Here is a 259,004-nt window from a genome sequence, read left to right as displayed (position 1 = left end):
GAGAGAGAGAGAGAGAGAGACACACACTTATGCTTACACATTGTGTGAGCAATAACAAAAACCGTGCTTCATACGTAGATACATAATAAATAGAAGCTTTATGATGAAAGCAAGCATCACGGACATGCTGATAGATATAAATTTAGGTTTTTTTATTTTACGGACGTGTTTACTGTTTTTATGTAAATTTTCACTCAGATTTTCATTTCACAGTTTACAGCGATAGAAATTACAATTTTCAAATGTTAAATATTGATTGAGTTTTTTTTATTTTTGCATGTATACGTTTATGGTTTTCCATGCAAATTTTCATTTACGGATGCTTTCCAACGATTCTGGGATTTTTCCCGGTGCACTGGCTTCAATGTGCATTGGCACACCCCAATTTCAGCTTTATTCATCACCCAGAAGCTACCGAACATTAATATCAGTCAGTCAGTGGTTAGAAAGAGCTTTATATATAGTGTATATTGTATGTATATATATATATATATTTTTTTTTTCTTTTTTTTTTTTTTGTATAGAAGATCGAGGCTCGTGAAAGAGCGAACATTAATCACACAGAAAGACAAACCGACACATAAAACATATAACATCGGGAGCGGTAGACAAGATGGGGAAAGAGGGGGAAGGACACAAACACAACATTTGAGAGCAGGGACCGAGAGACATGGAGACATCGAGAGATCTGTGGGAGGGAGAGGGCTTTGGGGGGGAGGCATGGGAAGGGGTGGGTGGGAGAGGTATAAAACATATGGACACTGCCAGGACTTCCAGGAAAGAAGTTGGAATTTCAAACAAGGTGGATCTGGGGTGAATTATTGGGGGTAGAAAAGATCAAGGTTTTGGATGGGGGAAGATAAGAGATGGTGGTGAACAGCTGTTTTAAAGACCTGGAGGGAGGAGTGGGATTGAAGGGAGTGTGGGAGTTTGTTCCAGAGGCGGGAGAAAAGAGGAATTAAAGAGTGAAGGTGAGCAGAGAGCCAAGATTTCGGCAGTTTAACCATCAGAGGGTTGCTGGCAGATCTTGTGCGACCTGTAGGAATATTTGGGGGACAGAGCACAGAGAGAGCTGGGGGAGCAAGGCCAGAGAGGAGTCGGTAGAAGACAGAAAGACCACCTACCTGCCTGCGGTGAGTGTGTGAAAGGCCCTCAGAGATAGCTTCATCGCGGGAGATTCCAATGATTCTGAAAGCTTTGGTTTCAACAGCGTGAAGCCGAGCTAGGTGTGAGGCAGGAGCACCGGCCCATAGGGGAGAACAGTATTACATTGAGCTGCGGATGAAAGCCTTGTATGTGGTGAGGAGCTCAGGTGTGCCTAGGAAGTACTTCGCACAGTGGAGGATGCCCAGTCGGCGACTGGCTTTGGAGGCCAGCTTGGAAATGTGGTTTTCCCAAGAAAGATCATGGCAGATAGTGAGACCCAAAACCTTGAGCGACAGAACTTCTTGGAGAGGCTTGTTGAGAAAGTAGATGGGAGGGTTGTCCAGTCGATCTTTTCGGAGAGACATAGTAAGAGTGTGAGATTTGTCAGGATTGAAAGACATGTTCCACTTGTTTGACCAGTCTGTGATTTTGTCCAGGTCTTCAGAGAGTGAGGAGTCTGCACACTGCCGATCTGAGGGAAGAGGAATTGGAGCGGCAGAGAGTGGAGTCATTAGCAAAGAGATAGAGAGGATTTTCCAGAGAGTCGGAGAGATCATTGACAAAGACCAGAAAAAGCACAGGGCCCAGAACACTGCCTTGGGGAACTCCAGCCTGAACAGGAAGGGGAGATGAGAGAAATCCATTCAGGGCCACACGTTGACTATGACCAGAGAGGAAGTCCACAAGCCATGCATGGAGATTTCCATGGATACCATAGGAGGAGAGTTTGGTGAGCAGAGCTGGGTGCCAGACCGTATCGAAGGCACGTGATATGTCAATGGAGACAGCTCTGATTTCCTGTTTGGCATTGAGGACCTCCATCCATTGTTGAGACAGCAGAAGCAGCAAGTCCAGAGTAGAGTGACCTGGTCTGAAACCAAATTGATGATCAGAGATCAAGCCATTGGAGAAGAGGAAAGATTTCATATCCGAAGCAATGATGGATTCCATGACTTTGCTGATAGTTGGGAGCAGGCTGATTGGTCTTTAGTTGCAAGGATCTGTTTTTGCACATTTTTTGTGTAAAGCGGTAATGTTTGCTGATTTCCAGGATGCTGGCAGATGCCCTTGAGCAAAAGAGAGGGTGAAAAGAACAGAGAGAGGGTGAGATAGAGCGGAAGAGCAGGATTTTAGGACCCGTGGGCTGATGCCGTCTGGTCCAGTTGCAGAATCAGAGTCGAGGTTAGACAAAAACTCCTCCACCTTGTCAGGAGAGAAGGACACAGAGTCCAGGAGCAGTTGGGTTCGACTGGGAAAGGTGGGAACAGAGAGAGATGGGTTTGGACTAAAGATTTTGAGGCAAACACAGAGTTGAGGCATTCGGCTTTGTCACGTGTGATGTCAACTGTGTGGCCATTTGAGGTAAGGGAGGGGATGGAGGGGGAACAAACACCAGAAACGGATTTGACCAGACGCCACCAGGATTTGGAGGAAGGAGACAGGTTTGAGAGTTCAATCTTGAGTGTGGAGAGATCGTGCTTCCTGGCACTCCTGAGGGTAGACACACACTTGTTCCGAGCTTGGTGGAAGGAAATGAGATTGCCTTCAGTTGGATTAGCCTTCCAAGAGGCAAAGGCAAGTTGTTTCAGGGCAACTGCCTCACCACAAGATTCAGTGTACCATGGACGGGAGGAAGGGTAAGACAACTGAAGACGAGATGGGATAAATCTGTGCATGAGAGAGAGCAGTTTGCTTTGGAAGAATAAATTCTTCGCCTATTTATGATAAATATTTGCCTATTTATGATAAGTGGTGTGCTTCACCGCATCTCCATCGTTTCCATATACTAGCAGGTCATCCTGGCAAATTAGACCCGGCTGTGTTGCTCCTTCAATGCTGACTTCTTTACCACCCTGTGTCGCAGAGCCACCTAAGTGTGACCCATGAAAAGTCACACGCTGCAAAAGACAAACAAACATCATGAGAATTGCCTTCACACCAAAGATTATCATAATTCTATCAGATCTCATGAGAAATAATAGAAGATTTTTGTAATGGGAAGGATGGCTTTGAACTCGTGTAATGGGGAAATAATATGATTATTTGGTGATCTGTTGGTGAGGAATAATTCAATTATTCGCATTGGCCTGAAGAATCTCATTTTATTTTGGCTTTTCATCATACTGATGTACGTTTGATACATCGGATTCAAAGTACTGTTTGTTATACCAAATACATACTAAAAAGCATCTGAAAATACAACGCCTGTCTGCATCCACTTTGTATTCAGACGTCTTCTTCCCCTTCCGTATGCTAAACATGACGAAAACAGCAAAAAAGAAAAAGAAAAATCGCACCTGTGTCCGAAGGAAGTGGCTCAGTTTGGCATTTTTAATATGAAATAGGCAAAGCCGAGAAAGGAACAAAACCCATTAGAATTACCCTTTAGAACCCCTGATAATTACCTTCTAGAACCTAACATCTGTCATATCCTAACGTGTGATATCCCAACATATGTGATATCCTAACATCTGTAATATCCTAACATCTGTCATATCCTAACGTGTGATATCCTAACGTGTGAGATATCCCAAAATGTAATATCCTAACATATGTGATATCCTAACATCTGTCATATCCTAACGTGTGATATCCTCACATGTGTCATATCCTAACGTGTGATATCCTCACATGTGTCATATCCTAACGTGTGAGATATCCCAAAATGTAATATCCTAACATATATGATATCCTAACATCTGTCATATCCTAACGTGTGATATCCTAAAGTGTGAGATATCCCAAAATATAATATCCTAACATATGTGATATCCTAACATCTGTCATATCCTAACGTGTGATATCCTCACATGTGTCATATCCTAACGTGTGAGATATCCCAAAATGTAATATCCTAACATATGTGATATCCTAACATCTGTCATATCCAAACATCTGTCATATTCTAACGTGTGATATCCTCACATGTGTCATATCCTAACATGTGTGATATCGTCTTGTGTGATATCCTAACATGTGTCATATCCTAACATCTGTCATATCCTAACGTGTGATATCCTAACATGTGTCATATCCTAACATCTGTCATATTCTAACGTGTGATATCCTCACATGTGTCATATCCTAACATGTGTGATATCCTAACGTGTGATATCCTAACATGTGTCATATCCTAACATATGTGATATCCTAACGTGTGATATCCTAACATCTGTCATATCCTAACATCTGTCATATCCTAACATCTGTCATATCCTAACATCTGTCATATTCTAACGTGTGATATCCTAACATGTGTCATATCCTAACGTGTGATATCCTCACATGTGTCATATCCTAACATGTGTGATATCCTAACGTGTGATATCCTAACATGTGTCATATCCTAACATATGTGATATCCTAACGTGTGATATCCTAACATCTGTCATATCCTAACATCTGTCATATCCTAACATCTGTCATATCCTAACATCTGTCATATTCTAACGTGTGATATCCTCACATGTGTCATATCCTAACATGTGTGATATCCTAACGTGTGATATCCTAACATGTGTCATATCCTAACATCTGTCATATCCTAACGTGTGATATCCTAACATGTGTCATATCCTAACATGTGTGATATCCTAAAATCTGTGATATCCTAAATATGTGATGTCCTAACATATGTAATATCCTAACATATGTGCTATCCTAACATTTGTGATATCCTAACATTTGTGATATCCTAACATTTGTGATATCCTAACATATGTCATATCCTAACATGTGTGATATCATAACAACTGTGATATCCTAAATATGTGATATCCTAACATATGTGATATCCTAACATATGTGATATCCTAACATATGTGATATCCTAACATATGTGATATCCTTACCCAAACAGCTCTTACTCCAGATAAGGAAGAAACTCACTGAAGTCCATTTTGGGCTTCTTGAGGGTGCTTTCTTACAAATGTGAAATGAAGGATAAACTTCAAATCTCGGATTTATTTCGAATAAATAATAATAAGAAGCTCGTACGATTTACAAAGCTCCATGGCACATCATGATGAGTCGAGAAACATTTCTAGGCCAGAACCAATCCTAAAAAGATCATCACTCCAATGCAGAATACTCGATTGAAGATGCAGGCATTTGTAATTTTCCAGAGTGCTGGCGATGCCTCACATCTTCTTTGCAAAACACACCGTGGAATCTTTACCGCCCACTAGTGGTGGCAGATGGGTATAACAGCTCAACGACCTTCCGATGAACGGTGCACAAATTGATGGCTCATTCTTCATTCGAAACACCAAGGAGACATTTCATATTTGGGGCAAGATTCGAATTTGGGGCTTCGACAGCTGCAAGCTATTTTGCCAGCCCATTGTGTTTTGACAATTGACTCCAATTTCACATTTACAAGAAACAATATATAAAGGATACATTTAAACAAACATCAAAAAATAATTTATAAAAAAAAATAGAAGCATCTGTAAAAGAACAAAAGTTCTTATTATTTTTTTTAAGTCACAAGACCTCATTTTACAAGATAAAAAATTGAAAATCCTTACCTGACCCTCCATAAGAGTCCAAGCCCCTGGATTGCTGTCGTTCCCCCTGATCCGGTTGTGAATAGTGAGAGCTGGCTGGTCCCAGTTTATCTACGATAAGATGAAAGGCAACAGGAAGGTCTAAGCACTCGTAAATTTTCTTCTTTCCCTATTTTATTTCCTTTATTTCCTTTTTATCTTCTTTTCCTGCCACTTCAGAACAGTCCAGCCTTTTGTCTTGAATCGTTCCTGGGTGCTTTTTGAAGTGTGTTTGGGGTCATTGTCCTGCTGAAAGACCCATAACCTTTGATGGAGACACAGCTTTCTGACACTGGGTTGAACATTGCGCTCCAAATTGCCTTGGTAATCCCCTGATGTCATGATGCCATGCACACATTCAAGGCACCCAGTGTCAGAGGCAGCACAGCAACCCCAAAACATCACTGAACCTCCTCCATGTTTGACTGTAGGGAAGGTGTTCTTTTCTTTGAAGGCTTCATTTTGTTTTCTGTAAACATAGAGATGATGTGCTTTTAAAAAAAGTTCTCATTTGGTCTTATCTGTCCACAGGACATTCTCCCAGAAGGATTTTGGCTTGTTCAGGTGTGTTTTGGAAAACTCCAGTCTGGCTTTCTCTGCAGTGGGGTCCTCCTAGGTCTCCTACCATAGAATCCCCTTTCATTGAGTTGGCGACGGATGGTGCGAGTTGATACTGTCGTACCATGTGTCTGAAGGTCAGCTTGAATCTGTTTGGCAGTTGATCGAGGTGCTTTCTGCACCATTCAAACAATCCTTCGCTGCAATCCTCGATCAAGTTTTCTCTTGCGGCCATGTCCAGGGAGGTTGGCTACAGTGCCATGGGCCTTAAAGTTCCTGATTACATTGCGTATGGTGGACACAGGAACATCAAAGTCTCTGGAGATGGACTTGTAGCTTTGAGATTGTCCGTGCTTGGCTACAATTCTGTATCTGACCTCCTCAGACAATTCTCTGGTTTTCTTTATTTTCTCCATGCTCATTGCGGTACACACAGTGACACATAACAGCAGAATGATTCCTTTTCTCCATTCAAACTGGTTGAATGAGTGATTTTTATATTGCAGGCACCTACAACTCACAACATGTGAGTTCAATTCCAAAGTAAAGGAGAATCACCTGCTTGAAATCTAATTATTTCTAACAACTTCTAAAATGTGCCAATAATAATAATTTCCGGGCCATTTTAGGAATTGTGTGTGGAATAAGCTAAGATTTCGTCATTTTTTCAGCTTTTTTTGTTTTGTTCCACTGCAAACGAAAGAAATACAAATGTGGATACCAAAATATATTTTTATTTCAACAATTATCTGGAATAAATTGTGCATTATATGAAAAAGGTGCAAGGGTGCCAATATTTTTGGCCACGACAGTATTTCTCCACTACTGTGTGAGAACTTCTGGAACACTGCTACGACTAAAGAGTGCGAGGAAAGATGGCCGTGCAACCTGACCATTTTGGAAGAATGCTGTATAGAGTCTTTCACAGGACTGTCTCTGTATCTCTACATGACTACAAGTATATTGATTTGCCTTTAATGTATCTTCCTGCTATCCAAGTCCATCAGCTGAGCATTCATTAACGGTGGACGGAGGTTATGTTTTCACACATTTCTGTTTGTCTGTCTGTGAGCACGATATCTCCAAAAAAGATTTTTCGGTCATCTCATTCTCGAGGAGATGAGCTTGTAAAATGGGTCGTGATGTCTGGATGTCTGTCCGTCCGTCTGTCACTTATTTTTTTCCTATTTTTGCTACTCCTCCCTTATCACCTTGCTAATTGTTAAGAAACTTGACATTTGAATATAAGGCAGTAGCCCACACAATCGCTCTGGCTTCCATTTTTCAATTTTGGATTATAGGGCTCTCTCCGGGGGTTAACCCCCAAACTACGGATCCCTAATCGTCCCTTATTAATCAACCGATTGCTTTGAAACCTGATACAGCCCTTCTACTCCATGGCCTGCACAATCGCACAGGCTCCGATTTCAGATCTTGAGGTATTCCAGGGGGGTTACCCCCCTAAAACTTTGGATCCCAACTCGTCCCTTATTTACCAACCGATTGCTCTGAAACTCGACACAACCCTTCTGCCCGATGGTCTGCAGGATAGCCTCATCTTACACGTTTCAATTTTGTATCAGGGGATCAGCGAGCTCCCATGGGAGAGTGGTCAGTGGTCTGAACTACAACTTCGACATGACCATTCAGCCCACTCGTTGCTATTTATTAGTTGTGGATGAAACTTGGTGGGCAGATTGGGTGAGTGACTAGGAAGAATTGATTCGATTTTGTTGAAGATCCGAATACGAATCCGGATACTATAATTTTAAGTGATTCTTCACCATTGAGAGATAAGGCTAAAAAGGAGATATACACGATATCTCAAAACGTCGACGGATTCGGATGAAACTTATTAAACTATGGAGTATATGTGTCATCCCTATATAGGGAGTGTAACAACTTCCTAATCTCATTAGGATTCAGGTGTGAACCCAGCTCTGTCTAATTGAGCCAATGAGTGTGTGTATAAATTAAGGTGGGACCCCTTCCTGGGTACTTTTTTCCCGAATTCTCAAAAATATTGGATCAGGCTTATGGCATGGCCGGGCTTTTGTCAGGTCATAAACTTTATCTCTTGTTTATTGAAAATTCGAAAATCTTTTTTATTTTAACTAGGATGGATCAGCTCGCTACGCTCGACTCACTCACTACGCATCACTACAGAGGCACGGGCTTGTTTTAACTGAGTATAATAACCTGACTGAACTTGAGTTGTTGTGTTGTCATGATTTACACCAATCATAGTACAAACATTTATTTTGTACACATTTATTTGTAATATTAGTGATATTATTGATTGGGAATTTATTTGTAATCTAAAAAGGTCCAAGTGGTCTCAAGCTCTTAATGTTCAAGGGTCCAAGCTGGTCTAATTGGTGTAAAGTGTCTTATGGGTTTTTGTGGTCTTGAATCGTTTTTGGGGTCTTTAAGGGTGTTTGGGGGTATTGTGGGTCCTCGAGGTCTTTTGGGGCATTTATTTCATGGTCTTCAGGGTCTTCAGGATGTTTTGGGTCTTCATGGTCTTTTGGGTCATTGGGGTGTTTTGGATCTTTGGGGTCTTTTGGATCTTCGGGGTCTTGGTGGGCTTAAGGGTCTTGGTGGTCTTAAAGGTTCTTCAAAGGTCTAATGCGTCTAAAGGTTCGAAAGGTATATTACAACAGTATGTAATTAATAGACAGGATGCAACCGACATTGAAATAGTACATAATTAATAGATGTATAGTCACACGGCCTCAGGGACCGTGTTTTTCGGTTTTATATATATTTGAAGAAGAAAAGAACGTTTTGGTCACAGATATACATACATACATACATACATACATACATACATACATACATACGTATGTACGTACATACATACATACATACATACATACATACATACACGACATCCATTTTTCCGTTCTCCAACCTATAGACCGATCCGACGGAGGGTTCAATGGACAGGCGCCCTCTATAGACGCCGCCATAGTTGGGAGGCGCCCGCTTCATTCGGCTTGCTCTCCAGCATTCAGATTACATGCAGTTACCGGTCTCAGTTCACTTTGCCGAAAGAATATCGATACAAAATATTGTTACGGATCTCAGAGACGGCACTCCCCTTAGCAAGGGGGGGGGGTTAATCCCCTTGGCCTGTTAAGCTGGCCATCTCTAGTCCTGGTACTTATTACTCTCCTCCGCGGGGTGAAATTGGTCAGGATTATTGGTCAAGGTGTTCTCCCGAATACCTTTACCAATCCCTCCACAAAGCAGGGAGACAAGTACCGCTCGAACCACGGACAAGATTGTATTTGCCGAGCGGTTTAGCAATCCGCGATTCGAGCTGTTAGCAATCGACTAACCCGATTCTGAGCGTTGGCCAAATCGTGCCACAGGTACCAATGGGGAAAAGACTAAAGCGACCGGATGAGGGGAAGCCAAAGAACCAACAAGGGTAAAGGAAGAACACAGGTTTATTTCTATACTAAAAGAGGAAACGAAAGAAGGGCATTTACAAGTAGGAAAAAGCAGATACACAGGGCAAACCTTAAAACAGTCTTAATTATCAATGCCCAGGACAAACACACAGACTTACACGAAAGGGGAATAGCAGGCAGGAATGACTGGAAGGAATGAGAAGGCCCAGGCAGACGGTAGGCGTCGAGGTCCGGCTCCAGGAGTCGACTCGCGTCATGGAGGGGAAAACCCTGGCAGGCAGCGAGCGCGTATCGTTGACCGCGAGCGGATGTTGCAGGTGGGACTGGGATGCTCCGTATGTAATAAATGGCTCGTGCCAACGCTCTCTCTCTTGAACAAGATGGGGGAGATGCCAGTTCGTAGCGCACTCCAGCTCCTTCTCTTCTCATCTGTACCTTCTCACTCGTCCCTTACAAGCAGTCCCTCACAGCCGCTTTTATTGCCCGTGCAGGAATCAAGCCGCCGGCTCTGATGACACGCCTACCGGTTGGCTCACCGCGGCGCTGGTTGGCCGGCAAAGGGCTCGCTGACTCCACCTCTGATGATGCGTCGACGTACCACACCCTGTTCTTGTGGCTCCGCCCCCTTCTTCCTCCGCTTGACCGCATGGCTTATGGCGGCGTGGTGCCAACAAAAACAGCCCGATGCAACGGCGGCGAACGTGCTGGCAAGCGAAGTATCACAATTTGGAGAGAGCAAAATGGACGGAATGGGGCCTATCTTATTTGATTAATGCAACGCAGATTCAACTATTGGGAACAGATCCTTAACTGAAACAAATAATAATGAAATAACTACGGAGAGGTCCTATGGTTCGCTACGTGTTGTACATGGACTAACTAGGGCGCGATCTTTAACAAGCCAATTGATGGGGATTACAGGGGAACATTTATAAGGGAAACATTTACTAAAATTTACTAGTGAAGGTTCTAAAAACTGTAACACAGCACCCGATTCTGAGCGGTTTCTAATCATGCCACGTTTACCCAATTCAGAAAAGACGAATGCGATTGGATAAAGAGGGAACCCAGAAAATAGGAAGAACAAAGATTGGTTTATTAACAATTTACAAGAAGGAGAAGAGGAAACGAAACAAATGTACAGGATAGGAAGAGGAAGAAGCAGTTACACAGGGCAGACTTCGACAGTCTTATTCTTAATACCCAGGACAAACATACACACTCACACGGGGATTGTACAGACTTGGCATTTAATATGGAATATAGATTTTTTCTTGACTTGGGTTTACTTTCTTAACTCAGTATATCAATCTGGTGAGTTTCTTTTACACTTTGGTGATTTATTTGTTAAAAGAACCATGTCACTGATTGTCTGTCACAGCAAGAAGTCAACAACAGGATTATATCACAGGTGGCGTGGCAAAATGTACGGACAGGTGCATTTGATGATTGGCTTCACAGTCGGGTATACAAGGGTTGTTGCGTTCTGTATTAGTGGAAAACAACTGCTGCACGTCTCCAAAAGTTATTGCCGCTTCCTCTGGAGATGGTCCGTCAACTCGACAATGCTATTTGTCATGGAGTGGTGGATTTTCAAAATTACGGCATGAAACAGCGTGCTATTGCTCGGCAGTATGGCATCACTCAAGGTCAGGTGTCAAAGATCCTGAAACGAAATGGTCAGAGGGGTGTCCCTACTCCAATATCGAGGCCAGGACGTCCCCACAGAACCACAAGGAGGGATGATCGCCAGCTGCACCGGTTAGTCCGCAATGGCCGTACCAATTCAGCTAATCGGCTTAGGGCTGAGTGGCAGCAACTGACAAATGTGCCTGTTTCCAGAAGGCTAGTCAACCAACGACTGGTTCAAGCAGGCTATCGTGCCAGGCGTCCCCTGAGAAAGCCACGCCTGACCAGACAACACAGCCAGTGCCGATTGCAATGGGCCAGAGAGCACCGTCAATGGCAGCCAGAATACTGGAATCACGTGATCTTCAGTGACGAGTCTAGATTTCTGGTCTATCATCAAGATGGCCGCATCTGAGTATGCAGACAAGTGAATGAAGCCTACAACAAAGATTGTATAGTGCCAAAAGTCCAAGCTGGAGGTGGTGGGGTGACCGTTTGGGCTGCTTTTCATGCAGGGGGCAAAACTGACCTTGTTGTTCTGAATGGAAACCTGAACCAGTTCAAGTACAGGGCCATTCTGGAAGAAACATTGCTTCCATTTGCTCGTGCAGCCTTTCGAGGAAACTTTGTCTTCCAAGATGACAATGCATGGCCTCATCGTGCTCGCATGATCCAACACTTTCTTGCTAACCGTGGTGTAGAGCATATGGAGTGGCCTGCCATGTCCCTGGATATTAATCCTATAGAGAACTTGTGGGCAGAATTAACGCGTCAAATCGACCACTCGGACCAGCAGCCAACCTCTGTGCGTGAATTGCAGCAGACTATTGTCACTGCATGGCAAGCGATTCCTGTCCAAACCTTGGCAAATCTCGTGAACAGCATGCCTCAACATGTACGTGCTCTCCTGAATGCTCGTGTGGGTTACACGAAGTACTGAACTGTAATTTTACTGTCCGTAATCCCAGTCGTAATTTAACTTTTGTTTTTGTTAAAAAAAATTTTGGCTAATGTGCAAAATAAAGAGATACTTCTGGAAAACGTACAGAAGTTTAACACAGGACTGTCCATGAATTGAGTTCGATATCAGTTTACATCACTTTCAAGGATCAATTTATTTGTTTCGAAATGTCAAATGTGGTTTTTGTTTCTTCTAAAGGTCACATTAACAAAATCTAGAATAATTTCAACATAATTCCAATGAACTTTTGGTTCTAAGACATCTTGAAAAGTAAGTTCACCCCCACCAAAAAAATATTCCATATTAAATGCCAAGTCTGTCGATGGTGGATGGTCACCAGCGAGTCCGGGCTCCAGCCCGGCTCCGGTCCAGGCTGCGGTCCAGGCTCCGATCCAGCGGACGAAACCCGGCAGGCAGCTCCGCGTGTAGTTGGAACGCGACCGGACAATTATATAGCGGGGGGAAGCTGGTGTCCTAAGGCATATGTAATAAATGCACACTCATGCCAAACGACCCCTTTCTCCAAGGTCCTTTCGCACAGCGCGTTTCCAACCAGTCCTTTACAACGCCAATCGTACGATGCCGTCTTGGACAGTTCTCTCATCAAGAGTGCCGTATATCTCTTCACAAAGTTGCGCTCTCCCGATAAGTCCTCCTTTAATAAGGTCCTCCTTTAATCAGCGCTACTGCATCAGTCCTCCGGTAAGTTCTCTCATCAAGTGCGCCGTATATCTCAAAAGTCCCATGAAAGGGCTTTGCGTTCGCTTTTATAACTCAACCAAGTGATCACTCAGCAAGCCCCAAAGCCACGCCTGTCGGCGATGTCACTTCAGCCCTGGTTGGCTGGTTATCGCTTCCCGGCCACGCCCTGATGGTGGGTTGACGTGGCCACACCTTCTTCCTGGCGCTCCGCCCCCTTTCTCGGGCCTCACCTCGTGGCTTATGGCAGCGTTGAGCAAGCGCTAAGGCAGCTGCTGCTGGCCGAGGCGCGTAACACTTGGGAGGGGCCATGAGGTACAGACTTTATGGGCGCGCTTAATGGCATGGCTTGGAGAGGGAGGCTGTTAAAATGGACGAAAGGGCCTACTCCTTATTTGATTGACACAACGCAGATTCAACTATTGGAAACACGGCCTTATCTAAACACATACTAATGAAATAACTGAAGTCCTATGGTGGCCGACGTGTTGCTTGTGGCCTACCTATGGGGTGCAATCTTTAACCCTTTAATGATGTCATATTTATTTACAAGAGTGTGGGTTCTCAAAACCGCAACACTGCACCCCCCCCACCCCCCACCCCTTTTTCCAGGCTCGGCCCGAACCGAAACAATCAGAACTATCTTTTAAATTAGTGTGACACTTAGGTGTGGTTACCCTCTACATTAACCTACTACCCTGAGTGCGACAGTTTTAACACTAGATATTTCCCCCCTGCTGCGTTGCGTCCTACCGAACTGACTCACGCCCACAATTAACCGAATTGCGGAATTATTCTCAAACTAAACATTAAAGCCGGTGGGGAGCATTATTTACAAGACTACTATTATTTGATTATTTACAAAACTAGAACTCAGGACCTGTCTTTTGTGGGAAAAAGCAGAGAGAATTTGAGCAGAGGAAATGCCATCTGCAATGCACTGCACCGATACACCATACCCATATGTACCAATAATAAAATGCACCATAAAGCACCAGCACCAAAGAAATGCACAAAAAGCACCAAAAATGCACAAAACAAACATTAAAAAAAAAAAAAGATGTCTTCTGGTGCTTCTCTGCTGGGCCGATGTATCATGGCTTCTGGCTTCATCTTCTTGCTTGATATTCTTATTTAATAAAAAGGGCACAAACCGCGTCCGCTTTTTTATTCATGGCCAGCAGGGCCTACATAGGTGGTCCGACTGCTGGGCATTGATACTACTTAAAACAGTGGTCCGCAAGCCAGATACTGCTGGCAGCAAAGGTCTGTCCCAGCAGAGGTGCCAGGCCACAGAACGTGTGGTCCATAGGTGCCAGGCCACAGAACGTGTGGTCCATATGTGCAAGGCCACAGAACGTGTGGTCCATAGGGTGTACCAGTGCAGGCAGGCATGCAGGCAGCAAGAGTGCAGGCAGCACAATTCAGGGCACCTGCACACTCCCCTCGGACAAAAGACCATGGTCCATGAGTGGGGAAGGAAGACAAGCAGAGGTTAGCGAGGGGCAAGGGCACAAGGGTACACATCAATACAAGGCAATGCGACATGAAGGGCGCGGGAGAGCGAGCTGAGAAAGCTCGTCCCTAGCGTTCATCACCCCCCATGTCACCTACTCTACCCTTGCCCCTACCCCGTATTTACACAATCTACAAATTTACCAATTCGTCTCTACTGTCACGTCCCCTATATCTCCCCTAATCCAAATTCATCATCAATCCCTCATAAGGAGGAAGGGATGGAATCACAAACAATGTCTCCCTGACGTCAAGATGCGTCTTTCATTCCAAATGTTTGCCAAAATCTGGTGTGGAGTCCTGTCACCTCGGTGAGTGGATGCGGATGGTGCGAAGATATTTTCTCCTATCTATCCTTCTAATTGACATTAACTCTCTTTACTCTACCCGGGGTCTTGCCCTGCCAATCCATTGGCCATCTTACACTATGCGGTTCTAAAAACCAATTCCCATTGACCATAATGTGGCGCTCTACCAATTTGGGGTCTCACTCCCCCGATTTTTCCATCTGTGCCCTCGCACAATTTCGGGGCTGGGTCGTTTGGCTCTCCTAGTAGGTCCTACTTACCTGCGCACCTCCGCCACTGAACGTCGCCACCCGAGCTTGCCTAGCTCCTCATACTAACCTACCTGGGGAAGGCCCTCCCTGGCGCTTACCCCCTCGATGCCCTCTCTGGCATTGGGCTACCCGGGTCCTCTCCTGGGATCCTCGGGCCCCGCTGAACGCGACTGAACTGAACACTAACTGGCTCCCAGAGCCTACCTGCGGCCTCACCAGGCCGACAGACTATAGTGTAGCAGCATAGCAAACCTGTTGTGCATTTTGTGATACAAGCACCAAATTTGGCACAAATGTACATTAATATGTTGCGAACATTTTCAGATATTGGGCCACTTGAAATTCCGTAATTTTTTTTTTCAAATTTTTTCAAATTTCGTAATTTCAAATTTTTCGGGTGACACCGTCACAATTTCGGTCTTCGAGGCCGGCCGATATAGTGGGGCGGCTTAGCCCAAATATTCAAAAGAATTGTGCATTTTGTGATACAAGCACCAAATTTGGCACAAATGTACATTAATATGTTGCGAACATTGTGTGGTCAGCAATGAAGACGAGAGTCTGAATTACATGTATGCAAAAGACCTTGTGAACCAGTGAAGCAAATACACGGGTAAGCATGAATTAAATCTAGGGCATGATATAATTTCCATGATGTTTACCTCTACACTCAATGGTGGAAGGAGGTAATGTTTTGATCCCAGCTTGTCTGTATGTCTGTTTGTCTGTTAGTCCACAAAATTCCAGACAAAGCTTGTAGTAGTGGTAGTTGTAGTGGTAGTGGTGATAACAGAAATTGTTATATAGAACTGAACTTATATTATTATTATATGCAGAAAATAACTTCATTTCTATATGCCCTGCAGTGGACAGGTTAATTGGTTTATGCACTGAAGGGGTCACCCTGGTGTGCACTGCTGTGTTCTGCCTCACTGAGTTGTTCAGGTATGATGTACTCAGCACAAGCTTCCGGTCGGCCCGGAGGTGGGGGTGCGGGGCCTGTCACGGAACGTCAAAACAAACGGCCTGCCGGGGCCGCCCAAAAGTCGGGCGTGAGGGGCGCGTCCACTAATGGAACGCCTCTCGCTTCCCAGATCGAGGGCCACGTGGTCAGGAGAACCTCGTCCCTTCCGGTCACACTTTGCCTATCGGCCGGCCTCGAAGACCGAAATTGTGACGGTGTCACCCGAAAAATTTGAAATTACGAAATTTGAAAAAATTTGAAAAAAACAATTACGGAATTTCAAGTGGCCCAATATCTGAAAATGTTCGCAACATATTAATGTACATTTGTGCCAAATTTGGTGCTTGTATCACAAAATGCACAATTCTTTTGAATATTTGGGCTAAGCCGCCCCACTACTACCAGTGGCGGAGTGCTCAATAACCACACTTACCAACAGGCTCACACGCCCAGCCATTCCATACACTTATGCACCCATCCAAGCAGTACTCTGCTACTATCCGCACCACAGATGTCAATATCCACCCAAATTTACCTTCTCCCTCTACCTACTTTTAAACTACCCTCCCCGGGTATTTGTGAAGGGGTCCATCCTCCGCCCCATTCACTCCTTCGCACCATGCACTCCACACCACTCCTTCCACACTCCACCTACACCACACCATTTATTCCACACTCCCATTCTCCACTTGCCCACCATGGAAGCCAATGCACTTAACACAATGACACACATCCTCAATACTCCACTCATACACTTTCACACAAACACACATCTTTCACGAGCATTGCCTCATTTGATAACCAGCACTATCAAGAACTTTCATTCGCAATGCCTCATTTCATCATGCTCACCAGCAAGACTCTCATTCAATTCCTCATTTAAACTATACCACAAACACACTGCATCATCTGACTAACTACTACCCCTCTAATCCTTGTGCTTCCCCTGTCATCCCTTAAACTACGCACATCCCCCGTCGTTATCATCCAACTACTCTACTCTACATCCCCACTACCTGTACAATGTCACTACTTAACTCTCAAGTCTCCTAAAGTCATCTATCTATAATTCCAGTAATCTCTGTATGTGTGTTTGTTTGTTTGTTTGTTTGTCTGTGACCGCTGTTTCTCGACAACCACGGGTCCGATATACTTTAAACTTGCCAGGTATATTGCTGGGGACCCGAGGATGTGCCTTTTCGAGGTTTCATATTAATTGGACAATTACTTACCGAGCTATGTCCAAAAAACGATTCAACCAATCAGAGAGCAGCGAGCTATCGCGTGTGCCGAACGTGGCGAACACACTCTGCCTCGGACGGCACATTTGAGAGCGTATTCATTTATTTCACGTTGGCAAACTATGTTGCCGCTATGTTGGCGTTAAACTATGTTTTAAAACTAATTAAAACCATTTCATGTAAATAGAGGGGGGGGGGGGGGGGATTGTCACTGTACTCGCAAGCCGTTCGCCGTTCGCTTTGGCGTTGCGAATGGACCAAAACATTTCATGGACCAAACCATTTCATGTAAAGCGTTCGCCGTTCGCTTTGGCGTTGCGAATGAACCAAAACATTTCATGAACCAAACCATTTCATGTAAATAGAGGGGGGGGATATAATTTTAGATATATATATAGTACGGGCATGCCCTAGTCTCTCTAAATTCTATCAATTATCCTAACCCTCCCTGGCTAGCTTGCACCACCAAACCCCATAAATCCTATAGCTCATGTGCCCCAAATGGATGTGAGGGATGGTAGAGCCACCATCCCTCTACATCGGGCATCTCCCACTATCACCCCCCAGTCCTCTTGCACTATGAGCCCCTGTCATTGTGAGGTACTGGGTCCTGCCTCGGCATCTAAATCCAAGGCGATCCATGAGGGCGCCTGTGCGCCGGTGTAGGGTCTTAGCCGATCGGTGTGGACGATCCGAGGGAGGGCTCGTGGCCCCATTTTGATCTTAACGACCACGTCACAGACTTGCGACAGGACGACCCCCGGGTCTTGCCAAGGAGAGGTGAGTTTGGGGCACCTACCCTTCCGCCTCCGGGGATTAAAGAACCAAATGTTCATCCCCGGAGCGTATTGGCTCCCCTGGCTCTGGTGGTCGTACCTGCGCTTCATCTTGGCCCCCGCCAGCTGGAGCTGGTGGCGGGCGAAGGCATGGACCCTCTCCATGCCTTCCTCCCGGTGACGTGCATAGCCCTCCCTCGGCGAGATATCCGTGGTGTCTGGCACGGGACCGCATAGCAAGTCGGCGGGAGCCCGCAACTCCCGCCCGTACATAAGCAACGCCGGACTACATGCGGTGGCCCCGTGCTGGCTGGTACGGTCGGCCATTAACAAATATGGGAGATGTTCATCCCAGTCATCCTGACGGGTGGTGGTGAACAATGCCAATTGTTGGATCAATGTTCGGTTGAACCGTTCCACCATCCCGTCAGATTGTGGTCTTAAGGGCGTTGTCCTTGTCTTTCTAATTGACAGGAGTCTGCACACATCTTTTAACAATTGACTTTCAAAATTTCGACCCTGATCGGTGTGCAGCTCCTCTGGAATCCCATGCCGACATACAAATCCTTCCACGAAGGCCTGTGCCACCACCCTGGCTTCTTGGTTGGGGAGGGCTTAGGCCTCCGGCCACTTGGTAAAATAGTCCATTACAACGAGGCTGTACTTATTACCTTGGTGGGTGCGGGGTAGTGGTCCTGGAATATCCATAGCCACCCGCTCAAGGGGGGCCCCCACCTGGTGTAATTGAAGGGGGGCCCTCATCCTCCGTGCTGGTCCCTTTTTGGCAGTACAGGCATTGCATCTCCGACACCAGTCCTGTATGTCGCGCCCCATATTCACCCAATAGAACCTCTGGCGGACCCGAGATGTTGTCTTTGTCCTGCCCAAATGGCGGCCGGAGCGGGGACCATGCACCTGCTGTAATATGATGTTCTTAAATTTATCAGGGACGATCACCAGCCAGGAAGTTTTTTTTTGTTTGTTTTTTTGTATCCTGAATCGAGGCTCGTGAAAGAGCTGACATTTACTTCACAAACAAATCAACCAGACAAACAAAATATATAAAAAGAGGGAACGGAAGACAAGATAAGGGGAAGCACACAAACACTTGAGAGCACACAACATTTAAGAGCAGGGAGATGTGTGGGAGGGAGAGGGCTTGGGGGAGGAGGCGTGGGAAGGGGGGGGGGTGGGATAAGTATAAAACACAAGGACACCAAGGACTTCCAGGACAGAAGTTGGTATTTCAAAAAAGTGGAATTGGGGTGAAATTAGCGGGGAGAGAAAAGATCAAGGTTTTGGATGGGGGAAGATAAGAGATGGTGGTGAACAGCTGTTTTAAAGACCTGGAGGGTGGAGTGGGATTGAAGAGAGTGAGGGAGTTTGTTCCAGAGGCGTGAGAAAAGAGGAATGAAGGAGTGAAGGTGAGCAGAAAGTCTTGATTTTGGCAGTTTAACCATAAGAGGGTTGCAGGCAGATCTTGTGCGACCTGTAGGATTATTTGCGGGACAGAGCCCAGAGAGAGCTGGGGGGGGGGGGGGGGCAAGGCCAGAGAGGAGTCGGTAGAAGACGGAAAGACCACCAACCTGCCTGTGGTGAGTGAGTGAGAGGCCCTTGGAGTTAGCTTCATCGCGGGAGATTCCAATGATTCTGAATGCTTTGGTTTCAACAGCGTGAAGACGAGCTAGGTGTGAGGCAGGAGCACCAGCCCAGAGGGGAGAGCAGTATTCCATTGAGCTGCGGATGAAAGCCTTGTATGTGGTGAGGAGCTCAGGTGTGCCAAGGAAGGACTTCGCACGACGGAGGATGCCCATTCGGCGACTGGCTTTGGAGGCCAGATTTGAAATGTGGTTTTCCCAGGAAAGATCATGGCAAATAGTGAGACCCAAAAGCTTGAGTGACAGAACTTCTTGGAGAGGATTATTCAGAAAGTGGATGGGGGGGGTTGTCCAGTCGGTCTTTTCGGAGAGACATCCTAAGAGTGTGAGATTTGTCAGGATTGAAAGACATGTTCCACTTGTTTGCCCAGTCTGTGATTTTGTCCAGGTCTGCAGAGAGTGAGGAGGCTGCAGACTGCCGATCTGAGGGATGAAGAATGGAGCGACAGAGAGTAGAGTCATCAGCAAAGAGATAGAGAGGATTTTCAAGAGAGTCAGATAGATTATTGATGAAGACCAGAAAAAGCACAGGGCCCAGAACACTGCCTTGTCTCAGAGGGAACCTCCACCCACTTGCGATACAAGATATTATCTTTCAATTCCAGGGTTTGCCACTGAGCCCAATATGCCCTTGTTGGCACCCCGAGGGGGGTGACATCTTCCCCATTAAGTCTTTGCCCCCATCGAACCCATTCGTACACCGGTCCCAGGACGGGATCCTCCTGCTGGGCAGCCGTGCTCCAAGCCAATGTGCCAAATTCTTCATCTGCGGTTAGTGGCAAAATTGGCCCTCTCACCCGGGTTGCACGGACTACGAGGGTAGGGGTGGAATCGCCCAATTGCTCCCTCTCCTCATGTTTCCCACAAAATTTACAGTTTTCCCCCAAACAAGGACGCCGAGAGAGTGCGTCAGCATTCCCATGGGCCTTCCCGGCCCTATGGGTCACACTGAAATCGTACTGCTGCAACTTTTCCAACCACCTTGCAATTTGGCCCTCTGGTTCCTTGAACCAAAGGAGCCATTGCAAGGAGGAATGGTCAGTTCGAACCAGAAATTTCCGCCCGTACAAGTACGGGTGGAAATGGCTCATGGCAGCCAGCACGGCCAATAACTCTTTGCGAGTGACGCAATAATTTCGCTCCGGCCTACTCATGGCCCGACTATAATACGCGATCACTCTCTCCACGCCCTCCTGTGTCTGAAACAAAACTGCGCCCAATCCTTCCTGGCTTGCATCCGTGTCCAGGGTAAATGTCCCGTCACTAGTGGGGTATGCTAGAACGGGTGCGGATGTCAGCCACCCCTTCAATGCTAGGAAGGCCACTTGGCATTCCCTTGTCCAATTAAATCTTGTCCCCTTCTCCGTAAGCCGGTGAAGGGGCCGGGCCAACTCTGCAAATTTTGCCACAAAGGGCCGGTAGTAGGAGCAGAGTCCCAAAAATCCTGCACCTCTTTGATGGTACGTGGTGCGGGCCACTCCTCTACCACAGTAATTTTGCCTGGGTCTGTTTTTACACCCTCGCGACCAATAACGTGACCCAAATAGGCCACCTCTCTGGCAAACAAAGTACATTTGCTCGGACTCAGCTTCAACCCTGCCTGTCTGAGGCACCCGAACACCTGATCCAAATTAGCTTTGGCCTGGGGGAATGTTTTAGCATGTACTATGACGTCATCCAGGTATACCAGGCATGACTGCTAAGGCATGCCGCCCAGTACATGCTCCATCAATCGTTCAAAGGTGGCAGGGGCGTTACACAAACCAAACGGCATCACAGTGAACTGATATAGCCCCTTACCTGTGGAAAATGCCGTTTTCTCCTTCCCTGCCCTATCCATCTCCACCTGCCAATACCCACTCTTGAGGTCCAAAGTTGAGAACCAATTTGAGCCCGCAACGGCATCGAGGGTGTCATCAATTCTTGGCAGGGGATACGAGTCTTTGAGTGTCACGTTGTTCAGCTGGCAATAGTCCACGCAGAAACGCGTGGTCCCATCTTTCTTTTTGACGAGCACAACAGGTGACATCCAAGGACTTCCCGAGGGCTCGATGATACCTGCATCGAGCATTTTTTCTACCTGCTTGTCAGCTTCCTCCCTCTTGCTCCAAGGGAGCCGTCTGGGGAGCTGACGAATAGGCCGGGCCTCACCGGTGTGGATCTGATGTTTCACCAGGCCCGTACGTCCAATATCCTCGGAGGACAAGGAGAAGATATCCAAATGTGATTCAATTAATGAATGTAAGGCCTCCTTCTGGGTATCTCCCAACTCTACACTACTACGATATACCATCTCACAAATGGGCTCGGGCCAATTCCTATTACTTTTTGAAGGCTCCCTCTGGGGCCGGCTTGGCTGGACGTTCTCGTCCCTCACTGGCGCGACTTCCTTAACTGGGGTGCAGCCGGCTATCTTCGTGCCCCTTACTATAGTGCGTAGTTCTGCACGAATATTAATTACCCGGACGGCCACCACCGGCCCGTCCGTTTTTACGAGTGTGCGGCCCACGATTAAACCCGGGACGGACTGCGCTGCCACCGGTTCGACCAGGCCGCAGGACTCCTGCCATGTTGGGCGAGCTAACCATTGGGCCAGCACTATGGCCTCGGCCCTTGGAGAAATGGTCACGGCCTCAGAAGCCTCCATCTCCATCCTCTCGGCCGTGCTCCCCCCTTCCAATGGTAGCTCTTCTACTCCCACTTGCAGGGTCCCCCGGCACAAATCGATTTTACAACCGCTGGCAGTCAACAAATCCAACCCTATTAAGCATGGGATGCACACCTCCGCCACCCAAACTTCTATCTCCCTCTTTACCGACCCAAACTTGAGGGTTACAAAACCACGCCCTATGATCGGAGCCGTTACCCAGCTAGCCAGCTGCAAACTATAATTTTCCAGACGCTGGATTTTATCCCAGCCATCTGCACTCAAATTGAGGATCACAGGGCTGATGATCGTGGCGCTAGCTCCTGTGTCCATTACGGCGTCTACCCCCACGCCGGCAATTTTGCACCGAATTGTCAAACTACCAGTACCAATTTGGCCACAATGAATGACCTGTCGCGTCAATGAGGGCGCTCACCATCCCCTACTACCGAACATGGCCCTGTATGTTCGGCACCTTCTAGTTTCCCGGGCCCTGGCGGGGGGGGGGGGGGGTGTCTGGGGTCGGATAACCTGACTCGTACGAGGCGGAGTTGATGGTTCCGGCTGCCTGAGTCCGTCCTGGCGCAGAGCTCGACACTCTCACGCACGGTGACCCAGCCGACTACAATTATAGCACCTCAAATGGTAAGGTGCTTGCCTCCGAAATTCCAAATTGCCCCACCTTAAGGTCCTAATTGGGGCATTTGTCCGTGGCCTACCGGGGGCCACCTCCGGAGCCGCCTGCCATGGTCCAGGTCCCGCCAGGCGCTGGTCCACCAGCCTTCGGACCATGCTTTCCAGGTCAGGGCCCCTGTTGGCGGCGGGCCCCCTCAGGGGGCCGCCACCCGTCACGGGCCCTACCTGGCGTGCCGCCACTGTGTGGCGCTCTCTTCCCCGGGCCAGGGGTCTCGCTGCTTCCCAACGGGCCGCAGCGTCGGCCGCCTGGCTCAAAGTCCGTGGGCGCCACATGGCGAGCTGTTGCCGAAGCTCGGGGTCCGGGAAGGCTGGATGAAATGGTCCAGCGCCAGGCTTTCCTGGGAGGCCGCTGCCATGTCTGCGTGTGCAATCCCTACTGCGCGGCGAATGTCATAGGCAAGCTCCCCGATGGTCTCCTGGGGCTTTCTCTTTCGCACCGCAAGCTGAGCTTTAACAAGCTCGCTCTGCTGATCAATGCCGAATCTATTAATTAAGGCCGTGCGGAGGGCTGGCATGGTGAGAGCACCCGGTGGTAAGGCCGTCAGCACATCCGCCGCCACGCCGCGCAGTGCTCCCACAAGGTGTACTCCACCTTCGTCCAAATTCCAACCATCCCCCTACACACATGGTCGAATTGCACCAGGTACGCCCTCAGATCACTCTTGCCGTCATACGACGCGAGTGGAACCTTATGGCCGCCCGAAGGCCAGACCCCGTGCGTCGCTCTTTGTGGAGTTAGCGAGGGGCCGAACCGTTCGGGCCCCCACAGTACACTATTCCTGGGGGGCGCGCGTGCACCCCCCGTCCCTCTAGAGAATACCCCTGTCGGTGTCGATGCTTAGGTCGCCTCGTCGCAACCCGCTACCCACTCCATTCTCGCACACCCTGGTTCACCAACACCTCTCACACTCCCCATGGTTGGACATCCCTGCACACACTCTCTTTCCCCTCACTCCGGACCAGTCGCACACCTTACCATTGGCCTCTCACGAACGCCCGGGTCTATACCAACCCCCAAGCTCGCTGAACCTCCCCTCACACCATATACATTTCCGATCATATCGCCACTCACCTCGGCACTTCTTCCTCTTCACTCCTCCTCCGCCACCTGCAAACTCTTTATTTGGTTAGCAAGTACGTCATCACGATGTAAGCACAGACCTTGTACCAATTCCATCACCTTCTCCTTTATTTCATTTTTGTCTCCCTTCGTCTCTTTTTAATTTCACCATTTGAGTACCAGCTTGCTGGGATAAATGATCCCGGTGTGTACCCCGGTTTAGAATAGGTACACCGTATCCATGCGCAGCGTAAGAGGCGACTAAGGGTTGGCGTCAGGAAGGGCATCCGGCCATAAAAAAAAACATTGCCTCAAACAGGGAACCATGATTGTCATGGGGCCGGCAAGGCTAACCCCCGCTCTAGCGGGGAAAATGGCCTTAAAACGATCATTCATTCATTCATATTTCACCCCCGTCTTCTACCTCCTCTAATTTTTGTTTCACCTCTTCTATTTCCTGGTGCGCCCCCACAAGTTCTTCTTCTAAGGTTGTCTCTATATGGTTTCTGTTCTCTCGTTCTTTCGCCCCCAACGTCTCTACCACCTCGTCCAACCTCTTTGTCAGCCCCTCGTGTACCATCTGACATTCCTTTTTCTTTGCTATAAGCTCCTTTTTTATTTCTTTCTGTGCCGATTTCAGCCCCCCTATCACGGCTGTGTTCTTACCTACTTGCTCCCCTAACTCCTTTTGTCCCACTGTCAGCTGCTCTACTCCTCGCGTCAAATCCTCTATACCCCCTGTAACCTAGCCGTACTCTTTCTCACCTCTTTCTCTACGCGCTCCTCACACTGCATCACCTCGTCGCGTACCCCTCCGACCCCTTCGCACACCCAGCGCCTTATATCTTCCCCCCATCTCTCCCATTTCCTTCTTAGATGCCCTGCCCTCATTTGCTCCAATTCGTTCTTTTGGGCGTCCAATTTGCTTTCCAGCCCGTTTTTGACCTCCTCTCTTTGATCCCCCATTTGTTTGATTTCCCGGGTGGATTGATCCCCCATTTCCCTCAATTTGCCCCCCATCTTGTCTTCTAACCCTGTTAACCCATTCTTCACTCCCTCCATTTGGTTCTCCTGAGCGGCCATTCTGTTTTCCAACCCCGTTAACCCGTCCCTCATTTCCTTAATTTGGCTACCCACGTCCTCCAATTGGCCCCCTAATTTGTTCTCTAATCCCCCCAATTTACTTTCTAACCCCCCAATTTGACTTCCCAATTGCTCTCCCATTTTGTTTTCCAACCCTTTTATTTCCCGGGTGGATTTATCACTTTGGGCGTCCAATTTGCCATTTATTTTATTTATTTCATTCTGTTGGGTGCCCATTATTTCCTTCATTTCCCGAGTTTCGCCCTTTATTTCTTTTGTGAATTTTTCATTCATTTGTTTTATTTCCGCCATGAATTGCGCCATGAAGGCTTGCATGTCGACCACCCCCACTTGCGCAGCGGGCGCAGCCCTTGCCACCATGTGCGAGGCGCCGGCATTTTGTGCGCCTGCAACCCCCACTGCCGCACCCTCCTTCCTTTCCTCCTCCATCTCTCCTAATTGTTCCACTTCTTCCCGGGGGTCCTGGGTTGCCTCTAACCCCTCTTCATCTATCCCCACCGGCATCCGATCGCCTTGGCTATCCATGGCACGATTTAATTTAGATGTTGTAATAAAATTTTGGCCGCTCGAAATTTTGACCAATTTTTTTCACAGATAAGAAAATTTGGTTCGGGTCCAAATCCCACTCCCCGACACCAATTGTTACGGATCTCGGACGTCGGCTCTCCCATTATCAAGGGGGGTTGAATCCCCTTGTCCTTTTATCTGGCTGACCCGAGTCCTGGAAGTTATAACGTTCCTTCCGGTCGGTGGTAAATAGGGTTGTTGGTCGAGTCTTAATCTAATTACCTAAGTACTACCACCGGCCGTAAAGCAAGGCGATAACTCCCGCCCGAACCACGGCGTTAGTGGACACGCCGAGCGAAGCGAGCCGCGATTTGGGCCGTTAGCAAGGACTAAACCCGATTCTGAGCGGTTTCTAATCATGCCACATTTACCCAATTGAGAAAATGACTAATGCGATCGGATAAAGAGGAAACCCAGAAAATAGGAAGAACAAAGATTGGTTTATTAACAATTTACAAGAAGGAGAAGAGGAAACGAAAGAAATGTACAGGATAGGAAGAGCAAGAAGCAGTTACATAGGGCAGCCTTAGACAGTCTTATTCTTAATACCCAGGACAAACATACACACTCACACGGGGATTGTAGATGGTGGATGGTCACCAGCGAGCCTGGGCTCCTGCCCGGCTCCGGTCCAGGCTCCGGTCCATGCTCCGATCCAGCGGACGAAACCCGGCAGGCAGCTCCGCGTGTAGTTGGAACGCGACCGGACAATTATATAGCGGGGGGAAGCTGGTGTCCTATGGCGTATGTAATAAATGCACACTCGTGCCAAACGCCCCCTCTCTTCAAGGTCCTTTCGCACAGCGCGTTTCCAACCAGTCCTTTACAACGCCAATCGTACGACGCCGTCTTGGACAGTTCTCTCATCAAGCATCAAGCGTGCCGCATATCTCTTCACAAAGGTGCGCTCTCCCGATAAGTCCTCCTTTAATAAGGTCCTACTTTAATCAGCGCCACTGCCTCAGTCCTCCGGCAAGTTCTCTCATCAAGCGCGCCGTATATCTCAAAAGTCCTGTGAAAGGGCTTTGCGTTCGCTTTTATAACTCAACCAAGCGATCACTCCGCGCACGAGCCCCAAAGCCACGCCTGTCGGCGATGTCACTTCAGCCCTGGTTGGCTGGTTATCGCTTACCGGCCACGCCCTGATGGTGGGTTGACGTGGCCACACCTTCTTCCTGGCGCTCCGCCCACTTTCTCGGGCCTCACCTCATGGCTTATGGTGGCGTTGAGCGAGCGCTAAGGCAGCTGCTGCTGGCCGAGGCACGTAACACTTGGGAGGGGCCATGAGGTACAGACTGTAGGGGTGAAGGAGCTGGGGCTCCCACGTCGATCGGAAGAATGGACGCGACAAAAAGCTGGAATTCATCCGAGTTGCTTTAATCAAACCAAACACTCAGGCACTCTGAAAAGCCCGTTTATCGGGCAGCAATATATATACATATTATCCAGGAGCGTTTGCCCAGGAAAGGCGAGAGGGGGCGTGGCCCAGCGTCCCGACCGAGGCCTGGCAAGTTGAGCGCGGGCCTGCCCGGGCGTCCTGGACGAGCCCGGCATGGTGATCGCTCCGCGTCCTTGATAGGTGCAAGGCGATTGTGAAAACCCAGCGGTAGCCGCTACAGGGGCACGCTTAATGGCGTGGCTTGGAGAGGGAGGCTGTTAAAATGGACGAAAGGGCCTACTCCTTATTTGATTGACACAACGCAGATTCAACTTTTGGAAACACAGCCTTATCTAAACACATACTAATGAAATAACTGAAGTCCTATGGTGGCCTACGTGTTGCTTGTGGCCTACCTATGGGGTGCAACCTTAACCCTTTAATGATGTCATATTTATTTACAAGAGTGTGGGTTCTCAAAACCGCAACAATATGTTGAAGACTAATAACCTCCGCCACTGAAGGTGGATGGAGGTTATGTTTTCACCCCTGTCTGTCTGTCTGTTTGTGAATAAAATATCCCAAAATGTTGTGGACGGATTCGGATGAAATTGGGCAGAGATGTAGCGTATGTGACACGGATGAAGTGATTAGATTTTGGTGAAGATCCGGATTCGGATCCGGCTACTAGAATTTTTTCCGTGATTCTTCACCATTGGAAGATGGAGCTAAAAACGATACATAGCAGGACATCTCAAAAAGTTGTGGACGGATTTGGACGAAACTTGATGGACCGGTTTGGTGTCTGACAAGGACTAATCGATTCGATTTTGGTGCAGATCTGAATATGGATTCGGATACGAGAATTATTTAATTTTTAAGAGATTCTTCACCATTGAGAGATCGGGCGAAAAGTGATTATATAACATGATATTTAAAAATGTTTTGGACGAGTTATGACTAAACTAGGTGTATGAGTGGGTTTGGTGACAAGAACAAACCGATTCGATTTTGGTTCAGGTTCAAACCTAGATCCGGCCCGTCATTGGGATACAAAACATATAAAACTGTTCAACCTGGTTACCTGGTGGAGGTATGCTGGTATGTCCTCTACCGAGTATCCTTCCAGTTAAAGTTGTGTTTTGTTGTTGCGCTATTGTTGTTTTGCTGTACTAGCAAGAAGCAATACCACAAAAACTTTTTTCCCGCCTTAAGCGAAATTTGTTTTAAGGTGTATATCCGTGTTAAGCTAGCTAATCGTGGCCATTTTCCAAGGCCGATTCTAATAACAAGTAACCCTGATAATAGCAGATTGTTTATGTGTATTACAAAATATTAATACTAATAATATACCCTCTCAAAAAGGAGTTTTTCCTCCTTTGACAAATGCATGTTAACGTGAATATAGCTTCCCGTTGCGTTTCGATCCCAGATCTACTGTAATCTATATATACCACCGAGATTGTTAAAATATGACCTTCTTTCCCCCCCCCCCCCCCCCCCCGTGGGGAATGGATGTGACTAGTTAATTTTTTAAAATAAAATTTATAGTACCGTATACACGGCGGTGCCCATATTTTAATTACCTAATTTAAGTCCGATAAGATGGTGGAGAGGTTGGGTGCGTTTACGAGGTGTAAGGTCAGTGTGCTGTGGATTGCTTGGATGTAGCACAGGCATGGTGGACCTATTGGCCTGTAGAAAATTATTCTTCGTATGCGTCCTTGATGCTTGTTGTGAAATTGATTGTGGGTAGTTAGACGCTGTACGTAATGACGCAATGCTGACCCTGACGTCACGCGTCAGCATACCGTCGGAACCACGTGGTTTCGTTAGTCCGCCGCTCTCTTCCGCCAGAATGGCAGGTGTTGATGATGTCGACGCGACTTCCAGGTAAAGTTTTTTAAAATTCCGAATAAAGTTGGCACAGCCTTGATGTGGCCGTTTCACATCACCTGTGTAGTATTTATTTGTGAAACGAGCGATGAACATCGGCTTTTCATTGCAACAATATAATTTTGATTTCGCAACTCCTCTGCCAGACTAACTGGGCCTCTGTGATCTGCATCTCCAGTGAGGTGATCGAGTTATGCTATGGTTTCGTTTTGACGTTTTAACGCTTTAAACGGTTAAACTCTGTTGTACATCAAGTTTGTGTGTGTCGGGTTCCAGGTTTTTGAAAGAGTGGGAGGAAGAGGAGAAAGGAGACCTCAAGATTGTAGAGTATGAGGAGCAACACCAAGAGGAATTCGAGGTTGTTTTAGAAGATGACATTGACGGTAATGAACTTCACCATCATAAGGTGAGTTTGTTTACCTGTTCTCTATTGCTAATTCTTTATGCTGCCTGGATGGCCTAGACTAGAGGTAGGGACACTCACCTGTCAGCTGCCTAGCCTGGGTTCGAATCCCGACCCAGCTATCAACTGGCACCCCGGTGTTTCAAAGTCTGTGTGTGTGTTGTGATGGTGTGTGACGTGACGGTGTGTGACGTGACGGTGCGTGACGTGACGGTGCGTGACGTGACGGTGCGTGGCGTGACGGTGCGTGACGTGACGTGACGTTGCGTGACGTGACGGTGCGTGACGTGACGGTGCGTGACGTGACGGTGTGTGGTGTGACGTGACGGTGTGACGTGACGTGACGTGACGGTGTGTGACGCGACGTGACGGTGCGTGACGTGACGGTGCGTGGCGTGACGGTGCGTGACGTGACGTTGCGTGACGTGACGGTGCGTGACGTGACGGTGCGTGACGTGACGGTGTGTGGTGTGACGTGACGGTGTGACGTGACGTGACAGGACGGTGTGACGTGACGTGACAGGACGGTGTGACGTGACGTGACAGGACGGTGTGACGTGACAGGACGGTGTGTGACGTGACGTGACGTGACAGGACGGTGTGTGACGTGACGTGACAGGACGGTGTGTGACGTGACGTGACAGGACGGTGTGTGACGTGACAGGACGGTGTGTGACGTGACGTGACAGGACGGTGTGTGACGTGACGTGACAGGACGGTGTGTGACGTGACGTGACGTGATGTGACGGTGTGTGACGTGACGTGACAGGACGGTGTGTGACGTGACGTGACAGGACGGTACGTGACGTGACAGGACGGTGTGTGACGTGACGTGACGTGACAGGACGGTGTGTGACGTGACGTGACGTGACGGTGTGACGTGACGTGACGTGACAGGACGGTACGTGACGTGACAGGACGGTGTGTGACGTGACGTGACGTGACAGGACGGTGTGTGACGTGACGGTGTGACGTGACGTGTCGTGACAGGACGGTGTGTGACGTGACGTGACAGGACGGTGTGTGACGTGACGTGACAGGACGGTGTGTGACGTGACGTGACAGGACGGTGTGTGACGTGACGTGACAGGACGGTGTGTGACGTGACGTGACAGGACGGTGTGTGACGTGACGTGACAGGACGGTGTGTGACGTGACGTGACAGGACGGTGTGTGACGTGACGTGACGTGACAGGACGGTGTGTGACGTGACGTGACGTGACAGGACGGTGTGTGACGTGACGTGACAGGACGGTGTGTGACGTGACGTGACAGGACGGTGTGTGACGTGACGTGACAGGACGGTGTGTGACGTGACGTGACAGGACGGTGTGTGACGTGACGTGACAGGACGGTGTGTGACGTGACGTGACAGGACGGTGTGTGACGTGACGTGACAGGACGGTGTGTGACGTGACGTGACAGGACGGTGTGTGACGTGACGTGACAGGACGGTGTGTGACGTGACGTGACAGGACGGTGTGTGACGTGACGTGACAGGACGGTGTGTGACAGGACGGTGTGTGTGTGTGTGTGTGTGTGTGTGTGTGTGTGTGTGTGTGTGTGTGTGTGTGTGTGTGTGTGTGTGTGTGTGTGTGTGTGTGTGTGTGTGTGTGTGTGTGTGTGTGTGTGTGTTACATTAAAGATCCCACGGCATCCTCCCTCAAGAGTAGGTGAGGTATCACCGGCATCATGGGCAAATTACAGTTTGTGGTTTGCTCTTGGTGGAGGTTCCTTGACAGGTTACCCAGGTTACCCTGCTTGCTATCAGAGTGGTTTCTGTCTGTGCAGCAGCTTCTGCATTTGAAACAAATTAACTTGGTGCATGCTTTATGTGAATGTCTTCTTCGGATGTGAAGAGCAACAACTCCTGCTATTAATGGCCTCAATTATTCCTATCTTTCGGCCGGACCTTAACTGACAAGTCCCAAGGTAGGAAAGGTTTCCCTGGAAAGGTAGTGGCAGCAGCAACCGGCAACGCCGGGTACTTCTGCTAGTATTCAATAAACTCCATTGCATTTTAGTCTGTTGCAGTACAAAGTGTTCCAACATCAAATTCTATAAACAGAATATTTGCATGCATCGAAAACTGTTCTGGCACATCAACTAAAGAGAGCTGTCCACCTCGTATACATTGGTGTTCATTTTGATCGCATTAAAAGTCGCCGCATAAACCGGTTGACAGATTCGGTTCAAACCCAATCTAAATTGGAACCTTATTTATGATCCTAGATGGCCACACCATACACTCTAAAGACCATGTACATGTATAATAGCGGAAAAAGGTTTCTGTGCATAATTTACACCCATGAGAAATGAATAGGTCCGCCACAGTTGGACTGTCACCGCCGGCTGGTTTTGAAGACTATGCAATCGTTGTTCCATTTCATCCCATACATGTTCTATGGGAGAAAGATCAGGTGAAACAGGTGGCCACGGAAGTGTGGAAATGTTCTGTTGTGCGATGAAGCGGTGACCACTCGTGCGACGTGAGGGCGTGCGTTATCCTGTGGAAGTGTGATGTGACGTCCATGAACCACTGCAGTAAAGGACGCGGGGACTTAAACACTGTACTGAATACCTGTCAAATTGCCATTAATGCTGTAATGTGTGGTGATGCCTCTGCACATCATCACGCTTCCACCTCACGTCATCACGCTTCCACCTCATATCATCACGCTTCCACCTCATATCATCATGCTTCCACCTCATATCATCACGCTTCCACCTCATGTCATCACGCTTCCACCTCATGTCATCACGCTTCCACCTCATATCATCACGCTTCCACCTCATATCATCACGCTTCCACCTCATATCACGCTTCCACCTCATATCATCACGCTTCCACCTCATATCATCACGCTTCCACCTCATATCATCACGCTTCCACCTCATATCACGCTTCCACCTCATATCATCACGCTTCCAACTCTGAACGACAAACGTTGTAAAACACGTCAGCGTAACATTCACCTTCCTGTTGATGAATGTGACGATGGCCATCACTACTGTCAAGATGGAACTTCAACTCATCTGTAGCCCAATCCTGTCTCCTGAACCTCAGACATTGTCTACACCAAGCTAGGTGAGCATGTCGATGACTTTGCAACAAAATCTGCCATAGTGCTGATCATCGTGGTTGGTTGTTGTCCTCACGTATCCAATTCCTGACAGTTGTGGCACTGATTGGTTACAAGCCAGGGATGCTGCGAGCTGTAAAGTTTGCTGTCTGGAATCGATTCCTAAGGTGTACCAACTGGATATGGTTATCCTGCTGTTGTGACGTCACACATGACATCACACGTGGGCGGTCTCTGATGTTGCCAGTTTGTGATAACATCTCCAGATTGTACGGTGTTCCGATGAATACCAAAATGCCTAACCACAACGTGTTGTAGCATTACTGTCTCAAGCATGGTCATAGCACGTAAACGTTCATTGTCAGATAGATGTGGCATCGCGTTTAATAAAAATGACATTTAATGTTGAAAAGTAAAAAAAAAATGACGTCAATAAAACGTCAATTTAGACGTCAATAAAAATGTTTTTCACAGTTGAGGTAGTTCACTGAATAGTGTTGCGCTGCAATTTTCCCAGTACCACGTGTAGCATCTGTCACGTAACTCGGTACACGTGCATGACCATTATGTTGCTCGGGTTCATGTGTCGGTGTCATTTTGTGTATTTTTTTTAATGGTGCACAGGAACTTTTTCCGTTCGTACATATTAGTGACGGTATACTAACCTCAACAATTTACATGAACATATTGGAAGGATTCACCTTCCTGCAGATTGAAGACCTGCAACCCAATATCATTTTTCAACAGGACGGCGCACCCCCTCATTGGGCCTTTGTCGTTTGAGCCGTCCTGAATGAAAAATTTCCAGGTCGCTGGATTGGCCGAGACGGAACAACCGCCTGGCCCCCGCGATCACCAGGCATAACCCCCCTCGATAATTTTTTGAAAATCTTTCTTTTTCTGTGGCGGTTTGTCAAATATGTTGCCTACAACACCAAAGTGACACACCTGCAGGATGTTCGTTGCATGCACACTGGTGGATGCAAACGTGCTGAGCCGAACTTGGCAAGAACTCGTGCACCCCCTTTATGTCATGTGTGCGAAAAACAGAGCTCCCATTGAAGTGTATTGATGGTGTGCACAAAGCTTTGAGTTTCTGTATCATATAAACCAAAGGGTATCGTATAATTTGTGGTTCTAAATATTTTAACAACCAAAGTTCTCCAGGTCGTTTTAGAACCTGAAGCTGTACTTGAATGCTCATGCATTTGATGGTAAATTGAATGTTTGCTTCTGTGGGTTTAGCAACACAGGAGGAGGAGGAGGGAGGAAAGCATCCCAATGTATTACGATCCGTATCTCCCCACTGGATGGCATCGTAAAGTGAAGAGGAGAATGACAGGGAGATCTGCTGGAAAGTATGACGTGTACATCTTTAGGTGAGTCGGTGTGAACATAGTTACACTCCCACTCCCCCACTCAGTGTGACGTCCTTCCTGCTGGATCCTTGGACATTCCCAAGTATTAATACATGTTACCTTAAAAAAAAAAATCCAGTTTCTGTGGATGTTTTGGTGATTTAACATGGTGATTCTCCATGGTGTACACCTCAGTCTGAGATTTGTGTGTGTATCTACCATCCTTCCTGACCTGCGGTCATCAACGAATATGCATTGTTGAATTTGGTTATTGTTGAATTATGAGCGCACCATCACCATGCACCTGCTCCGTGCATTCATCAGTTTATTTGGAGCTGCCAATTCTGTATGAAAATTTGAGGACACCTTAGACTTTTAGAGCTTTCAATACTTTGCAGGAGCTGTAATTGTATCAAATATTTTTTTATGCCTCCGCCGGTGAAGTCGCCGGAGTCATAATGTTTTCAGGTTGTCCGTCCGTGATAGGTTTTCATTACCGCGATAACTTGAAGGTATCTTAGTCAAACTTGGTGCAGGTATGTATAATGAGGTAAATATGAACTGATTGGATTTTGTGGTCACAAGGTTAAAGGTGAGAGGACATGTTAGGTAAAAATCCTGTTACCTTGCTAACTTGTGAACCATTGATGGGATTTTGACCAAAGTTGGTACAGGTGTGTACACTACCGGTCAAAAGTTTTAAAACACCTCAATTTTTCCAGTTTTTATTGAAATTTACGCAGTTTACTGTCCAGTCCAGTGGTACAAAGGTAAGCAGTAAACTGCTCGAGGTTAAAAAAAAAGTTTAGGTTAGCAAAAACGGGAAAATAATGTAAATTGCACAGTTGTATTGTAAAAAAAAAAAAAGGCCTTCAGGGAACAAGTAATGGGTTAACAACTTACAGCTGTTCTCCAGCAATGCAAGTAAATTAAGCCTTGAAAGTTAATGCAAACAATTCCTACAGGTGTCCCAACCTCTGCTGAATACTTGATTACAAACCCCCTGTCTGTATAAAAGCAGTATTGGAACAGACCGTTCTTGGAACAGACATTGGAACAAACAGAACAAATAATACCTCTGAAGCATTATTTCGACAATATTGCACTGCAGGAAGTAGTATATTGGAAACTGGAGGAAACTCTGACAGGAAGATGTCTGGCAGACCCAAAGCCACAACAGAATCAGAAGACAAGTTTCTGAGAGTCAACAGCTTGCGTGATAGGCGGCTCACAGGACAACAGCTCCAAGCACAGCTTAACACTGGTCGAAGTAAGCAAGTCTCAGTTTCAACTGTGAAGAGAAGATTTCGAGCTGCAGGTTTGACAGGTCAAGTGGCAGTAAGGAAGCCATTGCTAAAATGGCAAAATAAGAAAAAGAGGCTTGCCTGGGCCATGAAGCACCGCCAGTGGACTACTGAAGACTGGAAGAAGGTCTTATGGACCGATGAATCAAAATTTGAAATCTTTGGTTCATCATGCAGGGATTTTGTACGCCGTCGGTGAGGCGAAAAGATGGTTCCTCAGTGGGTGACACCAACTGTCAAACATGGAGGATGAAGCGTGATGGTCTGGGGCCCTTTTGCTGGATCCAGAGTCGGCAACTTGCACAGAGTGACTGGCACCCTGAACCAAAAGGGCTACCACAGCATTTTGCAGCGCCATGCAATACCCTCTGGTATACGCCTAGTTGGTGAGGGGTTCATCCTACAGCAAGATAATGACCCTAAACACACCTCCAGACTATGTCAAAACTACCTTCGAGGAAAAGAACAAGACGGTAGGCTTCAAATCATGAAATGGCCAGCACAGTCTCCAGACTTAAACCCCATCGAGCTAGTTTGGGATGAACTGGACAGAGGGGTGAAAGCAAAGCAACCTACAAGTGCAACACATTTGTGGGAACTTCTGCAACAGTGTTGGGAAGAACGTCCCGAACAATATTTGATTTCCATTGTAGAAAGAATGCCACGAGTGTGTTCGGCGGTTGTATCTGCAAAAGGTGGCTACTTTGCTAAGTCAAAAGTTTAAATTAAATTTTGTTAAACAAAATGATTCTATGATTTCTTTTTTATCTCCAATTGTTTATTTGTTCTATGCTTAATTTCAGAGTACATTGAGACATTAAACTGTAAATTTCAATAAAAACTGGAAAAAAAATTGAGGCGTTCTAAAACTTTTGACCGGTAGTGTATTATGATGGAAAGATGACCTGATTAGATTTTGAAGTCAAGAGGTCAAATGTCAAAGTCTGTAATAGGTCTATAATTTGAGAACGGCTGAAGGGATCTAATTCAAACTTCGTATCGGTATGTATAATGATGTAAACATTAACTGATTTGATTTTGGGGTCAAGAGGTCAGAGGTCTTGTCAGATAAAAATGTGATTAACTTAGAACAGCTGAAGGGGTTTAAATTAATCTTGGTACAAGTATGTATGATGATGTAATAATATTGGCGGAGGTATGTCGGTTGACGTCACGACGTCGAAGAATGCCATTCTAATTTCTATTGCTTTGATAAATATTACTATACATTTTTGTGTGTTCCCCCCCATGTCCTTATAAAGGGTTCCTGCTGTCGTAGAATAAATAAATGTTACTGTTTGAACCGCTACATTAGTCTGCGATTTCCATGTGTTCAATCCAATTGTCAAATACAATTGTCAAAGATCTGCCAGCAACCCTCTTCTGGTGACACTGCCAAAATCAAGACTCTCTGCTCACCTTCACTCTTTCATTCCTCTTTTCTTCCGCCTCTGGAACAAATTCCTTCACTCTCTCCAATCCCACTCCTCCCTCCAGGTCTTTAAAACAGCTGTTCCCCAACATCTCTTATCTTCCCCTATCCAAAACCTTGATCTTGTCTACCCCTGTTAATTCATCCCAGCTCCACTTTCCTGGAAGTGGAGACATCTTTCCTGGAAGTCCTAGCAGTGTTCATGTGTTTTATACCACTCCCACCCTCACCCCCCCCCCCCACCCCCTTCCCATGCCTCCTCCCCCGAAGTCCTCTCTCTCCCACAGATCTCCCGATGTCCCTGTTCTCTACTGTTGTACTTGTGTGCTTCCCTCTCTCCCAATCTTGCCTCCCGCTCCCTTTATTATATGTTTTATGTGTCCTTTTTTGTGGGGGGGATTAATGTTTGCTCTTACATGAGCTTCCATCTTGTATACAAAAAAACAAACAAAAAAATTCCTGGAAAGAGGGGATTTAAAAATGGGAAACCTTGTGATTAAACTGGCTTTTTTTTTTTTTTTGGTTCCAAGTAAATTGGTTACTACCTTTCCAACTGTCCCATTTTTTATTATTCTACGACAGTAGGAACCACTAAAGCTCGGTTGTGCTGCTGCTTATTCGCGTGACACCCACATACACACATGGATGGACGGACGCATCTACTTTTAGTAATAGAGGGAATGTTTTCCATGGAGCTGTTCTTTTGTTTATCTTTTCTGCTCCCAGTTGCTTTTGTTACACACCAGATGCACACCAGGCATGACACTTAAATAATTACTTCTAATAATTGGCATAGCTGAGATGACATTGCATCAAATCCATACACTTGCCATTGTAATTTTATATGCCTTTAATATTTATGCGTCTTGTTTCCTTCACCAGTCCAACTGGCAAACAGTTTCGTTCAAGAAATGAACTTGCCGCGTTCTTCGAGATCTCCGGTGAGGAGTATCTGAAAGTTGACGAGTTCAATTTCTCCGTCAGTGGCAAGGCAAAAGCCTCCACAACCCCACGCTTGTCTCCTCAACTGAATATTGTGAGGAAGTCGGGCAGAACACCACACAAAAGGGTACGATACTCACCACCAATGAACGAATCCCCATCTGTGAAAAAACGACCATGTTCATCACAACAAGGCAATGCCATGGAAATGCTGGCAGGGAAAGGAAGGATTGCTTTGAATGAACAGGTACTGGATCAAGTTGGATATCAACATGAGGGGCAGATGTCACAACAACCTCGTTATGAAGAGGATGATGTACTGGGAAGGCTCGTTATTTCAAGTGTTTACAGTGAGAGAGAAGAAGAGCAGAAATGCAATGTAGAACAGGAAAACACTGATGTAACCGAATGGTACCACCAGTGCAGCAGTCATGAAGAAAATGGTAGAAAGGAAGAGCAGGTTTTAAAGATGAAATTTTCGATGAAGCGCCAACACGGTGCAGATGGTAAATGTGACTTTGACAAAGAACCAGACCCCAAGCAATTGCGGGAGGCAGATATAGTGATTGACCTTGAAGCCGATGATGTGGTGGATTGTCACAGTGGGGAAGTTAATCCAGCTGGTGAGAGCTCTTCATACATACTGCAAGAGCCACGTGCACACATTTTTTAGGGAGTTATTTTGAGTGCACTGTAAGCTAATTCGGCAATAAGTCCTACTCGGTGTTTTTCAAAACCATCTTTGTGCATTGTTGCTTGTACTTGTATCAAGGCACTTATTGAGCAAGCTTTAAAAGAACATTTGAATTGTTGTGAATCTAAACTTTCAAAACAAAATCCATTTTTTAAAGTATATTTTTGCTATTTCTCAATTTTTACTTTGAAACACTGGCCGTGTCGATTTTTGGAACTTGGAACAGATGAAAACACCGGGCATGTTGATTGTGTGTCTGTGAGAAGGTCTCGTCAATAAGTGAAAGTGCTGTCGTTGTTTGTTCACTCATCACCCTACAACACTCTTCAACCCCTCCCCTCCCCTCACACCCCCAGAAAAAAAAAGAAACAATGAAATGAAACATCCAAAAAACAGAATTTTAAACTTAAAAAAAAATATTCTTTTGCTACTTTGATAGAGCTGGAGAATTATTCTGTAAAATGAAAGTTCAACTTTTTGTTTCCTCACCTATTGGTAATTGTTTTCGATTCTGTTGCTTGTAGCTTTTACCTTGTAATTTGTTGATTGTTTGTGCATGTAGTTTTTATTGTTTTCAAAAGCGACTAAAGCATCGATTGTTTTTGCTCTTTTATTATATACCTGTAAAGAATTGTTCAAGGGCAATGTGAGTATTTCTGCTGCAACTGTCAGTTTAAAAAACTTTTTTTTGTGAAATGCCCTGGAATCATTGCTCAAAGTTGCAATGTACGCATTATCGTGAGGGAGTTCTTATTTTGTGCTCATGCTGAACTTTTTGGAGCTTCATTAAAATATACTTAAAATGACTTTTTTGTTGATATGAATTATTTTGAGCTTCTTGTGCATTTTCTAGTAGAGCTGTATTCTGTTGTTTTTGGTCTGAAACCTTTTTTTTTTCTTTTTTTTTTAAATAAAAATTCTAAATATTAATCCATTTTGTTTCTTACCAGGGCTAATTATGAGGAAAACTCAAAAAAGAAAGCGCAGTCCATATTTTTCAGCCAGGAAAGGCACAAAAGGTACATACTTTTCTAAATATCCACATCTTTGCTTTTTCTTTGTTTTTTTTTATTTTTAAAGAAATGAATTTGGTTGAAATTCCCATCAGTTAAGGTTTCCCACAACTTAAAAAGTCTGACGACTTGGAGGGACAATTCCCACAAACTTTGGGTTGTGTCACATATCCCTTGTACAATTTAATCGTGAAATAAAAAAACTGCCTTTTTAATCTGACACTCCCCAATGTTTGGTTAATAAAAATAATCTCCTCCCCTTCCTCCATTTCAAAAAGTGATAGGATGAGGGGCCATAGCCTCAAAGTAAAGACTAGGGTTGTTAGGATGGTAGTAAGGAAGGGGTCTTTCACTCAGTAGTTGATGCATGGAATAGTCTACCTGGAAAGTTAGTGGTAGTAGATAGTTGCCTCAAAGCTTTTGGGATAGATGGGGTACATGGACATTGGCAGGACTAATAGGTAGCAATTGAGTATGTATCAGTGGTTATATTTACGTGTATTGTTTGTGTGTCTGGGGCTCATCAAAAAGTGAGTGCTGTTGGTGTTTGTTCATTACTCAACTTGCAAGCCCCTCCGTCCCATGCCTCGACCCCAATAAAAAAGAAAACAAGACTAGAGAGTTCATAAAACGCCTTACCCCACGCAGTATTCAAGTATATAGTTCAATTTAAATAAAATGATTTTAATGGTGTATAAAATTTGAGGGCAGCTTATGCAGTTATATACTCGACCTTATTTAACAACATAAACCGAAGGGTTTTGAAAGTGGCAAAAAGGCGATTTGTGTTTTATAGTGTTCAAAAATATAAATCGATCGAAATAACCGATTTTAAAGCTTGTTGAAAAGAAAATGTGGAGGTTTACTGCTGTAAATGCAGCATGTTTCTTTTACAACATCCTTTAAAAAAAACATTGTTTCCTGTTTGGATGGGTTTGTTTTTTGTGCTAATGGGTCATGGATATAATCCTCTAAAACATATTTCTAAAAAAATTATTCATGATTGTGTCCCTTTAACACGAATGTCCTACATGGAAGTAGATTCAACAAAAAATAGAATATACAATTCGCTTACGAGAGAGACTGCGTAAAACACAATTCAGGTTGTATTAATCCCACCTTTCCTGTCCCTCTCTGCCTGATGTTTGCTTAACGGTTGGAATGGCTGGCTTGGGATCCAAGGGTGCTGAGTTTGAATCCGGGTCAGCCATTGAATTAACACCAGGTGGGGTTGACTCAGCCTGTCATCCTTCCGAGGTCGGTGAAATGAGTACCAGGGTACTGGGAATTCCACATCTGGTGCGGAGTAGTGCCCTCCAGGATTATAGCTTACAGATAGAGTTCATGCATGTGCTTTCTATCGCCAATGGCCATCATTAGCGGCTATGTTATGATAATAATTCCTGTCCCATTTAATATGGAAGGTGATCTGAGGAACAATTCTGAGGAAGCAGGTTTGTAAGCACTTGCAACCATAATTGCCACATTGAAGCTTTCCTCTACATTTTTGTTGTAGAGGTCCCAACACTACAGTTTAAAGCTCAACGAAAATGGACCCCTCCAAAATCTCCTTTCAACTTGGTTCAAGAGATACTCTTCCATGATCCCTGGAAGCTGTTGTTGGCTGCAATATTTCTCAACAAGACCTCAGGTGAGCAGATTGGTTGCTTATGTGTATGAATTAAATCGTATTGCTACAATAATCACATGAGGTGGATATTCAGTTTAGGTTGCTTTTCCAGGACGAGGTGAGGGCTACAAGTTGGACTAAATTTTCAAATTTTAGCATTTCTCCTGTAGGAACTGGACTGAAACATGGAACTGTCTCGCAGAAGTTGTAGACATCGTTAATAATTGATGTGTGTATTATTTTTGCGGGGTTTGCAATCCTGGAAGATGCCGCGATAGCTAAAACTGAGGGCCTATGGGGAAAAAGGGGGGTGGGGGGGGGGTCATGTTCCTGGGTTTCAAGAAAATGGAGAGGAATGTGGGTGGCAGCCAAAAATAAACCGCAATTAAAACGATATAGTTCGTAAAACGCATTTCCCCACGCTGTCTTGAGAAACATGGACGTGGTCTACGTATGCCATGTTTGGTCGTGATGACATCAAATGCCGTAATATTTTGTGCAACTACTGCTAAGTGGAAGGGTTTTGAAAAGGCTAAACAGATTGATATTTCCTTAGGGAATGTTTAGCACAAGTGTTAAGTAATTAAATGTGATATTGTATATGCAACACTTTTATGTATCGTTAAACACCATCCACCAATCCTCGTATGTCTAAAACCACAATCCCTTCTGACCTTTGAATTGATGTTTTCCATCCGTAATCTGTTCTATATATACTTTAAAGTGTCTAATAGGCCTATACTTGGCAGTCCTGGCGAGGGGGGGGGGGGGGGGAGCGGGGGGGGGAAGAGAGAAGAGGGGAGGTCTGAAGAACGTCAGGGCTAGAGGGGAGGTCTGAAGAACGTCAGGGCTAGATGTGAGGGCCAGAGTCATTAAAATCCCATGCAGTAGGGGGAGTTGGGGTGATTGGAGGGATATTTCTGGATCAAATGCTACGGGAAGCTGCGCGGTGCTTGTCATGCTGTACTTTGACATGTCTCTCCTCGTGTGCTCTCAAATGCTGGGACGGTGCTGAGAGGGGTCGTGACTGCTTTGCCACCCTGTATCCTTACCAGCTGTGCTATGCCGGCACAGTTCGGGTATTTCCTGTCTTGTCTGTCTCTTATCGGTGTCTATCTACTTTTGCGAGTTTAATTGGCCCCTAAGGCATATAATATTTAAAGATTCCCGCGTTCATTTGGTACCATGGGCACATTTTCGGTAATGGCTTAAGGGGGTTGTTGCATAAAATATTTGTTCTTCTTGCTTCTTGTATCTTCTCTGCCTCTTCCCTTTTTATAAGGGGTGAGGTCATATTGTATATTCCTGGTCTCGGGATTTCTGGTTGTCATGGTTCTCCAGGGGTGATAAAGACCATCGACGTCAATTGGTTATGGTGACTCAACATTGTACCACCCGGATCGCGTTGAATGTCTGGCTCATTAGACCTCATGCTCGGTGGAATTGATTTAGACTTTCAATTTGCTTGGTATCGTGGCTTTTAGACTCATTCAGCGAGGAAGACCGTGAAGCGATCGACCGTTGCTGTCATGTTGATACGAGGCATCAAACTCATAACAGGCAATCGGAAAGACTGATGACCATACATAACACTGGTGTTGCGGAGTTGGATTCAGACCTGAGGTACGAGAAATCGCACCTCCAAAGCGAAATGGTGGAGTGTGTGATTGGCGCTGAAATTTAAAATCGCCACATGGAGAACCAAAACGACCAGAACGAGGAGCGCGCACACTTGCTGGATGCCATCGTAGCCTCAATGGCCACAGTCATCGGGGAAGGATCCTTTGAGGGCATGGTGGAGTCGTCCCCACTACCCAGTAGCCCCACAGGTGCCCCATGAGGCAGTCAGGCAGACCAGAATAACGGAGGGTGGGAGACTACAAGGGGCAGCACACAAAGGCAACAGAGATTGAATTAAAATGGGACCCAGAGAGCGAAAAATAAAAGTTAAAACGGAGATGGCAGAAAATGAAATTCTAGGAGACTTGAAGAGATGGAAGCGGGATTGAGTGCAGCACTAGAAGGGGAAATTAAATGTGTAGCATAGGAGGTTGCAGGACGTGCAGGGGGGAAGGAGGGGAGGGTGAGGGGTGAAAAGACGTATGAGGAGTGAGTGACCCCACAAGTGACGAGCCATGCATGTGCGGGAAAAGCAGGTGAGTGGCCAGATTGTGAGGTGGAGCGACCGTCAAAGCAGAAATACGCAGGTATGCGAGCACCGCACATACCGATGGTGTGAACGGGGCGATGGTGGTCTAGTTAAAGGAATTCTGGGTGGGAACGTGCGTGTGTGGCTGGACGACCCACGGTACGTCAGTTGTACGTGGCAGTTGACGCTGCGATGTCTCCATGGGGAAGCACAGGGCTCAGAGGGTAAGAGACTAGAGAGGGAAGATTGATGTGAATGACAGATCGCGATGGAAGAGGGGATTAGAAAACCTTGGAAATGGAAGACGTTTTAAATTGTAACATGAAAATTGAGAATTATAAAAGCTCAAATTGCAGATGGTTGGGATTTGGATTTGAATTTGCTGACGTTGTCTATTGGCTTGAGGAAGCTACCTGGGAAGTGGGTGAAACATCACCTGAGACCGGATCTGCTCTTTTTTTCTTTTTAAAAAAATACTGAATCGAGGCTCGTGAAAGAGCTAACATTTATTCCACAAACAAATCAACCAGACAAACAAAACATACAAAAAGAGGGAGCGGAAGACAAGATGGGGAGAGGAGGGGAAGCACACAAACGCAACACCTGAGAGCAGGGAGAAGCGTGGGAGAGGGCCTGGGGGGAGGAGGCGTGGGAATGGGGGGGGGGGGGGGGAGGTATAAAACGCAAGGAGACCAAGGACTTCCAGGACAGAAGTTGGTATTTCAAAAAAGTATAGGATTTGGGGTGAAATTAGCGGGGGTAGAAAAGATCAAGGTTTTGGATGGGGGAAGATAAGAGATGGTGGTGAACAGCTGTTTTAAAGACTTGGAGGGTGGAGTGGGATTGGAGAGAGTGAGGGAGTTTGTTCCAGAGGCGGGAGAAAAGAGGAATGAAGGAGTGAAGGTGAGCAGAAAGTCTTGATTTTGGCAGTTTAACCATAAGAGGGTTGCAGGCAGATCTTGTGCGACCTGTCAGAATATTTGGGGGACAGAGCCCAGAGAGAGCTGGGGGGGCAAGGCCAGAGAGGAGTCGGTAGAAGACGGAAAGACCACCAACCTGCCTGTGGTGAGTGAGTGAAAGGCCCTTGGAGTTAGCTTCATCGTGGGAGATTCCAATGATTCTGAAAATTGCTTTGCTCTTGCTTGTTTATTATCTGTACTAGGTTAACAGAGTGGGTTTACTTACTTTATACTTGGATGCACATTTTTACTTTTGAAATGTTTAATCTCAGCAGCCACAACGTTATTATATATATATATATATATATATATATATATATATATATATATATATATATATATATATATATATATATATGTATATACATACACACACACACACATACATTATAATGTGTGTTGTTGAAAGTTATCAGAAGGTGGAGTGGAGCTCTCCCAGGTCTCAGAAATAGCCATGTGTGTGCGTCTGCACACGTGAATTTATGTATACACATTATACAGTAACCCAGGTTTATGCAAAGGATAGGTTCCTGAGTGATTTGTGCAATAGCAACTTCCCGCAGAGTGGGGCTCATGAAGCTTTGTGTCAATGAGGTTATGTGGACCTGGCACACGAGTTTTCTGGGGAAGACACACTACCTCCGGGGGCATTACATGGATATATACACTAGCGGGGGAGAGGGGGTGGCTTTGACGGGCCCCTCCGTTTTGGGGGGGGGGGGAGGGGGGAGGGGAGGAGGAAAAATTTTACTTGTGCAAAGAGTGGTTTATAACCTCTGTGTTGCACAGGTAAAAAAGGAAATTGTAATTCACCAGGTGGCGCTACATGGTACACATTTACATGGAGAATTTACGCCCCTCTCCCGGTCCCCCACATCCCTGAATGAGCTATAAAAGTGTTTATAGCTGGAATACCTGGCGTTGCTCAAGTCAAAAATAAACATTAACATATTTGAAATGAGGACAAATATAATGGAAAAGCAATTGCATCCAAATCAGAATCCATCACAATTGTCAAATCATCATTTTACCTTTTCGTTGAATATATATTGGTAAATGTGCCATTGATCACGTTTGAGTTGAGTATGATGACGTTCAGGAAGAAGAAGCCTTGCCACCAACTTTGACTGCTTCTGGAATTGTTTTATTATTTGCGTTCAAAGGTCTGGTGATTGTTTTGTATTTATTTATGCAAATGTGTACTTGTATATAACTGTCTTTAATCAAAAAGGTTTAGGTACGATAGAGGGTTTTTTTTTTTAAATTAAAAAAAAACTTTTTTTTTCAATATTTTTTGTGCCCAAAAACACTCCCAGACACTCACCGATGAACCTGTGAAAGTTTGACGAAGATCCGTTCAGCCATCTCTGAGAAAAATGGCGACACAGACAGACCAATGGCTCTCTTATATACAGTGCATTCAGAAAGTATTCAGACCCCTTCACTTTTTCACATTTTGTTATGTTGCAGCCTTATGCTGAAATCGTTGAAATTCATATTTTCCCTCATCAATCTACACTCAATACCCCATAATGACAAAGAGAAAACAGGATTTTAGAAAGTTTTGCAAATTTATTAAAAAGAAAAAACTGAAATATCACATTGACATAAGTATTCATACCCTTTGCTCTGACACTTGAAATTTAGCTCAGGTGCCTCCCATTTCTCTTGATCATCTTTGAGATGTTTCTACACCTTGATTGGAGTCCATCTGTGGTAAATTCAATTGATTGGACATGATTTGGAAAGGCACACACCTGTCTATATAAGGTCTCACAGCTGACAATGCATAGCAGAGCATAAAGCAAGCCAAGAGGTCGAAGGAACTGCCTGCAGAGCTCAGAGACAGGATTGTGTGGAGGCACAGATCTGGGGAAGCCTACAAAAAAAATTCTGCTGCATTGAAGGTTCCCAAGAGCACAGCGGCCTCCATAATCTTAAATGGAAGAAGTTTGGAACAACCAGGACTCTTCCTAGAGCTGGCCGCCCGGCCAAACAGGAATCGGGGGAGAAGGGCCTTGGTAAGAGAGGTGACCAAGAGCCCGATGGTCACTCTGGCTGAGCTCCAGAGATCCTGTGTGGAGATGGGAGAAACTTCCAGAAGGACAACCATCACTGCAACACTCAACCGATCTGGGCTTTATGGCAGAGTGGACAGACGGAAGCCTCTCCTCAGTGAAAGACACATGAAAGCCCGCTTGGAGTTTGCAAAAAAGCACCTGAAGGACTCAGACTGTGAGAAACAAGTTTCTGTGGTCTGATGAAACCAAGATTGAGCTGTTTGGCTTTTAAATTACGTGGTGGTGAGGTGTTTTTAATTTACGTGGTGGTGAGGTGTTTTTAAATTACGTGGTGGTGAGGTGTTTTTAAATTACGTGGTGGTGGTGTTTTTAAATTACGTGGTGGTGAGGTGTTTTAAAATTACGTGGTGGTGAGGTGTTTATCATTTATGTGGTGGTGAGGTGTTTTAAAATTATGTGGTGGTGAGGTGTTTTTAATTTATGTGGTGGTGAGGTGTTTTAAAATTACGTGGTGGTGAGGTGTTTTAAAATTACGTGGTGGTGAGGTGTTTTTAATTGACGTGGTGGTGAGGCATTTTTAAATTACGTGGTGGTGATGTGTTAATTTCGTGGTGGTGAGGTGTTGTTAATTTAGTGGTGGTGAGGTGTAATCGTCCCAAACTTCCAGTGTGCACCTCCCCCTCCCATATGTATATGCTGAAGGGTTTTTTTTTCTTCTTTTTTTCCAAACTAAATTATCTATAAAAATGTAATATCTCAAGCACTATAAATCAATTTGTGCAAAATAATTGTTTGTATTATGATTGGCGTTAATCATGACAACACAGCAACTTGGGTACAGTCATTAACCTCAGCAAAAATAAGCCAGTTCCTGCAACGACGTATGGTGAGACGAGCGCAGCGAGCACATTTTATATACAGACTTGGCATTTAATATGGAATATTTTTTTGTGGGGGTGAACTTGCTTTTCAAGATGTCTTAGAACCAAAAGTTCATTGGAATTATGTTGAAATTATTCTAGATTTTGTTAATGTGACCTTTAAAAGAAACAAAAACCACATTTGACATTTCGAAGCAAAAAAATTGATCCTTGAAAGTGATGTAAACTGATATCGAACTCAATTCACAGACAGTACTGTGTTAAACTTCTGTACGTTTTCCAGAAGTATCTCTTTATTTTGCACATTAGCCAAAAAATTTTTTAACAAAAACAAAAGCTAAATTATGACTGGGATTACGGACAGTAAAATTACAGTTCAGTACTTCGTGTAACCCCCACGAGCATTCAGGAGAGCACGTACACATTGAGGCATGCTGTTCACAAGATTTGCCAAGGTTTGGACAGGAATCGCTTGCCATGCAGTGACAATAGCCTGCTGCAATTCACGCACAGAGGTAGGCGACTGGTCCAAGTTGTCGATTTGACGCGTTAATTCTGCCCACAAGTTCTCTATCGGATTCATATCCGGGGACATGGCAGGCCACTCCATATGCTCTACACCACGGTCAGCAAGAAAGTGTTGGATCATGCGAGCACGATGAGGCCGTGCATTGTCATCTTGGAAGACAAAGTTTCCTCGAAAGGCTGCACGAGCAAATGGAAGCAATGTTTCTTCCAGAATGACCCTGTACTTGAACTGGTTCAGGTTTCCATTCAGAACAACCAGGTCAGGTTTGCCCCCTGCATGAAAAGCAGCCCAAACGGTCACCCCACCACCTCCAGCTTGGACTCTTGGCACTATACAATCTTCGTTGTGGGCTTCATGCACTTGTCTGCGCACTCGGACGCGGCCATCTTGACGATAGACCAGAAATCTAGACTCGTCACTGAAGGTCACGTGATTCCAGTGTCCTGGCTGCCATTGACAGTGCTCTCTGGCCCACTGCAATTGGCGCTGGCTGTGTTGTCTGGTCAGGCGTGGCTTTCTGAGGGGACGCCTGGCATGATAGCCTGCTTGAACCAGTCGTTGGTTGACTAGCCTTCTGGATACAGGCACATTTGTCAGTTGCTGCCACTCAGCCCGAAGCCGATTAGCTGACTTGGTATGGCCATTGCAGACTAACCGGTGCAGCTGGCGATCATCTCTCCTTGTGGTTCTGCGTGGACGTCCTGGCCTCGGTATTGGAGTAGGGACACCCCTCTGAGCATTTCGTTTCAGGATCTTTGACACCTGACCTTGAGTGATGCCATACTGCCGAGCAATAGCATGCTGTTTCATGCCAGAATTTCGTAAAGCCACCACTCCATGACAAACAGCATTGTCAAGTTGACGGATCATCTCCAGAGGAAGCGGCAATAACTTTTGTAGACGTGCAGCAGTTGTTTTCCACTAATACAGAACGCAACAACCCTTATATACCCGATTGTGGAGCCAATCGTCAAATGTACCTGTCCTTACATTTTGTCACGCCACCTGTGATATAATCCTGTTATTGACTTCTTGCTGCGAAAGACAATCAGTGACATGGTTCTTTCAACAAAGACATCACCGAAGGGTAAAATAAACTCACCAGATTGATATACTGAGTTCAGAAAGTAAACCCAGGTCGAGAAAAAAAAAATTCCATATTAAATGCCAAGTCTGTATATTGTTGCGGATCTCCCGAAGCCCGTCGACGTTACAAAAGGGGGGATTAAACCCCTTTTTCCCCTCGGGTCTTCGTGTCCACGAGGCCGAGTCGCCACTTCCGCAGCGAGCGCGGGAAAGGGTATCGGGTCGACTCCTCACGTACCTTTGGTACCGTCGCTGCCACGAAAACGGGGACCGGACCTCACACAAGCCACGCTAATCCAGTATGCCCGAGCGGTGTGCGTATCACGTGACTCGTGCCGTTACTTTTATTTAACCCGATTCAAGCGGTTCTGTTCGTGCAATGCTGGGCCAATAAATAGAAAGGACGGAACGATCAAATAGGAGAAGAAAGAACACGGGTTTATTATATTAATGTACAGTGATCAGGCTAAAGGGAAAGGACACAGAGCAGGCACTTGACAGTTTAACTTATCCCCAGTCAAAGGGCCCACTCACTCACGTGGGGAAAAAGAAGGAAGGAAGTTCGCGTGCCAAACGCGCTTTGCCGTCGGTCGCTCCGGGACAGCTCGCCCGGCGTGGCCCTCTGGTGATCACGACACGTATGCAGGGAGCCCAGGTAGGAGGATTGTCGGCGTAGGTGGCCCTGGGATGGTTCGTCTCCACAAGCGCGATTAATACAGCCGCAGAGCGCAGGGCACAGGGCACGGGGAAAGTTCGTGGACAACAACGATAACAGGCAATTCAATTCAAGCACTCCGACTTGTTCAGGGGCTGGGCGACTCACGTTCTCTGCTTGTTCGGGGCAAACTCTGACACGTCTCTCACAGAGAACTCTCTCCTCTCTCTTTGATTCACTCACAACGCTCTTCTGACGAACTCTGACCTGGCGCGGGGCTCGAGGGAGGGTTGTATATAGCCCCTCCCCAGCCTTACCCGAATGTTCCATGCCCCTCCCCTCACCGCCGTTGTGAGCCACTCCCCTCGAGCTCTGATTGGCGGCTCGCTGCTCACCGGCCACTCCCCCTGCAGCTCCTCCCTTTGGCCTTGCCAGACTTGTCTCAGCCCGAGCACATGGTATTCCAACCTAATTGAGGCCTACTCACTGGCCTGCTCAACGCAAAACTAACACAGGAAAGGACTACGCTTACATTCACTAAGAAATAACTTAACTACAATGAGGCTACATGTTGTGGTGCATCTACCTACGAGGGGGTCAACTTTTATTCCCAAAACCGTAACACTACACCCCTCTCTCACCAGACTCGTCCCGAGTCGACCCCAACAATGGAACGACCCGTAGAGCCTGGCATGCAAATTTAACCATTACTTTTAAATGTGACTCATAGGCATGATTCCCCCTAGCATTTACTCTGACCCATGTGTGCGACATTTTTAGCACTAAATATGTCCCTCCTATTGCGTTGAGCAGCTATCTAACAGATTCACACCCACAACTACCCGAGTATTTCCGGAATTTCAAACTACACACATAGCCGGTGGGCAACGTTCTTATATTTACAAGCACGTATATTTACAATTCTATGACCCAGGACCTGTACTTTGGGAAGAAATTGGAGGAGAGAAAAAAAAACACCAAAACACTCAATTTGGCACTTGCTACTTGCATCTTGCTTCTTCTGTGTGCGGCTAACAAAACCGGCTGGCCCTGACGAGTATACAGGCCATATGAAGCATCAGGGCCATCTAAACTTACACATCTTCGTCATCCCCAGCACACAATAGTAAATAATGTTTTTCCATTGGCCAGCATGGCCACTCCCACGTGGTCCAACTGCGTGGCATCAATGCCACTCAAACAAGTGGTCTGAAGGTGCAAGGTGATTTTGCAGCAAGATGCTGCACAGCAGAGGTGCAAGGCCACAAGGCTTGTGGTCCATAAGTGACAAGGGTGCAGCAAAAGACATGGCAGCAAGATGGTTTTGGCAGCAGGGTGCTGCACAGGTCGGCTGCACAGGTGCAGAATGGGTGCAGCAAAAGATGGTTTGGCAGCAAAGTGCTGCACAGGTCATCTGCACAGGTGCAACAAGGGTGCAGAATGGATGCTGCACAGTGCGGCTGCACATTTCGGCCTCCAAAATGGTCCTGGGGCGGGGAGGGAAGACGAGGCACAACAAGCAAAACGAAAAGGACACAGTGGCACATGAAAAACAAGGTGACCAGGCACCACCATGCCTGGTGCGATGCGAGGGACACGGTAGAGCGAGCAGAGCAAACTCGTCCCTAGCCGTCCGGACCTCCCACCGTTGGCTACACTACCCTAGCCCCCCCTTGTATTTACAATCCGTCTCTACGTCTTGTCTCCCATATTCCCTCTATACCAAATTCGTCCCCGACTCCCTCCCAGGAAGGAAGGGATGGAACACAACAATGTCCTCTCACGTCATGATGCGTCTTACTCCCCAATCAGCTTACAGAGCCTCGGTGTGGAGCTCGTCCTCCTCGGTGAATGGCTGTGAATGGTGCGAAGGGATTTCTCATATCCTAACTACACTACTGACATTTACTCATTTAAACTACCCGGGGTCGTATCCTGCCAATCGGCCTCTTTAAACTATGTGGTTCTGAGAACCCGAATTCCCATTGCCCACACTGTGGTGCCCTCCAAATTTGGGTCTCACTCCCACAAATTTTCTCGCTGTGCCCTCGCACAATTTCGGGGCTGGGTCGTGCTTTGTTCGGGGCATTTCGGGGCAATGGCTCCACCAGCAGGTCTACCTACCTGCGCACCTCCGCCACTGAAGCCGCCACCCGGGCTTACCTGCTCCTCGCAACTACCTAACCGGGGAAGGCCCTCCCTGGCACTTACCCCCTCTATGCCCACCTTGGCATCGGGCAACCTGGGTCCTCTCCGGGGATCTTCGGGCCCCACTCACAACTCCACCAGCAGGTCTACCTACCTGCGCACCTCCGCCACTGAAGCCGCCACCCGGGCTTACCTGCTCCTCGCAACTACCTAACCGGGGAAGGCCCTCCCTGGCACTTACCCCCTCTATGCCCACCTTGGCATCGGGCAACCTGGGTCCTCTCCGGGGATCTTCGGGCCCCACTCACAACTCCACCAGCAGGTCTACCTACCTGCGCACCTCCGCCACTGAAGCCGCCACCCGGGCTTACCTGCTCCTCGCAACTACCTAACCGGGGAAGGCCCTCCCTGGCACTTACCCCCTCTATGCCCACCTTGGCATCGGGCAACCTGGGTCCTCTCCGGGGATCTTCGGGCCCCACTCACAACTACAACTAACCGGCTCCCAGAGCCTACCTGCGGCCTCACCTGGCCGACAAACTGCCAGTGGCAGAGTGCCCCAATAACTATACTCACCAATTAAGCCACACGCCCAGCCATTCACTGACTCATGCACCCTACAAAGCACTTTTTTCCACTACCCGCACCCTAGGTGTCAATATCCATGCAAATGTACCTATTCCCTCTACCTGGCTTTACACGATCCACCCCGGGCTTTTGTGAATGGGTTCCACTCTTCCCCCATTCAATCCTTCGCACCATGCACTCCTCACCAATCATTCCACACCAAGCATTCTCGCACCAAATATCTTGCACATCATTTATTGCTCACACCACAATTCCATTTATCTCAACACAATTCCACAAACACACAGCATCATCCACCTAACTCATTTCCCCTAAAACTCATGCTTCCCCTTCGTCCCTTTAAACTAAGCACACCCTTTTTCTTTAACAACCACCTAAACTCTCTACGTCTCCTCTACTGTTCAGGTGTCACTACTTAAATCTCGTCCCTACTGTCTTCTAAATCCCTATCATTATCCTAGCCCTCCCCCGGCTAGCTTCGGTGCCCCATGGAGGCAACCATTGCTGGCACCCCCATGGGCCTATCACTGCCATCCCCCTAAGCTAATGCTCATGGGCCCCCTATGTGAGGAATGGTCAGTACCATTCCCCCACGGGGGGTACTCTACTCCCCCCAGTCCTCTACACTACGAGCCTCTCCAAGTGGATGTACTGGGTCACAGCTCGGCCTCGAAGGGCCGAGCGATCCATGCGGGGGGTTGGTCGCCTGTATGGGTTGTCCGTCTGGCATTTTCGCTCCAAGGGGGGAGGGATTGATGGGCCCAGGTTCAGGGCTCCATCCCTGCGCGGGGCCTCGCGGTCCCACGCACGGTGACCCAGCCGGCCACGGTCGGAGCACCGCACCCGACAAGGTGCGTGGCTCCGAAATCTCCTACCTCCCCTTGAACCCGGCTGATCGGCCTTGTCGCCATACGCCACCAACCATACAGTGCGGGGGCCGGATGCATGAATCGTGCACGCCGGTCCTTGTGAGACCGACGCGGCACCGATCCCCTCCGGTCCCTGCAGCACACAACTCACTAGGGGCTCGCGTATGCTACCAGTCCCACTATGCGCTACCCCCCCCCCCCCCGGTCTGTGTCGATGCATGAGCCGCGTCCTCACCACGCACGACCCACTCCACATTTGCACACCCAGGCGCACACGTGCCCCTCACACACTCCGGTGCACACACTTTTTCTGCACACTTTTCCTCCACACACTTGCCAATCGCACACTCCGGTGCACACTCCACACACTCCGGTGTGCATTCCTCTTTTACACACTCCTCCACACACTCCGGTGTGCACTCCTCTACACACTCGGTCTACGCACACTCCAGTGCACACTCGTCTCTCACACACTCCGGTGCACGCTCCTCCCACACACACTCCGGTGTGCATTCTTTATTCGCACCCTCCGGTGCACACTCCTCCCACACACACTCCGGTGTGCATTCTTTATTCGCACACTCCGGTGCACACTCTTCCACACGCTCCGGTGTGCATTCTTTATTCGCACACTCCGGTGCACACTCCTCCACACGCTCCGGTGTGCACTCTCGCTCACACATCCGCTATCGCATTCTCCGGTGCACACTCCTCCGTTACACACTCCGTAACACACTCTTTCTCCACGCATTCTGGTACGCACTCTCGCTCCTCGCACTCCGTACCACTCTCCCTCGTACACCGCACAATGGGCCCATCGCGAACGCCCGGGTGTCGCTTCTCTCCCAAACGCGCCGAGAACCCGTTCGCGCCCAACACATTCGCGCCATTTTCTCTACTCACCGCGGGGCCCTCCTTCTCCGCCAGCTCCTGCAAACTTTTTATCGAGTCAGAAAGCACGGCATCACAGTGCAAACACAGACTCTGCGCGTGTTCCATAACTTTCTCCCGTGATTTGTTCACTTTCTCTCCCGTCTTTTTAATTTCAATTGTTTCTTTTTCTAGCTCGACGATCGTCGGCGCCCTTAAAATTTATTTTTCCAATCCAACCTTCACCGGCGCCCCCAAAATTTTCTTTCCCAATTCGACGATCGTCGGCCCCTCTACACCCCGCGTCGCGACCCCCATGACCCGTCAATTTGGCTGTCCTCTACTCCACCTCGCTCCCCACGCGTTCCCCACACCGGGTCACCTCTTCGCGTACCACCGCGACCTTCCCACTCAACCTGCGCCCAATGTCCTCCCCTGCCTTTTTCATGTTCCTCTTTGACTCTGCCCTCATCTTTTCCATTTCGCACCTGGCTTCGTCCCTCTGGGTGTCCATTTTGTTTTCCCACCCTTTCATTTCCCGGGTGAATTTGTCCCCCAATTCTTTCATTTCCCTGGTGGATTTGTCCCCCATTTCTTTCAATTCCCGGGTGGATTTGTCCCCCTGGGCATCTATTTTTGCAGTCATTTTATCCATTTCTTCTCCCATATACGCCCTGAATTGCACCATAAAAAGGGCTATATCCATTGGCGCTGTGGACTCGGCCCTCGCCGCCACGTGCGAGGCGCCGCCATTTTCTTCTTCTACTGCCACACCCTCATCAACGTCCTCCACTACCAACTGTCCCTGTTGGTCCTGGGCCATTAATTCTACCTCATCCTCCATTATTCCCACCGGCATTTGATCGCTTTGGCCAGCCATCGTACGAATATAATAAATTTGGTTTTAAAAACTAAATTTCGTCCACTCGTAATTTTGAGCACGTGAAGCGCACTCTAGGTCCAATTATCCCACTCCCAGACACCAACTTGTTGCGGATCTCCCAAAGCCCGTCGACATTACAAAAGGGGGGATTAAACCCCTTTTTCCCCTCGGGTCTTCCTGTCCACGAGGCCGAATCTCCACTTCCGCAGCGAGCGCGGGAAAGGGTATCGGGTCGACTCCTCACGTACCTTTGGTACCCTCGCTGCCACGAAAACAGGGACCGGACCTCGCACAAGCCACGCTAATCGTGTATGCCCGAGCGGTGTGCGTATCACGTGACTCGTGCCGTTACTTTTATTGAACCCGATTCGAGCGGTTCTGTTCATGCGATGCTAGGCCAATAGATAGAAAGGACGGAACGATCAAATAGGAGAAGAAAGAACACGGGTTTATTATTAATGTACAGTGATCAGGTTTAGGGAAGGGACACAGAGCAGGCACTTAACAGTTTAACTTATCCCCAGACAAAGGGCCCACTCACTCACGCGGGGAAAAAGAAGGAAGGAAGTTCGCGCGCCAAACGCGCTTTGCCGTCGGTCGCTCAGGGACAGCTCGCCCGGCGTGGCCCTCTGGTGTTCACGGCACGTATGCAGGGAGCCCAGGTAGGAGCATTGTCGGCGTAGGTGGCCCTGGGATGGTTCGTCTCCACAAGCGCGATTAATACAGCCACAGAGTCCAGGGCACAGGGCATGGGGAAAGTTTGTGTACAACGACAATAACAGGCAATTCAATTCAAGCACTCCGACTTGTTCATGGGCTGGGCGACTCACGTTCTCTGCTTGTTCGGGGCAAACTCTGACACGTCTCTCACAGCGAACTCTCTCCTCTCTCTTTGATTCACTCACAACGCTCTTCTGACGAACTCTGACCTGACGCGGGGCTCAAGGCAGGGTTTTATATAGCCCCTCCCCAGCCTTACCCGAATGTACCATGCCCCTCCCCTCGCCGCCGTTGTGAGCCACTCCCCTCGATCTCTGATTGGCGACTCGCTGCTCACCGGCCACTCCCCCTGCAGCTCCTCCCTCTGGCCTTGCCAGACTTGTCTCAGCCCGAGCACATGGTATTCCAACCTAATTGAGGCCTACTCACTGGCCTGCTCAACGCAAAACTAACACAGGAAAGGACTACGCTTACATTCACTAAGAAATAACAACTACAACAAGGCCACATGTTGTGGTGCGTCTACCTACGAGGGGGTCATCCTTTATTCCCAAAACCGTAACACTACACCCCTCTCACCAGACTCCCAAAACCGTAACAATATGTATATGTGTATGTATATATATGTATATGTGTATGTATATATATGTATATGTGTATGCATATATATATATATATATATATATATATATATATATATTATATATATATATATATATATATATATATATATACACTGTATATATATATATATACTGTATATATATATATATACTGTTCTTATATATATATATATACTGTATATATATATATATATACTGTATATATATATATATATATACTGTATATATATATATATATACTGTATATATATATATATACTGTATATATATATATATACTGTATATATATATATATATATACCCTGCAAAAAAAGAATCGCAAAACTGCAAATAAAGAAACCCAACAGTGATTTTAGATGTATATTTTATATATCATATAAATAATCAACAGATGGTAATCGATTGTTCAAAATTGGCACACATCATTCTCATTGACCCAGGTTCCATATGGCACACATGGAACAGTAGATTTTCAAGGTGAGGGTCATCTGTGCTCAATATCTTCTTGTATGGCCACCATTAGAGTCTAAAACTGACTGGCATCGTCGTCCCATGGAAGCAATCAGATCCCGAATTGCGGCCTGGTGAATGTTCACCCACTCTGCCTGCAGTGCTTGTGCCAACTGTCGGAGGTTCTGTGGTTGTTGCTGACGTGCTCGCAGTCGTTGTTCCAGTGCATCCCATAAATGTTCGATTGGGTTTAAATCTGGAGACCTGGAGGGCCATGGCAGGACCTGGATGTTGTGGTTCCTCAAAAAGGCTGTTGTCAGTCTTGCCGTGTGAGGTCGGGCGTTGTCTTGTTGGAAAATTACGTTCACTTGTTGCATAATGGGAAGGGACGTGTGGTCGAAGAATCTCATCCGTGAGTCGTGGCATGTTTTCGCTGTTCACTTGCTGTAAGATTGTGATGGCATGCAAATGAAAACCCAACGTTTTTATAGCCCCACAAGTGATGTTACACGTGCATGTCATGTTGGTGTGTGTCAGCACCAGGCTCTCACGTGGTTGTGTTTTTGCGATTGGTCCATCTTTTCGCCAAATTTCTGCAGTACCTCATTCTCTCCACACAAATCAATCCCAATCCATGCAGAAATTACCAATTCATTTTTGGTATTAATTTTGTATGGATATCGGCAACACTGTCAGATATTTACGATTTTACTACTTTTGCGTTTCTTTTTTTGCAGGGTATGTATATATATATATATATGTATATATATATATATATATATATATATATATATATATATATATATATATATAGAATATATATATATAGATATATATGTATATTGTTGTGGATATGAGAATGTTTTTTTATTTTTATTGTTGTGTAGTGAATTGTTGTAAAATGTCACCCCCCTCCCTGCATTTGTTGTTGTATAAAGGTCAAAGGGCGTTCCCGTAGTTAATTCCATAAAACATACACGAAGGACACCATATATCCCTGCTCAGTAGTTATATCCTTATTATGTGTATTAGTGTAAGGCTGTGTCTTCCATTAATTGAAATACTCCATTGCACCAAGTGAAATAAGAGTAGATCCCCTTTCCCTTCACATTCCCCTTCCAACAAATTGCCAACTGTTCCCTCCGCGACTCCATTCGCCACGAGGTCGGCTCGGAGAAGAAGGGGGAGGAGCTGCCGACTCCTGGGCGTGCCCGCCCATCGTCATCAAGGGCGGAGCCAGAGGGCTGTGCCGACCAATCAGGGCCGAGGCGAGCTCACCGATGGGCGTGTCCTGGACACCAGCGGCTTGATCGCCTGAGGCGCTATAAAGAGCGCGCGCTAAAGCCTTGAAGTGGTTGGACTAAGAGAGAGAAAAGAAGTGCGCAGTGCGCACGAGGGCGAAGCAAGAGAGGAACGTCCTAAGAGAGATACGTCCTAAGATATACGTCCAAAGAGATACATGCAGAGATACGTGCGACGATCAAGTGCAAGCGAGTCAGAGCGGCGAAGTGCAAAGTGCCAAGTAGGGCAAGTGCTGAGTTGGCAGTGCCAAGCGCAAGAGAGTTCTAAGGAGGAGCTTTGGAGAGCGCACGGTGCACCGGAGGGACTTCGCCGTGCAGATTGGAACCGCGGCTGTTTTGGCGATCCCAGCTCGGGTATTGACGGCGGCTATCCGCTTCCGGCCCGACCGATCCCCGCTGAACCTTCCTCCCCCGCCAAGCCATTCCTCCTTCCGATCCTTCCTGCCTGCAACTTCCCAATTCGTGTGAGTCCGTCTTTCGTTTGTTCTGTCCAGGGTTCTAAGTAAGACTGCCATAGATAAGCTAAGTTTCACTGTGTCCGCTTCTTCTTCTTCTGTTTTTATTTTATTATCCTTCCTTCTCCTTGGTTTCTTTGATTGTGTAAATAGTAGGAATAAATTTAGTAGCATTTCCAACCGTTTTGCTTTGGTGTTCTTCTTCTTCACATCATTCGCTTTAGTCTTTTCCCCATTGAATATCTGTGGCGCGATTCGGCCAACGTTCAGGAGTCGGGGTAACTGTTCGGAGCGCGGCGGCCATCCGCTCGGCAAACAACATCCTCGCCGCGGTCCCGTAACAATTGGTGTCAGGAGCGGGATTGGACCCGAAGCGCGCTTAACGCGCTCAAAACTACGAGCGGCCGAAATTTGTTTTATTTTAGAAAAACCCGAACTTTGAAATCGCGCCATGGGTAGTCAAGGCGATCGGATGCAGGTGGGTGAACTAGAAAAGGGGTTAGGGGTAACCCAGGATCAGAGGGAGGAGAGTGGTTGAGGGGGTATCAGGTGCGCAAAATGGCGCCCTCGCACATGTGGCTGGAGAGGCGCAAAATGGCGCCTCACACGAGGTTGCGGCAGCCGCGCCCGCAGCATTGGTGGATTCGAACCTTTTGCTACAAATGGAGGCCCTCATGCTAAAAATGGGTGAGCGAATGAGGGACGAAATGAGGGCTAATAGTGAGCGATTGAGCACCCAAATTGAAGCAATAACGAACGAAATGAGGGCCGATAATGAGGGACTGGAGAGGGACAGAGACCGCAGGTTGAGCGAAAGGGTCCCAAGGGTGCACGACGAGGTAAAGCGGGTCGAGGAGCACTGGTTGAGCGAGGCGGAGGAAAGCGCGGGTACAATGACGGGTATAGAGATCGCGACCCGGGGTATGGGGCAGCCGGCGACCGCTGAGGTAGGAGAGAAAATTTTATTAAAGCCAGCGGTCGTTGAAGTGGATAAAGAAAAAACAGTAGTGGGTATAATTGAAATTGTAGAAACGACAGACGTAGAAGAGCAACAGTCGGAGGAAGGAATGGAAATTGCTCAAAGTCTGAATGCACATCCTGATGCCGTACTTGCTAATCCTTATAAAGATTTGCAGGTGCGCGTGGAGAAGGGAATCCCCCAGGGAGTCGTGGTGTGTATTGTGCGGGGAGATTTTGCAGGAGGATGTTTGACGACAAGAGAATTGTCACGCGATTGGGATCGAGGAAGCACCCGGGCGTTGGTGAAGGGTCCCGTGTGAGTGGAAATGGCACGCGTGTGAAAAAAAAGTGTGCGTCAAGGGGTGAGCGTGTTACGAAGCGCGAGAGTGATACCGAGTGCGAGCGAGAATGCACGTCGGGGTGTACGGAGTGTGACACAGGGAGTGAGAGCAATACGGAGTGTACGTGCGAGGGGGAGTGTGACACGGAGAGTAAGGTGGTGGTGGAACGTGTGCGAGGAAGCACACCTGAGTTGGTTGTGGCGCGGGTGTGGGAGAGCCCATCTGAGCGCGTTAGTGGATGGATGCAAGAGTGCACGCCCATGGTGAGTGGTACGGAGTACGTACCGAGTGGGGAGAGTGCGCAAGACGGTGCGCGAGGTGTGTTAAGAAAGTGTGCGAACGGCGAGTGTGTGCGAGAGGTGTGGTGTGTAACAGGGAGTGCGTTGGTGGAATGGACGGAGTGTGTGGAATGTACGGACGGCGTTGGAACGCCGGGTTTTGTGAGTGTCAAAAGGGTCGCGTGTGCATGTGGGCATGCGAGTAAAGCATCGACGTTGAACGGGGCAGCGTTTAGGGCGATGGATAGCCGATGCGAGCACTCGGGGCGCGGTGCGCTTTGTTGGATGCCAGGCCCGGCGCGGATCGATGCTGCGTCGCTTCTCTTCGAAGCGTCGTTGCCGATTCGGGCTTGGCCCCGCCCCGCACGGTCGAGTCCGGGCCTTGTCGGGCGAGGCGACCGGTCCGGTTCAAGGGCGAGTGGGAGGAAGCGGAACGGTGCCCCCTCACGGGGGCGGGGTTCCGACCAGGCGAGCCTCGGTCATCGGGCCCGGGACCGCAAGGTACCGCGCCGAGATGGTGCGTGGAATCTCGGCCCGACCAAACCACCTCCCTTGAACCGAAAGCCGGACGGATTCAACCTGCAGGCGACCAAACCACCCGCGTTCATTGCTCGGCTTTGCGAAGCCGAGTTTAATGAAGTCATGACGCACCGAGGCTAGGATATAGCGGACTGTGATGATGGTGATACTGATAGTGTTTTGGACCCGAAATTAGAAAAACAAAATTTGATGATTGGCAAAGGATTGGCAGAGTGATGATTGGCAAATGATTAGTAGTGATTGGCAAATTTTTAATTGGCTGAAATTAGGTGAGCAAAATTTATAGTGAGAGATACCCGATGTGATGGGATGGCAACTCTGCCATCTCTCACAGCGGGGGCAAAGGAGCACTAGGTTATGGGGTTTATGGCAGTGAAAACTAGCCCGGGAGGGTTAGGATATAATGAAAGGGACCTAGAGATGACCTTAGGTAACGGTAAGATTAGGTAGTGACAATGATACCTGTAGTGGGGACGCAGGTAGATTAGTTTGGGTGACAATGACGTGGTATGTGCTTAGTTTAAAGGGAAGACGGGGAGCACTAAGTTAGCAGGGCAACAGGTAGGCAGATGATGCCGTGTGTGAGGAACAGGTGTGATTGCACAGGTGTGCAACTGAACAGGTGTGTGGAGCAGTGTATGAGTGAGAGAAGGTGATTGTGCGTTGTGTTGACCAAATGGTCCAGGGACCAAGGAGGGTGCAGGTGGCACCAGGTGAGATTGCACAGGTGTGCAACTGCAGGTGTATGGAGAATGGTTGTGTGGAATATATGGAGTATGGAATATATGGAGTATGGGAATGGATGGTCGTGGAGTGAGTATGGTGGAAACTGTGGAGTGGAGTGGATGGTGCGAAGGTGTGAATGGGGGAAGGATGGACCCCCATCACGAATACCCGGGGAGGGTAGTTTAAGAATTAGGTAGAGGGTACAGGTAGATTGTGGTTGGATATTGGCATCTGTGGTGCGGGTAGTTGCACAGGAGAGTTGTGATGGGTGCATTAGTGTTGTGGAAATGGCTGGGCGTGTAGCCTGTTAGTATGTGTAGTTGATTGGGCACTCCACCACTGTGAGGATGTCAGCCAGGTGAGGCCGCAGGTGGGATGTGGGAGCCGGTAGAGTTGTTGTGGATGGGGCCTGAGGATCCGGAGGACGGACCCGGGTAGCCCAGTGCCAGAGGGCACCGAGGGGTGACAGAGCCAGGAGGGGCCTTCCCCAATTAGATAGGTTAGGGTGAGGAGCTAGGTAAGCTCGGGTGGCAACTGCAGTGGTGGAGGTGTGCAGGTGGGTAGGCCTGCTGGGAGAGCTACACGCCCCAGTCCTGAAATTGTGCAAGGGCACAGGGAGTTGCATCGGGGGAGTGAGACCCCAAATTGAGAAGCACCACAGTTTGGTCAATGGGAATTGGTTTTTAGAACCCATAGTGTAAGTTGGCCAATGGATTGGCAGGGAAAGACCCCGGGTAGTGTAAAGTGTGTTAAAGTCAATTAGAAGGTAGTTAGGATTAAGATCTCCTCGCACCATCTACATCCACTCACCTGGGATGACGTAACTCCACACCATGCCATGTTTTTGTTATTTTTATGATGCAAATGTTTGGATTGTGAGACGCATCATGACGTGGGTGTGACATTGTGCTTTGTTGTTCCATCTCTCCCTCCTTATGAGGATTGATGATGAATTGGTGATGGCAAATTTTGGTTAGAGGGATTGTGGAGACGAATTTGGTATAGGGGAAATATGGGGAAGACGTGACAGTAGTGACGAATTTGTAAATGTGTAGATTGTTGTAAATATGGGGTAAGGGCAAGGGTAGAGTAGGTGACAGGGGGGGGTTACGTACGGTAGGGACGAGCTTTCTCACTTCGCTCTCTGTACGCACTTCGCCTTGCATTGCCTGTATTGATGTGTACCCTTGTGACCTTACCCCTCGCTCATCTGTCTTTTCCCCCCCTTTTGTCTCCCACCGAGGACTGTGCGCCACTGGGCGCCGAGGGGAGCGTGCGTGAGTCCGCCATTGGGCAGCTGTCTGCATCGATGCACCACCTTATGGACCACATGTCTGTGGCTGAGCACCACTTATGGACCCCATGGGTTGGGGCATGGCCCCTCTGCTGGAACCGCCATGAAGGCCCGAGATCTTGCTGGCGGACCTTGGTCACAGGGCACCGATGCCGCACAGGTGAACCACACGTAGTCGGCCCTGTGGGCCATAAATAAATAAAATAAAAATGGACACGTTTTGTGCAAATTTTATTGCAAATAGGCCGCCAGCAAAGAAGATGACAACAACTGGAAGAGAGCATTAGCCAGCAGAGGGAGCCGAAGAGCAAGACACCACCAAGGGTTTGTTGTTTTTATTTTGATGAACTATGATGACTGTGCACCGATTGGTGCTTGAGGGTGCTTTGGTGCGTTTTTGGGTGCTTTCATGGTGCATCGATGCAGGGCAGACTGTCTCCCCCCCCAAAAAGAACGATCACAGGTCCTGGGTTGCGTTTTGTAAATAAAGTAGTCATTGTAAATAATGCGCCCCCACCGTAAGTGTTTTAGTTTGAAGACCATTCTGCAATTCGGTTAGCTGTGGGCGTGAATCTGTTAGGCAGGGTGCAATGGAGCAGCGGGACATATTTATTTATGTTTTAAAACTGTCGCACTCAGGGTCAGGTTAAATGTAGAGGGAACTACACCGACGTGCCACACTAAGGTAAAAGTTCATAGGCCCGGGACGTGCCTAAGGGGAGGAGGGTGCAGTGTTGTGGATATGAGAATGTTGTTTTTTTTTTTTTTGTTGTGTAGTGAATTGTTGTAAAATGTCACCCTCCTTCCTGCATTTGTTGTTGTATAAAGGTCAAAGGGCGTTCCCGTAGTTAATTCCATAAAACATACACGAAGGACACCATATATCCCTGCTCAGTAGTTATATCCTTATTATGTGTATTAGTGTAAGGCTGTGTCTTCCATTAATTGAAATACTCCATTGCACCAAGTGAAATAAGAGTAGATCCCCTTTCCCTTCACATTCCCCTTCCAACAAATTGCCAACTGTTCCCTCCGCGACTCCATTCGCCACGAGGTCGGCTCGGAGAAGAAGGGGGAGGAGCTGCCGACTCCTGGGCGTGCCCGCCCATCGTCATCAAGGGCGGAGCCAGAGGGCTGTGCCGACCAATCAGGGCCGAGGCGAGCTCACCGATGGGCGTGTCCTGGACACCAGCGGCTTGATCGCCTGAGGCGCTATAAAGAGCGCGCGCTAAAGCCTTGAAGTGGTTGGACTAAGAGAGAGAAAAGAAGTGCGCAGTGCGCACGAGGGCGAAGCAAGAGAGGAACGTCCTAAGAGAGATACGTCCTAAGATATACGTCCAAAGAGATACATGCAGAGATACGTGCGACGATCAAGTGCAAGCGAGTCAGAGCGGCGAAGTGCAAAGTGCCAAGTAGGGCAAGTGCTGAGTTGGCAGTGCCAAGCGCAAGAGAGTTCTAAGGAGGAGCTTTGGAGAGCGCACGGTGCACCGGAGGGACTTCGCCGTGCAGATTGGAACCGCGGCTGTTTTGGCGATCCCAGCTCGGGTATTGACGGCGGCTATCCGCTTCCGGCCCGACCGATCCCCGCTGAACCTTCCTCCCCCGCCAAGCCATTCCTCCTTCCGATCCATCCTGCCTGCAAATTCCCAATTCGTGTGAGTCCGTCTTTCGTTTGTTCTGTCCAGGGTTCTAAGTAAGACTGCCATAGATAAGCTAAGTTTCACTGTGTCCGCTTCTTCTTCTTCTGTTTTTATTTTATTATCCTTCCTTCTCCTTGGTTTCTTTGATTGTGTAAATAGTAGGAATAAATTTAGTAGCATTTCCAACCTTTTTGCTTTGGTGTTCTTCTTCTTCACATCCTTCGCTTTAGTCTTTTCCCCATTGAATATCTGTGGCGCGATTCGGCCAACGTTCAGGAATCGGGTTAGTCGGGGTAACTGTTCGGGCGCGGCGGCCATCCGCTCGGCAAACAACATCCTCGCCGCGGTCCCGTAACAATATATATATATATATATATATATATATATATATATATATATATATATATATATATATATATATATATATATATATATATATATATATATACATACATACATACATATATATACAGTGTATATATACAGTATATATATATATATATATATGAAAAGGCTTGTATCCCAGGAACCATACTTGGGGGCAAAATAAAATCGATCACTGGGACGAAAGTTCGAGTGATCCACTTTCATCCCAGTGATCGATTTTAATTTGCCCTCAAATATATATATATATACTAGTGGGGTCACCCATGGGAATCCCACGGGCATGGACGTATGAGACATTCATCTTGATTTGGATGCTGCACATTAAATTTTACAAAATGGTTACTGGCAATTCATCAGATCCAGAAATGGTGTAATGAACACAATTTATTTATTTCACATAATATGTGACCCCTCACTGCTCTCCACTTGACACTCCCCTCTCTACACCCTCACGCCTCTCCAATCCCACTCCTCCTCACACTCCCCTCCAATACCTCCTCACACTCCTCTCCAATACTTCTTCACACTCCTCTCCAATCCCTCACACTCCTCTCCAATCCATCACACTCCTCTCCAATCCCTCCTCACTGTCCTCTCCAATCGCTCCTCACTGTCCTCTCCAATCGCACCTCACTCTCCTCTCCAATCGCTCCTCACTCTCCTCTCCAATCGTCCCTCACTCTCCAACTCCTTGCTCCTCGCTCTCCAACCCTTAGCTCCTCGCTCTACAACCCCTAGCCCCTCGCTCTCCAGCTCCTTGCTCTCCAACCCCTTGCTCCTCGCTCTCCAACCAACCCCTCGCTCCTCAACCCCTCGCTCTCCAACCCTTCGCTCCTCGCTCTCCAACCCCTCGCTCCTCGCTCTGCAACCCCAAGCGCCTCGCTCTCCAACCCCTAGCTCCTCGCTCTCCAACCCCTAGCTCCTCGCTCTCCAACCCCTAGCTCCTCGCTCTCCAACCCCTCGCTCCTCGCTCTCCAACCCCTCGCTCCTCGCTCTCCAACCCCTCGCTGTCCAACCCCTAGCTCCTCGCTCACCAACCCCTAGCTCCTCGCTCTCCAACCCCTAGCTCCTCGCTCTCCAACCCTTCGCTCCTCGCTCAACAACCCTTCGCTCCTCGCTCAACAACCCCTCGCTCCTTGCTCTCCAACCCCTCACTCTCCAACCCCTCGCCCTCACTCTCCAACCCCTCGCACCCCAACCCCTCGCTCTCCAAGCCCTCACGCCTCGCTATCCAACCCCTCGCTCCTCTCCAATTTCTCGCTCCTCTCCAACCCTTAGCTCCTCACTCTCCAACCCCAACGTCCTCACTCTCCAACCCCTAGCTCCTCATTCTCCAACTCCTCGCTCCTCACTATCCAACCCCTCACTCCTCTCAAATTTCTCGCTCCTCTCCAACCCTTAGCCCCTCACTCTCCAACCCCGAGCTCCTCACTCTCCAACCCCTAGCCCCTCACTCTCCAACCCCTAGCTCCTCGCTCTCCAACCCCTAGCTCCTCGCTCTCCAACCCCTAGCTCCTCGCTCTCCAACCCCTAGCTCCTCTCAAATTTCTCGCTCCTCTCCAACCCCTAGCCTCTCACTCTCCAACCCCTAGCTCCTCACTCCCCAACCCCTAGCTCCTCGCTCTCCAACCCCTAGCTCCTCGCTCTCCAACCCCTCACTTCTCTCAAATTTCTCGCTCCTCTCCAACCCTTAGCCCCTCACTCTCCAACCCCTAGCTCATCACTCCCCAACCCCTAGCTCCTCAACCCCTAGCTCCTCGCTCTCTAACCCCTTGCTCCTCGCTCTCCAACCCCTAGCCCCTCACTCTCCAACCCCTAGCTCCTCGCTCTCCAACCCCTAGCTCCTCGCTCTCCAACCCCTAGCTCCTCGCTCTCCAACCCCTAGCTCCTCACTCTCCAACCCCTAGATCCTCGCTCTCCAACCCCTAGCTCCTCGCTCTCCAACCCCTAGCTCCTCTCAAATTTCTCGCTCCTCTCCAACCCCTAGCCCCTCACTCTCCAACCCCTAGCTCCTCGCTCTCCAACCCCTAGCTCCTCGCTCTCCAACCCCTAGCTCCTCGCTCTCCAACCCCTTGCTCCTTGCTCTCCAACCCCTAGCCCCTCACTCTCCAACCCCTAGCTCCTCGCTCTCCAACCCCTAGCTCCTCGCTCTCCAACCCCTAGCTCCTCGCTCTCCAACCCCTAGCTCCTCGCTCTCCAACCCCTAGCTCCTCGCTCTCCAACCCCTAGCTCCTCGCTCTCCAACCCCTAGCTCCTCGCTCTCCAACCCCTAGCTCCTCGCTCTCCAACCCCTTACTCCTCGCTCTCCAACTCCTCGCTCTCCAACTCCTTGCCCCTCACTCTCCAACCCCTCGCTCCTCGCTCTCCAACCCCTCGCTCCTCGCTCTCCAACTCCTCGCTCCTCACTCTCCAACCCCTCGCTCCTCACTCTCCAACCCCTCGCTCCTCACTCTCCAACCCCTCGCTCCTCGCTCTCCAACCCCTCGCTCCTCTCCAATTTCTCGCTCCTCTCCAACCCCTAGCTCCTCACTCTCCAACCCCTAGCTCCTCACTCTCCAACCCCTAGCTCCTCACTCTCCAACCCCTAGCTCCTCACTCTCCAACCCCTGGCTCCTCTCCAACCCTCCTCATCGTTGTTGCAGCAGCATCCTGTGCGAGTCTGTGATCACGTTCGTCAAGGGTCTTGTTCTCCCGTCTCGTTCTTTTTCTTGCTGCAGTCTAGTGGGGTCACCCCTGGGAATCCCATGGGCATGGACGTGTGTGACATTTGGACATCTTGATTTAGATGCTGCACATTAAATTTTACAAAATGGTTACTGGTACTTCATCAGATCCAGAAATGGTGTAATGAACACAATTCATTTATTTCACATAATATGTGACCCCCCACTCCTCTCCACCTGACACTCTCCTCTCTCCACCCTCACGCCTCTCCAATCCCACTCCTCCTCACACTCCCCTCCAAACCGCCTCTCCAATCCCTCACACTCCTCTCCAATCCCTCACACTCCTCTCCAATCGCTCCTCACTCCTCTCCAATCACTCCTCACTCTCCCCTCCAATCACTCCTCACTCTCCGCTCCAATCGCTCCTCACTCTCCGCTCCAATCGCTCCTCACTCTCCGCTCCAATCGCTCCTCACTCTCCGCTACAATCGGCCCTCACTCTCCAACTCCTCGCTCCTCACTCTCCAACACCTAGCTCCTCGCTCTCCAACCCCTAGCGCCTCACTCTCCAACCCCTCGCTCCTCGCTCTCCAACCCCTCGCTCCTCTCCCGTCTCATTCATTTTGGAAATGGAAGTTTCCACACAACGCATGAATTGTCACGATCCTCAAGAGGAAGTGTCTCGTAATCATCAAATGGCAAGTAAATTACATTGTGAAAATTAAAGATTTCAAATAAACCTATTTAAAGTGTATGCGCACATAACTAATAAAAAAAAAACGAAGAAATATCTCTCGGTAATTTCCTGAAAAATATTTTAGTTTTTACTTCCGGATAATAATGTTGAATGAAATAAGAACAAAGACATATATGTCGTTTTGTGACGACTGTCATCAAAAGTAAAAGTAATATATCTTAACGGAAAAGAAAAAGCGAATTTTAAATATATGTCGACATTTTCCCCGACTGTTATTTTAGGCGCTGTATTTTCGTGTATCATCGTGGCGCGATTTTTAAAAATATATCTCTGCATTTTCCCGTGTGTGCGTGAATGTTCTCAATTATTTCTGACACCGAGTCTAAAACCATCGATAAAAATTAAATCAGATGGTGAATTCGAGATAAAATCGTGAGGGTGACTCAATGAATGGGCTTTATTTTACAGGCCTTTGAGAAATCATTTCGTTCTATAAACGGAAACTTTCATGGGATTCTCTTCCCGTTTTTTTTCAACCGAGTCTAAAACGATGTTTGCGACTGTTAAAAATGAAATGATATATCGAATTAGAGTTGACATAAACCTGTGTGAGAGAGAAAGACCGCACGGGCCTAACGAAACAGGTCTCAAAGCTATTCGAGTTAATAAAATGGTGGATATTTCTTTACATGAAGCCTCTCCAAGAATGGGTGGAGCTACTCTGTAAACGGAGTAAGCCACACCCCTGGACAGACAGACAGACAGACAGAATCACTGTAGCCTATTATAATATATATATATATATATATATATATATATATATATATATATATATATATATATATATATATATATATATATATATATATATATTGTTGCGGATATGGGACTTGGCCTCAATATCCGCTTGTAAATACTCCCCTATTTCCCCAATACTCCCCAACTATCCCCAATCCCCCATTCCCTAGTCCCATTGCCTGTAAATAACACTCTGTAGAACCGACCTTCCCCTCTTTCCCCCATTAAATGTCGTGCCCAGGTCCACCGCATCTCACGTAGACAACTTTCGGACATCTTGCTAGTTATTCTTAGTCTATGTCAGTTAAGGACTCGTTTCCCTTAATTCTGACTCTTCGTTGCACCAGAATGTGATTATATGGCACCAGTAGTGAGTTTAGGACCTTCCCATACCTCCCCGCATCTCTTCCCCATGAAGAAACTACAATACGACAACAACAACAACTACAACAGCAGAGGGGGGCAGCGCGGCGACGGCGCGGGGAGTGTGCGTCCTCACACCGGCGTGGTTAGCCGCCATTGCCCATGCGCTCCACGGGGTTACCACGAAGGGGCCGGCTGTCAGCTCCTCGTCAGGGGCGGAGCCTGGTAACCCCCCCGCACCCAATGACAAGCAACGGACCGATCCATCTGGGGCGGAGCTAACAAGCCGAGGGCGTGTCACTCCCCGCCGGATATACGAAGCGACTCACCGGACGTGACGTGAGATGCGCCCCCAGCTTGAGACGACAAGACGCCACCTCGAGCGCTGTGAAACCTCCCGCATCTCTGGACCGGACCAGGTCGATTCTGCCCTGAGCCCAGGTGCACCTGGAGCCATCGATACCCGCCTTTCCTTGCCATCAATCCCCGTGTGAGTCAGCCTTGTCCCGTTTATCTGTCGTCTGTTGGGGTTAATATAAGTGTGTCTAAGTGCCTGTCTTTCTATGATGTCCCTCTTGTAGTTGTAATCTAACCTTCCGCCATAATATAACCTCCTCCGGAGGTCTTGAGAACTGAACCCTTGGTGTCGTGTCATTTGAACCCCAGCCGTTGTATCCTTTTCCTTCATTGATCTAGCGTAGCGCGACTAGTCAACGTTCGAGCATAATCGGGTAAACTGTGCAGACGTGGTCATACCAAACCGCTCGGTAAACTAATATCCACAACCGCGTCTGTAACAATTGGTGTCGAGGAGTGGAATTCGGACCCGGGACTAAATTTGTTAGGCCCAAACTTTGGGGAGGTAGAATCGACCCGGAGCGCGTTTCCCGCGCTCGACGAAATTATAACGGCGAAATTTGATTTTATTATACGGAAATAAAAACCCGAATTTTGAAAGTCGCGCTATGGCAGACCAAGTCGGCTGGGGTCCGGTAGTGGAGAGTTAGGCAGGGTCGGTCCAGGACCAAATTGAGGGACAGGAGGAGAGCGAAGCAGTGAGGGCGGCAGGGTCGCAAAATAGCGTTGTCGCGCACGTGGGTGTAGCGACACCAAATTTAGCCGCGGCCGTGGTCGCGGTAGTCGAACCCGAGATGCCAATGAATTGGAACCTGTTTATGAAACAGATGATGGCCTTTATGGTAAAAACAGACGATAATTTCAAAGGGATGGAAAACAGGATGGGAAACCAAATGGGGGTAATGAGGGACGAAGCGAGGGGTACCAGTGAGGGGTTAGACAATAATTTTAAGGGATTAGACGAGAAATTTGGGAAATTGGACAATAGATTAGGGGAAATACAGGAGGGGTTAACGGGGGTAGAAAACAGAATGGCCGCTCAAGAGAATCAAATGGAAGGGATGCAAAAAGGGTTAGAGGGGTTAGAAAACACCATGGAAGGCAAATTGAGGGACATGAGGGACCAAGCGGAAAGGGAAGTTAACCAAATGGGGCAGCAGATAGAGGGGGTCAGAATGGGGGTAGAAACTAAACTGGATGCTCACAGGGAGGAAATGGAGCAGATGAGGGTGGCATCTGGGCAGGAGATGCAAGTGATGGGAGAGGAGATCAGAAGAGGAGTGAGTGAGGAGGTCGGAGGAGTGCGCGAGGAGGTGAGGCACTGTAAGGAGCGCATGGAGAAGGAGGTGAGAAAGGGGACTGTAAAATTGCAAGGGGGTATAGAGGAGTTGACGCTGGGAGTAGAACAACTGACAGTGGGACAAAAGGAGTTGGGGGACCAGGTAAAGAAGAACACAGCGGTAATAGAGGGTTTAAAATCGACACAGAAGGAGATGAAAAAGGACGTAGGGGTAATTAAAAAAGAGTGTCAGACGGTACATGAGGACCTGACGAGGAAAATGGACAAGGTGGTAGAGGTGATGGAGGTTAAAGAGCGGGAGGTGCGGGAGCACATAGAAAAAAATAAAGTGGAGTTAGAGGAAGAACTTAAAGGGGCGCACGAAGAGATGAAGGAGATGAAGCAAAAATTAGAAGAAGTGGAAGAAGGGGTGAGCGAAATTAAGAAGCGACGGAGAGAGGATAAGAAAGAGATAAAGGAGGAAGTAAAAGAATTGGTCCAAAGTCTGTGTTCGGATCGTGATGATGTGCTCATTAACCGGATGAGGGATTCGCAGGTGATGGAGGAGAAGCGAAGAGAAAGAGGACCCGGTGTAAGTGGTGACCAATATGGTCGTGCGTATGAGGCGCCAGGTGATTTAATAAGCTTGGGGGTCGAGATAGACCCGGATGTCCGTGAGAGGCCACGAGTGAGGTGTATGGCTGGTCCGGAGGGTATGGAACGAGAGGTGCGAGGTGTGGGTGAGCAAGGTTGTGGTGGTATGGAATGGGTAGCGGGTTGCGGAGGTGTGACCCATGCATCGACACCAACAGGGGTAGTTGTTGGAGGGACCGGGGAGGCACGAGAGCCCCTTGGGGGTAATGTACTGTGGGGGCCCGGCCGGTTCGGCCCCGCGCTGACCCCGCAAGGGGCGACGCACGGGGTCCGGCAGGCGGGCAACGACTCGCAGACGAGATGGTCCCACAAGGTCCCACTCGCGCCGTATGACGGCAAGAGTGATCTACGCGCGTACCTGGCGCAGTTAGACTGTGTGTGTAAGGGCAACGGTTGGGGTGAGGACGAAGGTGGAGTACACCTGGTGGCCGCATTGCGCGGCGCGGCGGCGGAGGTGCTGACGGCATTACCAGCGGGTGCTCTCACCCTGCCAGCCCTCCGCGACGCCCTAATTAATCGATTCGGCATAGAACAGCAGAGCGAGCTTGTTAAAGCTCAGCTCGCGCTGCGAAAGCGCAAGCCCCAGGAAGCCATCGGGGAACTTGCCCACGACATTCGCCGCGCAGTGGGGATCGCACATGCTAGCATGGCAGCGGATTCCCGGGAAAGCCTGGCGCTGGACCATTTTATCCAGGTCCTCCCGGACATTGAGCTCCGGCAACAGCTCGCCATGTGGCGCCCGCAGACTCTGAGCCAGGCGGCTGACGCTGCGGCCCGTTGGGAAGCAGCGAGGCCCCTGGCCCGGGGGGGGCGAGCGTCTCGCAATGGCGGTCCGCCAGGTGGGACCCCCGATGGAGGGCGGACCCCTTAGGGGGCCCGCCCCCGACGTGGGTCCTGACCTGGCGGGCATGGTCCGGAGGCTGGTGGACCAGCGCCTGGCAGGACCTGGACCATGGCAGGCGGCCCCGGAGGTGGCCCGCGGTGGACCACGAGCGGGTAATCCAATTCGGACCTACAGGGGGGGAAATTTGGAATTCCGGAGGCAAGCACCTTATCAGGTGAGGTGCTATACCTGCAACCGTCTGGGTCACCTGGCGCGGCACTGTCGAGCTGCGCGCCGGGATGATCCCCGGCGGTTGAGGTCCTCAACTCCGCCCAGGGGGGAGCGGGTTAGCCGACCCCAGACACCCCCCCGCCAGACCCCGGGAAACTAGAAGGTGTCGGGCACGTAGGGCGGTGTTCGGCAGCAGAGGATGGAGGAGAGCCCTCATTGACGCGACAGGTCATTTATTGTGGCCAAATTGGAACCGGTAGCCTGACAATTAGATGCAAAATTGCCGGCGTGGGGGTAGACGCCGTAGTGGACACAGGAGCTAGCGCCACGATCATCAGCCCTGTGGTCCTTGATTCGAGCGCAGGTGGCTGGGATAAGATCCAGCGCCTGCAAAATTATAGTTTGCAGCTTGCTACCGGGGTAACGGCCCCGATCATAGGGCGTGGTTCTGTGACCCTCAAGTTAGGGTCGGTAAGGAGGGAGATAGATGTTTGGGTGGCGGAGGTGTGCGACCCATGTTTAATAGGGTTGGACCTGTTGACTGCCAGCGGTTGTAAAATCGACTTGTGCCGGGGGATCCTGCAGGTGGGAGTAGAAGAGCTGCCGTTAGGGGGAGTGAGCACGGCCGAGAGAGCGGAGCTGGAGGCTTCCGAGGCCGTGACCATCCCCCCAAGGGCCGAGGCGATAGTGCCAGCCCGGTGGGCAGCTCGCCCAACATTGCAGGAGTCCTGCGGCCTGGTCGAACCGGTGGCAGCGCAGTCCATACCGGGTTTAATCGTGGGCCGCACCCTTGTAAAAACGGACGGACCGGTAGTGGCCGTCCGAGTAATAAATATGAGTACAGAACCACGCACTATAGTAAGGGGCACGAGGGTAGCTGGCTGCACCCCAGTTGAGGAAGTCGCGACAGTGAGGGGCGATAACGTCCAGCCGAGCCGACCCCGGGGGGAGCCTTCAATAACAAGTAGGAATTGGCCCGATCCCATTTGCGAGATGGTAAATCGTAGCAGCGTAGAGTTGGGAGGTACCCAGAGGGAGGCCTTACACAAACTGGTTGGGTCCCATTTGGACCTCTTCTCCCTGTCCACCGAGGATATTGGACGTACGGGCCTGGTGAAACATCAGATCCACACCGGTGAGGCCCGGCCTATTCGTCAGGCCGCCCGACGGCTCCCTTGGAGCAAGAGGGCGGAAGCTGACGAGCAGGTTGAAAAAATGCTCGACGCAGGTGTGATCGAGCCCTCGGGAAGTCCTTGGATGTCACCTGTTGTGCTGGTCAAAAAGAAGGATGGGACCACGCGGTTCTGCGTGGACTATCGCCAGCTAAACAACGTGACACTCAAGGACTCATATCCCCTGCCAAGGATTGATGACACCCTCGATGCCGTTGCGGGCTCAAATTGGTTCACAACTTTGGACCTCAAGAGTGGGTATTGGCAGGTGGAGATGGATAGGGCAGGGAAGGAGAAAACGGCATTTTCCACAGGTAAGGGACTGTATCAGTTTACTGTGATGCCGTTTGGTTTGTGTAACGCCCCCGCCACCTTTGAAAGATTGATGGAGCATGTACTAGGCGGCATGCCATGGCATTCATGCCTGGTGTACCTGGATGACGTCCTGGTACATGCCCAAACGTTCCCCCAGGCAGTAGCTAATTTGGACCAGGTGTTCGGGTGCCTCAGACAGGCAGGGTTGAAGCTGAACCCGAGTAAGTGCACTTTGTTTGCAAGAGAGGTGGCCTATCTAGGTCACGTGATCGGCCGCGAGGGGGTAAAAACGGACCCAGACAAAATTAAAGCGGTAGAGGAGTGGCCCGCACCACGTACCATCAAAGAGGTGCGGGGATTTTTGGGACTCTGCTCCTACTACCTGCGCTTTGTGGCGAAATTTGCGGAGTTGGCCCGTCCCCTCCACCGGCTTACGGAGAAGGGGACGCGATTTAATTGGACACGGGAGTGCCACGAGGCCTTCCAAAAATTGAAGGGGTGTCTAACATCCGCACCCCTTCTAGCTTACCCCACTAGTGACGGGACATTTACCCTGGACACGGATGCGAGCCAGGAAGGATTGGGCGCAGTTTTGTCTCAGACACAGGAGGGCGTGGAGAGAGTGATTGGTTATTATAGTCGGGCCTTAAGTAGGCCCGAGAGAAATTATTGCGTCACTCGCAAAGAGTTATTGGCTATGCTGGCTGCCATGAACCATTTCCACCCGTACTTGTACGGGCGGAAATTTTTGGTTAGAACTGACCATTCCTCCTTGCAATGGCTCCTTCGGTTCAAGGAACCGGAGGGCCAAATTGCAAGGTGGTTGGAAAAGTTGCAGCAGTACGATTTTGATGTGGCCCATAGGGCCGGGAAGGCCCATGGTAATGCGGACGCACTCTCTCGGCGTCCTTGTCTGGGGGAAAACTGCAAATTTTGTGCGAGACACAAGGAGAGGGAACAATTGGGCGATTCGGACCCGACCCTCGTTGTCCGGGCAACCCGGGTGAGAGGGCCAATTTTGCCACTAACCGCAGATGAGGAATTCGGAACTTTGGCATGGAGCACGGCCCAGCAGGAGGATCCTGTCCTGGGGCCAGTGTTCAATTGGGTCAAATTGGGGCACAGACCAAAGGGGGAAGAGGTCACCCCCCTCGGAGCACAAACAAAGGCATATTGGGCTCAGTGGCAGACCCTGGAATTGAAAGGCAACATCTTGTATCGCAAGTGGGTGGAGGTTCCCTCTGATAGAACTTCCTGGCTGGTGATAGTCCCTGACAAATTCAAGAACGTCATATTGCAACAGGTGCATGGTACCCGCTCCGGCGGCCATTTGGGCAGGACAAAGACAATATCGCGGGTACGCCGGAGGTTTTATTGGGTGAATATGGGGCGCGACATACAGGACTGGTGTCGGAGATGCGACGCCTGTACTGCCAAAAAGGGACCAGCACGGAGGATGAGGGCCCCCCTTCAATTACACCAGGTGGGGGCCCCCCTAGAGCGGGTGGCCATGGATATCTTAGGCCCACTACCCCGCACCCGCCTAGGTAATAAGTACATCCTCGTTGTGATGGACTACTTCACCAAGTGGCCGGAGGCCTACGCCCTCCCCAACCAAGAAGCAGGGGTGGTAGCGCAGGCCTTCGTGGAAGGATTTGTGTGCCGGCATGGGATTCCACAGGAGTTGCACACCGACCAGGGACGAAATTTTGAGAGCAAATTGCTAAAAGATGTGTGCAGTCTCCTGTCAATTCGGAAAACCAGAACAACGCCTTTAAGACCTCAATCTGACGGGATGGTGGAAAGATTTAACCGAACTCTAATCCAACAACTGGCACTGTTCACCGCCACCCGTCAGGATGACTGGGACGAACATCTCCCTTATTTGCTCATGGCCTACCGAACCAGCCAGCACGGGGCCACCGCATGCAGTCCAGCGTTGCTTATGTATGGGCGGGAGTTACGGGCTCCCGCCGACTTGCTATGCGGTCCCGTGCCAGACACAGTGGTTAACCCGCCGAGGGAGGGGTACGCACGTCACCTAGAGGAAGGCATGGAGCTAGTCCATGCCTTCGCCCGCCGCCAACTCCATCTGGCGGGGGAAAAGATGAAGCGCAGGTACGACGACCGGAGCCAGGTGAGTCAATACGCTCCGGGGATGAAGATTTGGTTCTTTAATCCCTGGAGGCGGAAGGGAAGGTGCCCAAAACTCACCTCCCCCTGGCAAGGCCCAGGAGTCGTCCTGTCGCAAATCTGTGACGTGGTCATTAAGATCAAAATGGGGCCACGAGCCCTCCCTCGGATCGTCCACGCCGACCGGATAAGACCTTACACCGGCGAGCAGGCGCCCCCGTGGATTGCCTCGGCTTTAGATGCCGAGGCGGGACCCAGTACCTCTGAATAAGGGGGGCTTATTAGTGCCAGAGGACTGGGGGATTGAGGAGCGATAGGCCCGGTGGGTAAGGGTGGCATCCCTGCCACCCTTCCCATAGTGGGGGGCAAAGGAGCAATAGCTTATGGGGTGATGGCAGTGAAAACTAGCCCGGGTGGGTTAGGTTATATTGTAGGGATCTAGCGAAGATGACATTAGGTGACGTTAAGTTTAGTTAGTGACTGATACCTGTAGTGGGGACGCAGGTAGATTAGTATGGATGATAATGATGTGGGAGCGCAATAGTTTAAAGGGACGACTGGGAAGCGCAAGTTTCAGAAGGGAGTAGTTAGCTGAGATGATGCCGTGTGTGTGAGAATTGAACAGGTGTGATTGCACAGGTGTGCAACTGGACAGGTGTGTGGAGCAGTGTGTGAGTAGTGAGTGTGTGGATCAGCGCGAATGCGCTTGGGGAGAGAAGGGTGCAGGTGGCACCAGGTGTGAGAGCACAGGTGTGCAGGTACAGGTGTGTGGAGAGAGTTGGAGTAAGTGGTACGGAGTGGTGTGCATGGTGCGAAGGTGTGGATGGGGGAAGAGTGGACCCCTTTCACGAGTACCCGGGGCGGGTAGTGTAAGTGTTAGGTAGAGGGTACAGGTAAATTGTGGTTGGATATTGGCATTTGTGGTGCGGTTGCAGAATGGTGTTGTGGATGGGTGCATTAGTGTTGTGGAAATGGCTGGGCGTGTAGCCTGTTAGTGTGTGTAGTTGGTTGGGCACTCCACCACTGTGAGGATGTCGGCCAGGTGAGGCCGCAGGTGGGCTCTGGGAGCCGGTAGTTGTGAGTGGGTGCCTGAGGATCCCGGGTGTGGATCGGGCAGCCCAGTGCCAGAGAGGGCACCTAGTGGGGAGAGCGCCAGAGGGCCTTCCCCAGGTAGTTAGGTTAGGGTAAGGAGCAGGTAAGCTCGGAGGCAACTGCAGTGGTGGAGGTGTACAGGTGGGTAGACCTGCTGGGAGAGTTACACGCCACAGCCCAGAAATTGTGCGAGGGCACCGGGAGATGAATCGGGGGAGTGAGACCCCAAATTGAAAAGCACCACAGTTTGGCCAATGGGAATTGGTTTTTAGAACCCATAGTGTAAGAGGGCCAATGGTTTGGCCGGAGAAAGACCCCGGGTAGTGTAAAGTTGTTAAAGTCATTTAGGAAATAGTTAGGATTGATGAACCTGTCGCACCATACGCAGCCACTTGCCTGTGGTGATGATGATGACTCCACACCTGTGTTTTCTTTGTTTTGTTGCAGGAAATGAGATTGCTGTGGATTTGTGAGACGCATCACGACGTGGATGAGACATTGGGGTGATTCCATCTCTCCCTCCTTAGGAGGGACTGATGATGAATTGGTGATGGCAAATTTTGATGTTGAGTTGGAGATGGCAAATTTTGATGAGAGTTGGAAATAGCAAATTTGATTGGTTAGGAGGGAGAGAAGACGAATTTGGTTTATGGGAGGAACGGGGAAGACAGTAGGGATGTTTGTTGATTTGTAAAGTAGATGTTTATGGGTAGTGTTGTGTTTTGTGGATACAGTAAGGGGTAAGGGAGGGGCCATGTAGGTTACCTGGTGGGGGGGGGGGGGGGGCGTACGATAGGAACGTACCTGTCTCACCTGGTTCCCATGTGCCCCCAGTGTGCATCACCTTGTATTGCGTGCACTTTTGCGCCCTTACCACCTTACTCACTTGTCTGCTTCTTTTGTCTCCCACCTCCGAGGATCTGGCTTTGGGGTAGAGAGAGAGGAGAGAGAGGTGCTGGCTTCGCAGTTGTGGGCCTGCACTTTCGCTGCTAGCTGCCTGGATCGATACACCATATGGACCGCAATGTTTGTGGCCACCCACAATGGACCGCAGTTCTTTTGCGGCCAAGCACCACCCGTGGAAGGACCTATGGGTCAACGTGGCACCTATGCCAAACAGGTGAACCACTAACAGTTGGCCCCCTGACGGCCACAATAGAGAAATGGACGCGGTTGGCGCCTTTCTTTATTTTTTTTGGAAAGAGGCAAGAACACCAAGTGCACCACACGAAGGCAAGACCAGCGGCAGAACATCGGCCGGCTGCGACACCACCGGTGATTTATTAAACACTTTATTGGTGCACCGGATGGTGCTCACTGTGTGATGGGGTGGTGCTTTTGATGCTTGGAAGGGGTGCTCTGCACATTATTAAAGGCCGTAGGCCACAGAGCACTCGTGGGTTGGTGTATCGATGCTGGCATGCGTGCTCTCTCTATGCATAACATCTGCATGTGTTCCTCCAAAAACAGGTCCTGGATCGTAGTGTAAATATCAGCGTAGTCTTGTAAATAAGGCTCCCTACCGGCTGTATGTTTAGTTTGCGAATTCTTTCCGGATTCGGTTATCCTGTGGGTGTGTTTCTGTGAGGAGAAGGGTGCAACGTCGCAGGGGGACATATTTACTCATTTGTGAATATCTGTAAAACTGTCACACTCAGGGTAGAGTTAATAGTAGTGGGAACTACATCTGAGTGCCACACTAAAATAGGTAAAAATTTATCGGGTCGGGACGCCCCGAGGGTAGAGAAGGGTGCAATGTTGCGGATATGGGACTTGGCCTCAATATCCGCTTGTAAATACTCCCCTATTTCCCCAATACTCCCCAACTATCCCCAATCCCCCATTCCCTAGTCCCATTGCCTGTAAATAACACTCTGTAGAACCGACCTTCCCCTCTTTCCCCCATTAAATGTCGTGCCCAGGTCCACCGCATCTCACGTAGACAACTTTCGGACATCTTGCTAGTTATTCTTAGTCTATGTCAGTTAAGGACTCGTTTCCCTTAATTCTGACTCTTCGTTGCACCAGAATGTGATTATATGGCACCAGTAGTGAGTTTAGGACCTTCCCATACCTCCCCGCATCTCTTCCCCATGAAGAAACTACAATACGACAACAACAACAACTACAACAGCAGAGGGGGGCGGCGCGGCGACGGCGCGGGGAGTGTGCGTCCTCACACCGGCGTGGTTAGCCGCCATTGCCCATGCGCTCCACGGGGTTACCACGAAGGGGCCGGCTGTCAGCTCCTCGTCAGGGGCGGAGCCTGGTAACCCCCCCGCACCCAATGACAAGCAACGGACCGATCCATCTGGGGTGGAGCTAACAAGCCGAGGGCGTGTCACTCCCCGCCGGATATACGAAGCGACTCACCGGACGTGACGTGAGATGCGCCCCCAGCTTGAGACGACAAGACGCCACCTCGAGCGCTGTGAAACCTCCCGCATCTCTGGACCGGACCAGGTCGATTCTGCCCTGAGCCCAGGTGCACCTGGAGCCATCGATACCCGCCTTTCCTTGCCATCAATCCCCGTGTGAGTCAGCCTTGTCCCGTTTATCTGTCGTCTGTTGGGGTTAATATAAGTGTGTCTAAGTGCCTGTCTTTCTATGATGTCCCTCTTGTAGTTGTAATCTAACCTTCCGCCATAATATAACCTCCTCCGGAGGTCTTGAGAACTGAACCCTTGGTGTCGTGTCATTTGAACCCCAGCCGTTGTATCCTTTTCCTTCATTGATCTAGCGTAGCGCGACTAGTCAACGTTCGAGCATAATCGGGTAAACTGTGCAGACGTGGTCATACCAAACCGCTCGGTAAACTAATATCCACAACCGCGTCTGTAACAATATATATATATATATATATATATATATATATATATATATATATATATATATATATATATATATATATACATACATATATATATATATATATATATATATATATACACACATACATACAGTCACGTGAAAAAGTAAGTACACCCCATGTAAAATTTTGACTTTTTCAACATATTTCAACAAAATACAGCTATTTAATCTTCATTTCAACAATATTGAGAGATAAAGGTGATATAATATAACAAATATCATGAAACATTTACATTTTGTAGTCCATTGTATAACTTAAATAAACATAAATGCAAATTTCGCATGTGGAAAAAGTAAGTACACTCCTACATTTACCACTACTTCAAATACCTAAAATTAGAATCAGGTGGGAGGGGGTTTCAGACTGGAGGGCGTCACAGGATCGGTGAGTCTCCAAAATCCGCTTCGTGCTGTTGCGAAGATGCAGGACGATGTCGCGATTGTTGTGCTGCTCTCCGACCATGAGAACTGCAACGCCATTGTTGACTGGCCCTCCCCTTCCCTCCCCCCCTCCCCCTCCACCCTACCCCCTCCCTCCCCCTCTCTTTTCCCTCTCCCCCCTCCCCCACCCCCTCCTTCTCTTCCTCCCCCCTCCCCCTCCCCCTCCCTCCCTCCACCCCCCTCCATTTTTACATTTTTGGCTAATCGTTGCGAGACAGTTTGAAATGGACGCATTACTTGTCGACTGCCAAGTTGATTATGTAAAATTGTTAAGCTGGTCGGGTAATCGTCGGTTGCGCCATCCTTTGTTTAAGATGGGTATTTAAGATGGACCTACAGTGTATGGGTTTAGAGACTGTCTGTGTGATTGAAAAGATGGTTCAACTTACGACTGATCAGCGGACCTTCGTGGTTACAACCTTTCACCAAACTGGAAGTTTGCAGCGAACTCGTGATGCGTTCAGGGAACGTTTCCCAGAACGTGAGCCTCCAGCAGCCAAAACCATCTGGGTGAATGTTAGAAAATACCAAGAGCATGGCACTAGCCTCAACCGCAACAAGGGGAATTCTGGTAGGAGGCGCACTGGGCGATCGGAAATGAACATTGCAGCAGTAAGGCAGCAAGTTTTGGAGCATCCTCGGGATACCAGCGCAAGACGAAATGGGATGGGATTGCCTTAGGCAACATTCAACCGAATCACAAGACTGGACCTCCACCAACATCCATATCGGATTCACATCCGGCATCAACTTACGCCAGGGGATTTTGCCAGGAGGCTGGTGCTTGCCGGATGGTTGATAGCACGTTGCGAAGCAGATGTCAATTTCCTGCGGTATCTCGTTATCGGCGACGAAGCTGCTTTCGCCATGGACGGCAAGGTCAATACCCATAATGTTCTTGAATATGCACTGACAGGACAAGCCCCGGAATTTAATTTTGACACCAACATGAATCGACAAAAGTGGACTGTTTGGTTGGGACTTTGTGGAAGTGGTCAGGTGATCGGTCCATTTTTCTTTCAAAGGAATGTCAATGGTAACAGGTATCTGCAGATGATCAATGATGAAGTTTAACTGCAGCTGGAGGATAACTTTTAGCGACAGGTTTGTGGTGTCTTCAGATATCTCTTGTGGGCCCAAGACGGCGCCCCAGCACATCGTCTTATCGCTGTCCGAGATCGACTGAGGGAACTCTTTGGAGACCGAGTCATCGCCCACAACCATGCAGTGGAATGGCCGCCAAGATCACGACCTCACACCATGTGATTATTTCCTTTGGGGGCAATTAAAGAACAAGGTGTTCGTAACTCCTCCCCGTGATCTTGACGAATTGCATGGCCGTATTCGACATGAAGTGGATGCTTTGCGCAATGACCCGACTATGGTGAAACGAGCAGTTCAGGGCATGCTCCGCCGCTGTGAGCTTTGTGTTGAAAGGGGAGGTGGACATGTTGAAGGTGTGGGTGCACAAAGGCCAATCATTCCTGAGAAAAGTTCACATCTGACGTTCATTTTGCACCAATTATCTTGACTTGCATCGATTAGCCAAACTTGTAAAAATGCGATTTGAACTTGTCATTTTCAATGAACATGTACTCGGTCATGTGTGACAGCAATGATGCATGGAAGGTATCAATGGAAAGCTGAGGATCTCCTCTTAATTAGTAAACCACATGTAAATTGTCAAAATAAATAACCTTTGCATATTAACCCCTTGAATTCGGATTACCTTTTTTTTGATACGCATTGTGTATATATATATATATATATATATATATATATATATATATATATATATATATATATATATGTAGGTTACTGTTTGGAAACCTTGATTGTTGCTTGTTTTATATAATTATGATTGATTGAGATTCATGAGTTGACAGTATTCGTCGGATATGTCGATCTGAGGTTTTGTACCAACCGTTCCTACAGCTAAGCTTGCCATACCCATGCTTTGGGAGTTCCTGGAGCGTTATCCATCAGCTCAATGTGCTCGACAGGCTGAGAGAGATACCCTGGCTCAGCTACTGCGGCCCATTGGCTTATTTGAGCTTCGAGCGAAAACAATAATCCGTTTTTCTGGTGAGTCGTCTGTTTTTTGTTTTTTTTTACTTTTCTTTATTTTTTACATCTTTTTTCCCCAGTGATACTACATTCTTCCAATTGATGGGAATTTCCTCCTTTTCATTTGAAATACTGGTTAAGTGGCATATGGAAAGTAAGGCGTCACCCATTATAATGGAATTTAAACGTGACTATGGGAATCAAAATAATTTTTCTTCCAACCTTGGAGTGAATGGTCCTGTGCCAGTCAATCTCAGCACTGCTGTTAGTCCCTTTCCTTTGTCGTTTCCACTATCACACATTTTCCCATTATTGGATAAGATTCCTTTGGAAAAGCAGTCATTTTAATGACTGCTAGAATATTTGAAAAATGGAAAATTTTCATCCCTCCTCATCGTTCTTTGTTTTTAAAGGCTTAAGACAATTTCGAATGGCTCAAGATCAACATGTTGACATGTTATTACCGTCACCACCAAAGGTGGACTGAGATTGTGTTTGCACCACTATCTGTTTGTCTGTGAGCAGGATATCTCAAAAAGTTATGGACGAAACTTGGTGGACAGGTTGGGTGTGTCACAACGACGAATTGTTCAGATTTTGGTGAAGATCTGTATCTGGATCCAATAACTTTTCAATTGATTCTTCATCATTGAGAGATATGGCCAAAAATTATATACCGTACACACGATATCTCAAAAGGTTGTGGACGGATTTGGACGAAACTTGGTGGATGAGTTTGTTAGATGACAATAACAAGCCGATTGTATCTTGAAGGTCTGGATTCAGATCCGGCCTATCAGTGGGATACAAAACAAAAACTGTTCACTCTTCAGCCTGGCAGAAGTGTGCGCTCTACCGAGTGCCCTTATGGCTCAGGTCGACACCCTTTCAATAAGATTTGACATATCATGCATGTTGATGTCATTCTATGCCTGAGATTGTTATCTAACATACTTAAACTCTTACATATGCTGAGTAAAGGCAATCTTGATCATGCCATTTTGCAGACGAATTTCTCACGAAGAAGTGGAAGTACCCTATTGAACTTCACGGCATCGGGAAGTACGGCAATGATTCGTATCGCATTTTCTGCATCAACGAGTGGAAAATGGTAAATGATGGGTTCATAATGGGAGGGTGGAAGTGCACTTTTAATTGAAGGATAAATTCATCATTGCACACAATTTGGAATTACTTGATTATCTACCAATGTTGTGTGGCTGGGCTTGTAATGTATCGTGCAATGTATGCACGATCACTGACATGTCGATCGACCCCCTAGTTTCGTTTCTCCTTTTGTCCTGTGGCTAGAATGTACTTGATGTGTCTCAACTGTAGGAATGTGAACACATTAGTAATGTATCGGCACACTATTATTGGGATAGCTCACGCAAACTTGGGCTCTCCTAACCCTCACGTTAATATTTTTTTCCAAACTGCAAAGCAGCATGTGCTTCATTAAAACAATCAGAGATTTTATACAGCACAGCACCAGTTTTGATGCATATATGGTCTTAAATCCACAGTGCCTTAAAGTATTCACATCCTTGACTTATTCACATTTTATTGTTAAAGCCTGAATTTTAAATGGATGAAATTTAGATTTTTTTTGTCACTGATCTACCCAAAATGCGAAAGTGGAATTATTCTTTTTAAAGAGATTTTGAAAAAAATATCATGAAAAATGAAACACAGCCAAGCCACAAACTACTTGGTGAATATCTAATTTACACAATTAGTACACCCGCACACTACGGGAGCGGCAGGAAGTGTTATTCCTCTTTGGGGTATATACTGTATAGATTACAGTCGATCTATGGTTGGGTCTCAATAACATTGGGTGTGTGTTCATTTACCAAGTTTCTTGTGGAGAGATCATCAAGTGGTTTAGTATCTCTAACTTAAGGTTCATCTGTGAAAAAATTTAAAAGAAGCTAATTTCAACTGATTTGGGTAGGTATGGGTATGGACAACTACCAAAAAAAAGTAAGGAGGGATAGGGGTTGGGGAAACCTTTTTATTAGAGGTCAAAGGTCATTGACCTCTGCCTAAATCATATAAAATTGTATTTCAGCAACAAAATATGGTATATAGATGATCTTGGTGTCAAAATGCACAGGATTACGAAAGAAGATGACATAGAATAATGACTGACCCATGGAACCAATTACTGACCTCCGAAAATGAGGTCAAAGGTCAAAAATAGACGTCTTATCACCAAAATATCATATCAAATATCATATTGGTAACAGTAACAGAATTATACCAAGACTAGGACGTGCCCGTACGTGGGTGCCCGTTCCTTGCCAAAAAAAAAAAAAAAAAAAAATTTGTGTAGGGGTGTGTGTGTGTAAACATCCTAGGGCGTGCCCGTACGTGGGTGCAAAAAAACATGCGTGCAAACAACAACAGCAAAAAAAAACTTTGAAACCACGTGGCAGTAACGACCACAGAACCCCCCCCTCTATTTACATGAATGGTTTGGTCCATTCGCAACGACCACAGAACCCCCCCCCCCCTCTATTTACATGCAATGGTTTGGTCCATTCGCAACGCCAAAGCGAACGGCGAACGGCTAAATCGCCATAGCTCGGTAAGTACTCGTCCGATTAATTTCAAACCTTGAAAAGGCACATCCTCGGGTCCCCAGCAATATACCTGGCAAGTTTAAAGTATATCGGACCCGTGGTTGTCGAGAAACAGCGGTCACAGACAAACAAACGTACAGACGTACAGACGTACAGAGATTACTGGAATTATAGATAGATACAAACTAAATATGAAATGGATTCTTCACCACCAAAATACGAGGTTAATGGTCAAAATAAGCAGGGGGGGGGGGGGGGGGGGTAAAGTTAATTAGTGTCAAATAGTTTGTGTATGTAAAGTATATGTGAATTTATAATCAACAATTTGCAGAATACTACTCACAACTTAGAACTTACAGTATCTATCGGCAACAACAAATTAATAATACTCAGGCTGTTTCCTCTTCATCGCTACCAATTTCTTCTTCTGCATCTATGCTATCTGTTCCATTGTCGCAATGCCCACAGCACACTCCACATGCAGATACACACGACATGCGAGCTTTCATGCAGCTGCATCTCATTGTTTGACATTGCCTCTCCCCTTCCTTGCAGTTGCAACAAATTACTTTCAGAAGGTTGTCTGGCGCGATACCAACAGATAGCATTTTTGGTCTGAGTTTTCTGTTGGAATCTAACTCTCATCCTCTTCCTTTGGGATCAAGAATAGAGGTGTCAAGATGCTTCCATACCACAACTTGAAGATGGACACGAAGGGAATGTTGAGCTGTTGCATCTTCCGTTGGTGGTAGGCGGTCAGGATCGATTTTGCCCTTGGCTGCTTGCTTCTTGAACTTCATGTAGCGAGACTTTTCTAGGGGAGTATCCCCACAGCCATATGTGATCTGCATGGCTTTTAATCCAGCTGTTCGAATTATGGAGTCGGTTGAAGTGGGACTTGTGAATGCAGTAATGACACTGGCAGGAAATCTGCATTTGTAGAGAGCACATTTGGTATGTCCATGAATGCATGAAACAGTGTCGTTTCCAGACCAGCCATACTTGAAGAGGAACTCTTCTTTGTCTCCGATGTGTATGCTAGAGATGTCGTAAAGACCACCAAAATCTGCTTGTAAATAGAAATTAGTACAGTGGATAGGCCTATGATAGCAGAGCAATATCAAAATATCAGTGTCCTGGGCGACAACAACAACTGGGGATTTAACACTTGCGACCAAGTCCATTGCAGACCTAACAATCAGCGTGTCACCATCATCTTTTGCTTGGCGTACAGTGATATTGTGGCTTGCCATCTCTGCAGATATCATCATGATTAAGGCTCCTTTGTTCTTCTCATTTGCCAGGAAAACCTCTCTGTCACATGATATAGTCAATTCTGGTGTGACCCTCATGTCCGGAGAAACCTTCTTCCCAGCCATCCACCGCATATGTTCATGGTCTTTCGTTGATGATTCCTCCCCGTAGCCATCAAACACTACAGTAGCATCCTTGAATTTGTTGTCAACATATCTGACATATGTATCAACTATAGTCTTGATGGTTGCACCGCTGGACCACTTTACCTGATGAAGTAGCCACCCTCCATCAACAACATGCATCTTGCTGTTTATGTCCACGTCAAGTATTGTAGCTGTTTCCTTGAGCATCTTGCCAAATTCATGCTTTTTGGGTTTTCTCATCATGCGATCCATTGTGAAGAGAGATGTTGGGACCGGGGTCAGCTCAAATTTGAACATGTGTTCGATCCCTTCATCTCTCTCTGCCATGAAAATCAGTCTATTGAAAAGAAGGGTCTTTTCGATGTAGATCCTCTTGTCGCCTACCTTTACTTTCTTCTGAAGTTCAGCCAGATTTTTGCATTTCTTTGCTGTCTTCATGCTCTTAACCGGTGACTCATTATCAAGATTCTTTTGCATTTCATGGCCTATCCTCACTGCATCATCACAGTTGACAATTGACTTGTCGGTAGTTATTACTCCACTAGACAGCGAAGTAATGGTGTTGGGGTCTTTTACCTGAAATGAAAAATGAAATATTATTTTACATAGCTAAGATGATAAGTAAATGTTCCACAAATAGTAACTGAAATGTGGAATGATTTCTGTGCTACTATCAGTAAATGAGGGGGACCAACACCATCCCTGGTGTTGGGCTAGTGGCTAGGGTGCCGGCTTAGGATCCTAGGATCCTGGGTTCGAATCCCGGTCAATCGCTGAATTAACGCCAGGGGGGTTGACTCAGCCTGTCATCCTTCCGAGGTCGGCAAATTGAGTACCAGTTCACTGGTAATTCCCTGTTTGTCGTTAAAGGCGGCAAAAAGGGTTGGCGTCAGGAAAGGGCATCCGGCCGTAAAACATTGCTTCAAAAAGGGGACCGAAAAACAACAACAACCACAGTTCCCGAAAAAGGCCAACCCCCGCTTGCGGGGAAAAATGGCCTCTAAAGGTGGTTTTTTATCAGTAAATGAAACAGATCTATACTAACCTCTATGAAGGGGTTATGAGTTGAAAACCATGCAGAAATCAACTTGACGTGCTGGCTGTCTTTCTCTAGACGCTTTGCCCCAAGGTCTGTGTGGGTCCTCTTACTCCGCTTTCCACCAATCATTTCTTCCATCAGGTCCCCCAGAAGCTTGAGATGTGAAAACGTACCAGCCCATACTTTCACAGAGCTCTCGTTGCGCATTCTTCCTCTTGTTAAGCCTCCATTTGACTTGGCTTTCCGCATGAGTGTCTCTTCGATTGTCTGGTCAGAAAATTGTCCAGAAAATTGCTCATCGCTGTAGCGTGTTGTGTGATTCCCCTTGTAGCATTTATTATGATAGACAGCCTCTTCTGCTACAAGATCTGCCATTCCTTCCAAGCGTCCTTTCACAGCCATTCCAAGACTATCTTTTCTTTCACTTGCGATTCTCAGAAGTGATTTCTTTAGCGTCATAGTTGATGCTCGATGTATGGTCTGCTGTCTATCAGGATGTCTTTCATCAAAATGGATGTCCTCATTGCATATGAAACATCTTTCACTCTACGGAAATCGAGTAGAACCCTGGCCTGAAAACATTACATGAAAACATGGACAAAGTTAGTTGCCATCCCATGTAAATCACCATACTAACTTCAAACATTCAAAATTCAAACAAAATAACATAAAACAGGTATGGGATTGGAATCTTAATGAAATTTACATGAATCAAGTAAAGAATTACTTTATCTTACCATCAACTTTGTCATCATTTACTGCTTGAGACACCTTTTGTCGCTTTGGTCTTGGCGCATGCTCTTGCTCCTCAACATCTGGCTCCTTTTGCATGAAAAGGGTTCGGCATCTACGATGGACTGTCATAGGAGTGTTGCTACTCCATTTTTGTTCCAATCGCTCCAATAATGAAGAGTTGTTGATAAGTCTACACTGCTCTATTAGATTCTCATATCCCTTTCTGTACAACCTCTGTAGCTTTCCTGCTTCTGAAAAGTCCTCACTACATATTTCACATATATCCATCCTGGTAATTTTGTTATTTTACAGTATTGTTCCAAAGGCCTCAGGGAACTTTTGGGACATCTCACTGCACTGGGGTAGTCAAGGTACATGTAGGCTAGCTAGGTTTTCTCAGTAATCACTCCTGAAACAAAGACAAAACAAAGACTTCATTCATGCAATATATAGTGTTTTAGTCTAGGGTCAATGACATTTTTTAAATTTTATTATTATTGTACACCGCTCCTTTCCTATGCCACCTCCAGGCATTGCAAATCGTCATTGCCGGGCACCGAAGGGGGCTCGGCAGGACGCACGCTGAAAGAGAGTACTCAGTTTTCACTCTGGTTTCTTGTTGTACACCGCACCTTTCCTATGCCATCTCCAGGCATTGCAAATCGTCATTGCTGGGCACCGAAGGGGGCTCGGCAGTGACGCACGCTGAAAGAGAGTACTCAGTTTTCACTCTGGTTGTTTTCTTGTTTTCTTTCTTTCTTGGTTGTCCGGACGATATCTCAGCCATCCTTTGAGCTAGGAAGCTGAAATTTCGGCACAGTAGTGAGCAAGTCCTTTGTCAAATACGGTATTTTTTGTTTTTTGAATAATCAATTAATTGAGGAGTTATTTAATTATTAGCGTTTAATTAAGTACTTATTTAATTAATTAAATTTCATTTATCTTCTGACCATTATTAACTCAGGCACCTTTTGAGTTAGGAAGCTGATATTTGGACATGCCAATGACCAGGTGATTTGGCTGCAAAGGATATTTTTGATTTATTAATTAATCAATTAATCGATTAATTATTTAATTATTCGATTAATGACAAAAAATTTTTTTTTTTTTAAGTTACAGATTCTGATGAAATAGTGGTAGTTTATGTGTTCTCTGACCAAATTGATTAATAATTTAATTTTTTTATGATTATTATTTATTTATTTTCATTATTAATCATTTATTTATTTTCTTTCTCATTTGGCCAATATCTCAGGCACCTTTTGAGCTGGGAAGCTAATATTTGGACATGAGTGACCAAGTGATGTGGCTATCAAGGATATTTTTGATTTATTGATTAATCATTTCATCTATTAAGTATTTATTGATTAATCGATTAATTATTTATTGAGTAATCAATTAATTATTTAATTTTTTATAAATGACTTATTTAATTAAATTTCTAAAAGATACATCTTCGGATGAAGCACTACTGGTTTAGTTATGCGATTAGCCAATTGATTATGAAAATATTTTGTGATAATCTTTTATTGATTTTAATTATACAATTAATCAATCAATTAGTGTACACCTCTCCCTCCCAATGCAGCCTCAATGAGCTGCACTGCGGTATTGCCGGGCGCCGGAGGCGCCCCGGCAATGCCGCGCTGCAGCATATTTAATTATTTGGCATGGGGCGGTGTACTTTGAATGTATGTGTACTTGTTTGTTTTCTTGTTTGTTTTCTTTCTTGTTTTCTTGGTTGTCCGGGCGATATCTCAGCCATCCTTTGAGCTAGGAAGCTGAAATTTCGGCACAGTAGTGAGCAAGTCCTTTGTCAAATACGGTATTTTTTGTTTTTTGAATAATCAATTAATTGAGGAGTTATTTAATTATTAGCGTTTAATTAAGTACTTATTTAATTAATTAAATTTCATTTCTCTTCTGACCATTATTAACTCAGGCACCTTTTGAGTTAGGAAGCTGATATTTGGACATGCCAATGACCAGGTGATTTGGCTGCAAAGGATATTTTTGATTTATTAATTAATCAATTAATCGATTAATTATTTAATTATTCGATTAATGACAAAAAAAATTTTTTTTTTAAAGTTACAGATTCTGATGAAATAGTGGTAGTTTATGTGTTCTCTGACCAAATTGATTAATAATTTAATTTTTTTATGATTATTATTTATTTATTTTCATTATTAATCATTTATTTATTTTCTTTCTCATTTGGCCAATATCTCAGGCACCTTTTGAGCTGGGAAGCTAATATTTGGACATGAGTGACCAAGTGATGTGGCTATCAAGGATATTTTTGATTTATTGATTAATCATTTCATCTATTAATTATTTATTGATTAATCGATTAATTATTTATTGAGTAATCAATTAATTATTTAATTTTTTATAAATGACTTATTTAATTAAATTTCTAAAAGATACATCTTCGGATGAAGCACTAGTGGTTTAGTTATGCGATTAGCCAATTGATTATGAAAATATTTTGTGATAATCTTTTATTGATTTTAATTATACAATTAATCAATCAATTAGTGTACACCTCTCCCTCCCAATGCAGCCTCAATGAGCTGCACTGCGGTATTGCCGGGCGCCAGAGGCGCCCCGGCAATGCCGCGCTGCAGCATATTTAATTATTTGGCATGGGGCGGTGTACTTTGAATGTATTTGTACTTGTTATTATTATTATTATTATTATTTTTATTTTTTTTTGTTGTATACAAGATCGAGGCTCGTGAAAGAGCGAACATTAATCACACAGAAAGACAAACCGACACATAAAACATATAACATCGGGAGCGGTAGACAAGATGGGGAGAGAGGGGGAAGGACACAAACACAACATTTGAGAGCAGGGACCGAGAGACATGGAGACATCGAGAGATCTGAGAGAGGGCGAGGGCTTTGGGGGGGGGGGCATGGGAAGGGGGCGGTGGGAGAGGTATGAAACATATGGACACTGCCAGGACTTCCAGGAAAGAAGTTGGAATTTCAAACAAGGTGGATCTGGGGTGAATTAGCGGGGGTAGAAAAGATCAAGGTTTTGGATGGGGGAAGATAAGAGATGGTGGTGAACAGCTGTTTTAAAGACCTGGAGGGAGGAGTGGGATTGAAGGGAGTGAGGGAGTTTGTTCCAGAGGCGGGAGAAAAGAGGAATGAAAGAGTGAAGGTGAGCAGAGAGCCGAGATTTCGGCAGTTTAACCATCAGAGGGTTGCTGGCAGATCTTGTGCGACCTGTAGGAATATTTGGGGGACAGAGCACAGAGAGAGCTGGGGGTGCAAGGCCGGAGAGGAGTCGGTAGAAGACAGAAAGACCACCTACCTGCCTGCGGTGAGTGAGTGAAAGGCCCTCAGAGATAGCTTCATCGCGGGAGATTCCAATAATTCTGAAAGCTTTGGTTTCAACAGCGTGAAGCCGAGCTAGGTGTGAGGCAGGAGCACCGGCCCATAGGGGAGAACAGTTGATCATTTGATCCCAAGAAAGGTAATTTCCCCCTCCCCCTCTGCTCTTGGAATAAATAATAACCCCCATATCCACCACGTAAGTTGAAATTAACCTCTTCGGTTTTTTTTTTGCTCATTTTTATATAATATGGTAATTTTCCTGTTATAAATATGACATTTTAGTGATAAAACAGCTTTTTTGACCTTTGACCTCATTTTCAGAGGTCAGGATTTGGTCCCAAGGGTCAATAATTATCTTATGTCATCTTCTTTCGTAATCCTGTGCATTTTGACACCAAGATCATCTATATACCATATTTTGTTGCTGAAATACAATTTTATATGATTTAGGCAGAGGTCAATGACCTTTGACCTCTAATAAAAAGGTTTCCCCAACCCCTATCCCTCCTTACTTTTTTTTGGAAGTTGTCCATACCCATACCCACCAAAATCAGTTGAAACTAGCTTCTTTTAAATTTTTTCACAGATTGGTTAATATATGGCTAATTTAGGGTTACTAGTTTAAGCATTCGAGCAAGCACTCCATTCAAAACCGTTAATGAACGGCTGGCTTGGCAAGTGCTAGCTAGCAGCTTGGCAAATGAGCACAGCCCGGGCGTCCTCCCTTTCAGTTTCGTATTAAACAGCAGGAGCGACTTTCAAATGTTCGCTCCGAAAAATGCCATGGTAGCGGCAGAAAGGACCATGTTATGAACTTAACATTTGTGGGGTATGTAGAGTACCATAGATCTTCGCTCAGTTCTGCAAGTAAACTTTACTGCATGGATGTCGGGATTCCTCCAAATTTCTTCATTTAGTATTATAACAAGCATTAGCAACTGTTTAAAAAGCAAATCATACGTCTTTGTGGTTTATAATATTTTTTCTTCCTGTAGAAGCCGTTGGTCCCACGGAAACGCCATTATAACTATAAGCTGTTTATGCACGTTATCACTGCAGGAAAATCGCCTTGGGGAAGTGGGAAATTATTAGTATTAATATTGTTTTGTAAAAACATTAATAATATGCGATTATCATTAATTTTGTTATTCAAAGCGTCTTTGGAAAAACGCCACGATAAATCTTCTTATTTGGAAAAACGCAACGATAAAGCTAATTTAACATTGATATACACCTCAACACTTAACCCCATTGAGGGCAATGGCGGGAAAAACCCGCTCGGGGGAGAAAACCCCCTTGGAGAGGGGGGCAAATGAATGTACTACAACCTTCATTATGTAACCCTTGGTCATCCTGTCAAGTTTGGTTGAGATTGGATAAGTAAGGACGGAATGTATTGGCGTCAAAAATTCATCAGACAGACGGACAGACACAAATGGCATATTTTAGTACGATTATTCAACCCCCTGAGTCAATACTTCGTAGAAACGTCTTTGGCAGCGATTACACCTTCGGGTTTTCTTGGGTATGTCTGTATTACCTTTGCACATCTCAATATGGGGAGTTTCTCTGATTCTTCTTAGCAGATTTGCTCAAGTTCTGTCAAGTTGGATGTGGATTGTCGGCGAACAGCAATCTTCAAGTCCTTCTACAGATTCTCAATGGAAATCAAGTCTGGGCTTTGACTGGGCCACTTAAGGACTTTTACGTTCTTGTTCTGAAGCCATTCCAGTGATGCTTTGGCCGTATGCTTAGAGTCATTGTCCTGTTGGAACGTAAATCTTCCCCACAGTGTAAGGTCTTTTGCACTCTGAAACAAGTTCTCCTCAAGGATTTGCCTGTATTTGGCTTCACTCATTGTTCCCTCTGTTCTTACAAGTCTCACAGTCCCTGCCACTGAAAAGCATCTCCATAGCATGATGCTGCCACCACCCTGCTTCATGGTGGGTGATGAGCTGTGTTCGGTTTCCACCAGATGCAGCACTTTGTATTCAGGCCGAAGAGTTCAAATTTTGTCTCGTCAAACAGAATCTTTTGCCTCATGCTCTGACAATTTTTCACGTGCCTTTTTGCAAACTCCCGGTGTGCTGTCATGTGCCTTTTTCTCAGGAGTGACTTCCGTCTGGCCACTCTCCCATATAGCCTAGGTTTGCGAAGTGCTGCAGAGAGTGCTGTCCTTCCTGCAGGTTCTCCCATCTCAGCCAAGAAACTCTGTGGTTCTGTTAGAGTGGTCATTTGGGTTATTGGTCGCCTCCCTGACCAAGGTCCTTCATGCCCGGTTGCTCAGTTTGGTTGGATGGCCTGCTGTATGAAGAGTCTGGGTTCTGGGTTTTTTAGTTCCTTGTTCTTTCAATTCCCTAATGATGGAGCTCACTGGGCTCTTATGAACTCCCAACATTCTAGAAATTGTTTTATACCCTTCCCCAGATCTATGCCTTCTCACAGTTATATCTCGGGAGTTCTACAGACAGTTCCTTGGACTTATGTTAGAGTTTCTGCTCTGATATGCACTTTCAACTGTGGGACCTTATATAAAAAGGTGTGTTTCTTTCTAAATCATGTACATTCAATCGATTTGACCACAGGTGGCCTCCAGTCAAGTTGCAAAGACATCTCAAGGATGATCAAAGGAAATTGGATGCACCTGAGCTCAATTTGGAGTGCCATTGAAGAGGGGTTGAATACTTGTTGACTCAAGACATTTCAGCTTTTTGTTACGGATTCGTCACTTCCGTTGTTGTTGTTTTCATCCACTGTTTTTGTGTGTCTGCTCACCAAACTCTCCTCCTATGGTATCCATGGAAATCTCCATGCATGGCTTGCGACTTCCTCTCTGGTCGTAGTCAACGTGTGGCCCTGAATGGATTTCTCTCATCTCCCCTTCCCGTTCAGGCTGGAGTTCCCCAAGGCAGTGTGCTGGGCCCTGTGCTTTTTCTGGTCTTTATCAATGATCTCTCCGACTCTCTGGAAAATCCTCTGTATCTCTTTGCTGATGACTCCACTCTCTGCCGCTCCATTCCTCTTCCCTCAGATCGGCAGTCTGCAGCCTCCTCACTCTCTGAAGACCTGGACAAAATCACAGACTGGTCAAACATGTGGAACATGTCTTTCAATCCTGACAAATCTCACACTCTTACTATGTCTCTCCGAAAAGATCGACTGGACAACCCTCCCATCTACTTTCTCAACAATCCTCTCCAAGAAGTTCTGTCGCTCAAGCTTTTGGGTCTCAACATCTGCCATGATCTTTCTTGGGAAAACCACATTTCCAAGCTGGCCTCCAAAGCCAGTCGCCGACTGGGCATCCTCCGTCGTGCGAAGTCCTTCCTAGGCACACCTGAGCTCCTCACCACATACAAGGCTTTCATCCGCAGCTCAATGGAATACTGTTCTCCCCTATGGGCTGGTGCTCCTGCTTCACACCTGGCTCGGCTTCACGCTGTTGAATCCAAAGCTTTCAGAATCATTGGAATCTCCCGCGATGAAGCTATCTCTGAGGGCCTTTCACTCACTCACCGCAGGCAGGTAGGTGGTCTTTCTGTCTTCTACCGACTCCTCTCCGGCCTTGCTCCCCCAGCTCTCTCTGTGCTCTGTCCCCCAAATATTCCTACAGGTCGCACAAGATCTGCCAGCCACCCTCTGATGGTTAAACTGCCGAAATCTCGGCTCTCTGCTCACCTTCACTCTTTCATTCCTCTTTTCTCCCGCCTCTGGAACAAACTCCCACACTCACTTCAATCACACTCCTCCCTCCAGGTCTTCAAAACAGCTGTTCACCACCATCTCTTATCTTCCCCCATCCAAAACCTTGATCTTTTCTACCCCCACTAATTCACCCCAGATCCACCTTGTTTGAAATTCCAACTTCTTTCCTGGAAGTCTTGGCAGTGTCCATATGTTTTATACCTCTCCCACCCCCCCCCCCCCCCTTCCCATGCCTCCCCCCCAAAGCCCTCTCCCTCCCACAGTTCTCTCGATGTCTCCATGTCTCTCGGTCCCTGCTCTCAAATGTTGTGTTTGTGTCCTTCCCCCTCTCTCCCCATCTTGTCTACCGCTCCCGATGTTATTTGTTTTGTGTGTCTGTTTGTCTTTCTGTGTGATTAATGTTCGCTCTTTCACGAGCCTCGATCTTGTATACAAAAAAAAAAAAAAAACAAAAAAAAAAAAAACTGTAAACATTTTTGATTCCATGTACTATTATTGTTGTCGTTTAAGGGAGATAGAGATTAGTATTTTCAAAAGGTAAAAAAGTTAATGTTTTAAATGAAACTGGAACCAGACGACGATGAAGAGGAAGAGCAGGAAGAGAAGGCGGAGCGAGTGAGTCGGACAAGAAGCCTAGCTGCTTCTAGGTCTGGAGCGAACGATTGGCGAACGAGGGTCACGAGTGAACTTTGGGTTTCCCGGGAAAGGGATTCTTGCGACAGAGTTGTTATCACTGTGACAGATCAACCTGCGTGACAGGTTTTGCGGTCGATTCCGAAGAGAATCGTTGGAGTGCTGTTACGCCACGAGAACGGGCCGTCGGCCATTTTGACTCGCGCGCTTTGCGCATCGCTCAAGATTTTTCACTTCGTTTCAACCATTTTCACCGCATTCAGACGTTAATCTGGTGTGCGTGTGTCACATGACTTTTGAGTGGGAAATCTGCAGTTCGCCGATTTGGAGCCGTGGAACGTCCATACCCGAGGGTGTGATTTCCCAGTCGGCTTGAGGGCACCTTTGCGCAGCTTTGGCAGCGGGACTGTGACTGTCATCCGAACGGGATTCTGGTCTCGATTGGACATCGTTCTGACGATCGCTGGAGCGGATCGACTTTGGCTTGATGCCGGAATAGAGACATTGGGGAATGTTCTTCTTTTCGCTCATTTGGAGCACAGTGAGTTATATTGTACGAACCTGATGGTACCATCACAGGAAATATATATTGGTTGTACAATTGATTACTATTGTTGTTGTACTGTTATTCTTGTGTGATCTTAATACAATATTTGTTTGTTGGTAACAATTGGTGTGGCTTAACCATTGATCTTTGACATGCAGAATAACACATCTTTCTGCCGTGACTCCTCTCAGGGCTCGGAGGTACACCGTGACCGGGGTTTGGGGAGGAGCATGTAACATTTTCATTTTAAATTAATTTCTAAAAAGTAAATCCACTTTGACATTTGGGTTATTGTATGCAGATCAGTAACAAAAAAAAAATCTCTATTTCATCCATTTTAAATTCAGGCTGTAACACAATGTGAAAAATGTCGAGGGGTGTGAATACTTTCTGAAGGCAGTGTACGAGGTTTCAGTTGAATATGTTAAAGGGTATGGAAAAAGTGCAGAAAACCACTGGTGGGACAGACAGATGGATGCGGGTAGGGTACCAATAACCTGCAAAGGGATAATTAGGGTAGATAATATATTGTGCAGGATGGGGGAAGTGAGCATGAAGAAGTGAACCCATTTTTAATCCCTTGAGGGATTAATAATATTGAATAAACGGAGGATGTTAATTCCATAGGTGGGAGATAATAGCAACAAGTGAGTGGAGGTGAACAGGGTTCCTGGGTTTTGGGAGTTCCAACAGAAGTGGGTTACTGGCAGACCACATGCACCCTGGAGAAACCTGGAAGAGACAGAAAGAGAAGAGGGTGCAAGAACAGAAAAGAGGTGATAGAGACAGAGACCTCAAACTTGTGAGGCGAGAGCAACAGGCACAGAGATTCACCTTCATTCCAGGAGATACCAATGAAGTACGAGGGCCTTTGTCTCCTCACTAATAAGACTTGAAAGATGTGCGGCAGGGGCGCCAGTACAAAGAGGAGAGCAGTGCTCCATCCAGCTGTTTGAAAAGACCCTGCCACAGACATCTTCCCAGTTACCCATCCATACAGACGCTACCTAGCAGTCCTGCTGATTCTATCCATATACCCCTCTGTCCTCAATGTTTCAAGGTACCTACCTATTTGAGGATAATGCAAATCAGTCTTAAGGGAAGATGAAATAAATTGTCTGCAAATACTCTTCCCTGGGCACCCATTTCTTCAATCATGGTGTTTTTATTTTATGGGGTCTAGGCTCATGGCACACCTGTAATACACACAACACAACACACTGGACTTGACTTCAGACAAACACAGCCTTAGGGGTTCGCAGCCTCATCTCGAATCTTGATTCGCAGGCAAAGCGCACTTTCACTTTTAATCTAAAAGTATTGAATGAGTAGATATCGACGTGTTCATCTGAATTTATTTACCTTTTGTATTTTAAGGTGAAACCACGAGACACAAAGCTCAATCTTTACCACGCATGGCTGTGGAACAACCATAAACGACTTGGTTACGACTAGACCAGAGGAAACCCAGGAATGATCATTCACTTCCATTGTCAACCATCCAGCTATGCGAACAAGATGCGTGCACCTGGTGCACAGACCTGAACACCGTTCCCTCGTGATCCGTCGCTGAATTTGAACCAATCAGGAAGTAGCCATCCTTCCAAGGATTTATTGTACTATTGGGTGAGTTTCAGAAGATTCTGCCCTGGATTTCATGGCAATATCAAAGTATTTGGTTTTTGCCATTTTCCATGTATCCTTGTATTCCTTGAGCCATTAAATGGTTCAGAATTATCACCTTAAGACGATGATAGTACAATCAGGCTATTTCATTGGATCACTTTCCTTTTTTTTAACTGTTCAGTGCTGTTCAAAGACCTCAAACGGTGTAATGATGATTCTTTGTTGTGTCCTTTAGGAATCGTATAAAAAGTTAGAGCTGTATTTTTATATGCTGCAATATGTTCATAGAATTAGGTGCAAGTATAACGCTCGGTTAATGAAGACTGTTTGGCATTTAGAAGTTCTTGGAACAAGGTATCGCAAATCAATGAAAGGCTAAAAAATATTTCCTTACAAATTACATAAGTTCGTATTTTTACAAACAAAACACTTTGGCATTTCTTAAACTACTGTAATCCCGTTATTGAAACTTATTCCGACATTATTATATTATTCTGACTTAATAACCCCATTGTAAGTGTTTTTCATTCATACCAAACATTTACTTGTGTTCACTTCGGCAAAAATGCTGATACTTGGACTGCGACACCAACAAGTCGCTAAAATGAGTCTGCATGCGTAATTATTATTAGTAATTACCGTCGTACTACTTTCGTGGATAATGGCAAAAATGACTGTGGACCATGTATGAAGTTTTGTAGATTTTCTACCGTTACCCTGTAGTTGGCTTAGCGGCTAGGGTGCCGGCTTGGGATCCTAGGATCCTGGGCTCAAATCCCGGTCGATCGCTGAATTAACGCCAGGGGGGTTGACTCAGCCTGTCATCCTTCCGAGGTCGGCAAATTGAGTACCAGAGTTCACTGGTAATTCCCTGTGTGTTGCAAGAGGCGACCAACAGGGTTGGTGGCAGGAAGGGCATCCGGCCATAAAACATTGCTTCAAAAAGGGGACCAAGGTGCCCGAAAAAGGCCAACCCCCCCACCCTGCGGGGAAAAATGGCCTCTAAAGGTGGTTCTTGTTACCCTGTCGAGTGAGCAGTATGTGAATTTTTAACAATAACATTAATACGGTTAAAGGACACTTGGTGTTGCTCTTGAAATGGACATTGGGTAAAAGTTCAAATAAATGATTATCCGTGTGCCTGAGGTTTGATTTGTGTGTAGTTTCACTGACCTGATGGCCGATTGATGTGATATAGATGTTGGACTTTGAAAACATCTCTCGGCGCATTATGGGCCCCGATTAGGTTGGGTTATGGTTCACAATGTGGGAAAGCGAGCGTTCTCACCTTTGACCTGTCTGATCTGGGTTTGATGTTCGACCCGACTTTAAACTGTTGTGCTGGAGCTTTGCGAGCTTTGCTGGTATGGCAAATGATGGCGTTGCATCAATGCGCACACTGTCCTCCATAAGGGGTACTCGGCCACCTGTCATGCCTGCCATCATTTGCTTGTGAACGTTTAAGATCACATAGGCGATCGCATAGGTGAAACCTCAGCTGTATTCCAAATCCCTGCAGTTATCTAAGAGGGCACAGCTACATTACTAGAAATTATGCAAACCTGCAGCCAACTGCTGCGTTTGGATGGAAGGTAGAACATCCTCACCTTGCAGGACAAAACTATAAAATAGAAGAATTAATGCAAATGCATCTGGATATGCCTCTGCCCATGCTAGACATCAACCCACCGTTACGTTTGATGTTAATGAAAAGTCACGTGGGATAGCGTGCGAGAGATGAATAGAACAGACATCAGATGCTTTTAACTCGAGTTATGATCTGCAAAATGATTTTCAAGGGGCGGGCTAATTAGGGTAGATAAGTAGATCTAAAACCTTTGACCTGTTGACTTTTTATATTGAATCAGTTCATTCTTCTCCCAAATTTGGTGGAAATAACTTCAGTGGATCACAGGTTACAAAAAAAAACCTGATAACGGATGTGCAAGCACGGAAGGAGGGACAACCTGAAAATATAATACCTCCAGCCTTCAGCTGTGGAAGCATAAAAAAAGGCTTCCCTTTCTTCCACCATTAAAATAAATTCTGACTGTCATCCGTTGATCCAACATTTTGATCAAAAGCCCATCATCTCAACAGGTCTACTTTTATGCAGAAAAAAAGTCTTGCTTTGAAATAAAATTCAAAATATATAATCTGAAAGTAAAACCATGGAAAACCCCTTTTAGAATTGGAACATAAGGTCCCTGATGTACATTCGCAGCAGAAACTGTCATTTCCCTTCCTGCTAACCCTAAGCTCCTCTCATACAAAGTAACTGACTCGTTTTACTAACATGCTCCGTTACTCTGTACACGTTGTGTGCATTTATATCCCTGTACATCATACTACAATGTTATGTGATAACTGACACTGAAAGCATGCAGCTTTGGGAGACGCTTGTATATCACTTTTGCCGAAACTTACATCGCGTATAGCCGGAATGACCCTGGTCTCTTGGTGCCAGAGAAGTCAAGTTGGTTGAACAGATTAGGCTCTTCTGCAGCTAATATGCACCATTATTAGTTGTTGTTGTATAGCCCCAGACAGTTCTCTCGAACAAGGCTGTGGCACAGAGACAGCCATGAGCGACCCAGAGATCCCGCACAGCCAGAATGGTGTACCCCTGCCTTCATGAGAGAGAGAGAGAGAGAGAGAGAGAGAGAGAGAGAGAGAGAGAGAGAGAGAGAGAGAGAGAGAGAGAGAGAGGACTGATCGGCACTCTGACCGTGACTGCGCTGCCCTGACAAATTCAGGCAGAAGGGAAGAATGGGGAAAATTTAGCCCCCGACTTGCGTTGGGAGGTACAACCACCACAAAGAGGCATCTCCAAAAGTTGTGCATCGTTAGTTGTTCTCAAGTCAGTAATCACGCTCGCCAAATCAGAAGCAACCAGGATTTAGTCTCGCATTGCTGATTACTGTGTGGGAAACTAAAATGAGAATATTGAAATTGACAAAAGCAAGTGAAAGCAGATTAGGGGAAAGAGAAAGAGGTTTGAGACAAGGTAGTAGGGGAGGGAAGGGAAGGCCATGTAAAGAGTGTGGGGAGGAAGGGGTGTATGCTGTAGGGAATTCAAAATTCTGCCATATTTGCATTCATAATAAATAGCCGCACATCAAACAATCACAAACAGAAAGGTTGCATTTATACAAAAATGTGTTTCAGACATCACAGTTCATCACAGTTTGTACAACAACCATTCAAGTGAGGACTCTCCCCACAACCATTCCCTAACTGCTCTTAAAGTTCAGATTTACTTCGAGCAGGACTCAGTATTTCATGGTAATCCTGTCTCCATACCGGCACATATGTTAGCAGTTTGGCATACTCTAACAAAAGGGTCTTCCAATAGCAAGCAACATCCTCCATGCGCAAGTGTTCGGTGATGAATTGGTGACCCCTGCAATGACAATATCAAATGGGCCACCTCTTAGTGAAGAATCTGAGGCCACTGGATACATCGCCATTCGAAGCTGTTGAATATGCATATGCAAAACATGGCAAAATGTTAACCCTCCACAACACATTTTTTTACATACATGTCCCCTCCTCCACAGTGTGTACATAACGTGCAACTCTCAGCGGTACAACCGCCCTCCCCCACCTCCTATCAAATGACGCTACCCACAGTAATGTGCTCCTTACGCAAGAAGAAGAAGAAGAAAAAGAAGAAGAAGTACTAGCTTGCAAGATTTCCTTTCAAAGCTTTAAATCACAAAATCTCCCATTGACTATGGTGGTGGTTCGTATGCAGCCTGTAGCTGCTTTTCTGGAGTCGCGGCTGTGTTGCTGATGCATTGCCCCTATTACCAGTCATCTGGTGCTCATTTTACCAACCTCAGAAGGAAGGCAGGCTGAGTCAACCCACCCGGTGTTATTTCAATGGCATGCCAGGGGCTCAAACTCAGGACCCTAAGATCTCACGCCAACCACCTTAACTGTTAAACCAACACCAGGCTTTTCCATTTGATGTGATGTCATGGGTTATGGTATAACAATTCACTTTGATAAACAATCAAGTTGGAGTTGTTGCTTTTTATCCACTGCACATCCTAACAGGATGATGTAAGAGGAAGCACGCTCACCTTTGAGCTGTCTCATCTGGGTTTGATTCCCAACCAGACCATAAACTATCAGATTGGTGTTTCACAGGCAGGGTGTTGCATCACAAAGTGTGTCATTCCTTGGATGGGTGTCAAGCTGGAGATCCATCTGATGTCATTGATTGGTGAAATTCCAAAGAAAAGCATGCTAGTTATTGCCGGCACCCAAGCCAAATTCGAAGTTCCTGACCTATCCTCCAGGGGAACACCGACACCACAACTGCATCCCCTCAAAATAGAGCAACCAGCAGTCTGGAGCTGGATGCGTTTAAAACCGATGCATTTAATTCCCTATATTTCTGCCATATGGTTTGACCGTGGCACCCTGTCACGATGATGGCCTCTTGGAAAAATGAGCTGTTCAGGTTATCTTGGGATAGGAGAGGAGTTTACGGACTGCATGGTCTTCCTTCATAGTGTCTTAATAAAGATGGGATGAAATGTTAAAAAAACAACCAACAAAAAACAACCTTGGCACATTTTCCTTTTTCACAACAGCCACGATATGGATAAGCCTTCTTCCTTTTCTACACCGTATGACGAATTATGATACAAGGCAAAGTAACAATGTAAATGTCCTGGCATTGTGAATACTAGCAGAGGACCTTCCCCATGGGTGATCTTGTTCCAAATGTGCAACACGTTCTTCTGACACGTCCCTTTATGTGGGCGGTGTATAGGCAACAGACCACTACCTCGGTCGCTCCCAAAAACAAAAATAACCCAGATTACATATATGAAGCAAAAACATGTGTACTGCTTTTGTGCATTTATTGTGGTTATACAACAATTATTATTCTCTGCCATGATCTTTCTTGGGAAAACCACATTTCCAAGCTGGCCTCCAAAGCCAGTCGCCGACTGGGCATCCTCCGTCGTGCGAAGTCCTTCCTTGGCACACCTGAGGTCCTCACCACATACAAGGCTTTCATCTGCAGCTCAATGGAATACTGTTCCCCCCTCTGGGCTGGTGCTCCTGCCTCACACCTAGCTCGGCTTCACGCTGTTGAAACCAAAGCTTTCAGAATTATTGGAATCTCCTGCGATGAAGTTAACTCCGAGGGCCTTTCACTCACTCACCGCAGGCAGGTTGGTGGTCTTTCTGTCTTCTACCGACTCCTCTCCGGCCTTGCTCCCCCAGCTCTCTCTGTGCTCTGTCTCCCCAATATTCCTTCAGGTCGCACAAGATCTGCCTGCAACCCTCTTATGGTTAAACTGCCAAAATCTAGGCTCTCTGCTCACCTTCTCTTTCATTCCCCTTTTCTCCCACCTCTGGAACAAACTCCCCCACTCCCCCACTCCCTTCAATCCCACTCCTCCCTCCAGGTCTTTAAAACAGCTGTTCACCACCATCTCTTACCTTCCCCCATCCAAAACCTTGATCTTTTCTACCCCTGCTAATTCACCCCAGATACACTTTTTTTTTTGGGAAATTCCAACTTCTTTCCTGGAAGTCCTTGCAGTGTTCATATGTTTTATACCTCTCCCACCTCCCCCCAAGCCCTCCCCATCCCACATTTCTCCCGATGTTTCAAATGTTGTGTTTGTGTCCTTCCAGCTCTCTCCCCATCTTGTCTACCGCTCCCCTTGTTTTTTGTGTTTTATGTGTCGGTTTCACTTTTTGTGCGATTAATGTTAGCTCTTTCACGAGCCTCGATCTTGTATACAAAAAAAAACAAAAAAACAACAACAGGCATTTAAAGGCCATTTTTCCTGCTAGAGCAGGGGTCAGCCTTGCGGGCCCCATGACAATCTTCTCCATTTTGCCCTATTTTCTGCATCTCTCCTTGTTAACCCCCTTGCCCGTATTTCTTCTTCCACCACCTTTAGCCAAGTCTTTCTCGGTCTTCCCCGTCCTCTACTTCCTTCTGCATTCATTTCCATCACTCTTCTCAACCAGTCACTTTCATCCTTCCTCAACACATGACCAAACCATCTCAACCTGTTTCTCTTCACAGCATCCATCACAGGCTCTATTCCCATCATCTTTCGCAATTCATCATTTGTCTTCTTCTTTCTCAACGATACTGCACACATCCACCAAACCATTTGCATTTCCACCCTTTCCAGCCTTCGTTGCTGCTCTACGTTCATTACCCACGTCTCGCTCCCATAAATCATAACACTTCTCATACATGCAGCAATTGCAGCATACACCTTTCCCTTCAGCTTCAACGACACTACCATCCTCGTGAGCACGCCACTCAGTTCCCGAAACTTCTTCCATGCACATCTCACTCTAGCAACCATCACCGAGTCTGATCCACCTTCTCCATTCAACATGTTTTCTCGGTAGCAAAATGTTTTCACACCTTCCAGCTTCACGCCGTCTCCAAGATCCAACTCAACATTTCCTCCATCTGCAGCTCCCTCTGTGCACACGTTACACTTGAATGTAGCTGCCACACTGGTTAATGACCCTCCCAAACCACTACATTTTTGATAAACCCACTCAGCGCACATTGTACATTGAATGGAGTTCACTCTGACACCCTTCCTGCACACAGCACACGGCCACTTCCCAGTTCTTTCCACCTCACCACATGCTTTACCACTTGCCATCACCTTCGTCTTTTCGATATTCACCTTCAGACCTTTTGCCTCCATACATTCCTTCCACTTGTTCATCTTCTCCTTCAGTCCATCCATACTCTCCGCAATCAACACCAGATCATCTGCATACAACAACTCCCACGGTAAACCCTCCTTTACATTCCGAGCCAGCACCTCCATCACAGCTACAAATAGTAGTGGACTTAGTACCGACCCCTGATGCACTCCCACCTTCACCTCAAACTCACCACTGTTCCCGTCCTTCGTCCTTACAGCTGTGCGCTCTCTCTCTCGTACATTGCCATCACTACAATGATCATCCATTCCTCCACTCCTAACTTCCTCAATGCCCATGTCACTACTGGTTGTGGTTATATAGCTCGGATAATTCCAATAGCTCCCCCCCAAAAGGAAGAAAATGCCAAGATGGGTGAAAAAAAAAATTGATGGAATCATGCAAAACTTGCACATGCACAACTTCAGTGTGCCCTCATTAATCCCTGGAAGTTTCAGCTTCCAAGGGCAAATACTCTAGGAGAGGTAGATGAAACATACAACATGCTTTCCCTCCATTATGTACAGACAACTGACACGACGTTTTGTTTCCCAGAATTAATTAATTAATAATCACTTTGTAAATTATGATTCAGGTTTTATCATGAAAAATGTTATTGACTTGTAATACATTGCTGCATGCTTATTACACCATCGAGTAACACAACAACCAAAATACTTCCAACAAGACATATAACAATCTCATTATGTACTCGCTGGAAATATAATTATTGCTTCATTAGGTTTCTGAACCGATGAACTAGTCATACAAAAGTTTCTTTTAAGATAAAATGTGGAAGCATGTCTGATTCCACACAAATCTCATCCATCCAGTGAGTCTGACAGTGCTACAATAAAGAACTGCCTTTGGGGAGGTGTTGAAGATTGTTATTACCCCACGTGTGTAGTGCAAAGTGGGGTTAAGCAATTGGTTCACTCTGTCTGTCAGTCAGTCCATGATCGAGGTAACACTTGATTTCAGTTGAATTTTATATATTGAACACCACAACACGAACCTGCAGATTAGCAGTAGCTTGACTCTGAATTTGACAAATAGTACGGAGTCTCGTCCCGTATGTGTATGCACACTCACGGTAAAGCAATTTCTTCAGTCTGTCTGTCTGGCAGTCAAACGAAATTGAAAATCATTCCAAACAGAAAGCTTACTGTTTTTGGGGACTTCATAAGGAACACAAACAACAGGCAAAAATAACTAACTTAACGTGTTAAATATGGTGGTGTAAAAGACGGTGCATCATTGGCGGTAAACTTCCGATACTATGGTTTGTTTTGTTGTTTTCCTAGAGCCTTTAAAACTTTAATTTTTATTTCAATTGAATTACTGTATACATTTTGAACACTGTAAACACAAATCTTCTTGTTTGCGTTTCCTAAAACATCCGTTTAGCAGTACTTTGGCAAAAATTGACGCTGTCTCGACCAATCAAATTTGCCGCTCGCACTCTGGTCGGGGAATATCGAGCTTCAGACAAAATGGCGGCGCCCAGCCTGAGATAACTTTGTCCAAAATATCTGTTTGATTAGTGCATATTTTTCTCAAAGATTGTTCCAAAATCGTCAGTTTCTCCGAGAAGATCCCACGGATCTTCCGTTGTCCCTGTTCTCTGCTGTTGTACTTGTGTGCTTCCCTCTCTCTCCCCATCTTGTCTCCCGCTCCCTTTATTATGTTTTGTGTGTCCGTTTGTCCTTTTTTGTGATTGATGTTAACTCTTACACGAGCCTTGATCTTGTATACAAAAAAAAATAAATTGGTAGGAGGTTCATAGTAGTTTTTATTTACTGCTGGATGTTTCGATACCACTGGATCACTGGGCTGATTAATTGAATTGGTGTCATCTCATGTTAAATGTGAATCCATGCAAAAAATCCGACTTGATGGAGGGCCCGTGTTCAAGTTCAAATATCATGAGAATTTCGCCCAAAGCGAACGGCCGGTATGCCCTGGCTGGAATAAAGCGTTTTCAGTCCATAACATTGTGAACAATCTCCAGCAAGAAAAAACAAAACTTACCGTTTTCTTATTTCCTGAGCAACAGCATCATTTTCCTTAACAAAATCCAGAAGTTTGCTGTAAAAGATGTTTTTGAAGGAAACAATATCAAACCAAAATTAACTTCTGCAGTTTGTACACAAAATAAATACATAAATACTTATAAACCTAACACATGAAATGTGTCACTTAGAAACCAAGTTACCGGCAATGTACGTTTCTAATTTGCCCGGTTAGTGATTACAACAACAACAACAGGCATTTTAAGGCCATTTTCCCTGCAAGAGCGGGGGTTAGCCTTGCGGTCCCCATGACAATCTTCTCCATTTTGCCCTATTTTCTGCATCTCCCCTTGTTAACCCCCTTGCCCGCATTTCTTCTTCCACCATCTTTAGCCAAGTCTTTCTCGGTCTTCCCCGTCCTCTACATCCTTCTACATTCATTTCCATCACTCTTCTCAACCAGTCACTTTCATCCTTCCTCAACACATGACCAAACCATCTCAACCTGTTCCTCTTCACAGCATCAATCACAGGCTCTATTCCCATCATCTTTTGCAAATCATCATTTGTCTTCCTCTCTCTCAACGATACTCCGCATATCCACCGAACCATTCGCATTTCCACCCTTTCCAGCCTTCTTTGCTGCTCTACGTTCATTACCCATGTCTCGCTCCCATAAATCATAACACTTCTCACACATGCAGCATACACCTTTCCCTTCAGCTTCAACGACACTCCCCTCCTCGTCAGCACACCACTCAGATCCCGAAACTTCTTCCATGCACACCTCACTCTTGCAACCGTTGCCGAGTCTGATCCACCTTCTCCATTCAGCATGTCTCCTAGGTAACAAAATGTTTTCACACCTTCCAGCTTCACGCCGTCTCCAAGATCCAAGCCCGGTTAGTGATTGATGTACCAATATTGCATATCGATGAAATAAGTAACTTTTCTGAGGTTACATTTTAAAATATGTCCATAAAGGAAGTCCTCGTTAGCCCTGTGTTAGTGTGGCAGGCATTTGGACATGGCTAGTAACATGCAAAAGGGGTTTGAGATATCCCGGCACACTAACAGAGGGTTAAGTATCTTGTGTGTGGTAATGTGTAAGACCTTTATAATTTCAGACTGAAGAACTAGTCACGCTCGTGACGGCTAGTATCGATCTGCATCACAACGGCCAGGTGGAACAATGGATGAAATAACAGGATGTTAAAGGAGGTATGTTAACCGCCAGGGGAAACAAGAAGAAGCTGACATTTTGGGTATTAACCCTTCGTCGGAACAAAAGAAGAGCTCAACAATTCCCTATACACAAGGTGCACACAGCTGCTAAAGTAACACGAAAGTTTTCTGTAAGTATGTGGGTGGTTCGTCACAGAATATTGATTTAAGGTGACACGATTAGTCAACTTCCTTGATTGAGATTTTCTTCAGCTTTGTGAATTATTAAATAAACTGTTTCGATGCATCATTATCAGATGCTGAGTGGAAGCCTTTTCTTTTGTGGTCAGTCACTTTGTAAGCAACCAATCTTTCCAATTTCAGCCAGACTGTGGAATCAGTCTGTTTGTTAAGCAGTATATAAATGAAGCGATTTATAAGGGATTAGCTTTGAATTGTTGTTGATTACCTCCGCCATTATGAAGATCCGGATTCGGATCCGGCTACTAGAATTTCACTAAGTGATTCTTCACCATTGGGAGATGGGGCTAAAACCAACATATAGCAGGATATCTCAAAACGTTATATATGGATTTGGATGAAACTTGGTGGACAGGTTGGGTGTGCGACAAGGACTAATCGATTCGATTTTGGTGAAAATCTGAATATGGATTCGGATATGAGAATTATTTAATTTTAAAAGTGATTCTTCACCATTGAGAGATGGGGCTAAAACCAACATATAGCAGGATATCTCAAAACGTTATAGAAGGATTTGGACGAAACTTGGTGGACAGGTTGTGTGTGTGACAAGGAAGAATCGATTCAATTTCGGTGAAGATCTGGATCCGGATCCGGCTAGTATAATTTTAAAAGTGATTCTTCACCATTGTGAGTTAGGGCCAAAAACGATATAGAGCAGGGTATCTCAAAAGGTTATGGACGGATGATTTTGATTAAATGTGATTCTGTATTGTGATTTTCTGGTCTACTCTAGGATACAAAACGTAAACTGTTCACCTGGCGGAGGTATGCTCTCTACTGAGTGCCGTTCTAGTTTCGAGATGTTTTCACTAAAATAACACAAATCAAATGTCACAAGAGATTTAAAAAGAAGGAAACATAAAAATGAGGGCGGCGGCACAATATGGTACGAAGCCACAAATGGTGGATGATAACATTATCCCGCTTAGAAGTTTGAAACGTTACTTAATTCACAAAGATGACATTTCCAACAATGGCCATTTTTTCATACAAACCATTTTCAATAGAAATTTGCCTTAACCAAGCACCCATGTGCTGGATGCAGCTACCTCACTATATTAAAGTGAATTAAAAAAAGGAAAACCCTCAAAGCCACAGGGGAAGTTCTGCTTCCTTATGCCAGATACGAAGCTGCCTTATGAAGAAGATATCTAAGAGGAAGCTGCAGGGCGGCCGTAGCATACCGCACGTCAGAGAGATCCTGAGTGACTGGTACGTAGTGCACCCACGGGTGCAGTTGTGGGTAGAAAAACTCCAGCCATTCATCCCCAACATGAAAAACGAGCGAGTTGCAGAGGAAGAGGTGCTTGAGTCGGAAGCTTGCCGCTACACCACGGAAATTGAAAAGATATCTAGAGATGGACGAAAAAGAAACAATACATGAAAAGTGTGTATGTGAGCATTTATGGAAAAAATTCAAGCTGATTTTCTTGCACATTTAGCCCCTTATTATCTCTAATAATAATCCCAATTCACATGCAAAGATATTTCATCCTCAACTTATGTGATACATTCACCAAAAGGCCTTCATGTGTAGCTCAATGGAGTACTGCTCTCCCCTAAGGGCTGGCACTCCAGTATATCTGTCTCTCTTGGATTCTGTGAAATCTAAGGATCTCAACATCATTGGCATCTCACGCAATGAAGCCAACGTACAAGGTCTGTTGTTCTCACACTGAAGACAGGTCGGTGTTATCTCTGTTTTACTTTTAATCATATCCTCTTATCTGACTGCATCAGCTCTTTCAGCACTCTGACTCCCCTCATGAACTCGAAGATGCATGAATTCTCCTCATCACCCCCTGCAGATTGAACATCCAAAAAGCAGGCTAACTGCACACCTCAACGCTTTTATTGCGGCCGTTTGTTTGTCTGCATGTCTGTCCGCACATAATGTGCTAACGAAGGCCACAAACGCCACCTGGTTATATTAATCCAACTGATTGTGGAACCATCTTCCTGAGGCTGTACAATCCACTTTACCCTGCAGGGCTTCAAGCAGGTGGTGAACCACCATCTGTCATCACCCATCCCGACTCATGATCCTTTCTACCCCCATTAACCATATGTAACCCTATGAACCAAATAAAAATCATTACATTGATATATGTGGGAAAATTACATGCCCAGACCAGGAATCGAACCCAGGTCCTCTGGAAAACCGTACCAGTACTCCGCCATCTGAGCTATCTGGGCGACCCTGACTGAGCATGCAATTTTCCCACACATGTGATTGCCACTCTCTTTCCGTCAATGCTTCCGGGGCATTCGCTACCAATCAAAGGAGCACCAACGGCCTGACAATGAGAGGGTCTCCCTCTAATTGGGGGGGGGGGGGTGGGGGGGGTGGGGGGGACAAATCCATGTCCTCTATTATAAACGCCACTGTGGGCGAAGTGAAGCAATTAGATTAATGAACAGGATTAAGTAATGAAATTGATATATGTGCGAAAATAACATGCCCAGACCAGGAATTGAACCCAGGTCTTCTGGAACCCTAAAGTAACCCAAACAACTCGGTTCCATGCTCAGTCAGGGTCGCCCAGATAGCTCAGATGGCAGAGCACTGGTACGGTTCCATGCTCAGCCAGGGTCGCCCAGATAGCTCAGATGGCAGAGCACTGGTACGGTTTTCCAGAGGACCTGGGTTCGATTCCTGGTCTGGGAGCATAATTTCCCACATATATCAATGTAATTATTTAATCCTGTTCATTAGTCTAAATAAAAATCAGGTATGAGAGAAATATTTTATATTAAATGAGTTCCAAATTATATCTCATCAGTTGACTGATCATACAATTATTTTACAAGCAAAGATGGTCCAATTATAAGGTCTGATTGCTTCAAAACGCACAAAGTTTCGACTGATGATGTCACAATAAAAACAAAATCTAAACTGAGTTGGATTGACATCCCTCGTCGACCATTACACACATCCTCATGCAGGTGAAACATTATGCAAAACGTATTACTGTCCCAGAAAACAAACTAAGAACAGAATATTGTCAACCAGGGAAAAGTCGCATGGTCACATGCCATACGTCATGTCTTCCATGTTACATCCTATTGAACGTTATTATGTCTTCTCCTATCCTCCAAAGTTGTTTTGGCTGTTTTGTCATCACTTTGAATTGATCAGGAGATGATGAATCCAATTCCTCATGTCAATTTTTCTTTGTTCATTAATCTTTACTTTGTATGTATAAAATACCATGAGTACTCTATTTGTGTAAAATAAATGAAAAAGGTTAACTCACTTAAACTTACAGTGGTCCACAAGGGACACCTCTTCAGCAGGCGGTCTTCCTAATGTGTCCTGTAGAAATATGGAATGAGTCTTCAAAATGCAAATCTCAAAGAGAAAAATACAAGCCTAAAGGCCTAATCTACTAAATTGGCATTACCGCCAGAAATGGTGACATCATCACATTTGTGAAAACATCTTGGTTTTTGGAAATATTCCTTTTAAATTTCAGAATCAGATCATTTGGGTTCATGCTAAGCATCACCGGGTTTCATGGCGACCAGTGTATGTCACACACTGTACCCATAGGAATTCAAATGAAGAAGCGATCCATTTTTGTGGCTAAAGTACATCACCATTTCCACGTGTGTTGAAACACCACCACATGCCCGATGCAAAATGTCAAAACAAGGCTGGATATGAAGTGGTATAGGAAACTAAAATGGCAATCCACATTGGAATGTTTACATACTGTGGTGTATACAAGCACCTTTACCGACTTCCATGCCTGGTTCTTCGTGTAAGCGGCGTCTATTAAAGATGGTTCGCTCCTTGAAAGCAGAATCAGTGGATCTCTTTCAGGACTTGTTCTAAAAAGGGCAAACATCTCGTAATCATTTCGGTCTCATATCTTATGGCGAGAGAGTATTACAAGAAAAGTTTTTTTTCATGCAAATTATCGCTTCAACTAAAACTTGTATACAGTACGAAGAAGAAGAAGAACCATCTGTGGAGGCCATTTTTCCCCGCAGAGCAGGTGATTGGCCTTTTTCGGGCACCGTGTTCCCCTTTTTGAAGCAATGTTTTATGGCCGGATACCCTTCCTGCCACCAACCCTGTTATTCACCCCTTGAGACACACAGGGAATTACCAGTGAACTGGTACTCAATTTGCCGACCTCAGAAGGATGACAGGCCGAGTCAACCCCCCTGGCGTTAATTCAGCGATCGACCAGGATTCGAACCCAGGATCCTAGGATCCCAAGCCGGCACCCTAACCGCAAAGCCAACACCAGGCTATAAAAAACTTGCATACAGAACATTAAAATATTTTTTTATATTCTTTACAGGATCGTAGTTGAGCTGCAACACACACATCGCACACACATGCACATGCAGACGAATAAATGAAACACAACACAGGACTGTTAGACGAGACAAACACACACTGGTATTAGGGGAAGTGCCGTCACTTCTTGGAGCACTCTGGGTACCAGCGACGCCACAACAATGGCGCCGCCTGTCTCACTGCACTCAGCGGAGCATATCCAAACGAGTTTCCTCCTCCGCATGGATGCAAACCTAATGGAGATTGTCTGTGCTTTTTAACCTTTTCAATGCTGAACGTCAAGCAAAGAAGCAGCATGCAACATTTATAAAGTCTTTGGTATGACTAGGCCGTGATTTCAAGCCCTGACCTTCCAGACTCGGAGCGCTATAATCATTACACCATCGGGTGTGGTTCAGCGAGCATTGAGCAAATATCAAAATTAACTCTTTGATAAGAAAGGATCAACAATTATAAGGCCGAGCAAAGAACCTTATGGATGGGTTAATGCCCAAGGAATTATGGACTAAACGACTTATAATAGTGGGAGTGGTGCTATACAAGACCTCTTTTCATAGAGAATTGGGCTGCTACCTGACACCTCCCCCACCACCAGAGCACTGTTACGGTTCACCAGAGGACCTGGGTTCGATTCCTGGTCTGGGCGTGTAATTTTCCCACATATGTCAATTATTTTGAACTTGTTCAGGGTACTGGCGATTACTTAACTACTACTCGTGGAAGACGCCATGTGATCTTTAACATCCACCAGCTAATGCTAGCAGATAGGACAGCCAGCTTAACGTCTATCCAAGAGATAGCGCATTCATGTATGCAATGCCTATGAAACACCAATCAGACAGTCTTTAGTTAGGCTGAGATTTGAACGCTGATTTGACAGTTCAAAGGTAAGCGTGTAACCTCTGCAGCATCCCGTCGGACATATGACCAGGAAAAGTTGTAACACTAGAAGGGTACTCGGTAGAGCGCAAACCTCCACCAGGCTGAACAGTTTATGTTTTCTATCCCACTGATAGGCCGGATCTGCATCCGGACCTAAACCAATATCTAATCGGCCTGTGCTTGTCACCTACTCAACCCATCCACACTATTTTCAGATATCGTGCTATGTATCATTTTTGGCCCCATCTCTCAATGTTGAAGAATCATTTCAGAAATTTTTTGTATCCGGATCTGAATCTTCACCAAAATCGAATCAATTCGTCCTTGTCACACACCCAACCTGTCCACCAAGTTTCGTCCAAATCTGTCCATACCTTTTCTGAGATATGTTGCTCACAGGCAGACAAATAGACAGACAGGAGTGAAAACGTAGCCTCAGTCCACCTTGGCGGAGGTAATTATATCCTAAACGAAATAAAACAAAATGGAAGCTTTGCGGGAAAGCAAAAGTTTTACCATTTTTGGGACAAACAGAAATACTTGTTTCTTCAGGGTTCGGAAGGTCGGCAAACAACTGCCAATATTTTTCCACAGGTAGGGGTTTTGCTGGCATAGTGACGTTAATAAAATAAAATAATGAATAACTAGACCGGCACTCTTCGATGTTGCGACATCGGCTGATATGTCACTAGACACATTATTACATTATACATACGTTTACCAAGTCATCACATTTTTACCTGATGTGACATTTAACCTTTGAGGCCAAAATCTAATGAGTTCGTCTTTGCATCATAATATATATTTATACCAAATTTGGTCAAAATCCCACGACTGGTTCAGAAGTTAGCCCAGTATCAAAATTTTTACCAAACAGGACCCCTGCCCTTGACCTCTTGACCCCACCATCTAATCCGTTTATCTTTACATCATTATACATACCTGTACCAAGTTTGATGTCGTTCCGTTCAGCCGTTCCTAAGTTATCACGGTACCAAAAGTTATTTCTACCCCCGTTAATTCACCCCAATTCCACTTTTTTGAAATACCAACTTCTTTCCTGGAAGTCCTAGCAGTGTCCATGTTTTTTTTTTTAACCTCTCCCACCCCCCCTCCCCCCCCCCCACCCTTCCCATGCTTCCTCCCCCCAAAGCCCTCTCCCTCCCACAGATCTCCCGATGTCCCTGTTCTCCGTCGTTGTACTTGTGTGCTTCCCTCTCTCTCCCCATCTCGTCTCCCGCTCCCTTTATTGTACGTTTGTGTGTCGGTTTTTTTTTTTTGTGATTAATGTTATCTCTTACACGAGCCTCCATGTTGTATACAAAAAAAAGAAAAAAAACTATTGCAGACTCTAACCTTTGACCTCTTGATGCCGAAATCTAATCAGCTCATCTTTGCATCAAAATATATAATTATATCAAGTTTGGTCAAAATCCCATCACTGGTTCACAAGGTAGCTCGGTAACAGGATTTTCACCTCATGGAACTTCTGACCATTGACCTCTTGACCCCATAAACTAATCAGTCATCTTTGCATCATTGTACATACTCGTTATACATACATACTAAGTATGATTTAGATCCTTCAGTCGTTCTTAAGTTATCGTGGTAACAAAAACCTATCACCGACAGACGGACGGACAACCCAAAAACATAATACCTCCGGTGACTTTGTCGTCTGAAGCATAAAAAAATAGTGTACAATGAAATTTGTTCCTATACCTTGATCCACGAAAGAATGCAATCGCCTTCTTTTTCTCCCATGGCCATTTGTCAGCAGCTCTGCAAAAAACAGAAAAAACAACATGAACATCAGCTGTTGCCCATCCCCGTCCACCCTGTCATTTACTGACTGCTTCGGTAAACATCCACACGCCAACAGTGGACCAGACAGTGTCGACCATCCATCTTTCAGTTCATTATCAACCCAAGAAAACCGAAACACATTTGTGCGATGTGGAAGTCTTTGTCAAGACTCCCAGCCGATGGTCAGATCTCATCTGGTATTATTTGTCAAGGGTAGGCGAGTTATCGCCGACCCTCTGCCTGAAGTTTGTAAAGTAGTGTTTGAAGTCCTACAGAGGCAATGGCAACCCATTTAATGCAGCCATTCAGTTACTGCAAACAACACTGTTCCTTTTACATGGAATATTTAACAATGAATACTGTGTGAATTGTGTTTGCAGTACTTGGTGATGGGAATAAGGTTTACATTGAAATCTGTGCAAGAGTGAAATACTATATTTTGTAAAGTCACTTTGTACCAGACATCTATCCGTCTTGGGAATGAATCTGTCCTGCAAAGGTCATTGAGCGCAAATTTACATTAGGACAAATGCAAATTTCCATTAAAGTTTGAAGTTATTGTAATACCTCGCGGAGCGTTTGTCTTGTGACAATATATGTTTAAATTGAGTTCAGCAGAGACGACAATGGTGCCAGCCCGAGTGAAGAAATTGCCTCTGTAATGGAAACCGCATCTACATATCTCGCATTCGCAGCGCTGTGCAAATACCAGCTTAAACCGATGGGGTTGAGAAATCCTTTATCTCGTCTTACCGGCAAACTCATGGCTCAATGATGAGATTCCCAATGTATTTCTTTCTTTATCGTCTGGTAAAATAAATATTTGATTCGATGCTATCATCCCTGGTGTTGGCTTAGTGGTTAGGGTGCCGGCTTGGGATCCTAGGATCCTGGGTTCGAATCCCGCTCGATCGCTGAATTAACGCAAGGGGGGTTGACTCAGCCTGTCATCCTTCCGAGGTCGGCAAATTGAGTACCAGCTTGCTGGGATGAATGATCCTGGTGTGTACCCCGGCTTGGAATAGGTACACCGTATCCCTGCGCATCGTCAGAGGCGACTAAGGGTTGGCGTCAGGAAGGTGCATCCGGCCATAAAAACATTGCCTCAAACAGGGAACCATGATTGTCATGGGGCCCGCAAGGCTAACCCCCGCTCTAGTGGGGAAAATGGCCTTAAAACGATCATTCATTCATTCATTCATGCTATCAGGAACTCTCGTCCCGCAAATCTCCCCCTCCTTCACACTTCCACTTTGAAGACAACCATGCCTCATCCTTTGTCCGCATTTATTATAAAAGGAGTGAAGTCAGCTGAATCGAGAGGAGATTCGTGGAACGTTCGCGTTGAGTCCTGTTCATGTACGTCGGCATAGTATTTTGTTGTAATCCTTGTTATATCCTGAGTGAATCTCCTCCAAATAATTAAAATCTTCAAAATTGTTCTTGGTATGGACATTTTAGTCTGCTTGCATTCCCCCACAGCGATCAGAAATGACACTTTGGTTATTAAAAGCCATTCTGTGATCTGTGTCCTTGATTCTACCGTGTGGGTTGACCAGTCGTGATTGTTGTTTGTTATCATTGTTGCTTGTTTGTTGTTTTTAGCCACCCTTATAGCTGAATGATACCATGAATTCAAGAGTGCTGAAACCACAAAAAACTTTCATGGAAAAGAATGGAAAAATGAAAGGAAGACTTAAAATCAGATATATAATTAGAATCTCTATAATATTCTGCTAAGATGAGTCTGTCTGTCTGCGTGTGAGGTTGTCTGTCCGTGGGAGTGGCAACACCCGTTCTGGGAGGGGCTTCAAAAACATATTTCCACCATTTTGTTTTTCTCGCATATCTCTGAGGCTCCATCGGCCTCTGATAGGCCTCTGATGTCCATTTCAAGACTGAATCAACGTGTCTTCTATCAGAAGTTACTTTTTGAAGAAACAAAGGTACATTTTGATTACAACTCATGCAAAGGAAACAAGGTAATGCACATGTTTCCTTCGCAGCGATCGCGGGAAGAGGTATCCTATACACAGCCCAAAGGTGCTTTGAGGCCTCTTATGTTAGGCTCGTGCTTTCTCACTCTCTCACAGTTTTATTTAAACTCTAATTCGATATCTGATATCATTTTTCACAGTCGCTAAGATGGTTTTACACTCCGTTGCAAAAAACGCGAAGAAAATCGTTTTTTTTTTTTTTTTTGTATACAACATCGAGGCTCGTGTAAGAGCAAAACAGATATGAAGTGGTAGAGGAAACTAAAATGGCGGATGAAAGTTGACGTTTATAGGACAAAATACATTTTAAATGAAATGGCGAAGGCCTGTAACATCAAATCCATTGAGACTCCCTTCCGGCTTTATCTAGACTCTAATTCACCATCCGTTTTCATTTTTCACAGTCGCTAGGATGGTTTAAGTCTCAGTTTCAGCTAAAGTTGAGAAAACCGGCAAAATTTCTTCTAACAGCCGTTTTTAATGTGTCTGGTCGGATGAGTTGTGGGGACGAGGAAGGAGGAGAGGAGAGAACATTCCCTACGAGGACTTATCACTTAGTAATAAGGAGGAATAGTATTACTTAGTAAAAGTACAGCGACTGAATACTGAAGTTCGGGATCAAGCCGAAGTCTAATTATATTTTTCCATATTCCTGGGGTGTATATACAGAGTTTGTTTAAGTCGAGACAACTCTTTCCAAACTATGGAATTAAACAATACAGTACTTCAAAAATGTACATAATAATGTAATCTAACTATGGAATACAATATTTGTTAATAACGTTTAGTTTTAATCTGTTTTTACTTTGTAAAGTGAAATGTTTTCGATGCTTTCAAGTTTAAAAATAAGAAGAGTCAAGGCTGTTTCACCCTCCATCCTCTCAAGTCAAGTGAAGGTAGAAGTTTCACTTTTCATCTTATGCTCCCTCCTCTCCCCTGTATGTCATCCTTTACTCCTCTCCCCTGTGTGCAATGCTCACCCCTGTGCAGTGTGCAAAGTGAGGGGTTTTAGAGGGATTGGTGAGGAGTGAGGAGGCAATGGTGAGGAGTGAAGAGGGATTGGAGAGGACTGTGGAAGAATTGGAGAGGAGTGTGGAGGGATTGGAGAGGAGTGAGGGAGTGAGGGAGTGAGGGGAGAGGAGTAAAGGGAAGAGAGGAGTAAGGAGGAGTTGGAAAGGAGTGAGGAGGAGTTGGAAAGGAGTGAGGAGGAGTTGGAAAGGAGTGAGGGGAGTTGGAAAGGAGTGAGGGGGTGAGGGAAGAGGAGTAAAGGGAGGAGAGGAGTGAGGAGGACTTGGAAAGGAGTGAGGGGAGAGGAGTAAGGAGGAGTTGGAAAGGAGTGAGGGGGAGTTGGAAAGGAGTGAGGGGAGTTGGAAAGGAGTGAGGGGAGAGAAGTAAGGAGGAGTTGGAAAGGAGTGAGGAGGAGTTGGAAAGGAGTGAGGAGGAGTTGGAGAGGAGAGAGGAGTAAGGAGGAGTTGGAAAGGAGTGAGGAGGAGTTGGAAAGGAGTGAGGGAGTGAGGGGAGAGGAGTAAAGGGAAGAGAGGAGTAAGGAGGAGTTGGAAAGGAGTGAGGAGGAGTTGGAAAGGAGTGAGGGAAGAGGAGTAAAGGGAGGAGAGGAGTAAAGGGAAGAGAGGAGTGAGGAAGAGTTGTAAAGGAGTGAGGGGAGAGGAGTAAAGGGAAGAGAGGAGTGAGGAGGGCTTGGAAAGGAGTGAGGGGAGAGGAGTAAGGAGGAGTTGGAAAGGAGTGAGGGGAGTTGTAAAGGAGTGAGGAGGAGTTGGAAAGGAGTGAGGGGAGAGAAGTAAGGAGGAGTTGGAAAGGAGAGGAGGAGTTTGAAAGGAGTGAGGGAGTGAGGAGAGAGGAATAAGGGGGAGAGAGGGGTGAGGAGGAGTTGGAAAGGAGTGAGGGAGTGAGGGGAGAGGAGTAAGGGGAAAATAGGTGTGAGGAGTTGGAAATGAGTGAGGAGAGAGGAGTAAGGAGGCATTGGAAAGGAGTGAGGAGGAGTTGGAAAGGAGTGAGGGGAGAGGAGTAAAGGGAAGAGAGATGTGAGGAGGACTTGGAAAGGAGTGAGGGAATGAGGGGAGAGGAATAAGGGGAAGAGAGGAGTGAGGAGGAGTTGGAAAAGAGTAAGGGAGTGAGGGGACAGGAGTAAGGGGAATAGAGGGGTGAGGAGGAGTTGGAAAGGAGTGAGGGGAGAGGAATAAAGCGAAGAGAGGGGTGAGGAGGAGTTGGAAAGGAGTGAGGGGGATGGAGAGTAGTGGAGTGATGGGGGGGGGGGGGGCAAACAGTTCAATCTTGGTTTCATCAGACCACAGAATCTTGTTTCTCACAGTCTGAGAGTCCTATAGGTGCTTTTTTGCAAACTCCAAGCGGGCTTTCATGTGTCTTTCACTGAGGAGAGGCTTCCGTCTGGCCACTCTGCCATAAAGCCCAGATCGGTGGAGTGTTGCAGTGATGGTTGTCCTTCTGGAAGTTTCTCCCATCTCCACACAGGATCTCTGGAGCTCAGCTCGAGTGACCATCGGGTTCTTGGTCACCTCTCTTACCAAGGCCCTTCTCCCCCGATTGCTCAGTTTGGCCGGGCAGCCAGGTCTAGGAAGAGTCCTGGTTGTTCCAAACTTCTTCCATTTAAGAATTATGGAGGCGACCGTGCTCTTGGGAACCTTCAATGCAGCAGAGATTTTTTTTGTAGGCTTCCCCAGATCTGTTCCTCGACACAATGCCATCTCTGAGCTCTGCAGGCAGTTCCTTCGACCTCATGGCTTGGTTTTTGCTCTGATATGCATTGTCAGCTGTGAGACCTTACATAGACAGGTGTGTGCCTTCCCAAATCATGTCCAATCAATTGAATTTACCACAGGTGGACTCCAATCAAGGTGTCGAAACATCTCAAAGATGATCAAGAGAAATGGGAGGCACCTGAGATAAATTTCAAGTGTCATAGCAAAGGGTAGGAATACTCATGTCAATGTGATATTTCAGTTTTTTCTTTTTAAGAAATTTGCAAAACTTTCTAAAATCCTGTTTTCTCTTTGTCTTTATGGGGTATTGAGTGTAGATTGATGAGGGAAAAAAAAGAATTTAAACGATTTCAGCATAAGGCGGCAACATAACAAAATGTGAAAAAGGTGAAGGGGTCTGAATACTTTCTGAATGCACTGCATACATATATATATATATGTGTATATATATATATATATATATATATATATCTATATATATATATATATATATATATATATATACATATATATATATATATATATATATATATATATATATATATATATATATATATATATATATATATATATATATATATATATATATATATATATATATATATACAGACTTGGCATTTAATATGGAATATTTTTTTTTTCTTGACTTGGGTTTACTTTCTTAACTCAGTATATCAATCTGGTGAGTTTATTTTACACCTTGGTGATTTATTTGTTCAAAGAACCATGTCACTGATTGTCTGTCGCAGCAAGAAGTCAACAACAGGATTATATCACAGGTGGCGTGGCAAAATGTACGGACAGGTGCATTTGATGAGTGGCTTCACAGTCGGGTATACAAGGGTTGTTGCGTTCTGTATTAGTGGAAAACAACTGCTGCACGTCTCCAAAAGTTATTGCCGCTTCCTCTGGAGATGGTCCGTCAACTCGACAATGCTGTTTGTCATGGAAGTGGTGTCTTTACGAAATTACGGCATGAAACAGCGTGCTATTGCTCGGCAGTATGGCATCACTCAAGGTCAAGTGTCAAAGATCATGAAACGAAATGCTCAGAGGGGTGTCCCTACTCCAATACCGAGGCCAGGACGTCCCCGCAGATCCACAAGGCGGGATGATCGCCAGCTGCACCGGTTAGTCCGCAATGGCCGTACCAAGTCAGCTAATCGGCTTAGGGCTGAGTGGCAGCAAATGACAAATGTGCCTGTATCCAGAAGGCTAGTCAACCAACGACTGGTTCAAGCAGGCTATCATGCCAGGCGTCCCCTGAAAAATCCACGCCTGACCAGACAACACCGCCAGCGCCGATTGCAGTGGGCCAGAGAGCACAGTCAATGGCAGCCAGGACACTGGAATCACGTGATTTTCAGTGACGAGTCTAGATTTCTGGTCTATCATCAAGATGGCCGCGTCCGAGTGCGCAGACAAGTGCATGAAGCCTACAACAAAGATTGTATAGTGCCAAGAGTCCAAGCTGGAGGTGGTGGGGTGACCGTTTGGGCTGCTTTTCATGCAGGGGGCAAAACTGACCTGGTTGTTATGAATGGAAACCTGAACCAGTTCAAGTACAGGGCTATTCTGGAAGAAACATTGCTTCCATTTGCTCGTGCAGCGTCTTCCAAGATGACAATGCACAGCCTCATCGTGCTCGCATGATCCAACACTTTCTTGCTGACCGTGGTGTAGAGCATATGGAGTGGCCTGTAATGTCTCCGGATATGAATCCGATAGAGAACTTGTGGGCAGAATTAACGCGTCAAATCGACCACTTGGACCAGCAGCCGACCTCTGTGCGTGAATTGCAGCAGGCTATTGTCACTGCATGGCAAGCGATTCCTGTCCAAACCTTGGCAAATCTCGTGAACAGCATGCCTCAACGTGTACGTGCTCTCCTGAATGCTCGTGGGGTTTACACGAAGTACTGAACTGTAATTTTACTGTCCGTAATCCCAGTCATAATTTAACTTTTGTTAAAAAATTTTTTGGCTAATGTGCAAAATAAAGAGATACTTCTGGAAAACGTACAGAACTTTAACACAGTACTGTCCATGAATTGAGTTCGATATCAGTTTACATCACTTTCAAGGATCAATTTATTTGTTTCGAAATGTCAAATGTGGTTTTTGTTTCTTTTAAACGTCACATTAACAAAATCTAGAATAATTTCAACATAATTCCAATGAACTTTTGGTTCTAAGACATCTTGAAAAGTAAGTTCACCCCCACAAAAAAAATATTCCATATTAAATGCCAAGTCTGTATACATATATAATATATATATATATATATATATATATATATATATATATATATATATATATATATATATATATATATATATATTGTTACGGGACCGCGGCGAGGATGTTGTTTGCCGAGCGGATGGCCGCCGCGCCCGAACAGTTACCCCGACTAACCCGACTCCTGAACGTTGGCCGAATCGCGCCACAGATATTCAATGAGGGAAAAGACAAAGGCGACACGGATGTGAAGAAGAGGAAGACAGAAGTAGGGAATACGAATATAATTTATTTCTATTTACAACCAAAAGTAACCAAGAAGAAGGAAAGATAATAAAATAAAGACAGAAGGAATCAAGGAGACACAGTGAAAATTCTAGCTTAACTAAACAGGCTTAATTAACCCAGGGCAGAACAAACAAAGACGGACTCACACGGGGAATTGCAGAGTGGATTGGCTGGAAGGAGGTGGGTGGCTGGAGGGGGAGGAAAGCACGGAGCTGGCTGGAGCTTGATCCCGCACGGGACGTCGGGCTGGACCTCGACGGCCGCCGATGCCACCGATCCTGTCGTGTATGCGGGGTAACGGGTCGGAGCTGCTTGGTGGAGCCAACGCTGCTGGTGGGGGGTCTGGCGTGACGGGTTCTCTCTCCCTCTCTCACAAACTCCAGGACTCTCTTCAGGCTCGTCTGTGATCTGATCTCCTCCCTCCTCCACTCTCTCTGGGGGCGTCTTCCTCGGGTTATATAAGCCCCACCCTTGACCCTTTTGCGAACCTCCCCCAAACGTTCTTTCTCCGCCCTCTAAAGCCAACCCCTCGTTCTGGGTTGGTCGGCAAGGGCTGGTTCACTCCTCCCCTCTATGACGAGGTGGAGACACGCCTTTCTTCCCCGACCTTACCTCATGGCCAATGGTGGTTTTGGGGCGATTCGAGCTAGCCCCAGCCAAAGGGCAGCAATGGCGAACGAAGAAAACTGCCCAAATGCAGTTGGCAATTGCAGCAAACCTGGCAAACCTGGCACTTTGAAGATGCCATGTCAGAGGGATCTACTTTATTTAATGCAGTGCAATGGAGTGTCAAATTAATGGAAGACAAATCCTTAGCTTAATGCACAGAATAAGGATATAACTACTGAACATGGAGATATGGTGTCCTGCGTGTATGCTTTATGGAATTAACTACGGGAACGCCCTTTGACCTTTATACAACAACAAATGCAGGAAGGAGGGTGACTTTTTAGAACTATTCACTACACAACAATAAAAAAAAAAACATTCTCATATCCACAACACTGCACCCTCCTCCCCTTAGGCACATCCCGGGCCTATGAGCTTTTACCTTAGTGTGGCACGTAGGTGTAGTTCCCTCTACATTTAACCTGACCCTGAGTGCGACCGTTTTAAAACATAAATAAATATACCCCGCTGCTCCATTGCACCCTGCCTAACAGATTCACGCCCACAGCTAACCGAATTGCGGAATTGGTCTTCAAACTATACATTTACGGTGGGGGGCACATTATTTACAATGACTACTTTATTTACAAAACTAACCCAGGACCTGTGATCGTTCTTTTGGGGGGGGGGGGGGGGGGGGAGACAGTCTGCCCTGCATCGATGCACCATGAAAGCACCCAAAAACGCACCAAAGCACCCTCAAGCACCAATCGGTGCACAGTCATCACTGTTCATGAATAAAAATAAAAACAACAAACACTGGTGCTGGTCTTCCTCTTCGGCTCCCTCTGCTGGCTATTGTTATTTTCCTGTGGTTGTCATCTTCTTTGCTGGCGGCCTATTTGCAATAATAAAATGCACCCAACGTGTCCATTTTTATTTATTTATGGCCCACAGGGCCGACTAGTGTGGTTCACCTGTGGGGCATAGGTGCCCTGTGACCAAGGTCCGCCAGCAAGATCTCGGGCCTTCATGGCCGGTTCAAGCAGAGGGGCCATGCCCCAACCCATGGGGTCCATCAGTGGTGCTCAGCCACAGACATGTGGTCCATAAGGTGGTGCATCGATGCAGACAGCTGTGGTTGCGAGAGGTTCGGGCGCCCAATGGCGGACTCACGCACGCTCCCCTCGGCGCCCAGTGGCGCACAGTTCTCATGTGGGAGACAAAAGGGGGAAAAGACAGATGAGCGAGGGGTAAGGTCACAAGGGTACACATCAATAAGGCAATGCAAGGCGAAGTGCGTACGGAGAGCGAAGTGAGAAAGCTCGTCCCTACCGTACGTCACCCCCCCCCCCCCCCCCCCCCCCCCCGTCACCTACTCTACCCTTGCCCTTACCCCATATTTACAAAATCTACACATTTACAAATTTGTCACTACTGTCACGTCTCCCCATATCTCTCCTATACCAAATTCGTCTCCACAATCCCTCTAACCAAAATTTGCCATCACCCAATTCATCATCAATCCTCATAAGGAGGGAGAGATGGAACAACAAGCACAATGTCACACCCACGTCATGATGCGTCTCACATTCCAAACATTTGCATCAAAATAATAAAATAACAAAACATCCATGGCATGGTGCGGAGTAGCGTCACCTCAGGTGAGTGGATGTAGATGGTGCGAGGAGATTCTTAATCCTAACTATCCTCTAAATGACATTAACACACTTTACACTACCCGGGGTCTTTCCTGCCAATCCATTGGCCAACCTACACTATGGGTTCTAAAAACCAATTCCATTGACCAAACTGTGGTGCTTCTCAATTTGGGGTCTCACTCCCCCGATGCAACTCCCTGTGCCCTTGCACAATTTCCAGGCTGGGTCGTGCAGCTCTCCCAGCAGGTCTACCCACCTGCACACCTCCACCACTGTAGTTGCCACCCGAGCTTACCTAGCTCCTCACCCTAACCTATCTAATTGGGGAAGGCCCCTCCTGGCTCTGTCACCCCTCGGTGCCCTCTGGCACTGGGCTACCCGGGTCCGTCCTCCGGATCCTCGGGCCCCATCCACAACAACTACCGGCTCCCAGAGCCCACCTGCGGCCTCACCTGGCCGACATCCTAACAGTGGCGGAGTGTCAACCAACTACACACACTAACAGGCTACACGCCCAGCCATTTCCACAACACTAATGCACCCATCACAACTCTCCTGTGCAACTACCCGCACCACAGATGCCAATATCCAACCACAATTTACCTGTACCCTCTACCTAATTCTTAAACTACCCTCCCCGGGTATTCGTGATGGGGTCCATCCTCCTTTCCCCCATCCACACCTTCGCACCATCCACTCCACTCCACAGTTTCCACCATACTCACTCCACGACCATCCATTCCAATACTCCATATATTCCACACTCCATGTATTCCACACAACCATTGTTCATACACCTGCAGTTGCACACCTGTGCAATCACCCCTGGTGCCACCTGCACCCTCCTTCCTTCCTGGACCATTTGGGTCAACACAACACACATCACTATCACTCACTCAAACACTGCTCCATACACCTGTCCAGTTGCACACCTGTGCAATCACACCTGGTGCCACCTGCACCCTCCTTCCTTCCTGGACCATTTGGTCAGCACAATACACATCACCATCACTCACTCAAACACTGCTCCATACACCTGTCCAGTTGCACACCTGTGCAATCACACCTTTTAACCATACACACGGCATCATCTGAACTACCTGTTGCCCTGCTAACTTAGTGCTCCCCGTCTTCCCTTTAAACTAAGCACATACCACATCATTATCATCCACACTAATCTACCTGTGTCCCCACTACAGGTATCATTGTCACTACCTAACCTTACCGTTACCTAAGGTCATCTTCTCTAGATCCCTATCATTATCCTAACCCTCCCGGGCTAGTTTTCACTGACAACCCCATAAACCTAGTGCTCCTTTGCCCCCGGCTGTGAGAGATGGCAGAGTTGCCATCCCATCACATCGGGCATCTTCTACTATCAATTTTGCTCACCAAATTCCAGCCAATTAAAAATTTGGCAATCATCTGCCAAATCACTCTACCATTACCAATCATCACTCTGCCAATCCTTTGCCAATCATCAAATTTTGTTTTTCTAATTTCGGGGCCAAAACACTATCCTCGTCACACGTCTACTCACTAGAGCCTCTCGGTGCGCCAATTCATTTCCAAAGCTCGGCTTCATAAAGCCGAGCAATGAATGCGGGTTGCTTAGTGCCAGCGGCTGGATGCGTCCGGCACTCGGTGCAGGGAAGGACGCTTACCCGGGCCGAGAGCCCACGCACCACCTCGGCACGGAGCCGTCCAATGGCCCGATCTCGACCTGCCGGAACGCCTCAACAAAAAGGGGTCGCCATGACGACCCTTCCTACCGGGCCGCCCGCTCCGCTTAGTGGAGCACGGACGCGGCCGTTCAAAGCGCGGCCCGGCGTGGATCCCACACGGCGGTTCTTTCGAAACCGCCGCGGATCCCCGCGGCACGCAAAGCTGTCCGGTTCGCACCAAAGGCCCGATTCGGCTATACGTCGCTCTAACCGCTAACCTACCGTTCTACCGTCGATGCTCCACTTGCATGCTCACACCCCGCAGCCCGTTCCTTGCTCATACATCCAGCCGTTCCCATGCTCCTCGTCATTGCACCTTCTTTTACACACCCAGGTACTCTCATTCCGCTTACAGACTTGGTCACACACCTGACCACCGCACACCTTTGCACACACTCGTCATTCGCACACCTCACCAACACACCTCTTCGCGCCCCCTCCTCGGTCACCTCCTCTGTGACAACCACAGGTGTGCTCTCACTTGCACACCCAACCACGTGCCTCACTACCAATTCCAGCGTGCATTCCCATACGCGTTCTACCATTCCAGGTGTGCTTCCTTCCATTCCAGGTGTACATCCTCTCTTACCTGCCACAACCAACTCACGCTCTATGTCACTCTCACTACTCTTACCTCCACTCTCGGTCGCGCATTCACCCTTACTCTTGCCAGCGCACTCTTTCCTCATGCACCCGTCCTTTACACACCTTTCTCACGCATACTCTTGCGCACACTCTTCCGTTACACCCTCCGTAACACTCACCACAGGTGTACATGCTTCTGTTACATCCCCTGTAACACTCCCCACTACGCGCTTCCATGTGCCCCCCCGCACACGCGCTACGACCAACTCACTCTCGACAGCACACTCACTCCTCGGCGCGCACTTTTTCCTCACACACCCAAGAGTCGGACATTCTCGCACACCTCCTCCTTCGCACTCTGTACCTGTCGCACACTTCACCAACGGCCTCTCACGAACACCCGGATCCAAAGCAACCCCCAAGCCGACTGAAGCTCCCCTCACATCATATACATTTCCACGTATATCGCCACTCACCTCGGCACCTCGTCTCCGCACCTCCTTCGCCACCTGCAAACTTTTTATTTGGTTAGCGAGCACACCATCATGATTTGAGCACCGACCTTGCACATATTCCATTACTTCCTCCTTTATCTCCCTCTTAGTTTCCCTCCCTCTCTTCTTAATTTCACTCACCCCCTCTTCCACTTCCTCTAACTTTTGCTTAACCTCTTTTATTTCCCGGTGCGTCTCCTCAATTTCGTCCTCTAACGCTACCTTGACCGTTTCTATGTGCGTCCTCACCTCCCGGTCCTTCGTCTCCATTGCTTCTGTCACCTCGTCCAACCTCGTTGTCAGTCCCTCACGTACCATGTGACATTCCTTCTTTGTCGCTATCAATTCGTTCCTGATGTCTTTTTGTGTCACCTTTAACCCTGCTAGTACCGCAGTGTTCTTTTCCACCTGCTCCACAAGTCCCTTTTGTCCCACCGTCAGCTGTTCTATTTCCTGCGTCAGGTCCTCTATGCCCCCCTGTAACCTAGCCGTATTATTCCTCCCCTCCTTCTCCATACGCTTCTCACCTCGCCTTACCTCCTCGCGTACCCCCGAGACCTCCTCGCTTACACCTCGTCCTATTTCCTCCTTCATTTCTCCCATCTCTTTAGTAGATGCCGCCCTCATCTGCTCTAATTCATCCCTCTGAGCATCCAGTTTAGTGTCTAACCCGATTTTCACCTCCTCTATCTGGTTCCCCATCCGTTTGATTTCCCGGGCGGATTGCTCCCCTATCTCCCGCAATTTGCCTTCCATCCTATCTTCTAGCCCCGTTAACCCATTCTTTACCTCTTTTATCCCGTTGTCTAACCCCGCAAATTTACTGTCCAACCCCTCAAATTTATTGTCCATATTGTTTAACCCGTCTCTTAATTGCTCACTAGTACCCCTCGCTTCGTCCCTCATTGCCCCAATTTGGTCTCCCAGCCCCCTGTTCTCTTCCATGAGGGCCCGCATTTGCAGCATGAATAGGCCCCAATCCATCGGCGGCGCTGCTACGGTCGCGGGCGCGGCGAAATTTGGTGCCGTTGTAACCACGTGCGCGAGGGCGCCATTTTGCGCACCTGATACTCTCTCAACCACCTCCTCATTGCTCTCCTCTATTTCTTCCCTGTGGTCCTGGGTTACCCCTAACCCCTCTTCTAGCTCACCCACCTGCATCCGATCGCCTTGACTAGCCATGGCGCGATTTCAAAGTTCGGGTTTTTCTAAAACAAAACAAAACAATTTCGGCCGCTCGTAATTTTGAGCGCGTTAAGCGCGCTTCGGGTCCAATCCCGCTCCCGACACCAATGGTTACGGGACCGCGGCGAGGATGTTGTTTGCCGAGCGGATGGCCGCCGCGCCCGAACAGTTACCCCGACTAACCCGATTCCTGAACGTTGGCCGAATCGCGCCACAGATATTCAATGAGGGAAAAGACAAAGGCGACACGGATGTGAAGAAGAGGAAGACAGAAGTAGGGAATACGAATATAATTTATTTCTATTTACAACCAAAAGTAACCAAGGAAGAAGGAAAGATAATAAAATAAAGACAGAAGGAATCAAGGAGACACAGTGAAAATTCTAGCTTAACTAAACAGGCTTAATTAACCCAGGGCAGAACAAACAAAGACGGACTCACACGGGGAATTGCAGAGTGGATTGGCTGGAAGGAGGTGGGTGGCTGGAGGGGGAGGAAGGCACGGAGCTGGCTGGAACTTGATCCCGCACGGGACGTCGGGCTGGACCTCGACGGCCGCCGATGCCACCGATCCTGTCGTGTGCGCAGGGTAATGGGTCGGAGCTGCTTGGTGGAGCCAACGCTGCTGGTGGGGGGTCTGGCGTGACGGGTTCTCTCTCCCTCTCTCACAAACTCCAGGACTCTCTTCAGGCTCGTCTGTGATCTGATCTCCTCCCTCCTCCACTCTCTCTGGGGGCGTCTTCCTCGGGTTATATAAGCCCCACCCTTGACCCTTTTGCGAACCTCCCCCAAACGTTCTTTCTCCGTCCTCTAAAGCCAACTCCTCGTTCTGGGTTGGTCGGCAAGGGCTGGTTCACTCCTCCCCTCTATGACGAGGTGGAGACAACGCCTTTCTTCCCCGACCTTACCTCGTGGCCAATGGTGGTTTTGGGGCGATTCGAGCTAGCCCCAGCCAAAGGGCAGCAATGGCGAACGAAGAAAACCGCCCAAATGCAGTTGGCAATTGCAGCAAACCTGGCAAACCTGGCACTTTGAAGATGCCATGTCGGAGGGATCTACTTTATTTAATGCAGTGCAATGGAGTGTCAAATTAATGGAAGACAAATCCTTAGCCGAATACACAGAATAAGGATATAACTACTGAACAGGGAGATATGGTGTCCTGCGTGTATGCTTTGTGGAATTAACTACGGGAACGCCCTTTGACCTTTATACAACAACAAATGCAGGAAGGAGGGTGACTTTTTACAACTATTCACTACACAACAATTAAAAAAACAACATTCTCATATCCACAACAATATATATATTATATATATATATATATATATATATATATATATATATATATATATATATATATATATATATATATGTGTGTGTGTGTGTGTGTGTGAATGAATGAATAAATGATCGTTTTAAGGCCATTTTTGCCCACTAGGGGTTGGCCTTGCGGGCCCCATGACAATCATCATGGTTCCCTGTTTGAGGCAATGTTTTTATGGCCGGATGCCCTTCCTGACGCCAACCCTTACAAGCAAAAAAGGCAGGCCTTGCGCAGGCCCCTAAAAGCGCTGGTAGACCTGCATGCAAATCGGACCTGGCAGGAGTAATGCCCTGTCGGTGGATCAAGGGGTCTTACTCCTATTAAGAGGAGTGGTCCCAATTGTATGACCATGCATTGTGGCCCTTCGGGGGCATGATGCATGTGTTTGAATGACCATGTGCTTCAGCCTTGGGGTTGAGGCACATGTGTAATGTTATTGGGACAGCCTTGTTGACGTTGTGCCTTGGCCATGGGGTCAAGGTGCACGTCCGAGGCTGTTAAAATGTTTGACTTTTTACCTTTTTTCATAGTAAAAAAGGCAGGCCTTAACTGTGGCCTCATAACAGTTAATAAGCCCTCGTCGGAATGGCATGGTGTTGAAGTCATGGGGACTCACTCCTATGGAGGAGGGGTCCAATTGTATGACCATGCATTCTGGCCCTTCGGGGTCAGGATGCATGTGTTGGAATGACCATGTGCTTCAGCCTTGGGGTTGAGGTGCATGTGAAATGTTATTGGGACAGCCTTGATAGACGTTGTGCCTTGGCCATGGGGTCAAGGTGCACGTCCAAGGCTGTTCAAATGTTTGATTTTTTACCTTTTTTCATCGTAAAAAAGGCCACTTCATACGTGGTAAATAAGCCCTCGTCGGGACGGCATGGTGTTGAAGTCACGGGGACTCACTCCTATGGAGCCCTCCTGGAGGAGGGGTCCAATTGTATGACCATGCATTGTGGCCCTTCGGGGTCAGGAAGCATGTGTTTTGATTGACCATGTACTTCAGCCTTTGGGTTGAGGTGCATGTGCATGCTAATGGGACAGCCTTGATAGACGGTGTGCCTTGGCCATGGGGTCAAGGTGCACGTCCAAGGCTGTTTAAATGTTTGATTTTTTACCTTTTTTTATTATAAAAAAGGCAGCCTCATAAGAGGAAAATAAGCCCGAAATCTGGATTGGCGGCTCTGCTTGATGTTTAGCCAATGGGGACCAAAGAATAAATCTGTCTGTTGGCAGAGTGGCCGGGCTGAGGCCTCCGGGACGGAGGTGACGCTTTGGTCTAGGACTTCGGTCCACAGGAGATCGGGACAGCGCTCGTCACGCTGTTATGTCATTGAATATATATATACTAGCGGGGTCACCCGTGGGAATCCCACGGGCATGGATGTGTGTGACATTTCGACATATTGAGTTATATGCTGCACATTCATTTTTACAAAATGGTTACTGGCAAGTCATCAGATCCAGAAATGGTGTGAATTTAGTTATTTCACATAATATGTGACCCCTCACTCCTCTCCACCTGACACTCTCCTGTCTCCACCTGACACTCTCCTGTCTCCACCTGACACTCTCCTCTCTCCACCTAGCACTCCTCTCCTCTCCAAACCCTCACATCCCTCTCCTTTCCAATCCCTCACCTCTCCAATCCCTCACACTCCTCTCCTCTCCAATCCTTCACACGCCTCTCCAATCGCGCCTCACACTCCTCTCCAATCGCGCCTCACACTCCTCTCCAATCGCGCCTCACACTCCTCTCCAATCGTGCCTCACACTCCTCTCCAATCGTGCCTCACACTCCCCTCCAATCACTCCTCTCCAATCGTGCCTCACACTCCTCTCCAATCACGCCTCACACTCCTCTCCAATCGTGCCTCACACTCCTCTCCAATCGCGCCTCACACTCCTCTCCAATCGCGCCTCACTCGCCTCTCCAATCGGCTTTCCCCGTCTCGTTTCTCTCCTTTTTCTCCCGTCTCGTTCTTTTTCTTGCTCCAAATCGGCCCGTCGGAATCGGAAATCGGCCCGTCTCGCCCGTCGGAATCGGAAATCGGCCCGTCTTGCTTTTGTGCTTGTGCGTAAATAAATTGTGTTCATGACACCATTTCTGGTGTTGGGCTAGCGGCTAGGGTGCCGGCTTAGGATCCTGGGTTCGAATCTCGGTCGATCGCCGAATTAATGCCAGGGGGGTTGACTCAGCCTGTCATCCTTCCGAGGTCGGCTAATTGAGTACCAGTTCACTGGTAATTCCCTGTTTGTCGTTGAAGGCGGCAAAAAGGGTTGGCGTCAGGAAGGGCATCCGGCCGTAAAACATTGCTTCAAAAAGGGGACAAAAAAACAACAACTACCACGGTCCCCGAAAAGGCCAACCCCCGCTTTGCGGGGAAAAATGGCCTCTAAACGGTGGTTTTTACACCATTTCTGGATCTGATGACTTGCCAGTAACCATTTTGTAAAAATGAATGTGCAGCATCTAACTCAATATGTCGAAATGTCACACACATCCATGCCCGTGGGATTCCCACGGGTGACCCCGCAAGTTTGCATTGACGTTCGTCGATGGACTCGTTCGCCCGTCTCATTCGTTTTCTTGCTGCATCCTGTTCAAGTCTGCGTTCTTCATCGATCGTCTCATTCATTTTGGAAATAGAAGTTTCCACGCAGCGCATGAATTGTCACGATCCTCAAGAGGAATTTGTCTCGTAATCATCAAATGATAAATGGCAAGTAAATTATATTGTGGAAAATTAAAGATTTCAAATAAACCTATTTAAAGTGTATTCGCACATAACTAATTTTAAAAAACGAAGAAATATCTCTCGGTAATTTCCTGAAACATATTTTACTTCCGGCTAATAATGTTGAATTAAATAAAAACGAAGAAATATATGTCGGCATCATTGTTGACGTTTTTGTGACGACTGTCATCAAACGAAAAAGTAATATATCTTAACGGAAAAGCAAAAGCGAATTTTTAATATATATCGACACGTTGCCGTCGGTGTCATGTTGGGCGGTGTATGATACACCATGACGCGATTTTAAAAAATATATCTGCATTTTCCCGCGTGTGTGGAATGTTCTCAATTATTGCTGACACCGACTCTAAAACCATCGATAAAAATGAAATCATATGGTGAGTTAGATTGGAGATAAAGGCGTGGGAGAGACTCAATGGCCTTGAAGTTACAGGCATTTGAGAATTCATTTCGTTCTATAAACGGCAACTTTCATCGGATTTTCTTCTCGTTTTTTTTCAACCGAGTCTAAAACTATGTTAGCGACTGTGAAAAATGAAATGATATATCGAATTTAAAATAGATATCGACACATTGCCGTCGGTGTCATGTTGGGCGGTGTATGATACACCATGACGCGATTTTAAAAAATATATCTCTGCATTTTCCCGCGTGTGTGGAATGTTTGTGGAAAATTAAAGATTTCAAATAAACCTATTTAAAGTGTATGCGCACATAACTAATAAAAAAAACGAAGAAATATCTCTCGGTAATTTCCTGAAACATATTTTACTTCCGGCTAATATGTTGAATGAAATAAAAAAGAAGAAATATATGTCGGCATCATTGTTGACGTTTTGTGACGACTATCATTAAACGAAATAGTAATATATCATAACGGAAAAGCAAAAGCGAATTTTTAAGATATATAGACACGTTGCCGTCGGTGTCATGTTGGGCGGTGTATGATACACCATGACGCGATTTTAAAAAATATATCTCCATTTTCCCGCGTGTGTGGATTGTTCTCAATTATTGCTGACACCGAGTCTAAAAGTAAAACCATCGATAAAAATGAAATCATATGGTGAGTTAGATTGGAGATAAAGGCGTGAGAGAGACTCAATGGCCTTGAAGTTACAGGCCTTTGAGAATTCATTTCGTTCTATAAACGGCAACTTTCATCGGATTTTCTTCCCGTTTTTTTTCAACCGAGTCTAAAACTATGTTAGCGACTGTGAAAAATGAAATGATTTATCGGATTTGATTTGAAATAAAACTGGGGGAGAGCAAGACACCACGGGCCTACAAAACAGGACTCAAAGCTATGCGAGTTAATAAAATGGTGGATATTTGTTTATAGCCACTCCCAGAATGGGTGGAGCTATGGGTGGAGCTACTCTGCAAACCGAGTAAGCCACACCCCGGACAGACACCCAACAGATAGACAGACAGACAGACAGAATCATCTACGGCTATTATAATATACTAGCGGGGTCACCCGTGGGAATCCCACGGGCATGGATGTGTGTGACATTTCGACATATTGAGTTATATGCTGCACATTCATTTTTAAAAAATGGTTACTGGCAAGTCATCAGATCCAGAAATGGTGTGAATTTAGTTATTTCACATAATATGTGACCCCTCACTCCTCTCCACCTGACACTCTCCTGTCTCCACCTGACACTCTCCTGTCTCCACCTGACACTCTCCTCTCTCCACCTAGCACTCCTCTCCTCTCCAAACCCTCACATCCCTCTCCTTTCCAATCCCTCACCTCTCCAATCCCTCACACTCCTCTCCTCTGCAATCCTTCACACGCCTCTCCAATCGCGCCTCACACTCCTCTCCAATCGCGCCTCACACTCCTCTCCAATCGTGCCTCACACTCCTCTCCAATTGTGCCTCACACTCCTCTCCAATCGTGCCTCACACTCCCCTCCAATCACTCCTCTCCAATCGTGCCTCACACTCCTCTCCAATCACGCCTCACACTCCTCTCCAATCGTGCCTCACACTCCTCTCCAATCGCGCCTCACACTCCTCTCCAATCGCGCCTCACTCGCCTCTCCAATCGGCTTTCCCCGTCTCGTTTCTCTCCTTTTTCTCCCGTCTCGTTCTTTTTCTTGCTCCAAATCGGCCCGTCGGAATCGGAAATCGGCCCGTCTTGCTTTTGTGCTTGTGCGTAAATAAATTGTGTTCATGACACCATTTCTGGTGTTGGGCTAGCGGCTAGGGTGCCGGCTTAGGATCCTGGGTTCGAATCTCGGTCGATCGCCGAATTAATGCCAGGGGGGTTGACTCAGCCTGTCATCCTTCCGAGGTCGGCTAATTGAGTACCAGTTCACTGGTAATTCCCTGTTTGTCGTTGAAGGCGGCAAAAAGGGTTGGCGTCAGGAAGGGCATCCGGCCGTAAAACATTGCTTCAAAAAGGGGACAAAAAAACAACAACTACCACGGTCCCCGAAAAGGCCAACCCCCGCTTTGCGGGGAAAAATGGCCTCTAAACGGTGGTTTTTACACCATTTCTGGATCTGATGACTTGCCAGTAACCATTTTGTAAAAATGAATGTGCAGCATCTAACTCAATATGTCGAAATGTCACACACATCCATGCCCGTGGGATTCCCACGGGTGACCCCGCAAGTTTGCATTGACGTTCGTCGATGGACTCGTTCGCCCGTCTCATTCGTTTTCTTGCTGCATCCTGTTCAAGTCTGCGTTCTTCATCGATCGTCTCATTCATTTTGGAAATAGAAGTTTCCACGCAGCGCATGAATTGTCACGATCCTCAAGAGGAATTTGTCTCGTAATCATCAAATGATAAATGGCAAGTAAATTATATTGTGGAAAATTAAAGATTTCAAATAAACCTATTTAAAGTGTATTCGCACATAACTAATTTTAAAAAACGAAGAAATATCTCTCGGTAATTTCCTGAAACATATTTTACTTCCGGCTAATAATGTTGAATTAAATAAAAACGAAGAAATATATGTCGGCATCATTGTTGACGTTTTTGTGACGACTGTCATCAAACGAAAAAGTAATATATCTTAACGGAAAAGCAAAAGCGAATTTTTAATATATATCGACACGTTGCCGTCGGTGTCATGTTGGGCGGTGTATGATACACCATGACGCGATTTTTAAAAATATATCTCTGCATTTTCCCGCGTGTGTGGAATGTTCTCAATTATTGCTGACACCGAGTCCAAAACCATCGATAAAAATGAAATCATATGGTGAGTTAGATTGGAGATAAAGGCGTGAGAGAGACTCAATGGCCTTGAAGTTGAAGTTACAGGCGTTTGAGAATTCATTTCGTTCTATAAACGGCAACTTTCATTGGATTTCCTTCCCGTTTTTTTCAACCGAGTCGAAAACTATGTTAGCGACTGTGAAAAATGAAATGATATATCGAATTTTTAATATGTATCGACACGTTGCCGTCGGTGTCATGTTAGGCGGTGTATGATACACCATGACGCGATTTTAAAAAATATATCTGCATTTTCCCGCGTGTGTGGAATGTTCTCAATTATTGCTGACACCGACTCTAAAACCATCGATAAAAATGAAATCATATGGTGAGTTAGATTGGAGATAAAGGCGTGAGAGAGACTCAATGGCCTTGAAGTTACAGGCATTTGAGAATTCATTTCGTTCTATAAACGGCAACTTTCATCGGATTTTCTTCTCGTTTTTTTTCAACCGAGTCTAAAACTATGTTAGCGACTGTGAAAAATGAAATGATATATCGAATTTAAAATAGATATCGACACATTGCCGTCGGTGTCATGTTGGGCGGTGTATGACACACCATGACGCGATTTTAAAAAATATATCTCTGCATTTTCCCGCGTGTGTGGAATGTTTGTGGAAAATTAAAGATTTCAAATAAACCTATTTAAAGTGTATGCGCACATAACTAATAAAAAAAACGAAGAAATATCTCTCGGTAATTTCCTGAAACATATTTTACTTCCGGCTAATATGTTGAATGAAATAAAAACGAAGAAATATATGTCGGCATCATTGTTGACGTTTTTGTGACGACTATCATCAAACGAAATAGTAATATATCATAACGGAAAAGCAAAAGCGAATTTTTAATATATATCGACACATTGCCGGCGGTGTCATGTTGGGCGGTGTATGATACACCATGACGCGATTTTAAAAAATATATCTCTGCATTTTCCCGCGTGTGTGGATTGTTCTCAATTATTGCTGACACCGAGTCTAAAAGTAAAACCATCGATAAAAATGAAATCATATGGTGAGTTAGATTGGAGATAAAGGCGTGAGAGAGACTCAATGGCCTTGAAGTTACAGGCCTTTGAGAATTCATTTCGTTCTATAAACGGCAACTTTCATCGGATTTTCTTCCCGTTTTTTTTCAACCGAGTCTAAAACTATGTTAACGACTGTGAAAAATGAAATGATTTATCGAATTTGATTTGAAATAAAACTGGGGGAGAGCAAGACACCACGGGCCTACAAAACAGGACTCAAAGCTATGCGAGTTAATAAAATGGTGGATATTTGTTTATAGCCACTCCCAGAATGGGTGGAGCTATGGGTGGAGCTACTCTGCAAACCGAGTAAGCCACACCCCGGACAGACACCCAACAGATAGACAGACAGACAGACAGACAGAATCATCTACGGCTATTATAATATAGATATATATATATATATATATATATATATATATATATATATATATATATATATATATATATATATATATATATATATATATATATATATATATGTTGGATCGGGACTTAGAACTTGGGACTCAGAAGACTCAGAGAAAGGAGCAACGGATATATTTATTAGAACTCGATACACAAGCTTGCGGAGAAGCAGGGAGTTGCAGAAGGCTCACATGAAATGACCAACACTACAACAAGATGCTCTGAAATAATTCGATTAAAACTTGCTTTATATAAGGAATATCGGGTGTGGTTTCAGCTCACAAGATACAGAGACAGAATGGGCTCATTGGCCCTCCCACCATAGTCCCATCCTGTTGTTCAGTTAGTTAGAGGAAGCTCATCCAAGGCCACTCATAGGTTAGCTCAGATAAGGAGATGGTCAGCCATATGTGGCAACATGTTTACAACTTTCTGTAAAGAAACCTTGGTTGGGAAAGTACAAAGGGAGGGGACACTCATAAATGTGTCAGCCCACAGGATATTGGCAAAGTTATGAAGCAGGCAGAGAGATAACAGCTGCAACCAAGGCCAGGAAGGGGAACAAGAGATTGTGCCCACACAGGCCAAGAGCTCACAAGCACAGAACTCCTTATTAGGATATTACACATCCTCAATGCACAAGAAAGGACTAAGTATTATAAAAGAGTACAGCAATCAGTCAAAACAAAACATATAATTGGTTATACTTGGTAAAGCAGCAAGAGTTAACAAAGGGGGAGGGGCATTACAGCTCCCTACATACCGCCCTTTTGGATCTAAGATACAAAGTTATCTACGAGCCAATCAAAGGCCTTTATTTCAAACAAAGCAGAAACAAATCAAATCAGGAAAGTCTTTCAACATATCACGCGAAGGCAGCCCAGTGAGCATGTCCCGTACCCAAAGCACCACACATACTCAGTAGGATGATTCGCGTCTGTATGTGAGTATACAAAGTATACAATGTAAGTCCGTATAAGCAGGGTGATCAAATGGCACGAAAAATCCTCCAAGAGAGGTGAGATAGACAGTGTAAAGGGTTCACTAAACATACCACGCGGATGCAGCCCAGTGAGCATGTCCCGTACCCGAGTACCACACATCGCACTCAGCAGGATGATCCGCGGGTATGTGGGTGTAAGTGGGTGTATGATGTAAGTCAGGTGTAGATGGGTGTATGAGGTGAGACCGTAGAGGCATGAAGATCGAATAGCGCGTCAAATCCACAATGAAGACCTCTGGTTCCGCCGGGGTCCACACCCAGGAAGATCTCCCGACCCACCCTTGGAGCACAGAGGTGCGGCCAGGACTCCCCCCTGACGGGAGCTCGCCCAAGCTTCCCCAGGTGAAATCCTTGTAGATCTTCGGCGCTCAATCGATATTCATGTTCATGAGGTCTCTTACATGCTGGTGATCTGGGGAAGACACAACATCGTCAGTATCAGGTGGCTCAAACCTATGGCCATAAAACAAAGCATAACGGTCCAAAGGAGGGAGAGCAACTTCCTTTGGGTCAAAGTCGAGATCGTCCGAGGCGATGCTGCTTCCATCGCTGCTATTCCTGGACGAATTCGTAAAACAATCAGATTCGGAACTCAGAGTATCTCCACGATCGAGTTCCACTCCATCCGGGCTTGGGTTTGCAGTTGGGTCCAAATCCCGGACTGGGTCAGTGACGTTTGACTCACTGTGAGCTTGTGAGACATAAAGGTGAGCTCGTGAAACATAAAGAGGCAAGGCCTGCATTGAGACATAAACATCAGTCGGAGACCCTTGCAAGTGGCCCACATCATCATTGGTAACATCAGCAGTAACATTATTCTCAGGTGGCGTAGGCCTGCGGCGTCGGCGGCCAGCAACAGTCATAGCCTTACACATCGAGAAAAAACGAGAGGAGTCCCTTAGGAACTCGTTGACGTCTGCATGCGACATGTTGGGGCCCAGAGTAATCGGCCTCCTGGCAGCCTGAAATGCTTCGAGGTCCGCAAATGTGTAATCAACATCATTATCGGTAATATCAACAATGGAAGAACAATCTTCGGAAGCGGAGATCTCATTGTCGCGGCCCAGTGACTCGTTCGGGTCGTCGTTCCAGGATCCGCGATCTGCAGTCACGTCGGCGGCTGGTGTGTCATCTGGACCTGCGATCAGCTTGTCGATCATCACCATGGCCTTTTCTGTTGTCGTCTTCAGTGTCCATCCTGTGGAAAACTTTCTCACACACGCAAGGACTAAAGCCTTGATTATTACACAACTGACCACGATTCCAAGGACTATTGCCAAGGCGGTCAATACCCACTTTACTATCGTACCTGTCCACCCTTTGAACCAGTCAGTAAGCCACTGGTGGGAAGCTTCCCGATCCATTCGATCCCTTGTCAATATATGAGCGCTTTCCCTTAACCTTATAATAGCAGCACTGACCCCCTGTGAAGGATCACGAATAAAAGTACAACATCTACCCTCAATTATCCCACATACCCCTCCTCGTTCTGCCAATAGCATATCTAACGCAACCCTATTTTGCATAACCATTGTACGCAGGTGGACAACCGTGTCCAACATTTCGTCATGTGCTGTAGCGGTGGCGTTGGCCACACTTTCTAAGATTAACGCAATTTTGTCAATGCGGTAACTGCTCATGACCGTCCCAGCCCATGGGAAGAAGAAACCAACGGCCTTCTCCCAATCAGCGCCGTGTAAGGTGGTGGTGTCGTCGTCGTGCCAATAGGTGCTTCGTTGTGTCCTTATGGGTGCAGGGGTATTATGCAAGTGTAGTCGCATTTCCATTTCTGGGAAAACTGATCCTAAATAGCAAATTCCTCCCCAATTATCAGGTAAATACGGGTAAGCTTTGTTCCCGCATACAAACATGGTCCCGTGTGGAGCCACTAAATGAGTGGTCATGCAAGTGCGAAGGTCTGGGATAGTGTTTGTTCCGTTTTCCCCTTCCCATGCCAACTGGAGGTGTGTGAGGTTATGTAAAGGCGAACTTGTAACATTTACTAACAGCATGTGTTGCCCTTTCCTAGGGTCCGCGAGGAGGGTATCTCTACACACGGATTTACCTACCATTATTTGGCCCTTTCCTTCTAAGCAGAGGGCCCCCTTAGCCGGCTTAACCCAAACCGGCGCCGGACGTTCCTCGAAGTGTCGGGACTCGATGGGGGGAGAGTACTGAAAAACTCGTTTACACGCGGTTCCGTCAGAACCTTGGCTTGTCAGGGTTGTACTAAGGCATTTGGTGTCTAGTGGCTTTGAGCACAAATCATTGAGTGATAGGGGTAACACTACCATTGGTATTCCTGCTGTGCTGGTGCGGGGAAGGTGCATACACATCCAACACCGTGTCCTATTCTGTAATGTGGCCATATGCCGTGCGACCTTCCAGTATGTGTTCTCCTCTGGCTTCCTTCTTACTTCCTGGGCAGGCGGGGTCTTAATGACGTAAGCGGCGCAACTAGGTCGTAAGTAGGGTGTAGTTCCATTTGGGATTGTCGTGCGAGGGGGCCATATTCCACATTCGAGTATCATTGTTGTATCCGGGCCAATGGGGGTATAATGCAATAAGAGGGTAGTATTCTCAATGCCCGTGCCCCATCGATATCCTGGGGCATATCGACTACTTATGTCCCCAGTGTATGTTCCGTTTTCCACTTTCCTAACCTTAGTCAGGACTAGGCGTGGTCTTGTCATGCGTGCCTGTGGTGTCTTATTGTGTACCACTATAGCTTCCACCCATCTTACAGATAACCACTTAAAGCTTGTTTCCAAGTTACAGCAATTCACCGCTATTTTGTCTCCCCAGCGAGCCGTTATATACTTCACGGGGTAGAGGGGAAATGCTGAATAGTTGTCGGGTCCTGGGTACTTGGGGAGGTCCTTTCTCGATAGCTCAAAGTGCAAGAGCCTATACTTGGCAGGGGGTTTTCGGCAGTTCCCCAGAATTCCCATCATCATGACCGTCATCGCCACCCTTAGGAGACTGTAGTGCCCTAGACGGTGCATTGTCTTCAGCAATGTGAGGTGCGGTGTCTTGTGTGGCTTGTGGTGCGGGGATGGACAACTTACAATGGGTGGCGTGGATCCAAGAAGGTTTACCCTCGCAGAAGACTGCCGTCGGTGTGACCAGTAGCACCTGGAATGGTCCCTTCCACCGTGGCTCCAAAGCAGCCTTGCGGGTGAAGTGCTTTACGAGCACCCAGTCGCCGGCCTGGAAGTCGTGGATGGCGTGGCCTATTGGTTCAGGCAGCGCCTCTCGTACTCGAGCATGGATGCTGCGTGCCACATTGGACAAGCCTATGCAAAATCTCAAAAGCATGTCATCCATTACTGGCAAAGCAAGGGTGGACATGTCCGTTGGTGCTGAAACGGGCAAGCTCATAGGTCGTCCCATTAATATTTCGTGGGGGGAAAGGCCCGTAGTGCGACCCGGGGTGGAACGGATGCTCATCAACGCAAGCGGGAGAGCCTCTGGCCACCTCAAGCCTGTGTCTGCGCAAAGTTTCGCTAGTTTATTCTTTAAAGTCTTATTCGTTCGTTCCACAAGTCCCGATGACTGTGGGTGGTAAACGCAATGGAAGGACTGTTTAACGCCCAACGCCTTCAGGATGCCCTTAACCACCTGCGCCGTGAAATGGCCCCCTTGATCCGACGAGATTATCTGGGGAATGCCAAATCTGCACATAAAATCCCGCACGAGGCGCTTCGCTACTGTCGGGGCATCGGACTTGACGCATAGGTATGCTTCGACCCATTTGGTGAACGTATCTACGATTACCAACACATAGAGAAACGACATGCTTGGTTCCAATTCTGTAAAATCGAACTCGATAGTTGCGAACGGCCCACTAGGCGGGGGCCGTCCCCCGTCATGTGCATGTCTCGGCGGCGCCCCTCTATTGTGTTGCTGGCAGACCACGCACGATCGGCACACTTCGGATACAATCCGTGACAGACCTGGCGCTGCCCAAGTGTAGTTTATCTGTCCCATCACCCCCCTCTGGCACACATGACCATTCTGATGAGCCATGCGTGCCAGCCAAGGCAATAAAGCCTGGGGTGCTATAGGTTTCTCGTCAAGGGTCCATATTTCTCCTGGCCCGAGGCGTATCGCCCCTCGCTTGAGCCAGTCCTCGTGTTCGGCCGTCAGTGCAGCGTTCTGCAAATTTATGATATCGTCCTTAGTTGGTGTGGCGGGTGGTCCCACAGTCGGTATGTCAGCAATCTGTGCGGATGTCTTCTTTGCTCGTGTCACCATTGGCATGTTGCGTTCTATCTGTTGGTTGGCGGCCTTTCCTGCCGCCTCGTCCGCCCTTGCATTGCCCCGGGCAACGTCAGTGTCCGCCCTTTGGTGGCCACGACATTTAATTACCGCGATAGCGCGGGGAAGTAAAATGCTTCGGAGGAGCCCTTCTACCAACGCGCCATTTTTTATCACTGAACCTGCAGATGTGAGAAAACCTCTCATCTTCCAGATGGCCCCTTTATCGTGGACTACGCCGTGAGCGTAGGCCGAATCTGTGTAAACGTTGACGGCAAGGCCTTCCGCCAAGCTGCACGCTCTGGTCAAGGCGCACAGCTCCGCCTGCTGTGCGGAAAATGTAGGTGGAAGACGCCCGCTTTCCACCGTTTCGCTATCCGAGCACACGGCGTACCCGGACAACAGGGACCCGTCCCATGCGCGCCTAGCTGATCCATCGACATAATATGTACAGTCGGGGTATTCTAAGGGATTGTCCTTTAAATCCGATCGCACCGTGGAGACTAGCTGCACAACGTCGGCGCACACATGGGGTTCGCCCTCCTCAGGGGTGGGCATCAGTGAGGCTGGGTTGAGTGTCGTGCAACGTTCGATCGTGATGTTGGCTGCAGTGATCAGTGCGGATTCGTATTGCATTAATCTAGTGTTAGACAAATGCTGTGTGCTTCGCTGTAACAACAGCGAAGTGACGCAATGCGGTACCGGTAGCGTTACTGGGTGTCCCATAACGATGTCCGCTGTTCTTTCTACTGCGTACCTGGCCGCTGCCACGGCTTGCAGGCACACCGGAAACCCTTGTTCGACCGGGTCTAACTTTTTACTAAAGTAGGCTACCGGCCGCTCCTTATCCCCATGGGTCTGTGTCAAAACTGACTGGGCGAAACCTCCCACGGCGTGAGTGTAAAGGGTAAATGGTTTCGCATAATCCGGGAGTCCTAATGACGGTGCCGTGACCAACGCCTTTTTCAGCCCGTCAAAACATCGCCTCAATTCATCCGTCCATACCAATTCGTCCGGGGCGTTTGATTTGGTCGCCTCGTACAGTGGCTTAGCCAGCAGCGCAAAATCAAGTATCCAAGTGCGGCAATATCCCGTCATACCTAGGAAGCGCAGCATTTGCCGTTGCGAGCGAGGGCGAGGCAGCTCCATGATAGCGGTCACCCGTCCAGCATCCAATTCTCGTTTTCCGTGCGAAATGGCGTGTCCCAAGTAAGTTACAACCTTCCGCACAAACTGAAGTTTTGGTCTGCCTACTTTGTGGCCTTTGGCCGCCAAGGCCTTTAAAAGGGCCATGGAATCCATTTCGCACGCCTCCTTCGAAGGGGAGCAAATCAACAAATCGTCAACGTATTGCAGCAACACTGACCCTCCCTTCAATTCCACATCCGCCAGGTCGCGGTGTAGCGCCCGGGAAAACAGAGTGGGGCTATCTGAAAACCCCTGAGGTAGTACTGTCCAAGTATACTGGCGCCCCCTATGGGTGAAAGCGAACAAGTATTGTGACTCAGCCGCGATGGGCACAGAGAAAAACGCAGAACAAAGATCGATAACTGTGAAGTATGTTGCGTCTGGCGGGATTGACATCATGAGGGTTTCTCCATTTGGAACTAGTGGGTGTATGCCCTGTATCACCTTGTTCACCTCCCTTAAATCCTGTACAAACCTCCATTTGTCCTTTGACGGCTTTTTTACTGGCAAAATTGGTGTATTACATGGGCTGTTTGTTTCCACGATAATTTTCTGTTCCACTAGGGATTGAATTACTGGTGCTATGCCTACGTCGGCCTCAGGTCGTAGCTTATACTGTTTTACGTTTGGCAAGCGCATCCCCGGCTGCACTGCTATCACTAGAGGTTTGGCGTCTCGCATCCGTCCAACCTCACCGTCGCTCTTAGGCCATAAATTGTCTGGCACCTCCGCTAGGAGGTAATCTGACTCACCCGGGTCCGTTAGCACTGCCCTCATGGCATAGGTGCCCTTAGGGGGCAACTCTGCTACTTCGAACACTCCATCCCTCCGTTGTGTCTTGAAGTCAATTGAGAACCCTTCGCCATTTTGGAGCCGTTTCAAAGTCCAGCGGCCTCTCTTACTCCGATAACCTTGTAAGGGAACTTCTCGTAACCGCCCCACCATCCAACCTACACTTTCCGGCGGCCACCCCTTGGCAGTGGTGAGGGTAACATGGGCGGCCGCTCCTTCGGGGTATTGGGTCAACGCACGCTGACTCGAGGTTAGGACTGCCTCGATACCTATCCCCTCACGGCCGATCCATATCCGTGATAAATGTAGAGGCATGCGCTCGCCCAGCTTTTCCTTAACCTTCTCTCGATAATTCTCGTCCTCGCCCGTTGCATCATAGTACGCAGTGCAATGGGGTGGATTATCCTTTAAGTTTTTTATCGAAATTTGGTGCAGTTGTAGCCAATCTCGCAGAACTGAACTGTCCAAACACACATTATCTATGATATGCGTCCAAGTAGCCAGAGCCCCTTCATCCAAGCGCCACCAATACGCGGTGGGGCCGGGCCGAGACAATGCCGTCATTAACAAGTCGCGTTTAGATTCCGCGACGTCTACGAAAACTCCCTCCTCTGTACATGAGATTTGACAGCCCAATCGGCACAGTAAGTCCCGTCCCAACAAATTTGTCGGGGCGGTAGTGGTCATCAAGAACGCATGTTTAGCCTCCAGCGGGCCGCATGTTACTCGCACTTCCTCCGAAATAGGAAGCGCTTGGGGTAAACCCGAAACACCCAGTATTTGAACGTTCCTCGCCGTGGGGCGCAAAGAGGGCAATTGCCCCTTGTTAATTGTGCTGCGAGTCGCACCCGTATCGACGAGAAATTCTAATTGTCTTCCCTCCACGTCCAACGTCAAGGTTGGTTCCTCTGCCGGTGTCATGGTCAAGAGAGGACACTCCTTGGGCGACCCGCCAGCGTCCCGTCAATAGGCCCCTCTATTGTATTGGGGCGAAAACCCCTTACGAGCACTTGGGCAATCACGTATCCAGTGTCCCATTTGCTTGCAATAATGGCACGGTTCCTGCGGAACCGGTGGTGCGGAGGGCATAGGTCGTCCCTCTACGGCGCCCCTTCCGCCCAGCCGGCGTTCTGGCGGCCCCCTCTGTGACTGGTTTACTGGTTGCCATTGCGGCGGACCCCGAGGTGGGGCCCAGTTCCCCCTTGGTCCATTCTGCATCCCACTATTGGGGGGTGGTCCAGGGGTTTGGAGAAGGGGTCTTGGTGGATACCAATTTTGGGGAGGGGGCCCTTCTACGGTCCAAGTTTGAGGGTTTTGAGGAGGAGGGGGAAGAGGGGGTGGTATTGTCCATTGCTGTCTTATCTCGTCCATATTAATTAGTCCAAAGTCCTCAGCAGTACAACCTTCGCAGTCGTTACCTTCGCGGTGGATCCACTCTCCATTGGGGAATTGGCCCCTATAGAAAGGCAAACCGCTCCTCCCGTGGTCCTCATAACCCCGGACAGGCCCCCACTTCTGGCACTGTTCGCGTAGGTAGTTCTGACTCTGATCCCCTTTTTTATTTTGATTAAATTGAGCCCGTTTCTCCTGGACAAACATTTGCAATATTTCCTCCTTAATATCCTTCTTCTCCTCTAAGGAGGAGCCCGGGCATTGTTCCAGCTTGTCGCATAATTCGTTGGTTGTCATTCCCTTCCAGCCGAAGAGGACGGACTGTACCTGTTTCTTTAATATCGGCCGAAGCCCCTCGATTAAATATTGATTTACCAATGGTTGGGGTAGCCCTCCCAGCTGCATCGGACCCAGTCCTCCCCAGCGCGCGATGGCCTTTTCCAACCTTTCTCGGTAATCTCCAATTTGTTCTCCTGGTTTTTGTTTTATGGCCCCGATTTTTCCCCAATCCGGAACCCCTGCTGGCAACAGCGCCTGCTCAATGGCATCCAGCAGCCGGACCTTCAGTGCCTCCCATTGCGCTTGTGTTATCTGGCCCGGTCCTGCTGCCCTTGGGTTGACCGGCGGCCAGTGTGCTCTTTGTCTAGCCCTTTCCCATACTTTGGGTGGGAGCACGGATACTCCCATATGAGTTACGTCTCGATAGTCGCACTCGCCAGCTAAAAACCAATTCGACATGGTTGGCACTATCTGCCGTGGATCCTCAATAAGCAAATGTTGAATCCTTTCCCGCATTACCGTTAAAGAGGATTCTTTCCATGGTACCCTTTCTCGAACCCCCTGACCTTGAGCATTAACTCCAATAATTTGTACGGGGCACAATGTTTTCCTTCCCATTGTTTCCTGACATTCCAATGGGGTAGTTTGTGAGGTCTCTTTCCCATTACAGCCTACCAGTGAGGGGTATAACCCATCCTGTCCTATCGGTGGCGGGAACCCTGCGATGTCGGTCCCGTCATCTATTCCGTTAGCCCCGAGTTGTGCAAACGGACTTCCCTGGCTCGGGTGGTTCTGGGGTATCTGGGGCGCGATGGCAGCGGGGTTACAGGGAGGTGGTGGCGGGAGCGCAGAAAGGGTAGGTGGTGCCTGAAACCCCGGGACAGGGCTTAGGTCTGGGGCTGGGGAGGGTAAATTGGTCACTACTTCCCCTACCGCAGGGTCTGGGTTTTCAACGAGCGACATCAGTCGCGCGTTGGCCTGCCTCTCTATTTCTTTAATCGCTTCATCCTGCACTTTATTCGCCTGTTTCCTCAGACCCTTGAGTTTTGTTACCTCACCAGCCAAGCTGGCCTGTTTCGACTTTGCGTGTCGCTTCATCGCTTCTTCCTTCCACCAACCAAAGACTTTCCAATAGTCAGGCGGGAAGTGTTTCGTGGCCTGTTCCAACTTTTCTAATGCCTCATACAACGCGTCCAATTTTTCCAGCGCAAAAGACCCTCCTTCGGGCCACGGTTCACCTAAATCCTTAGTCAGCGCAACCCATGACTTCCCTGGTCTCGCAGCATCATAGCCATACCTCCGAAACATGAAAAATGCTGGGGTATTTCTAAGCGGTTCACCTGCCTTTACAGTCTTATTACCTATCCTGTTCCCCATCCTAGGAAAATTTAGTTTACCGACGTAGCCTTGTACCCGTGAGGATCGCCCGCCTCGCGGTACAGCCGTCTACCTAACTCTGAGAGGCTCGCAGCCTTGTACCCGTGAGGATCGCCCGCCTCGCGGTACAGCCACGCTACCTACTCTCCTGAGAGGATCGCCCGCCTACTCAGCCGTCTAACCTACCCTTACTGTACTCTCCTGGCGTCCTACGCCCTTATAATACTTCTAATCTTACTTATAATTCCAACGTCTCCCGGGTAGGCCTCGGATCGGGACACCGCCCTTATCCTTACCCTCACAACCCAGAGATCTATTACTCCTTATCCACAGGCGCCCAACATGGGGCACTTCCCCTTACGTAACGTTACCCTAACGAGTCCATAAACAGTCAGTTGCTCCGGGACCCAAGCGGTCCGTATTTAAATTTAGGTTCGTGGATCAGGTTTGAGCAGGGAACGGAACAAACGGCATCCGAGCAAGAGAGTGGGTTACAATTTGGACTGACCCCCAGGCTAAAAAGGAAAAACAAAAGAAAACCACAGCTCACCTGACCCGGATCAATTGCCAGCTGGTCTCACCACTCACTTGCCTGGGACCGCGTCCCGGACTGCACAGACTGATCCCACCGCTGCCACCACTTGTCGGATCGGGACTTAGAACTTGGGACTCAGAAGACTCAGAGAAAGGAGCAACGGATATATTTATTAGAACTCGATACACAAGCTTGCGGAGAAGCAGGGAGTTGCAGAAGGCTCACATGAAATGACCAACACTACAACAAGATGCTCTGAAATAATTCGATTAAAACTTGCTTTATATAAGGAATATCGGGTGTGGTTTCAGCTCACAAGATACAGAGACAGAATGGGCTCATTGGCCCTCCCACCATAGTCCCATCCTGTTGTTCAGTTAGTTAGAGGAAGCTCATCCAAGGCCACTCATAGGTTAGCTCAGATAAGGAGATGGTCAGCCATATGTGGCAACATGTTTACAACTTTCTGTATAGAAACCTTGGTTGGGAAAGTACAAAGGGAGGGGACACTCATAAATGTGTCAGCCCACAGGATATTGGCAAAGTTATGAAGCAGGCAGAGAGATAACAGCTGCAACCAAGGCCAGGAAGGGGAACAAGAGATTGTGCCCACACAGGCCAAGAGCTCACAAGCACAGAACTCCTTATTAGGATATTACACATCCTCAATGCACAAGAAAGGACTAAGTATTATAAAAGAGTACAGCAATCAGTCAAAACAAAACATATAATTGGTTATACTTGGTAATTGGTAAAGCAGCAAGAGTTAACAAAGGGGGAGGGGCATTACAGCTCCCTACATATATATATATATATATATATATATATATATATATATATATATATATATATATACATCCCAAGGCTAAATTGACAGTGAGCACAACTTCTAACGGAATAAACAAACAGGAAAGGAATATATATACAGCAATACCCCGTTTTACGCCATTTCGACCTACGTCAAATCCGACTTTACGCCACTCTTCTGGAGTAAATTTCAGTTCAGCGAACGTCATTATGTGCGACTTTAAGTCACTCCTACATCATAATAGGAGGACGTGAAAAAAATTATTAATTTTTCCTTAAAAATATATTTAAAATAAATAAAATAGTACATAAAAATTAACAATACAAGAAGCTAAAAAACAATTTAAAATACAATAAAAAGCACATTTAAAATATTTTTAAAATGTACGTACAGTATAAGTACACGTAGCTGCTGGTTCTCATTCAAAACAAAGGCGACGCCATCTGCATTTTGTCCTGTGCTGCGGTCGCGTGCTTGCTTTGCCTTTCACTGTTATTTTTGTGATTATTCCTTTGCTGTGTCTGTGTTAGCCATGGGTCCTAAGAAGGATAGTGCTAGTGTTTCCAAGCGTAATGTGGTTACGATGGAAGATAAGTTAAATCTGATTAAAAGGTATGAAAAAGGTGAAAAAGTGTCGGTGATAGCGCATGCCTTAGGGCTGCCATGGTGATGGTATCGACCATCATTCATGATAGGGAACGTATTCTCGCATACGTCACTGAAAAAGTGCCCGGTTACGCCATTACGCCCGGTTTACGTCAAAAACCGAGTTACGTCTTATGGAACCAATTAATGACGTAGGCCGGGGTATTGCTGTGTATATATATATATGCTAGCTTGGCGTCATTACTGAGGAAAGGGCTCATTTTAGCTGAGGATAATGACTGTACCTGAGTTGCTGTGTTGTCATGATTTACACCAATCATAATACAAACAATTATTTTGCACAAATGTATTTGTTGTGTTTGTGACATTAAATTTTTATAAGCAATTTATGTTGAAGATTTAGGTTGAAAAAATATATAAAATTCAAAAAAGAACCCCTCAGCACAGACATAGGGGAGGGGTAGGTGCAGACTGGAAGTTTGGGACGATAACACCTCACCACCACGTAATTCAAAACACCTCACCACCAAGTAATTCAAAACAACTCACAGCCATAAAACACGTAATAAAAACACCTCACCACCACTAAATTAAAAACACCTCACAGCCATAAAACACGTAATTCAAAACACCTCACCACCAAGTAATTCAAAACACCTCATCACCAACTAATTCAAAACACCTCACCACCAAGTAATTCAAAACACCTCATCACCAACTAATTCAAAACACCTCACTACCACATAATTAAAAACACCTCACCACCACGTAATTATAAATACCTCACCACCACGTAATTCAAAACACCTCACCAGCACGTCATTTAAATACACGTCACCACCACGTAATTCAAAATACCTCATCACCACGTGATTCAAAACCACCACCACGTTGTTAAAAACACTTCACAACCACGGAAACAAAAGTTTGAGGGAGTCGTTAAATGACAACACAGACACTACCCAGATGTGTAGATATATAGACAAATGACTGTACCCGAGTTGCCGTTTTGTCATGGTTTACACCAATCATAATTCAAACAATTATTTTACACAAATGTATTTGTAATATACGTGATATTACCTTTTATAAACAATTGAAGTTGAAAAAAAAAATTTCCCGAAAACATATCTAAAAAAAAAAAAAATTGGAAATTTTTTCTAAAAAAATACACTTAGGACATACCGACGGGAGTGATATGTGCATACCAGAAGTCTGGTACGATTTCACAAAATTTTGTGGTAGTCCAGTGACAAGACAAGACAACACAAGACAGACACTGCACACACATATATATATATATATATATATATATATATATATATATATATATATATATATATATATATATATATATATATATATATATATAATCAACGAACATAACAGCGTGACGAGCGCTGTCCCGATCTCGTGTGGACCGAAGTCCAAACTGTCACTGTCACCAAAGCGTGGCATTAGAATCAGGTGCACCAGCTCAGGTGCAAATGATTAGAACATCGTTAGAGAGGATCTTGGAGGAACCTGTCTTATTTAAACCTCAGACATTTAGTTTGGTTTGCTCTTTGTTGTTGAAGTGTGCGGCGTCACCATGCCTAGACCAAAAGAGCTCTCTGATGCCTTCAGAAAGAAGGTTATAGATGCCTACGAGTCTGGGAAGGGATTTAAAAAGATCTCCAAACAATTTGAAATCAATCATTCGACTGTCCGGAAGATCATCCACAAGTGGAGAAGATTCCAAACAACTGCCAACTTGTTCAGGCCAGGCCGCCCCAGCAAGTTCAGCCTGAGAGCAGACCGCAAGATGCTGAAAGATGTCTCTAAGAACCCCAGAATGTCATCACGGGACCTACAGGTAGTTCTTGCCACAGTTGATGTCAAAGTGCACGAGTCTACCATTAGAAAGAGGCTGCACAAATTTGATCTACATGGGAGGTGTGCCAGGAGGAAAAAGAACATCAGGGCAAGACTAAAGTTTGCCAATGAACACCTTGGCAAAGACCAGCACTCCTGGAACAATGTGCTCTGGACAGATGAGTCAAAGGTAGAGCTATTTGGCCACAGTACCAGAAGACATGTTTGGCGAAAACCAAAGACAGCATTTGACCACAAGAACCTGATACCAACTGTAAAGCATGGTGGTGGAAATATTATGGTTTGGGGCAGCTTTGCTGCATCAGAGCCTGGGCAGCTCACCATCATAGAATCCACGATGAATTCTTCATTGTACCAGAGGGTGCTTGAGGATAATGTGAGGCCATCTGTTGGAGCGTTGAAGCTCAACCGAAGGTGGACCTTGCAACATGACAATGACCCTAAACATACCAGTAAATCCACCAAGGAATGGCTGAAAAGAAAGAAATGGAGGGTTCTGGAATGGCCAAGTCAAAGCCCGGATCTAAATCTCATCGAGATGTTGTGGGGGGATTTGAAACGAGCTGTGCATGCAAGAAACCACACAAACATCGCACAGCTGAAAGAAATCTGCATGGAGGAGTGGGCAAAAATTTCTCCCAGTCGATGTCAGAGACTGGTAGACAGTTATAAGAAACACCTAATTGAGGTTGTTTCTGCCAAAGGGGGCAATACCACCTATTAGAGCCAAGGGTGTACTTACTTTTTTCACATGCGAAATTTGCATTTATGTTTATTTAAATTATACAATGGACTACAAAATGTAAATGTTTCATGATATTTGTTATATTATATCACCTGTTATATTTAGCCTGGTGTTGGCTTAGCGGTTAAGGTGCCGGCTTGGGATCCTAGGATCCTGGGTTCGAATCCCGGTCGATCGCTGAATTAACGCCAGGGGGGTTGACTCAGCCTGTCATCCTTCCGAGGTCGGCAAATTGAGTACCAGCTTGCTGGGATGAATGATCACGGTGTGTACCCCGGTTTAGAATAGGTACACCGTATCCCTGCGCATCATAAGAGCGTGACCAAGGGTTGGCGTTAGGAAGGGCATCCGGCCATAAAAACATTACCTCAAAACAGGGAACCATGATTGTCATGGGGCCCGCAAGGCTAACCCCCGCTCTAGCGGGGAAATGGCCTTAAAACGATCATTCGTTCAATATATATATATCACCTTTATCTATCAATATTGTTGAAATGAAGATCAAATAGCTGTATGTTGAAATATGTTGAAAAAGTCAAAAGTTTACATGGGGTGTACTTACTTTTTCACGTGACTGTATATATATATATATATATATATATAGAGGGTGAGAGAGAGACGGGGAGAGGAGGAGAGAGAGGAGAGAGAGGAGAGGGAGGAGAGAGAGGAGAGAGAGGAGAGAGAGAGGAGAGAGAGAGGAGAGAGAGAGGAGAGAGAGAGGAGAGAGAGGAGAGAGAGGAGAGAGAGGAGAGAGAGAAAGAGAAAGAGAGAGGGAGAGAGAGAGAGCGAGAGAGAGAGAGAGAGAGAGAGAGAGAGAGAGAGAGAGAGAGAGAGAGAGAGAGAGAGAGAGAAAAAAAAAAGAGAGAAAAAGGAAACTGAAACTAGCAAGTAAGAGGGTTGGGATAGGAAGGGTTAATGGGGGAATACAGATCATGGGCCAGGATGGGGATGAAATGAGGTGGTGGTGCACTGCCTGATTGAAGTCCTGGGGGTAAGAGTGGGAAAGACGGGCCTCGAGCAGACGGTTCCATGGACGGAAAAGGTAAATGAGTGTAATGATGAAGAAAAGAAAAATATAGATATTGCATATCCCTTGCCCCTGCATATCATTCGTGCAATGCCTGAACTAATCACTCACAAGGGGGGATAAATTCCTTCCCAAAAGGAATCGTCAATCCAGTGAGAGCTGTCTACAAGTTTACAGGCTAATGTACGAAACGTCGATTCCTGACCTCAACAAGATCAAAAATTGGTTTAATCTATCTATAATTCCAGTAATCTCTGTCTGTACGTTTGTCTGTGACCGCTGTTTCTCGACAACCACGGGTCCGATATACTTTTAACTTGCCAGGTATATTGCTGGGGACCCGAGGATGTGCCTTTTCAAGGTTTCATATTAATCGGACAATTACTTACCGAGCTATGTCCAAAAAACGATTCAACCAATCAGAGAGCAGCGAACGATCGCGTGTGCCGAACGTGGCGGGCACACTCTGCCTCGGATGGCACATTTGAGAGCGTATTCATTTATTTCACGTTTGCAAACTATGTTGGCGTTAAACTATGTTTTACAACTAATAAAAACGAATTTGCGTTTCATTCGCTTTCCTGCGCGTTTGTGCACGCGATGGCGATTTCTTTACCAAACTCCGGAAGCCGTTCGCTTTGGACCAAACCATTGCATGTAAATAGAGGGGGGGGATTGTCACCACTCGCAAGCCGTTCGCTTTGGACCAAACCATTTCATGTAAATAGAGGGGGGGGGATATAATTTTAGATATAGATATAGTACGGGCATGCCCTAGTACCTGAAATATGACTATCAGTGCATATTCATAATTCATTTAGGTAAAGATATACCTGGACAACCCTACTGTGGAACAGCTATTTGCATGAGTATAATAACTGGAAAGGCAAGGCCTGTCTTCGGATGAGCACGTCTTTAAAATAGCTTCCAATCATATGCAGATTGGGGTGGGAGAAATGAGGGCAACCTCTGTCCTTTCAACATGAAATGGATGGAAGGAGATGGCAAGGAAACAAACAGAGGAAGCTAGGAAGAAGTACCGCTGAAGATACTGACATCTGCAAATCTTTTCGCATAATGTCCCAGCGACCAATTCCAGTTGGATAAAGTGGCCACAGGGCCGGGCCTCCTTCCCAGAACGTCCAGGCAGGATACATGATGTCTTTGTACTCAGATGTCTGCAGGGTAGGGATGAATGTAAGGGAATGCAGAAGGGACAGATAAGCAGTGGTTTCGAGAAATACAAGGGAAGTTGAGCTTTGCACTTCATGCAAATACAAATAAACTCAAAACGTTTCCACAGATAATTACTTTGCTGTCTACATTATCTTTTGCCAGATCCAAATGGGTCTTTGGTCAAATTTGCATTTATGAGTGTATCAATGTCTGCCAGTCTGCTTCAGTCAATAGCTCTTAAACGAAATGATAATACAGGTAGTTCTGAGACGATCAGAGTCCCCCGTGGAAATCAACAAAATATAAAATGTTTCGTGAGTTCAGGAACTATTGCTTTTTACAAATGAGTGTTGGAAAGAAATAAGTGCCCGATACCAAAAAGGATCAAATAGTGGCAACACATCATCATCACCAACACGTGCACATGGGATACAATATTCCGCTGACGATATGCTGCTGAAGGGCAACCCCGGCGCTGCCCAGTGGACAGTGAGGGGCGGGGGGAAGGAAGGAGGATACCCAGCTGGGTGAGCTTTTCCCGGCGATGGTTTCGGAACGTGTTGGACATTGTAAAGCTTATTGGCATCATGATGGTTACGTTTTCCTACAGGATGACGGCAGCACAACCTGACCCCACATCCTACTATACACATATTCTAGTGGCATTTGGTGCCCTCCAAATGGACGACAAGGCCTATGTGTGGTGGCTTAAAACCGTGCCCCAGATTCTGAAGTACCTACACCCAAAATGTGGGGCCTCGAGGTGTGACGGTTCGGCCATGAAAGACTAACATACCAATACACAAACAAGAAAGACGTCATGCAGAGCACGACACTTGCAAAATCCATCCACACCACGCTAAAAGAAAAGTTGCCATGGAGGCATTAAATTGTCCATTTCATTAAGATTAAAACTGACTATCTTAATCATAGCTCGGATCAATCGGATGAAAATTGATGGTTTTAGAAGTTCGACCTCGAGTTGACCCTTGACCTAAAAAATAGTTGGTTTCCCAATTCAGTGATGCACTATGTAATTGCTCTTTAATTTTCAGGTTAATCAGATGGAAAGTGACGATTTTGCAGACGAAAATTGATGATTTTAGAAGTCTGACCTTGAGTTGACCTTTAACCTTTTGACCTCAAAAATAGTTGGTTTCCAAATTTAGTGACTTGATATACAAATGCCGTTCAACTTTCAAGTTAATCGGATGAAAATGACAATTTTAGAAATTTGACTTGAAGATGAAGTTTGACCTCAAAATCAATAGTCTTCTTCCTTATGACCAACTCTACCATTTGGTGAAGATTGGATTAAAATTGCGAACTCTAGGTGATTGACATACATACAGACAGACAGACAGACAAACAGACAGAATGAAAAATCGGTCAGAGACCGAGGACTTGCCGGAATGTACTTTTTTATTGGCCATTTTGGACAAATAAATATGGCGGCCGAACCACGTAACCGATGACGTCATCATTATATGTTTTCTAAACTAATTTATTCCTAGATTATGCTCAAGAAATTTCATCTTGATCGGATGAAGTTTTGTACTTGTCGAATTATGACGTCATAATGGAGGCACCTATGACATCATCATTAACATATTTTATTCCCCATGGAGAGTTCTTTACAATGAGCCATGTCACAATTTTTTCTATTCAGCACTTTCGGCGATTTAGAGGTGCAGAGTTTTTCCGTTTTTCCAAGATGGCGGCCGAACCACGTGACCGATGACGTCATCATTATTTTTTTCCTCCACCAGTTTATGCCGTCATGTCGCTCAACAAATTGCATCTTGATTGGATGAAGTTTTGTACTTATCGAAATATCAAATTATGATGTCATAATGGAGGCCTTGGGCCGAGAGAGTTAAAATTATGGCACAGTCTATTCCAGGGCAAGACAAATATGTGTGTAAAGTTTGGTCATTCTACGTGCAACGGTGTAGACGTAGTGCTGCGCACAGACAGACAGACAAACAAACAGATAGACAGACAGACAGACAGAAAAATGAAAAATCGGCCAGAGACGGAGGACTTGCCGGAATGTACTTTTTTATCGGCCATTTTGGACAAATATGGCGGCCGAACCACGTGACCGATGACGTCATTATTTGTTTTCAAAAACTAATTTATTCCTTGATGATGCTCAAGAAATTTCATCTTGACCAGATGAAGTTTTGTACTTGTCGAATTATGACGTCATAATGGAGGCACCTATGACATCATCATTAACATATTTTATTCCCCATGGGGAGTTCTTTACAATGAGCCATGTCTCAATTTTTTCTATTCAGCACTTTCGGAGATATAGAGGTGCAAAGTTTTTCAGTTTTTCCAAGATGGCGGCCAAACCACGTGACCGAAGACGTCATCATTTTGTTTTTCTCCACCAGTTTATGCCGTCATGTCACTCAAGAAATTGCATCTTGCTTGGATGAAGTTTTGTACTTGTCAAATTATCAAATTATGACGTCATAATGGAGGCCTTGGGCCAAGAGAGTTAAAAATGGGGCACAGTCTATTCCAGGGCAAGGCAAATATGTGTGTGAAGTTTGGCGATTCTACGTGCAACGGTGTAGATGTAATGCTGCGCACAGACAGACAGACAAACAGACACAGACAGACAAACAGAAAGACAAACAGACAGATGAAAAATCAATCAGAGACCAAGGACTTGCCGGAATATACTTTTTTTATTGGCCATTTTGGAAAATTATGGCGGCCAAACCACGATAGATGACGTCATCATTATTTGTTGTCTAAACAAATTTATTCCGAGATTATGCTCAAGAAATTTCATCTTGATCGGATGACGTTTTGTACTTGTCGAATTATGACGTCATAATGGAGGAACCTATGACATCATCATTAAAATATTTTATTCCCCATGGAGAGTTCTTTACAATGAGCCATGTCTCAATTTTTTCTATTCAGCACTTTCGGAGATATAGAGGTGCAAAGTTTTTTGGTTTTTCCAAGATGGCGGCCGAACCACGTGACCAATGACATCATCATTAACATATTTTATTCCCCATGGAGAGTTGTTTACAATGAGCCATGTCTCAATTTTTTTCTATTCAGCACTTTCGGAGATATAGAGGTGCAAAGTTTTTCGGTTTTTCCAAGATGGCGGCCAAAACACGTGACCGATGACGTCATCAATTGGGCACAGTCTATTCCAGGGCAAGACAAACGTGTGTAAAGTTTGGCAATTCTACGTGCAACGGTGGAGACGTAGTACTGCAAGCAGACAGACAGACAGACAGATGAAAATTCGGTCAGAGACCGAGGACTTGCCGGAATGTACTTTCTTATCATCCATTTTGGACAAATATGGCGGCCGAACCACATGACCGACGACGTCATCATTATTTGTTTTCTAAACTAATTTATTCCTTGATGATGCTTAAGAAATTGCATCTTGATCGGATGAAGTTTTGTACTTGTCGAATTATGACGTCATAATGGAGGCACCTATGACATCATCATTAACATATTTTATTCCCCATGGAGAGTTCTTTACAATGAGCCACGTCTCAATTTTTTCTATTCAGCACTTTCAGAGATATAGAGGTCTAAAGTTTTTCCGTTTTTCCAAGATGGCGGCCGAACCACGTGACCGATGACGTTATCATTATTTTCTTTCTCCACCAGTTTATGCCGACATGGCGCTCAAGAAATTGCATCTTGATCGGATGAAGTTTTGTATTTGTCGAATTATGACGTCATAATGGAGGCACCTATGACATCATCATTAACATATTTTATTCCCCATGGAGAGTTCTTTACAATGAGCCATGTCTCAATTTTTTCTATTCAGCACTTTCAGAGATATAGAAGTGCAAAGTTTTTCGGTTTTTCAAAGATGGCGGCCGAAGCACGTGACCGATGACATCATCATTAACATATTTTATTCCCCATGGAAGGTTCTTTACAATGAGTCATGTCTCCATTTATTTGTATTCAGCACTTTCGGAGATACAAAGGTGCAATTTTTTTCGGTTTTTCCAAGATGGCGGCCAAACCACATGACCGATGACGTCATCAATTGGGCACAGTCTATTCCAGGGCAAGACAAATACGTGTGCAAAGTTTGGCGATTCTACGTGCAACGGTGTAGACGTAGTACTGCAAACAGACAGACAGACAGACATACAGACAAACCAATCGATGACCATACTTGCCGGAATCTTTTCCGGCAAGTAATAGCACACAAGACCAACCAATATACCAAGAGAAATGTTCGCTTAAGAATTGTCCTGTTTAAATGTGCATCATTCAATAAATAAGGACCTGTACGTGAAAGCATCTGTGCACTCCTAGTGAGGCACTGGTGCGACCTTGGGAAAGAGAGAGAAGAAGCTTTAGAAGGGGATTCATGAAAGGAAAGACAGAGGGAAGGAGTTTGAATGGTCTCGCGATAGATGAGAGACCTCAGACAGTTGATGTCACTCCTGAGAGAAAATGGTTGGTGCTCGCCATCCGGTGTGGTTCGACTCCTGCTCATCTCCCTGTTTCGTCTTCCCCCCCTGATTCCCGCTCGTGTTCCTGTTTCATGTGCCTGGTTCGTTGTCCTTCCTTGCCTGTTCATCATCCTGCTCCTGTTCTTGTCTGTGGACTATTTTGTCGCTTCCTTCGTCGACGAACACCAGGGCTAAGGCATCACTCTGTTCTCGTTTCCCTCCCCATCCATGCTGGAGTCTGGTTTGTGGCGCCCTAAATTTATTTAGTTTCCTTGTAAAGAACAATTTATTTATTTATTTATTGCGATTCCGTGTTCCCCCTTTCCGATCTCCCAACCCGCCATCGTTCCCCACCGTCGCGTTCTATTCTCCCCTGTTATTTGTGGAGGGGAATAAACCCCATTAAATCAAAGCCAAGGATCTCGTGTGCTTCTTGCGATTCCCGCGCGTGAGAATCCGCTATGAATTGATGCAGTCCAAGGGAGTAACAGCCAGTTCGGTACATCCGTCCAGTGGTCAGTATCAACAGATTGCTGGACACGACATTACTTCAGTATAAATGGCAGCCTTTTTGAAAATGAGCAAATGGGGTGAATTATGACAGTTACCTTGCTGAAAGAGAAAATAGGTTGCAGCGGCATCCAACTGGTAACCTGAGGATAATCCCTGACGTTAATAATCATCTCCATGTCTGGTAACTCCGAGATGATCTGCAGTATGAAATGTTCCACACCACTGCACCTGCAGACCCAAAACATGCATTCAGTTGTTTAACGTTTTTAGCATTTCCATGGGGGTTCATTATGGACATGTGAACAAATGCTGAAATTTAAAAGCCATTGACATACAGAAGAAAGGAGTGGAGGGGAAATAAAGGCAAAAGTAATTTGTGAGAAAGAAGAGAAGAAAGTTAGGGGGAGACAGGAGTAAATTCCAGGATTTTTGTACATGTGATATACATATGATGCTTAAATCAAAGTCTCAACAGTTTCCAGGTACAAATGATCCCTCGTATCTTCAGTGAGAGGCCAACAAGGAATATCACTCGGTTTAAAATGACACAACAATAAACCATGATCATAACCAGCAGGGGGCGCAGCATCATCATCAGGACCATGCCCCCCCCCCCCCCCCACCCCGTCCCCAACCAATGATGCTACACAGTAGCCTGTGCTACATACAAAAGAAGAAGAACCATAATCATTCCAAACCCCATCATGAAGAAAGTGCTCAGCTTACCTGGCAGGGAACATGCAATCATTCTGCCGATAAAGGCGGTGACTGAGGATCTGGTAGTGAGTTCCCACACCTCGTTTCACTGCCTCCTGCACGGCATCTCGGGAAATTCCCTTACGGAAGGGTGCCAAGTTTGCATTAAGAACTCTGTCATGGGGAAACAATAAAAACAGAGGCAAGCAGATCACTGCTTCGAAAACAAGTAAATCTTTCTTTTGAACAAAGAAAAAATGAATCAAACGAGGGGTTGGATAATTATTATTCCGTATGGAGAAATGGCAACATTTTTAACTGCGCCCACACCTATACCTGCACTCAAACCCAATAAGCCCCTGAAATCCTTCTCTCCTCCCTTATTTTTTACTTATATTGTCTACAATTCTGATTTCCCTCTGCCCCTCATTGCGATCTCGATCCAAACTTTTGACCCATTTACCTTTCCTTTCCCATGTTCTTATTTCTTAAACTCTCTCTCCCTTTGCACACATCATAGTAAGATGGACCCGGCTACTTTGTTCACATGAGGCATGCACACATCATAGTAAGATGGACCCGGCTACTTTGTTCACATGAAGCATGCATGCACAAGTTGCGGTAACGTGTAAGGATTGATCTTGTGTTATTGATGGAAACAGACAAATATATATGGGCCTGCCAAGGATAGTGACGATGAATAAGGTGATGGGGGCGCTTTTTACAGATTGTCCTTAATGTAACAAGAGGGATAATTGCTTTGCAATACATGTCCCCTACCGGTCCCAATGAATGTTCTTGATTCAAGCAAAAAGGGCATAACTCCGTGAAAAATCAATGAAACGCCCCAAAACTCAAACCTGTTCTGTAACTTATCATAATAAAGCCATGTACCTAGTTTTATTTGAATATGTTAAACGGTATGGGAAAAAGTATGGAAAACCACAGGTGGGACGGAATGGGGCAGGGGGGGGTTGTGGGGGGGGGGAGGGATGTTAATTTACCAGGTTTCTTGTCGAGCAAGAAAGCTAGCTGCTTAGTAACTGTGGCTTAAGCACTCAAGCAAGCACTCCATTCAAAACCGCTGATAAGGAACGACAGGCTTGACAAGCTCTCACGAGCTGCTTAGGAACGAAACACACCCCGGGTTTCCTCCCTTGCAGTTTTGTGTTAAACAACAATAGCGACTGTTTCAAACGGTAATAAAACCATTACATGTTTGTGGATTATAATATTTTTACTTCTGGTAGGAGTCATTGCTCCCACGAAACGGCACGATAGTCCATTTATACATGTTAACATGGTGTTTGTTCAAGGAAGAGAAACCCCTTGGGGAGGGGGAGATATTATTAGTATTAATTTTGGCAGAGAAAACCCCCTTGAGAAAAACCAGGGGAGGGGGGAAATTAATTTACTAGAACCTTCATTGTGTGACCTTTAGTCCTCCTGTCAAGTTTGGCTGAGATTGGATAAGTAACGACCGAATGTATTGCAGACAGAGAAACACCAAATTGCATATTTTAGTATGATAAGATCATCACATCTGATAACAATGCACGAGGAGTTCCTTAAAGGTGCGTTTTACTCTAGCAATATTAAGGTGCCTGGAAGAACACCAAATGAACTGGAGGTGAGGGCAGTGTTGTAACAGTTGGGCACAATAACCAAAGGGACGAACAAACAGGAAAGGAGGAGAAAGAGGAGAAGACGAAACACAGTAACATGTAAGAGCAGTAGATTATGCAGGGTCAATTGGGATAAACAAAAATAATTGTGGGTAAGGATGGGGGATGATATGAGGTGGTGGTGTACCACCTCCTTGAAACTCTGGTGGGAAGGGTGGGGTAGATCAAGCAACCTCAGTAAGGAATTTCCTCAAACGAGTGAAGCGAGGAACAAAAGAGAGGTGTGTATTTAGCCGAGAACTTCGAGGTTTAACAAACCCTGGGAGAATGCCTGCATCCTGGAAGAGTTGGGAAGGGTTGGGGGGCTTACAGAGCAGAGAGAGCAAGTCTGGAGAGATAGAGAGAGGAGGCAGGAAACAGAGAGGCCACCGACCTGTCTGCGGTGTGTAAGAAAAAGGTCCCGTGCTTCAGCTTCATCACTTGGATTTGGATGATTAACAGGTACACACTACACAGTTGATTTAATTTCCAGATAAGGCACCAGGAATGCCACAAGCAGGCTTTAAAATACCTGCAGGTATATTTTCAGCTTTAGACAAAATGTGTACACCATGTTCATGAACTCCTGCAGAACCCTGTAAGCCTGTGTTTTGCACTATGGTTGCCGCTGACCAGCTGCTGTTTTACTACAGGGGTTATAATAGGACAACGTGTGCAGATTTAGTTTACAAAACATCACCTTCAGTTGAAATTCATCTTCTGCATGAAGGCAGGTTCAGTACTGCCGAAGCAGTTTCTTGGCAAGGCTTATACTGGAAGGTTTGCCATTGCCTTCTCAGCATTAGTTGGGGCAGGAAATGGTAATTTGCTCAGTGTGCCGGCGATAGCTCGCCTTCTCTTCACGAAGGACACCATGGAATCTTCAACGTCACATCCACCAATACCGACAGACGGGACGTCCAGTGTAACGTCCATCCGAGGAATGGCGATGGACCACCCTGCCTGTGAAACACCAGAATGACAGTTTATAGCTGGGTCAGGATACAAAGCCAGGCTAGACGGCTTAGAGGTGAGTGTGTGTACCTCCAGGCCCTCCTGCCAGCCTGAATTGAAATTAAGAAATGGAAATCATTGGAGAGTGTTAATTTTTGAACAAGAGACTTTCAATCCTCAAAAAAAACTCCATGCATCATATAAAAGAAAACCCATTGATCAGCATCGTCAACAATTACAATGAATCAAAAAATTCACTCGCACCAGGGTGAAGAAATTATACATAAAATATGATTCAGCGCTGGAAAACAGATGGAAGAGGCAAACCTGCGATGGCAGCTGCAGTTAGCCTGTGTACATGGTTTGTATTCTCGCAGGGCTTGAGATACCTTCAGGAGGTATGGTTGCCAAGGCGACCCTTCTGCAAGGGAAACATGAGGAAACGCCTCTAAAAATATATATATATTTCTCTATGGAATATGGAGATGAAACCTTATTTTCAAACCTTTACACCAGTTTTAAGGAACTAATTTTGCAAATCATTCATACCATGTTGGAGTATTTACCGAGAAATTAATATATGTTGTCATTGAATGAAAAAAGGGGGGCAGGGGGGAAAACAAAAGCATATCGTCCATGGGAGAAACGTAACATGTTCCGAGACGGTGTATAAGCTGCTCAGGTTCCATTGGAGATGTACAACGATGGAATTCACTTGATTTATAAATGTTCAACTGTTTCTTGCTCTTGCATCAGATGAGTTATATAAATATGCGTTAAATCAAAATAAATAAGCTTAAATTTATCTGTTGAGAGGAGGCTTAAACCATTCAAAAGAAGGAATTGATAATAAATCAACAAATTGGAAACGGTGATATGTTCATTCACCACGACAGCATTAAATCTACACTTACAAAACTAAACTTACAAATCTTATTAATGTTACAATTTTACACTTACAAATCCAAACTTACAAATCTAAACTTACAAATATAAACTTACAGGTCTACACTTACAAATCTAAACCTACAAATCCACACTTAGATCTACACTTGCATCTTCTAAACTTACAAATCTATAATTACAGATCCACACTTAGAAACCTAAAATTAAGATCTAAAGTTACAGGTCTACATGTACAAATCTAACCTTACAAATCCACACTTACAGATCTACACTTACAAATCTAAACTTACAAAAATATAATTACAGATCCACACTTACAGATAGATCAAAACTTACATATATACACTTGTAGATCTAAACATAAATATCTACACTTACAAATCCACACTTACAGATCTAAACTTACATATCTAAATTTACAGGTCTACTTACAGATCAACACTTACAAATCCACACTTACAAATCTAAACTTACATATCTACACTTACATATCTACACTTACAGATCTACACTTACAGATCTACACTTACAACTCTAAACTGGCAACAAATGCCAAATGAAACCCGAACCCCACATCCTGAACCACCAGCCAAAGCCACAGGTTCTGCGGGTGAATGCAGCGTTTTACGGTCTGAAAGAATAAAGAATGGCGATGCTCGTTTTAACTCTTGGTTTTTTAAATATTTGCTTCATCGCGAAAGCAATTTCACTTTCTAATTGTAAATAAATTCAGTTTGTGCACATGTACACACACCAACACAATACACTTTCATGCTTTTATCATAAAGTGCACAATTTGGCTAAATTTTAGCACATATCCACCAGACCAGAGCGATAAAAAAAAATCCAACTTTTTTTTTCTAAATACTGAAAAATGTTCGCTGTGAGCAAGGGCCCAGGATTTGGCGACTCGTTTCAAGTCAAGTTATGCCTGCAGGGAACCGATCTCTGTGAAATCCAGTAATGTGCAAATACAAGAACTTAATGGGTGGCTTTGGTGGGGAGAAGGGGAGGCGCCCATGGCTTGATGGGTTTTACCGACTTTACCCATCGAGGAGCATACACCATGCGTGCACTGGGAGGGGGGTCTGAGATTTGGTGGACCCGAGTGGAAAGGGGGGGCCTTACATTTGGTGGACACGAGTAGAAGGGGGGGCCTGAGATTTGGCAGACCCAGAGTGGTAGAGGACCTGAGATTTGGCAGACCTGAGTGAAGGGGGACCTGAGATTTGGCGGACCCATGAGGAAGGGGAGGGCCTGGAGATTTGGCAGACCCAGAGTAGTAGGGGTCCTGAGATTTGGCGGACCCGAGTGGAAGGAGGGCCTGAGAAAGATGAGGACCGTTGGTGATGATGCACGCATGCATGCGCATATGCACAGACATGTGCATGGGTCATGATTTGCACGTACACATGCACGATTACGGTTTATACACATTTGGCTTTGGTTTTGCTTTTGCATGTTGTTTTGTTATGTGTGATATACACTCTGGGGCAAAAAAATGAGGCAACCTGGTTTTTTCAAATCTAGAGCCATAGATGCGCAGTACATATACGAGTTTAATAATAATAATAATAATAATGCATTTATTTTATATAGCGCTTTTCAGGAAGCCCAAAGACGCTTTGACAGAGTGCAAAACATAACGCATAGCAAAACATAAAGACAATTGCAAAAAAAGAAGAATCAATAGGGAAATATTCAAAGCACAAAGGAGGGAGAAGGAGAGGAGATAGTCAGGGGTTAGATGCTGTGGGTTAAATGTTGAATGCAGTGTTGAACAGGTGGGTCTTGAGTGATGTTTTGAATGTGGTGAGTGAGGAGGAGTCTCTGATGGTGTGAGGTAGCGAGTTCCAGAGGGTGGGAGCAGCGATGGAGAAGGCCCTGTCCCCCCAGGATCTAAATTTGGTCCGGATGGGGGGGGTCAGGAGGTTGGTACCAGCAGAGCGGAGGTTGCGGGTGGGAGTGTGTCTGGAGAGGAGGTCAGCCAGGTAGGATGGGGCCAGGTTATGGAGGGCTTTGTAGGTCAAGAGGAGGATTTTGTACTGGATTCTCTGGGAGATGGGGAGCCAGTGAAGCTTGTAAAGGACGGGGGTGATGTGGTCACGGGTCCGGGAATGGGTGAGTAGACGGGCAGCGGAGTTCTGAATGTATTGGAGTTTATTGGTGATTGTTGAGGGTGAACCATAAAGGAGGCTATTGCAGTAGTCCAGACGGGAAGTGATGAAGGCGTGGATGAGGGTTTCTGCAGCCACAGAGGAGAGGGATGGACGGAGACGGGCGATGTTTTTCAGGTGGAAGAAGGCTGTCTTTGTGATCTGTTTAGTGTATTTGTCGAAGGAGAGGGTTTGGTCAAAGATGATGCCAAGATTCCGGATGTGAGGGGAGGTGGACACTGGGAAACCGTCGATGTTGAGGGCAAAGTTATGGGTGGACTTGGTGAGCGTTTTTGGGCCAATGATGATTATTTCAGATTTATCACAGTTAAGTTTGAGGAAGTTGATTTGAAGCCAGGATTTTATTTCAGTGATGCAGTTTGTCAGGATAGAGTGGGTGGCGGTGGAGATGGACTTGGTGGAGATGAAAAGCTGGATGTCATCGGCGAAGCAGTGGAATTGGAGACCATGACGGCGGATTAAGTGACCGAGGGGGGACAGGTAAAGGATAAAGAGGAGGGGGCCAAGAACTGAACCTTGGGGGACACCTTGGGGGAGGGGAGCAGTGGGGGATTTGCAGTTATTGATGGAGATGAACTGACGTCTGTCAGAGAGGTATGATTTAATCCAAGAGAGGGCAGTGCCGGTAATGTTAAAGGTGGTTTCAAGTCGGGTGAGGAGGATGGTGTGATCGATGGTGTCAAAGGCAGCGCTGAGGTCGAGGAGGATGAGAATGTTGAGGTTGCCAGCATCAGAGGAGAGGAGAAGGTCGTTGGTGATTTTGAGGAGAGCAGTTTCAGTACTGTGGTTGGACCGGAATCCGGATTGGAATGTTTCATACAGGTTATTGGCAGAGAGGTGATGCTTGAGTTGAGTGGCTACAGCGCGTTCCAAAACCTTTGACAGAAAGGGTAGGTTGGAGATGGGTCTGAAGTTATTTAGGGTGTCAGGGTTTAGTCCAGGTTTTTTCAGAATGGGGGTAACAGCAGCAATTTTGAGGGATGGTGGGACGATGCCTGTAGACAGGGAGGAGTTTATTGTTGCAATGATAAGTGGAGAAAGAGCAGGAAGGGAGGCCTTGACAAAGCTGGAGGGGATGGGGTCAAGAGTGCAGGTGGCAGTTTTCATTCCGATGAGGAGTTCAGAGAGGTCAGTAGGGGAGACTGGGGAGAATTGAGACAGGGGATGGCAGGATAAGGGGGGGCAGGTGGTTTGAGGGGGAGCGGGTGCGGCGGTGGTCAAGCTGTTGTAGATGTTTTCAATTTTGCGTTGGAAGAATGAAAGGAAGGAGATGCAGTTGTCTATTGTGAATGACTGGGTGGTGGTGTTCAGGGGGCTGAGGAGTTTGTTTATTGTAGAGAAGAGTGCTTTTGGGTTTCCGGAGCCAGAGTGGATAATTTGAGAGTAGTAGGCGGAGCGGGCGCGGGAGAGGGCATCTTTATAGTGTTGTATGTGGTCCTTGTAGGCCTGGGAGTGAACTGTGAGACCTGTTTTATTGCGGAGTCTTTCAAGTTGGCGAGCACGAGTTTTCATTAGGCGGAGCTCAGGGGTAAACCAGGGAGCAGAATGGGTGAAAGAAACTGTTTTGGTTTTTATAGGCGCAATTTGGTCAAGGCAGGAAGAGAGAGTGTGGTTGTAGTAGTCAGTGAGGTCAGAAGGGGTGTGGAGGTCAACGAAGGGAGAAGTGGACATTTTTTCAGAGAGGGTCGATGAGAATGAGGCAGGTGAAAAAGCGTTTAGCTTACGGAAGTTGATAGTGCGATAATGCCTTGGTGCTGGGGTGGGGATGTTGATGGTCAGAGTGATGGCTAGGTGGTCAGAGAGAGTGAGGTCGGAGCCAGAGAGATGGTGCAAAATTAGTCCAGTAGAGCAGACAAGGTCCAAAATGTGACCACGGTTATGGGTAGGAAAGTTGACATGTTGAGTGAGGTTAAAGCAGGTGAGTAAATCAGTGAAGTCAGTGGTTAGCGTGGAGTCAGTGGAGTCCATGTGGATATTGAAATCACCAAGGAGGAGGATTGAGGGGGAGAGGGAACATAGCTGGGTCAGAAAGTAGGAGAAGTCAGACAGGAATGATGGGTGTGGTTTGGGAGGGCGGTAGACAACAGCCATGACTGACTGTGTGTGACCAGAGAGTTTAAAAGCCAGGTGTTCAAATGATGGAGCAGATGAGATGGAGATGAGGTTGGTCTTGATGTCTTGTCGGTGAATAACGGCAATTCCACCACCTCGGCCCTCCGAGCGTGGTTTATTGATGTAAGAATATCCATTGGGTGTGGTGAGGTTGAGCGTGTAGTAGTCCAGTGGTTGTTGCCAGGTCTCAGTGAGACAGAGAAAGTCCAGTTTATTTTCCAGGATGTAGTCGTTCAGGATGAGGCATTTGTTGTTGAGGGACCGGGTATTGAACAGGGTTTAAATTGATTACTCGTGTTACAGTAGCTAAAAGCCCTCCACATGTTTTAAAGCAATTTTTATGAAACAATTCATGTTTTAAGAAGTTTTGTTCTAAAAAAAAATGAAAATTACGAAATTTTCACCTTTCATCTTTAAAGCCAATATCTCAGGTAAGACAAAATAGATCAAAATTTTACACATAAAAAGAAGATAAGACTGTTTTGAGTTGTTCTGTCACAAAAAAAGCAAAAAATATTTTACTGTTAGATCTGCAATGGTGATCAATACTTTAATTAAATTAATAATGAAGTAATCAATTAATTCATTCATTTAATTTATTTTATTTAATTGCAATTAGATCAATACTTTTGAAGATCTGCAATGCATTTTTACGGTGTTGTCATGTATTTTGACTGGTTCGTGCATTGTAGTGCCTAAATTGCTCTAATTTATGACTTGTACAGTTAGTGTAGGTTATGTTTTTTGTGTTGCAATTTAGAAATGCCTCCAGAGAAAGAGAAGTTCCATGCTGATGGGGATATTAAAAATCAAATTTCTTGTCTTCGTCAAGCAAGCAAGACATATTCTGAAATCCACAAGCACCTGAAGAAGGAGAACTTCCCTATGTCTCTGCTTATCATAAAGAGAATAGGTCTGCAATTCAAGAAAACTAGTTCCACTGCAAGGAAGAAGGGATGTGGCAGGCCTAGAGTCACTACAAGTAAAGATGACAGGCGACTGAAATTCTTAGTTCTCCAGGAAAGAAAGAAAAGCCTGCGGAAACTGTCAGAGGAGATCAGAACTGCTGAAAACAAGACCGTTTCCAGAAGGACCATCACAAGAAGTAGAGTGCAACGCAATAAGCAGTAAGAGCTCTATTTCTTGAAATTTTCAACCACCAACTGGCAACTACATGAAATTTGGATGACAGGCAAATAAAAATAGAATCAACAAGCATTCTGAGTATTGCGCTTCAATACATGTCCCCTTCCGGCAGTCTGTCATCCGGAAAACTGTTGGGGAAATTACCAAAGTTCAAAGTGCCATAACTTTGTCAAAAATGATCGAAACGTCGTGAAGTTCGAACTTGATCTGTAACTTATCATGAGGAAACCATGTACCAAGTTTGAAATCATTAGCATTAAGCGTTTAGAAAAAAAGTCCGGAAAACTGTTCTTTGCGTGACGGACTGACAGACTGACAGACGGAGGGACGGAGTGCAAACCTATAGTCCCCTCCGGTGTACACCGGTAGGGGACTAATAAGCACACAAAGTCGTCAAGGATAAAACTTGCACATTCATTATTATTCATAATTTTAAATTTCATAATTTTTGTTTGTCACCCTCTTGTGTCCCATAGAGGGCATGTACAATAATTAGGAATTACTGTTTCAAGGAATTACTGCTCAAATGAAGTACAAACTGAGTATGAAACCTCAAATATATTATCGCAAGCAAATTGTCTATGATCTAAGAAGACATATTGCTTTACATCCTATCCGAGGGATGCTTTAGTAGTCATGATTTTGGGTTAAGCAGTGAGAACATAAAACACTAATCCCCCACAATTTTTTTCCTTGTCCAATTTTTTTATATTTAAAAGCCAATCTAGTGGTGTTCCTGTAGATGTGATCACTGACGTATTGGGGGTAATCTGCTCTATTAAACAACAACAACAACAACATGCATTTTAAGGCCATTTTCCCTGCTAGAGCGGGGGTTAGCCTTACGGTCCCCATGACAATCTTCTCCATTTTGCCCTATTTTCTGCATCTCTCCTTGTTAACCCCCTTGCCCGCATTTCTTCTTCCACCATCTTTAGCCAAGTCTTTCTCGGTCTTCCCCGTCCTCTACTTCCTTCTACATTAATTTCCATCACTCTTCTCAACCAGTCACTTTCATCCTTCCTCAACACATGACCAAACCATCTCAACCTGTTCCTCTTCACAGCATCAATCACAGGCAATATTCCCATCATCTTTCGCAATTCATCATTTGTCTTCCTCTCTCTCAACGATACTCTGCACATCCATCGAACCATTCGCATTTCCACCCTTTCCAGCCTTCGTTGCTGCTCTACGTTCATGACCCATGTCTCGCTCCCATAAATCATAACACTTCTCACACATGCAGCATACACCTTTCCCTTCAGCTTCAGCGACACTCTCCTCCTCATCAGCACGCCACTCAGTTCCCGAAACTTCTTCCATGCACATCTCACTCGAGCAACCGTTGCCGAGTCTGATCCACCTTCTCCATTCAGCATGTCTCCAAGGTAGCAAAATGTTTTCACACCTTCCAGCTTCACGCCGTCTCCAAGATCCAACTCAACATTTCCTCCATCTGCAGCTCCCTCTGTGCACACCTTACATTTGAATGTCGCTGCCACACTGGTAAATGACCCTCTCAGACCACTACATTTTTGATGAACCCACTCAGCGCACATTGTACATTGAATGGAGTTCACTCCGACACCCCTCCTGCACACAGCACACGGCCACTTCCCAGTTCTTTCCACCTCACCACATGCTTTACCACTTGCCATCACCTTCGTCTTTCCGATATTCACCTTCAGACCTTTTGTCTCCATACATTCCTTCCACTTGTTCATCTTTTCCTTCAGTCCATCCATACTTTCCGCAATTAACAGCAGATCATCTGCATACAACAACTCCCACGGTAAACCCTCCTTTACGTTCTGAGCCAGCACCTCCATCACAGCTACAAATAGTAGTGGACTTAGTACCGACCCCTCATGCACTCCCACCTTCACCTCAAACTCACCACTGTTCCCGTCCTTCGTCCTTACAGCTATGCGCGCTCTTTTGTACATTGCCATCACTACTCTGATCAACCATTCCTCCACTCCTAACTTCCTCAATGCCCATGTCAATACTTTGCGTGGAACCCTATCGAATGCTTTCTCCAGATCAACAAACCCAAAAAACAACTTCTTCCTCTTCTCCATGTACTTCTCACGCAACTGCCTCACAATGAAAAGCGCATCTGTCGTTCCTCTTCCTGGCATAAATCCAAACTGCATTTCGTCGATCTTCACTTTCTTCCTTATCCTCCTCTCCAACACCCTTTCCAATACCTTCATTCCATGCTCCAATAACTTTATCACTCGGTACGAGCCACACTCCAGAGGGTCACCTTTCCCCTTGTATAGAGGGACGAGGGTACTCAGTTCCCAATCCACTGGAATGCGGCCTTCTTTCACCACCAGATTACAGATCTCTGTCATTCTCTTCACACCCCAACTTCCTGCTGCCTTCAACATATCTCCCACAACTCCCGTCGGCCCTCCCGCTTTTCCACTCTTCATTGCTTTTATCGCTTCCTCAACTTCCTTCTCAGTTATCTTCTCTGCCGGTCCTAAAACTGGGTTACTCTCTATGTTGCCATCCCATTCATTCTCTGTATTCAACAGCATTTCCATACATCTTTTCCATCTTCCTTTAATTCCATCTGGGTCGACAACGATTTGTCCCACTTCATCCTTCAAGCAACTCACCCCCATCACATCACACCTCTCTTTCGCTATGTGCTTTGCAATCCTGAATACTGCTTTCTGACCCTCTTCCGAATCCAAGCGTTCTCCGAACATTTTCCTACATGCCTCCTGCGCCTTTGCTACCTCTTTCTTTGCAGCCTTCCTGGCTGCCTTATAACTTTCATGCTCTGCTGTTTCTGCTCCCGTACCCTTCGCCTTCTGCCACTCCTTGAACTTCTTCCTCTTCTCGTCAATCTTCTTTCCAACTTCATCATCCCACCACCATGTTTCCGAGTGCCTCGGTGGTCCTTTTGTCCATCCACATACCTCACCAATGGCTCCCAACAGACTAGCTTTCATTGACATCCAACCACTTTCAAGCTCAACCACATCATCCTCTACCCTACTCAGCCTCTCTTTTAATGCCTCCCTTACTGTCACCTCTTTCAACCTCCACACCTTCATTCTTGGTTGGTACTTCACCCGCCGCGCTCTCCTCGCACCTTTCACCCTTATGTCGCAGACAACCAAGTGGTGCTGTGAAACAGCCTCCTCCCCCGGGATCACCTTTGTGTCCCGGAGGTGCCCCCTATCTCGCCTATGCACCATCAGGTCGTCAACGGTTGTCGTCGACCCACCTGACGTGTATGTAACAAGCTTATTAACCTCTTTCTGGAACTGAGTATTACAAATCAACAATTCAGCTCCATCAGCAAACTCCAAAATCCTTTCACCTTCTCCATTTCTCACACCATATCCGTAACCCCCATGAACTCCCTCAAAACCATCCATACTCCTTCCCACATGTCCATTCAGGTCTCCTCCCACCACAACAACTTCCTCATCTTTCACGTTTTCCATCAGCTTCTCTATCGCACACCAGAACTTGTCCTTCTCTTCATTGCTTCGACCAACCTGCGGAGCATATCCCGAGATGACGTTCACCAAGAGCTTTCCAATCATCATTTTCACCATCATCAACCTATCACTCACTCTAGTCACACTCACCACACTGTCTACAAACTCCTCAGAAAACAGGACACCAGCACCATTCACGCCCTCCGGGCACCCTTTCCGCACAAACTTTCTGTCCCTGCCTACCCTTCACCATTCTCACACCACTTCCCTTCCATCTTCTCTCTTGCACACAACATATGTCCACTCTTCTTCTGACCAATACTTCCACCACTTCTCCTGATCTCCCTGTCATTGTCCCTACATTCCATGTCCCAAACCTCAGAAACCGATCTCCACTTCGGGCTGCACCCTGCCCATATATAGTTGTAATTGTCATGGTTCTCTTTTTGAGGCAATGTTTTTATGGCCGGATGCCCTTCCTGACGCCAACCCTCTTAGTCGTCTCTTACGACACGCAGGGATACGGTGTACCTATTCTGACCAGGGTACACACTGGGATCTGCTCTGATCTAATAGAGCAGATCACAATCTGCTCTATTAAAGTTAATGTTAAATTCATTACAACATACATGTAGTGGAGATTTTTCCCAGCATTCCACCGTCTTGAAATATGATTATACGAAAAATATAATTTACGAATTGAAGGGTCTTCTCCCCTACCACATGTGACATTTCATTGTTTTTCAGAATATCGATGTGTTTTAACTTTGGCTTCGACAAGTTAGAAATGCTCAGAAGTTCATAAAGTTTAGTTTAGAAGTTTATTTAGTTTATTTACAAGTGTACACGATGATGATCAGAGGGATGATCATGTATGCCTGCAAGGGATATTTACTTGTGTAATTACCTGATCTATCAGGAGGCAATAGAGCATTGAAAAAAAACATTTAACAAAGAAACTGCATTAGATCATGGGACAAAATAAAAACTCCATTACTTGCTGACTGATACCAGACACTGTAGCTCTATTTTGTATTAACCTATCCGACCCACATTAAATTAAACTTGATTTTGTAAGACGAGAAACTTAAAATGTATAATTGCAACGAAATGTAAAGGCAGTACAACACATGTACAAGCATTACTACAAAAAAACAACTCGTGACAAAAGGAATAAACCTATGTATCAGTGAGAATGCTAGTAACAGCTTTTGTCACTGCTAATTGCAGAAATACACGATGTACATGTATTGGTTAAACTGTAGCTTCAAACACTTTGAGGAAAATAATACTCAAACCAGTAGTAATATTTGCCCTAATTACAATTCATATATATCCAGAATTCAAACTATTGAATATTACATCAAGTTTGTGACCTGTCTTCCACTTATTTAAAACAAACAAAAAAAAAAAAACGTACGTATTGACCTATGAGCAATCAAATGGAAACATCTTCTGGTACTGCTGATTTGAAGAAATTCTTATACTTTAAACATGTAGCTTCAAACAAATGAAACTAAAAAAGGTTACCAGTTCAGTGTAAAAGTAAATAGATTTGAGCTAAAGAGCGATTCGCCCCTAAACACTGTTAAATATCCCTCAGTAAGTAGATTACAAGGGCAAAAAAACAAAACAAACACAAACAAATAATAACAATAGGTCTTTCTGTTTCAGAGGGTAAATTTTATCAAAATTATATGAAAAGTGCTCCCATACAGTAAAAAGTATTTTGTTTTTACATTTACAATCAATACATCACAGTTAACTAATAGTACATACATGTAAACCATTAATTACCTCTGCCACCAAAGTTAACTAATAGTACATACATGTAAACCATTAATTACCTCTGCCACCAAAGTTAACTAATAGTGCATACATGTAAACCATTAAGTTAACTAACAATGGAATACTGTTCCCCCCTCTGGGCTGGTGCTCCTGCCTCACACCTTGCTCGGCTTCACGCTGGTGAATCCAAAGCTTTCAGAATCATTGGAATCTCCCGCGATGAAGATAACTCCGAGGGCCTTTCACTCACTCACCGCAGGCATGTAGGTGGTCTTTCTGTCTTCTACCGACTCCTCTCCGGCCTTGCCCCCCCAGCTCTCTCTGGGCTCTATCCCGCAAATATTCCTACAGGTCGCACAAGATCTGCCAGCAACCCTCTGATGGTTAAACTGCCGAAATCTCGGCTCTCTGCTCACCTTCACTCCTTCATTCCTCTTTTCTCCCGCCTCTGGAACAAACTCCCTCACTCCCACTCCCTTCAATCCCACTCCTCCCTCCAGGTCTTTAAAACAGCTGTTCACCACCATCTCTTATCTTCCCCCATCCAAAACCTTGATCTTTTCTACCCCCGCTAATTCATCCCAGATCCACCTTGTTTGAAATTCCAACTTCTTTCCTGGAAGTCCTGGCAGTGTCCATATGTTTTATACCTCTCCCACCGCCCCCTTCCCATGCCTCCCCCCCCAAAGCCCTCTCCCTCCCACAGATCTCTCGATGTCTCCATGTCTCTCGGTCCCTGCTCTCAAATGTTGTGTTTGTGTCCTTCCCCCTCTCTCCCCATCTTGTCTACCGCTCCCGATGTTATATGTTTTATGTGTCGGTTTGTCTTTCTGTGTGATTAATGTTCGCTCTTTCACGAGCCTCGATCTTGTATACAAAAAAAAAAGAAAAAAGAAAAAAAAAAGTTAACTAATAGTACATACATGTAAACCATTAATTACCTCTGCCACCAAAGTTAACTAATAGTACATACATGTAAACCATTAATTACCTCTGCCACCAAAGTTAACTAATAGTACATACATGTAAACCATTAATTACCACCGCCACCAAAGGTGGATGGAGGTTATGTTTTCACCCTGTCTGTCTGTCTGTCTGTTTGTCTGTTTGTTTGCGAAGAAAATATCTCAAAAAGTTGAAGACGGATTCGGACGAAATTTGGCAGAGATGTAGCGTATGTGACAAGGACAAAATGATTCGATTTTGGTGAAGATCCGGATTCGGCTACTGGAATTTTTAAAAGCGATTCTTCACCATTGGGAGATGGGGCCAAAAACGATACAAAGCAGGATTTCTCAAAAGGTTGTGGACAGATTTGGACAAAACATGGTGGACCGGTTGGGTGTCTAAAACAAGGACAAATAGATTCGATTCTGGTGAAGATCCGGATTCGGCTACTGGAATTTTAAAAAGTGTTTCTTCACCATTGGGAAATAGGGCCAAAACGATACATAGCAGGAAATCTCAAAAAGTTGTGGCCGGATGATTTTGATTAAATGTGATTCTATATTGCGATTTTCTGGTCTACTCTGGGATACAAAACGTAAAGTGTCGTATTTATTTATTGGGCTTCGTAGTAGATGAAGACAATCATGAAAACATGTGGATAGTTCCGAATCACAAATCCTACCTTGCAGTGTTTCCGCTTCCATCTTCACTTGATTCCGGTCGCCCTCCCAGGCCCAGGTGTTGTTCGACGCCTGCACTGACCCGATCGAATTTGAGGATGTCTGTTTAGTGTTTGCACGGCGATCTTACTTTCTGGCCTCACATCTAATTCTTTCCAAAGCACGGAACACTCTTTGAAATTTTATAAGCTTTTCTTGGAGAAAGAAAGAACTTTCCCATGTGTGTCGACTGTGTGCACAGAGCAAAATGTCGAAGATTTTCCTTCACAATCAACGGCCTCGGACGACAGACGACATGGAGGTCGCCATGTTGTGCAGTGTCACGTAAATGTAACAAGACGCGTCATTGGTTACTGGAAGAGTTGCAACGGGGATTGTGCACAAGGCACGCGCTGTGATTGGATAATATTCAACACAAAATAACTCGATTTTCGTCCGGATTTTTTTTCATATTTCTCTCTTTTGTGCACACGATGCTCTTGACGAGTTTCACAGATTTATTGAAATATATTTATTGACAACATGTAAGGATATTATGCAGTTGCAATACGGTGGTCACAAAAGCGAATGATTTCTGGGGTCAGCATGTAGGCTAAACGTTGACTGATGCTGCTTTTGCCTCAAGAAGATGTGCTAAGAAGCCTCCATTATCAAAGAAAAACATTCAGGACAGATTGCACTTTTTTGCCGAAGATGGGAAATGTGATTCAGACTGGCTTCAGAGTTCTGCGGAGTGATAAATCAGGATTTCAGCTTTGCAGTGACGCCCCCAGAACGTTGCCTTGGTGTGGGTGAGCTGATGAAGTGTAAACAGTCGATTACTACCAAGGAAAAATAAATAAATAAATAAAAAACACCTTTAGAGGCCATTTTTGCCCGCAGAGCAGGGGTTGGCCTTTTTCGGCCAACCGAAACCTGTCCGAAACCTGTAACACACAACCTGTCCACCAGCTTCTTCGGCCACCGTGGCCCTCTTTTTGAAGCAATGTTTTATGGCCGGATGCTCTTCCTGCCAGCACGCCTGTTAGTCGCCTCTTGTGACACACAGGGAATTACCAGTTAGCTGGTACTCAATTTGCCGACCTCGGAAGGATGACGGGCTGAGTCAACCCCCCTGGCGTTAATTCGGCGATCGACCGGGATTCGAACCCAGGATCCTAGGATCCCAAGCCGGCACCCTAACCGCTAAGCCAACACCAGGCCACATTTCTCCAATATTTTCTGCCAAGGAATACCAGAAATATTGGAGAAAGGATTACTTCACAGCTTCTAAAAGTTATTTCCTGAAGAGAAAAGCAAAGAAGTCATTTTTCAACAAGATAATGGTCCTGCCCATACTGCAAAAGCCACCAAAAGTGGTGGGAGAAAAAGTCCCTGAAACTTATGTTCTGGCCTGGTCAGAGTCCCGATTTGAACCCAACAGAGAATCATTGGGCCTATATTCAGCACAAACTTATTGGAAGAAAGTTTGCAAATTCTACAGTGAAAGTTTGCAAAGTTTGCAAAGTTTGCAAAAAAGTCAAAGTTTGCAAACTTTGAGAAGCTGTCAAACATGAAGGGGACAATATTGACATTTCTCTTTGCAAGAAGCTTTGTGAAAGTTTGGCCAAAGAAACTGGATTATTTAAAGAAAGCTAAGAGACATGCTATTCCATACTCATTTGTAGTTATTTCTGCATGTTCTGGCGGTTTGGTGGTTTTTTTAATGCATGGTAAAATAGTTATGACAAAAAATGTTAAACAATTGACTTGCCTCATTTTTGTTTGCCCCGAAGTGTATTCACATATTGTGCACATGTATTGTATACACACATGTTATATGTGACATGTTGTACAGTGGTATGTTGTGTACACATGTCTTGTGCGTGATATATTACACATACATACCAACACACGTACACACACACCAACACACATACATACACACACCAACACACATACATACACACACAAACACACATACATACACACACCAACACACATACACAAACACACCAACACACGTACACACACCAACACACATACACACATCAACACACATACATACACACACCAACACACATACATACACACACCAACACACATACACACACACCAACACAAATACATACACACACCAACACAAATACATACACACACCAACACACATACATACACACACCAACACACGTACACACACACACACCAACATACACGTACACACACCAACACATACATACACACACCAACACACACACACCAACACATACATACACACACCAACACACGTACACAGACACCAACACACGTACACACACACCAACACACGAAAACACATACATACACACACGAAAACACATACATACACACACCAACACACGTACACACACACCAACACATACATACACACACCAACACATACATACACACACCAACACACGTACACACACACCAACACATACATACACACACCAACACATACATACACACACCAACACCCGTACACACACACACCACACGTACACACACATCAACGGCAACACACACACACACACAACACACGTACACACACACACACACAACACACGTACACACACACCAACACACGCACACAACAACCTATGTACACATCAACGCATGTACACGCACACACACCGCAACACACGTATGTGCACACAAACAATGTCAATAGACACCAACACGTACACACACTCGCTCACCGCTAGAAGTAGAGTTCCTGTCGGATGCAACGCATTCCCCAGAGGTGCAGGTCCAAATGGCGAGGTACACACAAACGAGCACCGAGTGGCCCGCAGTGGCAGTAGGCCGAAAAGGCCGATCCGAGTGGCCGCGGCTACGACACGCCACGGCCATGTGTCCGTCTCAGGTCACCGCTTCCGAGTTCCGATTACCGTAGTTACACTAAAACGCTACCGGGGAATCTTCTCAGGCAAATAAATCTGGGGATCATTCCTGCCAAAAGTCGTACGATCGACATTCAAACTATTATGATATCTGAGCCTGTCAGTGTCAGAACTGTCAGTTAAATATAAATTAAGAATAAACTTTATTTTTATTTTATTTATTTACCCGTTATTCGGTATCGAGGGTTTCGGCATGACCGTCAGCACACATGAAAAGAAGGTTGTAATTGATCTTAGACACCTGCACACGTTCTGTTCTCAAAGTGTCTGAAGATATTGATTCCCTGTTGTGTTTTATTGATTCTCGAGGATTTGCGTTGGGTTGCAGGGTTGTAGGGCGGCCGGGAGGGGGGTTGTGGGATGTGGCAGGCGCAGGGTTGCCAACGAAAATATCCCCAAGGATCGGCAGGACACAACAAGGCGCGGACAATTGGACCAAAAGGCGCCCAATGTTTCTGCGCCCAGTGCTCAGAATCGCCTGAGGACGCTTTTCATTTTAAAAACACTTAATTTTGGGGTTTTCACAAAAATAGAACAAGGTGCTCATACGTTAAGGTAGGGATATGCTCTTTAACATTAATTGTTTGTTTCGCTCGTTCTCGTTTATACACCACCCAAAGAGTGTTTCGCTCGTTCTCATTTATACACCACCCAAAGAGTGTTTCGCTCGTTCTCGTTTATATAGCACCCAAAGAGTGTTTCGCTCATTCTCGTTTATACATCACCCAAAGAGTGTTTCGCTCGTTCTCATTTATACACCACCCAAAGAGTGTTTCGCTCGTTCTCGTTTATACAGCACCCAAAGTGTTTCGCTCGTTCTCGTTTATACAGCACCCAAAGTGTTTCGCTCGTTCTCGTTTATACACCACCCAAAGAGTGTTTCGCTCGTTCTCATTTATACACCACCCAGAGTGTTTCGCTCGTTCTCATTTATACACCACCCAAAGAGTGTTTCGCTCGTTCTCGTTTATACACCACCCAAAGAGTGTTTCGCTCGTTCTCGTTTATACACCACCCAAAGAGTGTTTCGCTCGTTCTCGTTTATACAGCACCCAAAGAGTGTTTCGCTCGTTCTCGTTTATACACTACCCAAAGTGTTTCGCTCGGTCTCGTTTATACAGCACCCAAAGTGTTTCGCTCGGTCTCGCTTATACAGCACCCAAAGTGTTTCGCTCGTTCTCGTTTATACAGCACCCAAAGAGTGTTTCGCTCGTTCTTTCTGAGCTGAAAAAAGCGTTGATAATTTCGTCATTTAGATAATTTCTCCGAGTTACCAATCATTTCGATCGTTTGTCAGGCACACCTCTGTTCTTCCCCTCTATTCTTGGGTGTGTGTGTGTGTGTTTGACATGTGTTTTTGGGGAGTTGTTCTGGAGCGTTCTGATGTGGAATTTGATACACCAAAATCATCGTCATGATCTGAGTTGATTAGACTAATTAATTACAAATAATCCTGAGGAAATTTCCATGTTATTAAATGTGCGTCATGTTGAGGTGTATAGAAAATCAGTGGCATAGATAGAGCAGACAAGCAGATTAATACGTGCTTCCACGACATGACATTCTAATTACAAAATAAATGACAAAAGCAATGATAACATTGTGAGAAAGCATATATTAATTAATACGAACGATTATAATAGTTGCATCATTTGACAACAATAACGAACCCTGGCCCAATCACATGATCCAATCATCGTGACGTCATCGTGCTCGGTTCCACTTCGAAAATATGCTCCGGTTGTTTTCACCAAGACAGTGACGAATGTATGAGTGAGTGCACTGCAAAGCATCTTGAAATTGAAAGAGTGACGTTCCTTGATAGAGCAGATTAGCCCAATTTTTGATGAGGCGCGGCAGGCAAGGCAGGAAAAAGAGCCCAATTTGGCGCCTTAGACCCTGTGGCAGACATGATGGACAAAACCTGCATACAGAGAAACGATCCCTTATATAAAGGGTTTTGCGCTTCGCTTTGATATTGAACTCCCGTTTAAACTATATGGACGTCACCTCCGGTATCAGTGAAAATAACCCGGAAGTAATGCCTTTAGAATACTGTTGTGGCGGACACAAAAGCCCACTGGCGTGGTGACATCATTCCACGCACCAAGTGGGCGGTGGCCACGCCCGAGGGGTAGGCGTGGCCTCATGATATACACCGGGCGACCAGCCCGGAGGAGTTCAGTGTTACAGTGTAGTCTTACAATAAAGACGTTTATATGTTACCGCTTGTCCGCTTCCTCCTTGCTCACAAGCAGCGCGCGTAACGCCGCGCTTTACTGTTGACCCTCGACGTTGGATCTGCCGGAGCGATCCTTCCACACGCGACGCCATCACCATGGCCGCCTTCGTCAAACTTCCGGAATTTTGGGAGGCTCAGGCCGAAGTCTGGTTCGTCCAGGCCGAAGCCCAATTTCAGCTTCGGCACCTCACCGGCGATGACACGCGCTACTGCCACGTCGTCGCCTCCCTCGGGCCCGGCACGGCCGCTCGAGTTGTGTCCGTCCTTCGCCACCCACCGGACGGCCACAAGTACGAGGCACTCAAGCGGCTACTCCTAGCCACGTTCAGCCTCACGGACGACGCACGGGCCGACCGCCTCCTGGATCTCCCCGAGCTCGGTGAGACGCGCCCGTCGGTCCGAATGGACCATATGCTGTCACTGTTGGGCGACGAAGCCCCCGGTTCGCTATTCCGGGCGCTTTTCCGTCGCCAACTTCCAGCGCAGGTTCGCCTCGCGTTAGCCCGGTCCCGGCCAACGGAACCCCGAGCATTGGCGGCCGAGGCGGACAAGTACTTCGCCGCTTCGGACACGCGGGCGAGCGTTGGCGTGGCCGTCACGGCCTTCGACGCTGCTGTTCCACAGCATCATCTTCTACAGCACGCTGAAGTTCAGCAGCATGCTGATACGCACCTCGTGAACGCCGCCACGCCCCGCCCACCGCCGCGGCGAAAACCGCCACCGCGGGGAAACCCATCGACTCCACCGGCCTGGCGGAGCCAGCCGCGCTCCTCCAGCTCCACCACCTGGTGCTGGTTCCACGCCAAGTTCGGCCACGAAGCTCGGCGGTGTCATCCGCCGTGCTCCTTCAACGGGTCGGGAAACGCCCGGGCCGGCGCTCAATTGTGGCGATGAGCGCCGGCCGTTCGAGCAGCCTGCTGTTCATAACGGACACCTTCTCCGGGCGCCGTTACCTGTGCGACACGGGAGCACAGGTGAGTGTCATTCCCGCCGGCACGTCAGACAAGCACGCCGCGGGTGGGGGCCCCGCGCTGCTTGCCGCGAACGGGACGCCCATCCGTACGTACGGAAAACGCTGCCTCTCTCTGCGGTTTGGAGGGCAGGTTTTCCGATGGACGTTCGTCACCGCCGATGTGCCCATGGCACTGCTTGGCGCGGACTTCCGGTGCGCTAATGGGCTCCTGGTCGACGTCAAGCGCAGACGGCTTGTCCAGGCCGAGACGTTCAGCTCGCTCGCATGTGCGTTGCCCAGCTCAACGAGCGGCTTGCCAAGCGGCTTGCCGAACGATTCGGTTCCGGCCACGTTGGTCTGTACGCTTCCGGCAGCGGACGCATTCACCCGCCTCCTCGCCGGCTTCCCGGCCCTCACGCGGCCCACCTTCTCGGCGGGGGCCGTCAAGCACGGGGTGGCCCATCACATCCCCACCGTCGGGCCACCGGTCTACGCCCGGGCACGCCGCCTCGAGCCGACGAAGCTGGCGGTGGCAAAAGCGGCGTTCGCTACCCTGGAGCGACTCGGCATCGTTCGGCGCTCAGAGAGCGCTTGGGCGTCGCCGCTGCACATCGTGCCGAAGCCCGGCGGGGGATGGCGACCGTGCGGGGACTATCGCCGTCTCAATGACGCCACGACTCCCGACCGCTACCCCGTCCCCCACATTCAGGACTTTTCCGCCCGTTTGGCGGGCAGGTCCTTCTTCTCGAAGGTGGACCTCATACGCGGCTACCATCAGGTCCCCGTCAGGCCGGAGGACGTCCCGAAGACGGCGGTCATCACGCCATTCGGACTCTTCGAGTTCCTGCGCATGCCCTTCAGTCTGAAGAATGCGGCTCAGGCGTTCCAGCGACTGATGGACAGCGTCCTGCGCGACTTGGATTTTGTCTACATCTACCTGGACGATATCCTCGTCGCCAGCGCGTCCCGCGAAGAGCACCTACGCCACCTCCGCACGCTCTTCGAACGCCTGGGCCAGCATGGCCTGATTGTGAACCCCGCAAAGTGCCGGTTCGGCGCCGCCACAATCGATTTTCTGGGGCACCGTGTCACCAGGCACGGAGCCGTCCCCCTGCCGGCCAAGGTGGAGGCGGTGAAGGGGTTTCCGCGCCCCCGCACTATCAGAGGGCTGCAGGAGTTCCTGGGCATGGTGAACTTTTACCATCGGTTCCTGCCCCGTATCGCCCAGCTCCTGCGCCCCCTGCACGAAGCTCTCCGAGGTAAGCCGGGCAAAGGCGACGTTACCTGGACCGAGCAGATGGACACGGCGTTCACCGGCGCGAAGCTCGCCTTGGCTAACGCCACCATGCTCGCGCACCCGGCGCCCGATGCACCGATCGCCCTCACCACCGATGCCTCGGACTACGCGGTGGGCGCGGTGCACGAGCAATGGGTGCGTGGAGCTTGGCAACCGCTGGCGTTCTTTAGCCGGCAGCTTCGCCCGCCCGAACGCCGTTACAGTACCTTCGACCGCGAGTTGCTCGGACTTCACTTGGCGGTCAGGCACTTCCGCCATCTGCTCGAGGGCCGGGCGTTCACTGCCTTCGTCGACCACAAGCCGCTGATCTTCGCGATGGGCAAGGTCACCGAGCCGTGGTCGGCCCGGCAGCAGCGTCACCTCTCGGCCGTGTCCGAGTACACGACGGACATCCAGCACGTCGCGGGGAAGGACAACCCGGTTGCGGATTGCCTTTCCCGGGCCGTCGCCCACGCAGTCCACCTCGGCATCGACTATGCCCGGATGGCAGCGGACCAGGCCGCTGACCCCGACGTCCAGGCCTTGCAGACCGCCGTCACGGGCCTCCGCGTCACCGAGGTGCCGTTCGACGGCGCGGGCGCGGCCCTCTTGTGCGACGTCTCCCTCGGGCGTCCTCGCCCCATTGTGCCCGCGGGCTGGCAGCGCCAGGTGTTTGACGCCATCCACGGCCTGTCCCACCCGGGCGCGAGGGCCTCCCAAAGGCTGATCGCCGACAAGTTCGTCTGGCATGGCCTCCGGAAGGCCGTCCGCGGCTGGGCCAGGACATGCCTCGCGTGCCAGCGCGCCAAGGTGCACCGGCACACCCAGGCCCCGTTGGCCCCGTTCACGGTGCCGGAACGCCGGTTTGACCACGTCCACGTGGACCTGGTGGGACCTCTGCCCCCCTCGCGGGGTTTCACCCACGTCCTCACCATGGTGGACCGCACCACCCGGTGGCCGGAGGCCGTGCCCTTGGCGTCGACAACGGCGGCCGATGTCGCGCAGGCTTTCATCGCCACCTGGGTCGCCCGGTTCGGCGCCCCCTCAGACATCTCATCCGACCGCGGCCCCGAGTTCACCTCGGAGCTCTGGGGGGCGGTTGCGCAGGGGCTCGGGGTCCGGCTGCACCGAACCACGGCCTACCACCCCCAGGCTAACGGCCTGTGTGAGCGATTTCACCGCTCATTGAAGGCCGCGCTCCGGGCCACCCTCCGCGACGGCGGCTGGGTCGACAGGCTCCCCTGGGTCCTGCTGGGCCTCCGGACGGCGCCCAAGGAGGACCTGCGCGCATCCGCGGCGGAGTTGGTCTTCGGGCAACCGCTGCGGGTGCCGGGCGAGTTCCTCCCCGACTCCACGGCACCATGGTCCGCGGCACAGCAGCGCTCCGCTCTGCAAGAGACCGCCCAGAGGTTCGCCCCGGTGCCCACGGCATGCCACGGGCACCCACCGACGCACGTCGCCCCGGAGCTTCGCACGGCGGAGTACGTCTTCGTCCGCCACGATGCCCATCGGACACCACTGCGGCCCCCGTACGACGGGCCTTTCCGCGTGCTGGAGACCGGGGCGAAGCACTTCACCCTGGACATCGGCGGTACTCCTGACCGCGTTTCGGTAGACCGCCTCAAGCCGGCCCACCTCGATGTGGACCATCCACCGCCAGTGGCCCGACCCCCACGTCGGGGCCGCCCTCCTGCGGGCGGACCCCCGGCACCGCCCAGCCCCGCCGCCACGGCGCCCCCCGGTCCTGCACCCATCCCAGGGGCAGCCAGGGGCATCCCACCTGGTATCCCTGCACCCCGGACACCGCCGATCGCCAGGGGGCGCTTCGGCCGGGTCATTCGTCTGCCCCACAAACTGGCCCTCCAGGTGCGCGGGAATTCTGGGGGGGCGCGTGTGGCGGACACAAAAGCCCACTGGCGTGGTGACATCATTCCACGCACCAAGTGGGCGGTGGCCACGCCCGAGGGGTAGGCGTGGCCTCATGATATACACCGGGCGACCAGCCCGGAGGAGTTCAGTGTTACAGTGTAGTCTTACAATAAAGACGTTTATATGTTACCGCTTGTCCGCTTCCTCCTTGCTCACAAGCAGCGCGCGTAACGCCGCGCTTTACTGTGATCTTAATAAAAACTGGATTGGAGTTTATTCTGAGTGGATCGTCATAATATTCTGAGTGGATTACGTTTTGAAGTAAATGTATTGTTATTCAAAGTAAATAATTAAATTCACCGGAGCATTGCGAATTTCACCTCGCAAAACGACAGCGACTCATTTCTTTAAGGAGCCACTTTCCCGTGACGGACTGACGGTTCACCACCGTTTTGATACGCCGCCATCTTCACCGTCTACATATCTATATCAACTGGATAGGGTGCCCAACATTAATTGGTTGGGCGGTCCTGAAGCCAACGGAAGCGCTCCATCCGCCATATTCCTTTCCCACAACACAGAAAAATACCGTTTGCGACAATACAAATACTTGTTTTAAGGTGCATATTTCCTACGAAAATTCTACCTTCCCACTTTATTTTATTCCATTCCGAATTGATTTTAGTCCGTTCCAGGGTTGCAAAAGCATTGTTTCAGTATTTATGAAATGCCATCAGTTATAAAAACCGCAGCGGTCGATTTGAATGAAGAAGAGGAATCACATTCCATCGTTAAGTGACAAAGTGACATTCGTTTTGGGGAATCATGGGGGAGAAAAGATGGCGGACAAATGGCTTCAAAAAATGAGCTTCCCCTCTTATCCAGTTAGTTTAGAGATCAGTGACTATACCACTAGATGGCGGATGTTTACACGAAACTCACGCCAGCTGCGAGCATGCCGCCGGCCATGCTGTCAATAAAGGAGCACGTGACGATTTTTAGCCGATTTCCCCAAAGATGCCGCAAAATGGTTTACCGCTCGGCGCCTATGACAGCGCACACAATGTGAACACGGGTTCAGGGATCAGTTTCCACATGTACAGTATTTATTCTACGAATCGACTTCACTTTCGAGAAATGGCATGGAAATGATCTGTTGGAGAGTGTTTTCTGCAACCTGTAAGTGATTTTACCACTTTCCGTAGTTGATTTCACGAGATTTACATAAGTAAACTAGATGTTAATATCCATACCATAGAATACTTACCCCGAACAGTCAACTTCATGCGAGCCAACTCTGTTTTTGAAGGTTTTTTTTCTTCTTTGATCCAATATGGCTGCCAGACCACATGAGCAATGAAATAAATTTACATTCTCTAATATAATTGTTAGAGAAACGCTCAAGAAATTTCAAACTGATCGTACTAAGCGTTGTACTTGTCGAATTATGACCATCATGAAGGCACTGATGATATAATTAACATATCTTATTCCCCCTGGGGAGTACTTGACAATTAGCCTCGTTTCAATTTTTTCCATTGAGCGGCTTCGAAGATACAGAGGTGTACCTTTTTCCCAAGATGCCGTCCGTACCACATGACTTATGACGTTGGAATCAAGATAGAAATTCTACAGGCGGAGGCACTCCTATGGTGAAAATTGTGTCGATTGGACCAACGGTTGTCGAGAAAATGAATTTTTAAAATGCAGACGCACGTACGTAGGCCACCAATGGCCTAACCCCACGTTTCGCTTCGCGAGTGCAGGGCAGCAATCAGACCGGCTGTGCTTTTTAGTCCAGTAGAAATTGACATTGACCCGGACATTTTAGATAACAACCATATTTTTGTTTTAAACACCTTATTAGGAGTCAAAATGGCCACACAAGAAATTCACACAAATTCACAAATGAGGAAATACGTTTTTTGAGGGGAAATTCAAAATGGCCGCCAATGGGGCGTTATAATGTATACTTTCTGGTAAGTATACAATTTATATCCACTAATTTATGAATGAAATTAGAGGCAAATACAGACCCTATATTGTGTTGTTGTACCAAGTTTATATCTAATATATTGAAGTGCGGTGCTATGCGCACGACTTGTTAGCCAAGAAGAGAAAGCAACGACGCAGGGAACCAAAAAAGAGTCTATTTGCAAAGCTCAACTATAGCACTGAGGTGCTCGGGGCTGGCCCCGTGTATATCCCGAGGCCACGCCTACCCCTCGGGCGTGGCCGACACCCTCTTGGTGCGCGGAATGATGTCACCGCGCCAGCGCCATCGTATCGGCCACACGCGCCCCCCCAGAATTCCCACGCACCTGAAGGGTCAGTTTGCGGGGCAAACGGATGACCCGGCCGAAGTGCCCTCTGGCGGCTGGCGGCGGCTGGGATGCCGGGATGCCTCCGGCGGCACCTGGGATGGGTGCAGGACCGGGGAGGGGGGGGGGGCCGAGCCACTGGCGGGGGGTGGTCCACATCGAGGTGGGCCGGCTTGAGGCGGTCCACGGAAACGCGGTCAGGAGTACCGCCGATGTCGAGGGTGAAGTGTTTCGCCCCGGTCTCCAGCATGCGGAAGGGCCCGTCGTACGGGGGCGCCAGCGGTGTCCAGTGGGCGTCGTGGCGGACGAACACGTACTCTGCCGTGCGAAGCTCCGGGGCGACGTGCGTTGGCGGGCACCCGTGGTGCGCCGTCGGCACCGGGGCGAACCTCCGGGCGGTCTCCTGCAGTGCGGAGCGCTGCTGCGCCGCGGACCATGGTGCCGTGGAGTCGGGGAGGCACTCGCCCGGCACCCGCAGCGGTTGTCCGAAGACCAACTCCGCCGCGGATGCGCGCAGGTCGTCCTTGGGCGCCATCCGGAGGCCCAGCAGGACCCAGGGGAGCCTGTCGACCCAGCCGCCGTCGCGGAGGGTGGCCCGGAGCGCGGCCTTCAAGGAGCAGTGGAAGCGCTCGCACAGGCCGTTGGCCTGGGGGTGGTAGGCCGTGGTGCGGTGCAGCTGGACGCCGAGCCCCCGCGCGACTGCCCCCCAGAGCTCCGTGGTGAACTGGGGGCCGCGGTCGGATGAGATGTCTGAGGGGGCGCTGAACCGGGCAACCCAGGTGGCGATGAACAACTGCGCGACGTCCGCCGCCAAAGGCACGACCTCCGGCCACCGGGTGGTGCAGTCCACCATGGTGAGGACGTGGGTGAAACCTCGCGAGGGGGGCAGAGGTCCCACCAGGTCCACGTGAACGTGGTCGAACCGACGTTCGGGCACCGTGAACGGGGCCAACGGGGCCTGGGTGTGGCGGTGCACCTTCGCGCGCTGGCACGCGAGGCACGTCCTGGTCCAATCGCGGACGGCCTTCCGGAGGCCATGCCAGACGAACTTGTCGGCGACCAACCTCTGGGAGGCCTTCGTGCCGGGTGGGATAGGCCGTGGATGGCGTCAAAAACCCGGCGCTGCCAGCCCGCGGGCACGATTGGGCGAGGCCGCCCGAGGGAGACGTCGCACAAGAGGGCCGTGCCCGCGCCGTCGAACGGCACCTCGGTGACGCGGAGGCCCGTGACGGCGGTCCGCAAGGCCTGGACATCGGGGTCGGCGGTCTGGTTCGCCGCCATCCGGGCATAGTCGATCCCGAGGTGGACCGCGTGGGCGACGGACCGGGAAAGGCAATCCGCCACCGGGTTGTCCTTTCCCGCGACGTGCCGGATGTCCGTCGTGTACTCGGACACGGCCGAGAGGTGACGCTGCTGCCGGGCCGACCATGGCTCGGCGACCTTGGCCATCGCGAAGACCAGGGGCTTGTGGTCGACGAAGGCCGTGAACGAACGGCCCTCGAGCAGATGGCGGAAGTGCCGGACCACCAGGTGGAGCCCGAGCAACTCGCGGTCAAAGGTGCTGTACCGGCGTTCGTGCGGGCGAAGCTGCCGGCTGAAAAACGCCAGCGGTTGCCAAGCACCACGCACCCATTGCTCGTGCACCGCACCCACCGCGTAGTCCGACGCGTCGGTGGTGAGGGCGATCGGTGCATCGAGCGCCGGGTGCGCGAGCATGGTGGCGTTAGCCAAGGCGAGCTTCGCGCCAGCGAACGCCGTGTCCATCTGCTCGGTCCAAACAACGTCACCTTTGCCCGGCTTCCCCCGGAGGGCCTCGTGCAGGGGGCGCAGAAGCTGGGCGACGCGGGGCAGGAAACGGTGGTAAAAGTTTACCATGCCCAGGAACTCCTGGAGCCCCCTGATCGTGCGGGGGCGCGGAAACCCCTTGACCGCCTCCACCTTTGCCGGCAAGGGGGTGGCCCCGTGCCTGGTGACGCGGTGCCCCAAAAGTCGATTTCGGCGACGCCGAACCGGCACTTGGCGGGGTTTACGATCAGGCCATGCTGGCCCAGGCGTTCGAAGAGCGTGCGGAGGTGGCGGAGGTGCTCTTCGCGGGACGCGCTTGCGACGAGGATGTCGTCCAGGTAGACGTACACGCAATCCAAGTCGCGCAAGACGCTGTCCATCAATCGTTGGAACGCCTGAGCCGCATTCTTCAAACCGAAGGGCATCCGAAGAAACTCGAAGAGGCCGAATGGTGTAATGACGGCCGTCTTCGGTACGTCCTCCGGCCTGACGGGGACCTGGTGGTACCCGCGGATGAGGTCCACCTTAGAAAAGAAGGACATTTTCGCCAACCGGGCGGAAAAGTCCGGAATGTGAGGGACCGGGTAGCGGTCCGGGGTGGTGGCATCGTTGAGGCGGCGGTAGTCCCCGCACGGCCGCCATCCCCCGCCGGGCTTCGGCACGATGTGCAGTGGCGACGCCCAAGCATTCTCCGAGCGCCGTACGATGCCCAGCCGCTCCAGCGTAGCGAACTCTGCCTTTGCCACCGCGAGCTTCGTCGGCTCGAGGCGGCGTGCCCGGGCGTAGACCGGTGGCCCGACGGTGGGGATGTGATGTTCCACCCCATGCTTGACGGCCACCGCCGAGAAGGTGGGCCGCGTGAAGGCCGGGAAGCTGGCGAGGAGGCGGGTGAACTCGTCCGCTGCCGGAAGCGTACAGACCAACCTCGCCGGGATCGAACCGCTCAGCAAGCCGCCTGGTGAGCCGCTCAGGGAGCTGCCCAACGAACTGCTCAGCGTGCAAGCAAGCGAGCTGAACGTTTCTGCCTGGACGAGGCGTCTGTTCTTCACATCCACCAACAGCCCATTTGCACATAGGAAATCCGCACCGAGCAATGCCATGGGCACGCTGGCGGTTACGAACGTCCATTGAAAGCGTTGCCCTCTGAACCGCAGGGAGAGGCAGCGCTTCCCGAATGTGCGTATGGGTGTACCGTTGGCTGCAAGCAACGCGGGGCCCCGGCCCGCTTGTCGGACGTGGAGGCGGGGATAACGCTCACCTGTGCCGCAGAGGAAGCGACGCCCGGACAAGGTGTCCGTGACAAAAAGGAGGCTGCCGGAATGGCCGACGCTCAGGGCCGCTACCGAGCGCCGGCTTGGTAGTTTCCCGACTTGCCAAACGAGCACGGCGGGCAACAATTCCTAGCCTTGTGGCCAAACCTGGCGTGGAAACGGCACCAGGTTTGCGGCGAAGGCGGAGGCCGCGGTTTTCGCGGTGGTGGTGGGCGGGGAGTGGCGGCGGCCACGCGGTGTGCATCGGCATCAGCCTCGGGAACCACGACGTGTGCATGCGCATCAGCCTCGAGATCCGCGACGGCCGCACCGAAGCTCGCCCGCGTCTCACAAGCCGCGAAAAACTTGTCGGCCTCGACGGCCAGCGCGCGGGGTTCCTTTATTTTGGAACCAGCCAACGCGAGGCGTACCTGTGCCGGCATAGAAAGAGCGCCCGGAATTAAAAAATCCGGGGCTTTGTCACCCAGTAGCGAAAGCATGTCGTCCATCCGGACCGATGGTCGTGTGTCGCCGAGTTCGGGAAGGTCCAGGAGGCGGTCGGCCCGCTCGCACTCCGTGAGGCCGAACGTGGCGATGAGGAGACGCTTGAGCGCCTCGTACCTGTGGTCGGCCGGTGGGTTCCGCAGGACGGACACGACTCGGGCGGCTGTGCCGGGCCCGAGGGCGGCGATGACGTGGTAATACCACGTCTCATCTGCTGTTATGCCTCGAAGTCGGAACTGTGCCTCGGCCTGCACGAACCATACTTCGGCTTGAGCTTCCCAAAACTCGGGGAGCTTCACCGCTACCGTGTTGTTGGCCATGGCGCGTTCTGTTGGTCAGCGGCAGCTGAACCAGCATCGAGGTCACCAGTGAAGTGCGATGTTATGCGCACGACTTGTTAGCCGAGAAGAGAAGCAACAACGCAGGTAACCAAAAAGGAGTCTTTATTTGCAAAGCTCAACTATAGCACTGAGGTGCTCGGGGCTGCGCGCCCCGTGTATATCCCGAGGCCACGCCTACCCCTCGGGCGTGGCCGACACCCTCTTGGTGCGCGGAATGATGTCACCGCGCCAGCGCCATCGTGTCCGCCACAATATGCTTGATTCAGAAAGTTGTACTGAATTTAGCAACAAGTACGTGCTGTCAAATCTTCACATATACATGTATGAATTTCTCATAATGGTGTAAACTTAAGTCATATATATGGATCATTAAAGTTGCATCTTCTAGATATACACATCCCGGGTTATTCTGTATAGCACACCCTGAATTATAGATAGTTATTAGCTGACAGCGTTGATAACATATTTCATAATAAAAATGAACTAATGCATAACCCCTCTAAATAATGTATTATGGCCAGAAGCACGAGTTTACACAATCTTGGGCATGTGCCCCGTGATTTCAATACTGTCACATTTAGTCAGGTTCCTTGTGTAATTTCGCCGGAATTTCTTGGAGAGTAGCAAACCTATAGATTTTTGAGAAGTTTAGGATCTATTTAAATTAAAAAATGATGTTTCAGATTTTTTCAATCTGTTGGTTGCCATGGAAACAGCAGATTTGGGGTGAAAATCACTTTTTTCTAAATTTAAAGAATTCTTAAACAATACAAGATAACCAACTGATGATGGATTACACTTAAATAGCTAACAATGGATTTTATAAGATAATGAAATGTTGCATTTTAACTGTTGGTTGCCATGGTAACAGTAGTTTTGGGGTAAAAATCTGAAACATGGATTTTCTGTTTTGAGCTAATGAATTTTTATTATATTTGCAGGACCAACGACAGGATGGATGAGGTACCACTGAGTGGCGTGGATCCCTGCCAGGTGAAAGAATCAACGAACTGGTCAAAATGCGTTCTGTGCCAAGATGATTCTTCCCAGAAAGGAGCCTTGGTGTTGCAACCAAAAGTCGAGTCATTCCGCCGTTTGATAGAGACAATACAGGAGCGATCCACTTTACAGGACGCTGATTATGTACAGATTCATAAACGACTAGACGGGATGTCAGCTGAACTGTTGCAAATGAAGAATGCTGTCTGGCACCGAAAATGCTATTCTAACTTAACTAACAAGGATCAAATTCATTGGGCCAGGGTTCGTTATGATCAGGCACTTTCATCAGGATCGCATATCGACAAAGGGCCAGGTCGCAAGAGGAAAAGGTCCGATGTATGTGTGGAGTCAGTCATCAAGCTCCTCCACACCATTCACTCGGTCTTCCACAGAACCCTATGACAAGGCTTTGTGTTTCTTTTGCCAGAGGAACGATGGTAAACCTATTTACGTTGTTCGGAGTGACAGTGCGGGCAAATCTCTGAGAGACGCTGTTGAGGTTTCTCAGAACCCTGTGTTTATGACTCGATTGAACACTGCTATAGCACCAAGTGATGCACATGCAATAGACGTTATGTACCACAGATCTTGCTGGACGAAAAATGTCTTCCATGTTCTCCGAGATCACGATGCCAAAGGAGGAAAGGAAAGAGCATCAATGACACAAGTTGCGAGTTTAATTGAACTGATCAACTTGGTAGACATCCTAACCAAGCAGCAAACTCAACTATGTAAGGAGGAAATCGAGACAACTTATGTTAACCTTCTCGGTGGTATAGATGCCTTAGTACATCATGTGCCCACATTCAGCAGGAAATGGCTGAAGGATAGAATCTTACAAGCATTACCAAATTTGAGGTCAGTGCTCCCAAAGAACAGACGGAAGTCTGCTATTCTCTATTCACTGGAGACATGCGAGGAGGATATTGTCAATGCTAGCATTACAAATGACGATACCATGGACCATATGGATGCCATATACAAAGCAGCTTTGCTGGTTCGCAAGAGTATCGAGAATTTCTCAAGCAAAGATCAGCAGGATGAATATATACTAGTTTCTAGCAGTGAACAGGACGTTCCCAGCGAGCTTAGGGCAATGGTACGTTGGATAATGCTTGGTCCAGTGGAAGCGATGCAATCAGAAGCACGGACATCAGTTGTGGACAGATCAATATTAACTGCAAGCCAAACCATCATGTACGGCCTCAAGTCTAGGAGGCAGGCGAAGTACAAATCACAGAATGAATCCGCTGTATTTCGTCCGCAACGTCAAAGGGAAAATCCCAATGTGATTGGTATGGCTCTAGCTGTCCACCATGACACCAGGAACAAAAAGATGGTGGACCTTCTCAATGCACTGGTGTACTGTGTTTCATACAGACATATCTTGCTTCTTGAGACATCGATTGCAAATGCTGTGGTTCAAAACACTGCACTGTTTCAAGTAATGTATGTTCCACCAATTCTCAAGTGAGGACGACTACCGGTCTTTGGTTTTGACAATACCGACTTTGAAGAGGATACTCCTAATGGCAAGGACACAACCCATGGAACCATTGTAGTAGTGTTTCAGAAGTCAGATGGTGCCGGAGAGACAATAGCACCCCCTCTACAGATCACAGAAGCAAAGAACTTGACTGTTACTCCGTACCATACGGACATTATACCATGTAACAAGCCAAACCCGGTTAGAGGTTCGAGAGATGGACTGGAGGAGTTCACAGTCAATAAGACAGGTGTTGACAAACACTACCAGCTGACACACCTGGGCTGGGTCTTAGCGTCGGTTCTCTCCAGAACAAACACAGAAGGGAATCTTACAAAACTCCCATGTTGGGCTGGCTACAACTCTCTCCTTCCAACACGCTCATTCTCAGTGACGCAGGTCGGAGCTCTGCCTCTACTTCCCGAGGTAGCACATGAGTGGTCAACACTAATGACTGTGCTGGAGCAATGTCGCACATTGAAGGAGCTTGCTGTTGGGAAAGATCACCCAACTGTCATTTCTTGTGACTTGGCCCTCTAAAAGAAAGTAGTTCAGCTACTGGATGCTCGGCCTGACTTAAAAGGCATAATTGTTCCCAGATTGGGAGAGCTGCACGTTGTCATGGCTGCATTGAGAGGTCTGGGCGCATCCATAGAGAACTCTGGCATAGATGATGCTTGGACAGAAGCCGATGTTTATGGATCTGCAACTACAAGACAGATACTGAAATGCACCCATTACAAACGCTCGCTACAAGCTCACATATACTCGTATGTGGCACTCTCTGAAATGGCAATCGAAGAATTCTTCAAGAACAATCCGCATCTCAAGGAAGTGTGCGTTGTTGCAACAGATAAGGTTCAAACTGCTTGTGGAGAACATGACAACGCCCTGAAAGCTGAATCGGTGAAGAAAGCCAGCAACTGCCTGCTCCAAGTCATCATCGATGCGAACTTGGTAGAGAGACTTCATGAATGGGAGACCAGCCGCTCAAAGAATGCCATGTTTAAGGCCATGATGAACTACCTTCACAGAGTAGAGGTGATTCTGCATTTCGTTGCAGCTTCACGGAATGCTGACTTAAACCTTCATCTTCAAGCCGGTGAAGAACTCAGCAAGATATTTTTCGTCATGGACAGAATCAAGTACAAGCGGCTCTGGCCAAGGTACATATCTGACATGTATGCGCTGAAGTCCAGCCATCCAGAGACATGGAGGGAGCTCGAAGCAGGCAATATCTCAGTCACCAAGAATACTATCCCATTTGTATCGATCGGAGCAGACCACGCTGTTGAGCATCTGAACAGATTGCTGAAGGTTCACTCAGGTCTGATTGGCATATCAAATAATGCAAATGCCAGACAACGATTCTTTTTGGCTGCACCGGAACTGTCACGTCTGTCTTGCGAGTTTAAGGGACAGTTTGGACTCAAGGAAAGTGAGATTAGTGAGCACCATGGCCTTTCTCCAAGTGTCATCAAGCATGAACACAATGCAATTGACCGAATCAAGACTGCCATACTTAGTCATGGGAATCCATTTGAAGCCGAGGGTAACCAGCTCTTCAATGTAGTCACCCATGCTTATGTGCCAGAAGAATTTGTACCACAGATACTGAATATTGATGAAACAGGACAGAAGCTCTATGAAGAGTTTGTTGCTGAGCGGATCAATGGTGATGTCAGCCTATGGGCACCAGTGAAGAAGGAGAAGAACAGAATGTACAAGTCTGGCAATGCAACACTAGCAATCAAGATTAGGGACAAGACAGTGGATCTAAAAGAAACCAAAGATTTATATGGTAGACTGATGGTGCTCTCCAGATCCAGCAGGGATGTGAACCAAAAGGACGCAATTGGCAACTTTGAGTTCACTGTGACACCGAGGGCCCTGTTTGCACCAGACAGTAGCTTACTTTCTTGCACAGACAAGTCAAAGCTCATCCACATCTTGGAGAAGTTTGCCAACGAGGCACAGTCTTCTCCAGAAGATGAGCTTGATGCCACACACATGGCACCAGTGTCCACTGATCTTGCAACCGATGGCAGTACATGCACTAGCAAGAAGCTCGCAGTCATAGATGGAATGGTTGTTGTCCAGAAAATGACCAAGAAACCAGCAACGGTGGTGACTGTGAAGGATCTCAGTGAATGTTTCAATGATAGGGTGTTGAGTCTGACCAGGGGCTTCGAACACATAATACTTGTTTTTGATACATACAAGCAAGATTCCCTCAAGAGCACAACCAGAGCCAAACGACATCATGGAAAGGCACCTGTCCAGTATCAGGTCAAGGATGATACCAGTATCAAACACATCACGATGAGCCGATTTCTGTCATGATCAAACCAAGGCTGATTTGACGGACTACTTGGCAGAGAAAACTCTAGAATACAACCGTGATTCAACCAAGGTGGTAGTTGTCTCAGCATCTGGTCGGACGTCAAGCAACAGGAGTCTCCAATTTGAGGCAGATAACCATGAGGAGGCCGACACGCTGATGATCAAGCAAGCAATAGCCGCATCACAGCAACATAAGGGAGATGTTGAGCTGACGATATTCTCACCTGATACAGATGTCCTAGTTCTTACAATAGCAAACTATCATCTGCTGCCAAGACACACATCTATCTCAATGGCATCTAGTGTTATCCAAATTGAGCCAATCTGGAAGGCCCTTGGTGAGGAGAGAGCCCAGGGATTGCCAGCCTTCCACGCTTTCACAGGTGCCGATAATACTGGGCGGTTCGCTAGACTTGGAAAGGCAAAGTGGTTCCAGTGCTATCTGAAGGCCGATGACGACATAGTAGCTGCCTTTGCTATGCTCTGTACGGATACTGAACTGTCAGAGGACCTGTACACAACTTTAGCTAGATTTGTCTGCTCAGCTTATTGTCCAAAAGGTGTCAATATTTCCAGCATCCCTGAACTTCGGTGGCATCTCTTCTGTAAGAACATGGCTGAGAACGACAGGCTACCACCAACTATTGGTGCTCTGAGACAGCATATCATGCGGGTACATATCCAGGCATATGTGTGGGGTCAATCAGCCATTTCTCAGCAAACATTTCTCGATCCATTGAAGAATGGATACCACAAGGACACGTGTGATAAACTCAAACCGATTACCACAGACATTCTCCCTGCACCAACGACAATTATGGAGATGGTAAGGTGCCAGTGCAAGACTGAATGTTCATCACAGAGATGTTCCTGCCGGGCCAAGAACCTAACATGCACTGATCTTTGCATGTGCAGCACTTCGTGTGAGCATGACGAGGACTCAAACATTGAAAGGCAGGACCACGACAGCGATGATGACGCTGGCAATGCTGAGTGACATTGGAGTCAGTGATGCCATACCTGCTTTTGGCAAATTAGCATAATTACTTGGCAGCTGTTTTAACGATGACAATAGTTGTTCTTCTAAAGTAGAATACATAGCATCGAGTAGATAGTTGAAACTCTAAACCAGCATTGGACAACAGTCTGGCTCAATGATTGAGTGTTGTTTGTTTTACGAATAATGCAACTGCTCCGGCCTATCGGCTTATCGGAACGTCCTCGGCATCATGCAATAATCATGTTACTACTATTATTTCAATACATATAATAAGTTTTATCCCAAACATAGCTTTTGGCATGACAACCTTTAAGCCAAGTTGCACTCAATTCATATTCGGACTGTCACTGATCACTATATTCTATCATGCGTTACTTGATTCAAGTACTGAAAGCAATGCATTAAAAACGTTAATTTGAACAAATTTAAAGCATTTTCCATGGCAACCATTACTCAAAGTGCAGATATATATAATCTGTATCAAGAACAGTCCTCTAGTTAACAGTTATGCATCATCAGTTACTTCCTTGCGAGTAATTTTGAATTTTCAGAGCTAAAATTCGAAAAATTGGCTTTTTGCCCCAAAACGACCTATTTGACCATATTATGTACATTAAAAAAAATCTGAAACATGGATTTTCTGTTTTGGCATTGTTTAAACTTTCCAAAAATGTGAGGGTTGGCAACTCTCCAAAATATTCCAGCGAGCGTCAGATTATGGACACAAGGAACCTGACTAATTGTTCATATTATTGACATTGAAGGAGCTGGGGCTCCCACGTCGATCGGAAGAATGGACGTCGATCGGAAGAATGGACGCGACAAAAAGCTGGAATTCATCCGAGTTGCTTTAATCAAACCAAACACTCAGGCACTCTGAAAAGCCCGTTTATCGGGCAGCAATATATATACATATTATCCCGGAGCGTTTGCCCAGGAAAGGCGAGAGGGGGCGTGGCCCAGCGTCCTGGCTGCGGCCTGGCAAGTTGAGGGCGAGCCTGCCCGGGCGTCCCGACCGAGGCCTGGCAAGTTGAGCGCGGGCCTGCCCGGGCGTCCTGGACGAGCCCGGCATGGTGATCGCTCCGCGTCCTTGATAGGTGCAAGGCGATTGTGAAAACCCAGCGGTAGCCGCTACAACATATTAAAATGTTATGCTTCACCCATTTATATGCTGTCAACTGTGCGTGAACTGTTTTCACATTGTGCACCACACTTGCAATGGATACTACAAGCAATGCCTTTCTTGGCACAGCTACATGATGTACATAAGCGTTGTTTGCTCCTACAAAAGCATCTTATATCAATTAGCAGTTCTGAAGGCGCTGGTGCCTTGTCGGTGATAACGGGTAGAACTAAGCCAGCCTCTACGTTGTATCCATATTCCTCCATAGTTAGCACAGTTTTTAGTTGACGCCATGTACTGACTTGGTGATGTACTCGAAGGCTATGGAAATAAATAGCTCTTCCTGTAGGTGGCATATGCTCAAGAGGCACGTACTTTGGAGATATCACATTTAGATAACGCAGTTCATCCAACCCACGTCTTCCTGCTCCACCACTGTACAAGGACAGTACAAATTTTTCTCCAACATCTTGTATTGCATTCTTTGACGCTGTAATATCTCCAAAGATCAATACATCTGCTCTCCATTTCTGTGATGACTCTAGCAGTTTCAGTGGTTTTATTTTCCCTACGCCATACAATGCTGATGTGGTATCACATCCTGACATAGCATGGGAAAATGGTAGATACATACACAACTCCCTCCCTAACACTTCCTTTGCAACTTTGATAGAAATGGTTTGATTTCTTGTCTGTAGGAATATATCAGCAGTACTGCTCGAATGGTGGAGTAGCAAAATCAAAATATCCGTGTCATCAGCAATGACAATTACAACTCTTGGAGTTTGTGACAATTGCAGTGCCTTGCTCGCGATCACTACATCTGCTTCACCTTCTTCACCAGCATGTTCTACTTCAATCCCAATTTCTGTTAGATGATTTGCTAGCAATTTGATCAAATTCTGTTTATTCCGATTGTTTGAGAGAAAGGCCGTCTGGTTTCCTGGAACAGGTGTCTTGTCTTCGACAACAATGTCAGGACATGTTTGTTGAAGGCGACGGCGCTTCTTCTCGGGATCCTTGGTTGTTACCGTACCATAACTATCAAAAATCACCCACAATGGAACTCCAGGTAGTCTGTGATGTACAACAGCAGCCACAAAAGAGTCACATACTGATTTCATTGTCCCAACCTTTGGCCAAGGAATCCGATGTAGCAGTGCGCAGCCATCAAACTCTAATTGCAGAGTCTTCAGCTTTTCGTTGAACAATATCACTGCTCATTTGAACTATATATTTTGCCAGTTGTGATTTTTGACACTTTCGCATGCTGCCATCATCTTGGAAAAGTGCTGGAGATACGGTTGCAAGTTCATATGCAAATATACTTTGGTCTGGAGGTCCACTCGTGTAAGCAGTGGAAAGCGAGCGATGGTAGAGCTCTTCAGAAGACATGTGAATTTCTTCATCGCAAACTGTGAGCCTTTCGCATTGCAGCAAATGTAGTCGCTTGTTCTGACCTCTTCATAACAACAGCGCAAAACTTTTTATCATCTAACTTTCCCGTTATTTTCTGGCCAATGCTTATAGCAGCATCAACATTAACACGGTGATCTGCTATCAGTCCTGTGGAAATGTTTCTTAGTTCTTGATCTTCTTGCGCAATGAAGGGATTATGGCCCTTGAGAAAGGTTGTGAACTTGTTCAAGTCTTCCACGTTCCGCTTGACGTTTCCTGCACGAACCTCTTTGTGTTGTTCTGACCATGTTCCACTGTAAGTGTCAGTCATGGATCGTAGTGCATCAGTGTATGGTGCTACTATATGTGCAGTAAGAAGCCATTTTGTTCTGGCCGAGTCCTTGTGCATGATGTTAATGAGACCACCTTGCGTCTTTCCTGCTCTCATTAAGCATTGCTCAATGGTCATATCAGACCATGTTCCACTCCACAATAGTTTCTTATTCCTTCGCACAGTGTGAACAGTCCTCTGTGCATTGGTTCCTCAAGACAGGGACACAGTTCCTGAGAATCTTGGAGATAAAGCCGGCAACATTTTGTATAGTTAGTGTCCAGCAGCTGCAAAGAATGGCAACATCTGCTGAGTCGCCTTCAGATGAAGTTCCCAGTTACCAGTTCTTTCAGCCCTGATGAAATGTCACACAATTGACACAAAGTCCATATACATAACCCACAGTTTTTCTGTCTTGGATTCTTTCTGATTGTTTTTAAAGTCACAAATATGTTTGTGTAATTTGTCCAAGTGGTCATTAGTAGGCACCTCATCTAATAAAATGCCTTGTGCAACGGTATTCGTGTACATAGTCTTTAACCCTGACCACATATCATCAGTGTCCATGTGTTTTGGGATTGCACAGTACAAATAAGACACAGTAATATATGTAAAGTTGGTATATAAGTCAATGGGTCAATCAACAAAAAGAAATCGAGATTTCCACTTACAGATAAACTTTTAATAATACCATTTTAAAATGTGTATTTGATAATTTGAGTGAGAGTTATACTTAGTAAATTTCACTCTATAACATCGTACATTAACGGCATGTGCAGCATGTTCCATATGACGTATAATGAATGCACTATTGTCACACACTGTAAAACAGTGGTGATAGTAGAAGTTAATTAAGCAACAAAAAGAAGCGCATAATTGTTACAAATAGTGTGATGATGAAGTAAGTCGTAGAGCCGTAGAAGTATCTTCTAGCATGCCACTTTGCGACCTCCCTCCATGCCTGGCTCTACCCAGTCCTTGTGTTGTCCGTCCAACCCGTTCGTCGTCTAGCTCGTTTTCCCCGGCCCTCGACATCACCTTCAATGCTCTCGAGAACCAGACTATCAGGACGTCTCTTCAAGTGTGCGTACTTTGCCAGTTTTCGGCGCTTGATTTCGTACACACTGTACATGTCTTTTTTTTCTCGTACCTCGCTTTTCAGTTAGGAGAAACGCGTATGCTCTTGTTTTGCCAGTCTTATAATCTGAGTGCGTATGGCTCGTCTTTTTCAGGCAGCCTCATTCCGTCTTCAGAGGTACTCATTTATGTTACCGTCCAGAGTATTGACGGGGTCAGATATTCTAATTTTGAGTAGTGCCAGGGTAGCGGCCTTGTGGCCTACTCTTTTCGACTTTCAACTGCATAAGGATTTTTAACGTGCGTACGCAAGTTAAAATGCAATAATTTGGCCGTTGTTTGTTTTACCTGAACAGCAGATATGTTGGTGTATGATTACATAATGGCTGAGTCATCTACTGTGATTTCCTGTCACATTTATGGACACTTGAGCTATGATGGCCTCTAAGTGGTAGTGATAAAAACTATTTAAAATTAATGAAATGATTATTAAATTAAACATTGTTGGGTTAAATAATAATACTGGTATATTTTGGAACAAAACATTGTACAATGTGTTCATATGATCATTTCATTCAAGTGTTTACACTTATATATACAAACATACACGAGAATATATAGATAAAATCTTGCATATTTTGGACAAAATAATTATATTTTTCAAAGAAATATGTTTCTATAATGAGTAAAATTTATTTATTTTATTATTTTATATTTATCAGAAAGTATTCACAACATTTTATGTCATATAAAAGCGTATTTGCGAATCATTATCATCTAAACCTGGGAAATGTATTATTTACAGTTTTCTGATAGGTCATATACTTTGACTTAATAAAAAACAGGTTTCCCCATTTGTGAATTTATGTGAATTTTGTCTGCAGATACATGACAGTCATATAAAGCATTTAGCACCAAAAAACGGTTGTTATTTAAAATGTCCGGGTTCGGCTATTTTCATGTCAATTTCTACTGGACTATTTCCTTTGAGGCAACTACAGTCACACAGTACAGTGATATAAATCTAGTGGCAGTTACTGAAACTTGGTATACCTTAGAAAAGCCATCCACATGTTTTGACTTACCAGCATTTACTCTCGAGAGTTCTGACCGTCATGGCCGAATGGGAGGGGGGGTTGCACTTTATGTTCGAGATGATATCAACTCCCGACAAGTGTTCAACGATCTTCTCCCAACATATTTTAAACATGCATCTTTATATTCTGAGGGATTTTCACCAATTTTGTAAATAAACATAGTCACGTGAAAAAGTAAGTACACCCCATGTAAAGTTTTGACTTTTTCAACATATTTCAACATACAGCTATTTGATCTTCATTTAAACAATATTGACAGATAAAGGTGATATAATATAACAAATATCATGAAACATTTACATTTTGTAGTCCATTGTATAATTTAAATAAACATAAATGCAAATTTCGCATGTGGAAAAAGTAAGTACACCCTTGGCTCTAATAGGTGGTATTGCCCCCTTTACCAGAAACAACCTCAAGTAGGCGTTTCTTATAACTGTCGACCAGTTTCCGACATGGACTGGGATAAATTTTTGCCCACTCCTCCATGCAGAATTCTTTCAGCTGTGCGATGTTTGAGGGGTTTCTTGCATGCACAACTCGTTTCAAATCCCCCCACAACATCTCAATGGGATTTAGATCCGGGCTTTGACTTGGCCATTCCAGAACCCTCCATTTCTTTCTTTTCAGCCATTCCTTGGTGGATTTGCTGGTATGTTTAGGGTCATTGTCATGTTGCAAGGTCCACCTTCGGTTGAGCTTCAACTTTCCGACAGATGGCCTCACATTATCCTCAAGCACCCTCTGGTACAATGAAGAATTCATAGTGGATTCTATGATGGTGAGCTGCCCAGGCCCTGATGCAGAAAAGCTGCCCCAAACCATAATATTTCCACCACCATGCTTTACAGTTGGTATCAGGTTCTTGTCGTCATATGCTGTCTTTGGTTTTCGCCAAACATGTCTTCTGGTACTGTGGCCAAATAGCTCTACCTTTGACTCATCTGTCCAGAGCACATCGTTCCAGAAGTGCTGGTCTTTGCCTCGGTGTTCATTGGCAAACTTTAGTCTTGCCCTGATGTTCTTTCTGGACAGCAAAAGTTTCCTCCTGGCACACCTCCCATGCAGATCAAATTTGTGCAGCCTCTTTCTAATGGTAGACTCGTGCACTTTGTCATCAACAGTGGCAAGAGCTACCTGTAGGTCCCGTGATGACATTCTGGGGTTCTTAGAGACTTCTTTCAGCATCTTGCAGTCTGCTCTCGGGCTGAACTTGCTGGGGTGGCCTGGCCTGAACAAGTTGGCAGTTGTTTGGAATCTTCTCCACTTGGAGATGATCTTCCGGACAGTCGAATGATTGATTTCAAATTGTTTGGAGATCTTTTAAAATCCCTTCCAGACTCGTAGGCATCTATAACCTTCTTTCTGAAAGCCTCAGAGAGCTCTTTTGATCTACACATGGTGACGCCGCACACTTCAACAACAAAGAGCAAACCAAACTAAATGTCTGAGGTTTAAATGAGACGGGTTCCTCCAAGATCCTCTCTGACGATGTTCTGATCATTTGCACCTGAGCTGGTGCATCTGATTCTAATTTTAGGTATTTGAAGTAGTGATAAATGTAGGGGTGTACTTACTTTTTCCACATGCGAAATTTGCATTTATGTTTATTTAAATTATACAATGGACTACAAAATGTAAATGTTTCATGATATTTGTTATATTATATCACCTTTATCTCTCAATATTGTTGAAATGAAGATCAAATAGCTGTATGTTGAAATATGTTGAAAAAGTCAAAACTTTACATGGGGTGTACTTACTTTTTCACGTGACTGTACATCTCTGTATTCTCTGAGCCTGGTGTTGGCTTAGAGGTTAGGGTGCCGGCTTGGGATCCGAGGATCCTGGGTTCGAATCCTGGTCGATCGCTGAATTAACGCCAGGGGGTTGACTCAGCCCTCCTTCCGAGGTCGGCAAATTGAGTACCAGCTTGCTGAGATGAATGATCCCGGTGTGTACCCCGATTTAGAATAGGTACACCATATCCCTGTGCATCTTAAGAGGTGACCAAGGGTTGGTGTCAGGAAGGGCATCCGGCCATAAAAACATTGCCTCAAACAGGGAACCATGATTATCATGGGGCCCACAAGGCTAACCCTCACTCAAACGGGGAAAATGGCCTTAAAACGATCATTCATTCATTCATCTCTCTATATTCTCTGAGGCATTTTCACCAATTTTGTAAATAAACATACATCTCTATATTCTCAAGGATTTTTAAAACCAATTTTGTAAATAAACATGCATCTCAAAATTCTGAGTGATTTTCACCAATTTTGTAAATAAACATACATCTCTATATTCTGAGTGATTTTCACCAATTTTGTAAATAAACATGCATCTATATTCTGAGTGATTTTCACCAATTGTGTAAATCAACATGCATCTCTATATTCTGAGTGATTTTTACCAATTTTGTAAATAAACATACATCTCTATATTCTGAGTGATTTTCACCAATTTTGTAAATAAACATGCATCTCTATATTCTGAGTGATTTTCACCAATTTTGTAAATAAACATGCATCTCTATATTCTGAGTGATTTTCACCAATTTTGTAAATAAACATGCATCTCTATATTCTGAGTGATTTTCACCAATTTTGTAAATAAACATACATCTCTATATTCTGAGTGATTTTCACCAATTTTGTAAATAAACATGCATCTCTATATTCTGAGTGATTTTCCCCAATTTTGTAAATAAACATACATCTCTATATTAATATCTGAGTGAGTTTCACCAATTTTGTAAATAAACATACATCTCTATATTCTCAAGGATTTTTAAAACCAATTTTGTAAATAAACATGCATCTCTATATTCTGAGTGATTTTCACCAATTTTGTAAATAAACATGCATCTCTATATTCTGAGTGATTTTCACCAATTTTGTAAATAAACATACATCTCTATATTCTGAGTGATTTTTGGTGGTTTTGTAAATAAACATACATCTCTATATTCTGAGTGATTTTCTCCAATTTTGTAAATAAACATGCATCTCTATATTCTGAGTGATTTTCACCAATTTTGTAAATAAACATACATCTCTATATTCTGAGTGATTTTCACCAATTTTGTAAATAAACATGCATCTCTATATTCTGAGTGATTTTCACCAATTTTGTAAATAAACATACATCTCTATATTCTGAGTGATTTTCACCAATTTTGTAAATAAACATACATCTCTATATTCTGAGTGATTTTCACCAATTTTGTAAATAAACATACATCTCTATATTGTGAGTGAATTTCACCAATTTTGTAAATAAACATACATCTCTATATTAATATCTGAGTGACTTTCACCAATTTTGTAAATAAACATACATCTCTCTATTCTCAAGGATTTTTAAAACCAATTTTGTAAATAAACATGCATCTCTATATTAATATCTGAGTGAATTTCACCAATTTTGTAAATAAACATACATCTCTATATTAATATCTGAGTGACTTTCACCAATTTTGTAAATAAACATACATCTCTCTATTCTCAAGGATTTTTAAAACCAATTTTGTAAATAAACATGCATCTCTATATTCTGAGTGATTTTCACCAATTTTGTAAATAAACATACATCTCTATATTCTGAGTGAATTTTGGTGGTTTTGTAAATAAACATACATCTCTATATTCTGAGTGAATTTTGGTGGTTTTGTAAATAAACATACATCTTAGTACAGCAGATAACAACAACAATTGTGCATTTTATGAGAAAAGCATGAAATTTCTAACATAGTTAGTGCATACCATAAAGTTTATTTTCAGATGTGGAGGGAAGTCAGATTTGACCTCTGAGGACCGTGAGAGGTCAAATCCAAAATGGCCGCAAGTCCACCGAGTCTAATGTTCAAACGCGCTTAATTTTGGAACCAAATAGTGTAGAAAAACATTATAGGTGTCATTTCCAACTAAATTGGGGATGCTCCTGATGAGCTGTGGGTTGCCTTTGGTGTCGGGTCAAGCTTTCGGTACATAGCTGTTCACGAAATGGTTGCCATATTGAATCCAACACAGTGTCTGACTCTCCCAATCTTTCACGCTTTCACCGGGTGTGATACTGTATCTGCATTCGCTGGCAGAGGAAAGAAGACTGCCTGGGAAACTTGGAAGTTTTTCTTAGAGGTGAATGATGCTTTCAATGAACTCCTAGGCATGCCAAGTGAGGTCAGTGAAGGATCAATGTTACTGCTGGAGCGATTTGTGGTGCTGATGTACGATAGAACCAGTGAGAGCACGGAAGTGAATGATGCCAGGAAACAGCTCTTCACACAGAAGTGTAGAACTCTAGAGAACATTCCTCCAACCTAGGCAGCACTCAAGCAGCACATCAAGCACACTTGCTACCAGGCCAACTGTTGGAACCAGGCATTGGTCATGGATCCAGAGATGCCAGACCCATCTGACTGGGGCTGGACAAAGGAGACAACTGGGTGGCAGCCTCTTTGGACCACTCTCTTTGAAGCATCAAAATCGTGCCAAAATCAATCCACTGTGGCTGCAAGAAAGGGTGCACTGGACGCTGCAAGTGCCAAAGCTGCACTCAAGTGCACTGCACTGTGCTTCTGTTCTGGAGACTGTTAGATTTTGATCATTACCAATTTTCATCATTGCACTTGATTTAATGTAAGCTTTTGTGGACATACTTGGTTAACTACAGTTATTTTTTCAGAGGTTATTGCATCATTCCTTGCAGTGTAAACACTTTTTTTTCATCATTTCTGGTCTTTGGGTGTTCTGTACCTATCCCTCCCTGTACCTAAAAAAAAAATTTTTTAAAGTTCAAATGAACTTTTTCCAATAGCAGTTCCAACTGCAGTATCATAAAAATAGATATTTAACGTAATTTGACCTTGACCTAAATGCATGTCCTTGAGTTCTGGCGATCTCAAAAGTATCACCAAATGAATGGGCATCCCCAATTTAGTTGGAAATGACACCTATAATGTTTTTCTACACTGTTTGGTTCCAAAATTAAGCGCGTTAGAACATTAGACCCGGTGGACTGGTGGCCATTTTGGATTTGACCCCTCACGGTCCTCAGAGGTCAAATCTGACTTCCCTCCACATCTGAAAATAAACCTTATGGTATATACTAACTATGCTAGAAATTTCATGCTTTTCTCAAAAAATGCACAATTTGTTAAAATATGAGAGCTTATCTGCTGTACTATCGCTATATTCTCAAGAATTCTTAAAACCAATTTTGTAAATAAACATACATCTCTATATTCTGAGTGATTTTCTCCAATTTTGTAAATAAACATACATCTCTATATTCTGAGTGATTTTCACCAATTTTGTAAATAAACATGCATCTCTATATTCTGAGTGATTTTTGGTGGTTTTGTAAATAAACATACATCTCTGTATTCTCAAAGATTTTAAAAACCAATTTTGTAAATAAACATGCATCTCGATATTCTGAGTGACTTTCACCAATTTTGTAAATAAACATACATCTCTATATTCTGAGTGATTTTTACCAATTTTGTAAATAAACATACATCTCTGTATTCTCAAAGATTTTTTAAACCAATTTTGTAAATAAACATACATCTCTATATTCTGAGTGATTTTCTCCAATTTTGTAAATAAACATACATCTCTATATTCTGAGTGATTTTCTCCAATTTTGTAAATAAACATACATCTCTATATTCTGAGTGATTTTCTCCAATTTTGTAAATAAACATACATCTCTATATTCTGAGTGATTTTCTCCAATTTTGTAAATAAACATACATCTCTATATTCTGAGTGATTTTCACCAATTTTCTAAATAAACATACATCTCTATATTCTGAGTGATTTTCTCCAATTTTGTAAATAAACATACATCTCTATATTCTGAGTGATTTTTGGTGGTTTTGTAAATAAACATACATCTCTGTATTCTCAAAGATTTTAAAAACCAATTTTGTAAATAAACATACATCTCTATATTCTGAGTGATTTTCACCAATTTTGTAAATAAACATGCATCTCTATATTCTGAGTGATTTTCTCCAATTTTGTAAATAAACATACATCTCTATATTCTGAGTGATTTTTGGTGGTTTTGTAAATAAACATACATCTCTATATTCTGAGTGATTTTCTCCAATTTTGTAAATAAACATGCATCTCTATATTCTGAGTGATTTTCACCAATTTTGTAAATAAACATACATCTCTATATTCTGAGTGATTTTCACCAATTTCGTAAATAAACATACATCTCTATATTCTGAGTGATTTTCTCCAATTTTGTAAATAAACATACATCTCTATATTCTGAGTGATTTTCTCCAATTTTGTAAATAAACATACATCTCTATATTCTGAGTGATTTTCTCCAATTTTGTAAATAAACATGCATCTCTATATTCTGAGTGATTTTTGGTGGTTTTGTAAATAAACATACAATCATACATCTCTATATTCTCAGAGATTTTTAAAACCAATTTTGTAAATAAACATGCATCTCTATTTGAGTGATTTTCACCAATTTTCTAAATAAACATGCATATCTATATTCTGAGTTTTTTTCACCGGTTTTGTTTAACGATTTTGTTCTGAGTACGAGTGTGCGTCGTCAGACTAGTCCTGAAAGCTGACTTTTTATGTTGTATACTTCTGTACCTCACACAAAGGCAGATTAGACACTGAAACGGCACTGAATTGCAATAAATTAGACGGAAATAGCCATAAGATAATCGTTTTGTGCTGATATGATGTTATGACGGTGGGGGAGAAGAGGGAAGGCATGGTTTGTGGAATGGGTGGCATTTGTAGAATATGACCCACAGGCATGAACTCTGCTTTCTTTGCAATATTATTTTTAAAGTTGATTTTAAACTCACTCTGTGTACAAATAAGCCCCACACATGACCTGCCCATTGGTATTCATAAGCACCCAAACCAGATATGCTGTCTCCCTCAAACTATTTTGTTGTGCAGAGGCACATCCCAGCTTTCTCTCAGATACTTTTGCAAGTATTTTCAACTTCTTTTAGAAGCTTTGTGAGCCATTTTAGGTAACAATCCTTACCGCACACGCATGATAGCAGTTCACATGCCACAAAGATCGCTATTTCTAGGGGTTTCTGTGCATGCACGCCGAGCATTCTGGGGCGGACTGCATAATTTTGAAAGTCCCTTATTGCAAACTGAAACTATTACACAAAGTGGATGTACATGCCACCTACATTTTTGTGAACATTGTGAATCAGATTATATTCACACTGTTCATCTGAGCTTCCAGCTCTTCCATCCTTCCATTCAATCTCCTTGCATTTGTGTACAATACCTTGAACCTTTCCTTCTTTGGTCATCTCTTAATTTTTGCACCGAAGTACCACAACAGGTTGCAATGATTTGTTTTCTACATTCACACGCATTCACATTCACACGCATTCACATACATTCACATGCAGGGAAAATGGCCTTAAAATGCCTGTTGTGTTGTTGTATTCACACGAGATGAGATCGTCAGGTCATACCTAAGCATTACTTCCTTGTTTTCAGTGGTTCATATTTCCATGAGTTTTCTGGAATTGGTATTTTGAAATTTTTGTTGAAGTGCCAGTGGATTACTCAACAAACTTTTTTGTGCCTTTGTGCATACAGCTGTTCTGACCTGAGTTTTCTTGCATCCTAAAAGGGCTGGTGTGTTGGCTTAGCGGTTAGGGTGCTGGCTTGGGATCCTAGGATCCTGGGTTCGAATCCCGGTCGATCGCTGAATTAACGCCAGGGGGGTTGACTCAGCCTGTCATCCTTCCGAGGTCGGCAAATTGAGTACCAGCTTGCTGGGATGAATGATCACGGTGTGTACCCCGGTCGATCGCTGAATTAACGCCAGGGGGGTTGACTCAGCCTGTCATCCTTCCGAGGTCGGCAAATTGAGTACCAGCTTGCTGGGATGAATGATCACGGTGTGTACCCCGGTTTAGAATAGGTACACCGTATCCCTGCGCACCGTAAGAGCGTGACCAAGGGTTGGCGTCAGGAAGGGCATCCGGCCATAAAAACATTGCCTCAAGCAGGGAACCATGATTGTCATGGGGCCCGCAAGGCTAACCCCCGCTCTAGCGGGGAAAATGGCCTTAAAACTATCATTCATATTCATTCATTCATTCTAAAAGGGGGCAACTCATGCTTTCTGCTTCTACCTCGCATATCCTACATTTGTTTCTTGTTGTGAATATTATAAAACCCCCCATATTTATTGTTGTAAATATAACCTAACCAAACTCCCCCCACACCCCAAGCCAGTCTATGCACCAGGGCTGAATGCCCCCATATAAATTATTCCTTCACCTCGATCTTCATCTTCCATTTATTTAATCTACCGTCACTTCAACTTCTGTTATTTTGCTTCCCAACCATTTCTTCCACCCCATTACACACGGCTTGCAGCAGTAGAACAAGATAAGCTTTGGTGTTGAATGCTTCCGTTCATCACACATCTTCTATCAGGGCTGCAGCAAATTTGTGCACAAGGGTTCAGAATTGCCGTTGTCCATCCACTTGTATTATGTACATGCCTGTTAATCGTATTAAGACCATTTCATTTAAATTAGCAGAAACACTTGCTCCACCTGGAGGGCGGGGGATGGGGGGGGAGGTGGGGCAAATATATATTCAGGAAGTCGACTTCTCCCCCCCCCCCCCTCACATGTGTGGGTGGCGGGGGGGGCTGTGCCCATGACCTGCAAACTTTGGAGATCGGCCCAGAACCTGTTTTCCTTTGCTCTTACTCACAATTCTAACAAAAAAAAAACAAAAAAACACATGATGTGGAGACTCCTTCCTTTTCTCACCATTGCAGTCGTTCGAAACGGAGACAAGTAGGTGCTGGTAAAGGCTCACACAGCAAATATAGCCTCAACCATTCTTGGAACTGAGGCTAAGCCCATGTGTCTGCCTGAATAGCAGAGGTCAGGTGTGCAAGTTTAACGGACTGAGCATGTGAGAAGATGTTCTTTATTTTTAAATACACATACGCACAAAAACCAAGGAAGAAATCTCAAAGCTAAATATTTATTTTAGAACTCAATAATGTACAAATGATTACAAGGTACGATTTTATTTTTCAGTTCACCGAGGTTACATAACATCGGAACAAACTTCAAGGTATCTCTTTTTGACCATAAAAATAATAATAATACAGGACTACGAACTAGAAAGTTACTTCCAAGTACACGAGGTATCCTGTAACTTGTTAAAAACAAATCCACATTGTCATAAGTTTACCAAATTTGAAAAGCTGCTGAGTTCAAGCAGTTTATAAAACTATACACTGTACATGGTACAGCAAACCTAGCCATACAGCTAGGTTAACAAACGTGCTGTCAGCCACACATCAATACCAAACAATGGCCCATCAAATTACTTTGAGGGATGGTGGGGGGGGGGGCGGGGGGGGGAGAATGGGGGAGAATCCTTCTTTACAGTTATTTTGCGGGATTGCTAATTAATATGTGGTCATTTATATCCAAGTAAAGCATATAATTTTAATACAAATATGTCAGTTTGTTTGATGTTTACACCTTAAGATTTAAAAAAAAGAAAGAAAACAGTACATCAATGTGAAAAAATAAAATAAAGAGAATATTAACTCAAACAAAATAAGTGATACTTTGGCCATTCCAGTTCACTTGACATTTAACAGTGATTGTTTCTTGGAGATCGATGTGGTTGTATTTTTGAACTTTATAAACAGGAAGACAACCTGATGGTGCCACTGGCCTTACAACAACCCTGGTTATTGAAGCATAACCGCGTAATACCATCATGCCAGCAGATTGTAAATGCACAAAACGGTTAAATTCAAATTTCCTTCTCGGTAACGTTTCCCAAGTCGATTCCCCCATTTCCAATATCCTTCCTCTCTTCCCTCGCCCATTCATTATCAATTAGGAAAGTAAGCACAGGCAGATTAATAAACTACAAGTGAAAGTGGATGGCATGGGAGGAAAGTCAGAACGGAATAAAGGGGATTGCAAGTGAGAGTTACACTTTCATGCATTTCACATAAAACCAGATGCTGGTGGAATATTGCATGTGCCAAGATGGGAGATGTATTGAACAAACCCACAGCTATGAATAAAAGTTTAACTTCCACGAGACCAAACCCATTACAAAAGTTGGATGTGAAGTAAACTTGGATATCTCAAACATGATGAAGAAATTATTTTATACCTTGAAATGCACACTTCACTGAAAAGGCCCAGGGAACCAAGTAGCCTGCTGCGGACCAACAAAACGATTTGGTTGTTGAACCCCAGTGTCTGGTGTTAACCAAGATGTGGATGGTGATGTGGAAGGCCAGTACGAATTCCTAGCATTTGGCCAAAGCCCAGAGACGGGTGAAGGAGCTTGGAACATACCTGGGAAAGCAGAGCCACCTGCAAAGTTTGGGTGTGTGGATTGCTGGAGTTGAACTTGAGGAACATTATTGTACATGCCCCATGGTTGCTGCATCCCCATTGTGGGACCAGTTGTAGTTCCAGGAGAATATACATTCTGTTGGATAGGACGGGGTGGTAATGTGGAATTGTTTTGCAACAGAGGTAGAGATACAGAAGGTCTACTTTGGGGAATACATGGAAGATGGTGTCTTAGAGAAGTGGAAATAAAGGGTTGTGCAGGGGTGTTCTGAGGAAAAGGCACTGCAGGTGAGCTGTGAGGAAGAGGTGGTGCAGGTGTGCTGCGAGGAACGGGTGGTGCATGTGTGCTGTGAGGAACGGGTGGTGCAGGTGAGCTGCGAGGAATGGGTGGTGCAGGTGAGCTGTGAGGAACGGGTGGTGCAGGTGAGCTGCGAGGAACGGGTGGTGCAGGTGAGCTGCTAGGAACGGGTGGTGCAGGTGAGCTTCGAGGAAGGAACAGTGCAGGTGACCTGTAAGGAATAGGCGGTGCAGGTGAGATGCGAGGAAGGGGCGGTGCAGGTGAGTCGGGAGGAAGGGGCGGTGGAGGGGAGCTGGGAGGAAGGGGTGGTGGAGAGCTGGGAGGAAGGGGCGGTGGAGGGCAGCTGGGAGGAAGGGGTGGTAGATAGGGACTGTGTGAAGCAATGGAACTAGTAAAAAGGGGCAGAGTGGTGGAGCTGGTTGTGAAAGTTGTCGAAGTACAAATAGTAAGGCAGGGTGAAACAGCAAATCTGGGAGAACTGGTTAATGAAGGAGGGACTGTGCCATCATGGAGTAGAGGCATTTCAAAAGTCATGTCCTTGAGTTTGCCTTCATTCCACAACTCATCGCTTGGCGTGTCATCGGTTCCAGGAGAGATTAACATGTCATCTTCCAACATTTCTTCAGTGTCAGCATTGGAAATAGGATTGGAGCATTTTCTGTGAGCTACAAAAAAGGCAGAAAAAGGATGACAATCACAAAGTAAAAATGTTTCTCTCGATGACATTACAATGAGACCACCGTTGCTTTTTCGGATATAATAAAAAGCATGCATGACCAAGGGCTACCTACTTCCTGTTTGCGCAGCCACATCTTGTCCCGCCTCTTCTTGATCAGGTTCTGCTGCTTGAGTCCCCTCATGTGGGGTGTTCCATAAGTCCTGACTTGTGGTTTGTTTCCAATCCTGTGGATCCAAAAAACTCAGCGGCTTAACACTGCCTCCAAGGACAAATTCTGATAAGAAGTCTTTTGTCCATGCCACATCACTGGGTGATCTCGATGTTCTGTCCTCCTCACTAGCCATTCTACAGGATTTGTGGGGAGTATTCAAAGGCAAGGTTTCATTGTGATACGTTTTTTCTTCAAGCTGGTCTCTTTTAATGACACCATGGCCCAATTCTTCCTTCTCTATTGTACTGTGTAAATTGCTTCCTGTTTCATTGGAGTTCCCTTTTCTACGCTTTTGGCTGTGCTGCTCACCATCTGTTGGTCTTAAAGCTACCCTCTTCATCCCCACATTTGCATCTCCTGTAATTTTCAGTTCCTCTTGCTGCTCAACTGAGCTGCCCAACTCCCTGCCTTTATTATCTAAACTCTTGGGAGGATAGAAACCATCTTTGTTACACTTCATTTCAACCTCACTGTGATCTTTAGCCTGCAGCTTCGCCTTGCTTTTGTCGTATGTAGTGGTTTGGTGACTCACTGATTGTATTGATGGTGATGTGTCGTCGTACCGTACGTCTGGGCTCATGAGTCTGGCAGCTGCTAATGTGCCCGTAATGATGTTGAAGTCATGTTTGAACCTCTTTACTGAGCTGACAGCCACGCCAACTTCTGCAAATCGCTGGAGATTTTCATTTACCTTATCTGGAAAACGAGGCAGAATGAAAATAAGAATGCTGAAGAAGTAAATAAAAAACAACTAAAATGACTAGAAAGTTCATAGTTCATAGAAAGTTAATCTTACCAAGTTTGACTTAGACCAGTTTGGTCATCTCTGAGAAAAACGGCGACACATAGTCAGTAGCAGAGGTAACAAACACATGCAGCCTAACTCACAGGGCCTGACGGCATGGTCATACAATCACTGGGTACCACTGTGTGTCATCAGATTGGATTACCCTCAAGAGTTGAGATTCTGTATCATATGGTATACATATCATAAAGGCTCTGACAAATAGGGGGCACCTGCCATGCATACACCCTATTTAGGAATTTCTTACAGTTCAGTTACAGTATGTGCTGATTGGAGATCCAAAGAGCTGATTCCAGTTGGGACAATTGCTGATATGTCAGAGGTCACCTTTTTCCAAATTTGAGAATAAAAGTTAGAAGAGGGTGTAGACTGTAGAGGAAGGGATAGGTTCAGGACCATAACCTTTTAAGCATAAGACTCTGGTGCAATTCATATTATGATAGATTAATACAGTACTGCACATGCAAATGTAAAAAATAAAAATAAAAATACTTTTTCCATCAGTGAGACATTTGGATTTTCATCGAGTTATGCACCCCCTTCTACATCCAGTTTTCACATTATGGGCAATAACATATAATGAAAAACACGGGGATTAATTGCAACCATAACTAGATCAGCACTCGATAGAGCACATACCTCCGCCAGGCTGAACAGTTTAAGTTTTGTATCCCAATGACAGGCCGGATCTGGAATGGGACCTGAACCAAAATCTAATCGGCTTGTTCTTGTCGCATAATCAACTCGTCCACCAAGTATAGTCATAACTCGTCCATAACTTTTTTTAAATATCATGCTATACATCACATTTCGCCCGATCTCTCAATGGTGAAGAATCGCTTTAAAAAAATTAAATAATTCCCGTATCCAAATCCATTTTCGGATCTTTACCAAAATCGAATTGATTTCTCCTTGTCGCACACCCAATCTGTTCACAAAGTTTCGTCCGAATCCGTCCAGAACTTTTTGAGATATCTTGTTCAGACAGACAAACAAACAGACAGACAGACAGGGGTGAAAACAGGTGGTGGAGGTAATTAGCAATGCAATATTTATGCAGCAGGCAGTCTAAGTCATGAGTTCAATCGCATATCGAAGCCTATAGGCTATGAGCCAAGGGGGTTGGTCGGTACCATACAGATGGAGTAAGGCTCATTGTGATTTTTAGCAAGATATATGTTCCTAGATATGAAAAAAAAGTGATAGCAGTGTATAACTCTCGGCCATCTCTGTGTTATCACCCGAAATATTATTATACGCCTGCTTCGCTTCGCCAAAAAATGTGATATTTGCTAAAATTGGAATAAATATATGTTTTTAAGGACCACAGAGTGCCAATAATTTGCATACTGGATGCCAACTAATATAGTAATAGAAAATAGAACATTTGTGGGGGTTATTTATCAAAATATTGATATAATGACAAAAAATATGTTAAATTTAGTGAAAAAGTGGTCGAAATCGCTTCGAGTTCAGAATTCACATTGTACATTTTTGTCAATATTTCAAAAATGAAAACTCCCAGAGTAACATTTGACCCCTCAAAATCTTCGCAAGGAACCACTGCATTGGAATATATCATTACTTTGTAATATGGTGGTTGTTTGGGGCACATATTTTGGCAAAGTTCAAAATATGTTCAACCATACCCCCTAATTTTTATATTTTGGAACGAAACATAGCTTTTGAACATTTTAGGTTTATTCGTCTACTACTTTTGGTATCTCAGTGTAATTTTTACTGAATTTTGTTTTGGTATCTCAATCTCAGTTTTACAATCTCAGTTTTGGTATCTCAATGTTACTCTGGGAGTTTTCATTTTTGAAATATTGACAAAAATGTACAATGTGAATTCTGAACTCGAAGCGATTTCGACCACTTTTTCACTAAATTTAACATATTTTTTGTCATTATATCAAAAATTTGATAAATAACCCCCACAAATGTTCTATATTTCTATTACTATATTAGTTGGCATCCAGTATGCAAATTATTGGCACTCTGTGGTCCTTAAAAACATATTTATTCCAATTTTAGCAAATATCACATTTTCTGGCGAAGCGAAGCGGGCGTATAATAATATTTTGGGTGATAACACAGAGATGGCCGAGAGTTATACACTGCTATCACTTTTTTTTCATATCTAGGGACATATATCTTGCTAAAAATCACAATGAGCCTTAATCCATCTGTATGGTACCGACCGGTCAATTTGGGGGGTCTGGCTCATAGCCTACTATTAACAGACTGCCCGACACAGCAGGGTTACTTTTTTGTATTAGTTGAGATACATGTTTCAAAACAGTGGCATTTACAAAATCATGACATAAGCATTTAACTCTGAAGGTGTGCCAATGCATTTTACAAATACTGTTGGACCCCAACATTTGCATGGGATGCGTTCCTGAAATACCGGGGCAATAATTCAATGCGAAAAAGGGGGATAGGTTCCCGGTGGTTACTGATTCACAAGGGAAAATGTAAAAATTTTACGAACACGAATGCACAATGCACATGATTACAGTTTCATTAAAAATGATTATAAATAAGATTCCAAAAGGTTAGCTCACCCTTTTTAGTCCTTGAGCCAACCGGCCATTTTTTGAAGTGAATGCTCCGGGGGGGGGGGGGGGGGGGGGGGGAGTAATTCTCATTATGATTTTCCATTAGACCAATGTCTCAAGTGTCAGAAAAGGTGTGATGGACATCTGAGAACGGTAGCTTAGTGCCCGGATGGACGCCATCTTTGAAACCACCCAGCTCGAAAATGCCCATTTGGTGGGGTACATTGTTGCACGTGTATCTGGACTTCTATACTAGCTATCGATGTGCGGTTGACGACTAAATATACGTCCGATGTGTACCGTCTAAATAAAAAATAATATGAAGCATTTTGTTTTAGATTAATTATTATAAAAATCAATTATCGAAAAAAAATCATATATTTTTCAATATTTTATTATTAGACTTGTACTTTTTTTAGTGAAACAACACTGGTATGATTTTCCAAATTATGCATTGTGCTACACCGTTTATCTGTCTATAAAAATAACTCAAAAACTAAAACATATCATCCACCACGAGTGTACACAAAAAATATATGAAAAGGCATGCACTTTCCACAAACCGAAACTATGTCAGTTGGAATTTCCCGCCGATAATCAACCCACAGAACCCAGTGCCGAAAGTGACGTCAGTCTATTCTATATCTATATTCTATATTCTATATCTCAGTCTGAGATTTGTTGCGGTGACCTGATTAATTTCTGAGGGGGGGGGGGGGGGGGTGGGTGGCTTAAGAACTAAAAGTGAACATGTTAGATGGCGCCACATACAACTCTATTATAGAGTTGTATTGTGGCGCCATCTAACATGTTCACTGACTTGGATGAGTATGTCTATGTAAGCTGGCGAGCTTTTCGGATATCGGAGTAATCTAACGTCAGTCTTTTTGTTCTTTCAGCTGAGATGGCCGGTGTCGAGGCGAAACGGGCGAAGATTGAACCTGAGTCCGGAACGTGCATCCTGTGCAGCAAGAAGTCGCCACTCTCTGAACTAAGCAAGGCAGCGGGCAACAGTTCTTGGAAGACATTGTGTGACGCAGCCGCAGTTAGAAACTTTTATCCAATTCTAAAGCTAGTCCAAGAAGGCGCAGTTGAACTTCCTAATATTCCAATATTATACCATAGGGCTTGTAGATCAGACTTCACTCACAAAAACCACCTAGCTACTTTGACCAATGCAGCTAGAAGTTCTTCAGTTGATACTGGCGATGCGGTGCGACGGCGATCATCACGGGAAGAGACAGGATCAACTTCAACGGTCTACGATGATAAATGCATTTTTTGCCAGCGTGCTTCAAAATTCATAAAAGGCAGTCGTACCCGTGAAACAGTTGTCTTGGCTGTTGAACTTCGAGCAGATAAGACAATAAGAGATGCTGCGACAGCTCGCAATGATGAGAGAGTTTTGGCATTGACTACACGAGATATGGTTGCAGCTGAGGCTCACTACCACTTCTCCTGCTATAGAAACTACACACGGCCCCAAAAACCTCAAGTAGAAACTGACATTGAAGATAATATCGAGAAAAAAGAAATGATACGATGTATATTCAATTTCATTCGCACTGACTTGTTCTTGAACCCGAGGATTGTTCCAATAGTTGATGTTGCAACAGATATCCTGTCTTCAGATACATTTTCAGTTGATGTTCGTGACTCCATCAAGAAGAATCTGCAGCGCACATTACAAAGAGAGTTTGGAGAATCGCTCATCTTCTTCAATGTGAAACACCGTGTATACTTGATGCCCGATAATCTGACAAAGCGAGAGATTGCTGCAGAGTGCGTAAACCTGAAAGCAGAAGTGAAAGCATTTGAACGAACGGACGGTGAAAGTAACATTGTGCGTGCAGCTACTTCACTGCGACACCAGATCAAAGATGCTCATTACAATGAACGTTGGCCGCCTCAGCCAGCAGAACTCACTTCAGATTACGTGAAGATACCAGATTCTCTTCGTGTATTTCTGCATACTTTGATTTGCGGGAGTGGGGGTAGCTCTGCGCGTGCCGACACACTGGTATGGTCGATGGCTCAAGATATCATCAATGCTGTACACCGGGGTACCATCAGAACATCGAAGCATGTCCTACTTCCGTGGGTCATGAAAACGCTCACCGGTAATACAGAGGTCATCAGAATATTGAATCGACTCGGGCACGGATGTTCGTACACAGTTCTGGAAGAAATCGAGACAGCGCTATGCATAGACAAATTAGCAAGTGTGGAGAAAGATACAGTACCACTTCCGTCACATGTGCACCCTTCGGTCCCGACTGTATTAGCATTCGATAACATCGACAGGCTAGAGGAATCGCTGAGTGGTGGCGGAACATCGCATCGCGTCAACGGTATCATCGTCCAACCGAAGTCGCAGTCGTGTTTGCCGCCCCAACCTCCATCGGCAGTATCCAAAGCAGATAAGAAGCGATCTATCCCGTCATCCAGCGATTTAGTTCCAATATACAGCGGTGGGAAACGAGAGGGCCCACCTGCAATCAAGCCTGCAGATCTTTCTGACACTCTTGCAGGCGCAACATCCCTTGCGCAGCGCCGAAATCACGTATGGATTATGACTCGCATGCTGGAACCATGCGACCAGACAATCAGTTCGTGGACTGGTTTCAACATCATGACTAGAGATCGTGTTCAGGTGACGGAAGATGTAGTTGGCTACCTGCCGACTATAAACGCGCCTGCCACAGATATGGCAACAGTGCAAGAAATCCTCAGAGAAGCTCTGAACATCATGTCATCACTTCAGCTTGAGCGTATACCGGTGGTGCTAGACCAGGCACTATTTGCTAAGGCGACCGAAATAGCATGGAAAGATGTCGATCGATATGGAAGAATCGTGCTCATGATGGGGAACTTCCATACCATCTGTAACTTCATGTCGAGCATTGGGAAAATGTTTGGAGATGCAGGCCTTCGGGATGTAGCTGTTGAGTCAGGAGTAATCGCTGAAGGTTCCATCAACAGGGTTCTGGAAGGCAAGCAATACAACCGTGCTGTGCGACTCCACAAGTTGATGTACGAGGCACTAATGCGCATCATTTGGAAGGGCTTCCAGGTGTGGATAGAAAGCAATCATCCTGACGAGGAACCCCAGATTCGAAGCACTGACCTCAAAATTCGCAGCATCAAGGAGGATGTTTGCCACGAGACTCTCGCTGCTGCTCTCGATGATGATTCATGTGTACAGAGCTTTGACATGTTTGCGAAATACCTACATTTTCTGCGAACCAAACATGGAGACCTGGCTCGCTTCTGGATGATGTATATTGATATGGTAGAGACCCTGCTGGGGTTGATTCGTGCGGATAGAGAAGGCGACTGGATGCTTCACTTGGCTTGTGTCAGAAGAGTGATCCCTTGGTGTTTCGCAATGAACAAGGTGAACTATGCTAGATATCTACCAGTGTACTATGCACAGATGACGCAACTCCACGAAACATGCCCCGAGTTGTACAGGCATTTCAATCAAGGCTACTTCTCCGTACAGCTTAGACCAGGGAATCCATTTGCCAGAATCGCTGTTGATCAGACAACAGAAGAAACAGTAAACAAAGATACGCAAACAGCTGGAGGAACACGAGGTTTTAGTCTTCGACAAGGGGCTGTGTCACGATACTATCTAACTGCAGAAAATCGGGCGACTGCACTGAGGCAACTACGAGAAACTATCCTTGTGAATGGCAGCGACACATCTCACGCCAAGCACCCTGACTTTATTACTTCTCGCATCAAACGTGATGAGTCTGGCGTCACAGCTATCTGTGATCTACTGGAAAATGACTGGACCAATCCATTCGCCGATGATCCGTCATGTCTTCTCAGTATATCTACCGGAGCGGCTGCGAGGGAGGACGTTTCTAATGACCTACTCAACACCCTGCAAAAGGGGGAAGCGGCGTATCAAAGCTTCCAGAAACGTCTTGAAGAGGGAACAGGCTTTCATGACACATTGAACAAGCTAAACTTGAAGACCTTTGGTAAGATCAAGCAGAAAGTTGTGAAGGGCACAAACAAGGAGATCGTCCTGAGAGCTGACAGACAACTGTTTGCCACCATGATACTCATCGCCAAGACAAGGAACCTCGACATGCAACTTGTCCTTTGTCACCCACTAGGGCCGTTACCATGGTCTTTGGCAAACGTTGATGGGTCAATGAAAAAAACGAACAAAGCTGCACTTGCGAAACACATGGAAGGTCTTGTGGAACCAGCCGAGAACGTTGACAAGCGAAGTGCAACAATAATTGATGCGATGGCTCTCATACAAAAGATGCATGGCGAGAACGACACGTTCGAAGAACTATCTGACCGCATCCTTGCTGCAGCGCTTCACGCTGGTCAAGGCAGTGAGCGCATCGATGTTGTCTTTGACACATACACAGAAGAATCCATCAAAGCAGCTGAGCGTGTGAACCGCGGTTCAAATGAAGGCATCAGTTTCAGCGAGATCAGACCCGCACACAAAATCATGAACTGGCGGCGTCTCCTTGCTTGCAGCCAGACAAAGGAGAAACTGGTTGTGTTTCTGGCGGAGTCGTGGAAACATGAAACAAATCGCGAAAAGCTAGGCAACAGAACACTGTATGTCACCTGTGGTGAAAAATGTCTGGTACTGACCCGCGATAGGTGGAAGTTGGTGCAAGCACTCGAATGTAGCCACGAGGAAGCAGACACGCGTATGTTTCTCCACGCAAAGCACGCCGCTACCCACTACAAGACGATCATCTTAGTGGCAGATGACACCGACGTTCTGATCATCAGTCTTCATCTCAGCAGAACCATCGATAGTCAGCTCTTCATCAGACGAGGAACAAAGGTTCGAGTCAGAATGATCGACGTTGGAAAGTTGGCTGCGGTATTGGGGTCTGGAGTTTGCAGTGCATTGCCAGGGCTTCATGCATGGAGCGGGTGTGACACTGTGAGTGCTCTGGCTAGCCAAGGAAAGATAAAGGCTTTGAAGCTTGTGCAAGCGAATGAGCTGTATCTTCAAGCATTCACAGATCTGGGATCTTCGTGGAATGTACCAACAGACGTCTTCAATAGCATTCAGGCCTTCACGTGTCAGCTGTACGCCAAGAACACGAAGATCGTCGGTGTTAATTCGCTCCGTTATCACATGTTCTGTGCAAAGAAGGGCCAGATCGAATCTGGACAATTGCCGCCTTGTGAAGACTCCTTGATGCAGCATACGCTTAGGGCCAACTATCAGGCGGCTATCTGGCGACGCAGCCTTGAAAACCTACCAGACGTCCCAACACCATCAGCAGGACATGGTTGGGAACTCGATGATGGCGGTTCGCTCACAATCCGATGGATGGCGGGTCTACCAGCTCCAGATGTCGTCTTGAATCTCATCTCATGCACATGCAGAAGGACGTGTCGACCGTCAGATTGCTCCTGCATACTGAATGGGTTGAAGTGCACTGTTGTGTGTAAGCTGCAGGGATGCTCCAACATGGTGCAGGATGATGCTATCGTGGCTCAGGATGCCAATGACTCTGATGGCGACTCTGATGATTAACTTTGTGTGCACTGTATATTGTATAGCATATGTTGTTCTCTATTATAATGCAGGCCAAATTTCCTGAAAATCTTTATAGACAGATAAACGGTTTAGCAAAATGTATAATTTGGAAGATCATACCGGTGTTATTTGACTAAAACATGACATGTTCAATGATACCTCCGCTTGCTTATTAGGAATATACATCGTATGGTGTTAAAATCAGCTCCATACGTCTTTCCAAACTCTAGTAATGAATAATTAATATAATTGGCGGCCATTTTGAAATCCAAGATGGCCACCAAAGTGCAGATTTCCTATGTAACAATTTCCGCCTGCTTATTAGATATCGTATGGTGTTAAAATCCTCTCCGTACGACATTCCTAACTTGCGTTATCGTCAGAATAGATAATGCCAGCGGCGGCCTAAGTCATTTTATGCCTCTTTACATTTATTTGTTGTAAACTCGTGGTGGATGATATGTTTTAGTTTTTGAGTTATTTTTATAGACAGATAAACGGTGTAGCACAATGCATAATTTGGAAAATCATACCAGTGTTGTTTCACTAAAAAAAGTACAAGTCTAATAATAAAATATTGAAAAATATATGATTTTTTTTCGATAATTGATTTTTATAATAATTAATCTAAAACAAAATGCTTCATATTATTTTTTATTTAGATGGTACACATCGGACGTATATTTAGTCGTCAACCGCACATCGATAGCTAGTATAGAAGTCCAGATACACGTGCAACAATGTACCCCACCAAATGGGCATTTTCGAGCTGGGTGGTTTCAAAGATGGCGTCCATCCGGGCACTAAGCTACCGTTCTCAGATGTCCATCACACCTTTTCTGACACTTGAGACATTGGTCTAATGGAAAATCATAATGAGAATTACTCCCCCCGCCGGAGCATTACTTTTGGTCTGGCTCAAGGACTATTTGCCACGAGTGACATGTTATTTTATCAAATACGACCCGTTTGTTTTGCTTCAATCTTGTGTGGTCGCCAAAGTACGTATTGATCCCGGAAGTAGTTGCCGTTTTTACTGCCGGAGTTTAAGCTTGAAGAAAGATACCGTATTCTGTATTATCTTACGAAGATAGACATTGGGTTTAAATTGCATAATTTTAAACTTCCTGGCATAACAGTCCTTGTGTTAGAATTTCGTTTTATTTTGGATTCAAAACAAAAGTCCATTTTTACTTACGTACCATGAACCAGCCTTGCTGATTGGCACAGGATTTACACAATATATTACATGTTAATCGTGTGCGGACTAAAGGAATCACGAGACTTAAAACTAAACGACAGATATAAATTAAATAATCACTTGCGATTCCCGACCAAAAATGTATGATAAAATAATTATGTAAGAAACCCAGCTTCCCCACTCCTCCACATCATAATCCATCTATAATCTTCATTGCCTCACCCTCCTCCCTCCACCCTGCCTGAAATCCCTACCCATAGGTGAAAAAGAATAATCTACCAAGTAAGTCTGTGGGCAGATGGTAACTTGACCATTACATTCAATATTCTGCAATGAAGGCTTCTTCTCAAATGTTGAGCCATGTTGTCATGTATTACGTTTCATTTATACACATTTACTCTCATTAAGCTGAACATGCTTGATGGAGCATTCGACATTCACAGATTACCAGACTGATAGCAGCAACGCTGCAGCAAAATCTTCACATAATGATGTAGCCTCATGACGGAAAAATTATGGGCATGCCTGTGGAGACATAAAAACGATTGGCTAACTACCGCATTACAAAGCAGATTGGCTTATCAGCAAATATTATGGAGGGAACCAAAGTAAAAAAAGAAAAAAGAAAAAAAAGAGGTCTTCTTCACCTGCTGATATTTGCCAAATCCAGCACAATGAATAATTAGATGGTATTCATGGAATACTTACTCTGCACAGTCAACCTGGTGCGAGCCAACTCTTTTGTTTTCGAAGGGTTTTTTTTCTTTTACCCAATATGGCTGCCAGACCATGTGAGCGATGACATCACAAATTTAAATTCTCTAATATATCTGTTGCGTAGATCATGCTCAATAAATTTCAAACTGATCAGACTAAGCGTTGTCCCTGTCGAATTATGACGTCATAATTAAGGCACCAATGACATCATCATTAACATATCTTATTCCCCATGTGGTGTTCTTTACAATGAGCCACGTTTCAATTTTCTCCATGGAGCGGTTTTGGAGATATAAAGGTACAACTTTTTTTCAGTTTTTCCAAGATGGCGCCTGTACCACGTGACCTATGACATCATAATTGTCATTCAAATATTCTACAGGAGGAGGCGCTCCTAAGATGAAAATTTTGTGTCCATCAGACCAACAGTTGCAGAGAAAAAAAAAATCATACCGATCCGATGAAGCGTTATACTTGTCGAATTATGATGTCATAACGAAGGCACCGATGGCATCATCATTATCATATCTTATTCCCCATAGGGAGTACTTGACAATGAGCCATGTTTAAATTTTTTCCATAGAGCGGTTTGGGAGATAGAGGTGAAACGTTTTTTGATTTTTTTCCCCAAAATGGCACCTGTACCACGTGGCCTATGACATCATAATTCTCATTTAAAAAAATACACAGAAGGAGTCGCTCCTATTGTCCAAATTTCGTGTCCATCAGACTAACGGTTGCCGAGAAAATGAATTTTAAAAATGCAGACACGCACGTACGTCGCATGTGCGGAACCAAATGCCTAACCCTGCTTTTCACTTAGCGAGCGCAGGGTAATGAGCTTTCGCAATTGCATAGCCCTCACGACGTTTGCCCTTCCTGCTTTTCTTCCATTCACAAACACTGGCAGTAATTGCAAAAACAAAATAAAACTTGTGGTAGTTGGGAAGATGCACATACATAAATGAGACCACTACCAGCTGAATAGCTGTAACAGATAGTTGGTTCTTCTCTCTTTTGCAAATTGGCAATATTCGTTCAAATTAATGAACACGAAAAATAAAGCACAAAGCAAAAATATAGATACTGTGTATAAAGCACAAGGCTTGCCAAACGTACAGTTCAGAACAAAACATGCAAACATGCGCGACTGAGAAAGCAAAATCTATAGCTCAGACAGAGCAGAGTGATACCGAACACAGCTACAGTACAACACAATGGAATAGAGACTATGTGCAGAATGCCTGAAACAAATGAATAAAGCAAAACACGAGTCAAATACAGAGCTAAACACAGCCACCTGTATCAAAGAGCTGAACATTTATAAAGTGAAATGTAGCGAAATGGTCTTAACGCGACTCTACTGCATTGATCAAATGGAATGGACATACCAGTGAGAAAGACAACATGTCGATTCTCTGAACATTCTGCCTGCAGCTTGATAGCACAAGGCAGATATTCAAGGCATGTCTGGGGTTGATGGTCACAACTGTGGACAGGCAGGTACTCCACCAAGCCCACGCTCTCCAGGTTTACGATGGCGCAGTAAACATCGTTCCACTTATGATGTTTTCTGTCAAACAACACATGCCAAAGAACCTGAAACATCCTCCTCAAACGATGTCATCTCGATATCATCTTCATCATTTAAAAATTAAACTATAACGGCACTCTTTGACGTCACGGCGTCGACTGATATGCCTCCGCCCACACTATTACATCATTATAATACTTGTATCAAGTTTGATTTCAATCCATTCGGCTGTGCCCAAGTTAGCACATTTTTACCTGACATAACCTTTGACCTCAGGACCCACAAAATCTAATCAGTTAATCTTTACATCATTATACATACCTGTACTGAGTTTGAATTATATCACTTCAGCCGTTCTCAAGTTATAGACCTTTTACAGACTTTGACTTTGACCTCTTGACCCCAAAATCGAATCAGTTAATCTTTACATCATTCTACATAAGTGTACCAAATTTGGTCAGAATCCCATCACTGGTTCACAAGTTATCGCGGTAACAGTATTTTTACCAAACATGACCTCTGACCTTGTGACCCCAAAATCTAATCAGTTAATCTTTACCTCATTATACATACCTGCACCAAGTCTGACTAAGATCCCTTTAGCTGTTTTCAAGTTACCGCGGTAACGAAAACCTATGATGGACGGACGGACAACCTGAAAACATAATGCCTCCGGCGATTTCGTCGGCGAAGGCATAAAACAATTATCGAAGTTTCTAGCCCAGATTTATGTGAAAAGGAGCACATCATTTCTGATGATACATGTCGCGTCATTAGGCCGAATAAATATACACGCATTCTCCCAGTAACCCCCTTCTGGTTAAACTTCCAAAATCCTAACTCTTTTATTCCTCGCTTCTTCCGTCTATGGAACCACCTTCGAGAAGCTGTTCTGTCTCACTCTTCCCTCCAGGACTTCAATAGCAAGCATTGCACTTGTCATCCCAAATTCTGACTCATGATCTTTATTACCTCCCATTAACCTTTCCAAACTCAACTATTTTACTTGCTAACTTCAGTTTCACCTCTTTTCCCTCTCTTTTCTTTCCTCTTCGTTCCTTCCCTTGACATTTGTCAGACTGTAATTTTCACTTTGCTCTCGCATGAGCCTCGCTCTGCAAAAAAAAAAAAAAATTAAAGCGGATCTACTGTTTGCCATCAAATTTAAAAGAATGACTTATTTAAATGGTGACGTGTGTTGTGAATCACCTAGATACACGGTCAAGGTTCCTAAGTACTTTGTAATGTATCTTCCAGACCCAGCCTGCACTGCCAATCCTCTCCAAGAAGGCAAGGAATCCATCAGCAACTCCTGCAATGCCAAAAAAGAGGGTGCATTACATGTCAGTGTGGACTCGTGGAATAGAAACGCTAAAGGAATCTTAGTACCTAAAGCAATAACTCAAATTTTGCATTTGCAAAATCAATGTGGTGAGAAAATATATGGTGGGTGCAGTAATTAATAAATAAAAAATATATGGCGTTGGTAATTGAATGAATGATTACAGTGCAAAATACGTTGGTTAATTACAGTGCAAAAAGTGGATTTTGGCAGGAAGCGAGTATGCATATGTATTTGTAATGCATATGCCATGAACACAACTGAAACAAATCACAAGATAAGTTGATTGTGCCGTCATCAAGTGGTAAAGTAAAAACCTTATTTCCCACCAACCCCGATAACCCACGTGATTTCCTATTTTTGTCTCACTTTCCAAACAGCAACTTTGTGTGAGGAATAAAATCATTAATAAATATATATATCTGCGATCCCAAAGCGATCCTCAATGGGTAAACCTCTCCTGTCTCCCGGTGATCGACCACGACTTACCCTTAACCCACGATCCAATGATGACATATTTTATTTGGACCGCCATATGACCTTGATCTTCATCATTTTGAGATCGAGTGTAAATTAAGAAAATGTGTCCCCATGTACAGTCTAGCCATAAAACTCAACATCATGACAATCTGAAGACAATTATTCAAGTTATTATCAAAAAGGTACTTTTTGTTAATTTGGTCACAATCTGAAAAAAGTAAGTAAAGGACACTAATCAAATACCAGGTGCACAATGTCATTGTGGTATGGTATTATGTTGCAAGAACATCTTGGAAGATAAAGCAGTATTTGAGATTCCGCATTGGCAAAATTGAAGGATGACAGAAAACACGCTATTTCTTTCAGACCCCATTTGATGTTGATCCTTAACTTGGGAGCGGGAAGGGGGGGCGGGAGGGGGAGTGAGGCGGTATGACAGAGAGCTCATCACTGCAAAAAAAATAAAAATTGTACTTTTGAAATGTATGAAATGTGAGACCCTTTGGTGAACATTGCTTAAGTCCCAAACCCATCCCTCTCTGTACCCACCGTACCCAGTCGTACCCAGCTGCTCCTGGACTCTGTGTCCTTTCCTCCTGACAAGGTGGAAAAGTTTCTGTCAACCCTCGACTCTGATTCTGCAACTGGTCCTGACGGCATCAGCCCACGGGTCCTAAAATCATGTTCTTCTGCTCTTTCACTCCCTCTTTCTGTTCTCTTCACCCTCTCTTTTGCTCAAGGTCATCTGCCATCTGCTTGGAAATCAGCCAACATCACCGCTTTGCACAAAAAAGGTGCAAAAACAGATCCCAGCAACTACAGACCAATCAGCCTTCTCCCAATTATCAGCAAAGTCATGGAATCCATCATTGCTTCAGATATTAAATCTTTCCTCTTCTCCAATGGCTTGATCTCTGATCATCAATTTGGTTTCAGACCTGGTCACTCTACTCTGGACATGCTGCTTCTGCTTTCTCAACAATGGATGGAGGTCCTCAACGCCAAACAGGAAATTAGAGCTGTCTCCCTTGACATTTCACGTGCCTTCGATACGGTCTGGCACCCTGCTCTGCTCTCCAAACTCTCCTCCTTTGGTATCCATGGAAATCTCCACGCATGGCTGGCGGACTTCCTCTCTGGTCGTAGTCAACGTGTGGCCCTGAATGGGTTTCTCTCATCTCCTCTTCCTGTTCAGGCTGGAGTTCCCCAAGGTAGTGTTCTGGGCCCTGTGCTTTTTCTGGTCTTCATCAATGATCTCTCTGACTCTCTTGAAAATCCTCTCTATCTCTTTGCTGACGACTCTACTCTCTGTCGCTCCATTCCTCATCCCTCAGATCGGCAGTCTGCAGCCTCCTCACTCTCTGCAGACCTGGACAAAATCACAGACTGGTCAAACAAGTGGAACATGTCTTTCAATCCTGACAAATCTCACACTCTTACAATGTCTCTCCGAAAGGACCGACTGGACAACCCTCCCATCTACTTTCTCAACAATCCTCTCCAAGAAGTTCTGTCGCTCAAGCTTTTGGGTCTCACTATCTGCCATGATCTTTCTTGGGAAAACCACATTTCCAAGCTGGCCTCCAAAGCCAGTCGCCGACTGGGCATCCTCCGTCGTGCGAAGTCCTTCCTTGGCACACCTGAGCTCCTCACCACATACAAGGCTTTCATCCGCAGCTCAATGGAATACTGTTCCCCCCTCTGGGCTGGTGCTCCTGCCTCACACCTTGCTCGGCTTCACGCTGTTGAGGCCAAAGCTTTCAGAATCATTGGAATCTCCTGCGATGTAGTCAACGCCGAGGGCCTTTCACTCACTCACCGCAGGCAGGTTGGTGGTCTTTCTGTCTTCTACCGACTCCTCTCCGGCCTTGCTCCCCCAGCTCTCTCTGTGCTCTGTCCCCCCAATATTCCTTCAGGTCGCACAAGATCTGCCTGCAACCCTCTTATGGTTAAACTGCCAAAGTCTAGGCTCTCTGCTCACCTTCACTCTTTCATTCCCCTTTTCTCCCGCCTCTGGAACAAACTCCCCCACTCCCTTCAATCCCACTCCTCCCTCCAGGTCTTTAAAACAGCTGTTCACCACCATCTCTTATCTTCCCCCATCGAAAACCTTGATCTTTTCTACCCCCGGTAATTCACCCCAGAGTCCTTGCAGTGTTCATATGTTTTAATCCTCTCCCACCTCCCCCCAAGTCCTCCCGATGTCCCTGCTCTCAAATGTTGTGTTTGTGTCCTTCCCCTTCTTCCCCCTCTCTTTTGTGTCCTCCCCCTCTCTTTTGTGTCCTCCCCCCTCTCTCCCCATCTTGTCTGCCGCTCCCCTTGTTTTTTGTGTTTTGTGTGTCGGTTTGTCTTTTTGTGTGATTAATGTTTGCTCTTTCACGAGCCTCGATCTTGTATACAAAAAAAAAAAAAAAAAAAAAAAAAAGTCGAGTGGGTGGTGGGGAGGGAGAGTGGAGGTGAAGAACAACAACAACAACAACACAACTAAATGATCAAGCAACCTGCCATTGAAAGATGGAAAGAACATACCGTTCCGAATAGCGGAGTCAAGAGTGTAGTCATCTGAGAGCAAGATTCCTCCCAGGGAGAATACTTTTTCCAAAGCATGCCTCTGTATGTCCTCCAAGGTGGCGACACTCACAAACCGCACTGATGGTGTGGCTTTAAGGGCAATAAGGTGTGGTATCTGTAAATAAGAAACCACGCGGTGATTCGTCAATGATAAGAATTATAATTTTAAAAGGCCTATGCCCCGCTCTGCGGGGAAAAATGGCCTCTAAAGGTGGTTCTTTCTTTCTATGCGCTTATTGCTGCACAAGTTGGAATTATAATGTTTTGAAAAATTGGCCACTGGAAGACCTAAAGAAAGCCAATTATAAACCCAGTGCTCTTCTCAAACCAAGACAGTCGGTGGCTTGGCTACATGCAGTTTCGATTAAAATATTTCAATCTTTCACCAAACTCTCTAGAGCAATTTCAATAAGATTCCATCAAACAGACAAGTTGGTTAAATACAGAACTCGAGTTTAAAAAGCATCAAATGTATAGAAACCATCAGCTATTCGATGATAAAAGTAAATATTTGGCTTGGCACGTCTGGTGTTCCCATCTGAATTCAAGACTCATGGTGTCTCGATCTTCTTCCCTCATCTTCCCTTTATAAAAGGTGATGTCCAGTGGCACCAAGCTCCGGCCCTGCCTTGACCACGATATTCCTCCACTCCCCCCTGTGCTCAGGAAAATTTCACCACCCTCCAACCGCCCCCACCTCACTCCCATCTCAACCACGGTCTACCTCTTTTCCTACCTTGCCCCTCAACCTATCCGCTCTCTTTGCCATTCTTTCTTCTCTAATCCGCATCAAGTGTCCAGCCCATCTCAGCCGGCCTTTCACCAATCTCACGGTCAAGCTCATCTGCACAACAATATCCTTCCTCAGTTACTTCATTCGCCTTCTATCCACCCTCTTCACTCCCGCAATCTTCCTGACCCAATTGTTCTCGCAAACCTGTAGCCTCTGTTGTTGTCTCTATCAGCGCCACAGATTCGAAACCGTAATGGTAGGCGGGCGTAACACAAGACATCAGAAACGTTCCTTTCAATCTCCTTGAAATATTTATGTAGCCCATCCACACATTCGCACCCACCTGAATCCTCCACACCTCTGCCTCCGACTTACCATCCCCGGTCACTGTTCCCCCATATACTCAAACCCATTTCACCGTCTGATCTCCTTCCCCTCGAACCCGGTATTCATTTAATTTCTCTGCTGCCCAACCCATTCCTCAACAGCTCGATTATGAAGTTAAAATCCCATTTAATATGCTGATTTGACTACAATGATGTACAAATGTCCTTGTAGTTAATGCAAAAGTACAGTGACATCCAGATGTCTTCATACTGTGCATGATACATGTACAAGCTCCACCACAGACCATGGGCTGCATACAGACCGATAACGGGATGGCCAAACTGATATCATTATCACATCGTTTTGAAAAAGCCTGAAAAAAAAATATTAGTTTGGCCATCGCAGTTCAGTGATAGTACATCGAACTGTTCTTGCTGGAAGTGTCACTCTGCATGCATCTCTCTGTGTGTGTGTCTCTCTCTCTCTCTCTCTCTCTCTCTCTGAAGGGAAGCTAGCAATTTATAAAACAAGGAAAGCTAAACTTCTTGCCAACCCTGATGCTGGCTACAATGTTTTAACAGTTTTTAAGGCCCTTACCATGGCCAGGCTATGTGCAGAGTTTTATTTTCACCAAAACTTAAATAATTTAGACCTTTTTAAGCAAAAATGGTGTTACAAGAACTTGCTGTGTAAAGTAGTCCATAATTATCTCACCTTTTCATTTTATAGGTGCACTTATACTATTTTATGTTTAAATTATTTACCTTCCTTTTATGATTGCTGTTCGTTGGCGATGACTAACTTTTTTTTTTTTTTCCTAACCTTGTTTAAATAAAGGTATACAAAAGTCAGTCTCTCTGTCTCTCCATCCATCTCTCTATCTCAATCTCTCCCTCTCTCCCTCTCGTTACTTTTGTTCTGTTGCATCCTGATCTGCTTCGTGTTCTAGTTCTTCTACAAGCTTCGACTCTGTATAAAAAAATAAAAAAAATACCCAACCCCATGAAAGCGTTGTTTTTATTTATTTTTGTTTAAACCGAAATGCTTCTATTTAAGGGTGGAGTACTGGTGAACAGGATTTTTTTTTTGGTTTTTTTAGCTGAACAGTTTCCTTATAGTCTTATAAACAAGAATCGTTTTTTGTTTTTTTAGCTGAACAGTTTCCTTATAGTCTTATAAACAAGAATCATGCTATTAGAGGTCATAGAAGTACCCCTAATTATTGTTATCTTTACACGCAATTCCCAGAAATATAATATTTTGCATGAAATTTGTTATAACTTTAATTTGCATCATTCTTTTGGGCTGAAATTTGGACAGGATATTCAGAATATCACTTCCTTTAAAATGATGAAGGCTTTTGTTTATAGGAGTAGCCATTGTGGATTTATTGAAGGACAACCAAGTTTTATCTGGTAATTGGCATAATTAGCTAATTAGTGAACATTTGACATAATTTCACAAAATCCTCTCATCAGGTAGTAGAGTAACACATGTATAATACATGTACCAAGTTTTGTGTGAAAAGAATGATAGGTGACATAGAAGATAGAAGTAGAAATGTGTTCTTTGTTTTTCCTTGTTTTTTATTGACGGTCTAATTTATGCAAATTATATGCATGTAATATGACAAAGAAGCGTTGAAACTGGTCTGAGTTAAAGCCAAGATTATATCTTTCAAGAAAAACTGAAAATTAGATATTAACTTGACTTTGTTTTTGTGTAAAGGCCTCTCAAAAGTACCTATGTAGTTTTCTCAATTTTTCACCAGTACTACACCCTTAATCAGTAAATGACAACGTCTTGTTAGGCAGTGCCAGTTTCGGCGTTCAGTGGGTTTGGTTGGTGTGACACTTGCACATCATAGGATGATCACGATGCATCTCAGTACAGTCCATACAAGTCATTGGAATTATGTGAAGGATTTTTTGGGCACTCTTCTGATCGAGAACCGTTTATGAAATGCAACAAAATGAAACGGAAAAGTCAAACAAAATAAATTAAATTATATAAGGAAAATAACAAGGAAACAAGATGTATTCAATAAAATAATTTTGATATGACAAGGTCTTGTAAAGTCTTAGCAATATGTAGGTGACCATCACTACACAAGTTTTTGTTTCATTTCTGGAAGTGGGCAGCGCACACTCCTCTGATCAAGTTAGAGTAGAACACAGTGATAATACAGCGACATACCTAAACTATAAGGGCGTCGAGGGGAGGAGGGATGAGGGGGAGATGATTAAACACTTCTTCTCTGCACCTTAATCCAAACAGTTTGGGTCGGCCACTCGTATCCACCTTCTCTATTCCCTTCTATCCTCCGCATCGTCCTCCCCCTCACACAATCCCACGCTATTCAAATCTCTTTTCCACCTTAACCTCTGTGGTCCTCTTGATATTTCCCCACAAATTGGCTCATTCCCTGCTTTCTGGATTGATTCTTAATCCTTTTTCCTTATCGTGTGTCCAAGTCAACAACCTAGTTTCTCTAAGCCTTTCTTGTGATACAACCCCAGCTCCCTTGTGTACATCCTCATTCCTCAAACTCTCTTAGTGATACTTACCTCTCTTGCGTATTTCCTCATTCCTCAACCACACATCGTGATACTTAGCTCTCTTGCATATCTCCTCATTCCTCAACCACACTCATCGTGATACTTAGCTCTCTTGCATATCTTCTCATTCCTCAACCACACTCATCGTGATACTTTGATAATCCACTGAAGCATTCTCATCTCTGTCCTCTCCATCAACTCCTCTTCCTTTTTTTCTCTGGTAGGAATAATTAAACACTCTCCATCCCAAATGGCTTCTGATCAAATGGGAGGGTTTTTTTTTTTGGAACTTCCCCTCCACCCGCCCACACTCAATTTATTGAATTGGAACTATCTAAGTGTACAGGTATCTAAGTGAGAGCGAATGAGGAACTTTCATCATCGGATATTTGTGGGAGGCACAACACTTGGTTGCATGTATGTCCAACATCCGTTATCAAATGAATGAATGAATGAATGATCGTTTTAGGGCCATTTTCCCCGCTAGAGCGGGAGTTAGCCTTGCGGGCCCCATGACAATCATGGTTCCCTGTTTGAGGCAATGTTTTTATGGCCGGATGCCCTTCCTGACGCCAACCCTTGGTCACGCTCTGACGATGCGCAGGAATACGGTGTACCTATTCTAAATCGGGGTACACACCGTGATCATTCATCCCAGCAAGCTGGTACTAAATTTGCCGACCTCGGAAGGATGACAGGCTGAGTCAACCCCCCTGGCGTTAATTCAGCGATCGACCGGGATTCAAACCCAGGATCCTAGGATCCCAAGCCGGCACCCTAACCGCTAAGCCAACACCAGGCTATCTGGTATAATAATGCACGTTATCAAATAATGTACTTTAAACAAACACACTTCTGCATAAACACCATGCATCGCCAAACTGTACAGGTATCTAATTAAATGTCAGCCAATATGATATTTTCATTCACTAATAAATTATCGTACAGCTGTGTCCCAAAGTACAAGGTATAAACTGTCTGCGCTGTCTTGGAAAAGCTGAAACTAGTATGCGCTGCCATGAAGCGATGCCACAACCACTGCACAAGCATTTTGTGGTCATTATTTAAAGATTATCTAGAACACAACGTGCACATTAACCATGGCTAACTCTCATACGTATGCCACACACATTCTCGAAAGCCAAGTGGACCACAACTGAAGGTGTAGTATGTGCAAATTTTGTTGGACAATTTGCCGACTACATCTCTAAGTTGTTCTTTAGGGACAGGCAATGCTTAAGGAGAAACAAATATTAAGTTTCACAGAGCTAAATGATTTTCTTGGCTACTCTCAACACCTAACAGAATACAAGGCGTTCGTCCGCAGAACCATGGACTGTGCTGCTGTGTAACCACTAAGGCTGTGCTGTCCTGCTGGGAACGGCTGAATCCAAAGATCCATAAGAAATGGGGATCTCTCAGCAGAAGGTCTCCTCTCTCATGGTAGAGAGTCTATTGGCACTTGCTCTTCTCACATCTGATATTAACACCCCCAGCCATTACAGCTTTAGCCATTCCCAGGCCCTAAGATAGTGCACATATTAATCCCATACCTCAACCCGTGTCAAATCTTTCAAATGATCTTCAGTTTTTTTTCTCTCATCTGTTGAATCGTCTTCCTACGTCTACCCGGTTATGCGATTCCCTCCAGTACTTCAAGACGGATGCTCATTATTAGCTCACGTTATTATGTCTCCAGTTACCAAATAACTGTTATTTTGGGGGTCAAAAAAAAAAAAAAACTTCCAAATCCCGTCTCTGCTGTCTTCATTTTAGCATTGTCCTGTTTAGTCGGTACATCCCTTGTTTGCCTATTTACTCACACACGCTGAGCTCAGTGCCCTTACAGTTGTCCAGCCATTGCACGAGCATTAAGAAAATATATATTTAATTAAAAATGTTAAATTATCTGGTATTAAAGAACCATTAGAGCATGAGTAACAGTGAGATGCACATTTATGAACAAATGCTCAGGTATGAATATCAGAAAAATTATCAATCACACCAGAGTAGGTCTCTTGGGAACACTCAAACTGGGAATTAAAAGTGGCAAAGATTTCACCAATTGCAGGACAAGCTACCTTGTGTAAGGCCCGCATCATACTTGCTCGTGCAATGATGATGAAAGTACTTCTGTTGCTACCACAGATCTTTTCCAGCCCATCAGCTTCAATCTCTTCCAGACCCTCACTTGTCAAAAAATTCTGCAGGGAAAAAAAAAACGAATCAATCTTTTTTTTTGGATACGTAGTCGAGGCTCGTGGAAGAGCTAGGACAATGAACGGATCAGGAAACAACATAGTCAGGCAGCTTAGCAGCATATTTATCGAAAATGGGGAACGGCTTGACAAAAGCGCCATTTTTATTTTGGTGGTCCATTAGACCATATACAATAGATTTAGGACCGGAGGCAAGAAATATACAGTGTTCTTCACCTTTTTATTGGACAAAAACCAAGGACAAAAACCAATTATGTATATATTTTCAACAAGGAGGCTAACTTTTATTTCATTACATGCAGTGTTATTTGTAAAACTTATGCATGCCTGCATAATAAATCTTACGCTTCCATGTAATAATAATTAGTAATATAATACCGAGTGTTTATACAAATGTGTTATACTTGTGACTCGCGCACCTCTCATATATCTAACATGTACGCAACTACAAGGATGTAATGACAATATAGCTTTAGAACAGACATGTTGTTCAAGGTAATTTGTCCAGCAATTTATGTATTTACGATTTTAGTCTAACTCCAATAGCTGATGATTTATTTGCATAAATGTATTGCTCGATATTATGCTGTGCGAGTCGTATTTGCGCAAAAGTCAAACATTGTATATGTCTTGCCTCCGGTCCTAATTCTATTGCACATGGTCCAATGAACCACTAAAATAAAAATGGTACTTTTGTAAAGTCGTTTCCCCAAAAATTGCTAAGCTGCCTAACTAACAGGATAAAAGGAAAAGTAGAGAGAGGGGTAACACCAATAGCAGAGTTGAGGCCAAGATATAGAGAGACTTGAACAGACAATGGGTGTGGGGAGAAACTGGGAGGTGGGTGGGGGTGGGAAAGGAGTAGATGCATGAGGTGTATTATATATAAGGCAGTGCAGTGAAGACGTATTATATACTGTATATATATATATCACTCGCGTTCCATCGCAAAGTCATTGTGCACATCGCGAAGTTATTGGCTATGCTGGCTGCCATGAGCCATTTCCACTCGTACTTGTACGGGCGGAAATCACGGACCGCGATTTCATTTATAGTCTCCCCCACGGGCTTTATGTATAGTTTAAGAATTCATTCCGCATTTCGGTTAGCTGTGGGTGTGAGTCTGTTAGTTAGTACACAACGCAGTAGGTGGGACATATCTAGTGTTGTAAAACTGTCACACACAGGGTGTTAGATTAAATGTAGAGGGAAACCACATCTAAGTGTCACACGTAATTTAAAGAGTAGTCCTGAAACTTTCTCAAAACCGGTCGTTCTCACTTGTGTGGGTTCGACTCGGGGACAAGTCTGGCGAAGGAGGGGGGCAGTGCTACGGTTTTGAGATTGGCACATATTGGTCATTAAAGGTTAAAGGGTTGCCCCCAATAGTTAGTCCACGAGCAACACGTAGGCCACCTCAGAGTATTAGTTATGTCATAGTATGTGTAAGAATAGGCCATTTCCACTAGTAATATCTGCGTTGTGTAAAGACATGAGTTTAGGTCCTTTCATTTTGCGTCCACCCTCCAAGTTCCATCGATGGGCATAATTGATCCCGCGCCCCCATTTGGCTGATACACTCCGTTTGTTACGCTTTGGCTGCCCTTTGTTCGCTCGCTAGTCGAGTAACACGACATAGGCCTAAGGGGGAGGAGCGCGGGGTCGGGGTGGGGCGGCGTCAAGGCAGCGCGTCAGAGGCGATGACGGTAAGGGCCACCAGCCAACCAGGGCTCGAAGGGCATGGCGTGATAGGGCGTGGTACGGCGCGTCTGGCAAGTGCGAGAAGGTTCGCGGGGCGTGCCTATAAAAGCCAGTGCAAAAAGCCCTTGAGGAGGACTTTCCAGGAGAACTGAAGCAAAGGACTTGCTGAAGGAATTGCACATTGTAAAGGACTCGCAGAGAAGAGGGCTGGAAGGACTTTTACGGCGAGCGCATTGAGAGCACTTCATTGTGTCAGCGCTTCAAGGCTTTGAACTGTATTTGCCTATTACGTACGCAGCCACGCGAGTGAACGCGGCAATAGCCGCCAGTGAATTACCGCCGCGCCAGAAGCCCTCCCCTACCGTTCGCCCCGTAAATAGCCCAGTGCGTCCCAACGGCACAATACGAGCTCCTGCCTGCTGCCTTCACCAACTTCGCGGTACGAGCTGGGGACCGGAGAGAGAGCTGCACGGAAGCCATCCCTGGACGCGCTGGTGACCATCAACCTGACCTTCATCAGCAAGCCCCATGTGAGTGCGTCTGTGTGTGAGACGGGCCCGTTGTCCTGGGAGTAAGTTAAGACTGTTCTTAAGGATTGCCCTGTGTCTCTGCTTCTTCTTCTCATCATTGTGAATAGTGTAAATAAACCTTGTTCTTTCTTCCAATTCGACCGCCTTCGTGTTTTCCATCATTGACTAAGCGTGATACGAATTAAGGTTGCTTGAATCGGGGTCCATCTATAAACGGCACGGATCGCGTGTACGCACCGCTCGGCGTCTCAGCATGCGTGATTCGTGCGGGGCTTATTTCCTCGTTTCTGGACAGCGCGAGTAATTAGGTAATAGCGATTCTAGTCCTACGACCCTCTTTCGCGCTGTCCGGGAAGGACGTCATAGGTCCCGGGTCCCGTCGGCCAGTCAAAGACAAGGGGATTAATCCCCCCTTGGTAAGGGGAGTACCTGAGTTGCTGTGTTGTCATGATTTACACCAATCATAATACAAACAATTATTTTGCACAAATGTATTTGTTGTGTTTGTGATATTACATTTTTATAGGCAATTTAGGTTGAAGATTCAGGTTGAATGTTTTTTTTTTTCAAGAAAGAACCCCTCAGCACATACATAGGGGAGGGGTAGGTGCAGACTGGAAGTTTGGGACGATTACACCTCACCACCACGTAATTCAAAATACCTCACCACCAAGTAATTCAAAACACCTTACCACCAAGTAATTTAAAACACATCACAGCCATAAAACACGGAATAAAAACACCTCACAGCCATAAAACACGTAATAAAAACACCTCACAGCCATAAAACACGTAATAAAAACACCTCACAGCCATAAAACACTTAATAAAAACACCTCACAGCCATAAAACACGTCATAAAACACCTCACCACCACAAAATTAAAACACCTCAGTCATAAAACACGTAATAAAAACACCTCACAGCCACGAAATTAAAAACACCTCACCACCACGTCATTTAAAAACACCTCACCACCAAGTAAATCAAAACACCTCACCACCAAGTAAATCAAAACACCTCACCACCACGTAATTCAAAACACCGCACCACCACGTAATTCAAAACACCTCACCACCACGTCATTCAAAAACACCTCACCACCAAGTAATTCAAAACACCTCACAGCCACGAAATTAAAAATACCTCACCACCACGTAATTCAAAACACCTCACCACCATGTGTTTTTAAAACACCTCACCACCACGTGATTTAAAACACCTCACCGCCACGTCATTTAAAAACACCTCACCACCACATCATTTAAAAACACCTCACCACCACATAATTCAAAATACCTCATCACCAACGAATTCAAAACACCTCATCACCACATAATTAAAAACACCTCACCACCACATAATTAAAAACACCTCACCACCACATAATTAAAAGCACCTCACCACCACATAATTAAAAACACCTCACCACCAAGTAATTCAAAACACCTCACCACCACGTGATTTAAAAACACCTCACCACCACGTCATTTATAAACACCTCACCACAACATAATTCAAAATACCTCACCACCACATGATTCAAAACCACCACCACGTTATTAAAAACACTTCACAACCATGGAAACAAAAGTTTCAGGGAGTAGTTCAGTGACAACAGACACTGCTCAGATATGTAGATATATAGATAAATGACTGAACCTGAGTTGCTGTTTTGTCATGGTTTACAGCAATCATAATTCAAACAAGTAGAGATACATTCAAAGTACACCGCCCCGATGCCAAATAATTAAATATCCTACAGCGCGACATTGCCGGAGCGCCTTGGGCGCCCGGAAATACCGCAGTGCAGCTCATAGAGGCTGCATTGGGAGGGAAAGGTGTACACTAATTGATTGATTCATTGTATAATTAAAATCAATAAAAGATGATCACAAAATATTTTCTTAATCAATTGGCGAATAGCATAACTAAACCACTCGCGCTTCATCCGAAAATGTATCTTTTAGAAATTTAATTAAATGTCATTAATAAAAAATTAAATAACTAATTGATTAATCAATAAATTATAATTAATCAATTGAATGATTAATCAATAAATCAAAAATATCCTTGATAGCCACATCACTTGGTCACTCATGTCCAAATATTAGCTTCCGAGCTCCAAAGGTGCCTGAGATATTGGCCAAATGAGAAATAAAATAAATAAATGATTAATAATGAAAATAAATAAATAATCATCATTAAAAAATTAAATTATTAATCAATTCGGTCACAGAACACATAAACCACCACCATTTCATCAGAATGTGTAACTAAAAAAACAAAAAAACATTTGTCATTAATCAAATAATTAAATAATTGATCGATTAATTGATTAATTGATTAATTAATAAATCAAAAAGAGCCTTTGCAGCCAAATCACCTGGTCATTGGCATGTCCAAATATCAGCTTCCTAACTCAAAAGGTGCCTGAGTTAATGGTCAGAAGAGAAAGGAAATTTGATTAATTAAATTAGTACTTAATTAATCGCTTATAATTAAATAACCTCAATTAATTGATTAATCAAAATACAAAAAATACAGTTTTTGACAAAGGACTTGCTCACCATTGTGCCGAAATTTCAGCTTCCTAGCTCAAAGGATGGCTGAGATATCGCCCGGACAACCAAGAAAACAAACAAGAAAACAAACAAGTACAGATACATTCAAAGTACACCGCCCCCATGCCAAATAATTAAATATCCTACAGCGCGGCATTGCCGGGGCGCCTTGGGCTTGATTTATATACACCCAGATGTTGCTGCCAAGTTCCATGCGGGGCACTTCACATCCAAGAAGACTAGGCATGCTTTCTCCGCCATCTCCCTAGACCAGGCTCATGAACAAAACAATGCCACGGTCAAAGGCGATGGCGGGGCAGTGGGCCTAACTGAAAATCCAAGTGCCCTTCGACGGTGGATGGTGGCTGGCCCCGAAGTTGCTCGGGTCATCACAGAATTTGAGACCTCACAGCAACTGCGCCAAAGGGGAGAGCACACCCACCACCATGAGCAAACCGACAGTGTGCAGAAGAAGTTCGTCCAAGATGTCCGTGCACTGACAACAGTCATCGAAGAGATGGGCAGCCCCTTTGAAGAAGAAAGCACAGATTTGCTGGTCCTGGGCACACTGGAGATCTTGGGCCCAGCTGTTGTAGATACTGTGCATACAGCTTTACAGATTGGGAGAGATCAGTTCCATTCATTTGAGAAGGAACGTCTGGCAGACAGATCCAAGCCACTCAATGATGTCATCAAACGCAACAAACTCCCGTTGTTTTCATCCATCAAGGTCAAAGCTGCCCAGAAGAGCAAACAACAAGTAGCCTCTGCAAAGAGTGATTCAGAGCTCTTCTCCAGACTATACATCGCATGCCAAACCAGAGATGGGGGTCTCGAGCAGTTCTTCAAACATGAGAACAGCGCACATCCGCCAGCACTCTCGCAAAATGGACAGCTCCGCTTTGGTTCCAAAGCTGACTTGTTGCAGCCCTTAGAACAGCTTGTCGAAACAAAGTCGGACCCACCACAAGTATCTTCTGTGATCCTCGATGGAGCTGTAATAGTTCAAATGCTGAGCCCAGGCCAGACCAAAACATTTCTTGACTATGCCACAAAAGTATTCGTTCCATACATTATGTCACAGCTTCAACATCGATCTCGTCTCGATCTAGTGTGGGACCGCTATGCAAAGTCAGGCAGCCTGAAGGCAACTGCAAGGACCAACAGAGGCAAGGGAATACGCAGACGTGTCACTGGCTCTGCCCTCCTACCAGGCAACTGGCACAGTTTCCTCCGTGTCGACGAGAACAAGGAGGAACTCTTCAGCTTTCTGTCTAAGCAGGTCACGGAGTCCATCGATGTGCCAGACAAACAGCTGATTGCTACTGACGGTGAACAGGTAATGTGCATGATGTATGTTAGTGTGTGTTAGTGAAAGTGTGTGTATGTGTCTGGGTGGTGAGAGTGGGTGCGTGCCTGCTTGTGTGTTTGAGAGTGTGTGTACAATCTTCTGTGGTTTCAGTACATATTATACAATGTATTATTGATTTATGCTGTTGTAGAGTAAATTCTTACCCACATATGTGTATTCTTTTCATATAATTTAATTTTGATTATATAATCCCGATTTGTATTATCTATTCGGAAGAATATTTTGTATTGTATATATAATCTTTAGCTGTCCACGGTACACTCCCTCAAATTGTTAAGAAAGGCCTATTGGCCATAGTGTTCTTGAATTGCTTTTTTCTTTCCTGGCATCTTGGGGGAGTGTACACGAACAGGCTACTGTTATATGTGCAATGTCATATTGTATGATTTCATGTGTTTGATGCCAAGTAAATAACAATAATAATAATAATAATAATAATAATAATTGCCCTGTATTTATGTACTTGAAATAATGTACTGAAATAAATTAATAAATGTTATGCAGATTCATGTCAGGTTTTATTCGTGACCACCTACACCAAAGGAATTCACATTTAATTTACATCACGGTATTGTTCATGCTTACACCAACAGGTCATTGCTGTACCACCATGTGCAGACACAGCCGCTCTGGCCCCGTGCAATCACGAGGAAGCAGACACGCGCATGATGCTCCACGCAGCAGCTGCTATGAAATCTGGACACCGCAGAGTACTCATCCGCACCGTGGACACAGATGTGGTGGTTCTCGCTGTGTGGATGGCCCAGGAGCTTAATGAGGTAGTGGACGAACTCTGGTTAGCGTTTGGAACCGGAAAGAACTTCTGCTACATAGCAGCACACGAGCTGTCTGCTACCCTGGGACCAGACAAAGCCAAGGCACTGCCAATCTTCCATGCAATCACAGGGTGTGATACCGTCTCGAGCTTTGCAGGTCGTGGCAAGAAAACAGCATGGGCAGTATGGGAAACTTTTCCAGAAGTGACCAATGCATTCCTGGACCTGGCATCTGCACCAAGTGAGATCTCTGAGGATACACTGGCAACCCTGGAGAGATACGTAGTGCTTCTGTACGACCGCACATGCACATGTTCTGAGGTGAATCTGGCAAGAAAGAAACTCTTTGCAAAGAAATCTCGATCCATTGAAGCAATACCTCCAACACAGGCCGCCCTAGTACAACACGTGAAGAGAGCAACTTACCAGGGTGGACATTGTTGGGGACAGTCTCTTGTCCCACACTGCTATCTCCCATCACCATGCGACTGGGGGTGGGTGGACAATGACGGACAGTTCGATCCTCTGTGGACAACACTACCAGAAGCTGCCAAATCCTGCTATGAACTCATCTGTTGTGGGTGCGAAAAAGGTTGCAGTGGGAGATGCAAGTGCAAGAAAGCGGCTCTGAAATGCACAGCACTGTGTGCCTGTGATGGTGACTGCTCACATTGAGTTGGAACTGTGACACTTGGCATGACTTGATGCAATACGCTCGCTAGTTCTCTTGCTGAACGTGTGTATACAATGTACGTAATATGGGATTATCAGTTGCTTATGTGCATTAAAACATATTTCAATACAACCATTCAATTCATTGACCTCAGAAATGTACATCTAGACACCAGAATCAAGTATCTAGCTGGCATAGAACCAGAGATATCGGTCAGCAGATTTTCGGAAGCCGCCATCTTGGAATCCAATATGGCGTCAGTAAATCAACTTCTAAGTAGAACCATTCAATTCCTTGACCTCAAGTTTGTACATCCAGACACTAAAATCAAGGCTGTAGCTGGTATAGAACCAGAAATATTTGTAATTAAAGATTTTTAAGCCGCCATTTTGAAATCCAATATGGCGGCCACATTGGGGTGAATTCCAAAGTGGTTCCATATCTGAAAATGTTCTCCATATAATATTCTATCATTCTGCCAAATTTGGTGCTTCCATCACAAAATGCACAATTGGTTTGCTATGCCGCTGCACTATTACTAGCCGAAACCCGTGGAACATCCACGGAAGGGAGGATGTGGTGTATGGATAGAGTGTACCATTATGGATGGCATCGGGGATTTGCTTGTCCGAGTAAGAGTTAGGAAGAAAGATGAGAATGAAGAGTGCATATATGAACAACGATCGCCGACACCGGCACAAATGCATGCTCTGGATTGTCCACTCAGTGGACGGCTTGCTTTCGCCTTCGCCCAGCAGACGCCAATACGATGGCGTCGTAAGATGGCGTCGTATCGGTAGTTAATCGGATGCTTTTGGGCCCCAACGTTGGCTAATTCAGATTTTTCGAGTATGGCTGTACGTGATAAACAAAGAGCGCGGTTCGTAGATCGTAAATCCATTAGTGCCGTGGGCATCGGGTCACTGGGTGCGGCGTAAAAGGGATAACAATGATGAGTCCTTACGCTATTATTATATAGATTTTGTGTATATGAGTGAGTGGGTGAGGGTGTGTGTTTTTGCATGAATTAATTTTAACATGAGTGTGTGTTTTTGTGTGCTGAATTTTTTTTTTTTTTTTTTTTTTTTTTTTTTTTTTTTTTTTTTTTGTATACAAGATCGAGGCTCGTGAAAGAGCGAGTGGTGTATGATGTGGTGTATGATGGCGTCAGTAAACTTAGCTAGTGGTGTATGATGCAAGGGTAGGTGGTTGGTTGGTTGGTGATGTGTGTGTATGGGTGTGTATGTGTGTGTATGAATGATCTGGTGTGTTTTGTTGGTGAGTGGTGAAGGGTATAAAGGTGGGTGTTTGAGTGTTCCACCATGTTTGTTTGGTGCTGTGGATGCTGGATGTGGAGGTGGTGTTGTTGTTGTTGTTGTTGTTCGCACTGGCTGGGGGTGGTACGCATCCAGGTGAAGTTGCTGCATGCGGATGTGTATGTGCCCCTGCTGGCCCACCTTAGCTGACCGTATCGAGGTTGAAGGGCCGAAACGGGATGATGCTGAGGACCTCGACTGAGGACCCGGTCAGTGCGGCACACTTGTGACCAGGTGTGTTTTGAACCTATATCTATATATGACTGTACCCGAGTTGCTGTTTTGTCATGATTTACACCAATCATAATTCAAACAATCATAATGCACAAATGTATTTGTAATATACGTGATATTACATTTTATAAACAATTGAAGTTGAAAACTTCAGTTGGGGAAAAAAAAATTCCCCAAACAATTCCCCAAAAAAACAACAAATAAAATGGAATTTTTTTCAAAACAAATACCCTTAGGACATACTGACGGGAGAGATAGGTGCATACCAGAAGTTTGGTACGATTTCACAAAAGTTTGAGGGAGTAGTTCAGTGACAACACAGACTGCACAGATATATATACAGACTTGGCATTTAATATGGAATATTTTTTTTTTCTTGACTTGGGTTTACTTTCTTAACTCAGTATATCAATCTGGTGAGTTTCTTTTACACTTTGGTGATTTATTTGTTTAAAGAACTATGTCACTGATTGTCTGTCGCAGCAAGAAGTCAACAACAGGATTATATCACAGGTGGCGTGTCAAAATGTACGGACAGGTACATTTGATGATTGGCTTCACAGTCGGGTATATAAGGGTTGTTGTGTTCTGTATTAGTGGAAAACAACTGCTGCACATCTCCAAAAGTTATTGCCGCTTCCTCTGGAGATGGTCCGTCAACTCGACAATGCTGTTTGTCATGGAGTGGTGGCTTTACAAAATTCCGGCATGAAACAGCGTGCTATTGCTCGGCAGTATGGGATCATTCAAGGTCAGGTGTCAAAGATCCTGAAACGAAATGCTCAGAGGGGTGTCCCTACTCCAATACCGAGGTCAGGACGTCCCCGCAGAACCACAAGGAGGGATGATCGCCAGCTGCACCGGTTAGTCCGCAATGGCCGTACCAAGTCAGCTAATCGGCTTAGGGCTGAGTGGCAGCAACTGACAAATGTGCCTGTATCCAGAAGGCTAGTCGACCAACGACTGGTTCAAGCAGGCTATCGTGCCATGCGTCCCCTGAGAAAGCCATGCCTGACCAGACAACACCGCCAGCGCCGATTGCAGTGGGCCAGAGAGCACCGTCAATGGCAGCCAGGACACTGGAATCACGTGATCTTCAGTGACGAGCCTAGATTTCTGGTCTATCGTCAAGGTGGCCGCGTCCGAGTGCGCAGACAAGTGCATGAAGCCTACAACAAAGATTGTATTGTGCCAAGAGTCCAAGCTGGAGGTGGTGGGGTGACCGTTTGGGCTGCTTTTCATGCAGGGGACAAAACTAACCTGGTTGTTCTGAATGGAAACCTGAACCAGTTCAAGTACAGGGTCATTCTGGAAGAAACATTGCTTCCATTTGCTCATGCAGCCTTTCAAGGAAACTTTGTGTTCCAAGATGGCAATGCACGGCCTCATCATGCTCGCATGATCCAACACTTTCTTGCTGACCGTGGTGTAGAGCATATGGAGTGGCCTGCCATGTCCCCGGATATGAATCCGATAGAGAACTTGTGGGCAGAATTAACGCGTCAAATCGACCACTTGGACCAACAGCCGACCTCTGTGCGTGCATTGCAGCAGACTATTGTCACTGCATGGCAAGCGATTCCTGTCCAAGCCTTGGCAAATCTCGTGAACAGCATGCCTCGACGTGTACGTGCTCTCCCGAATGCTCGTGGGGGTTACGCGAAGTACTGAACTCTAATTTTACTGTCCATAATCCCAGTCGTAATTTAACTTTTGTTTTTGTTGAAAAAAAAATTGGCTAATGTGCAAAATAAAGAGATACTTCTGGAAAACGCACAGAAGTTTAACACAGTACTGTCCGTGAATTGAGTTCGATATCAGTTTACATCACTTTCAAGGATCAATTTATTTGCTTTGAAATGTCAAATGTGGTTTTTGTTTCTTTTAAAGGTAATTAAATTAAAGGTAAAGGTCAAATAAAGGTAATTAACAAAATCTAGAATAATTTCAACATAATTCCAATGAACTTTTGGTTCTAAGTCATCTTGAAAAGTAAGTTCACCCCCACAAAAAAAATATTCCATATTAAATGCCAAGTCTGTATATATATAGATATACGTGCATATATATATACATCTTGCCTTAGCAAAGGTTAGTGCAGAGTCTTCATCAAAACCGTGCAAGTAAAACGAGTGCGTTGTTTTGTGTCCTTTGTGCACAACATTTTTTAACACTTTTTGCAGCTTTTTGTCTCCAGGTGGCAATGTCTCGAGGTTGAGACCATCCTTCACTTCTTTCAAATGGAGGCCATCTGTATCTGAAGGTAGAGTGACACATTATTATTGCACATAAATGGTGACAGAGCACGAATTGATGAAAAGTCATATCAATTTTAAAATAATAGAGAAATGCACAAACTCAGGTGACAGAGGCCTTTAGTTTAGTGGGAAGAAAGGGGTATCGTGCACCCCCCGGAAATCAACTTCTAATCGACGTCTCTAGATCAGAAAAAATGCGTAGAAAACGATGAGCTATGTTAACAAATTGTAAAAATGTCCCACGTATCATTTTTATGCAAATTAGGGCCGCCATTACCTATATCTCAGCCATTACTGCAGATAACTGAACAAATAAGGTGTCTAGACCCATGTTTTGAGGGTCAAAGATTATAATAAAACTATTCTTGAAGTGACCACATGTGTCCGTGGCACACTAGTATGCAAATTAGTGCCGCCATTACCGAAAAATCTATTTTTTGGCATATATCGGCTAATATTGCACATAACTACACAAGTAAGGTGTCTAGACCCATGTTTTGAGGGTCAAGGATCATTGAAAGACCATTCCTGAAGTAACTATGCGTGTCCTTGGCATGTAAATTCTAAAGTATCGACATCACCGAAAATTTGATTTTTAGCTGTATCTCAGCCAATATTGCAGATAAGTTGACAGAGGGTTTTTTCAGTGTTTTTTTAGGGCAATACTTTCACCAATGTAACTTCTCTTTCCCATTCCAGATAAGCAGTGGTGATAGAAGTGGACATTAAGCCATCATGCCCAAAAGAAAACGTAACCAGAGCGCAGATCCTGCAGCCCCCAAACACTCCCAGCCAACATGCATCCTTCATGTGCTATCCACGTCTGATCATGATAGTTTTACACCCCTCAGTAAAATCAAAGGAACTGCAAGTGAAAAACTACAGCAATTTCATAAGATCCGGGACCAACGTCTCCATCAATCACATGAGTCCCCATATCGTATGCAATCGGAGTGCGACCAGATTCCTACAACTCTCCCCGATGATCTGGAAAGTGTTGGGTATCACCGTCAGCATTATCAGCACTTTACTGGCAACCTCAATCGTCTGGGAGGTGATACAGAACCAGAAGCATCAACCTCACAATGGCATCACTCCCCTCGTAAATCATCTTCAGCGGGTTCCGCTGGACCCATCTTCCCACCAGAGTGCATTTTCTGTGACAAAGTAGAGATCAAAGATGGTGATCGCAAAACTGAGCGAGTGGAAGTCTTCTCATCTTGGAAGAACAAAGAAAATGCGCGGGAGCAAATCGAATCACGGGCCTTGAAAATGGGTCCAGTTCGACTTCATCGACGGGTGAAAAACAAAGACCTCCTTGCTGTCGAGGCCAAACACCATCCATCATGCTTGAGAGCTTTCCACACAGCGTTCGCCAACTACGAGCGCAGGATTCGTAGAGCCGAAAGAGCAATTAATACCGAGCATGCTCGCATGTCAGCTGCCCACAACAAGGCACTCGTCTCGGTACTGGAGCACATTCAAACTCATGTTGTCCAGCAGAATGAGATCTTACGGCTATCTTCCTTGTGCTTGCTCTATGTTGAAGAACTGAAACGGAATGGGTACAAGAACTCGAACTATCGCTCTGAGAAACTAGGGAAACGACTACAGAATGACCCAATCAAGAACCATGTCTCATTCACGAAGGTCGATCACGACAAAGTTGATGCAATTTCATTCTGGCTCGTGTACAGCTTTCTACCTCAATTTTCAAAGTCCAATGCCTCTTTGTGTTTCAGGTCGAGGTGCGTGAGCTCCCCACAATCTACAGCAACCAGGAAGAGACTGATACTAGGGTGGTACTGTACCTCCATCACGCCGCCGCCCTCGGATACAAGAACGCTGTGGTCAGAAACCCTGCCACAGATATCTTTGTGATTCTTCTCTGCCACGCTCACGCCATCAAGCTGACTGGAAACCTGGATACGGAGTCAGGGAAACATCGACAACTACTCAACCTCTCTGAGCTCGCAGAATCCCTGGGAGAAGACTACTGCGGCACTCTTCTTGGGTTCTTTGTATTCAGTGGAGAGGACTGCACCAGTTCCTTCAAAGGCAAGGGGAAGGTGGGGCCCCTGAAAAAGCTGGAGAAGAACCCCAGGTTTCACAAGGCCTTCAGGCAACTCGGTGATGACTGGAACATCACGCCACAGGTGTTGAAGCAGTTGGAACAGTTCACCTGCCTGATGTACGGACAGAGTCGAGAGTCTTCGGTGGAGATCATCCGTACCAAGCTGCTGCGCAAAATGGTGGGGGAGGACAAGAAACTCACTTCCAAGTCTAAGGTCGACCTGGCTCGCCTTCCTCCCTGCCAGTCTGCTCTGAAGCCGCACATCCAGCATGTGAACCACCGCATTGCCTTGTACAAGCGAGCTGACGAACCCATTGTAGAAAAGCCAAAACCCTACGATGAGGGGCAGGGATGGATGAGGACTGACGAAGGCGTGTTGGAACCGGTGTGGTGTTGTGGTCCTGTCCGACCAACCTCGCTGGTTGATCTTCTGGACACTGAAGATCGTGAAGAAGAGGAGGAGGAGGAGGAGGAGGAGGCGGAGGAGGAGGAAGAAGAAGAGGACGAGTTTGACTTTGATGATTTCGTTGAAAGCGACGATGATCGATTGATCTGATAGTGGACCTGTGATCGCAAAAATAACACCATTTGTGAAATCATTGCCCTGAAAAACCCCTCTTAACCTATCTACAATATTGGCTAAGATACAGCGAAAAATCAAATTTTTGGTAATGCCGGCACTTTAGAATTTACATGTTTACATGCCAAGGACACACATAGTTACTTCGGGAATGGTCCTTTAATGATCCTTGACCCTTAAAACATTGGTCTAGACACCTTACTTGTGCAGTTATGTGCAATATTGGCCGATATATGCCAAAAAATTGATTTTTCGATAATGGCGGCACTAATTTGCATACTAGTATGCCACGGACACATGTGGTCACTTCAAGAATAGTTTTATTATAATCTTTGACCCTAAAAACATGGGTCTAGACTCTAGACACCTTATTTGTTTAGTTATCTGCAGTAATGGCTGAGATATAGGTAATGGTGGCCCTAATTTGCATAAAAATGATACGTGGGACATTTTTACAATTTGTTAACATAGCTCATCATTTGCTACGCATTTTTTCTGATCTAGAGACGTCGATTAGAAGTTGATTTCCGGGGGTTGCACGATACCCCTTTCTTCCCACTAAACTACTTTGGTGAGGACAACAGACTGGCTTAGCAGAGGTTATATGCAAATTAAAATATGGAAGGCAGCAGTAATAAGGATATGGATTCCAACTTTCTGAAAACAGCTAGTTGCGGAATAATTATGTCACCATCAGCTTAGATTGTTGGTGAAACCCAACTGGGACACTGCCTTCAGGGAGGGAGGTGGGGGGGAGGGGGAGGTTATTTGCGTAGCCCCATAAAAAAGAAAAACTTGCACCATACTCTATTTACAAATATTGGCTGTCAGAGCAGTTTACTGGCAAGAGTTATACTGGGTGGTTTGCCATTGCCTTCCCAGCATTGATTGTCCATGCTCTATCTATCTATAATTCCAGTAATCTCTGTCTGTCTGTACGTTTGTTTGTCTGTGACCGCTGTTTCTCGACAACCACGGGTCCGATATACTTTTAACTTGCCAGGTATATTGCTGGGGACCCGAGGATGTGCCTTTTCAAGGTTTCATATTAATCGGACAATTACTTACCGAGCTATGTCCAAAAAACGATTCAACCAATCAGAGAGCAGCGAACGATCGCGTGTGCCGAACGTGGCGGGCACACTCTGCCTCGGATGGCACATTTGAGAGCGTATTCATTTATTTCACGTTTGCAAACTATGTTGGCGTTAAACTATGTTTTACAACTAATAAAAACGAATTTGCGATTCATTCGCTTTCCTGCGCGTTTGTGCACGCGATGGCGATTTCTTTACCAAACTCCGGAAGCCGTTCGCTTTGGACCAAACCATTGCATGTAAATAGAGGGGGGGGATTGTCACCACTCGCAAGCCGTTCGCTTTGGACCAAACCATTTCATGTAAATAGAGGGGGGGGATATAATTTTAGATATAGATATAGTACGGGCATGCCCTAGTTCTTTGAAATGCTGAGTGTCAGCAAGGAAGCAGCACGTACCATTTTTACCTCTACCACCTAAAGGTGGACGGGGGCTATGTATTCACCCCTGTTTGTCTGCTTATGAGCAGGATATTTCAAAACGTTTGATGGACAGGTTGGATATGTAACAAGGATGAAATGATTCGATTTTGGTGAAGATCCAGATTCCAGATATTATAATTTTTTTTAAAGTGTTTCTTCGCCATAGAGAGATAGGGTCTAAAACGATATCCAGCCCAATATCTCAAAAGGTTATTGACGGATTCAGACGAAACTTGTTGGATGAGTTGGGTAGGTGACAAGAACAAACCGATTCGATTTTGGTTAAGGTCCAGTCGCAAATCCGGCCTATCTTTAAGATACAAAACATAAACTGTTAAGCCTGGTGGAGGTACATGCTCTACTGAGTGCCATTCTAGTTCGGCTTTTATATGATTTGGTCGGGGTTTGAACCACCGAACTACCATACCCCGAGCGGATGCTCTAACCATTACACCACTGAGTGTGGTTCGTACCCTCTTGATATTATTTAAATATGCCATTTCACACTGTGGTTGACTTTTAATGCCATGAGCACAGCTGGGATAGGCACTGAAATGCTATATATGAAAAGGAAGTGCCACCCAGAAATCCCCTAATAGAAATAGGAAGAAATAAAAAATAAACCAACAAATGTGACAACTTAATACATACTTTCCATGCGGCTTGGGCAGTCATTGTGGGAATACCGATTATCCAAAAGACCACGAGCCCTTAAAGTGCCTTCTTCGTTTGGTGTGCTAACCAAAATGCCTGCTTCAGCAGTTTCCTTATGAGCCTGGTCGTTGATTTGCTCTTCATTGGCTATTTGATGCAAGTCCTCCAAAGCTGATCTACTAGCTGGTTTAACATAGTCCAGTGGCAGCACCAAATTTTCTCTATCGGACAGGCTTGAAGATTGCTGTCTTTTCACAGGCATAACAAGGGAAGTTGGTGGAATCACGGCTTCAGTTTCTGGCTTTACTACCTTTACATTCTTGCATTGAACGTGGAAAACCACAGCCTCTGCTGTTGCATTGGTCCCACGAACTAGTTTCTTAAGATCTCTAACAAAGGTAGTCAGGCAATCGGTTGCAACAGTGTCAATAGAAGCAAAGTCCGTGGGACGTGGAGAGGGTGGGAGGTGAAGTGGTTCCAATGGTGATATTTCTCCAGGTTTACAAATTAATGATGGAAACTGTGAAGCATTTGGAGAAGTGCAACTGTCTTTGATCAACGTCTCTGACACAGAATCTACTGGAGACAACACCTCATCGACAATCTTATCCAGACCTTGCGCAAGCTCCTTAATGATGTGTGCGGCGAATGAGGCGTGCCGTCGTTCTGACAATGTTGTTTTTTTCAATACCGATCGTATCAAGTCTGACACATAACCGTCCGTCTCTGGCTCACTATCCCTTTTGAATGTCGATTGGGAAGTTTGTTTACGTCGTTCAGGATATGCACGTGGGCTTCCCTTCCCTAACTTATTTTCTTGGGAGCTATCAACATTGACGGTGACATAAATGCACGAGTTTCTTTGAGTGTTTTTTCTCAAAGATTCTTGATTTTGAAACTGAGGAGTAACACGAGTACCGTTCTTTATTTGCCTCAAACTTTCTGCATCTCTAAGTTGATCAGAAACTGCCTCACTATGCTCTACAAATGACGTCGTCTGCTTGGTGTTCGACAAAGACTGGCGGCTACTGATGACCTCATTTGACTTCTGCACGTTGTCCTTATATAGATGGTTCCCATTGACTCTCTTGTCGTCCATTCCTGCCTCACCGACAGAAGAAGAGTGTTGGGTTTCTTCTGAAAATCAAAAACACAATAACGATCATGTAACACGGTATTCATTTTACACAAAACAAGATGTAAGGAAGTTGAAATACAAGGGAAATTCAAGCTTGACGTGGACTTGTTATTCTAGAAAAATGACATTTCATTGGATGACATTTCACTCATTTCTCAAGATATTCCCCTGCAACAAGTACACTCGTATGGCATAGATAGAGTAGCACCTCGATGCAATTTGCATCAAAAAATTTGGGATGGAAATGCAGCCATTTCAGGACGTGTGCTTTGAGGTCTTTATCGTTCGTACATTTGATGATAGACAAAATTATTTGAGTGATGCAAAAAAATGAAAATCTCAAGGTATGGGGGTTGATCAAGAATGACCTTACCCTTCTCCGCTAAAGGAGCGGTGGTTATACTTGCCACTTGAGAGCGAGCATTATTTAAATACATTAAGTAATGCCTAGAGTATACCTGTCTGTTGTCTGCAAATCGCTTTTTGTCATTCTTTGCATTAGAAGTCACTGCAGCACTGTTCCCTGAAGGTTTGCCCATGTTCATCAAATTCCGCGTTTATTAATTTTTACCTCCAACACCAAAGGTGGATGGAGGTAATGTTTTCACCCCAGTCTATCTTTCTGTTTGTTTATTTGTCCGTTTGTGAACAAAATATCTCAAAAAGTTGTGGACGGATTCGGACGAAATTTGGCAGGGATGTAGTTGCTTATGCGACACAGACGAAATGATTAGATTTTGGTGAAGATCCGGATTCGGCTACTAGAATTTTTAAGGTGATTCTTCACCATTGGGAGATAGGGCCAAAAACGATACATAGCAGGATATCTCAAAAGTTATGGATGGATTTGGACAAAACTTGGTGGAGAGGTTGGGTGTCTGACAAGGACGATTCGATTTTGTTGAAGATCTGAATATGGATTCGGATATGAGAATTATTTAAAAGTGATTCTTCACCATTGAGAGGTAGGGATAAAACCAAACATATAGCAGGATATCTCAAAACGTTATAGACGGATTTGGACGAAACTTGGTGGACAGGTTGTGTGTGTGACAAGGAAGAATCGATTCGATTTTGGTGAAGATCCGGATCCGGATCCGGCTAGTAGAATTTTTAAGTGATTCTTCACCATTGAGTGATATGGCCAACCAGGCAGAGGTATGCTCTCTACTGAGTGCCATTCTAGTTTGTGGTTAGGATCATGAATGTCTCCACTATAGGTCAGCTCGCTTTGATTCTGGCATTAAATTATGGACCTAAGTCTCATCATGCATCACAATTTTCTTCAAGAAAGCATCTGCCTCCCATTGTTCATGTTCCAGGAGTTCCATTGTAAAAGCCACATGGCTTGCCTTTTGATCAATTGTGTGGTCCTTTTTGGTATTCACCTTGCACTTACCTTCTTGAATTTCAAGCGAGAATCAATAAATGTCCGTTTCCACACTTCCAACATAAATATCCAATTCTTCTACAATTTGACATTTAGTAATCCAGCAATTCACCGTGAAGCTTTCAAACACAGGTACACGTAATTCTTCAAATTTCTAATTCTAATCGGAGGCAGGCCATGATCCTTCCCATAATTCTTCAGGAACTAGATTCCACTTCCTGTTTTCATAATTCATGCCCATACCTGACAACTTCTGTGAGCCCAAATAATTTGCTGTCACCAGACATCAAACAATGAAGTAGTTGTTTGCATGTGAGAATGCTCAAGATTACTCACCAATTCATAGCCATTTTTGAAATTGATGCCTCATTTTCATTTTTATCACACAACTACATGAAAGATATGCATCCCCAAATTGTGCATAGTCTGCTGTGAACTGTAGCTGCTTTAATTTTCTCCTTCATAAGGAACTTAATGATTCACCTCTGTCCCACAGGCAGAATACTGATGGCCGCCATCTTCGTCTTGCCGAGAATACTTTGACAAAAATCGATATTACTTTCCGCATAACCTTCTCAGGCTAACAATACAACTGCACAAAATTTCAGCATGCAAGTATTATTTTTACGCTTCTGTAATAAAAAGTCCACGGCAATTTTGAACAACCTTGGCATACTTTATAAAAGTAATGCTTACTATGTGCACACACTGTAGACGGTGGGCAATTGCATGTGAAGTGATCCCTGCATATTACATTTTAAAGAAGGGATTCTCAGTAATGATCATGCATCAATTGGGGTACTTTTAATATAACCAAAAATTAATATATTTGGGCTTGAACGACATTCCATAATAGGCCCATAGACAAAGTGCACATCACTTTGTAACAGTTCAGAATGCAATAAAAGCAGGGGGAGGGGGGGGGGGGGGGGGGGGGGGAAATAAAAAATAATAACTCAGTACTCATCATTAATAACTTACGAAGCATTGGCATTCAGGTACAAAATGCAAATAACACAAAATCACTTACATTAATAAGTGGCCTTTAAAAACGTGCTCTTTCAAATGGCAGCAATAACAATTAATTCTTCAAATTTCTAATTCTAATCGGAGGCAGGCCACCATCCTTACCATAATTATTCAGGAATTAGATTCCACTTCCTGTTTTCATAATGCATGCCCATAGCGGACAATTTCTGTGAGCCCAAATAATTTGCTATCACCAGACATCAAACAATGGGAGTTAATTAAATGCTTTCTACAAGTTATTCTGTCAGAAGAATATCCTGGAAATGTCTGAAACCCTAAATAGTGAAATAGTAAAATCTTTCTTCACTTTATTATACAATTTGATCCATGCAGTTTTCCATTTCAGGCAGATGGCACTGGCATGAGAGTGGCAGAAACAGTTTTAAGGGGGTGGGGGTGGGGGGAGGAACAACTAAAATTAATCTGAAAATGCAAAGCCCATCCACGTCTACTTTATATTCGGACTTCTTCTGTATTCTAAACGTGACAAGAAGGGTTTAAAAAAAATACCAAATGATGATTTTATGCAACCATGGCCTTTTAACCTCAAAAGCAATATGCTTCAGTGACCCAATCGATATACAACCCCTGCTCAAATTTCAAGTCAACCACTGGGAAATTGATGATTTTGTGACCTTGACCTTTTGATCTAAAAACAATCAGCTTCCAGCTTTTAATTGGTAAACTAATTCAGTGACCCAATATGCAAATTATTAAAATTTCAGGTTAATTGGATGCAAGTTGATAATTATATGCAACGCCGACCTTTGACCTTTTGACCAAATTATTATATCACACACACACACACACACACACACACACACACACACACACACACACACACACACACACACACACACACACACACACACACACACACACACACGACTGCAAAATCCCATCTCCCCTGATGCGCGGGGGACGGGCTAACAACTCAGATGTATGGAGATGATAACAGGATGTGGAAAAATTGATAACAAATGCATGAAGCAAGCATTTAATGGCAGCAGTAGTAAGATAGGGATTAAGAAGAAAGTAAATAAATATATGCATGGTATGACAGAACTTTAATATACAAGAAAAAAAACAAGACATAACTAAAACTGCCACTTTAAAACTGCTGGCAGTGATGACCGGTTCACTCGCACTCACTTTTGAAACAACCCCACTTTTGATACAACCCCACTTTCATTGGATATGCTTTGACACAACCCCCTTGGAAACAACCCCGATACACACACACACACACACACACACAAACACACACACACACACACACACACACACACACACACACACACACACACACACACACACACACACACACACACACCCCCCAACCCCCACACACACATCCCCCCCAACCCCCACACACCCCTCCCCCCACACGCACACCCCTCCAAACACACACACACACACACACACACACACACACACACACACACACACACACACATCCACACATCCACACACACACACATCTCCCCTACATGCACACACACACACACACACACACACACACACACACACACACACACACACACACACACACACACACACACACACACACACACACACACACACACCACCCCCCCCCCCACCCCCACACACATCCCCCCTCCCCCCACACACACCCCCACACATCCCCCCCTACCCCCACACACCCCTCCCCCCACACGCACACACCATCCCCCACCCCCACCCCCCTCCACACACACACACCCCCACAGACATCCACACACACACACATCCACAAACACACACACACACATCCCCCCGACATGCACACCCCTCCAAACACACAAACACACCACCCCCCCCTCCACCCCCACACACATCCCCCCCCCCCCACACACCCCCACAGACATATATATATATATACACACACACACACACACCCACACACACCAACCCCACCTCCACACACACATCCCTCCCCCCCCCCCCCCCCACACACACATCCCCCCCTACACGCACGCACACACACACACACACACACACCGCACCCCCAACACACACACGCACACTCATATATCCACACACACACACACACCCCCACACATATCCACACAAACGCACATCCCCTTCCCCCCCACCCCCAAAGACACATCCCCCCACACACATCCCCCCACACATACATCCCCTTCCCCCCCACCCCCCAAGACACATCCCCACACACACATCCCCTCCCACCCCCCACCCCCCACCCCAACACACATCCCCCCACCCCCAACACACACACACACATACATATACACACACACATATACACACACCCACACACACACACACATATACACACACCCACACACAAACACCCCCACACGCACACCCTCCACACAAACACATGCACACATCCCCCCACACCCCCCCCCCCACACTCACACATATCCCCCCACCCCTAACACACACACAAACAAACGCACACATCCCCCCACCCACCCCCAACACACACACACAGACACACACATCCCCCCCACCCCCAACACACACGCACACACACAAACACCCCCACACCCCTCCCCCTCCACACATACAGCCCTCCACACACACACACAACCCTCCCTCCTCCACACGCACACCCCAACACCCTCCAACCTCCACACACACACATATCCACCCGCCCCCCCCCCACCCACCCCAAAACACACGCACACATCCCCCCACCCCCACCCCACCACACATACACACACCCCTCCACACACACACCCTCCACACACACACCCTCCACACATACACACACACACACACACACACAAACATCCAACCCCCCCTCCTCCACATGCACACCCCAACCCCTCCCCACACATCCCTACACACACACATCCCCCCCCTTCACACACACACATCCCCCCCCCCTCCTCCACACGCACACCACAACC

General features: G+C 45.9%; 5 protein-coding genes across 7 annotated transcripts in view; 3 read left to right on the top strand and 2 right to left on the bottom strand.

Moving 5' to 3' along the window:
- Positions 1-28,582: 28,582 nt before the first annotated feature.
- LOC137424936 (uncharacterized) lies at positions 28,583-39,042 on the top strand. The gene is made up of 4 exons (XM_068112843.2): positions 28,583-29,017; positions 29,297-29,426; positions 33,752-33,885; positions 37,483-39,042. The coding sequence occupies exons 1-4, from the start codon at positions 28,905-28,907 to the stop codon at positions 38,213-38,215; spliced, it is 1,110 nt and encodes a 369-aa protein (XP_067968944.1). The 5' UTR covers positions 28,583-28,904; the 3' UTR covers positions 38,216-39,042.
- Positions 39,043-39,191: 149 nt separating this feature from the next.
- MBD4 (methyl-CpG binding domain 4, DNA glycosylase) lies at positions 39,192-98,960 on the top strand. Its single transcript, XM_068114635.2, has 5 exons — positions 39,192-39,255; positions 40,766-40,900; positions 82,060-82,209; positions 83,199-83,302; positions 97,567-98,960. Exons 1-5 carry the CDS (start codon positions 39,195-39,197, stop codon positions 97,642-97,644), a joined length of 528 nt encoding a protein of 175 aa, XP_067970736.2. The 5' UTR covers positions 39,192-39,194; the 3' UTR covers positions 97,645-98,960.
- A 1,986-nt stretch (positions 98,961-100,946) lies between these two features.
- POGLUT1 (protein O-glucosyltransferase 1) lies at positions 100,947-179,191 on the bottom strand. 2 transcript variants are annotated; one of them, XM_068099858.2, is made up of 11 exons: positions 178,544-179,191; positions 162,945-163,038; positions 160,030-160,173; positions 159,399-159,531; positions 154,199-154,320; positions 114,886-114,945; positions 111,704-111,803; positions 111,227-111,285; positions 109,154-109,321; positions 106,561-106,617; positions 100,947-101,218 (listed from the first exon to the last, which is right to left on the bottom strand). In XM_068099858.2, the coding sequence occupies exons 1-11, from the start codon at positions 178,695-178,697 to the stop codon at positions 101,059-101,061; spliced, it is 1,251 nt and encodes a 416-aa protein (XP_067955959.2). In that variant the 5' UTR covers positions 178,698-179,191; the 3' UTR covers positions 100,947-101,058. The 2 variants fall into 2 exon arrangements, with proteins under 2 accessions (XP_067955959.2, XP_067955960.2); XM_068099859.2 differs by having other exon boundaries at positions 111,710-111,803; positions 178,544-179,016.
- A 31,920-nt stretch (positions 179,192-211,111) lies between these two features.
- Positions 211,112-259,004, bottom strand: part of LOC137424934 (protein TASOR) — a 241,837-nt gene continuing 193,944 nt past the window's right edge. For both annotated transcript variants that reach the window (XM_068112841.2, XM_068112842.2), the window contains 8 exons: positions 252,563-253,702; positions 247,560-247,735; positions 236,175-236,297; positions 230,434-230,590; positions 227,292-227,394; positions 225,940-226,121; positions 213,621-214,415; positions 211,112-213,494 (listed from right to left, as the gene is read on the bottom strand). In XM_068112841.2, the coding sequence (XP_067968942.2) occupies positions 212,359-213,494; positions 213,621-214,415; positions 225,940-226,121; positions 227,292-227,394; positions 230,434-230,590; positions 236,175-236,297; positions 247,560-247,735; positions 252,563-253,702 (3,812 nt within the window). In that variant the 3' untranslated portion in view covers positions 211,112-212,358. The remainder of the gene's footprint in view (positions 213,495-213,620; positions 214,416-225,939; positions 226,122-227,291; positions 227,395-230,433; positions 230,591-236,174; positions 236,298-247,559; positions 247,736-252,562; positions 253,703-259,004) is intronic.
- On the top strand, positions 217,976-223,217 carry LOC144891545 (uncharacterized). The gene is made up of 2 exons (XM_078775165.1): positions 217,976-219,753; positions 221,617-223,217. The coding sequence occupies exons 1-2, from the start codon at positions 217,993-217,995 to the stop codon at positions 222,625-222,627; spliced, it is 2,772 nt and encodes a 923-aa protein (XP_078631291.1). The 5' UTR covers positions 217,976-217,992; the 3' UTR covers positions 222,628-223,217.

The sequence above is a fragment of the Myxine glutinosa genome, chromosome 4, assembly GCF_964187855.1.
Source record: "Myxine glutinosa chromosome 4, kmMyxGlut1.1, whole genome shotgun sequence".
Taxonomy (NCBI): Eukaryota; Metazoa; Chordata; class Myxini; order Myxiniformes; family Myxinidae; genus Myxine; species Myxine glutinosa.
The sequence above is the reverse complement of the archived record's forward strand: the minus strand, read 5'-3'. Positions and strand labels throughout refer to the sequence as shown.

Coding starts and splice junctions, on each gene's coding strand:
- LOC137424936 (XM_068112843.2), top strand. CDS start 28,905: ATGCTGACCCTGACGTCACGCGTCAGCATACCGTCGGAACCACGTGGT. Junction 29,427..33,751: donor ATGAACTTCACCATCATAAG/GTGAGTTTGTTT, acceptor CTGTGGGTTTAG/CAACACAGGAGGAGGAGGAG. Junction 33,886..37,482: donor TATGACGTGTACATCTTTAG/GTGAGTCGGTGT, acceptor TTCCTTCACCAG/TCCAACTGGCAAACAGTTTC.
- MBD4 (XM_068114635.2), top strand. CDS start 39,195: ATGAGGAAAACTCAAAAAAGAAAGCGCAGTCCATATTTTTCAGCCAGG. Junction 82,210..83,198: donor AACAATAATCCGTTTTTCTG/GTGAGTCGTCTG, acceptor GCCATTTTGCAG/ACGAATTTCTCACGAAGAAG. Junction 83,303..97,566: donor GCATCAACGAGTGGAAAATG/GTAAATGATGGG, acceptor TTGTATTTTAAG/GTGAAACCACGAGACACAAA.
- POGLUT1 (XM_068099858.2), bottom strand. CDS start 178,697: ATGGCCGTGGCGTGTCGTAGCCGCGGCCACTCGGATCGGCCTTTTCGG. Junction 163,039..178,543: donor CAGGAACTCTACTTCTAGCG/GTGAGCGAGTGT, acceptor TTTCCCTTGCAG/AAGGGTCGCCTTGGCAACCA. Junction 154,321..159,398: donor CTATTTTCTCTTTCAGCAAG/GTAACTGTCATA, acceptor CCTACCCTGCAG/ACATCTGAGTACAAAGACAT.
- LOC144891545 (XM_078775165.1), top strand. CDS start 217,993: ATGGCCGGTGTCGAGGCGAAACGGGCGAAGATTGAACCTGAGTCCGGA. Junction 219,754..221,616: donor GTGTTCAGGTGACGGAAGAT/GTAGTTGGCTAC, acceptor CAGACAAAGGAG/AAACTGGTTGTGTTTCTGGC.